This window comes from Ovis aries, chromosome 3 (assembly GCF_016772045.2).
Source record: "Ovis aries strain OAR_USU_Benz2616 breed Rambouillet chromosome 3, ARS-UI_Ramb_v3.0, whole genome shotgun sequence".
In the NCBI taxonomy this organism is placed as follows: Eukaryota; Metazoa; Chordata; class Mammalia; order Artiodactyla; family Bovidae; genus Ovis; species Ovis aries.
Window position 1 is genome coordinate 70,214,714 of NC_056056.1, and position 288,358 is coordinate 70,503,071.

A 288,358-nucleotide genomic window follows, 5' to 3' on the forward strand; every position below is an offset into this window, starting at 1 on the left:
AACAGTGTCAGACTTTATCTTTTTGCGCTCCAAAATCACTGCAGATGGTGACTGCAGCCATGAAATTAAAAGACGCTTGCTCCTTGGAAGAAAAGTTATGACCAACCTAGATAGCATATTCAAAAGCAGAGACATTACTTTGCCAACAAAGGTCCATCTAGTCAAGGCTATGGTTTTTCCTGTGGTCATGTATGGATGTGAGAGTTGGACTATGAAGAAAGCTGAGAGCTGAAGAATTAATGCTTTTGAACTGTGGTGTTGGAGAAGACTCTTGAGAATCCCTTGGACTGCAAGGAGATCCAACCAGTCCATTCTGAAGGAGATCAGCCCTGGCATTTCTTTGGAGTGAATGATGCTAAAGCTGAAACTCCAGTACTTTGGCCACCTCATGCAAAGAGTTGACTCATTGGAAAAGACTCTGATGCTGGGAGGGATTGGGGGCAGGAGGAGAAGGGGACGACAGAGGATGAGATGGCTGGATGGCATCACAGACTTGATGGACATGAGTCTGTGTGAACTCTGGGAGTTGGTGATGGACAGGGAGGCCTGGCGTGCTGCAATTCACGGGATCGCAAAGAGTCGGACATGACTGAGCGACTGAACTTAACTGAACTGATGTAATTTTTATATAGCGCTATGTTCTATGAAGAAAAACAAAATAGTTAAGACAGAGAAAGTGTCAGGGATGTTATTTTTATTCAGGGAAGTTAGAAACTATTTGGGACAATAATAGAATTGCCTGAGTTTTTTTTTCATTATCATTTATTTCTAAATTCCATTATTATACTGATTTTAAGCTACATTAAATTGATTTTAAGATGCATCTTCAATTTAATAATAGCTTTTGAAGAATAAAGAAACATTATTCAATTACAAGATACATCTGAATTTCCATTATTATATTTCTTTGGGTCCACAAATTATTTAGAAGTGATTCTCTTGGTTTCCAAATGTTATATTTCAATTACTGATTTTTAACTTGATGACACCACGGCAAGTGAGATCTATACAATTCCAGCCCTTGAAAATTACTTGAAATTTGCTTATGTTCCCATATATATGGACAGTTTGTTTAAATAATCTGAGTATACTTGAAAAGTATGTGTATTTTTAAATTGTTGAGTAAAACGTTCTCTAGAGGTTCATTTGTTCAATTCTATTGGTTCTGTAGTTCATATTCATACTGATTTTGTTTGCTTGATCCAATGAGAGATGGCAACAAAAGCGCTTATACACAGAAGGTAGACTACTAGTATGTGGTTGGTGTGCATGGGGATCCTGCAGAATAGTTTAGAGAGAGGAGAGAGAACTGGTTATTTGCTGGGTTGTTACAGTGGAGGTCAGTGAGGGGAGTTGCTATGGGAGTGTTATTTTAAAAATTCAGAAAATAAGATTGTAGGTATTACTCAAAATTCACTTCTGAACCTTATTACTATATAAACATGCATTTGTACAAAGTTATAATCAGAATGTATATCTTCTGTTTTTTCCTGTTGAAGTGATCACATTATCAAACTTTTGAAGAGCAGATTCATTGTTGAATACCGTTCAAATTACTCCCAAACCTACGTCTGTTCAAGGAAAGTAAGGTGGAGGAAAATTGCCTGCAGGCAACCTAGCAAATAAGAAAGAGTGTTGGGAATTGAGTATTTCCTTATAGACTGCCCTTATAGAACTTTTTTAAGGCATCAAAACTGTGTTGGCAACAAGGAGTGTATGTCTTGGCGGAAGGTTTAAGTTTGGAAACTCCAGGTGGGGCCAATGGTAAAGAATCCGCCTGTCAATGCAGGAGATGTAAGAGACATGGGTTCAATCCTTGAGCGGGGAAGATCCCCTGGAGGAGGAAATGGCACCCCACTCTTGTATTCTTGCCGGGAGAATCCCATGGACAGAGGAGCCTGATGGGCTATAGACCATGGGGTCACAAAGAGTCAGACAGGACCAGAGTCTTAGTATGAACACTTGTTGATCTAAGAGTTATTCTAGACAAAAGAATTTTCTCCTGTTTTAGTAACACTGTTAACCTCATCTGATTCACCACCCACTGTCCACTTTCTCACTACAGCCCTGCGACTTAAGTGATAAAAAATGCTCCGCTGTACCACCAGTATGCATTCTACAAGTTCTGACTGTGAAAATGCGTAAGAGCAGGTGATAACAGTAGCCTTTGGGCTTACAGGATAGTGTGTCGCTGTTACTGTGTTAGTCGCTCTGTCATGTCCAACTCTTTGTGACCCCACAGACTATAGCCTGCCAGGCTCCTCTATCCACGGGATTCTCCAGGCAAGAATACTGGAGTGCATAGCCATTTCCTTCTCCAAGGGATCTTCCTAACCCAGGAGATTCACCAATTTCAGAGGTTATGGTGTGAAAAAATGCTTACCTTAGAGGTGGTAATATAGAATGTTCAGTATAAGCTAAGGGAAAACACAGAATTATGGTCTTCATAAATAACTTTAAGGATCTTTCTTTGACACTAAGATATTGAATTCCTTGGGCAGCCACTCTTTACATCCAAAAGCAATGCCTTCGTAAGATTCCAGATAGGAATTCTTTTCCAAAGTGAGAATGGGCAGTAATGAAAGGGCAGTGGTCTTTCAAAGAAACAGCAGAATGAGGTCATAAATAGCCTTCTTAAACAGCTCAGTTGTAGGGGCCTGAAAATGAGCATCTACTAACTGGCTCCCTTTGTCCTGCTCCAGATACTTGCACCCCAGTTTGAAGATCTCTCCCCTAGGCCACCAAGCAGTTCAGGGTGGCAGCAGGTTAAGATTCCCACAAGATTTGACTTTGGACTGTGGCTTATTCTTAAGTAATTTCTCCATAACTCAGCCAAGCCAGGTTGTGGAGTCTCCCCTTTCAAAGTCATCCTCTTCATTCTGTTTATTGGCAATAATATATGGAGACTACAGTGGGACGTTTTGATTCTCAGAGGTAGGTTTTTTCTCTCTTATTCACTTAAAGCAGTTGTTTTTCTTCTCCATTAATGAAAGAGGTCTGTGGTCTCATAAGAGAGATTTGTTCGCACTGCCTTCCTACTGGAGTTCAAGAAGAAAGGCCAAGAGTCAGTGAAGACTGTTTACAATAGCTAGGACGAGGATGCAACCTAGATGTCCACTATCAGATGAAAAAAGATATGGTACATACATTCAATGGAATGTTACTCAGCCATAAAAATGAGTTTGAGTCAGTTCTAGTGAGGTGGATGAATCTAGAGCCTATTATGCAGAGTGAAGTAAGTCAGAAAGAGAAAAACAAATATCATCTATTAACGTGTATATATGGAATCTAGAAAAATGGAATTGATGAACCTATTTGCAGGGAAGGAGTGGAGACTCCAGTGTAGAGAACGGACTTGTGGACACAGCAAGGGAAAGAAAGAGTGAGATGAATGGAGAAAGTAGCACGACGTATATGCACTACCATGTATAAAAGCGATAGCTGGTGAGAAGTTGCTGCACAACACAGGGAGCCCAGCCTGGCGCTCTGTGATGACCTAGAGGGGTGGGTTGGGGGGAGGGAGGCTCCAGAGGGAGGTGGTATGTGTATAATTATGACTGATTTGCATTGTCGTATGGCAGAAACCAATACAACATTGAAAAGCAATTTTCCTCCATTAAAAAAAAAAAATCAGTGAAGACATCAGGTCTGTGGAATGGTGAGAGGAGAGGCAGGCAGGTGGTTAGGTAAAATGCTCACCTCCTCCAGGGATCCAGGTCTAGAGAGGGCAGGTCTAGACTGGGTTTACAACCACAGGCAAAGCAGCCAAACTCCACCACGGGGAGGACTTGGCCTTAACAGGTGACTGGGGAATGCGCTTCAGCGTGGATGAGCCAGCAGCATTGGCCCCAGGGTGACGTCTTATTGAAGTGAGGGCTTGAAGCCAAATGTGGTAATTTTTGAGGGGATGGAGAAGGGACAGGAGATGCAGAAAGATAGGAAACTAGGCCCCTACTTCCTCGCCAACCCTTAAATATGGATTTGTTGATTGACAAGCAGGTGCTGGCAGTGATTGTGAATATTAGTGCTTCAATACCACGTAAACGCTAATAAGAATCATTTTATCTCTCTAATCCTAACCTCTCCCTGAGCTCCATGCTGGTCTATTGAGCTGCCTATTCAACAGCTCCACTTGGATGTCTAAAAGATGCCTCAAATTTTATTTTATTAAATTAGATTCTTTTTTCTTTTCTTTTTTTTTTTTTTCACTCTGCTGGGTCCTTGTTACAGTGTGGGGGCTCAAGCTATCGCGGTGCATAGGCTTAGTTGCCCCACAGCATGTGGGATCTTAATTCCCCAATCAGGGATCGAATACATGTCCCCTGCATTGGAAGGAAGATTCTTAACCACTGGACCATAACGGAAGTCTCAGGTCTCAAATTTTAATGTGTACCAAGCTGAATTCATGATTAGAACCCACTCCCCACCAAACTTGTGTCCCCTGCTGTTTTATCAGCTCAGCAAACAGCACAGAAATGACCTGTGCATAACTTTGTCAGAGCCCTTGACTCTTCTTTTTCTTGCATGCCATGTCTAATTGATAGAGAAATCCTGAATTATCATGAAAATATACTCTGAATCCAACTATTTCTCACCCCCTTCCTCCCCATAATGCGGCCATGGCAAGGGCTTCAAGTGATATGCTGGGGCCACACAGGCTTCCTGGCTCTTTCTCACATGCTTCTACTTTGTTTCCATGTCAGGGTGTTAGTTTCCCCAAGAATACTTCAGTCTGGAATGGTCTTCCCCCAGGGCCTTTCCTCGTTTCCACATTCAACACAGCTCACCACCCCAACACTATGTATCGGTCTGCTATATTTTATTTTCTCCACGATTCTTATTCCCCAACATTATGTTACTGTATTAGTCTGCTCAGATTTCCATAACCAAACCACAGACTAAGTGGCTTAAATGACAGAAATTAATTTTCTCAAAATTCGGGAGGCTAGAATTCTAAGGTCAAGATGCCCTCAGGACTGGTTTCTTGTGATGTCTTTTTTCCTGGCTTGTGGAAGGCTGCCTTCTCAGCATGTCCTCACATGGCCTGTTCTCTGTGTGTGCATGGAGGGAGAGGTTTAGGGGGTCGCTGGTGTTTCTTCCTCTTCTTATAAGGACACTAATCTTATCAGATTAGGGCCCCCTTGTGACCTAATGTAACATTAATTCCGTCCTTAAAGGCCTTATCTCCATATACAGTCACAATGTGGGTTAAGAGCTTCAAAGAAGAATTTAGGGGTGTGGGAGGGTGCCCTTCAGTTCATAATAGTTACACTTGATTGTTTACTGTCTTGCCATTAGAAAAAACTCTAATAAGGCAAAGACTGTCTATTTTGATCAGCACGGTATTCCTAATACTTATTAGTTCTTGGCCCTGGTGGGCTTCCAGTGATGACTGTTGACTAAATGAATCATATAATACATGATTGAATGGATAAAGCCTGTGAGTGATGTCAACCCAAGTCTCTGACTGGCTTACAATTTCCCCATGGTTGTTACTTTTGTATCTCTCTCTGTATTCCCAGGATGATTATCAGCAGGTCACTGACTAAAGGGGATATAGGTCTTGATTTAGAAGGAATACAAAGCACATTGTTTCTCTGTTTACTCAGTTAGGAGACCAGCTCTAAAGTCATCTTTTCTCAAGGGACCACCCTGGCTGCCCTGGAGATGCCAGACAACCTGTATTCATTCTCATTTGAATTTCTTGGCTCATAATGCAGCCTGAGGACGCTGAGGATGAAAGAAAACTTCAGCAACCACAAAGGAGTTAAGGAGAAAAGGAGTAACTGGTTCTTGGAGGGACAAAAGAGAGGATACAAATTACTTTAAAGTAGGTGACAATTTGAATAAAGGTGCAGATTCAGAGAGATTTTACTTTTAATAAGAGATGGTTAACAGGTAATCTATTTAGGCCCAATGCCTTTAGATTAATTTTACTAAAGTAAAAATATCACTTTATTGTTTACGGACAAAATAGTGAATTTTCTTTCCTTTACTCCAATAAAGAATTAATTCTGATTAAAAAAAATAGATACACTTATCTGGTGCCAAGATATGTTCAGTTTGTTTCTTTGAGCTCCATTTCTGTGACAGTTTGCCCTTTTGACACTTTCTAGAACCTTCAGCTGCTTGTAGCATGCTGATGAGTGGAGATCTTTCAAATGGGAACCTTGATTCTCAGGCAAAGAATGATGTTTTGCAAAATGTACCTTGTTCAGATGCCAGAAAGGCCTTAAAAAGTAGAGCAGCTCACAAAGAGGGCTTTATGCTTGTCTTCTGGGGCCGTGGAACTAGGATAGGTTTTGTAAACCGTGTAAATGCTTCAGATTCAGTAGATTTCATATCTGACATTAACAAGAGTTCACAAAAGCTTCTTGCTCATTTGATTGGGTTTAGCAACAGTGTATGTCAAAGAAATGTAAGAACTGATTTTATTAGTATTACTCTGAGGAAAGGTATGACTGGGAATTGTATTCTTCACAGAGAACCATAATGTTAGATATTTTCTTTGAGGAGTTCAAACTACCTCGGAACTAGCATGTTTTTAGTTCATGGGGTGGAGATTAAAAGTTTAATTTTCTTGGGAATTCCCTGGTGGTCCAGTGGTTAGCTTAGGACTTGGCGTTATCACTGCTGGTTCAATCTCTGGTCAGGGAACTAAGATCCCACAAGCTGGGTGGCAAGGCCAAGAAAAGAGAAAAAATAATTTTCTTAACTTTGAGGTCAGGGGCTTTACTAAGTCATTGCCCACAAGTGGGGGAAATGAAACCCTGTAAGGAGACACATTGTACTCCTGTTAGGAAGGAGAAGCCTCAAATGGAACCATAGGAAAGCAGTGTAAGGCATCAACAAGTTAAATAATCTGTGAGTGTGGGGGACACTTGAGTGAAAAGGAATACAGGCAGAAAAACTGGATAATTCTACGCCTTTCTTTCTCAACCATTGTAAAATTAAGTTAAATATGTTTTTCCTCCAAGCACCAAACACTGAAAAATAAGGATGGTCAGGAGACCCATGGGAATTGGAATAACTGAGTTAGATTTTATAAGGTGTGGGTAAGAGAGAATGAGGGCTTCCCTGGTGGCTCGGGGGTAAGGAATTGGCCTGCCAATGCAGGAGACGAGGCGCAGGTTCAATCCCTGGGTCGGGAAGATCCCTTGAAGAAGGGAATGGCAACTTACTCCAGTACTCTTGCCCGGAAAATCCCATGAACAGAGGATCCTGGTGAGCTACAGTCCATAAGGTCACAACGTCGGAAGGACTGAGCAACTAACACGTGCACACTCACACTTAGGCTTACACAGTTAAGAAACAAAGAGTTGGACACAACTTAGTGACTAGAAAACAAAAAGGATGTGTCAATCATTTACTCAGCGAATAATTGGAGAATGTCAGTTTTATGCAAGGTCTGAGGGGAAACAGACATATTCTTTACTCTGATAGATACAAGATAAAGGGATTTTTATCATTTAAATCATAAATACAATCTGGATCTAGAGGATCTAGTTGCACTTGCATTGTTTACTATCACAAGAGGATTATCAAAGAAGGTAGGATTTGATGGCATTTAACTAAGCCATAATTTCCAATTAATCTTGTTAGTGAACTGTCATTCGCCAGATTTGTGGGTTGCATTAGCTTAAGAAAGGTTAGTGGGGGAAAAAAAAAAAACAAAACGGTGTCATATATTACCAGGACAAAATCAGTCATTTCCTGCTTTTTGCAGCACATTTTGCTGAGTCCCTCTCAGGTGGAAGATGATAATTGAGAATGGTTAACTGGCCAGATGCTCTGTGACTAGAAAGCACTGTGGCATATTATGTACAAACATGGACTCTGGAATCTAAACGGATTCAAATGCTGGCTCAGCCAGTTACAGTTTAGTTCAATTCTTGTAGCCTCATTTTCCTTACCTGTGAGTTAAAGATAGTAATCCTAACTCACAGGGTTGTGAACATAGCATATCTATGGGTTTAGCCTAGTGCCTACTATTCAAAAAATGTTCAAGAATGACAGTTACTTTTATTATTATAAAAGCAGAGTCTGCGTTTTTACCGTAGGGGCATGGGGTCAATCCCTGGGTCAGGGAACTAGGACCCCCATGACACCGTGAGGCCAGAGGCAAAAAAAAAAAAAAAAAAAAGCAGAATCTGGGATACCCTGTTATCCGAAATTCAAATAATGACTCAAGATTGTTCACAGCTGGCTCCTTTGGGGAGTGAAACACTTTCTTGAAGGTGGTTAATGAAAGTTTTTCCAACCAATGATTCATTAAGATGGCTTAAGAACATTAATAACTGTAAGTATGAAAAACTAATCCAGGGAAAAAAATGACTTCCAATTTCCTTGACCAATTATTAATATTTTCTAATCTATGGGATAATATTTGGAGCTCTGATAGAATTTTTAAGTGTACACAATCTTTTAAAAATTATTTACTGTCTAGTTTTGGCTGTGCTGGGTGGGCCCTCGCTGCTGCACATGGGCGTTCTCTAGTCGTGGTGTGTGGGCTTCTTACTGCCCTGGCTTCTGTCCCGGAGCGCGGGCACCCAGTGGTTTCAGTGCACGGACTTAGTTGCCCTGCGGCATATGCAATCTTCCTGAACCGCGTATTGAACCCAGGTCCCCCACACTGGCAGGTGGAATTCTCAACCACTGTACCACAGGGAAGTCCTTGGATAGAATTCTTAAATAAGTAAGTTGGCATTTATTGCCATTAAAGACCACTGGAGACTAATTTGAAAACTACTGATTTATTGAGGACGGGAAAGCTTTTAGAATCTATCAAAGTTCATTTATTTTTGGCTGTGTTACTCAGTAAATTTAGATAGTAAAACAGATTTGACTCGCTGGGTTGTATAATCTAGTTTGCTGTACTTTCAGTGAAGTTTGATTTTTTGCATTCTTTCTTTACATAATGAAAATTATGTTTATGATTCAGGCAAATATACAACAAGCTATATTTTGTCTTAAATTTAAGGCAAAGCATAATTTAGTCTATTGAAAGGTGCTGGAAAGCAATTTAACATATTTGAAATATATAGTGTAGTATATGATCAGACGTGAGAGGTTTATTTCATAATCTCACAAATTTCTTCCATAGTTGAGATGATTAACATTTCTAGAAATTTTGCTTGATTTACTTGCTTTTGATGAGCTTTTTGTTTCACATATAAAAAGTTATAAAATTCTTGAAAGTTTACAAATTGTGGGGATTCAAAACACCACAAGCCCTATATTCCATTTGTTAGTAATTTTGCCTTTCTCCTTTCTATTTTGTAAGTTCTTATTTTTTTTTCCCATTTTGTTAAGTTCTGAGATTGTCAGGCCAGCCTTTATTTGCTTTGGGTTAGGGTTGTGTTAGCTATTTGGTGCAACTGGGTTAGTAATTTGGCCTGATTATGTACTACCAAGTTTAAGCTTTGTCAAAAATCATGTCAGACCTTTTTTGTATATCAGACTAACTGAAAAGGATAGTTCACCAAGAACTATACACAAAGTTTACTATTCAGTTTAGCCAAGATAATTTGTTGCCAGTCTTTTTAATCAAGGATATAGGGGTAGGAGTAAATAAACAAGGCCCCATCTAGTGGTATTTTGAAGAAAAGCAGGTAAAGCTGAAAAAAGTTGGAAAAAAGTCTGTGTCACAACCTGTCCCTTGGACAGCAAGGAGATCCAACCTGTCAATTCTAAAGGAAATCAGTCCTGAATATTCACTGGAAGGACCGATGCTGAAGCTGAAACTCCAATACTTTGGCCACCTGATGCGAGAAATGACTATTGGAAAAGACCCTGATGCTGGGAAAGATTGAAGGCAGGAAAAGGGGACAACAGAGGATGAGATGGTTGGATGGCATCACCAACTCTATGGAAATGAGTTTGAGTAGGTTCCGGAGTTGGTGATGGACACAGAAGCCTGGCATGCTGAAGTCCATGGGGTTGCAGAGTTGCACACATCTGAACTTACTATTATTATTCAGTTCAGTTCAGTTGAGTTGCTCAGTCGTGTCCGACTATTTGTGACCCCATGAATTGCAGCATGCCAGGCCTCCCTGTCCATCACCAACTCCCGGAGTTCACTCAGACTCATGTCCATCGAGTCGGTGATACCATCCAGCCATCTCATCCTCTGTCGTCCCCTTCCCCTCCTGCCCCCAATCCCTCCCAGCAGCAGAGTCTTTTCCAATGAGTCAACTCTTCACATGAGGTGGCCAAAGTACTGGAGTTTCAGCTTTAGCATCACTCCTTCCAAAGAACACCAAGGACTGATCTCCTTCAGAATGGACTGGTTGGATCTCCTTGTAGTCCAAGGGACTCTCAAGAGTCTTCTCCAACACCACAGTTCAAAAGCATCAATTCTTCGGTGCTCAGCCTTCTTCACAGTCCAACTCTCACATCCATACACGACCACAGGAAAAACCATAGCCTTGACTAGTCGGACCGTTGTTGGCAAAGTAATCTCTCTACTTTTGAATATGCTATCTGAGTTGGTCATAACTTTCCTTCCAAGGAGTAAGTGTCTTATAATTTCATGGCTGCAATCACCATCTGCAGCGATTTTGGAGCCCAGAAAAATAAAGTCTGACACTGTTTCCACTGTTTCCCCATCTGTTTCCCATGAAGTGATGGGACCAGATGCCATGATCTTCGTTTTCTGAATGTTGAGCTTTAAGCTAACTTTTCACTCTCCTCTTTCACTTTCATCAAGAGGCTGTTTAGTTCCTCTTCACTTTCTGCCATAGGGGTGGTGTCATTTGCATCTCTGAGGTTATTGCTATTTCTCCTGGCAATCTTGATTCCAGCTTGTGTTTCTTCCAGTCCAGCGTTTCTCATGATGTACTCTGCATACAAATTAAATAAGCAGGGTGACAATATACAGCCTTGATGTACTCCTTTTCCTATTTGGAACCAGTCTGTTGTTCCATGTCCAGTTCTAACTGTTGCTTCCTGACCTGCATACAGGTTTCTCAAGAGGTAGGTCAGGTGGTCTGGTATTCCCATCTCTTTCAGAATTCTCCACAGTTTCTTGTGATCCACACAGTCAAAGGCTTTGGCATAGTCAATAAAGCAGAAATTGATGTTTTCTGGAACTCTCTTGCTTTTTCCATGATCCAGCAGATGTTGGCAATTTGATCTCTGGTTCCTCTGGCTTTTCTAAAACCAGCATGAACATCTGGAATTTCATGGTTCACACTGCTGAAGCCTGGCTTGGAGAATTTTGGGCATTACTTTACTAGCATGTGAGATGAGTGCAACTGTGCAGTACTTTGAACATTCTTTGGCATTGCCTTTCTTTGGAACTGGAATGAAAACTGACCTTTCCCAGTCCTGTGGCCACTGCTGAGTTTTCCAAATTTGCTGGCATATTGAGTACAGCACTTTCACAGCATCATCTTTCAGGATTTGAAACAGCTCAGCTGGAATTCCATCACTTCCGCTAGCTTTGTTCGTAGTGATGCTTTTTAAGGCCCACTTGACTTCACATTCCAGGATGTCTGGCTCTAGGTGAGTGATGACACCTCATGATTATGTTGGTCATGAAGATCTTTTTTGTATAGTTCTTTTGTGTATTCCATCACCTCCACTAGCTTTGTTCGTAGTGATGCTTTCTAAGGCCCACTTGACTTCGCATTCCAAGATGTCTGGCTCTAAATTAGTAATCACATCATCATGATTATCTGGGTCATGAAGATCTTTTTTGTACAGTTCTTCCGTGTATTCTTGCCACCTCTTCCTAATATCTTCTGCTTCTGTTAGGTCCATACCATTTCTGTCCTTTATCGAGCCCATCTTTGCATGAAATGTTCCCTTGGTATCACTAATTTTCTTAAAGAGATCTCTAGTCTTTCCCATTCTGTTGTTTTCCTCTATTTCTTTTTTTTTTTTTTTTTACAAATCCACACTTTTATTTATTTTCAAGAAGTTTAAATTCTGTGTCCAATGGCCTTAGCAGGAAGGTTGCTTCGGAATTTAGCACGAACCATGCCACTGTTTCCATGAGCTCGAGTGATCTTTCCCCAGATTACTCTGGTTTTGTTAGGTTTTCCACCAGGAGTTACTGTGTTGTTCTTTGCTTTGTACACATAAGCACATCTCTTGCCTAAATAGAATTCAGTTTCATCTCGAGCATATACACCTTCAATTTTCAGGAGAGCAGTGTGTTCCCTTTGGTTCCGTAGACCCCGTTTATAGCCAGCAAAAATTGCCTTGGACCACAGCCTTCCAGACATATTTGTCGTTTTAGAAGTCCCGTTCCCAGCAGGCCTTCACAGGGTCCAAGATGGCTGAAAGAGCTGTTTTCCTCTATTTCTTTGCATTGATTGCTGAAGAAGGCTTTCTTACCTCTTCTTGCTATTCTTTGGAACTCTGCATTCAGATGCTTATATCTTTCCTTTTCTGCTTGCTTTTTGCTTCTCTTCTTTTCACAGCTATTTGTAAGGCCTCCCCAGACAGCCATTTTGCTTTTTTGCATTTCTTTTCCATGGGGATGGTCTTGCTCCCTGTCTCCTGTACAATGTCACGAACTTCATTCCATAGTTCATCAGGCACTCTATCTATCAGATCTAGGCCCTTAAATCTATTTCTCACTTCCACTGTATAATCAAAAGGGATTTGATTTAGGTCATACCTGAATGGTCTAGCGGTTTTCCCTATTTTCTTCAATTTGAGTCTGAATTTGGTAGTAAGGAGCTCCTGGTCTTGTTTTTGTTGATTGTATAGAGCTTCTGCATCTTTGGCTGCAAAGAATATAATCAATCTGATTTCAGTGTTGACCATCTGGTGATGTCCTTGTGTAGAGTCTTCTCTTGTGTTGTTGGAAGAGGGTGTTTGCTATGACCAGTGCATTCTCTTGGCAAAACTCTATTACTCTTTGCCCTGCTTCATTCCGCAATCCAAGGCCAAATTTGCCTGTTACTCCAGGTGTTTCTTGACTTCCTACTTTTGCATTCCAGTCCCCTATAATGAAAAGGACATCTTTTTTGGTGTTAATTCTAAAAGGTCTTGTAGGTCTTCATAAAACCATTCAACTTCAGCTTCTTCAGCGTTACTCGTTGGGGAATAGACTTGGACAACTGTGATATTGAATGGTTTTCCTTGGAGACGAACAGAGATCATTCTGTCATTTTTGAGATGGCATCCAAGTACTGCATTTCAGACTCTTTTGTTGACCATGATGGATACTCCATTTCTTCTGAGGGATTCCTGCTCGCAGTAGTAGATATAATGGTCATCTGAGTTAAATTCACCCATTCCAGTCCATTTTAGTTTGCTGATTCCTAGAATGTCGACGTTCACCCTTGCCATCTCTTGTTTGACCACTTCCAATTTGCCTTGATTCATGGACCTGACATTCCAGGTTCCTATGCAGTATTGCTCTTTACAGCATCAGATCTTGCTTCTATCACCAGTCACATCCACAACTGGGTATTGTTTTTGCTTTGGCTCCATCCTTTCATTCTTTCTGGAGTTATTTCTCCAGCGACCTCTAGTAGCATACTGGGCACCAAATGACCTGGGGAGTTCCTCTTTGGTATCCTATCATTTTGTCTTTTCATACTGTTCATGAGGTTCTCAAGGCAAGAATACTGAAGGGGCTTGCCATTACCTTTTCCAGTGGACCACATTCTGAAACATGATGCTGTGAAAGTGCTGTACTCAATATGCCAGCAAATTTGGAAAACTCAGCAGTGGCCACAGGACTGGGAAAGGTCAGTTTTCATCCAATCCCAAAGAAAGGCAATGCCAAAGAATGCTCAAAGTACCGCACAATTCCACTCATCTCTCATGCTAGTAAAGTAATGCCCAAAATTCTCCAAGCCAGGCTTCAGCAATATGTGAACCGTGAACTCCCTGATGTTTAAGCTTGTTTTAGAAAAGGCAGAGGAACCAGAGATCAAATTGCCAACATCCGCTGGATCATGGAAAAAGCAAGAGAGTTCCAGAAAAACATCTATTTCTGCTTTATTGACTATGCCAAAGCCTTTGACTGTGTGGATCACAAGAAACTGTGGAGAATTCTGAAAGAGATGGGAATACCAGACCACCTGACCTGCCTCTTGAGAAACCTGTATGCAGGTCAGGAAGCAACAGTTAGAACTGGACATGGAACAACAGACTGGTTCCAAATAGGAAAAGGAGTACATCAAGGCTGTATATTGTCACCCTGCTTATTTAATTTGTATGCAGAGTACATCATGAGAAACGCTGGACTGGAAGAAACACAAGCTGGAATCAAGATTGCCAGGAGAAATAGCAATAACCTCAGAGATGCAGATGACACCACCCCTATGGCAGAAAGTGAAGAGGAACTAAACAGCCTCTTGATGAAAGTGAAAGAGGAGAGTGAAAAGTTGGCTTAAAGCTCAACATTCAGAAAACGAAGATCATGGCATCTGGTCCCATCACTTCATGGGAAACAGATGGGGAAACAGGGGAAACAGTGTCAGACTTTATTTTTCTGGGCTTCAAAATCACTGCAGAGGGTGACTGCAGCCATGAAATTAAAAGACGCTTACTCCTTGGAAGAAAGGTTATGACCAACCTAATAGTATATTCAAAAGCAGAGACATCGCTTGGCCGACTAAGGTCCGACTAGTCAAGGCTATGGTTTTTCCTGTGGTCATGTATGGATGTGAGAGTTGGACTATGAAGAAGGCTGAGCACCAAAGAATTGATGCTTTTGAACTGTGGTGTTGGAGAAGAGTCTTCAGAGTCCCTTAGACTGCAAGGAGATCCAACCAGTCCATTCTGAAGATCAGTCCTGGGTGTTCTTTGGAGGGAATGATGCTAATGCTGAAGCTCCAGTACTTGGCCACCTCATGTGAAGAGTTGACTCATTGGAAAAGACTCTGATGCTGGGAGCGATTGCGGGCAGGAGGAGAAGGGGACGACAGAGGATGAGATGGCTGGATGGCATCACAGACTCGATGGACGTGAGTCTGAGTGAACTCTGGGAGATGGTGATGGACAGGGAGGCCTGGTGTGCTGCAATTCATGGGGTTGCAAAGAGTCGGACACGACTGTGTGACTGAACTGAACTGAACTTCTGTGTATTCTTGCCACCTCTTCTTAATATCTTCTGCTTCTGTTAGGTCCATAACATTTCTGTCCTTTATTGAGACCATCTTTGCATGAAATGTTCCCTTGATATCTCTAATTATCTTGAAGAGATCGCTAGTCTTTCCCATTCTGTTGTTTTCCTCTATTTCTTTGCATTGATTGCTGAAGAAGGCTTTTCTTATCTCTTCTTGCACTTCTTTGGAACTCTGCATTCAGATGCTTATATCTTTCCTCTTCTGCTTTGCTTTTTGCTTCTCTTCTTTTCACAGCTATTTGTAAGGCCTCCCCAGACAGCCATTTTGCTTTTTGCATTTCTTTTCCACGGGGTTGGTCTTGATCCGTCTCCTGTACAATGTCATGAACCTCCATCCATAGTTCATCAAGCACTCTATCAGATCTAGGCCCTTAAATCTATTTCTCACTTCCACTGTATAATCATAAGGAATTGGATTTAGGTCATACCTGAATGGTCTAGTCGTTTTCCCTACTTTCTTCAATTTAAGTCTGAATTTGGCAATGAGCTCATGATCTGAGCCACAGTCAGCTCCCAGTCTTGTTTTTGCTGACTGTATAGAGCTTCTCCATCTTTGGCTGCAAAGAATATAATCAATCTGATTTTGGTGTTGACCATCTGGTGATGTCCATGTGTAGAGTCTTCTCTTGTGTTGTTGGAAGAGGGTTTCGCTATGACCAGTGTGTTGTCTTGGAAAAACTCCATTAGCCTCTCCCTGCTTCATTCCCTGGTGGCTCAGACGGTAAAGCGTCTGCCTGCAATGTGGAAGACCCGGGTTCGACCCCTGGTTCGGGAAGATCCTCTGGAGAAGGAAATGGCAATCCACTCCAGCACTCTTGCCTGGAAAATCCCATGGACAGCGGAACCTGGTGGGCTACAGTCCATGGAGTTGCAAAGAGTTGGACACGACTGAGCGACTTACTCCTGCTTCATTCTGTATTCCAAGGGCAAATTTGCCTGTTACTCCAGTTGTTTCTTGACTTTCTACTTTTGCATTCCAGTCCCCTATAATGAAAAGGACATCTTTTTTGGTGTTAGTTCTAAAAGGTCTTATAGGTCTTCATAAAACTGTTCAGCTTCAGCTTCTTCAGCATTATTGGTTGGGGCATAGACTTGGGTAACTGTGATATTGAATGGTTTGCCTTGGAAATGAACAGAGATCATTCTGTCGTTTTTGAGACTGCATCCAAGTACTGCATTTTGGACTCTTTTGTTGACTATGATGGCTACTCCATTTCTTCTAAGGGATTCCTGCCTGCAGTAGTAGATATAATGGTCATCTGAATTAAATTCATCCATTCCAGTCCATTTTAGTTCTCTGTTTCCTAGAATGTCAATGTTCACTCTTGCCATCTCCTGTTTGACCTCTTCCAATTTGCCTTGATTCATGGACCTGACATTCCAGGTTCCTATGCAATATTGCTCTTTACAGCATCGGACCTTGCTTCTATCACCAGTCACATCTATAGCTGGGTATTGTTTTTGCTTTGGCTCCATCCTTTCATTCTTTCTGGAGGTATTTCTCCACTGATCTCCAGTAGCATATTGGGCACCTACTGACCTGGGGAGTTCCTGTTTCAGTATCCTATCGTTTTGCCTTTCATACTGTTCATGAGGTTCTCAAGGCAAGAATACTGAAGTGGTTTGCCATTCCCTTCTCCAGTGGACCACATTCTGTCAGATCTCTCCACCGTGACCCGCTGATCTTGGGTGGCCCCACACGGCATGCCTTAGTTTCATTGAGTTAGACAAGGCTGTGGTCCGTTTGATTAGATTGACTAGTTTTCTGTGATTATGTTGTCAGTGTGTCTGCCCTCTGATGCCTTCTTGCAACACCTACCGTCTTACTTGGGTATTATTATTATTCAACCTTCCTGTAAAGATGAGGTGCTATTTTCCAGACACGCTAATCAGGAAGGCTAGGATGTGTGAAATTGTTTTAAGTGCCTAAGTCAGTAATCCTCAAGCAGAGGAGAAATTATTGAAAATAAAGAGTACCACTCAGAAACATTCAAAATGCATATAATTAGGCTCTGGCATAAAGAATCTGATTTAGCACCCACCTTAATAGAGATTGGACTTCCCTGTGGCTCACCTGGTAAAGAATCCGCCTGCAATGTGGGAGACCTGGGTTCAACCCCTGAGGTGGGAAGATCCCACGGAGAAGGGAACGGCTACCCACTCCAGTGTTCTGGTCTGGAGAATTCCATGGACTGTATATAGTCCATGGGGTCGCAAAGAGTTGGACAAAACTAAGCAACTTTCACTTCGGTTAATAGAGATTCCACTTTGAGAAAGACTTCTCAAAGTCCATTAGGCATATTGTAGGTGAGCCTGTTTTCCTTCCTATTAGGAATTCAGCCCACTTACATGGAAGAATGGCTGCACAATTGAGGTAGCAAGAGGAAATAGGAGATAAGGGAAGTATTAGGAAAATAAACTAATACTTATTGGGAACCTGGTGTTTAGTACTGGGGCTGGGCTTTTTAAAAATAGAGAAATTTAATACACTGATACAACCACCTTATGAAGTAATAAGCAGTCTCTCTACAAAAGAGGAAGCAAGGCTGGAAATGGTTAACTGCTCTGTCCAGGATCACACAGTTAGTAAGTCAAAGAGAGTATCTGGGCCTAAGTGTGGATTCAAAGTACATGCTATTACGGTGTGTGCTGCTTCCTACTACTAAAACGTACAGAAAGCCTTCCAATAATCAACTGTATTCACCTTTTCTCAAACTATCTTTGACCAGACTGCTGAAAAGGAAGAAAAGTAAAAAATTTTATGTCTGCTTTTCTTTCCTTATTTAGACATGTATGCCCAAAATACAACAGGATGATGTGTGAAGCAGAGTAATGGAGAAAATAAAGAAACTGAATAACCTGCCATTGACTACATGACAACACAGCTTGTGGACAGTTTATTCACTTTAAAATAGATACTGTGATGTAAAGTTGTCCAGAACTAAAATCTGTAGTATATAGTAGGCAAGTACAAAGGACAGCCAGCACAGTGTGCTTTGTTAAGATTAATCATTCTAAATCAAAAGGTAAGAATGATTTACTGTCTATACCAGGTACATATTTTGGGGGAAAACACACTCATGTCAAGGAGATATGATATAGATAGAAACAGATAAAAGTTCTGAAAGAGAAGCAACCTATGGCAATAAGAGTCTCTTGAAGTTAATGGAGGAAAAGAAAATTTACACGAGGCTTCACAGTGTGCCCAGTTTCTGGTTTAATACCTGGCAGAGAGCAGTTGCTAAATAAAAATTTGCTGAAAAGATTTCAGGCACTAGAATTTACATATTTAACAGTCTCTCATTTAAACAACCTATCAATTTCTTTCTTCATTATCTACTAGCTATATATAATTTACATAATAAATCTATTATTTAAAAACTTTCAATAGGTACAACAATTATATGACATTTCATTAGGATGAACTCTAAATTGCTTGGACAAGATTTATTTTGGAATCACATCATCCAAGCAAAGAAAGACACACAATCAGTTCCTAAGACACAACAAAAATGAAAAAGGTGAGACAAATATCTGCCTTAGAAGTTTATCAATAACTTCTTATATACACATATATATTCACAAAGTGGTTGAGAGTCCTTTTATACAATCCTTTATATGAGGTCCAGTGACTGAGAGCTCTGTAACAGGACAATGGTCAGATAATCATCGTGACTTCCAATGGTTTTTTCCCCCTGAACTTTGTTATCCTTTAGTTGGGGAGAGAAAGAAGTCCATTTTCATCTGCTGTATCTAAGATTTTACAGATCACTGGAGATTCAACCTAAAGAACGATAATAAAACCATTTTAAAGTTGCTAAGCTGAATACTTTATTCAGTATTCTGCTGAATGAATACATATAAATTTGGTAAATTTATATGAGTCCTTCTTTTGGATAAGTCATCCAATGTTATTTCTACAAAGTGAATTTTTTAGAAAACAATTTTTAGTCATCCATATAAAATGCTAGATAGGTAAGTAGTTATTTTTATCTTTAAGTAAAAGATATAAGAAAGAAAAGGAGTAAAGGGCAAGAAAAAGAGAAATACACAGCTAGGTCTTACATAACAAAATGTAGAATAATATGGCAAAATAATCAGTTGCACCATTCAAGAAAAGGGTAAAGAAAAATGGTCAAAGATGGGCCAGGTGTTAAAATTATCAAATTTAAGATAATGATAATAAATATAATGGAGGAAATTAGAGGAAATAAGTGGAAAACATAGACAACATGTGTGAATAGATGGGGGATTTTAACAGAGAAAATAAAACCATTAAAAAAAAAAACTGAAGAGCAATGTTAGAAATGAAAAATATAGCAGAGATAAATTCATTCAGAGGTGGACAGGACACAGCAGAGGAAAGAATCAATGAACTTGAAAGATGATTCAACAGAAAAGATGTGGCCCAAATTGACACAAGAAAAAGGTAAGAATAAGATAAAAGAAGATTTGGGGACAACTTGAAATTAGCATGTTTTAATCAGAGTCCCAGAAATAGATGACAGGCAAAATTTTTCCAAAACTCAGACTCAACACTTAGGAACTTGGCATTTTAAAAAATTTTATAAATTATACCTCAATAAAAAAGATTTCAATTTTTACAGAGGTGATATGAGGGTTATATTAAATTCTGGAGACTACTGAACATCCTTTCTGGACTTAATGCTAAACATTAAATGTGGCCCCAAACTGAATTCCTGAGTATTAGTTTTCCACTTACCCCAAGGATATACTGACAAGAGTGAGGCTCTAGCATATATACTGTGACAGCATGAGGAGAATCTGATTCTTTACACCTAAAACAGAGAGTACTTTAAGCTATTGCCCAAACCACACAAAATTATTTTCTTTCTTTTCAAGGATAAAAATATCTTGTAAGTAGTTCTGTACAATTAATAATTGAAATAGCCGAATTCGACAATAACTATTAAAATAATAACAATTACAATTATGATTTTACTATCTTACAATAAAACTATTTTGTGAAAAATTGTATTATAAATAAATATAATTATCTATAATTATATCTTATATAAACTTTTGCCCACAGGAAGCAAATTAAAGAGAAAGGCATAAAGCATGAAAACTAAAACTTACTTTAGTTTTACAGTCACCTGTCTTGGTTTGTCAGTAATATCACAAATATCTCCATTTCCATAAAAATGTGACACCATCCTGAGTCAGAAAAACAAACAAGTTTTATTAAACTAGAACTTCATTCATTCAGAGTAACTTTAATGGGTAGGGTGAGAAGATGGTTAGAGGGCTCAATTTTGCATTAAGTAAAAAAATCTAACTATATTCTTTAAAAATACATATTTTAAGGTTATGTCACAGAGAAAGTCTTTCAGGTTCTATAGAATATCAAATTGAGATATTTCTTAGTGGTTTAATTAATAAGAATGATCTTATTAATAACTTGCATATTATTTACTTGTATACAAATAATTAAGGTTAAACTGCTTTTTAAAAAGTTTTCTTTTAAAGTTAAGCACTTCCCCAGCTCTTCTTTTCCCCTACCCTGAATATTGTTTGCTCTGTCAGTTTTCCCTTCTTCCTACCCTCCATTTAGCTGCACTCCTTAAAATAATGTAATGCAGGAGTAAGAAGGTAAAGCCTATGCTAAGCTATAAATTCCAAAGAGCAGGAACTAAACAAAAGTTTAATTTTGTTAGCCTCATACTTGTGTGCTTCAATACTTTGTTGCACATGATACCATGAGCTACTTTCACTTGAAAAATATAAACATTTAAAAAACTGGTCTGTTTAGTATATTAATACTTAAATGCCTATCTCTTAACTTTGCTAATTTTGATTTTGGTCAGTCCAAGAAGTCAGTACATTCTAAAAACAGATCTCTCAATACCATCTGTGCTAGGAAGGACAAAGTTAACATCTGAGAAGGAAAAAGAATGAATGATTTAATATCACTGGGTAATGGATTATAAGAAAAGCTAAAGCTTAGTTATTCTTGGGTAAGAAGAGATCAATTTCCTCCTGCTATAACAAGATATACCTAATAGCCCAAAGAAAAGTTGAAGTAGTTTTTCAAAAAGACATTGTTTAACTATTTTCAACCACTACTGCACAACGGTTAAATAACAAAGGAGAATGCTAGAGTATGTTTAAAGAGAATTAAGTAACTTAAGGAGGTAAAGATTATACATGAAGGGGTAAAATGCTTTATAACAGGGTTAGACCTAATACCTGGAATTGCAGCAGTGTTACTAACACCAACACTGTCAAAGGAAGTAGTCAAAGTTCATTGCATGCAATTGCCAGGCACTACCCTTTATACCAATTACCTCATTTAAATGTTAGAACAATTATCTGAGGCAAATACTACTAGACATGAAAATTGAGGCTTGCAAAGACTATGTAATTTGACCAGGGTAGTAGCTGAGTCACCAGTGTTTGAATCCAAGGTATCTGACTTCAGAAACTCCTCTTTAACTATTACACTGTGTTGTTTCCTCTTTAAAAAACACTAACCTAAAAAATGTCCCAGAAAAAAAAAAAAAAGATTTTATTTTAAATTGACATTTTCCAATATTCTGAGTTTTAAATATTCTAAGATCCAGAGATGAATAAAGTTAGTATTTACCTGACTGTCTGGGTACCATCATCTTGAAGGTGATAGGCTCTAGCGGTATTCTTCTTAGCCCATTCAATATGTTCTTCTTGGTTCCATGTTCCCACAACCACAGAGGTTTTCCCACTATCCTTGTCCTAATATATGAAACAATATTTTTGACAATGAATGTTTGACATCAAGGTGACATTTATGCTGATGGGCTATAAGCTATAGAACTTATCTTCAACTGCACACTGGATATCTACGTTTAGATGTAATAATGCTAGTCAAACTTGATGAGGAGAAATTTGAGCTCATTATTGTTTATTCCTTGTTCTCTGAATTATGAAACTGGCACTTTCTAGTCAGTAGGTCCAGATGTAGTTATTTTTGACTCTGTTGCCCTTCACTCTACATTCATCAGTCCTGTCACTTTCCTGGAGATGGTCTTGGCTTCACTCTTCTATTGGTCTATTGCCAGCATCTCACCCCTCAACTAGAGTTTACTCTCTCATACCTAGATACTATAACTACATACTACAATGATTCCTACTTAAATCTCTGGCCTCTCTCTCTTACTCATTATATACAAGTTTCCATATTATTCATTTGACATGATGCACCCTATACTGCCCTTTACATTGACTTCTTCCCTCTCTCTCAATTTTCTTTCCTTCCTGTCTTCCTGTTTTTCTTTGTATTTTATGCCAAGGACCATGTTGGGTACTAGTATACATCTGATGAGTAGAATTAAAAACCCTTACAGAGGCAAAAAGGCATAGCCACTGTATAGTGGAGCTTACTGCCTAGTGGAAGAGACAGAGCCATTAAACATTCTTTTAGCAACCACACCACAAATTCCTAGACAGACAGGTATTAGCCTGGCATAGTAAACTGTTTAATAAGAGGGTGGCTATAGAGATTGTCTGGGTTTGAATTCTGGTTTCACCATTTACTACCTATGTGATTTTAGGCAAGTTACCAAATCTTTGCTTCAGTTTCCTTATCTTAGAATAACAATACTCATCTCTTATGAGCATTACATGAGTTAATATGCTATGTGTAAAGTACTTAGAATAGTGCCTAGTATACAGTGAGTACTATGTTAGTTAGCTACTATTATTTTTGTATACTCCAAAGTTCCTACCAGAGTTCCTCAAAAAGTTCTAGGTTATACTACCTTAGCTAAAGTAAGTTTGATAAAACCTAGTGTTGGCAAGTGTATAGGAAAACACTCATTATTAATGGAAATGTAAACGATCCAACCTTTGGAGGCAACTGTTCGGTATGCATATATTTTGACCTACCAAGTACATTTCTAGATGTGTGTACTATGAATGTACTTGCAAAAGTTTACAAACGCAACTATTTAAAAATGTTCACTAAGATGCTATCACAGCAGAAACTGGAAACAACTCAAAGATCATCAGTAGAGATCTAATTAATACACTGTGTGTATAGGCATAATTTTCTGTACCTGCTGAAAAAAATGAAATCAGTTGTTGCTGACATGGAAAGATCTCCAAGATACTAGGTGAAAAGAACAAGTGCATTCAGTATATCCTGTCTGTATAAATAAAAAGGTTACATCAAAATTTATGTATATGCATTATTTTTTTCCCTTTTGGTTGTTAACTAAGAAAATGTTACTTTTGAAAAATGGGACAATAGTGGAGGAGAATTTTACTTTTCATTCCATTCTATATTTCTGGCACATATTCCTTTAATTAAAAAAACAAAAAACAAAAAACAAAAAACAACCAGTGGGTATTATCTGGACTGTACTTAGATGGTACTTTATCTTTTTTGTATTAATAAATGTTATTAAAAAATACATAAAACATCAACAAAGCAGCAAGAATAAGAGGAAAGCATGATGAAATGGGACAGCTCAGGTTTAATGGAAGAAAAAAAAAGTCCTAGTTTACAGATGCCACATACATTTTTTCAGAATGATTTAAATGTGGAAAGTGAGTTGATCTTTCCTGATATGATCCATAACGAAATTTAAGATCAGCTCAAAACATCTCAGGAGGGCAAATACGGTATTTTCTAATTACCAGTTGTTATTTATTTTGGGGAATAAAGAGCCTTTTAAAACAACCAAATCAATATTTATTAATATTAATGTTTGTCTTCAGGGTCTAGCAGTTTACCTTACTAAACGAAGTACAAATAAAACTATTTGGGCTTGAACTTCAGAACTGAAGCAGCTTTAAGGTATGAGATTCAAGTGTGAGAGAATGCTGATTTATGACAGTATAAATGAAAGCATAAAGAGCATTTAATCTTAAAACTTAAACTTGGACCTTATGGTACCTTCTTTCAGCTGAGAAACTTGCTGTATTTATCCTATTTTACTGACACTAGTGACAACATTCTATCTTACCATTCATGTTCCTAAATATGAGTTATAAAATGACTAATTTCTTAGCCAAAGCTGAAGAGGTTAGTCATAGTAGTGTATTATTCTTCCAGACTGACAGTAATGCAAGAATCTGAGTAGTTAATAAACAACGTTACTTTAAGATGACTGATGTAGTCTTAACTAACAATAAGCTTTCCATTTCCCAGAATTTAGAGATGTTTTGTTGAATATTTCCATATTAAAATCATGTCATATTTAAAAGTAACACCAACCCCACTCCTCTATTTTTCCACAAAAGATTTTTGAAACTTTAAACCATTTAGTGATAGAATGATATAAATGCTGTGCCATACCTCATGGTATTGATGTACGTGTTTGCCATAGCAGAATTCATATTTCCACCAACCAACACCCTACAGGAAAGGAAACAGATCAAGTTTCAGTACAGAGATAGGGGTACCAGGGTTTGTCTCAATATTGCCACATGATAGTAATTAAAAAAATTGTACTAGCAATAATATGGTTGAAAATCACAATTAAAAACTATTAATAAACTTAAAAAATGGACATACAGAGAATAACTTTCTTGGTAAAATAAAGTAAAATGAAAATTCTACTTATAACCATATTTTCAACTGAAGCTGTGAGTCAGAGGCAAAATTCCACCTTTGCAGATATTAGCTCAAGTTTTAAATGAGCTAATGTAGGCTCATAACCAAAATACAGGCTATACAATCACTGGTGCCCATTCTAGCAGTTAGCCAGAATCACACATGAATTACTTATTTAAATAAGCAATTCTTATATATATATATTTTATCAAGTAAAGGTCAAGTTTTAGCCTGTGAATAAAGAGAAATTATAATGACTATGCCTTAAGTGAGATGTAGAGAAATATCTGTTGGAAAGCTTCCAGAATCCTGCCATTTCTCTATAGACAAAATATCTTCTTCAGTGCTGCTAATGTCTCTTGATAAATAACATACAAAGTGAAAGCTGGAAGATAAATACTTAAACTGAAGGTTTATTTCTCACCCCGTGAAAGCAATAGGAACCACTAAGGAACTCTTTTATGAGTTGGTCATCTGTCAATTTGGATATGTGGGTTGTTCCAACAGTGAGCATTGGCTGAGAACCAACAGCAATGGGTTTGTGGATTGCTGGGAATCTCTCTTCCTTAGTTGATTGCAAATCTTCCTAAAATTAAACACATATTTATAGGCTTCAATATGACTTATATTATTTTTTTTTAACTTTGCAAAATTTGGAAAATAAAAGTTGCCTACTCATTTTTAATGTGCTTTAAGAAAATGAATTTTGCAACACTTAACAGAGTAGAGAAAGCTCTAGTCAATTGTTAGTTCCATCTACCAGTTAGGGGTATGGTGACCATTCTTAACAATACAGAGATAATTTCTACTCCGTATGTTTTGTCTCATTATTCTTATTAAGTACTTCACTATCTGTTAGATTTTATATTTAGTTTAAAAAAATGTGGTTACTGTCTATAAAGAAAGGATAATAAGCAGGCTAATAAAGGGCTAAGTGGGAACGAACATGAATGTTAGTTGTAATTATTCAAATGTAGCAGGACCTGGTTGCTGCCCTGGAGCAAACTGCAGTGTAATAAAGGAAGGGTGCAGGGAATAGCAGATTCGCAGAGGTATGGGTGATTCAAACAGACTGATGAAGAACTGAAACATAAAGACTTCACAAAGAGAAAACCCTTGCTTAATTCATGGGACATTAATAATTTGTGACTTATGTGAACGTCTGCTATGTGTTGTGGGTATGTGCACATGAACCTGAGAAAGAGGTAAGAGCAAAGATGTGTGGTATGGTATGACAGTTAAAACCAAAGACAGAAGCAGGCACCACACGGTGGAAAACTATGTAATGCTAAGTCTGAACATTAACTTTTAGGTTTTAGGCAAAGATATGGTATGATCAGATTTTTAAGTAATTACTTTAGCAGTCACAGGGATGAAGGGATAGTAACAAATCTGGAGGTGGAGAGTCAAGTTAGGAGCTCAGTAACCCAGGCCAGAGATGAAGAGACTCAAACATAAGGGAGTGACAAGTGGGGTGGAGAGAAGAGGACAGTTATGAAAGAAGTCAATGATTTAGAATCTGGACGTTATCTGGGTACTGACAGTGAGCAGAGAGGAAATGAATCTAGACCACAACTGAGGGAATAAGTGTACCAATGAACTGAATAAAATAACAATAAAGAAATTAAACAGTAAAATGTATGTAGTTACTGTAGTTGCCACTGGCCAGTTTTGGTTCTTTTCTTGTTTTCATCTTGTATAACAGGAGTCACTGGATGGTTATGTTGGAAACCAATGCCTTATCCTCTCTTCTTCAGTGTTAAGAACAAAGACTGCCAAGATGCCTTCTCATTTTTTTAAAAAAAAATCTTGACTTTTACATGGCTCTTTCTACATTTATAAAATGTAGGCTCTTTCTACATCCAGAGCCTATACTATGCTCTTGGCACTATTTTAAATACTGAGTATTAAAAATGAAGGAGACATAGTTACTACTCATAAGAAGATAAGGTCTAATAGAGTAAAACAGTTACTTAGAATACATGAGACCTATAGCAAGGCCAGTGAAGAAAAGAATACTGCACAGTGAAACCTGTAGCTGAGAAAAGGGAAAGAGGTAAGAAGAAACAGGACCGTTTATTATTGTTTCTTTTGGATAGAACATCTACTTCCATTTTAAGGAAAATTACCCCAATAAAAGCAAGATGATAGTAGTTTTTGAATCAGGGTTTGGAAATTTAGAAAATAGATTCTTAATAAATCCAGTAATTTCCAAATTAATGTGGTATAATAACGTAGGGCTTCCCCTGTGGCTCAGTGGTAACGAATCTGCTTGCCAACGCAGGAGAGGTGGGTTCGATCCCTGGATTGGGAAGATTCCCCTGAGAAGGAAATGGCAACCCACTCCAGTATTCTTGCCTGGGAAATCCCACGGACAGAGGAGCCTGGCAGGCTATAGCCAAGGGGTCGGAAAGAATTGGATACAACAATCGGAGAGCCAAATATATATTTTGTTAAAAAAAAATTCTTTATGGTAAACCTTAGTTCAAACTTGAAAGGCAAACCATATGCTAAATATTAAAAAAAAAAGTTATGTGTAATAAATTGAATTTCTAAAAAAATTATTCTGAGATAAAGATGACTAGTTCTAAGTAATTACTCACAGTATTACCTAAGATTTCATATACACCATGTACTATCAAGATGCTAGGTATTCTGAAAGCATTATAGCTATCATCTATAGCTTTAAAATTTTTTTTCTCAATTTGCGGATTTAACACATAAAAGAAAAATAAACTGGCATTTCTTCCTTGAAGAATAATTAAAGTTGGGTTTGTGAAGAATTTTGATGGAGCTGACTTTTAAGTACTTGTTAGTACTGAAATCATTATCAAGAAGATGAGAAAATAATTCCATTTCCAATCTTTCAATACAGCACTTCAAATCAAATGCAGATTACGGTTAAGACAATGTTTCCTCCTTATCATAATGGGCAGGTTCATAACATCCACAAAGAGTCTGGCAATATTTTCACAATAAGTATTCAAGAGGAAGGGGTGATAAAGGCCTTGTAGTTAAATTTTAATTAACCCACTGTTAAATATTAACAGCATACTAGGTATCATACAAGAAGCTGGAAACTCCAAGTAATGAAAATTTTAAAAATCTTCCCCCCCTTTTAATGAAGAACCATGGGAAAAAAACCCGATTTTAACCATGTAAGTGCTATACCAGAGGGCTGAATAAAATACAAGCTCACAGAAGAGGAAACATTGATCTCATATGCAGGTAATCCATTAGAAATCCTGACTCATTTGCAAACAAAGTGACACTGAAAGCAGATCTTCAAGCTTACCCCTGACAAATTTCTACTAGTTCATCAGGTGTAGGGAGGGAGGGGAGAAGACAACAGAAGAGGGAAAACAGTATATCCACAGTCAAGGAGGCTGGAAAGAATGTGGCACTTTTAGGAAATGCTTAAGTTGTTCAAAATAGCTGGCTTCAAAGGAATGGAAATGAGAGATGAGGCTGAAGCCATATCATGAATGGTCTTCTATTATTGTTTGATAAAATGATTGTATGAACAACAATTTCATCTTGAGGTATCAGTTCAGTCGCTCAGCTGTGTCCAACTCTGCGACCCCATGAACTGCAGCATGCTAGGCCTCCCTATCCATCACCAACTGTCGGAATCTACCCAAACCCTTGTCCATTGAGTCGGTGATGCCATCCAACCATCTCATCCTCTGTTGTCCCCTTCTCCTCCTACCCTCAATCTTTCCCAGCATCAGGTGGCCAAAGTACTGGTGTTTCAACTTCAACATCAGTCTTTACAATGAACACCCAGGACTGATCCCCTTTAGGATGGACTTATAGATCATGTTAAATACCAAACAGTTAAATGAATTATCAAATATTCATTTCAGGCAGAACATTTTATCAGCTGTTTGGGAAGGATTAGAAGGAAGATGTGTGACATTGGTTTTAGGTCTTAAGAAATGATGAGGTTCTGAACTAAAGACAGATTTGAAAAGCTGTCAGAGGATAACACTGACAGCACTGAGAGACAAGCAGAGTGACTCCGGTTTCTGACTTGGACAACTGGGTAGAGCACACAGCTTTAAAAGGAATGGCAAAGACAAGAAAAGTGTCACTGTGAAAGAGGAAAAAAAAGATAAGTCTGAGATGACTGAAAATGTATATATGTCCAATAGGAAAGAAAGTGCAGTCGCTCAGTCGTGTCCGCCTCTTTGTAACCCCATGGATTGTAGTCTACCAGGCTTCTCCGTCCATGGGATTCTCCAGGCAAGAGTACTGGAGTGGGTTGCCATTTCCTTCTCCAGGGGATCTTGTCGATCCAGGGATAGAACCTGGGTCTCCCGCATTCGAGACAGACGCTTTAACCTCTGAGCCACCAGGGAAGCCCCATATATGTCCAATAGGCAGATGAAAAGGGAAGATGGCGTATCAAAAGGGAGAAGCAGTAGAGACAAGTGGTTAAGAGGGACAGATTCTAGAATCAGACTACTTTGATTGTAATCTCTAACCCATCACTTGTCACTTCCCCTCTGAACCTTAGTTCCCTAACCTGTTAAGGTGGGTAATAATATATCTTATATGCTATTGTAAGGATTAGATAATAGCTGTAAGGACTCAATTGTTGTTTAGTTGCTAAGTCTGACTCTTTTGAGACCCCATGTACTGTAGCCCAGTCTGTCCATGCGATTTCCCAGGCAAGGATACTGGAGTGGGTAGCCACTCCCTTCTTCAGTAAAGATTCAATACATGTTAATAATTGTGATTGTGATTTGAGTTCAGGAGAAAGGTCAGGGTTGTAGATGTATATTTATAATACACAGGCATGAAAATGTGAGTTGAAAGAATGGTCGTGGATGAGCTTACTTAAGGAGACAATGTACAAAAAGGAGAGAAAGGACCTGTGAACAGAACCAAGGGAACTGTAACATTTTAAGAAGCAGGAATTAGAGAAAGAGCTAGTACACAGGAGAAGAGAACCAGTAAGATAATGACCTGAAGCAAAGAAAAGAGAAAAAGTTCAAGCTTCAAATGTTCAGCTAAGATCAAGTTATGCACATGTCTAGCAAATTTAGAACCAAAGACAGTTGTTGATCTTAGTAAGAACCATTTAAGGAGAATGACAGAATGATGGTTTGATAATAAATAGCAATGAGTTGAAGAATAAATAAAGTATTAGGAGATGGGCTGTAGTCTATTTTTTCAAGAGGCTTAGCTGGGAAGTTCAGTTAACTAGCTGAAAAATTTAACTGAAATGAACAGGATGCCAAACTTTAAAATATTATGGAATCATGAGTGTAAGAAAATGCTAAAACAGTTTCTGGGAAGTACTAGAATAAGGAAAATTAAAATCAAAAGAATTGGAATTGACAATTTTGAGTCAGGAAAATAAATTACTATTACCGTACCACGGAAATCATTAAAATATTGATAATATGTTATGATTTTTGGAAATGAAAGCACTGAGAAAATACTGTTAGATAATTCTCACACCTCTTTGTTTCTCCTAAAAGGCACCCTTAGTATTTCTTCCTGTTGTTCCAACTGTCTCAGGGTGAGGGGTTTAAACGGCGATCCTGGTAGTGACTGGCAAAATATGTCATTCACAGGAGATGCTCTGAATCTGTTCAGTGAGAACAAAGTGTTAAAGCTAAGCATACAACATTTTAAATCGTGTGCATTTCATGTTTAAAATATTAAATCCACATCCTACCTATATTTAGGATGATTGCACAAGAGTGGTGTCAAAATGACAACTTCATATTCACAAGTTGTAACTTCAGCTACTGAAAGAATTTCATGCTTAGATTCAGGATGACATATGTACATCACAGTACTTGATCTGGGCCGGTTCTGTTTCAAACTACAAGGTGTACCATTTCCCATTCCCACTGGATAGTAGGGTGTCATCTGACCTTCGATATTTTTAGTGGGAATCTTAAAAAAAGAGTATAAGACAGACTTTTCATTAGAAATAGAGGTGGGGTGAGGATGGGAGAAGCACTTATTCTGAAAGGAAGAACACTACATTTTATTTATAAACTAACATTTATTTAATATAATGGTAACACTTCTGTATTTTCTATAAGCTCTCCTAATGCTCTTTTGGTTCATATTCTTACTTGAATATATACATATTTTCAGAGCTAATTTAATATAGCATAAAAGGAAATTTTTACTTGGTGCTAAAATTAAGTTGTACATTTATATAAAGGATTACAAAGACATAATTAATATGAATTATCAATAGTTATAAAGAAAGAGACCAGGATAAAATACAGAAACTTCCTATACTGGGCTGGTCAAAGCTTTCTTCACTAAACCCTCAGTGGATGCCTGTGTTAGAATTTAGATTCTAGTATAAGTCTGAAGTTTGATTTGTCAACAAGTGGGGCTACACAGTTAATACTATCTTCTAAAACAGAAATCTAAATATTACACTGATTCATCAATCTGGTTATTCTTCTTTCCTGTTATTAACAGACACCCTTCTCAGCATATAAACTCTTAAGTAAATCTATTCAAGACCAACAAAAGACAAATGAAGACATTTTTACAGAATGGGAGAATAAAGGAGATCATCTCAGAAGACAAGGATTACTAAGGAGTTAGCTCCCACACTTTTATCAACAAACACAAGAAAAATTACATGGACGGGCTTTAAAAAGATGTTGTTAATAATATCTCCAAGCAAGCTCTTTGGAGGCAGGGAGCTTATCTTGTATCACTTTGGTACCCTGTCAGTGCTATATCTAAAACAGGCAATAAATAAAAGATTCTAGAGAAAAATATTTTGAGGTTTCTTGTATGTTGTTTTCATGCTAATATCTGGAATTAGAAAATCCTGGGTTCAAATCTCAGCTCTGAATTCACCAGTCTTATGACTTTGACCCAATTTCAGTTCTTGTCATTTGTAAAACCAGAATAATAATACATAACCAAAGGCTATAGGGAGAATTGAGCATTACTCTACTGGGGCTCAAAAATGTGAGTTTTCTTCCCTTACCCTTTTCTTCCTCTTCCTTTATCATTTCACACTTTGAATTCCATCTTGCTATCCTCCAGAGCCAAAATATTTTGAGATAAATATTTTATCTCAAAGGTGGTCTGTAAAATTAAAACCTTTTAAAATAGCAATGCTATGTGTGTCTATGCAGAGCTAATCAATTTCTCCAAAGCCACCTTTTTAAATTACAGGTACCCCTTTTAAGTAATTTGTAAGACTTTTTGCCATTTTACTTTACTTCTAATAGAAGTATCATTACGATATGAAAACATTTATAGGAATATTCTCCAACAGTAAGTTATTTAACTTTATGGAAATTTTAAGGATTCAGAAGTCATTCCTTAAACCACAAGGGCACTTAAAATTGTAATTAGTCACCCTAAGGAATTGTTGTTTTTTAAACAATCCTACTTTTCAGTCATCAATTATGCATTCAGATTCAATAAACATTCATGAAAGGCCTATATTATATCTAGCACTCTACTTTGCACTGCAGAGTAAAGAGATAAAAGACAGTCCCTGCTTTTAAGAAGCTTGCAGTCTTGTAGCTTGTTATTTACATATACAGTTTATCTGTTTTACCCACAAGAGACAGGGTTCAAACAAAAGAAAAAAAAATGTAAAAGCTCCTATTGTAATTGTTTGCAATGTTAAATAGAGGGGAAGAACCACCGTTAAGCACAGAAGTGATATAATGCTATTATAGAAACTTTCCCAGACACATCTTTGATAAATTCATTTATTTTTGTATGATCTTAAAAGTAAATAAGAACAATATAGGATAACTTTTGCAGAAAAACCTAACAGATTGCAAATTTTCTTTGACCAAATCCTTTGAGGTATTCGATAGACAGTTAAAGAACACCTGGCTATATTCTGTCAATTAAGTTACATAAATTTGTGTTTAGCTGTTCAGAGTAAAACATCACCAATTATCACTTGCCTCTTTTGATTTTTCCTCTTCTTCTGCTTCTTGTTCTGTGGATTAATACAAAAGTAAGTATAAATAATGAGTGGTGACTTATATACAAGACATAAAATGACTAAGTTTTCAATTTGTAACCTTAAACTTCTTTCTAAAGAAGACTCAAAGCATACACATAATTTTTATCTTACCAGTTTAAGCTAATTTTCTTGAAATGGTTTCTTTTGAAAGAATAGTCATTTAATTATTTTATCTTTATCTAGGAAATAGTCTACTTGAGGCATAAAAACTGGTCACAAGTTTTCTTCTAAAATGTTTTTATCTCAGTGAAAGGTTTACTCTTAAAAGAGTTGGCTAATTTGAATAATAGATTAATAAAAACATTTCATAATTTGAGGGATATATCTACATGTCTACTTCCATATATAAAGACTTTGTTTAAACCAAGCAAAAGCTAACACTATATAAATATAACAATGACATGTATATCTCACCAGACTTAAAAATTTATTAATACGTAGAAAAAGAGCAACAATGTTTGTTAAAGCAAAAAATAATGAAAAGATCTCTTTGAAAAAGTTTTCTAAGGTATTGTTTAGAAATTTATGTAAGTGTTTTACAATTCATTCCAACAAGATCTTTTTTTCTTAATCGACTGGCTGCACCATGTGGCATGTGATATCTCAAGTTTCCTGACCAGGGATTGAACCTGTGCCCCCTGCACTGGAAGCATGGAGTCTGTAACCTCTAGACCATCAGAGAAGTCCTTCCCACAAGATCTTTTAAATTCCAATTTGAATATATACTTTAAACCAAATACTAACATTATTACTAAATCACTCTGTAGAAACAAACCTTTTTCGGATAGAAGGTTCTTAGCCAACATATTTCCAAGGTAGTACTCGTGAATATTTACTTTCTATATTAAAAAAAATAATGATGTAGTAAGTATTTTGCAAATACATTTTTAAAGAACACAAATTTTAAAAAATCTCATTATTACAGTTTTCATTTTATAATGTTCCATATTTCATAGTTTGAAGAAAAAATACCTGACCACTTTCTTTCTCTTCATGGTACTGCCGAATGTGTTTTCCATGACATACTTCATAAGTCCAGTAAGACTCAATCTAAGGGAGATGGATGTATACAAAAGCCACATAACTCAGCTGAATTACTTTTTGATATTTTAAGCAACCGAGTAGATTTCTCCCAGGATTTAGAATAAACTTTCATTAAATGAAAGTTATTACTATGCCTCAGAAAATAAAAAATTTCTGAAGCCTATTCACTGTTTTCACTAATTAGATAAATGTAAAAATTCTGTGAAGCAAATAGGTCTACACCTGGGGTCTGTAATAAACATCCAGCCAAGGGACCATTTTCTACACAGCCTCAAAGATAATAATGAGCACTTTTTATTAAAATTGTATATAAGGAAACTTTCTTTTTAAACATTCAGTTTGGTAAGTGATATATTTGATAAGTGATATTACTGGGTGTTTGCCGCATATACAATACTACGCAGGAATTTACATTTTCAAGGGTTTACTGGCTGCTGGAAATTTATTTTCTAATTATCAAGTGAACATAAAATACATACTCTGTAGGAGCAACTGCTTTGTTTAAATAGGGGCTCCAACAGCTCTCTTGGATTCGGGCCTTTATAATCCTTTTCTTCTTCCTATGAAAGAATTAAGAGTTTAATATCATTATTTGGGAATTTTCTTCAACTCTGCTGTTTAGCTATTAACTCATTGGTCATATCACAAATGCTTGGAAATAAAAGGGGAAAAAGTCAAAAGATTTAATAAGATCCTATGGTATGCCATTTCTTTCAAAAGAACTGAAATATATGCAGCAACATTGATGGACCTAGAGATTTCTATATTGAGTGAAGTCACACAGAGAAAGATAACTATCATATGGTATTGCTTGCATGTGGAATCTAAAAAAATGGTACAAATGAACTTATTTAGCAAAAAGAGAGTCACAGATATAGAAAACAAACTTATGGCTACCAGGGGGAAAGGTGGGGGAGAGAGCTAAACTGGGGGATCAAAATTGACATATACAAACTATTATATATAAAATAGATAACTGTTAATAGTAAGGACCTACTGTATAGCACAGAGAACTCTACTTAATACTCTGTAATGGACTACATGGGAAAAGACTCTATAGAAGAATGTATACATGTGATGTATAACTGATTCACTTTGCTACATACCTGAAACTAACACACTGTAAACCAACTATACTCCAATTAAAAAAGAACTGAAGTGTAAAACACAGAGCCATAGAAAAATCTTCAATTCTTCCTTCTCTTAGAAAACAGTTTCTGAGTATCAGTTTCCTGAACAATTCTTATACACCTACTTGAGAATTTCTAGCTATAAAAGCCTCGGATAGTTGAATCTTACATAATACACTGGAAAGTTTTAAGATACTTCTCAGTTTTCTAATTTTACATTTCAGACTTGAATGCCATAAATATGTGTATAATTATGTATATTTGTGTCTTAAGGTTTAAAATAAAATGAAATAGATAGCTGTCTTTCACAGATCTTAAATCTGAACAAAACTTCTTAAGAAAGCACTCACTGAGTTTAATACTGCCATTTTAGAGATTGTGAAAATATTCTATAATTAGCTCAAAAAATTTATTGAGTGGAGGAATTGAGTTTCAAATTTGTTCAAGGTTCCACAGCTAACTATAGCCTATACCTCAGCCTCCTGGCTCCTAGGCTGGTGTCCTTTCCATTTTACCATGCTGCCTCTGTTTCATCTTGAAAGAAGTCATTGCCTTAAAGGATGGATAAGAGGCAGTTAGCGCATTTTAGGAGGAAGAAATGGGCAAGAGCTAAGGTAATGAGAAAGTACAAGGTACCTACAGATTTATTTACTAGCAGTTCTTTATAAAAAGTCACATATACATAATCTAAGAATTCAGGAATAATGTGATTACTATTTTTATGGTAAGACAGCATTACTGAGAAACCTGTCACCCAATTTTATTTTAAAGTATGCAGTTGCAATGTTTTAAATAAATGTTTGGTAACAGGAATTATCAATGTATTTACAAAAACTTACCTCATCCCCACTTGCCACTAGGGGAAGAATGCATTTATATTTTTCTTTATGTGTAGTTGTCATGATGACATAATTATCTTCTTTATACAAAACTCCAGTTGTAGGCTAGAAATAGAACAAAAAATGTACATTATTTTATCTGATTAAACTAAACTATAATTTATCATTTCAACAGAGGATTTTCAAACATATTTACTTCCAAAGACAGGAAAAAAAGTCTACATATTTTTTAATGATAAAATGAAGACAACAGACTTTTCCTTGGTGTTACAATGTAACAGAAAAAGAAGGAACAAAAATATAGTTTGGAGTATAAAGGAAAAGAAAAATCAGTAGTAATGCAACAGACTGAAGTTATAATATGGATTAAAAAGCATTTAGAGGCAGTGAATGTTCACGGATACACCATCACTGAATACTTATTACCACCTATACATGAGAGCCTACAGCACCTTACAAACGTACTCTCAATTCTTTTTGATGGGACATCTGAACCTAAGATAGTGCAGTAATTTTCATAGTTGGGTAACATATGGATAAATTACTATGAATCTTCTGTGCTAATTTAACTTTTTTAGTATGTATAAGGGTCAGCAAATTTTTCCTGTAAAGGGCCAGATAGTAAATATTTTAGGCTTTGTGGGTCATATGGTCTCTATCGCAGCTATTCAGATATGCCATTGTAGGAAGTAAGTAGACAGGTATTATTAGGTAAATGAATAAGCATGGATGTATTCTGAGAAAAAAACAAGCCAAAAAACCTTATAGAAATCAAGTTTGGAGTGGGCCAGCCTAAAGGTGTAATTTGCTGACTCATGGTATATAGCAACAAGACTATCGTTAAAGTGTTCTACAGTATAAAACCAAATTCACAAATCAAAAAGAACCAACATAATTCAAATGAACATTTCAATTACTATAACTGGTTATTATTTTACAAAAAATAAATCTCTGCTTTGTGACAGAAAATATGTCACTAATTACTAAGGCAGATGGAGAAGGAAATGGCAACCCACTCCAGTATTCTTGCCTGGAGAATTCCACGGACAGAGGAGCCTGGTGGGCTACAGTCCACGGGGTCGCCAGAGTCGGACACGACTTAGCGACTAAACCACCACCACCACCACCAAGGCAGAAGTTTTCAAAGTGTATGAGCAGTATTCTGTGGCAATTCAGCTCCCTCTTTTCTCTTCTGACAGCAGATAAAATCACTAAACTATTTGGCAATCCCTAGTAATGAAAGAACCACCCTTATTACAGGCCTCTACTCTTTCCTCAATTTAACAAAACAATCCTTAACTATAATAAAACCAGTAGTACTTGAAACTTCAAGTACTTGAAACCTTAAACACAAATAGAAATCAGGGCGATGTTTTCCCAAGATAATAAAGCAAAACAAAAAACAGCAGTAAATACTGACTGTATTAGCTATATGACAGTACCATTTGAGCCCTTTACATTATTATCTCATCAATGCTCAAAACAAGCATTGTACCCATTTCACTGAAAAGGAAACTGAAGCCCAGGGCTTAAATAATTTGTCCAAGGTAACACAGTAAACAGCACAGCCCAGAGAAGAAACCTAGCAGACTGGTTCCATATTCTGTGTGCTCTAAACTGTTTGAACATATTTGAATCAATTTGGTTTTAACATATTTGAATCAATTTGGTTAACATTTTCTTAGATTACTATACAGTGTGTGCTTGCATGTTAAGTTGCTTCAGTCGTGTCCTGGACTATAACCAAGGATCCTTATTTAAAAGAACATTATAAGTGAAGACAGGAATCAAAGAGATTTGAAAGTGACAGTTGCAAAGCCAAATTTATGATAAAGGGATACTTAGAAACATTTATTCAGTTTAGCCAACAAACTGCTGTTAAGACATAACATTCGTATCTTTTGGTATTTTTCAGATATGGTCAGAATATATGATGGTGAGTTGTGCAAAGAATGACTCACATTCATTTAGCTAGCAATGGATGGCTTGAGGTTTTGTCAAATCATTCCTGTGCGGCAGTGAAGCTGGACAGTAGCATATGACTTAAATGCATTCCTCTCTATTTGTGAAGTACCTGCAATCTAATGTTCAGAACTGGATTAAATAGCAATACTGACTCATTTACTAAAACGTTCAGAACAGTGCTAACTAACAATGGAAAAAGAAACTGCTTGTTTGGAACCACAGCAAAGAAAGACAATTCTTTCTTTGTAATTAAAACTATAATCTTGCATTTTATGCCTATATGATGAAATTTATTCCTTGTTTTTAAGGTTTAGGTTAAAGGTAACAGAAATAGAAACCATCCCTATTCTTATTTGAAGATTTGTTGTTGCTGCAAAGATTTGTTTTTCATTAGTTTAGGAAAGGCTGCTGCTGCTGCTGCTAAGTGGCGTCAGTTATGTCCGACTCTGTGCGACCCCATAGACGGCAACCCATCAGGCTCCTCTGTCCCTGGGATTCTCCAGGCAAGAGTACTGGAGTGGGTTGCCACTGCCTTCTCCATAGGAAAGGCTACTTTCCTCTTCAATAGAACAGACCAAATAACATTTCTTCTATCTGAAAACTCTTTGCTGAAATAGTGTATCATTTATTGGGATCACAAACATTTTTAACAAATTTTATCCAACTTTTTAATAATGGAAATTAGAGGAGAAAAGTTAACTTTTTGTGATTTTTTTAACTTAAAAAAATTTCTGATCAACTAAAATGCTTCCTTTTGATTTTGTAAAATAGGTTTTTACTTAAAAAAATGAATTCTGAATGCACATAATCACAGACAGTGTTTAAAAAAAACTAGTTTTATATAACTTGACACCTTAAAGTATTTCCAGTGTAAGAGGCAATATTAGCGATATGATAAAAATCAGATTTTAATATAATGAGACTAATCAAGGAGGGGTGTAGTCTTCAAGATTAAGGAACTTGAAATGTATCTTGGCAAGGGTGAAATTTCTAATGCTTGACACAAGTCTGGAGGAATTAAGGCAGAGGATGAGAAAGAAAGCTATCCTGGAGAATCTGTAAAATAAACTCAATGGCACAACTTGTTAACATATAGGACATGATTCAAACCACGGAGATGGTCACCATTTCCCCCAAATGTAGCATTTGTTTTCAAATGGGAATACATTTCTGTATTAGCAAAAGAAGTTGAAAGAAAATTAGACTTATTTTGTGGTTTTCCTTTGGAGATGTTCACGAATTCTGTGTGAAGTAATGAATAATTGAACATTTTAAAGACACAGAGATGATGTTTCAGAAGGAAACCAAAACTGACTGCTAAAAACCAGTAAAGAAAGAATATCATAATCATTAATTATTGGAAACATTAAAAAGTGTATGTATTTTTGGCATTTGATAATTTTTCTAAGTAAATTTGAAAGATGATGTATCATTTTGATATATCTGAATGGCAAGAGAATATAAAGCACAGAAGAGTTTTAAAGATTGAAAAAACCTGAGATCTTTTAATCCAGTCCCTCTCAATTTCAGGTGGTAGAGAGATAAAGGATCTTTATCCTAGTTCATTCAGCTGCTTAGTTACACACAAATGTCCATCCAACTGGCCTATAAAACAAAATGACAGTGCCAGGTGTGGAGGGTTGTAGTTTCAATTACACAAAGTAGGGAAGTGAAGCCTTGAGATTAAGAAAATAGTAAAAAAAATCAGATCAATGATAATGGTTCTTGAGGCTTATTTTTGCGGGAGGGCCATAGGCCTTTTGCTAAGGAATAGGAAAATGTCTCTAGGTTTTCCCCAAAATAACTCAAACTTAAAAAAAAGGAAAAAAATTCTTCCCAAATTTTCAAGCAAGCTCATCTTAGATTATGCTTTATTGTCAAACAAAAGTAATTAAAAACAAAATTTCAAAATAAAATTGTTAAGATATAGGAAAGGTTGGTCCACCATACATTGAGATCCTTTTCCATAACCTTTTGCAGCCAGCAAACAACAGTGCCAGAAAGAAAATGGAATGGTTTGGTAATAACTTCTAAAAAGGCTAGTTTTAGTCATCTGCATATAGGTCAGTAAATTTTTAGGGCCACATATTAGCATGCCTTTTTTAATTAAAAAAAAAAAAACACACTGATGTAGAGTAAAAAATTTTAATGACCACATTCTTTAAACATCTTTAAACATCTGCCAAGTTCATGCCTAGTGTGCTCTTCAGAAATAATCACAGAGGTTGGGCTAAAATATTCTCATCTCTCAAGTTGTAGATGACTTATAACAAACTTTTATATAAATATTTTAATATATTAGTATTTTCTGAATAAGAAACCTACTGTATAGAACTGGGAACTCTCCGTAATGCTCTGTAATGACCTATAGTGGAACAGAATCTAAAAAAGAGTGGATATATGTATGTGTATATAGCGTATATATGTGTTAACTGATTGAGTTTGTTGTACAGCAGAAACTAACGCAACGTTGTAAATCAACTATACTTCAATAAAAATTAATTTAAAATATCTCCTGGCATTAATGCAAAGACAAATTGGCTTCCCAGAGAAATATCTACTTAAATTTAAGAACCACTGAACTATCAGAATGGAAGAACTGAAAATAGAAAGGAGAAACAAACCAGGTGTGAAATATTAGCTAAAACCAACAACAGCAAATAGAAATCTCGGTTGTGGAAATGACGACATCCCTTATCCTGGGACATTCTGTGCTGACCTGACAGTATCACATATTCATGTTTTAGTGATACAGTAACAGAACAATATACTAAAATAGTCTTCCAAGCAGAACGACTGCTGATAATTGGAATAAGAATTAAAAAACAAAAAAACTTTTCAGGGGCAGGTGGGCTGTTACATTTTCCCTGATTTCCATTTTAAATAAATGAATTAATTACCATACGGTAAGTATCACAAGAGCCTATTTTTTATTGGCCGACAATGGATAGGAAGACTTCTCGGAAGTCCACTTCCCAAAGGAAGGACTGCAAATATTCATTACTTCGAGGTTATAAATACGTTTTTCAGTGTAGGAAAACTGACCATAAAATCTCATGTTCTGGAGTCTTAAGTAATGGTTATAATACATCAAAACTGTAAAGGACATTCTGCATAGTGTCGTTAACATCTCACTGGCCAAACAGCCCTTTCTCAGAGACAACTTGGAAGGTAAAAGAGCTGTGCGGTATATGTATACTGTGCATATACGAGAGGGAAAACGAGTATGAGAGGGAGCTCATATCCACAGTACAACTGATTGTGTAGGAAGGGTGTGCGTAATACTCCTTGAAGGAGACAAGGTTGCTGTTGGAGGAAGAGCTGCAGGTGACTTGCCAGAGAGAAAACAGATGCGCCTGACGTGGTTCTAGAAAAGCTGCTTCCACCGGAGGGGAGTGCTGGTAAACTGGAGAGACAGATTTCTTTAGAAGGGAGAACAGGTGACCGCTGGATCCTGAATGTGTACGCATGAAGGCACATCCACAGAACGTGTTTGATAAGCACTTGCTGTATGAATGAACGAACGCGGGGTTAATGAAGCTTTGGACTAGGAATGAAGCATGCACCTGCAGAGGAGGTTCTAGGGGAAAAAAGCGTAGAATCCCGAGAGAAGGGGCCGAACTCTTAAGTGCCAGGAAGAAGAGAGATGGCTACCGGGTTCGCAAGGGCACTGACCAGAGAGAACTCGGTGCCGGGCCAGTTGACTCGGAAAGGTATGTCATCGCTGAGCTGGGGTAGCGCTCGGCCACCTCCGGACGCCTCCAGGAGACCGCAGAGGACCAATAACACCGGCCCGCCTGGGACCAGACTCCGCGCGCCGCCGCCTCCTTCCTCCATCCTCCGCCGCCAGTTCTCCAGCCGCCGCCACAGCCTCCTCGGCCCACAGAGGAGAGGAGGGGGAGGAGGAGGAGGCGGCGGCGGGACTACCAAGCGTCCAGGCAGCCCGGGGCCCAACCGCCGCCACGTCTCCTTCCGGAGAGCCCGGCAACGCCGCCCCCGCCCCCTTGGGCTTCCCGCCACCGTTTCCGGGGCAGGTGGCTATCAACATCCGGGGCCGCCGAACCGTCTGCCTACGGAAGCCGGGACGGCGGTAGTGCTTCTCTTATTGACCACAACCGCAGTCCGGCGCGGGGAGCGAACGCAGTGGCTTGCCAGGTGTGGACGCCCAAAGACTGGGCCTTGGACCAGCCGTTTCCGCGGCGGCCAAGTAGCAGCACGGAGAGCTGGTGAGTCATGGAGGCGGGCGGCTCTCACCACAAGAGTGGGCGGTGGCTTGGCCCTCATGGAGCAGCTACCGGAGAGCGGGGCTGGTGCAGGTATTCAGATGAGAAAATTCGAGGTGGCGACGAGAAGTGAAAAGTGGCGGTGTTCCTGACTGCTCTTCTTTCTCGCTGCTTCTGTTTTCCTGTTTCTCCGCGCGTAGCGTCTGTACACTTTTATCTTTCCCGCTGGAAGTTTCTCTCCGCCTTTTACTGTGGGCCGTGGTCACCTGAGTACTTCCAGCTCCTGACTAACTCAGGGTGGATGGCTAAGTTTCTGCAGCTGTGGGTTCGGGGACACTGAGCCGAGAATACCTGTCGTCCGTATTAGAATTCTACGCTTCTCCGAGGGTGGCCCAGATGGAGACTCTCCGCTTGGGGAGGGCAGCTAGATTATCCCTACTTTTTTACCGGACGTGGGGCTCTCCCTTCATCCCAGAGTTGAAGTGCTGTGTCGCTGTTTTATGTAGGAAGCCGATACGTTTCTTTAAGTAAGGTTTACGGCCAGGTGACCCTAAGGTTACGAATTCACATAAGATTCAGACATCTCTCACCGCATTCAAAATAACACAAAAAGTTTTGCATTCTCCCCGTCTGTAAAAGAAATGCCATTGTTTTAATCTCTAATATAATGGGTTTGGGTAAACTCCGGGAGTTGGTGATGGACAGGGAGGCCTGGCGTGCTGTGGTCCGTGGGGTCGCTAAGAGTCGGACACGACTGAGCGATTGAACTGAACTGAAATGAAATGAATGGGTTATACGGCGTCAAATATAGAGCATTTCTCGTTGTCATTCTGGAGGTGAGAAAAGCTAGACCTTCGTGCTAGATTTGCTTAAGACTGTCGTCCGTCGTGTGTTCTCTCTGCCCCTGCAGTTTGCTCCAAGTCAAATAGCAGGAAGAACAGCCTTTTTCTATTTTTTTGTTTTGAAAGTTTCCTATTTCTTTTTTAACATAAGGAATCCACGGCATCAAAGAAAATTAATTTTTTCCAGAATTGAGATGTTGTTCATTGATTTACCTATTGATGTTTAGTGTGTATGTGAACAGTGGGGTTGGTAAATGGCGAATAAATGAATCTGTCCTCTGTCTCATGCCTCTAGCAAGGCAAATTACACAGGCAAATAATAGCCTATTATGGTAATGATAAAATAGTTAACACTTACCTCACATTTCTTCTGTGCGCTCATCTAAGTACTTTATTATGCTGCTGCTGCTGCTAAGTCGAGTCAGTCCTGTCCGACTCTTTGCGACTCCATAGATGGCAGCCCACCAGGCTCCTCTGTCCCTGGGATTCTCCAGGCGAGAACACTGGAGTGGGTTGCCATTTTCTTCTCCAGTGCATGAAAGTGAAAAGTGAAAATGAAGTCACTCCATCATGTCCTACTCTTAGTGACCCCATGGACTGCAGCCTTCCAGGCTGCTCCATCCATGAGATTTTCCAGGCAAGAGGACTGAAGTGGGGTGCCATCGCCTTCTCTGACTTTATTATGAGCCAAGTACTATAGACTATGGGCTTCTCTGGTGACTCAGTGGTAAAGAACCTGCCTGCCAGTGCAGGAGATGAGGGTTCCACCGCTGCGTGGGGAAGATCCAATGGAGGAGATGGCAATCCACTCCAGTATTCTTGCCTGGAAAATCCTATGGGTGGAGGAGCCTGGTGGCCTACAGTCCATGGGGTCTCAAAGAGTCAGACATGCTGAGAGTAGAGGGATGTTAAATTATATAATAGAGTAGATGTTGGATATAAGGAAGGGCAGAAATTGGGTGAGAAAGTCTTGCCAGGAGACGTGACATTAAGATTGGGATTTTAAGGATTTATAGGAGTTTATCAGATAGGACCATCCTTCTAGGTGGTCCCTTAGGGCTTTTCAGTGTAGTCAGAGTATAGGGCAGAGTGGAGTCAGACGAGATTAATGCTGTCTTAGAGCAATGGTGACAGTTCCAATTAATTCAGTTCAAGATTAATTCCAAATGGATTAGATACTTAAATGAATAACAAAAAGAAAACAATAGGTATTAAGATTTTCTTTCCTTAATAAAAATTTAGTCAGTTGTCACACACATAAAAAAAGACAATAGGAAAAAAATTAGGGAATAATTTAGTGATCTTGTTATATCGGTGGTGGTTTAGTCACTGAGTTGTGTCCAACTCTTGCAACCCCATGGATTGTAGCCTGCCAGGCTCCTCTGTTCTCTGTCCATGGGATTTCCCAGGCAAGAATACTGGAGTGGGTTTCCATTTTCTACTCCAGGGGATTTTCCTGACCCAGGAACTGAAGCCAGGTCTTCTGTATTGCAGTCAGGTTCTTTACCAACTGAGCCAGTAGGGAAGCCTGATCTGTAAGAGAAGAAACTCTGAAATCATGGAGGAAAAAAGCTGTATTTGACTAAATAGAAATGAAAAGTATTTGTCTACCCAGATTTAGTCTCTGGGACTGTAGTAATGGAAACTCCAACAACAACAAAAAACTCAAGATGATTTCTGGTAAAGGTTATTGCTGCTTAGAAACTAGGGTATATGTAAAAGAAAATGACTCTGAAATATGCTACTGAGGTAGATGGTCAGACTTGGGTGAGGAAGTGACACTTGAGCTATGATTTGAAATGGGGAAGTGGAAGCCACACAGCAGTTTCTAGCAGGAAAAGCTTGTATTGGAGGGATTGAAAGAAGGCTGGTGTTGCTGGAGTATAAGAGGGCACTTAGTAGATGAAGTTTGAGAGGCTGGAAGAGGCCAGCTGGGCACAGATCTCTAAGTAGGAGAGCGATGTGGCCTGATGTACATTCGTGAAGACCATTATGATTGCTGTGTGGAAAATGGACTGTAGGGGATGTTGTTGGCTGAATTGTATTCCCCAAAAGGCTATGCTGAAGTCTTAACACCTGGAACCTGCAAGTGTGAACTTACTTGGAAATCGGATCTTTGCAGATGTAAAGTTAAGGTCATACTGAGCGAGAGTGGGCCCCGATACAATGTCTAATGTCTTTATAAGAAGAAGGAAATTTGGACAGAGAGGATGGAGGCAGAGTTTGGAGTGATGTGTCTACAAACCAACTAAAATTTGCCAGCAACCACCAGTAGTTAGGAGGAGATAGGGACAAATCCTCCCCTAGAGGTTTCAGGGAGATTTTGGCTCTGCTGACAGCTCGATTTCAGACTTCTAACTCCTAGAACTGTGAAGCAGTACCTTTCTGTTGTTTTAAGCTACCAGCTTTGTGGTAGTTTGTATGACAGTCCTAGGAAGCTAATGTAGGGGCTAAGTGTGGCGACAGGGAGACCAGTTAGGAAGCTGTGGAAATGGGGAGAAATAGTCTAGTTTGGAATGTATTTTTTGAGTAGAACATCTTGAATTTCCTGGTGGACTAGATGTGGCATGTTCTTACAGAGATGAATTAATGATGCTTTGCTGACAAAGGTCCATATAGTCAAAGGTATAGTTTTTCCAGTAGTCATGTATGGATGTGAGAGTTGGACCATAGAGAAGGCCGAGTGCCGAAGAATTGACGCTTTTGAACTGTGGTGCTGGAGCAGACTCTTGAGGGTTCCTTGGATAGCAAGGAGATCAAACCAGTCAATCCTAAGTCAACCCTGAATATTCATTGGAAGGACTGATGCTAAAGCTGAAGTGCCAATACTTTGGCCATCTGTTGTGAAGAGCCAACTCATTGGAAAAGACCCTGATGCTGGGAAAGATAGAGGGCAGGAGGAGAAGGAGATGACAGAGGATGAAATGGTTGGATGGCGTCACTGACTCAATGGGCATGAGTTTGAGCAAACTGGGAGATAGTGAAGGACAGGGAAGCCTGGTGTGCTGCAGTCCACGAGGCTGCAAAGGGTCGGATTTGACTGAGCGACTATTAACAACTATGTTTTATGAGGAACTAGTGGTGAAGTTTACTGCAACAGGGAAGAAAATAATGTGGACTGATGGGAATCATGTGTTTTGTTTTTTTTACTTTTTTATTTTGAAGTGATTTCAGACTTACATAAAATTTACTTGCAAGAATCAAACCTAGATTCTCCAGTTGGAGTATAATTGATTTACTGGACATGTTAAGTTTTAGATGTCATCAGTTAGACATCCAAGTAGAGCTAACATGTTGATTAAACCTGAGGCACAGGTGGGGAGGTCAGAGCTGGAGTTATAAATTTTGATGTTATTTGCCTGTGCCTGTGTGCTAAGTTGCTTCAGTTGTGTCTGACTCTTTGTGACTGTATGGACTGTAGCCCACCAGCCTCCTCTATCCTTGGAATTTCCCAGGCAAGAATACTGGAGTGGGTTGCCATTCCTTTTCCCAGGGGACCTGCCTGACCCAGGGATTGAATATGCATCTCTTTTGTCTGCTGCATTGGCAAGAGGATTCTTTACCTCTAGCGTCACCTGGGGAGCCCTATGTGCACGTAGGTATATTTAAAGCCATAGTGCTGGTTGCAATCCTTCAGGGAAAAAATGAGGATAACAAAAGAAGAGGAGTCATTGCAACATTAGATACTGAACAGCATTGAAGAATTAACAAAATGGACTGGGGAGGCATGCCCAATAAAGAAAGAAAGTCGGAAAACTGAGATATCAAAGAAGTCAAGAGAAAGAGCTGTTCCAGTTAAGTAAATGCTTTGAGGAGTTATAGATGATGAGGATAAGTAAGTAACCAGTGTATTTGGCAGCATGGTGGAGGGGTAGAGGGGAAAAAAGGCTTGATTGGACTGAAGTGGAGGGCTTGTTTATATGTACATTAAGTTAAAAACATTATGCTTTTGCATTTCAGCAGAGTATATGCCAGTTTCTGAAAGCCTTGGTGCTGTTGACATTTTGGGCTGGATAATCCTTGGTTGTGAGGGGCTATCTTGCTTATTGTATGATGTTTAGTAGTATCCCTGGCTTGTGTCCACTAGATGGTAGCAGCAGCCTTACTCCCCTCCCTCTTTGCCAGCCAAGTTGTGACAATCAAAAATGTCTGCAGACATTGCCAGATGTCCCTTGGCAGGCAAGATGGCCCATGGTTGAGAATGTATTTCTGGTTTAGGCTTTAAAATGAAAAGTAATGGTAAAGCTTTAGGCAGTAGCTTACTGAGTGAGAAGATATTTAGTGTCAAGCAGAGGACCTGTCTAGCACTCTAAAAATTTTGCAATGTAGTGAATACCTACTTTGCCTGTAAGGCAAGTGTCCTGTTTGCATTATATCTGTGATGATTCCATAAGACACTTATTCTTACCTTATATTGATGTCATTATTATGCATATTGGTTACCATAGAGGATTTTGAATATAAATATGTAGAAGATTGTTGTGAATCTGTATTAACCCCATCATTGCCTAGAAATTATTTTGAAAAAATAGTCAATATTGCTTCATTTAATAGTCTTGACTTTTTTCATATAAGTATGGTACAGAAAACACAGTCTTAAATTTTATTTAACTTTCTGCTTCATGGATTCCAGGATAATGCCCCTTAATCTGACAAGGCTACCTTTTTCTGCCTGTAAGGGAATTAGTCTTAATATGGCAATTTTCAGTTAGCCGCAGAATTATAGATCTGGAGAGAGAGCAAGAAATTTGTGCAGTTATTTATCTAATAAATATGGTTTGGAGGCACTGTCCTCGGTTCAAAGGGTGTTATAAAAATGCTGTTGTTCAGCTGCTAAGTTGTGTCTGACTCTTGTGACCCCATGGACTATAGCCCATTAGTCTCCTCCATCGAGGTACTATACAGATAAAATGTTGCAAACATTCAAAAGAGGAGGTGATTACTTTTGGTGAGAGATGGTGTGAATGAAGTGTGGAAACCAATTAAATAGTCTCTGTTTTAATATGTGACAAGGGGGTCATTTCATGTTGGTGGGAAAAGGATGTTTTAATAGATTCTGCTGATGTAATTCACCTATAGGAAAACCAACCAGATCCTCTCATCATAAAATATGTAAAAAGTAAATTGTGGGAATTCCTTGGAAGTGCAGTGGGAATTCCTCAGCAGTGTAGCGGTTAGGACTCAGCGTCACTCCCAAAGGCCTGGCTTCCATCCTTGTTCAGGGAATTAAGATCCCACAAGCTGCGTGGCACAGCCAAAAAAGTAAAAAATAAAAAAGTAAATTGTAAATGTGTTAAAGATACATATTCATGTGAAGGAATTAGGAGAATATTTGTATAAGTGAAGTAGCTGCTGCTAAGTTTCTTCAGTCGTGTCCGACTCTGTGCGACCCCAGAGACGGCAGCCCACCAGGCTCCCCCATCCCTGGGATTCTCCAGGCAAGAACACTGGAGTGGGCTGCCATTTCCTTCTCCAGTGCATGAAAGTGAAAAGTGAAAGTGAAATTGCTCAGTCATGTCCGACTCCTAGCGACCCCATGGACTGCAGCCTACTGGGCTCCTCCGTCCATGGGATTTGCCAGGCAAGGGTTCTGGAGTGGGTTGCCATTGCCTTCTCCAAAGGAGAGTTGAGGTGCTTCCAAAAAAAAACTTTGGTAGAGAAAATAGGAATGCTAAATCCCAGGAAGCCTGTAACAATCTACAGTTGGTCCAAGTTAAAGACAAAACTGTCCAAATAATTTTGAAGTCTAAAGGAAGTTGAAAACTAGTTTGTGAATTTTTGCTCTTGTAAAAAGTTATAAAATGGGGTTTGGTCTCCTTTGCAATGTTCATATTATATTCATTTTTAATATGTAGAAATAGTTGGGTTTTTCTCTCCTACCATGTTCTTCTAGCACAACTGATCAGCAATTTTCTATTTCAGCTATTTTTATAAGTACCTGTTTATCAACAGAGTAAACTCAGGGCTGAACCATATATACACATCTCATAAAAGGAACATTTTAGGATGTGTGTATTCAAGACAATATGTAAGCAACTGTCCCTCTACTTGAAAACTTGTTTCCAAATAAAAATTTTAAAAACATCCCTTTCAGTGTAACAGAACATTACTTAGTAAAATATCAAGAGCTATAACGATGTATTTTTCTCTTCATGGGAAATCACAAAACAGGTGAACAATCAAGTCCAGGGTGGTTATTCTATTTGATAAATACGTCCAGAACTCTGTACAGTAAATAAAGTTTGCATGCAGTTTAAGTATCTTTACGTGACATTTTAAGCAAATAAGCTTTTTACTTCATAATTAAATGGTGTATAAGAACCCCCTCCTCTTTCTTTAATAGCCATAAGGACCTCTTCCCCAGTTCCAAATAGGAATCATGAAAACCGGGTACTTTCTTAAAGAGTTTTCTGCACATCATATTAAATAACATGCAAAGAGTTCAACAACATTCTTCTTAAAGGTAAGTATTACTCTTTAAATGGGCATGTTAACCACTGAAAAGTCACTCAACTATTCTGATTACACTGCTTCATTTGGTCATTGGTAGTATAAAAGAACTACAGGTTAAACGACGACAGGTTAGTTTATCCACTGGGTATTGTATATGACAACAACTGCTTCAAGGCCAAAAACATTTTATGTAATGTAATTGTACTGGTTTGGATTTTCTTTGTCTCTCTCCATGTAGTCCCAGTCAATTAGGGATTCTTTTCTCTTCTTAAGATCAGCAGGCTTGACTGGAAATTTCAACTGGTTGTACACTTCTGAAACAAGGAGATTGTGGCCAAGTGTCTTTCTCATCTTCATAGTTCAAACAATTGTGGCATCAATTTGATATTGTCTATCTTGAAATTCTCTTTCTGTGGTACTAGCTTGTTCTTTAGCCATTTCTTTCATCTGAATTTGATTGATCTTTATCCTGAAAAGTTTGTGCTTGAAATCATCATTACAAATGAAGTTGTCACCATCTTCGATATCTTTACCCTTTGGATTTTTCGCCAGAACTCTGGCTTTGCCATAGGCCAATGACTGCAATGTTCTCCTTAACTCTCCATCATCTCTTCTAAACTGAACTACTCTCCCTCATTAAACATTAGCAGCACCAGTGTTTGAAAAAGAGAGGCTTGGAGTTCTTTTTTACCCTCTTTAAACTCTGCCTTTAGCACGCAGTGTCCTGGAGTTGATTGCCATTGAAGTTTCTTGCCACTATGTTTTTGCCGAGGTAAAATGTCTTGAAAATCTCCTGAAGTTTTACCATCTCTGGTGGTAAATGAACTTCCATGGGCACATATGTTGGCCAGTAACCCATTGTCAGGATATTCACAGTTAATTCAATATTCCCAGGCACATTCTGGTTCTGCATATACTGTTTGAACTGAATCATGATGTCTTTAGAAAGTTCCATACCTTTAAACATTCCTTTAAGTTTGCTGGTGAAAGCAGCTGCACGTTCATGTTTAAGTTTGGACAGCATTGATTTTTCAGTTGAAGTAGGGATGATGGTTTTTAGTAAGATAGGAACTCTAGGTGCTGTAAAAGGAAAGATAGATCTGCTATAATAAACTTTGTAAAATTAGTAATTTTTAAAATTAAAAATGTGCAAACCTTTTGGGCTAGTGATTTTATTTTTTGGATTCTCTCATTTAGAAACAAAAATCCTGACACATAAGGATGTATGTATAAAGATAATTCATTGTGGCATTAGCTGTAATGACAGAAATTACCTTTGCATATCTTATTTTCTAATAATAAGGCATGGCTGAATAATTATATGTAAACTCTATACAGCTGAATTAAGTGAGGTGATTAGGAGCGGGGGCTCAAGAGTTAGGCCAGTGAAATTCTGATCCTACCTACTGTATGTGTGACCTTGGGTACATTACTTAACCTCTTTAGAGCTCAGTTTTCTTACCTTTAAAATGGAGAAAATAACAAATGTAAAATGTAAGAACTATTATGAAGATTCATATTTACTATGTATTCTATGAATTTAATAGATGTTGTGCCCAGACACTATTTTAAGCACTTTATAGATATAAATTTATAATTGACTTATTCCTCATAACAACCCCCAAAGTTAGATTTTATTGTTTTCTCATTTTACTGATGAGGAAACTGAATCACAAGAGAGGTTAGTATGTTCTAATACAGTTCACACACAGGTATAAAATTATATATCTCTGCCATATTATAAAATATGGCTGAATAAAATTGTAAATTTTTTTTCCAGTTGAAATTTTTATGAGAAAGAAATGAGAACTAACCAGATGGGCTTTGAGTTAAAAGTTATCCCTGATCTCTATATTGTTTCTCATGTAGAAATATAAAGGGGAAAATCGATAAAAATAGACATTTGCTCAACTTTAACAGCTGGCATGTGGTCTGAGGTTGTTTATCAGTAATTACTCCAGAGACTGTGAGACAGTAATTGCCCTTTTCTGTTACTTTCCAATACTGATCTTTTTTCCCTCCCAATTCCTCCTTTATATATAATTTACTCTGTGGTAATAAGACTTCAGAGGACTGGGATACACATTTTGGGAAAAATAAATGAAGAGGAAAGCTTTGGCCTTCAGACGTTTTTGGTTAAAATGCAGCATGTATACAGGTGACAGAATGCCAGCAAATATACAGATGGGAATATGAATATTGGATGCACTCATTTTTTAGGTACAAGGAAAAAAGGGAGACTGGAAATTTGATTTCATACCAAGCTAGAATGTTTCTTTTTTTCAATCCCATACCTTATACTTTTGTTTATATTTTTTTTAAAGGATTTTCTGTTAGAATGAGTTTTTAAAACATAGTGTATACAACACCTGTGTTTAAATACTTGTGTAGCATTCTTGCCAAGCCTAGGTATAAGAAACTTATCAAACAGAAAATGTGGCACTTCTACAAGACAGCTGGCCTAAACATTGAAAAAACTCAATGACCAGGAATAAAAAAAGACTCTTCTAAAATATGTGTATTATTATCTATTATCTGTATACTAAGATGTATACTGTTATCACATCTTAGAAAAATAACACTGGTTTCAACTTTACCATTTATTGGACCCCCCCCCCCCATTTAGGATCCAATCAAAGGTTATGCCTTGCATTTAATTGTCTTAAAGTCTGTTTTATTTTTATTTTTAAGAGGTTTTATTGGAGTATAGTTGATTTACAACTTTGTGTTACTTTCAGATATACAACAAAGTGAATCTATTATATATATATACACACACACACACACACACACACTTTTTTATGATCTTTTCCCATATAGGCTATTAGAGTATTAGCTAGAGTTCCCTGAGCTGTACAGTAAGTCCTTAGTAATTATCTATTTTATATATAGTAGTGTGTATGTCAGACCCAATTTAAAATCTGTTTTAAACTATAACAGTTCCCCTTTGCCACTGCTTTTAGAGCTCTCTCTTAAGTTTTTTGTATTATTAATGAAATAACTGCTGCCAATTAAAGTTATGACTTGCCATCTATTGTAAGACTCATCTCGATGTCAGAAGTCTGAAAGTGAAATAAATATATTAACACAATGTGGCAACTTGCCCAAAGTCATAGCACTGGTAAGCAGTGGAACTGGATCTCGAAGCCAAGCAGTCTAGCTCCTGAATCTGTTCTTTTGGCCACTTCTCAGCGCTGCCATTTTGTTTTTAGTGAGTTACTGCATGTGAGGCTATTTTTAGTGCAGTGCCTTCATTACATATTAAGTATGTAATATGTGTAGCTTTTAATATCATTTTCAGTACTTCCCAGTTTGCTACTACTATATGTTTATAACATTTGCATTCTGTGACTTTATTCAGTTTTTCTGTGCTTTGTTTATAGGTTGATTCTCAAACTTCACAATATTGTTTATGCAAGTACCATTCACTATAAAATCCAGAGGTGTAATTTGAACTGCAGAGAAGGAAATGTAATTGTGTCAGTCCTCTACCCTATAAAATGTCACATTAGCTCTCTAAAATTAGCACCATCTTTGCTAAGTGAGTCCATTTTGTTCTTGAAGATAGATTTTGAGCTCTGAAACACTTTTGTTCTAATTACACTAGTTGCTTTTCAAATCTGATGCATATTTATCTATTACCTATCTATCTATCTATCTGTATTTTTTCCTGTAACTCTCCTGGATTAAATCTACTGTTTTATGTTATTCCATGTCATCCTTATTTCACATTTCTCTCCCACCTTGTTAGGATATAAATAATTACAAGTAATTTTTTCAAGGAAATGATATAAAGAGATATTTTAATTTTCACAGGTATATCTGAAAATGCATTCGTCTTGCCTTCTCAGTTAATACTTTGGGAATAGAATTTGTAGTTCAATCATTTTGTTTTGCTTAAAACTTTGACGACATCATTCCTTTGCAGTTTGCTATCTAATATATCTGATGAGAATCTCAAAGGTAGTCTGATTCTCCTTCTTTGCAACTAATATTCCTTTTCTTCTGGAATATTTTATTGAACTCTTTTTATCATTGGTTTTATGATGTTTTATGAGAGTATTTCTTTCTAGCTGTGGATCTTTTTTCACTTATCCTTCATTGCACCCCTTGAGTCCTATTTGTTCACTTCTGGGAATTTTTTTAATATTATTTCTTCAATTATGTTTTCCTTGGGCTTCCCTGGTAGCTCAGCAGGTAAAGAATCAGCCTGCAATGCAGAAGACCTGGGTTCGATCCCTGGGTTGGGAAGATCCCCTGGAGAAGGGAAAGGCTAACCACTCCGGTATTCTGGCCTGAGAATCCCATGGACAGAGGAAGGTTACATGGGTAAGAGTCAGACAGGACTCAGTGACTTTCACTTTCACTTTACATTTTCTCTTTTCTATTCAGAATACCATTTGGATAGATTCTTCCAAGTAGAAAAAAGACAAAGAAAAAAAATGAGATAATATGGAAGATCAGTTCAAGAGGTCCGTTTCCTTTGACTGTCAGTTCTCTTTGAATATCTTTTGTCAGTGTTTGTTTTTTTTTCTTGTTTCCATAGTTTCTTTCCAATTGCTCATTTTTAATAGATGCAGCATCTTCATGAATTTCTTTGAGGATAACACTTACAAATTTTAAACATTTATAAGTTTAAAAGCTCTGCTTCCTTAAGGTGAGTTGATTGTTTTTATCCTTTTGTGCTTTTGCCATTCCTCAAAAATTAAAAAAAAAAGGATTTTTGAGCTCTTTGTAAGTGTGCAGAGTATCAACTGTTGGGCCTCACTTTATGGTGAAATGAAGAAAAAAAGCTCTTCTTCCTCCTCCCTGTGCCCAGATGAAGAAGGCTTTATTGTAGAACATGAAGGTGTTCTGATGCTTTCAGGGTAGATGGTTTAAAAAAAAAAAAAAGGAAAAGTTGTGTTTTAAGCCTGACACTAGCTTTGTTGCTGCTAGCTTCTGTGTGTAAAGGAAAGAGATACAAGGTTTGGTGTGTCTATCTCATATGGGTATTTGAATCATCCTGAGTTTCGTCCTGCAGCCCCCTTCTGCTGTCTCTAGGTTTGGCTCTTCCTAAGACTCTGTTGGAAGGAAAGGCTTCTGAGTGGCTGCAGCTTTCTCATGCATGTGCGTGCATACCTGTGCAGCTGCACATTGGTTCTAGACTGCGGTTTTCTCTCTTCTTGCTTCACCCTCAATATAATCCCACCCGCTTTTCTGTTTCCGGAATGCTTGCATGCACTTCAGTGGGACTTTGATAGGAAGTGAAAGAAAATGCACATATGCTTAGTTTGTCTTATATAAAGTAGGTAATTGATAGGTATTTGTTGAATAAATCAATCAGTGTTATTGAGAAAAATTGGACAAAACATACTTTTTAGATTAAAAGAAGACTTACGACCTTAGAATACAGGTACTTAAATGAATCCTTATTTATTTATTTGGCTGTGCCCGGTCTTAGTTTCGGCAGGTAGGATCTTTGATCTTCCTTTTGGCATGTGAGATCTTTTATTGTGGTGTGCTGACTCTTTTTGCATCTTTTTGAATCTAGTTCCTTGACCAGGGATTGAACCTGGATCCCCTGCATTGGGAGCTTGGAGTCTTAGCCGCTAGACCACCAGGGAAGCCCCAAATAAATCCTTTTAATTCTTTTAACTTAATCCTGTTTCAGGAAAGAATCTCATTGGGGTTAAAACTTACCAGGGGGGTAAAAAAAAGGAACTCACTTTTTCCCCCTACCAGAATTAAAGGGCTTAATTCCATTTTGTTCCTTTTTAGTGCTCAGCACAGTGCTTAGCATGTTCTAGTAATCAGTGACAGTTAATATGTTCTTTTAACTTAAACTCTTTTTATCTCTCATTGGGGATTAAGATGTGTAAAGTACTTAGAGTAGATTTTGGCATTTGCAGTAAGTGTTCCATAAATGTTAGCTACTATTCTTTGATACATGAACAGCTTTTTTTTTTTTTTTCTGTGAAGCTTTCTCTGATCTTTTTTTTTTTTTTTCTTTCTCTGATCTTGTTAGTTTGAGTTAGTTTATCTGTCTCTATTTTGCTTATATTTTATGTCCCAGTCTTTATGGTGAGTAACATTGATTTGCTTGCTTGTGCATCTCTCTAGCAAATGTGCTTCTTGATAGCTGGGAGCTATCTTTTTCTTTTTGTATTAATTTACTTTTTATTTTTGGCTGTGCTGGGTCTTGGTTGCTCGGCAAGGGTTTTTTTCTAGTTGAGGCCAACATCTGGGGACTACTGTTTGTTTCAGCGCGAGGGCTTCTCATTGAGGTGGCTTCTCTTTTTGTGGAGCACGGACTCTAGGTGCACAGACTTAGGCAGTTGTGGTTCTTGGGCTCAGTCGTTGCAGCTCGAGGGCTCAATAGTTGTGGCACATGAGCTGAGTTGCCCATGGCATGTGGGATCTTCCAGGACCAGGGACCTCACCTGTGTCCCCTGAATTGGCAGGGTAATTCTTAACCATGGTACTACCAGGGAAGTTCTGAGCTATATTATTTATCCAGGTGGTGTTGGTATGTAAGTTATTGTTTGCCACATACCATTAGTCCCTCTTTTTTGCTGGGTCTTAATGATTGAGGAGGGTGGTGTGACTGGAGCATGGAGAGTGTGTACTAGTAGGAAGTGAAATGTGACAAATATGTTGACACTAGATTGTAAGTAGTTGAATACCAGATTAAAGAATTTGAGCTTTACTTTGTATGCTCTGGGAGGCATTTTCATTACTGACTAGATTAGTTCCATATTTTAGAAAAATAATTGTGAGTGCAGAGTACAGAATGCAGTGGAAAGAAGACATAAGATTAGAGGCAAGAAGATGTAAGAAACTCTTGCTCTTGCTGTATTATAAGGTTCTTAATTTAGTTTAAGAAATCTTACAGCTCATGCTTGAATGATAGGTCTTAACCAATATGAAACCTTCAAAGTCACATCTCAGATAACTTCAGGGCTTCCTTGCTAACTTTGCTTTGAGTTCTTATTAAGAAATACTATATTTAAGTTTTAATAATGCTAAAATTTAATAGAAACAAGGCACACACCTACAACAGTGAAAGTGCTGCACTCAATATGCCAGCAAATTTGGAAAACTCAGCAGTGGCCACAGGACTGGAAAAGGTCAGTTTTCATTCCAATCCCTAAGAAAGGCACAATGCCAAAGAATGCTCAAACTGCTGCTCAATTGCACTCATCTCACGTGCTGGCAGTGTAATGTTCAAAATCCTCCAAGCCAGGCTTCAACAATAGGTAAACTGTGAACTTCCACATGTTCAAGCTGGATTTAGAAAGAGCAGAGGAACCAGAGATCAAATTGCCATATTCGCTGGATCATTGAAAAAGCAAGAGAGTTATTGACTACACCAAAGCCTTTGACTGTGGATCACAACAAACTGTAGAATATTCTGAAAGAGATGGGAATACCAGGCTACCTTACCTGCCTCCTGAGAGATATGTATGCAGGTCAGGAAGCAACAGTTAGAAAAGTCAAGTCTGTCAGTCGTGTCCGACTCTTTGCGACCCCATGGACTGTAGCCTATCAGGCTCCTCCGTCCATGGGATTTTCCAGGTAAGAGTGCTGGAGTGGGGTGCCATTTGAAACAACAAACTGGTTCCAAATTAGGAAAGGAGTACGTCAAGGCTGTATATTGTCACCCTGCTTATTTGACTTATATACAGAGTACATCCTGTGAAATGCTGGGCTGCATGAAGGACAAGCTGGAATCAAGATTGTCAGGAGAAATATCAATAACCTCAGATATGCAAATGACACCACCCTTATGGCAGAAAGTGAAGAAGAACTAAAGAGCCCCTTGATGAAAGTGAAAGAGGAGAGTGAAAGTTGGCTTAAAACTCAACTTTCAGAAAACTAAGATCATGGCATCCAGTCCCATCACCTCATGGCAAATAGATGGGGAAACAATGGAAACTTTTGCTAACAAAAATAACTTTTGCTCTGCTACTACTGCTAAGTCACTTCAGTCATGTCCGACTCTGTGCGACCCCATAGACAGCAGCCCACCAGGCTCCCCCGTCCCTGGGATTCTCCAGGCAAGAACACTGGAGTGGGTTGCCATTTCATTCTCCAGTGCCTGAAAGTGAAAAGGGAAAGTGAAGTTGCTCAGTCGTGTCTGACCCTCAGCGACCCTATGGACTGCAGCCCACCAAGCTCCTCTGTCCATGGGATTTTCCAGGCAAGAGTACTGGAGTGGGATGCCGTTGCCATCTCCAAACTTTTGCTCTAGATAGCTTATTACCTTTATGATAGATTCTTAGTCACTTGTGGGCTCCAGACCCTAGTTGCCAATTTAGTATTGTTTATCTTATCCATTTAGTTGTGTTTCTCCCCATCGCAGTGGAAATGAATGTTCCTGTTCCTGGGCTTTTTGGATCATGGCTTCCCTATAAATGTGGATGGTATACCAATATGTGTATTTTCAAGTTAACTTCTATTAATAACTGAAAGTCTAGAAGGATACAGATGTGGCCCGATCACAAAGTAATCCCTCTCCCTTGATATGTAACATGTATTAAATGGTAGAAGAATCACTTTGGGAGTTACAAATTTCTTTGGACTTAGGTTTATTTGTAACATGAAAGACTGAATCTCTGAATACATCTATGTGATTCTGAGCTATGGCATGTGACTCTTGGACAGGCTAATTATATTTGTGGGAATCTGTATATATCAAAATTAATATCTCTATCTAACAAGCCACATATTATTTCATTACATACACAAAAAAGATGTAGGTTAGTAAAGATGTGGATTTTTAAATATATTGTAGACTCTTGCGCTTTAACAGAGACACAGACTTCTGCTACTTACTGGATGTGTACTTGTATACAAGTTACTATGAAAACAAGCTGAGAGGATGCTCCTGTGTGTAAAGTGCCTAGTACATCCTTATGAAATATTCATTAATGAATGTTAGTGCTTTTCTTATTGTATAGGACAAGAGAAATGCCTTCTAGAAAGCTAATACTGAAAATGTTGGAAAATATTTTAAATTTTATATAGCTGACTAAATTACCAAGTAAGGTGTTTATAACAAATTAAAAAAAAAACATGAAAAGGACAGCTTTATTTTACATGAACAACTTTGGTACTAATTATTAGTTTCACATTAAATCTAATGTGGTACTGAAATTCTTTTCATGTTGAAAGATTTTAGAGAGACTGCATGTCCTGTTGAGAAGGAAATCCCTTCTAATAAGAACTGATCTGATTAGTCTGAATCAAGGTTACTTTTGCATGCGTTAATTATACATGGTTCCTAGGTGGGTAGCATCATCACACTATTTAGTGGATACCTTTGTTAAGTGACAAGATGTAAGAAGGAAAAAAAAACTAGCAAATGATCAGGTAACGCCACTTCTTACTTTAAAAAATTACAATTCTAAATGCCATTTCAAACAGCAAACTTTCATTATATATGTTTCTGTTAATCTGTAATATAAAAAAGCCTTTTTTTTTTAAAAGTTTCAGTATAAGATTAATACAAATTGAGTGATAAATTGTTAGACGTAATTTGTATAATTTGTGCTTTTCTAGCTGAAAGGATTTTTACTGTATAGTAAAATACATTTATTCAAAAAAGGAGAGATACAGTACATTATAATTCCAAGGAAGTTTTTATATTAGAATGCTAACTTTTTGGCTTAAATTGGAGTTTCATTTAAAATCTAAACAAGTTCACGATCAAGGCCAAAATCTTGTCTATATTACCATATATATCTAATTATATGTTATTTCAAGCTTATTTATCTTAAACCATGATTACAGAGTTAACATATGGGAATATATTAAAGGCATAGCCTTATTATAATTATTGGACTTTTGGTCTAATTCTCTACAACTTTAAAATTGCAATATGAAACAACAGAATTGTATTTATTTAGATAAAAACAAGATCTGAACTGAGTCCTTCATTGTATTTTTCTAAAGAACTTCTCATGAGCAAGTAGTCAATATCATAGCTGGAGAATCATTCATTATATTATTGAAATGAATTTTTTCTTTATCTGTATCCCAATATTTTGAGTATGTATGAGTTCAGGCCAGTTGCAATTAAACTGTGAATTTAGATATTATCTTGACTACAACATTAAACACAACTAAGATTTTCAAGTAAACACGTTTACAAATCATATTGTTATTGTGCAGTGAAGCCATTCTCTGAAGATTAAAAGTTCTGCTTGTTTGGAAAAATCAGTTAGGTCTTTTTACGCAATTGAAGTTCTGCTTTCCTTCTAAACGTTCCTTTACTAATTTTTCTAAAGAGAAAAGATGCTCATCTGCATCTTCTGGCACAAGGCTTCTCATAGAATTTGCAAGTTCAAAAAGATATTCTGTATTTTTTCCACTTGGACCAGCTGCATTAAAAATTTGTTCAGCGATGTCTTCCAGAGGTGCAGGACCAAGATAATTAGGATTGTCACATGTTCCAATATATAGCAACACACTGAATGGTTCTGTTATGGAATCTTTTGGATAAAAAATGACTTTTGTGGTCCTGTAGCCTCCTTTCTCTCTGAAATCAAGGTATGCTTTTACTTCTTCTTCCTTTCCTACTGGCAGTCTGTAAGCAACACCCCATACACAACCCTGTTGAAAAATGAAAAGAAAGTATTATTTAGTATTTACAAGGCTAAAATAGGTGAAGATAGATTATGAGCTAAGAAAGTATCTTGTATATTCTTAGAAATCAGTGCAGTTTTGCTTCCCTTAATGTGCAACGAAGAGGTAATACTAAATAATAAAGGAAATAAGCATTTTAAATTCTTCAATCTGAATAATTAATTTCCTTGTATACTAGCATATTTATCTTTGTTTAAATTTTTAAAATTATGTCTTTTAACTAATGGGACTGAAATGAAAAATATCAGATCTTCATTTAGTCATTAAAAATATAGTTCTAAATCTTTAATCCATAAGCATTTCACTGATAGTATGCTGAAACCCACTGGAGTGGGTTGCCATTTCCTTCTCCATTGACTCTTCCTGACCCAGGGATCAAACCAACATCTGCATTGATAGGTGGATTCTTTACTGCTGAGCCACTAGGGAAGCCCTTATAATATATTAGTTGTTCCCTTGTTTGCAAAGAGTTCTGTATTTTAAAAGCTCTGTAATAAAGTAATCAACTATTAAGGCAGTAGGTTCATTTATTTGTTCATTTCTTCACTGAGGAGACTTTCAAATATCCTTAGTAAATTACTCCATCCAGAATAGTAAATGGCAAACTCTTTGTCTAGAGAGCCTATGAACAGTGTCAGTAAAAGCAATGTACTCAATAAAATATTTGTGATACAAGCAAGATTTATAGTTTGTAACACAGATTTTTTTAGTTTCTTGACAACTTTTAATTATTAAACTTCAGGTTGCTAAGTATCTTGAATAAATTAACATTCTATAGGAAAAAAGTACCTTTTATTACCTCTAATTAGGAGTTTTAGTTACCAGTTTGGAGCCATTTTTTATGGATGTTTTTCCTAATGTAAGTTATGAAAGCATTCATAATTTCATCATTCATCTGCTATTGCTAGCTGCTTGATTTTTATTATTTTTGCTGCTTTGATTTTTATATAGCAAAGTCCTTTCTAAAGTTAAATATTTAACTTCACAATGTAAAATTTGGATCTCAATAAAATGATTGAAAATATTTAAGAAACAGAGAACTATCAAATAAACAAGTTTTCTAGTACTCCATACTTAAAAAAAAACCTGTTGTGCTATCGATAAGATTAGGCAGTAAAGAAAGCGATAACTCATGACTGAGGTTTTTGCTGAAATATTAGACTCCTAGCAAATGTGAGGAAAGCTTTAAGGCTTTCATTTAATTCTTTGTGTTCATCTGGCTGTCTGAGGGTTGGCTCCATTAATGTCAAAGTGAAGTCGCTCAGTCGAGTCCGACTCTTTGCGACCCTGTGGACTGTAACCCAGCAGCTCCTCAGTCCACGGGATTCTCCAGGCAAGAATACTGGATCGGGTTGCCATTTCCTTCTCCAGTTAATGTCAAAGCAGACCACAAAATTCTCAGTCAACAAACTCATCAAGAAGGGAAAAATGAGACTACATGCCATTGGCTTTTCGTTGTCTACCTTGAATTCTGCATCCCACCTTTTCCCAGCACATAAGAAGAAATACAACTAATACAGAGAGGAATTTCTAGCCTCAGTGTAGTTCAAATTATCTGTGATGACTGCTAATAAGATTTCACTGATTATTAAAACTATGAAACATGTTAACACTTTACGATTAAAGACTATACAAAAAAGATTTATTATACCATACCGCAGGGTCTTCAACAAGAGTCACAACTCTTCCAGGCTGTTTTAAGAAAAGTAAAAAGAAAAAAAAAAAAAGAATTTTTTCCTGAATTAAAGTTCATTAACTGAGCATTAGCAACTTACTGTTGACATGGAATATTTTAACTTCATTTGTTTATACTGAGCACTTTTAAAAAGTACTTATTTTTTATGATAAATTTTAAAGTGAGTTAAAAGAATCTATCTTATCCAAACTATCTTGGCCTTTTAAAAAAATTCTCTTACATTTGTGTATAATAGGTATATTGTATTCACTTAGAATGGATATATTAAAAAACACACCTGTGACTGAAATCAAAAGCAAAAGGAAGAAGCAACGATAATAAATATTCTGATCACTTTTTTTTTTTTCTTCAGGGAATAAAGATTGCTATAGTGTTCCACTGAGGAACAAAACATGACATTCCAGGGTGCTTTCCTATAGAGAAGTGGTTCTCAAGTGTAGATAAAACTTACTTGGAGGTAGTTTCTGATTCTGTAAGTCTGAAACAGTCTGAGAATTTGCCTTTTTTTTTTTTTTTTTAATACAAGTCCTATCTCGTGTCAAAGGTTGTGTATTTATTGACATTAGTGAGAAAGTTGTAAGCCACAACTTTACCTACTTGTATGCCTGCTGTGAGACGCATAGTGAACCTGCATCATTCAGATATTTGTGCTATCCTTGTTTCTGTTTCCCTCTAGTCTTTGTCCGTTTGTATAGATAATTCGTAATCATGCAACACATGGAATTTTGGATTATGTTTTTTAATTTAATTTTCCTGTTAGTCTTCTGATACTTTTTAATAGGTGCATGATACTCTACCATCAGTGAGCTATAATTTAAACATCTTTGAACTGTTGGACATTTATAGTTAGCTTTTTTTCTATTTAAGATAATGCTAGTGAGGATACATATATTGATGGGGGTCATGTAGGAATTGCCGTATTACCTTCGATTTCAAAGTGAATTTGGAACTATTTATTGAATACCTATTTGTTGTAGAGATGATAAAACTGATTCTGGTTTTTAAAAGCTTATATTGTAAGTCTGGAATATGAACTTATTAACATATGAAATAGGTAGAGAATACTTAAGGGCTGTGATGTATGCTGTTTATTAAGTGAAGTAATAATTCTGAGTCTTGGGTGGTCAGAAAAAAGACACAATTCTGAGTAAGGGTCTAGAAGCAGAATTAAACCAGGCCAAAGTGTCTGACTTTAGCAGAAGCTTCTCCATGTATGGAAGATGATTCAGAAGGATAACTGGAGAAATAGGATAGAGTCAAATCTGAAAAGCTAAAGATTGGAGTTGAAATTGGGGGACAATGGAAAAAACAAGCCACTGAAATTTGGGAGAAACAGGAAACGAGGCGCTACTGTAGTACTCAAGTTAGTAGGTGACTGGCATGATAAAAGCAGATGCTTTGGGAAGATCAGTGTGTTAAAGTATACTTGCTGTTCAGTCGCTCAGCTGTGTCTGACCTTTTGTGACCCCACAGACTGCAGCATGCCAGGCTTCCCTGTCCTTCACCATCTCCCGGAGCTTGCTCAAACTCATGTCCTCTGAGTCAGTGATGCCATCCAACTATCTCGTCCTCTGTTCCCTTCTCCTTCAGCCTTTCCCAGCATCAATACAAAGATGTTCATGGTGGTAAAGTATATAGTATGCACATTTAAGTGGGAAGGAGGTAGACTGTGAGCAAGAAATGTTAGTGGTCTGCGGGACAAGCTCTGTTCTCCACCTTTCCTTGCTTCCCCTTTCACCAGCCTAGTCACTAATTCTTGGTAGCTGTTTCTTCTGATTATTTTCTAAATTTGTTTTCTCATCATCCTTTAGTTTCCTCAGGGCTTTCGCTCTCTGCCTCCAGTTTGTTTTACATTGCTCAGGGTTGACTTTTTGTTGCAAAAATTGGGTTTTGAGTTTTCCTGTGCTTTAAATTTTTCAGGGTTATAATATTCTACAGCATAAAATAAAAATTCCTTTGCATGAGTTAACTACAAACCTCACTTCTTACCACTTTCCCTCTCAAGCTGTAACAAATTATTTATAATTTTTCAGTTCAGTCGCTCAGTCGTGTCCAGCTCTTTGCGACCCATGGACTGCAGCACGCCAAGCCTCCCTGTCCATTACCAACTCTCAGAGCTTGCTTAAACTCATGTCCATCCAGTCAGTGCTGCCATCCAACCATCTCATCCTCTGTCGACCTCTTCTCCTTCTGCCTTCAATCTTTCCCAGCATCAGGGTCTTTTCAAATGAGTCAGTTCTTCACATCAGGTGGCCAAAGTATTGGAGTTTCAGCTTCAGCATCAGTCCTTCCAATGAATATTCAGGACTGATTTCCTTTAGGATTGACTGGTTGGATCTCCTTGCAGTCCAAGGGACTCTCAAGAGTCTTCTCTAACACCACAGTTCAAAAGCATCAGTTCTTTGGCACTCAGCTTTCTTTATAGTCCAACTCTCATATCCATACATGACTATTGGAAAAACCATAGGTTTGACTGGATGGACCTTTGTTGGCAAAATAATGTCTCTGCTTTTTAATGTGCTGTCTAGCTTGGTCATAGCTTTTCTTCCAAGGAGCAAGCGACTTTTAATTTCATGGCTGCAGTCACCATCTGCAGGGATTTCGGAGCCTAAGAAAATAAAGTCTGTCACTGTTTCCATTCTTTTCCCATCTATTTGCTATGAAGTGATGGGACCTTTACAAACATTCATATCTTTGAATATACCAGTGCCCAGAGTGGAATGGGCTTCCCCTGGTGGCTCAAACGTAAAAGAGTCCACCCGCAATACGGAGACCTGGGTTCAATCCCTGGGTTGGGAAGATGCCCTGGAGGAGGGCATGGCAACCCACTCCAGTATTCTTGCCTGGAGAATCCCCATGGAGAGAGGAGCCTGGAGGGCTATAGTCCATGAGGTCGCAGAGTCGGGCATGACTGAGTGACTAGGCACAGCGCAGCATTGCACAGCAGAGTGGAATGCCCTTCTTTAGAATCCCTTGGATACCCTCCTGCCACTCTTTTCATAAAGGCTTGGCTGTCTTTTCAGGCAACTTTGCAGCAGCTCCTTCTAAACTCTCATTGCACCTTTTCCCTTATAGCACTTATTAGGTATTGCTGTTTGCATAGGTGTTTTCCACTTATATGTGAGCGCTCAGTAGTAATTGATGAAAAGGGGGGAGGTAGTAAAGTCCTTGATGTAGGTGGTGACAATTGAAACAGAAAACAAGGAACATATGTAGGGAATCATTAAGGGAAAATAGATGGGTCCTTTTGACTGCTTATGGATGAAATACGCATGCACTGTTGACACTACTGATATATTTACCCAGAAATATTTTATAAAACTTAAGCTGCTTGTTCCTATTATTATTGGGGAAACAATGTAAATTTGTAAGTGCACTTAAATTTTTTGGGAAGGGCATTGAAACTGAAGGGGTCCTGAAAGGTGAATAGGATTGGAGGATGTGAAATATGAGCCATGTTGGTTCCTTTCATTGGGTAATGAGTAATGTTTCTGATCACCATCTAGAACTGTAAATATTCACGATCATCTCTTGTGTTAAAATGTTTTCTCTTTTTGAAATTGAAATATATTCTTTCTGATGTGAACATTTTTTCACATTTAAAATAAATCCTTAATTTGATAAGAAATTGCTAGTTTTGCTAGAAATAAATAAGATGCTTAATTAAACTTAGGAAGGTATTAAAGTTTAATGAAGCTAAAAAGAAAGCATAATTAGGAAAGGAAGTAGGTTTGGCATTTTTCCTACAAATGTCACATTACAGTATGTAGAAATGAGTCCAACATTTGTTTAGTAACATCACATTTCATATGTACTGATGACTAGCTCACTAGGAGCATATGTTGCTATAAAAAACATAGGGCTATGTAGAATCTACATTATTCTTCTAATTTGCTGGGTATTTCTGTAGCCTTTTGTATTTCTGTTTGTAAGATAGTTAATATTTATATAAGGCTTGTGCTCCATTGTAATAGAAAATGTGAAGTAAAATAATGTTCTTTCCAGTTTTTTTTTTTTTTTTTTAGCAGAACAGTATACTTAGAAAATGTTTAATGCTTTAGGTTTTCCTTCAATATGATAGGATGGATTCTTTAAATAAAAATTGGTATCAAACTGTTAGCCATTGCAGTGCCCCAGCCCCCAACTTTCCTACCTTATATTTTAGTATATTTAAGTAAAGAGAGATATCGACTTTTATAGCTACCTTCTTTAATACTTTATTAAAGACTCATGAATTGTATTGACTTGGCGATTTCTTATCATCAGTTTGTTTTGACAGTGTACATAACTCAGCGTGCTGTGTAACAAACATTTTGGTTGAGAGTAGAGTACTGGAATATGCTATTCTAACCATGTTCATAAGTATTTAACACTTGGTTTTTTAAACTGAAGCCTAGTAAGGCATTCCTTTGCAGATGGCAATTTCAAGAGCTCATATCTGACAACTCAAAAGGCAGTTTATTTAACTTAGTTCTTTAAAGTCTTAAATGTTATTTTACAATATTCTTGGAGATAGCTTGGCCATGAAATCTCTTTTGGCCTGTAAATGTGCATTTGTGGTAAATCACTCCTCCTTTTTCAAGTCATTGCTACCTTAAAGCCAGATTCTTAATTTACCAGCTCTAGTTGAGGTAGAATGGCTTTTTAAAAAATGATTTTAATCCTGTGTCTCATTTATGAGCAGGTGCAAACTACAGCCTTCTTCTCTTCCCTTTTCCATGATGCAAGACTACAGGTATTTCTTTGGAATTAACCTCAATCTCTTTCTACATCTGATTTCTAGCATTTTAGATTCCTGCTTCTGAGCCAGTATTAATTTTTTTTTTTTAAAGAAAGTGGTAAACTCATATAATTATCAGTATTTTAGACAACATATAAGCAATTAAACATTCTGTACTCTTCTAAAAGTTAGCTATAATAAGTGTTCAACTTATCCAAATTATTACTCAAAATTTAGTTTTCCTTATGGATTATTTGTCTTGCAGTCAAAAACGAGGCTGATTTGCATAAGCAGTGAGCTGTTATTCTCTGTATTTACAGTGTATTAAGATAAATGTCCCTGCATAACTGACTGAAGAATGGATCAGAGAACTTAATTTCACATTTACAATTTAGAGGAGAACCACTGAAGAAAAATACATTAAAATAATGTTGGATATAGTATTGGTATGGTGCTACTTAGGTAACAAAGCCGGACTCAACTTCTGAAGTACCTGACAACCAAGGTGATCGACATAAGTTCCTTTATAACCAGAGATAATTTTGGAAACTAGTTTTTCTGTGACCATAGGTGTTATAAAATAAAACCTTTGGAAAGATATAAAGAAATCCCAGAAATAACATGCACGTTTAAACTCAGACCAGTGAAAATCTGGCAGAATGTAGAAATGCCAATAAACTTAATTGCTAAAAAGCTAAATTTACTAGTTGATTTTAGTATTTCAACTCCGTGGTGACAGGAAGGTTTACCTTCCCACCTTTTTGTGCCGAGGGTGGGAGTGGGGAGAGAGGGTGGTTGCCAAGAAATGGGATCCCCTCTCAGCACGTCGCCTTGTGGGAGCTTGTGCCCACGTTTCTTGCCTCCTCAAGAAGTAACTGCCACCAGCATCTCCAGTGGCTTCAAAAGGACTGCCCTTGGATTAGGATCCCAGAGTCGGGGGCAGGTGGCCGAGGAAAGTGCACAGAGGCAGCAGCAGTATCCCTAGCCTACTGACCTTCGGCGGTGGGGTGTGAGTCCCGCAGAGCTGGACAAGGAGTTGAGGAACAGTGCTCCGGGGACATTAAGTGTGGGGGACCGGTTGCGCCTCACCTTGCCAGGAACTCCGCGGTGGTCGGTGCTGCCCTGCCAGAAGCGCCTGCTGTAGCCTGAGATATAACCAACCAGCTTGTCCTCATAGGGGAAGTCCACCTTCCAAATGAGAGACCCGTAACCAAAAACCCACATCTTTCCCTTGCTTTTCCTCCGTGGTGGCTGGCGGTGGTGGCGGCGGCGGCGGCAGTGGCCGTCCCCTCTTCGTGGTCTCTGAGCTGCTGTCTTGGAGCTGCTGCCGGCAAGAGTCTACGACTTTCCGACGCAAGAAACCGGCTGCGTAGGCGCAAAGCCTGCACTCCCTTCTTGGGGGCGCAAAGCACACTGGGACTTGCAGTTCGCGGAACGGCTTCCTAGTCTGTCTCAGTCAACGTTGTTATTTTGTCTGCTTGCTTAGGGTATTTGGAAGCATTGATTTCCTCTCTGCTAAGCAATGGATTTTTCAGCAGCTTCTGTTTATCACCCTACCTTTCCCGAGGTGCTTGTGGTCAGAAGACTACAGTACCCACAATCCTTTTAGTGTAGCTTTAAGGTTGGGTGTGTTTTTTCAAATGGGAGGAGAAGAGAGAGGGTGGGAATCTTGGGTGGCCTGGTCTAGATACACGGAGACGAACTGTTTATGGGCACCTTATGTGGCACGTAGAAGGACATTTCTTATGCTTTAAAAACTGGATTTCTGCCCATTTAACAAGAGCTAGGGGAATGCAAACAGGGATTGTAATCTGTATTTGACTTTATTTACATTTAAAAAAGTCTTTTTTACCTTTCAAAAACAAAGTTTACTATAGAAGTTTTGTGCCTATGGAAGAGCTATCATTTCAACAAAAGCTGCGTATATATTAAAGTTTTCTCTGTGAAACGATCTTAGTCATCTTTAGTATACTCAGAAACTCACTCAGAAAAATGTAGGTAAATGTTTTTAGCTTGCGCATAGGCTTTGGAAGCCATATGTGGGACCTCTTGAAATTTTATACAGGATTTGGGATCTGTGTACGTTTTTCTGTTGAAGAATTTAACAGATTTCATGAATTTATCCAGCAGGTCAAGTATCCTAAAAAACGTTTTGATCTGCAGGTTAGAGATGCTGCTCGGAATTACTGTTCAGGAAGCTCACTTGGGCCGTCAGGGCCATGTTTATGTATGTGAGAACAGAAGCCTAAAGAAATGCTTGTTCTTTCTTGAAAATTTGTATTTTATAGTCTTCAACCGTGTAAAAGAATACTAGAACATCCAGGTTCAAAGAGTATTATTTATACTCTTAAAAAGTCAGCAGAAAAATGTCACAAAGAAAAACTTACTTTAAGAGTAACCAGTTCTTAACTTTCTTCAAGTTGTGATTTCACATTGCCGGGAATGGTTAGTTTCCCCCTCCCAATTTTTCTGAAAAATTTCAAACATACAGAAAAGTTAGAAATATAGAGTATAGTGACCATTTATGTCTTCCACATGGATCCAATAATTAACATTTTGCCACAGTTGCTTTATCTTTTATTTCTCTTTAGAAAGCGAAAGTGAAAGTGAAGTAGCCCAGTCGTGTCCCACTCTTTGCGACCCCATGGATGGTAGCCTATGGGGCTCCGCTGTCCATGGGATTTTCCAGGCAAGAATACTGGAGTGGGCTGCCATTTCCTTCTCCAGGGGTCTTCCCAAACCAGGGCTCGAACCCGGGTCTCCTGCATTGCAGACAGACGCTTTATTGTTTGAAGCTGCTTGTGCTGTGACTTAACTGCTAAATAATTCTAAGAATAAGGACATTCTCCTAATAACCAGAGTGCCAATATAAACATCAAGAAAATAAACAATAATTACATCATCAAATATTTATTCTGTGTTCAGATTTCCTTAATTGCCTCAAAATTTATTTTTGTAGCTGATATTTTACCAGTTCAGGTCCAGCTGAGGTATATTTATCATACATATTTGTTAGTACATTATATGTATTTTCTTTGTATTCTCTTTTAGTCTAGAACATAGGTTTTATTTATTTGCCTTGCTGGGTCTTGGTTGCACACATGGGCTCTTCAGTTTTGCTGAGACATGCAAATTATTAGTCACAGCATGTTGAATCTGGTTTCCTGAGTGGAGATTGAACTCTGGCACCCTGCATTGGGAACTTGGGATTTTAGCTACTGAACCAGCAGGGAAGTCCCTAAGTAAGATAAACAGTTTATTCGTGTTAACTTGTTGTATTAAGGGTTGAAGAGAATGATCCTGCTATTATAGTATATTTCTTTTGGATTCTCTTTCTCTTAAGTGCAAAGATAACCAGTTCTGTTAATTTTTTCAGATTATCACATATTAATCTAGATCTATTAACAGTATTTATAACTGTGAGAAAAGCCAGAAGGGATGCTTACCTGTTTTTACTTGAATGCTGTTTTTTTAATGTCTTTGGAATAGTATTCTTGTATGTGTGTGTGTTTGTGATTTTTCTGTGTAGGAAAAAAAGTTTTCTTCTCTTAGATGAATATGTGTTTATAAATTGTCCTAAAATGTGTGATTTGTCCTTTTTTGTGAAACTTGGATGTAATGGCCCTTTCTACAAGTAGTGTGGTTCAGAAATGTACAGTTTAGCATTCAAGATTCTCCATAATTTTCCTGCCTTTGTAATCTCAGTTTTCTACTGTGTACCTAATCCTTCCAAAGTGAATTGATTGCTTCCATTACTCACTGGACCTTACTCACCCTTGCTTGTTCATTTCCATAATTTTGGTTATGTTTTTTTCCTTCTGTCTAGAAATGCTCTTTTGCATGTTATCTCAGTGTCACAGCCTCCCTTATCTTTTAGGCACAGCTTGAAGTAGTTTTCCCCTGCTTTGACTACTCATGACTCTTTATCTATACTTCTCTTACGGCACTTTCTGCTTTTTATTTTGAATCACGTATATTTATTGTTTCTGTGAGATGGTACATAACTTGAGATAGAATCTGTATCTTTGTGATCTTATATTCTCCTTATTGCTGATCATTTAATTGGTGTTCAGTAAATAATTATTAACTGAATAATTAAATGTTCTGTAGTAGTAAATATCTTCACTTTCTTAGTAATGGACCAGTTGATTCAATCAGATTAAATCATAGCTGACATTAGCTCTCTATGGAATCAGTTCCAGCAGATACAGTTTTAATATTTAAATATGACCATTGTGTGTGTGCTCAGTCGCATCTGACTTTTCACGACCCCATTGACTGTAGCCTGCCAGGATCCTCTGTCCATGGAATTTTCCAGGCAAAAATACTAGAGTGAGTTGCCATTACCTGCTTAAAAGAATCTTCCCAACCCAGGGATTGAGCTGAGTCTCCTGCATGTGAATCCTGCATTTGCAGGCGGTTTCTTTACCTCTGTGCCATGCCACCTTGGAAGCCCCAGATATGACTATGCTGCTGCTGCTGAGTCACGTCAGTTGTGTCCGACTCTGTGTGACCCTATAGACGGCAGTCCACCAGGCTCCCATTCCTGGGATTCTCCAGGCAAGAATATGGAGTGGGTTGCCATTTCCTTCTCCAGTGCATGAAAGTGAAAAGTGAAAGTGAAGTCACTCAGTTGTGTCCGACTCTTGGCGACCCCATGGACTGTAGCCTACCAGGCTCCTCCGTCCATGGGATTTCCCAGGCAAGAGTACTGGAGTGGGTTGCCACTGCCTTCTCCAAAATATGACCATAGATACATTTAAATTTTTCCAGCACTACAAGAAATACTGTGTGTGCTTACTTTTAACCTCTTTCCTCAAACCCACCTTTCTGATTAAATTATTTAGAATATGGCTCTAGAAACCTTTTTACCCATACTGGACTAGACATGTTGTTAGCATTTCATGAACTACCTCCTAAGATCTTTAGAAAAACTGAAGGAAGAATGAAAGTGAAGTGTTACTGAGAAAGGGCTACCCCTTGGGAGATAACCATTGCCCTAAAATCCTGGGTCTTAGCCCAGTCTGCCTCATAGCTTGACTAACAAGAAATTGTGTTTGTAGGAGTCACATTCTGAGCTATACAGGACACTGACTCCAGGGGAACTTGAGATGAACTTTGAAGGGAGATTGTGAGGAAGAGGGCAGTAATTCTGTGAAAAACTTTCTGGGCTAGTGTAGAAAAGCTGAACCCATCTCTTTATCATGCTCTTTGTTCATTTTAGCATATTCAGTCAATGGGGCTGTTTGATCAAGGAAAGAGAACCTGAGAGTTTCGCTCCTTCTGGAAAGGACTTGCAGGTGCAGAAAAACTAGAATTACTGCTTATTTTTGTTCTTTAAAAAAAGTCTTTCACTCCTTTCTGGCTTTTTTGGGTTTAGCTTTTTCCTGTAAAGGGCTATGAAATTAATTCTTGAGGCTGAATGTTGCTGGTAGTTAAATGGCCATCTCTACACAATAGAGTATACATTTGGGGTTAACTGAGGGCCTTACGCTCTCTCGTCAACAGCATTCCAATGAGTGTATTTTGTTGGAGACTGAGTGGAAGAGGAAGGCTGCCGGAAGAAGTTGCTCAGACAAGGAGTGATGGAACACTTTAAACTCCCTTGATACCTTTAATATGAGCATTCTATGGAATCCTACCCCAAGCAGAGAGACTTCCTGGTTTAGTCTAGCAGAGGTGATGGCATGACAGGTTGCTATCTCTACCTCAGGCTCTTCCTCAGCAATTACGTAAAAGATGCCACAGATCAGCTGTGCTCTTCTAATATCCAGGAGTACAGTATTTATTGATGATAGTGTTTCCTTTCTACCTTGTTTTGTAGATTGGTCAAAAGAATGGATTTTACAGAGGCATATGCTGATACATGCTCCACGGTTGGACTTGCTGCCAGAGAAGGCAATGTTAAAGTATTAAGAAAACTGCTCAAAAAGGGGCGTAGCATTGATGTTGCTGATAACAGGGGATGGATGCCAATTCACGAAGCTGCTTATCACAACTCTGTAGAATGTTTGCGGATGTTAATTCGTGCAGGTAAAGTTAATTCACGGTATGAAAGGCTGGACTTGCAAGTTGGATTAATAAAAAAAGTGATAATACATGACTTACTAACAGTAATGCTTGTTTACCTTTCTGTAGTCATACAGTGTTATTAAGAATGTTAAGAATGGTTAGATTGCCCACCTTGAATTATGTAAGTGTGGTGTTCCAGCTAGACATCTATAAATGTTGTCCTTTATATGGAAGTGCTTGTGCCTGGCTGATTTTTCTTGCTAAGCTAGGTGATGTGGCAAAAGTATCTGCTGTTGTAATTCAAGCATTTGGTAGTTACTGGTTATGTTTGTTTTTTATTCTTTCTCCAAAGAAAAAGAGCAGTGCTGCTGAAATTGAGGATGTGAGTATATTAGTCTTTTTTAGAAATACTTTATGGTTTCCTTAATTTTGGGACTCTCTGCAATTAGTTTGCTTTTATATTTAATGAAGATACAGAAGAGAGTGGGACGGACAAGATCTCTGCTTTTATGGTGTTTTTAATCCTGTGAGGGTGGAAACAGACAGTAAATACTGAAACAGTTAAACAAGATAATTTCAAAAGGTGAAAGTGTTGTGGAAAAAACAAAACAGAGTAATGGGACAGAGAGTAATCATGTACATCTTTTTCCAACTCTGTATTTGATTGACTTCGTGCTCATAGGTTGAGATCATGCTCATAGGTTGAGGTCAGCTGTATGGAAGTGTTTTTACCCCAGAACTCAGCCAGTGCTACAAACCAATTGCATAAACTTTTTTTTCCCTCTCCCTCTGAGCCAGTTACACATTTGCCAGCACACTGCGGAGTGAATAGCTCAGTAAATGAGACTAAGCAAAGAGTTTGACACTTAGGGAACAGGGCATGGAAAGAGAACTAATGGTGATTGAGCCCTGCTTTGTGGCAGTCATTGTACTAGATGCTTGATTTACATTATTTATCTAATAAATACAAAGCTGCTATTGAGGCATTGTTATACCCATTTTATTGTTGAAAAGATCAAGCAAGGCTTAGAGAAATTGACTTGTCAAAATTTATATAATGAACTAGGAAATTTGACTTGAATCCTTTTCTCTGACTCACATTTTCCCACTATAGCATGCTTCCAATGTTTAAGCAAAATAAACATTTTTAACATTCAGTTAATTTAAACTGAGATTGAATATAACACTCCATGTTATGACATTTGGTGCACTGTTTACGTTTCATTAATCATGGAAACTCATATTTTTCTTCTCTTTGTACTTACCATCACCAGACATAGCTATTCAGAAGGTAGTCTTTTGGGGCTATAGCTCGTCAAAATTACTGATTTCCTCATGGATTAGAAAGAAAATAATCCTTACAGTGTTTTTGGCTTGGCTTTTTGTTTGTTTTGTTTTAAGGGATGAGTGATAGCAAGGCTAAAGTCTCTAATAATCATGATGCAGGCAGTTTGTCATGGCTGCTTTTTAAATCACATGTTCTAGAGTCTGTTATAGTTGAATGTTTAAAGATACTAAAAAAATAAGATTTATGACTAAAATTGCAAAATACGTGTGTTCAGAATTTGTTTGAAGTTAATTCTATAGCTTGAATTCCCAAACTATCTCTGGTGACAAAGGCATGAATTTGAATATTTGTTCCTGGTTAAAAAGCTTTCTAGATACACTGTTATCTCTTTGTACATCAGTTGTTTGTTTGTTTGTTTGTTTTCCCTTTTTGGCCACTTAGAATGTGGGATCTTAGTTCCTGGATCAGGGATTGAACCCACACCCTCTGCATTGGGAACAAGGAGTCTTAACTATTGGAGCACAGGGAAGTACCCCCACATCAGTTTTATGTTATAATTTTTTTTCCTTTTAGCTGCTGAATAAAATTAGGCATGCTTTTGACTTAATATGTTTGAACTGGCTATGTAAATCATTTGTGTTTTCTTTTAGAAATTAAAAATACCATCTTCATTGTTAATGACTGTTTTTTTTAAGACTTGATGTTTTTAGAGGATGAGATGCCACCCATAGTTAACATAGTTGATATAAAGATCAAATAAAAATTTCTTGCTATTTTTATTAGAGTTCACTATTATAAAATAAATTTTGGATAAATTTAATTTATTTGCAGTATATACACAAGGATTAGGGTGGGCTCATTTGGAAAGACCCAGATGTTGGGAAAGATTGAAGGCAGGAGGAGAAGGGGATGACAGAGGATGAGATGGTTAGACAGCATCACCGACTCAATGAGCATTAGTTTGGGTAAACTCTGGGAGTTGGTGATAAACAGGAAGGCCTGGCATGCTGCGGTTCATGGGGTTGCAAAGAGTAGGACATGACTGAGCAATTGAACTGAACTGATGAAGAGAAGAATTTCAGCAGTACGTGAACTGTGAACTTCTAGATGTTCAAGCTGGATTTAGAAAAGGCAGAGGAACCAGAGATCAGATTGCCAACATCCACTGGATCATCGAAAGCAAGAGAGTTCCAGAAAAACATCTATTTCTGCTTTATTGACTATGCCAAAGCCTTTGACTGTGTGGATCACAATAAACTGTGGAGAATTCTGAAAGAGATGGAAATACCAGACCACCTAACCTGCTTCTTGAGAAACTGTATGCAGGTCAGGAGGCAACAGTTAGAACTGGACATGGAACAACACACTGGTTCCAAATAGGAAAAGGAGTATGTCGAGGCTGTATATTGTTACCCTGCTTATTTAACTTCTATGCAGAGTACATCATGAGAAACGCTGGGCTGGATGAAGCACAAGCTGGAATCAAGATTGCTGGGAGAAATATCAATAACCTCAGATATACAGATGACACCACCCTTATGGCAGAAAGCGAAGAAGAACTAAAGAGCCTCTTGATGAAAGTGAAAGAGGAGAGTGCAAAACTTGGCTTAAAACTCACCATACAGAAAATGAAGATCATGGCATCTGGTCCAGTCACTGAATGGCAAATATGGGCCAACAGTGGAAACAGTGACAGACTTTATTTTTTTCAGGGGCCCAAATCACAGCAGACGGTGACTGCAGCCATGAAATTAAAAGACGTTTGCTCTTTGGAAGAAAAGTTATGACCAACCTAGACAGCATATTAAAAAGCAGAAATATTACTTCCCCAACAAAGGTCCATCTAGTCAAACCTATTGTTTTTCCAGTAGTCATGTATGGATGTGAGAGCTGAACCATAAAGAAAGCTGAGAGCCAAAGAATTGATGCTTTTGAACTGTGGTGTTGGAGAAGACTCTTGAGAGTCCCTTGGACTGCAAGGAGATCCAACCAGTCCATCCGAAAGGAAATGATTGGAAGGACTGATGCTGAAGCTGAAACTCCAATATTTTGGCCACCTGATGTGAAGAGCTAACTCATTTGAAAAGACCCTGATGCTGGGAAAGATTGGAGGCGGGTGGAGAAGGGGACGACAGAGGATGAGATGGTTGGATGGCATCACCGACTCAATGGACATGAGTTTTAGTAAACTCTGGGAGTTGATGATGGACAGGGAGGCCTGGTCTGCTGCAGTCCATGGGATTGCAAAGAGTTGGACATCACTGAGCGACTGAACTGACTAACTGATGGAGAGAAAAAATAGGATTTTCAGAGGGTAGGAAGCATGTATATGACTTGTTCTAGCAGGTGGTGACATTTTCGGTCTTAGTCTTATTTGAGTTTGGTTGTTCTGTATGATTCTGATTCACTAACTAGAGAAATCCAACTAAAATAAAGCAAAAGGTCTATATAACCTAGAAGTCACTTCCAGAAATGTTTTCTGAATTCCCCTGGCTCATCCCTTAAAGTTTGTACTTTATTCAGGTCCTCTGCTTTTTAAAGAAAGATTATAAATAGAACTTTTCTGAGTGATTCAAATTAACAAAAAAGAGCAGTGGAGACTGGTCAATGTACAATGTAACTGACTACGTTGTAAAAGTCTAGCTAGCCTACAGTTTCACATAAGGAGGTATTTTTAAAGTGATGGTGACCTATGAACGTTTCTAGTCTTGAAGAGTGAAGTGAGGTTTCTTCTGCTACTGATGACAGTGGCATCTTCATATCTGTACCAGTTAACCTGGTACTGTAGGTTAATCTTAAAAGTTTCCAAAGTAGGTTTGACATTTCTGTCATTCTTTATGCTTGCTATACCTTTGTTTTATATGATTCATAATTCTCTTGCTCTTTGTGGCTCAGCACTTGCATTATATTGTCTTTTATTATAGAATTTCTGCGTTTTTGAACTTCATCTAATATTAGTGAACTATCAGAGATTCCTAAAGCATTCTATTAGTACACTAAAGTATGAAGGTGCTCAGGCCTAGAAAAAATAATGGAAGAGTCTTAAATGATGAGAAAGGCTTTGGCTTACCATTATTTTGGATCCAGAATCTAGCCTAGAAATCAGTCATACATGGCCTTCTCATTCAAGTTGGAGAACACTCAAGTGTAGTATAGATTACTTAGAAGTTTAATATGCATATATATATGTATTATATATATATATAAATATATTTCACTTTAGCTTTCTGTATAAAGTTTTAGCACAAATCACAGATTTGCTTTTCTTCTTTCTTGTATTGGAAGTTTGGTATAATTGGTATTGACAGTTAATCATGCCGTTCTATATTAAACCATTTGCTGACTAAAGGTTACTTAAACTTTTGTCATTAATTATAATCTTATGAACAAGTGCTTTTATGTGGCCAATAAATGATCTAACTCATAGTGCTTTATATTAGTTCATATTAAGAAAATATTATGCTGTTATACTGGGTATGATAACAGATATTAGAAATCCTTAGATAAATAAATAAGGCAATTTAGCTTAGTGAATAAGAATGTGTATTCAGGGTTATTGCAATCACTGTCAAGACTTTCATGACAGAGGAAAAGAGCTGGCTAAACTTTGAACATAACGATAGTGAGAATTTATAGTCAAGGAACAGAGTGAGGAGATTCATGAATGGAAAACCAGTAAGAGGGGATATCAGGGTAGGGGGATTCTTGCTAAACTGACTCAGCAGGATTTTTTCTGGAACTGGGCTAGGGAGGCCAAAGATACGACTCGGGAGTGTGGGGCCTGGGACAAGGTCTAGGCTTATTCAAGAAGGCTTAGGAGAGACTGGCTAAAGTTTTGTCAAGGAGAGGGTCGTCATCACTCCCCAGCCTCCTGACCAGCCTCCCTTCAGGTCCTCCTGCTCTCTGTTCTCCTTTCACATAAGGAGGACTCTTCACTGCCTCCCGTACTCTGACACCTGCTCATCACTGAGATGTCAGCTCAGGGGTCCTCTGCCCTCGGAAGTCTCTGTGGATCTCACAGACCTCAAGCTGGGTCTTCCTAACTAAAGATCATGCAGAAACTGTTAGAGTATCTCTTGCATTAACAGAGTTTAGGATGGGGACTCTGTATTACAGTCTCAGCCTATTGTCACAAAGGCATCACCACCACTGGAGGTTCTGTGAGCAGAGCATGAATATAGATGACTGGGAAACTACTTAGGTGTTTGTTTAAAAGTGTTAAGTTAATGAAAATTGCTTGTTACCCTATTTTGCAATTTAAAGATAAGAGTGAAAAATTATAAGATTCAAAACCAAGTTAATATGTTGCTTTGAACTCTTAGTTCTTTATCAAGCTCTACAGCTATGTCAATATCTGCATTAATTTAAAAAGTACTCATGGGTGGATTCCCTCATGTTTTGTAGATTGTTTTTGTTAATAACAAGTAATACAATTAAGTTTAAGGGGAAAAGAAAGATTTATGTTCAGATGGACCACATTATTATATTATTCTAAGTTTAACACATAGTTTAATTTTTAAAGTCTAGGCTCCCCTCGATATTTTCCTTGTTTTATTTTTCTAAATTCTTTGTTATTCTTATTTACTCTCTCCAACCCCTATCAACATGAGTCACTTTATTAGTATAAAACCAGTCAATCAAGTAACATTCAGTTCTGTTGACATTTTGCTTAGAATTATAATAAATTTATTATTATTTTGGGAAGAATCAACATCTCTATCATTTTGAAATTTTCTTTTTGGAAGCTATTTATGTATCTGTATCGAACCTGTATCTCTGTATAAATGTTCTATAGAAATTTTCAACATATATAGAAATAGATTATAGTTTTTTGTTTTTTTTTAAAATTTATTTGGCTGTACCAGGTTTTAGTTGTGGCATGCAAAGTCTTAGTTAGAGCATATGGGATCTAGGTCCCTGACTAGGGATTGAAACCAGGCCCCCTGCATTGGGAGTGTGGAATTTTAGCCACTGGCTCACCAGGAAGTCCCTTAACGTGATAGTTTTGTGGATAGCTGAATAAATGTCCATTTCTGACTAATCTGGGGAACACTTCCTTTGTGATAGGAACTTTTAAAATATAACTACTCTATCTTGCCATTTAGTTATGTATCTTAAAAAGTTGTAGGCTGGTTTTTTTTATTTATGTTATAGCTTGGACCCCCAGTTTCAGTAGTGAGTTATAAGAATTACTTAAAACCGATGATTATTTTAGTCAGGAGCATTAGTTTTACTTTGATATTTCAAGAAAGATATTACTTAAAGCTTTTAAAATTTGTCTACTTTTTGTACTCTCAGAAATGACTTCCCTAGTCACCTTACAGCCCATCCCTCTGTTCTGGGTTTAGAATGTGATTGTTTTGGAAGCCATTAGTAAGAGAGTTACCTTTTGTTGTGGAGTTTCAGAAAATTTAATGTGGACATTATTTCCATAATTTGAATGCTACCAAAACTTAAGAGATTTTCCTAACAAACCCCAGAAAACTTAAAGTCAGTTAATTTATAAGTTCCTTATAAATTGTTTGTTACAATTCTTTGGAGTGCATTTTATTATTTAGAAATGCAGTCTTCATTAATGATTAGAATGTAGTTTTAGCTTAGAAAAGGTGTATTTTAAACTGCCTTCATTTTATTAGTTGAATGCAAAGAAATAATGCTACAGATGAGACCATTTTCCTTACGGAAATTAGAAATTCAAAAAATCAAGTTTGTTAATATTTCAGTAAATCTCTAATCTTGCTCTTATGTTTCCTTTTAATTCCTGCCACTCTCTTTCCCCCAATTACCAAAAAACAGAGGAGAAAATGAGTATGTGGGCAGAATCTGTGTTAAGACTACTGGAGAGCTGTTTACACTGTGACCCGTATAGAACTTTTTCTTGATTTTCTAGAGTTTTAAACTATAAGATCTCCCATTTATACTTATCTTTTAGTATTTTATTAAATTATTGTTAGAATCTTTGCTTTTTAATCCCAAGAAATAGAAGTGGTATCTTCTAATTGATAGTTTATTCTTTCATAGATTCATCTGAAAACTACATCAAGACAAAGACATTTGAGGGCTTCTGTGCGTTACATCTTGCTGCAAGTCAGGGACATTGGAAGATCATACAGATTCTTTTAGAAGCTGGGGCAGATCCGAATGCAACTACTTTAGAGGAAACCACACCACTGTTTTTAGGTAAAGTATGTTATTTGTGGTACAGATAACAATTTTTATTTTTTTAATTTTATATTTTGCTTAAGAAACTAAGCCAGGTTTTCCCTCAAGCTGTTGTATTTACGGCAAATATTATATTGCCATTTCTTTGATTTTGAAACCAGAAAGGTGTTTTTAAAGATTCTTCTTCATTTTCTACCCTTGGTTGATAACATCTGGGAATAATCTTTTTTTGGGGGGGAGGATATCTTTAAATGTCTGTTTAAAGTTGTAAAATCTTTTGTAAATTGTAGTCACCATCATTGTTCTCAGTGTTGCTCTGAAGACCAGATAGAGTTTAAATTGTAGCAGTAGTTACAAGGTTACCTGTGAATGTTTTATGTTTGCTTCTGTGTTTTCTTAGCATTAAAAAATTAAAGTTTAATGGAAGAAATTAACAGGCTAAATCTTTAACGCCAGTTAATCTGTTGCCTATTGGATCACTATTCAGACTTACTCCTTTACGTTCTATTTTTTAATTCATTAAGAACAGAGGCCAAATTCTAAAGGGCATACTTCCATTACCTGTCTTTTATTCTTCCCTCCTTATCTTTCATCATATTTGTCTTCAAGCACACTGTGGTCCATAAAGTTTAGTGGAACATGAGAAAATTAAGAGAATAAATTATTTATATAGAATCCAAGTGTTTGGACTATAGTTTGGTTACAAATAACACATGGTATTTGTAAGTTCACTTATTTACTGTATGATTCAGTTTCCTCACTTAAAAAATGAGAGTAATAGTACCTACCTAGTTTTTATTAGGCTGCAAATAAAATGTCTATGAAAGTAATTTTTCCTTGTGAATTTAAAAATACATATTCTTAAAATTGTGTACCGTAGAATTCATTCTTTTTAGTGAACAGTTGTATGAGTTTTGATGTATGTATGAAAATGTGTAATGACAGTGATAATCAAGACACAGAAGAGTTCATCACCTTCCGGAATTTCATCATGTTTTGTATTTTTATCGGCGTTCCCTCCTAACTTCACGCCTACAACCACTGATCTGTTTTCTGATTTCATCCCTGTATTTTGCTCTTTTTTTTGGCCCTGCTGTATGGCAGGAATCTAAGTTTCTTGACCAAGGATTGAACCTGGGCCATGGCAGTGGAAGCCCAGAGTCCTAAGACTACCAGGGAACTCCCCTGTAGTTTGCTTTTTAACAGAATGTCGGAAATATATGGGCTTCCCTGGTAACTCAGATGGTAAAGAATCCGCCTGCAATGTGGGAGACCTGGGTTCAATCCTATGGTTGGGAGGATCCCTTGGAGGAGGGCATGGCAAGCCACTCTAGCCTGGTGGACTATAGTCTGTGGGGTCACAAAGAGTGAAACACGACTGAGTGACTAAGCACATAAATATATATGAAATAATACAACATGGGACTTTTGAGACTGACTTCTTTCACTTAGCATACTGCTTTTGAGATTCATACATACTGTTGCATGTATCAATAATTCTTTCATTTATTGCTAAGTAGTATTCCATTGTATGAGTGCACCACAGTGTATCCATTTACCAGTTGATGGACATTTGAATTGTGATGTTCAGTGTTCAGTGATTATGAATAAATTGCTACAAACTTTTGCAGGTAGGTTTTGTTTTAAATATAAGGTTTCATTTCTCTTAAATTAATATTTAGGATTGTTAGGTCATGTGGTAAGTATATATTTAACTTTGGAAAAGTTTGGAAGTGAAGTGAAGTCACTCAGTTGTGTCCAACTCTTTGCGATCCCATGGACTGTAGCCTACCAGGCTCCTCCATCCATGGGAGTTTTCAGGCAAGAATACTGGAGTGGACTGCAATTTCCTTCTCCAAGAGATTTTCCCGACACAGGGATTGAACCCAGGTCTCCAACCCAGGTCTCCTGCACTGTAGGCAGACGCTTTACTGTGAGCCACCAGGGAAGTCCAAGTATATATTTAACTTTGGAAAAGTTTGGAAATTTCTTACAAAGTGACTCTACCATTTTTCATTCTCTCCAGTAATGTTTGAGTTTCAGTTGCCCCATATCCTTACCATGTCATTTGGAACTGACAGATTTTTCTTTTGCTTTTTTTACATTTTGGTCATTTTAATAGGAATTAGTGGTATCTTGCTGTGATTTTAATTTGTATTTTTCCTGATTGCTAATGACATTGAACATCTTTTCTTGTGACTATTTGTCATTTTCCTTTTTTTTTCTATTCTGTTATTAGATAAAAGTGTGTTTCGTTTTGAAATAATTTCAGATTTGTGGAAATAACATTACAAAGATTCTTATATACCTTTCACCCAAAGTTTGTTCTATTGTCTTTGTTCACTGTATCATTTTTTCTCACTGTATACCCATGTGTCATTTATTGGAAGCATTTTTAGATTAAATTATACACAGAAAGCTTCTTTACCTACTTTTGTGTGAACTTCCTAGAGGCAATGAAATTCTTTTATATATCTGCCATAAAACAATCAAGATCAGGAAGTTAACAATGTAATTTGCAGATTTCTGTTTTGCCAGTTGTTCCACTACTCTCCTTTTCTGCAAATAACTTTTTTTATTGGTTCAGCGTCAGTCCAGGATTATTTTTTATATTTAGATGTTATGTCTCTTTAGCCTCCTGTAACAGTTTTTCAGTCCTTATCTTTTATGATTTTAACATTTTTGAAGAGTTCAGGCAATTTGTTTTGTGAAATGTCTTTCAGTTTGGGTTTCTCTCATATTTTTTCTTGATAAAGTGCAGGTAATGTATTTCTCCAGGAATACCACAGAAATGAAATGATAGTGCATTTTATCGGGAAGAAAATGATCTGTTACTGATGATATTAATTTATAAGAATGTTTTCAATATGTGATATATACTGTTATGAAGATGTTTCATGGAAGCTTTGCTGTAATACGATTTGCATTTCCTGAGGGGGAGATAACTTTTATATAAAGTTTCTTTTTTCTTTTTTCGCCGCATTCACATGTGATCCACCTTGAATATTCTGTACAACTGCATAGAAAGCTGAAGCTTTCATTGAGGCTGTATTGTGTGCAGTCTTTATTCCCCTTGTTATCGTAAAAAAAATCTAACATAGAAACGTGAACAAAATGAATTAAGGCCTGTCAGAGATAAAGAGTTCAGAGTATTAAAAGAGGGAAACAGAAGTCACCCTGGGATGACAGGGGAAGATATCATGTGTAGAGTACTGTATTAATAGTAACAATAATACTTATTTATCAGAAAAGTGTACTAAGCCCTGTATCAGGTGTTTTAGATGAGTTGCCTTTATTTTACACTGTGATTCTATGAAATATGTACTATTATTATTTCAACTCTCGCAGATGAGGCGATGTAAAAACATTGTATTTTAGAATCAGGAGTGCTGTATATAAGTTTTGATCTTGCTGTTGCTTCTGTATTGGTTAGAATAGCGTTTCCTGAGTTGATTCAGTGAGCTAATACATGTTCATTGACAGAAGGATTCCAGATCATCATACATTTGAGAAATGCTATGTCTTGTATTCCCCAAGGCAGAAAAACAGAAAACAGTAGCCATGTAGTTTTATGTGTCTACCTAGTCTGTATCCACTGTGCTCCATGTTATCCTATTTTAGTATCTTCATAGTTCTTATCACTGGCTACAGTTATTTATTTGCTACTTTGTTTATTGACTCCCCTTATTAGAAAGAATGTTCCATGAGAGCAGGGATTTTATCTTGTTCACTCTCCTAACTCCCGAACTTAGATCAGAGGCTGGGATGCCATAAAGTGAAAGTGAAAGTTGCTCAGTCGTGTCCTACTCTTTGCAAGCCCATCAACTATACAGTCCATGGAATTCTCTAGGCCAGAATACTGGAGTGGATAGCCTTTCTTTTCTCCAGGGGATCTTCCCAACCCAGGGGTCGAACCCAGGTCTCCTGCATTGCAAACAAGTTCTTTACCATCTGAGCCACCAGGGAAGCTCCTACTAAATATAAATATTTAGTGATTTATATTTCAGGATATAGTTAACTTGCAATTTTTATGTTAATGGAGGAAGAGTGATCAAGATAATTCAAACCAATGAATAACTTTTAATCATTTACTTTCAGTAATTTATTAGGATTTATTTACCTTAAATTAATCCTATAAATTCTATACTGCTAAATAGGATTTACTTAGTTTCTTGGACAGCAAATTTTCCACCCTAATTATGTTTTGTATCGGGTAATACAAAAATATTTTGACTGAAGCAGAGATTTTAAACCAAGGAGATGTCGTACATGGAGTACTTCTACATGCTCAGGTACTGCATCAGTTGTTTTAGATTCTTGTTTGGAAGTAGGGAAGTAGAGTATTTTTTAAAAAGGAAGAGAAAAGGAAAAGTACAAGCCTGAGCTTTTGCAAAAACGTAGTGATGTAAATGGATATATGACTCTCCAGTTAGGTTTTTTTTTTTTTTAAATTTTTTATTGGAGGATAATTGCTTTATAATATTGCACTGGTTTCTGTCATATATCAACATAAATCAGCCACAGGTATTCATATATCTCCTCCCTTGTGCACCTCCCTCCCATCTCCCACCCCATCCCACCCCTCTAGGTTGTCACAGAGCGCTGGGTGTACTTCCTGTGTCATTGAGCAAATCCTCACTATCTGTTTTACATATGGTAATATATATGTTTCAATGCTATTCTCTCAAATCATCCTACCCTCTCCTTCTCCCACTGAGTTCAAAAGTCTGTTCTTCATGTCTGTGTCTCCTTTGCTTCCCTGCATGTAGGATCGTCAGTATCGTTTTTCTAGATTCCATGTATATGTGTTAATAATTAAGATATTTGTCTCTTTCTGACTTACTTCACTCTGTACAATAGGCTCTAGGTTTATCCACCTCATTAGGACTGCTGGGAATGCATACTTTTTTTATAGCTAAGTAATGTGCAACAGTTAGAACTGGACATGGAACAACAGACTGGTTCCAGATAGGAAAAGGAGTACCTCAAGGTTGTATATTGTCACCCTGCTTATTTAACTTATATGCAGAATACATCATGAGAAACGCTGGACTGGAAGAAACACAAGCTGGAATGAAGATTGCCGGGAGAAATATCAAGAACCTCAGATATGCAGATGACACCACCCTTATGGCAGAAAGTGAAGAGGAGCTAAAAAGCCTCTTGATGAAAGTGAAAGAGGAGAGTGAAAGAGTTGGCTTAAAGGTCAACATTCAAAAAATGAAGATCATGGCATCTGGTCCCATCACTTCATGGGAAATAGATGGGGAAACAGTGGAAACAGTGTCAGACTTCATCTTTTTGGGTTCCAAAATCACTGCAGATGGTGATTGCAGCCATGAAATTAAAAGATGCTCACTCCTTGGAAGGAAAGTTATGACCAACCTAGATAGCATGTTAAAAAGCAGAGACATTACTTTGCAAACAAAGGTCCGTCTAGTCAAGGCTATGGTTTTTCCAGTGGTCATGTATGGATGTGAGAGTTGGAGTGTGAAGAAAGCTGAGTGCTGAAGAATTGATGCGTTTGAACTGTGGTGCTGGAGAAGACTCTTGAGAGTCCCTTGGACTGCAAGGAGATCTAACCAGTCCATCCTAAAGGAGATCAGTCCTGGGTGTTCACTAGAAGGACTGATGCTGAAGCTGAAACTCCAATACTTTGGCCACCTTATGCGAAGAGTTGACTCACTGGAAAAGACCCTGATGCTGGGGAGGGATTGGGGGCAGGAGGAGAAGAGAGTGACAGAGGATGAGATGGCTGGATAGCATCACTGACTCGATGGACATGATTTTGTGTAAACTCTGGAAGATGGTGATGGACAGGGAGGCCTGGCGTGTTGCGACTCATGGGGTCGCAAAGAGTCGGACACGACTGAGTGACTAAACTCAACTGAATGTGCCATTATATATCCTCATGGATGATTGGATGGCATCACCAATGAAATGGACATAGCTTGGACAAACTCTGGGAGATGAGGGACAGGGAAGCTTGGCATGCTGAAGTCCATGGGATTGTGAAGAGTTGGACATTACTTGGCAACTGAAGGACAACAATGTTCCCTTGTATATGTGTACCACAATTTCTGTATCCATTCATCTGTCGATGGGCATCTAGGTTGTTTCTATGTCCTAGCTTTTGTAAAAAATGCTACAAGGAACCTTGGGGTACTTGTGTCTCTTTCATTTATGGTTTTCTCAGGGTATATGCTGAGCAGTGGGATTGTTGGGTCGTACGGTAATTCTGGCTTCTCAGGTGGCACTGGTTGTAAAGAACCTGCTTGCCAGTGCAGGAGACATAAGAGATGTGGATTTGATCCCTGAGTCAGAAAGACCCCCTGGAGGAGGGCATGGCAGCCCACTCCAGTATTCTCTGGAGAATCCCATGAACAGAGGAGCCTGGAGGGCTACAGTCCGTATGGTTGCAAAGAGTCAGACATGACGGAAGCGACTTAGCACGCACATACACACATGCGTGGTAGTTCTATTCCTAGTTGTTTTTTTTTTTTTAAGGAATCTCCTTACTGTTCTCCATAGTGGTTGTATCAGTTTACGTTCTTACCAACAGTGCAAGAGTGTTTTCTTTTCTCCACATCCTCTCCAGTATTTATCATTTGTAGATTTTTAAATGATGCCCATTCTGACAGATGTGAGGTGATACCTCGTTGTAGTTTTGATTTACATTTCTCCAATAATGAGCAATGTTGAGCATCTTTTAATGTGTTTACTCGCCAGTTGTATGTCTTCTTTGGAGAAATATCTGTTTAGGTCTTCTGTCCATTTTTTTGATTGGGTTGTTTTTCTGGTATTGAGCTGCATGAACTGCTTGTATATTTTGGAGATAATCCTTTGTCAGTTGTTTTGTTTGCAATTGTTTTCTCCTGTTCTGAGGATTGTTTTTTAATCTTGTTTATTTTTTCCTTTGCTGTGCAAAAACTTTTAAGTTTAATCAAGTTCCGTTTGTTTACTTTTGTTTTTATTTCAGTTACTCTAGGAGGTGGGTCAAAGAGGATCTTGCTGTTAGTATGTCAAAGAGTGTACTGCATATATTTTCCTCTAAGTGCTTTATAGTTTTTGGCCTTACATTTAAATCTTTAATCCATTTTGAGTTTATTTTTGTATTTTGTGTTAAAAAATGTCCTTGTTTTATTTTTTTTACATGTAGGTGTCCAGTTTTCCCAGCACCATTTATTGAAGAGGCTTTTTTCCATTGTATAATCTTGCCTCCTTTGTCAAAAATAAGGTGCCCATAGGTGTGGGGATTTATCTCTGGGGTTTCTGTCTTTTTCCATTGGTTTGTATTTCTGTTTTTGTGCTGGTGCCATACTGTCTTAATGACTGTAGCTTTGTAGTAGAGTTTGAAGTCAGGAAGGTTGATTTCTCCAGCTTCATTCTTCTTTCTTAAGATTGCTTTGGCTATTCAGGTTTCTTTTGTGTTTCCATACAAATTGTGAAATTTTTTGTTCTATTTCTGTGAAAAATACGATTGGTAGTTTGATAGGTATTTCACTGAATCTGTAGATTATTTTGGGTAGTGTAGTCATTTTCACAGTATTGATTCTTCTGATCCAAGAATATGGTACCTCTTTCCATCTGTTTGTGTCATCTGGAATTTCTTTCATCAGTGTCTTGTAGTTTTCTGCATACAGGTCTTTTGTCTCCTTAGGTAGATTAATCTCTTGGTATTTTACTCCTTTGGTTGCATTAGGTGTCTCTTAAGTTAGGTGATCTGGGCTCTAGTGTCTGCTCTGCACTGTAAATAATAAGACAAATTTTAGTAATCTGCTTTGCTTGCCTGTATCTTTCTCCCTCTTTTAAATAACTGTAGTGATCTGTGTTTCACTCTATAATGGAAGAGTCTTTTTTTAAAAAATTTAATAGAAAATCCAGAACACTTCAAGGTTTGAACCAAACTATAGATGATAATTTCTAGATGAGGAAGAGTGGTTGGATCACCTGGACTTAAAGTGAGAAAGAGGAACTGCCCATGTAGTATAGCTTCTTTCCCCATCTGTAGAGTTATCTTCCAAAGTTGTTCATTGCTGAAACTTTGGAGTATGTTGCCTCTTCCCCCAAGGGAAGCTGTATTCTCCTTGCATGTCATTGTACCTATCCTGTGGCTCAAAGTGAACTTAAACTGGAGGATCAATGGATAGAAATTTAATACAGAATTATGAAAACTGCGGGTAGCTGGAAAAGTCATCAGCATCAACGGTGTGTCACTATTGTTGAACTGAAGGCTGAACGCAGAGAGTTAGAAAATTTATTACTCCACTGTTTGTAATGGGGATATCTTCCTGTATAGAACTCACCAAGATTTTCATAAAATTGAGTTTGGAAGGCAGATTTTCAGTTTGATGGCAGTAAGACTTAAATTGAGAAAACCCCACAAGAAAGGGGAAATTTACCAAACATCTCTGTATCTTGTTCTTATAGAACATCATTTGCTACATGCAACTTTAAGTTTATGTTTAACAAGGAGTCTGCCCTTTATTTCTTTTTTTTTGCCTTCTTTCCCAGCTACTTTTCCCTTGCTTCATAAATGCATTCACAGTAAGTATTCTAAACTGCTTTGGAAATAAGAATACCTTTATTTATAAATATAGAAGATTCTAAGTGAAAATATAGCTGATTTTGAAGGAAATAGGTTTTCTCTTTATTTTGCTAAATTTAAAACAACACTGATAAATTGGAAGCTAAAATCCAACCTACTGTGACTTCATAGGACAGTTTTCTGTGATAACTGCACAGCATGCCGTTTTGGCTTTTGATGGACCATTTTTCATTTTTTGTTCTTCAGAGTCTGCTTGGTCTGTGTAACCTTCAACGTTAAACATAACCTTCAACATATTTATTAGTAAAGTGCTTTATAAACAGTGTTATGTGAGGCTGCCTATTTCAATGTGTATGTTTGCTCAGTCATGCAGCTGTTACAACCCCATGGACTGTAGCCCGCCAGGCGCCTCTGTCCATGGAATTCCCCAGGAAAGATTATTGGAATGGGTCGCCATTTTCTCCTCCAGAGTTTCTTCTTGATCCAGGGATTGAACCTGCCTCTTCTGTGTCTCCTGCGTTGGCAAGAGGATTCTTTATCACTGAGCCTCCTGGGAAGAGGTGCCTATTTCAATATTAAATATATAAAATATGTCATACTTAAGCTCATGTGGCCTGTCCTTTGATTGTGTTGGTATATTCTAGAGTTGAACAAACCAACCTAGATTTCATTTTTCACTTGTGTTTTCGTGGATCAGTGATCATTCATAGAGTTATTTTTTGAGGTGCTATGAATTTTGAGGTTTAGCATTCATATATTTAATATTAATTAAACTTAATCTTTGGAGTTATTTTTAGATCTTTAAATAGAATGATTAATCATCTTTCTCAAGGATTGTAACCTTAGCATTTTTATTTGAGGGCATGTTCTTGAAAAGAGAAGTTTGAGTTTTCTCAGGTTTGAAGTATGGCTGTTCACTAAAAGGTTACATTTTTAAAATGTTAATTTCTTGTTCTGTTTACTTTCTTGATGTAAAATATCATACTCTTTTATGTTTTAAGACTTTATCTTTTTGTTCCATAAGGTAAGCATACTGGCATCTTAATGCTTTCATTTTATTTTTTCTTATAGTTCAATGATTAAATAGCTTAGAAGTTTATCAGCAGTTATTTTGCCATGATTTTTCCAGTCTTGCTTGGTTAACTAAATTCTTTTCTTTAAATGAGTCATCTAAAAGGACCCATGAAGATAATGTTCCTCTAATTCTTTCATATTCATAGTTGAATAATGATTTTATTTATTTTTAAATTATTTTTGACTGTGTGGCTTGACTTGTGGGATCTTAGTTCCCCAACCAGTGATTGAAATGGGCCCTCAGCAGTGAAGTGTGGAGTCCTAACTGCTGGACCACCAGAGAATTAAATGATTTTATATTTGTATAGCAGTTTAATTATGTAAATTTGGGACACATTTTTTTGAGAAACTTTGTAGTGGATATTTATTATGTTCTAGAGTTGAAGTTGGAGGCCTCTGATTTTCTACTGTTTTTAGTGGCAGTATTTTGTTTCTTTCAGAGTTTTCTGAGACATGAAATGCTGTTTCAATATTTATTTTAGTAAGTCTTTCTGTAATTATATCTTTAAATATTTATTCTGTTATTATGATGGTCTTCTTGGGCTCCAGTTATTTGTTTATTGTTTGTCCTTTTTCATATCTATCATTTAATCTAAACCTGTTTTGTTTTTACTTTTCCTGCTTTGTTCCTTTTCAGAAATGTCTGTTTTCTTTAGTATTTTTTACAGCTTCAATTGCATTTCTATGATAACTCAATTTTTCCCAGGTCTTTTCTAAATTGTCCAGGTTTATATTACATCAGCTATTATCTAGTTACCTTTTACCTGAGCACTTATGTCTCAGTTCATTTCAGTTCAGTCGCTCAGTCATGTCTGACTCTCTGCGACCTCATGGACTGCAGGACGCCAGGCCTCTGTGTCCATCACCAACTCATGGAGTTTACTCAAACTCATGTCCTTTGAGTCGGTGATGGCACCAAAATCTCATCTTGTGTTGTCCCCTTCTCCATCCATCTTCAATCTTTCCCAGCATCAGGGTCTTTTCAAATGCCATGATCTTAGTTTTCTGAATGTTGAGTTTTTCAGCCAACTTTTTCACTCTCCTTAACTTTCATCAAGACGCTCTTTAGTTCTTCACTTTCTGCCATAAGGGTGGTGTCATCTGCATATCTGAGTTATTGATATTTCTCCAGGCAATCTTGATTCCAGCTTGTGCTTCATCTAGCCCAGCATTTCTCATGATGTACTCTGCAGTTAAATAAGCAAGGTGACAATATTCAGCCTTGATGTACTCCTTTTCCTATTTAGAATCAGTCTGTTGTTCCATGTCCAGTTCTAACTATTGCTTCCTGACCTGCATACAGATTTCTCAAGAGGCAGGTCAAGTGGTGTGGTATTCCCATCTCTTTCAGAATTTTCCACAGTTTATTGTGATCTACACAGTCTAAGGCTTTGGCATAGTCAATAAAGCAGAAATAGATGTTTTTCTGGAACTCTCTTGCTTTCGATGATCCAGTGGATGTTGGCAATTTGATCTCTGGTTCCTTTGCCTTATCTAAAAGCAGCTTGAACATCTGGAAATTCACAGTTCACGTATTATTGAAGCCTGTCTTGGAGAATTTTGAGCATTACTTTACTAGCGTGTGAGATGAGTGCAATTGTGCAGTAGTTTGAGCATTCTTTGGTATTGTCTTTCTTTGGGATTGGAATGAAAACTAACCTTTTCCAGTTCCGTGGCCACTGCTGAGTCTTCCAGGTTTGCTGGCATATTGTGTGCAGCACTTTCACAGCATCATCTTTTAGGATTTGAAGTAGCTCAGCCTGAATTCCAGTCACCTCTATTAGCTTTGTTTGTAGTGATGCTTTCTAAGGCCCACTTGACTTCACATTCCAGGATGTCAGGCTCTAGGTGAGTGATCATACCATTGTGATTATCTGGGTTGTGAAGATCTTTTTGTACAGTTCTTCTGTGTATTCTTGCCACCTCTTAATATCTTCTGCTTCTGTTAGGTCCATTACCATTTCTGTCCTTACTGAACCCATCTTTGCATGAAATGTCCCCTTGGTATCTCTGATTTTCTTAAAGTGATCTCTAGTCTTCCCCATTCTATTATTTTCCTCTATTTCTTTGCACTGATCACTGAGGAAGGCTTTTTTTTTTTTTTAATCTCTCCTTGCTGTTCTTTGGAACTCTGCATTCAAATGGGTATATCTTTCATTATCTCCTTTGCTTTTCACTTCTCTTCTTTTCACAGCTATTTGTAAGGCCTTCTCAGACAGCCATTTTGCTTTCTTTGGATTTCCTTTTCTTGGGGATGATCTTGATCCCTGTCTCCTGTACTATGTCACGAACCTCCATCTGTAGTTCATCAGGTACTCTATCAGATCTAGTCCCTTAAATCTATTTCTCACTTCTACTGTATAATTGTAAGGAATTTGATTTGGGTCATACCTGAATGGTCTAGTGGTTTTCCCTACTTTCTTCAATTTAAGTCTGAATTTGGTAATAAGGAGTTCATGTTCTGAGCCATAGTCAGCTTCTGGTCTCGTTTTTGCTGACTGTATAGAGCTTTTCCATCTTTAGCTGCAAAAGATACAATCAATCTGATTTTGGTGTTGACCATCTGGTAGTCCATGTGTAGAGTCTTCTCTTGTGTTGTTGGAAGAGGGTGTTTGCTATGACCAGTTGCAAAACTCTATTAGCCTTTGCCCTGCTTCATTCTGTACCCCAAGGCCAAATTTGCCTGTTACTCCAGGTGTTTCATCACTTCCTACTTTCTCATTCCAGTCCCCTATAATGAAAAGGACATCTTTTTTGGGTGTTAGTTCTAGGTCTTCATAGAACCATTCAACTTCAGCTTCTTCAGCATTACTGGTTGGGGCATAGACTTGGATCACTGTGAGGTTAAATGGTTTGCCTTGGAAACTAACAGATTATTCTGTAGTTTTTGAGATTGCATCCAAGTACTGCATTTTGGGCTCTTTTGTTGACTGTGATGGCTACTCCATTTCTTCTAAGGGATTCTTGCCCACAGTAGCAATGGTCATAATGGTCATCTGAGTTAAATTCACCCATTCCAGTCCAGTTTAGTTCCCTGATTCCCAAAATGTCAACGTTCACTCTTTCCGTCTCCTGTTTGACCATTTCCAATTTGCCTTGATTCATGGACGTAACATTCCAGGTTCCTATGCAATATTGCTCTTTACAGCATCAGACCTTGCTTTTGTCACCAGTCTCATTCACAGCTCGGTGTTGTTTTTCCTCTGGCCCCGTCTCTTCTTTCTTTCTGGAGTTATTTCTCTACTGATCTCCAGTTGTGCGTTTTTACACCAGCTTCATTTTTCTCCTTTTAAAATTTACAACAAAAGGTTTAGCCACAGTTTTCATTCATTTTCTGGCAGTATTTTTATAATAAGAGTTTTGTGTTTTTGTTGTTGTTTTGGTCTACCAATAGTTTTCCCCATAACTTTCTTCCCCCTTTTTGGTGTCTTTAATAGATGTGTGCTTGTTCCTTTTTGATAACTTATCGGAAATGTGAGATTTTGCTCAGGTTTCACCTTTGTTTCAGGAGATTTTCAATAAGACGGAGCTTGAGCCACATTCCACACTGGCTAATTTTCCTTTTGACTCATGGTTTTCAGAGAAGGTGCTGGCGACCCACTCCAGTACTCTTACCTGGAAAATCCCATGGACGGAGGAGCCTGGTAGGCGGCAGTCCGTGGGGTCACTAAAAATTGGACACGACTGAGCGACTTCATCTTCACTTTTCACTTTCATGCATTGAGGAAGGAAATGGCAACCCACTTCAGTGTTCTTGCCTGGAGAATCCCAGGGACCTGGTGGCTTGCCATCTGTGGGGTCGCACAGAGTCAGACACAACTGATGCAACTTAGCAGCAGCAGCAGTATGGTTTTTGGGTGTGAATTCATTTGTTGTTCAGTTCCTCAGTCATGTTTGATTCTTTGTGATCCCATGGACTGTAGCACACCAGGCTTTCCTGTCCTTCACTGTCTCCCAGAGTTTGCTCAGACTCATGTCCATTGAGACAGTGATACCATCCATTGTTCTCATCCTCGTTTGTCTCCATCTCCTACTGCCCTCAATGCTTTCCCAAAAGCATCATGGTCGTTTTAGAAAGGGCAGAGGAACCAGAGATCATATTGCCAACATCCAGTGGATCATGGAAAAAGCTAGAGAGTTTCAGAAAAACATCTATTTTTGCTTTATTGGCTACTCCAATGCCTTTGATCATGTGGATCAAGACAAACTGTGGAAAATTCTTATAGAGATGGGAATACCGGACCACCTGACCTGCCTCTTGAGAAACCTGTATGCAGGTCAGGAAGCAACAATTAGAACTGGACATGGAACAACCGGCTGGTTCCAAATTGGGAAAGGAGTAGGTCAAGGCTGTATATTGTCATCCTGTTTATTTAACTTACATGCAGAATGTATCATGAGAAACACTGGGCTGGATGAAGCACAAGCTGGAATCAAGAATCCTGGGAGAAATATCAATCACCTCAGATATGCAGATGATACCACCCACAAAGAAGAACTAAAGAGCCTGTTGATGAAAGTGAAGGAGGAGAGTGAAAAGTTGGCTTAAACCTCAACATTCAGAAAACTTAAGATAATGGCATCTGGTCTCATCACTTCATGACAAATAGGTGGGAAAACAGTGGAAACAATGACAGACTTTATTTTTTTGGGCTCCAAAATCACTGCAGATGGTGACTGCAGCCATGAAATTAAAAGATGCTTCCTCCTTGGAAGAAAAGTTATGACCAACCTAGACAGCATATTAGAAAGCAGAGACATTACTTTGCCAACAAAGGTCCGTCTAGGCAAGGCTATGGTTTTTCCAGTGGTCATGTATGGATGTGAGAGTTGGACTATAAAGAAAGGTGAGCACTGAAGAACTGATGCTTTTGAACTGTGGTGTTAGAGAAGACTCTTGAGAGTCTCTTGGACTGCAAGGATATCCAACCAGTCCATCCTAAAGGAGATCAGTCTTGGGTGTTCATTGGAAGGACTGATGTTGAAGCTGAAACTCCAGTACTTTGGCCACCTGATGCAAAGAGCTGACTCATTTGAAAGGACCCTGATGCTGGGAAAGATTGAAGGCGGGTGGAGAAGGAGACGACAGAGGATGAGATGGTTAGATGGCTTCACCGACTCAATGGACATGGTTTTGGGTAAACTCCGGGAGTTGATGATGGACAGGAAAGCCTGGTGTGCTGAAGTCCATGGGGTTGTAGAGAGTCGGACATGACTGAGTGACTGAAGTGAAGTGAAGTGAACTGAACTTTTCCAGTGAGTGAATTCATTTAGTCATTATCTTTCACTGTTTAGTTGGTGTAGGCAGTTGTGGGAAGCTTCACTTCCGTGCTAGCCCAGACAAACTACTCCTACAAATGTAGCATGTTTGTGTTATTCCTTATTTAGACCCAGCTCTTGTGACTTTGAGATCTCAACTCTGTCCATAGGTATTCTTCCTTCTAGTTAATGAATCTTATCCCTCTGTTAGACATTTATGTTTAATCCCTCAGAGGGAGCCTCCGTCCCACCTCTGAGAAGATTACTTTGCCTGCTACTTGTGAGATGTGCGGTTGACACTTTCTCCCCTTCCTCCCACAGGTGCCTTCGATTAACCTCTGTTTTGAAAGCTCCTACCTATTTTTGATCTGAAGTTTTAGTGGGATTTGTAGTTTTGCTAAAAATGCAGGATGTGTTATTTCTTATTTTTTTTGCTGATTTTGGATTAATTGCTCTTTAATGCTTTCTAAGAAGAGTAAGGGCAACTACTTTATTCACAATATTAAAATTGGAAGTCCAGATTTTTAAAGTAAGACAAAAATTCTTGATGTCAGTATTTTGTATAGTTTAATATTCTAGTGTATGGTAGAAATAGACTTAAATGAGGCATTCCTCACCGCATCCTGCTCATACAATGCAATCTCTGTTCTCTTTAGATACCATAGACCAGTGCTACTCAGAAATGTCAGTCTGTTGATAAGGGGCTTGAGCCATAATGTAAATCAGTGATTTACATTTGTACAACTTCCTTTATCAAAATAGTTTTCTTTCAAGAAAAATGTCAGTGGAACTAAACAATATGTTTTAAGGACATAACTGATTTACATCCTGGTAAAAATTTCTCATTTTGTTGAGGACTGATAACAGTTGGTAGATCAACAGGCTGTGAACTGTACTGAGTAGCACTGCTGTACAGTGTGGATGTGTGGCTGTCAGGAGGAGTCGTTACGTAGTTAATGCAGTCGTTCCTTTATTTATGAGTATGATTGCCACTGGCCAGTTGTGTAATGAATGTCACTGGTTAGCATGGCTGAAATAAAAGTGTTGCTTCTCTATAATTAGGAGTCCTTGGGGTGAGGTATGTTTTGCCATATACTTTTTCTCTGCTAGGGACTCCTCAGTGTAGTGATTTATTTCTGTAAGCCATACTGTGGAGATCATGCAGAGGTAGCTCCTATAAGGAGGATACTGCTTTATGAGAATTTCAGGAATGTGAATTGGATAATTATAAAGAGTTGTAGAATTCACTGCTATAATTCTGGATGAATATGTAAATTTAAAGATGTGCTGTGTAAAATGTTTCAGCTCTGTTGGTAGGGAGACATGTGGAGAAATAATAAAATAATAGAATTTTAGTTTTTTGTCTCCTAAGACTTCCAAGTGATTGAAAGATGTGCTTTTCTGGATGTGGTCTCTGTTGTCTAATTGCCCATTTGACTTCTCTATATCAGAAATAGAGACATATCATGGAATCAGGTACTTTTCATAAGCTTTGTTATTAATATATTCCTAACATAATAAACTTTGTCCACGAGGTCATGGTTTTTCCCATCAGTATACATTTTAAGATTGTTAAAGACTTGGGAGACACCAGGTCCTTTATAAGAAGTGAACTTTCGATTATAACTTTAGAAAGAAATTTTCTAGGCAACAGAATACTACCTTTTAGGCTAAAGATTGGCTCCTCCTGTGGCTCAGCTGGTAAAGAATCCGCCTGCAATGTGGGAGATCTGGGTTTGAACCCTGGGTTAGTTTTGTTTGTTTTTTAATTTTATGTCAATTTAGTAGTTCTCCCTTATCTGTGGAGCATATGTTGTTCCAAGATCACCAGTGGATGCTGGAAACCTCAGATTATACCAAACCATGTGTGTACTGTTTTTTCCTATAAATGTATACCTATGATAAAGTTTAACTTAAATTAGGCCCAATGAGAGATTAATGGGCTTCCCTGGTGGCTCAGCTGGTAAAGAATCCGCCTGCAATGCGGGAGACCTAGGTTCAGTCCCTGGGTTGGGGAGATCCCCTGGAAAAGGGAAATACTACCCACTCCAGTATTCTGGCCTGGAGAATTCCATGGACTGTAGTCCATGGGGTCGCAGAGAAGTTGGGCACAACTGTGCGACTTTCCCTTTCACTTCTCAGACTAAAGATTCATGGCCAAGACGCATTATCGAAGTATATTTGAATATATAGGGAAAGTGCTTGAAACTATGTATATATCTTTAATGGGAAAAACTTACTTTATAACTGTTCTGATTATAAAATTTATTTTTTTGCTTCTCCAACTTTATTTTTTATATTTGAATTTAATTTTTTTAATACTACAAACATTTTGTTTTGAAGTATAGCCAATTAACAATGTTGTGATAGTTTTATGAATGGTGAAGGGACTCAGCCATCCATATATATGATTCCATTCTCCTTCAAACCCCCACCCCCATCCAGGCTGGCACATAACATTGAACAGAGTTCCATGTGCTATACAGTAAGGTTTTGTTGGTTATCCTGTTGTGATTATAAAATTTAATTATGAGATAAATACCTGTGGGTAGTCCAGCTTACCCAGTGACATTTTTGAAGTAATTTTCCATCTTTGCCAGTCACTTTATTGAAGTGAAAGTTTGAAACTAACGTGCCATCAGTGGAGTTAGTATAGTACTTTGCTGTCCTAGGAATAGGTAATCTTAGAAAAACATAAAATCTGAGGTCATAGAATTCGTAGGATGGATTCACAACAGTGGAAAAAAATTTATTTTTCTTTGCTGTCTAGATTCTTCTCTAGTGCCACCAGATGTCAGTGTAATCACAGGACCAGAGAAATACACAGTCGATAAAATTGTTGCAAATATCCTTTTTTGCTTTGTGAAAGAGATAGGGAAAAAGTTCACTCAAATTAGATAAGCAATGGAAATTATTTTATTGTTGAGTTATATAGAAATTTGAAGTGCAAAATGGAGAATAGATGCAGAACTTTAGAGTGTAGATGCAGTTAAAAATTCATGTACAAATCAAATGTACTAATATGATATATAGGTAATCTCTGAGACTCCTCAGAAATCACCAACCTGTTGCTATAAGTGGAGGAGATGGCCAGCCTGTGGTTAAACTGTTCTATACAGCCTTACTGATCATGATATTTCTCAGTAGAATTGCGGTCAAAATCTGAGCCTCAAGATGAAAGAGTGTATTTCTAGCTTGTAGACATAAAACTCAACTCACTACGATTTTTGCGTTCGGTACAGAACGTGTCTACAGGAGTTCCTTAGAACACAGTATCACTTTAGGCATTTTTCCAAAAGAGCATTCAGTAGGATAATCACATTTTTAAAAGTCCTTCCTTTAGAAATTTAAGATTTTAAAATTTAAAAAATTAAAAAAAATAATTAAAAGCAAAAAAATAAAAAAATAAATAAATAAAAGCAGAGACATTACTTTGCCAACGAAAAAAAAATAAATAAATAAAATCACTGTGGGGCTGGTGCACTGAGATGACCCAGAGGGATAGTACAGGGCGGGAGGTGGGAGGGGGTCTCAGGATGGGGAGCAACACGTATATACCTGTGGCAGATTCATGTTGAAGTATGGTAAAACCAATACAATATTGTACAGTAATTAACCTCTAATTAAAATAAATAAATTTATATTAAGAAAAAGAAATTTATTCTTTGATGAATGCTGCATTGAATAATGATCATTGCTTACTATTTTTAGTTTGAGTTTCTTATTTCTAGATGTATTACTTACATTTTATGTCGCTCTTTGTTTCTTATCCTATTTCTCCCAGATGAGAATCCTGTGTTGAGTCCTCGTGTTCATGAAGTCTGTGTGTGGGCCTTGTGACTGCACTCAGTGTGCTCCATGCCTCAACTGAGTTTTGATTTTGGTTAGAAGTTTTATGCACGGCTGCTTCCATTTCCTTGATTTCTTCTTTTCAACAATATTTGATATTCAGGTTATGTTATCTCAGATTACTTCTTTTTCCCTCTTAAATACAGGAAATGGAAAAACTGTGTTTCTTCAACAGTATAAATGTCTCCCTAGAAATTATTGCAGGAAATGATGTTATCATATCATTTTTGCTTTCTTAGACTTCAGTTTGTACAATTTCTTCAGCATAGTAGTCTGACCTGTTGTGGGAGGAGTAGTGTCCCTGTCCTCAGAGCTTCTGGATTTTCTTTTCTGTTGTCTCAGCTAGAGTCTTATAGACGAAATCTGTTTGGATCGAAAAAAGGAAACCCTTTCTCCCCTTTCTCTGTGTACCTCGGGCACTCTGAGCTCTGTCTTCAAAATGAGATGTTTTATTTCATCTTTATTCTTTATCCTTGAACTCTAGTCCTTGTTGGATGACAGTGTAATATCAGATCCTCTGATTCTACTTTCTTTTTCTCTTTGAGAATCCACAGTACTTTTCCAGGTTCCAGAATTACTCATTTCCTTTCTCTCCTTGAACACCTGTCTCAAACCATAGGAACCACAACTAATGGCCTGGCTCCCTGTCCACATTGCCAGGCATGTATCTTGGAGGTAGAGATGCCTAGTATTCTAGGTTAAATTCCAGTTCAGTTAAATTCTAAACTCTAGACCAAAGCTGTCCTCTGGAACTTGCTGCTGCTGCTGTTGCTAAGTCATTTCAGTCATGTCCGACTCTGTGTGACCCCATAGACAGCAGCCCACCAGGCTCCCCCGTCCCTAGGATTCTCCAGACAAGAACACTGGAGTGGGTTGCCAATTCCTTCTCCAATGCATGAAAGTGAAAAGTGAAGGTGAAGTCGCTCAGTCGTGTCTGACTCTTCATGACCCCATGAACTGCAGCCCACCAGGCTCCTCTGTCCATGGGACTCTCCAGGCAAGAGTACTGGAGTGAGGTGCCATCGCCTTCTCTGATGAATGAGTCTACCTATTTGTAAAAATGTGACTAATGAAAACAGTGCAATCACTAGGTTATTACACTGTGCGAATTCAGTTGTCAAGAGGAAGCAACTCTATAAATCAGCGGGAAGGAGCCATCCAGACTTTGCCCTGCCGAACCATTTCTGGGCGATGATTAGACAGGTTCTCATAGATGATATACTGTGTGCAGAAGTGCTGATCAGAATCAGGTTTGGCATGGTATGCGACTGTATTGATGGTTAGAGTCACATCACTGTCTGGCTTGGGCTTTCTAATGAGGATCTGGCCCCCACCGGCTGCAACAAGCTTAATAAGGTTGTCCTTTGGATGGTGTTTGAAGGTTCCCCCAAATATAAGTAGCATCCATCAGACAGCTTTGGCAACAGCTGTTCTCTGTTGAACCTGCTTTTCTGTGGTCCTTCAGGAATTTCATACTTTCTTGCCTGTTCACATTCTTTGCTTTATAGACATACTTTCACCCATTCAAATGTTAGGATCCAGTATCCACTGAGAATTCCAAGCATACATTTCAGGGTGCTTTGAACTGTATCACCAGGAACAATGAGATGAGTTACTGTACTGTCAAACTCAGCACATTTTTTAGCCTTAAGAATCGTTGCAATCTCCAGAAATGAGCAAGAATGGAGTAGTGACTCCTGAAAAGACAGTCTCTGCAAACTATCTTCCGTCCAAGAAATCCTTGCCATCAGGTTGTAATGGGAAGCTTGGGCATCACGATAGAATTTTCAGTCCTGTTTCTAAGAGATGCAGAAGCAGCAGTCAGAGCACTGGTGGAAACTCTGTTAAGCAAACAGTGCTCTCAGAAAACAGGCCATTGCCTGGTTGTTCTTTACCACCTTCGAACAAACTTAAAGTTGGTGATACGTTAAGGAGGAAAAGCCGTACTATGTTGGTTGAATCCATTAGCCTTTCACCAGGTATGCCGCCTTCTACACTGAACAGTCCAAATTACAGATGAATGATGTGTAGTCCCTCAGCAACAAAGCTGTGGCCCATTAGCCTTACAGCTGTGAAGAGAAATCATCGAGGAGAGACTTTGCTCCATATTGCTTCGATTAAGGGCGACATCCCTTCCGTTGAATACCTGTTACAAAGTGGAAGTGACCCAAATGTTAAGGATCATGCTGGGTGGACACCATTGCATGAAACCTGCAATCACGGGCACCTGAAGGTGGTGGAATTGCTGCTCCAGCACAGGGCGTTGGTGAACACCACTGAAGAATGGGCATGTGGACATTGTCAAGCTGTTACTCGCCTATGGAGCCTCCAGGGAGGCAGTCAACATATTTGGTCTGCAGCGGGTGGATTATGCAGACAGTAAAAATATGAAATCGCTGTTGCTGCTACCGGAGAAGAAGGAATCATCATCAACTAGCCATTGCTCAGTAGTAAACACTGGTCAGCGTCGGGATGGGCCTCTTGCACTTATAGGCAGTGGACTTTCTTCTGAACAACAGAAAATGCTCAGTGAGCTTGCAACGATTCTTAAGGCTAAAAAATGTGCTGAGTTTGACAGTACAGTAACTCTTGAAAGTGTCCTGAATTTGTATTGTCCAATCACTAGCCTAGTGTGGATCTTGAACTCTTTGCATGAGGCTAGTTTGATTGAGGTACTCAAATTTTCATTTAATTTTAATTAATCAGATTTAAGTATGGCTGCTGGCTTCTGCATTGGAGAGTGCAGCTCTTTGTACATCCTTAAATGAGCTATGGTCCTCTTCTGTCTTTGAAATGTTGGTCCTCTTTGCAATAGTATGTAGTACTAGGTGGGTCCCATGTAGAGAGGTGAGGGAACAAAGAAAACACCAGCTTATCCTGTCCTTTGCTTATCAGTGGGATGGTAGAAATTGCAACTGAATTTCCCTCATTACTCTCAGTTGATTAGGTGATTATCAGACTTGTGCTCCAAACCGTCTAAAGAAGTGTCTTTAGGTCTGTGAAAACTTTGACAGGAAGTGGAAGGACCGAAAAAAAAAAAGCATAAAGGTTCTGTGTTAATAAGCATCTGCCTACCTATAGACCCAATTCTGTTTTTTGGAAGAAAGAAAAATTGGGCAAGTGAATGACTGTTCATGAGGAGGTGACCATGCAAAGAAAGAGGATTATGGGCTTTGAATTCCTTTTTTGAATGGGAAATAGTGTATATGTTTGTAAGACAGATCAGTTATGGCTGTGGAGGAGGAAAGTTAAACATAAGCATTTATTAAACTAATAAAGCGGATTTGTGGGTGATTATCATGGAGGAAATAATTCAGACAGTAAATTGGGGAAACCTGAGAGTCTGCACTCTCATTGTGAAGGGGACCTGAATATGCAGTTCTCGTGGTGCTGGTGATGGTTGTTGCAGTTAATTGGGTTGTTGGTCAGAAGGATTGATTCTGCATAGGGGACAGACTCACCTTAGGGCACATGGAGTGTTGGTGACCAGTAAGAGAAGTTTAATCAGAGGTCTGAATAATTGAGGTAATTTTAATTATGGCCTAATTCCTCATGATTGAAAAGCTAATAACCTTCTGAGTATCCAGTTTGTATAGTTTGTTAAGAAGAGAAGTTGACCAGTAGTTTATCAGGAAGGGGGTAAGGGGACTGAGGGAGGGAAGAAGGAACATTTATTGAGCACTTACTGTATTTACTTATATTAATTATTTAGTCAAAATGAAAACCCCTAGGTAAGTAGATTCTTCTTATTTTGTAAGTGTGAGTGAGGGAATAACTTGCTCATAGCTGGGCAGAGTGCCTGACTACACAGTCTGTGTTCTTTCCATTACAGTTAGGACACCATTATGATCCTGAATTATAATTCAGATGTGTCTGAGACATCTGAGCATTTTTGTGAGATGAACCAGTACATGGCAGATTTGGGGGTAGAATTAATGGTTTTCAGGTGGAGATTTTTATTTGCATGACTGGGAGGTAGGGGGGCTTTTGGGAAACATGGGTATTGAAGAACAGCCTGGAATTCATATTTGAGCCCTGTAGTGAGAGGAGCTGAAAGCAGAAGGTGAAGGACCTATTTCTGTGAGCGGCTCTGAGAGGCACAGGGTTATTAGTGGCCCTACTCTGTAGGAGGCTTAGGGACAGAACATGTTGAAGGTTAGGGTACAGGGCATCTTCTCCAAGGGTGCTCAGACATACAGCATGTTGCCTCTACAGTGGGACTGCAGGGAAACCAGCAGTACTTTGGCATCTCGCATATTCAGAATTGGGAGATAAGCCTATGGCCTAGGTGACATTCTCATTGGCACTATGCCAGTTATAAACTTCAAATGGCCTTTACAACTGTGAACCACCAGGAAGGTGTCTCAGAGCAGATGACAGGTTTAGGAGACTAGAAGTCTTTGTGGGGGTAGAATTTGTTAGGTAATGCAGTTTCCATACTATGCAGGTGGGGCCATGAGCTGGTGAAAAATACTAAAAACTTTTATTGTGAAGCATTTAAAATGTATTTGAAAAGAGAATATAGTGAACTCCTGTGTAATGCCAGCCAGTTATAGCTGTTATCAGCTTGTTTCTTCTGTAACCCCAATGTCAAGATTTGAAATTTTAGTTTACAGTTAACATGACTTGACTTGTACCCAAGTTAATGAGTCCCAAAGGAACTCAGAACAAAGACAGTGTTACGTTTTGTTTTTTTATTCATATCTCGACTACTTTCAAAGAGAATTTGAGGTAACTGATGCTTAAGGTAAGAGTAAACATTACACATCTACCAGGATGGGTAAAAAAGGAAAGATTGAAAATGCCGAGTGTTTATGAGGATGTGGACCAACCGGAAGATAGAATGGTGGGAGTGTGAATTTGTTTCAGCCACTTTGAGAAACTGTTTGGAAGAATTTACTAAAGCTAAATATGTACATATTTTCTGTCCCAACAGTTCCGTCCTTAGGAATATATCCAAAAGTAATGTGTATCAGTGTTCACTAAAAGTGACATGTACTAGAATATTCTTCTTGTTGCACACTCTTTAACAGCCCCAGACAGAAAGCTATCCAAATAGCATCTACCAGCAATAGAACGGGTAAATAGTGTTCTGTTTACACAAGGAAATGGTACACAGCAACCAAAAGGAGTGATCGGCAACTGGAGGCAATAATATTGAAAAATCTTATAATGTTGAACCAGAGAAACTAGATATAATAGCGTTCAGATCTTCCTCAACTTAGGAAAGGGTTACATCCCAGTAAACCCACTGTAAGCTGAGAATGTTGTAAGTTAAAAATCCGCTTAATACATGTAGCCTACCAGACGTCATTGCCTAGTCTAGCCTACCTTAAATGTGCTCATAACATGTTCAGTAGCCTACATTGTGCCTTTCATTAGGCACAAACATCTCACACAAAGCTTATGTTATAATTTAAAGTGTTAAATGTCTCATGTAATTTATTGAAACTATACTGAAAGTGAAAGACAGAATGGTTGCACGTGTATCATTTGTTCATCCTCGTGACTTGGTGGCTGGCTGATGGGGAGCTGCAGCTTGCTGCCACTGTCCAGTGTTGTGAGAGATGGTTATACCACATGTTGCTAGCCCAGGAAAATATCAAAATTCAAAGTGCAGTTTCTTCTGAATGTGTCTCCCTTTTACATTATCGTAAAGTCAAAAAATTGTTGTTGAACCATCTTAAGTTGGGGACTGTATTTTCTGGCTCTTTACAGAAAGTTTGCTGACTCCTATTCTTTTTAATATTACCGGGACTAGTTGAGGGAGTCCTAACTAATAGCTGGGAAGCCTGGTCTCCAGTCTGATAGGCATTAGCTCTGTGACATTGGGCAGATCTCTCAACTCCTCAAGATTTATGTTCCGAACAAGCAGGTGATGAGCTGTGCTCCTAAAAGTTGCTACAAATTCATTTTTCCTTAAAAAAAAATAAAAAATAAAAAAGGCAAAAACACCTAACTTTTTGTCAAGGCTTACAAAATTTCACGTCTTTCTACCTTTGTTGCTTTATTTCCTCTCCTGACAATCTTATTATTCCTTACATATACTCAGCTCTTCTACCTCACTGCCTTTATACTTCCTATTTCCTGTTTGGAGTACTCATCTTCCACTTTTTTGCATGCTTACTGCTTCTTGTCTGTCATTTCTCTGTTCAGAAGTTTCTGTATCAAAGAATAATGTCTGTCTCATTTTCTACCATGGTATTCTCCCAACCAAGTACTAACCAGGTCCGAACCTGCTTAGCTTCCAAGATCAGACCATAGCATTCTCAAACTCAGTTACTGCCTGTTACTTTACCTAGTAAGTTTCACTTGGTTTTTCCCCATAAAAAGAAATTTCACAGTTACTTTTGTCAGAATTTATTTTATCAATGTGCTAACTTACTATCAGTCCCACTAGAATAGAAGTTCCATGAAGGCAACTATTTTGTAGGTTGGTTGCTTTCTATGCCTCTCGTGCTTATTACTGTCTTTGGCACGGTTGAATGATTGGATTAACTATTTACTATTGCTGAGTCTTAAAGGACATGGTAAAATGGCCAGTTTTCTTTTGAATGCAAATAAGAGCCCTGGACTGGAATAGGTCAGTTTTCATTCCAATCCCAAAGAAAGGCAATGCCAAAGAATGCTCAAACTACCACACAGTTGCACTCATCTCACATGCTAGTAAAGTAATGCTCAAAATTCTCTAGGTTTCAGCAATACGTGAACTGTGAACTTCCAGATGTTCAAGCTGGATTTAGAAAAGGTAAAGGAATGAGAGATCAAACTGCCAATATCCGTTGGATTATTGAAAAAACAAGAGAGTTCCAGAAAAACATCTATTTCTACTTTATTGACTATGCCAAAGCCTTTGACTATGTGGATCATGATAAACTGTGGAAAATTCCGAAAGAGATGAGAATACCAGACCACCTGACCTGCCTCTTAAGAAACCTGTATGCAGGTCAGGAAGCAACAGTTAGAACTGGACATGGAAAAATAGACTGGTTCCAAATAGGAAAAGGAGTACGTCAAGGCTGTATGTTGTCACCGTGCTTATTTAACTTCTATGCAGATTACATCATGAGAAACGCTGGGCTAGATGAAGCACAAGCTGGAATCAAGATTGCCGGGAGAAATATCAATAACCTCAGATATGCAGATGATACCACCCTTATGGCAGAAAATGAAGAAGAACTAAAGAGCCTCGTGATGAAAGTGAAAGAGGAGAGTGAAAAAGTTGGCTTAAAGCTCAGCATTCAGAAAACTAATATCATGGCATCTGGTTCCATCACTTCATGGGAAATAGATGGGGAAACAGTGGAAACAGTGTCAGACTTCATCTTTTTGGGCTCCAAAATCACTGCAGATGGTGATTGCAGCCATGAAATTAAGACTCCTTGGAAGGAAAGTTATGACCAACCTAGATAGCATATTGAAAAACAGAGACATTACTTTGTCAACAAAGGTCCGTCTAGTCAAGGCTATGGTTTTTCCAGTGGTCATGTATGGATGTGAGAGTTGGACTGTGAAAAAAGCTGAGCACCGAAGAATTGATGCTTTTGAGCTGTGGTGTTGGAGAAGACTCTTGCAAGTCCCTTGGACTGCAAGGAGATCCAACCAGTCCATCCTAAAGGAAATCGTTCCTGAACATTCATTGGAAGGACTGTTGCTGAAGCTGAAACTTCAATACTTTGGTTACCTGATGCCAAGAACTGACTCATTTGAAAAGACCCTGATGCTGGACGACAGATGATGAGATGGTTGGATGGCATCACCGACTCAATGGACATGATTTTGGGTAAACTCCGGGAGTTGGTGATAGACAGGGAGGCCTGGTGTGCTGCGGTTTATGGGGTCGCAAAGAGTCGGAAGTGATTGAGTAACTGAACTGAACTGAACTGGAGAGCCCTGGAAAAAAATTAAACTATTATTATAGCTAAGTTGATTTCAGTGGCTTGTTGTTTGCACCCCCTTTTATAATCATTTAAGTTCTTCCACAGAGCTGTCAAGTATGTTTATATAATCATCCTTAACTTACATATAATGTGAAGTCTTAAGAGTAGTGACTATTTCCAAAACACTGTAGTTTGCTGATTTTCTGGGATCTGTAAGTGAATATGGCTTTTGTTTTTGTTTTTAAAATCAAATTTTGTAAAATTTCAGGCATTATTTCTTCAAATATATTTTTTTGCTGCCTGATTCTTATTCTTTTCTCCTTCTGGGACTCCAGTTAATGTATGGTGCACTGTTTGATGTTGTCCATAGGGCGCTGATATACAGTTGGTTTTCCTTTAGTGTTTTTTTTCCTCTTTCGTTTCTTTAGATTAGATGATTTATATTAATGTCTTCAAGGTCATCAACTCTTCTACTATCTCTGATCTTTCAAGCACATCCATTTCTTTTTTCAGTTGTAGAATTTCCATTTGGTTCTTCTTTTTCTTTTTTTAAGTTTTTTTCCTCTGCTCAGATTCTCTCTCTAGGCTCCCTGTATACCATAGATATTAACCTATTTTTCTAGTACCTGCTTTAGTTAATCTGTTCAATCCAGAATCTGGACCGTTTTGGGGTTAGTTTCTCCTTACTACTTTCTGACTTGTATACTGGACATTGTGGATAGTATTTCATAGAGACTTGAATTTTGTTATTCTCTGAGGAATAATTATTTATTTTCTTTTTTTAAATAATAGATTATTTACTGGCTTATCACCTTAAATATGTTTAGGTTTGATTTTATGCTCTATTGAGATCATATTTTCCAGTCTAACTTCCCAGAGGACTCAACTCTCATCCTCTGCCTCCATTCTGATCAGAGCTTATTTTAGGCTTTGTTAGAGAAGGTCTAGAGTAGTCCTTAGTCTTAGATGTGGTCTTTATTCCGAGGGCTCTGCCTTTTGGATTTCTTAGATAGATGCCCGGAGTGTTAATGAGGTGTTGAAGTAGCAAGCCATGTGGTTTCACCGCTCTGACTGGGCCGGAACTCCTAGGAGTTCCGTTGCCCCTCAGCACTGTTTGTCTTCTGGCTGTCTGTTGCATTCTTAACTCTTTAGCAGTTCTCTGGTAAGATTCATCTTCTTTGCACATGTGTAACCCGGACCTTAGGCAAGGATTCTTGGCAAACTTCCACCGTGGGATTCCCCCCTGCACAGTTCTCTTTTTTCTTGGGCTTTGCCCCACCAATTCAACTGCTTAAACTCTGATCTCTTCCTCAGCTCAGCAGACTGCTGCAGTCTCCTGGGCTGTTTCCTCTTCTTGGAGTATTCTTTCTTCAACCTTTCTCTTTTTATGCCTGGACTTCAGCTCACTGCCCCATAATCCAGAAATGTCCCCAGGCAGATGGCTGGGGTCATCATGGGTCTCCACTCATGATTTCCTCCCCTTTCTTTAGGAGTCATAGTCTTTTGCCCATGGTTTAATACTAGGAAAAGTTGTTCTCTGTTTTCTACTGTTACACTGGCTAGTTTAGTGCCGTTATGTTGTATCAAGAAACACAATTCTGTAACCTGTTCTGTTTGGAGAGGAATGAATTCTTAAAAAGAGAAAATCTCATTTTATTTTAGATATTTATTTTTCATTCACCTAGTCAATGCTTATTTGTTGTCTGTCTTCTGTCTGCGATTGGCCTTGAGCACGTAAGGGGAAGGGGACCCAGTTTCTGTCCTCAAGAAGCGTAGTTTTCTTATGATAAAGAGGAACAAATTTTAAGTTCAAGTTTGGGTATTTTTTTAAAATTAACTTTTATTGAAGCATAATACACTTGGTCATGGAATGGTTCCCACTGCCCCTCCAGCTTGTTAAGTTGTTATATAAGGATAAAAAGTTACTCAATTCTTCCAAAGGAGAGGCGTTGATGGTAGTGTTACCAGCCAGGGTTCTTGGCCTCCTTAACCAATAGAAGTTGATCAGAGGCCAGACTAGAAATTCAAGCAAGGCTTTATTGGAACCCTGCTATAGCAGTGGGAGTGAGAACAAACAACAGGTTCCCTTGCTCATTTCCCAAGTTGGGGTGAGCGTGTTCCTTATGTGGGGTGAGGGTAGGAGTGTCAGGAGAGTTTGGGCCAGAGGAATGGCTTAGGTGGCTTGCCAGCGTTTTATGTGGTGTTGTGTGCAGGCCCCCGACCCCCGTTTGCTCTAGGCGCTTCAGAAGTGGCATTTGGGTTTTTTAGTCTCTTGTCTAGAATTTGCTTCATCTGTGCATGCATACAGTTCTTTTTAGTACCATACAATTTCTTGCTATTTTGTTGATCGAGGAGATGTTTGTCCAGGTGCAAGCATGGTAGCAGGTCTTAGGTCTCAGCCTGTCTTAGTAGGGTATAAGCTCTAAATACACTTTTCTAAACCACTATTTCTTAATTATTACCCATTAGTCAACCAGTTGCTTTGTTTTGAAATAATTAGCAAAAGGTATAAAAATACTACTTTGCCACTGAGAAATTTTTTCGCTAGACATGCAGAAATCAGATATCTTAGTGTATTTATGATACTAAAATTTTTCTCTCTGACTTCTGTACTGTATTTAATAATAAAATTTTTTTTGACTTTCATTTTTAGAAGGTCAGCCTAATTCATGGAAACAATCTTATTTTCACTCTGTTTCATATATCACCACTGACAACCTGATAATCTTCAACTTAAGGTCTTGACTGTAGAGTGATTTTTGCCAGCAGTCACTGATAATGATGTATGAATTGGATATGAAACAGATTTATTTCCTTTTCTCTCCTGACCTCCACCCCCAAATAGGTTGATTTTAGTTGATTATAGAAAAATAACTTAGCTTGAAAAACTTTCTTTGCCTGATAAAATGTCCTTGAATATTAACTTAGAAATAAGAGAAGTTAGGTTAAACTACTTCAGTGATACTATCTCAACCAAGGTGTTTGAATATCTGAAACCTTCCAGTATAAGAGAATTCTTGATTAAAGAACTTCTTTATCCTTATGAGGGAAATTTAAGGATTTTATCTTCCCATTGTTTCATGTATATCACCATTTTTCAAGTGTGGTCCTTTGTCCGAATGTCTAGTGCCTTTTTAACTTTTCACTGAGACTTATTGATTCTAACTTCCTGCCTCCTACAACAGTAGAAGATATAGAATAACTGTATGCTTGAAATGAAATTAAAAATCTTCTTTTTCAAAATTCTTTTCACATCATCAGGCACACAGATCAGAGCTTCCTATATACATCTCTGCTATCCTTGTAGGTACTGATATTTCTTCACAGTTACAATTCTAAAAAGTTAGTGTGATAGCCTAATACCACAGCATTCACAGTGTACATAATTTGCTAATGGTGTATGTGTGTACTTATTTTGTTAATGTCTAACTATCTCTGGCATTCTATTTTTTCATTAACTCCTTTAGAATTGCCCAACTTCATAACAAAATTTTTTGGTGGATAATATTGTAGAAAGTTCAGCCCCACTGTTTGTTGTATCAAGTTAATAGCATTATACCTGTGTCCATCCTCATTAGGTAGGGTTCATAAACTGTCACATGTGCATGATATTAGACTACACATATCCTGTGCTAATATTAAGTTAGATATGTGGAAAAAAGTAGCATAATGTAATTAGTAAAAGGGCACATAATTTTTAGGTCTCTATCGGCATGCAAACTCTTCCTTCAAATAATCTATTGTAGTGGCAACTTGAGAGTCATTCATTTCATTTACTGTAGTGAAATAATATGCATTTCTTTAACAACCCTCCTAAGTTTGTCTGGAGTCCCCTTTTAGTTCAAATAAGCAGGGTTCTACTAAATTTTCATTGGTTGATAAAAGAACATCATTGTAACAAAGATTGTTATTATGCTAAAAATATCTAAAGTACAGACTTAGAGTATTATGCTTTCAGTTTGCTTGTCAGTTACTGTTGTCATTTTTGATGAAAGGGTAATAGTAGCCAACATTTCAATTCTTTTGAGTCTGTTTCTCCAGACTGATGCTGTTTCTTCTTACCTGTTCATCCCATGCCCCTTCCAGTTGCATTTTAACAAAATAGAAACATATTGTCTCCATTATCAGAGAGAATAAATGTTTGGCTCTTTGCTTCCATTTCCTCTATATCTTTTAAGATACAATTAAAAATAATTTTGTGGGTGTCCCAAAAGAGTATATATATTAATGGATTTGGGTTGAGATAATTGTGATAAATGTTTTATTCTTGAACAAGGAGTACACATATGTTTTGATTTGTTGATAGGAATGGTCACAGTATTGTGAGTTCTGGGCTGGATAAATGATGGAAACATCACCAAAGTGCCCAGTTGTACAAACATGCCTTTTTATTGACGATAATTTTTTTAACTGCTGTATTGCAGCTGTTGAAAATGGACAGATAGATGTGTTAAGGCTGCTGCTTCAATATGGAGCAAATGTTAATGGATCCCACTCTATGTGTGGATGGAACGCCTTGCACCAGGCTACTTTTCAGGTAAACTCTGCATTTATTATTTCATTTCCATGTAAATTGTGTGTTTTACCCTTTTAAAATGATAATTCTATACAGTCTTTGCTTCCTACTTGCCTGTGATTTATGGTGGTTAGTGCAGTACAGAAAGGCAGTCTAAATGGTAATGATCGTTCTGAATAAGCCTGCTGCTCTAGTAGTTCTAGAAGCTTTGGGCTGCAGGGATTAGGTAAGTTTTTCAAATGTTGGTAGCATAGGTAAGAGGCCGTCAGAATATTTGGGATATATAAGTTGATAGTGAGCAATGGCTTATTATATTTATAGCACTTTGTTTAGATAACTGTGATAATACCTTAGTGCTTGGGCTTGCAGACTAATTATGCAGGATTTTATAAGGATTCTAATTCCTAGAGATCATTGTTTTATCTGTTTATGTTTAATGGGTTAGCGTAAGGTACAGAATAATGATTAACACTTTCTTCCCATCACCCAAAACACTTTTAAAAAAGAGTTTTCCTTTAGTGAGGATAAAAAGCATATATACACACAACAATAAAAAGAGAGATATCTTCTATTTTCTTTGTTTTCTCTTATTTAAAATATGAATCTGTGCCTTAGGAAAATGCTGAGATCATAAAATTGCTTCTTAAAAAAGGAGCAAACAAGGAATGCCAGGATGACTTTGGAATCACACCTTTATTTGTGGCTGCTCAGTATGGCAAGCTAGAAAGCTTGAGCATACTTATATCATCGGGTAAGACTAATCCGTTAGCCTTTGCACTATTAAGATCATGAGTTTAATGCTGTATCTTCCTAGGAAGAGTAATTCTTAACTAAATATAAATCAGGTTCTGAAATTTATTGTCTTAAGTTAGTGGTAAATAAGAGAACGTACAAGTTAATTTGTAAGCCTGGTTACTAAGTCTCTATTAACTAACATAATACAATGTGCAACTACTAACTTACCTCAGCAGAACTTTAATGATCTATTGCTAAAGCAGGTTTATTGGCAAGTTGAATGATGGGGCTGTCCTTCATTATAGCTACCTGAACTGTTCCAACTTTCTCGGGTACATGACTAATATAATCTTAATTAATCTTTTAGATAGCTATTTTGTACATTAACCCTCTGACTTGTGTATTTTGGTTAATTGTGTGATATTTAAATGGGTTTATTTCAAAGCCTGTTTACACTATTATGTTAATAAATAGCAACATAAACCTGCTTAAAAGTTTTTCAGTGACAGCCATTACATATTCAGCATTGTCAGAGAAGATGGTGTTGAGGTGGAATGCTTATTACTCTATGTGACATTTCTGTGACCAGAAACATTTGTTATATAAGGGCTTTTCAGTTCTTCTGACACCATTGCTGTGCACACAGTGCTAGCCTGACAAAACATGGATAGTCCAGAGCAGATGGGAAAGACACCAGATTTGCCACCACACGATTTTTTTTTAATACCTAGGATTTTCACATATCTTCTATAATATCTAAACTTTTAATAAATTACCAAAACAAAGTTTATTTAGAGCACATATTTTCTTATTTCTGCTTTCTCCTTATAAACCTTGAAATACTCAAGTTGACATAGTAAACAACAGAAACAAGCATTTGTTAAGTGTAAAATTAAGATATGTTACAAATATCAGGTCTATAAATCTTTAGAGTTGAAATAATCCCTAAAATCATTTATTCAAGCATGTGCTTTGTTGTTATATTAAGAATCCCAGACTCCGAGCTGTTTAAGTGACGTGCCAAAGATCTATAATAGACGCTATTCACTGGTGGAATCGGGACTCAGACGTGGGACTCTGATTTCTCATCTTCCTCCTTCTGTGCTGTACCTTCCCACGGACTGTCATGATGCATTTTATGACTTCCAGTCCCCAAAGTTCCAATTGTTAGTGTGTAACTAATACTTAGAATGAAATAGGTTAAATTGCAGCTTAGTGACTCTCTCCTCATGCTGGGCCTGTCTCCTGGAACACTAAGCACCTGTTTGCTTGTTTTTTTTTTTTTTCCTTCTCTCTGAATAGTTATAAATAGCAAGTTGAAAAGGTATATAGGTATGTTTATAATGTAACTATACATGTTTCTAACTCTTTAAAATGACTTTCAGTGAATTCTTCCTCATTTCCCCAACTTTCTTTACCTGAAATTTTACAAAGATTGATTCCTTATACATTCCACCAGTGAATAGTGTCTATTATAGATCTTTGGCACGTCACTTAAACAGCTCGGAGTCTGGGATTTTTAATACAACAACAACATTATACATTTTTTATACATTAAAATTGTCAATCAAAACAAAACATTGCTTAAAAAAGAAAGTTAAGTAGGTTTCTTTTTTGACGTAATCTTTCCTCAGCTATAGTGTTCATTTCTTTCTAATGCTGACAGTAGGTGAAGCATCCACCTTGTGCAAGTCAAGAAGATTCAATGTATCTAGACGTGTTGAATACCCAGTTGGAATTTCTGACCATTCAGTGAATTCTGACTTACTGTTTGTATTTTGCATTGTTCTTACCCATTTCAGGGCTTTGGTTTATTCAAGGTATATTTATGAAACATCCTTTTAAATAAAAAATTGTCTTCCCCCTTGAGGATGATGATTTTTCCGCTGAAGTGTGTTCCAGAAATTTAAAAATTTTCATGATCATGTATTAACACACATAGTTAGCATACTTAGCACATTATTTGTCAATGAGAAAAGTTTGAGGAAGTCTGCTATTTATGAAACCTTCACAGAAATTGAGGTCACTAAACTTTTTCACATCTTTATACATTTGCTTCTAAATAATTGATTAGATTTATGCTTAAAAATTCAGCTTAGAAACACATTTAAATAGAGCTTTTTCCTTTTATTGTGGGCTCTGTTCATCACACACTGGTCATGAAGAAATGGGATGTAATGGAGAGTATAGTCAACATTAGTTTAAAATCATAGCCCCTGTGTATATCATATCTGCTGGAATTTTTTTCACCACTCAGCCTGAATCAATTAGTGGCATCTATAAAGTCTCATAATTTAGATTTTTTTCTTATTCTTTCAGTAATGATCAGAAATATTATCCATATTTGATGATTTGCAGTTTTAAAAAAATGATTGCTTATTAGACCCTCAGAGTGTTTGTTGGAGGAAGGGTTGGAATGAAATGAATCCTTCATAGAGTAAAATTCATATTTTAGCTTAAAAATGAATTCTAAAATATTAATCTTTAAGCAAAAACAATTTAAATGATTACCAATAAGAAATTGAAATTTAATGTTTCAACAACAGTATCCATTAAGGAGGAAAATCTGTTGTACTATGAAAGCCCTTTTAAGGCAGCTGCTTTGAATTGTTTGTTGATCATCTTTTTAATTTTTGCATTAAAGAGGGTTATATGTTAAATGTTTTATTTTAGGTGCAAATGTCAATTGTCAAGCCTTGGACAAAGCTACTCCCTTGTTCATTGCTGCTCAAGAGGGCCACACAGAATGTGTGGAGCTTTTGCTCTCCAGTGGGGCAGATCCTGATCTTTACTGTAATGAGGACAATTGGCAGCTACCTATACATGCAGCTGCACAGATGGGCCATACAAAGTAAGTGCTAAAAATGAAAAGTAAAAATGGTCTCATAATTCAGAGGTAGTAAGAAATTAGATCTTCTGGACCAGCCCCTTTACCTCCAGGCATAATCTTTGGTGTTCCCTTCTCTACTGATGTGCTCGATGGTTAGGTCCACCCCACATCTGTCTGCCATGCCATTCCCTGCAGTTCTTAGTCTTGCAGTTCCTTAGAGCGAGGCAGAGTGGCCCAGGAGACCTTCTCAGGATGTTAAATCTTCCCTCTGACTTGCTTAAGCGACTATTCCACTCCGTTCCAGTTTTATCCTAGACATCTTGAGGTACTGATCTGATGACTTTTTTCAACGTACTTATATTACCTCCCTGACCCCAGAAAGGTTTTGGATTTGTGATCTCTGTTGGAGTTCTTTTTCGTTGGGTCTAGGCAGTCCTCCACATCTTGAACTCTTTGACTGGACTTCTCTTTGTCTGATTTCAAATTCAACCTGGTACTTTATCCTGCCTCTGTTACTCTTCTTCCCTAGCCAGAAATTCAAATGAAATTTTTGGAGAGAGAGAGACTTAAAGAAAGTTGAAACTCCCTGAAATTGGGAGTTCTAAGAATCTTCAGTTCAGTTCAGAACCTGGTTTTACCTTGAGAATATGGCAGCCTATCTTAATATAGATTGGTACCAAACAGTTTTTAAAAATATATATTTAAAGGTTTTAGAGTCTTATTACTGCAGTAGTAATTTTTATAGCTATTGTATTATTTAATTTAAAAAGTAATACTGAAATGGTCTTGTCTTTAGTATTTAATATGTTTGTATAGTAGAAAAGCAGATGTTGTAATTGGGTTATTATGCCACTAGGTGTCATGGTATTTTACTGTTTTCTTAAACATATTTGTAATCTTGCTTGTGCCTTGTTGAAGAGTTTCGTCATGGACCGGAAGGCCTGGCATGCTGCAGTCCATGGGGTTGCAAAGAGTCGGACACAACTGAGCGACTGAACTGAACTGAAGAGTATATTTTTTCGAACTCACTTAAAAATTTTTAACCCATTTATTACGTGTAAGAGACACTCGACAGGTTCTTTATTTTAGCAAAATACTTAGGTTTAAAAATTTGATGTTTTTCTTAACTCTTGATATTTTATTTAATCATAAATCTACAGTTATACGCTGAGCTTTAAATTGATATCAGAACCCTCTTGAGAATTTGCCCTTATTTCTCAATTTTGAGATTTCTGTTGGTCATTGATGATTTTCCTCTTAGTAAATATAGGTTCTCCCTAAATATTGCTATCTTAGTCCTATTTTACCTAAGGAAAAGTGGCAAGGAGAAAGAATGTTATAAAGATACTTTGGTGTAGCTCTGCTTTTCTTTTCCCAGAAAGAGGAGAATTTCTGGCTTATATTATCCTTATAGTGTAGGATAGTCCTTTCTCTCCAGCTGAGTGCCAGAGGTAAATCTACAAATAATCTAAGAACTTTTTAATGATTTTTGTTTAGAACTTTCTCTAGTTAGCAACCAGTCTTTTAAATAAATCTGCCATAACACATAAAAGAGCTCATCTTCTTTTCTGAGAATAGAATATTTTAGCAGAAATTCTGATTTCTTCCTGATGTAAATACTGTTCATTTCATGTCTCTCATCATCCTAAAAAATTCTTATTAATTAGAAAAGTAAAACTTGGTTGCTACTTTACAAAGGAAAATAATTTATTGTCTTGATATAAGTTTGTATTTAGTGTAATGGAGTTTTAAATAATTTATTATATCCTAAAACATCTCATATAAAATTTTAATTTTGGGGACTTGAGTAGTGGTAAATAATTAGTAAAAAAATAAAAAAGGACAATATGTTACCTATTTACTTTTATAGGAACATTATTTAGTTGTTTCAAATACGTTTAAGGGCCTTCTTATTAAGCAACAGTAATAAGCATTTTGGAGTATGTAGCTTGTAATAATTTATTGTACATAGAAAGTACACTGAAGACAGACAGACCTTAAATTCAATCAATGGGTGCCTCAAAATATGTCTTGTAGAAATGTCTACAATTATGTACAAATAGAAACATACTCCTGAACTTGTGTATTTGCAGAATCTTGGACTTGTTAATACCACTCACCAACCGGGTTTGTGACACAGGGCCAAACAAAGTGAGTCCTGTGTACTCAGCAGTGTTTGGAGGGCACGAGGAGTGCCTGGAAATGTTGCTCCAGTCTGGCTACAGCCCAGATGCCCAGATGTGCCTTGTTTTTGGATTCAGTTCTCCCTTGTGTATGGCTTTCCAAAAGGAGTATGTATATCTACTTTACTTTCATTCTTTTGGGTGTATGGAGATGTGTTTCCAAATGACTTTCTTTTGTGATAAAATAGCATGTCTTAGAGCTAAATTGGGAACTTAAAAACAGAAAAACAGACAAAAACAAAAGCCTCTATGATGTACCTTTGATTGTTTCACTAATCAAACTATAACAAAAACAAGGTGATGATGTCAGGTTTTTTTCCTTTCCTCTTCGGAGCTGGATATTATTTTTTGGTGTAGCAGTTTTAGGGGATATATTTAATGTATTAAAGTAAATGCAGGAATTCTCTGATGTCTTTGATCTTCAAAACGCTTCAAGAATTAAAACAAACTTTAAGTTATACAGTGATTAAGGCCTGAGGATTTAATGTTTAACATGGTGACTATAATGGACAACACTGAATTATAGAATTGAAATTTGCTGAGAGTAGAACTTAAATGCTCTCAAAAAGATAATTATATGAGGTGATGAATGTTTCCATGATGTATATGTGTATCAAATCATCACATTTTATACTTTAAATATCTTGCAGTCTTATTTGTCAATTATACCTCAGTAAAACTGAGATAAAAAGATAAAAAAGATTTTAAAATTTGTCAAGTATTGTATTGAGTGTGTTTCAGGTTATTTGTCATTTGAAATTTATATTTATAAGACTTGTTATGAATCTAAAATAAAACTATAGTTTTATTGATATTACAGCACTTTTAATGTATTTGGTATATAGCATTTATATCTGTAGGTCACACTAATTAAATTTAAAAATTTTAATGTTTCTTTTGCTAATCTACCATGATCCTGTGAGTAGAATAAATGAAGAATTATTGATAGATTATTGATTAGCTTCTGGCCAAACTAGACAAGATTTGTTTATCAGACTCGTAAGGTTTTAAAATAGAATAAGTTTTAAAAGGCTATATGTAAGAAAAGCCATATTGAGTAAAATCTGTGGTCCAACCAATAGTAAAATAAGTTGTGCAGCTAGAAGCTGTTATTTTTAATAATGCAAAAGAGGTTTGTGGGCTGATGTCAAATTTCATTGGCTTTCCTAAATTCACCATTATGGATAGCTAGCTATGACTTAAAAATTTATCGAGAACTTATTTGCTAAACTTTTCTTTCTCTACCATCTCTTAACATTTGCTGTGTAAAATAGTGGTTCATTTTTATTTGTTCTGAACTTAAGCCTCTGGGTACACACTGTACTCTGAGTATTGTAGTTTTGGTTAATCTGAGTATCTGGGATCCACTCTGCATAACTTTCATGATTTCATAGTTCACTATATAGTTTCTTTGGCTTTATCTTTCTAAACAGGAGGCCTAGTTAGTTTAGTTTGCCTCACTAGGGCTGTACTGTTGACTTTAGTTGATTCAGTTGTCATTATATATATGTCTCCATTTTTTTTGTTTATTAGATCAGAATTGAACATTTTTTTATTTGATAAGAACATAATAGTTTTGTATAGTTGTATGTCTTTATGTCCAGCATATCAATAATCTGTTTTAGCCTTCATCTTAGTTTTTGGAGGAACGATATTTTTGGTTCTTCTGTCATAGCACCTTACCTCATAGCTCATCGTCTTATAAGTGTAGTTTGAATTAAACATGTTAAACCATAGCAGTGCTCCTATTAACACCAAAATACCTTAAAATGAATGTTTTTCTGACCTGAAGAATTAGGTAGAATAGAACCCTCTGGGACATGGTATGAGGGAAATCCTGGAGAAAGAGAGCTGGAGAAAAGGTTTTTTTAATTCTGTGTACAAACCTACATATGTCCAGAACCCATCCAACCTTTGAATGCATGGGATGGAAATTATTGACAACAAGATTTGAACTATCACCCAAGTCTCAGGTCTGAGTGGCACATTTCATGGGGCCAGACTCAAAGCGGCATAGCAAAGGCTTGAGAACTGAATTTGCATTGGAATAACTATCTGTAGAGGTGAAAAAGAAATTGTAGTCTAAACCTAACTAGGTTATATACCTGCTAAAGCAAACAAACACAATCAGTATTATGGTCAAAGAATTATAGCAGGACCCAGGGCCCAGAGTCTACACATAGCATTACTATTCATAATATCCAGGATACAGTCTAAAATTACTTGACAGAACCAGAAAAATATGACCCATTTTAGAGGGAAAAGACAATTAACTTGTGTCAACCCTGAGATGATACAGATGTTGGAAATATCAAATAATTGTAAATAACTGTTGTTATGAGGTAAACACACTTGAAATAAATGGAAAGGTAGATATTTTCAGCTTAGAAGTTAAAATTAGAACCAAATGGACTGAAAAGTGTAATATCTGAAGTGAAAAGTTAGCTGTATGAGCTTCATAGTGGAATGGAATTGACAGTGGAAAGAGTCAGTTACCTTGCAGATAGACCAATATAAAGTTTCCAAACAGAAGAACAGAGAAAAGGAAGATTGGGGGGACAGAAAAGAACAGAGCCTCAGGGACCTGAGGGACAATTTCATCAGTGTTGACATTCATGTCATTAGGATCCAGAAGAGAGCAGAAGGAGATTGTGACCGATAATGGACAAACACATCCCAACATTAGATAAGGACACAAGTTTATAGATTTAAGAAGCTAAGTAAACCAAATAGGAGAAGCTCAAACAAAAGCATGCTTACAAAATAATCAAACTGCTGGAAACTTAAAGAAGTAACAGTGTGGTTTATGGTGGTCTTTGGTCACAGACATAAGCTATTAGACTTCGTTTTTTACTTTTCTTGGCAATGTTGCTATGTGAAGTGGCCCTATATATCATAACTGAAATCTTTTTTAGTGACTTTAAAAGGACTTGTCATGTATTTTCTTCCATGTGGGAACTTATAATTGGACCAAATGTATTTTTAACTAGTAAGGTAGGTTTTCAGTAAGAAAACTCGCTGGAAAATGCTATTCGTTAGTCCATAGGGAAAAAGCCGAAAACATCAGAATATCTCTTTGATGAGGGTACATTCTCTCAGTCTCTACAGTTTATTTTTTATTTGTTTGCCAGAGCCATGGCAGTAGACTTAATTTTGAAACATCTTTGCCATTATTTACCCACCCGGTGGGAAATTTAATTGAAAGGGAAACATTTCCCAAGAGACTAAGGCTAAGAGATGGTAGCTTTATTATCACATATGCTCACATTTAATATTTGTATATACATATAGTGCACTGCACAGTGTCTGGCACATCAGAAGAAAACATCAAGGTTAATTCTCTTCTTCGTTTCTGGAGAAGACATGTCTTTTGCCATTCTCTGTTTATCTAAAAATAGCATCAATTAAATTTTTAGTCTTTGTAATACATTTACATAAGCTAATGTCAGGTTCTTAGTTTGCATGTAATCGCTGTACATATAGTGGGAAAATCATTTGATTATTTTGATATTCAGTGTAAAGCTGATCAAGCAAGAAAACTGTCAATTCTCCCAGTAGATTTTGTTTTAGTATTTCAAGAGGGTAACATAGACAGTGCCTGGGGAAAGAAATTGAAAAATTTTGTTAATTTTTAAATTTCTTTCAATATGCATCTGAAAATTTGAGTTCTCTGGGTTACATACTTAAAATTATTTAAATTAGAATTACCTTTGTAAAGGACAATTGACTAATTTTGTTTAAAAATAGCTTTTGTTCTGTTTCTTCTTAAGACATTTATGAATTTTCTGTATTACATTTACTGATTATGAATAAGAATTTGAGTTTTGGTCACAAAAATAATACCAGGGAACTTGGAAAACTATTTTCCAAAATTAGTTATTAGATATTTGAATTTTCAGATATTTGGTAATAGATAATATGTTGAGTGGTATAAATTTTTTTCTAACATGATCACAATAGTAAAAAATGTTTATCAGTTTTCACAGTCAATAATCAGACCAAAAATAAAAAAAATTACAGTTGCAAGCCATAATGGAAACATGATTAACCTAACAGTATAAAATAATTACATACAGTTTGGGGAATTAAGTAGAGTGATATGGTAAGTGGAAGTGCATACATGCACATGTTTTCATCCCCCCACCCCCGGCCAGTCTGTGTTTTTCGTTGGTGCATTTAATCCATTTACATTTAAAATAATTATCAATACATATGATCCTATTCAGAGAAGGCAGTGGCAACCCACTCCAGTACTCTTGCCTGGAAAATCCTATGGACAGAGGAGCCTGGTAGGCTGCAGTCCATGGGGTCACTAAGAGGTGGATACGACTGTGTGACTTCACTTTTACTTTTCACTTTCATGCATTGGAGAAGGAAATGGCAACCCACTCCAGTGTTCTTGCCTGGAGAATCCTGGGGACGGGGGAGCCTGGTGGGCTGCTGTCTATGGGGTTGCACACAGTCGGACACGACTGAAGTGACTTAGCATCAGCAGCAGCATGATCCTTTTATGGTTTTCTAATTTGTTTCAAGTTTATTTTGTGTAGATCTTTTCCTCCTTTTGTGTTTCCTGCCTAGAGAAGTTCCTTTAGCATTTGTTGTAAAGCTGGTTTGGTGTTACTGAATTCTCTTAACTTTGCTTGTCTCTTAACAAAAGCTTGTCTGTAAAGCTTTTGATTTCTCCATCAAATCTAAACTAGAGTCTTGCTGGGTAGAATATTCTTGGTTGCAGGTTCTTTCCTCATCACTTTAAAATATATTGTGCCATTCCCTACTGGCTTGTAGAGTTTCTGTTGAGAAATCAGCTGATAATCTATGGGAGTTCCCTTATATGTTATTTGTCGTTTGTCCCTTGTTGCTTTTAATATTTTTGTCTTTAATTTTCACCAGTTTGATTACTATGTGTCTTGGTGTGTTCCTCCTTGGGTTTATTCTGCCTGGGACTCTTTGTGCTTCTTGAACGTGGTTGATTATTTCCTTTCCCAATTAGGCAAGTTTTCAGCTATTGTCTCTTCAAATATTTTCTCAGATCCTCTCTCTCTCTTCTCCTTCTGGGACCCTATAATGCAAATGTCGGTGCCTTTAGTGTTGTCTTAGAGGTCTCTTAGGTTGTCCTCATATATATATTTTTTCATCCTTTTTTAAATATTCTGTTTTGTGGCAGTGATTTCCACCATTCTGTCTTCCCAGTCACTTATCTGTTCTTCTGCCTCAGTTATTCTGCTCTTGATTCCTTCCAGTGTATTGTTCATCTGTTTGTTCTTTAGTTCTTCTAGGTCTTTGGTAAGCATTTCTTGCATCTTCTCCATTCTGTTTCCAAGATCCTGGGTCATCTTCACTGTCATTATTCTGAATTCTTTTCCTGGAAGGTTGCTTATCTCTGTTTTATTTAATTGCTTTTCTGAGATTTTATCTTATTCCTTCATCTGGGACATGATCCTCTGCCTTTTCATTTTGCTTAACTTTCTGTGATATGGTTTTCGTTCTGGTGACTGTGGGATTTTCTTGGCTTCTTCTGTCTGCCTTCTGGTGGATGAGGTGTCTTGTTGTGGTTTCTCCTTTGTCTTTGGACATGGGGTATCTTTTTTTGGTGAGTTCCAGTGTCCTGTCAGTAGTTGCTCAATGGCTAGTTGGAGTTTCAGTGCTCTGCTATCTGGAATTGATCTCCGGTGTTGTTTTGTTTTATTTTGGCTCTGCTGAGTCTTTGCTGCTGAGTGGGCATTTATCTAGTTACAGGGAGTGAGGCTACTCCTCTTTGTGGTACGTGGTCTTCTCCTTTTGGTATCTTTTGTTGTTGTGGAGCACGGGCTCTAGGGCACAGGGCTTCAGTAGTTGTGGCACGTGGGTTCAGCAGGTGCAGTTCCTGAGCTCTAGAGCTCAATAGTTGTGGTGCATGGGCTTAGTTGTTTCATGGTATGTGAGATCTTCCTGGACCAGGGATTGAACCCGCATCTGCATTGGCAGGCAGATTTCTTTACCACTGATCCATCAGGGAAATCTGTGGTATGAGTTTTGAAATTTTATTTTTATAGTAACAGTGTGTTGTTATAGTAATGTTGGTTTGGTATAAGATCATTGTATAAAAGATTTAATCAACACTTACCTGACTTTAGTTATTAATGAGTCAAAAACTTTTTTTTAAGTTATTTTAATTGGAGGATAATTACTTTACAATATTGTGGTGGTTTTTGCCATACATTGACATGAATCAGCCATGAGTACACATGTATCCCTGCATCTTGAGCCTCCCTCCCTCCTCCCTCCCCACTGCATCCCTCTGGATTGTCCCAGAGCACCAGTTTGGGGTACCCTGCTTCATGTATTGAACTTGCAATAGTCATGTATTTTATATATGGTAATATACATGTTTCAGTGCTATTCTCTCAAATCATCCCACCCTCGCCTTCTTCCACACAGTCCAAATGTCTGTTCTTTACATCTGTGTCTCTTTTGCTGTCTTGCATATAGGATCATCATTAACGTCTTTCTAAATTCCGTATATATGTGTTAATATACTGTATTGGTGTTTCTGATTCATTTCACTCTGTATTATAGGCTCCAGTTTCACCCACTTCATTAGAACTGACTCACATGTGTTCTTTTTCTTGGCTGAGTAAAACTCCATTGTGTTTACGTACCTTACCTGTTTTTCTGCTGATGGACATCTAGGTTGATTCCATGTCTTAGCTATTGTAAACAGTGCTGCAGTGAACATTGGGTTACTTGTGTCTCTTTCAATTCTGATTTCCTTGGTGTGTATGTCCAGCAGTGGATTGTTGGATCATATGGCAGTTCTATTTCCAGTTTTTTAAGGAATCTCCACACTGTTCTCCATAGTGGCTGTATCAGTTTGCATTCCCACCAAGAGTGTTAGAGGATTCCCTTTTCTCCACACCCTCTCCAGCATTTATTGTTTGTAAACTTTTTGGTGGCAGCCATTCTGACCAGTGTGAGATGGTACTTCATTGTGATTTTGATTTGCATTTCTCTGATAAAGAGTGATGTTGAGTACCTTTTCATGATTTATTAGCCACTTGTATGTCTTCTTTGGAGAAATGTTAGTTTAGTTCTTTGGCTCACTTTTTGATTGGGTTGTTCATTTTTCTGGTATTGAGTTGTATGAACTGCTTGTATATTTTGGAGATTAATTCTTTGTCAGTTGTTTCCTTTGCTATTATTTTCTCCCGTTATGAAGGCTGCCTTTTCACCTTGCTTATAGTTTCCAAAAACTTTTGTTTTCTTATTTGTATGTTTTCTGGCATTTCTCCTGAGGTCTAGAAATTTAACATTTCTGATGCTCTTTGCACTGTTGGTCTGTTACATTATGGTAAAGTTATCTGCTTTTACAAGCAGTATAATTAATATCAAAAAGTGATGAAGATAATAAATAATGGCTCTGGGTTTTGAGTTTTCCCTTCTTTTTTGTTTTATTCAGCCAATTTAACTTTTAAGCTCAGGATTAGCATTCTGAAACATTTTTACTGAGTATCCCTTGGAGACAATAGACTTCTATTTGAAGTAGTGACCTTTAGCTCTTCTCATACTCCAAAGCATGATGGAAAGTTGTCTTGTCTCCTCCACTGCTGTACAAAAGAATTCTTTGTCCTTTGGGGCTAACAAGTTAACAGCTCCACTGACATGAAGCCAGTCTTTCAGGGGCATAGCTGAATAATTCAACTCAAATGAGAAAATATAAGAAAATGACATCTTTAACTGGAATGGGTGAAAGAGATGGGAAGTTGAGAAATTACAGGAAATTTAAACAAATATTAATGCCTTTTATATATGGCTATAGAAAGGGCTCCTGTCCTGATTACATCTGTCTTTCTAATCAATACTGATCATTGTTATCCTGTTAATTTTATAAAAATAATTGTGTCCATTCTTATCATCATATCACACATGGATACATCTGACACAACGTAATGTCTTTATTTTATTTGCAGCTGATGGTTAAAAGGCATTCAGTAAAACTTCCTATATGGCCTTTTAATAATTCAGCTAAAAAGTCAGTTGTAAGTTTTGTTGGGTTATTAAGATATTTGTTCATTTCCATTTGTTTAAAAGAAACCTTACTAACATGTTGAATTTCCTTTTACTGTGCTGCTTTTTTATCTGAGCCTGTTTCTGTGCACAGTTTTGAACTTAAAAGGGCAGTATGATGGAAAATGTACAAGCCCCCAAATAAGGTTTAGGCATTGCATTTTTGGTTTTTAAACTTCTCTCTCTCTGTGCCTTATGGTTTTCACTGTTACATAATATGAAGTCTCTTAATGTGTCATAAGTAGTTCTTGATATTTGTGTTAAATAAGAAGGACTACTCTAGGACTTGAAGAGTTTTTCTGATTCACCATCAGGGCTTGAAAGAGAATTTATATTAAGTGTTAAGAGAAACACATACATATTCCCATGTAATTTATATTTTAACCAAAGTTTTATCTAAGCCTTTATCTTGCTCATTGACATGTAATAATCAAGGTCATTGTAGAGCACTGAAGTTACTTGAGTTGCTGGGGCTTGTTATGTATATTTGAGATGTATAATGTAACAGAAGCTCAGGGCATGGTGAAAAAGTTTTATGATCCTCCAGTTTTATTTTGTGTTTATTATTGAGCATGTAAATGGTAGTTCTGTTGAAAAAGAGTTTATAATGTAGCAGTAGGTAGTTTATAAAAGCCTTTTAGGTGTGTGCTCTTATTCCTTCTAATACAAGGCAGTGTGATAATTAGAAGGAGTTGTAGCTGTGTTTTGTAGAATACTGTTTCTATACATTGTTAATAGATAATACATAGGATAAAAAGGGTTCTTTAGTTAATTAAGTTTGGAAAACACAGGGTTAAGCAGTGGCAATTAGATTTGTTTCCTGAAAGGCTTCTAAGAATTTTTTTTATGGTGGTGTGTTTTATGGATTCCTAAGGGGGGATGAGTCTACCAAAGTTTTAAAAATTTGGAAACATAGGATGAACTTTACAATAAATACACTATTGTTCCTGTATTTACAGACTTTTGGGGCATTTTATATCCTCTTTATTATGCTTTTTTCTGATTAATGATTGGATCTATTGCTTTAATTCTAAAGGCACGTCCTCTGAAATGTATCTGGAGTTTGAAGAAGAATATTTGAGCATATATTTTAAAAATGTAACTAGCATACTGTTTAAAATTAAGTTCATCCTATATTTCTCTCTTATATGGACTATTGTGTATTCCCTGGTGGCTCAGAGGTTAAAGCATCTGCCTCCAGTGCGGGAGACCTGGGTTCGATCCCTAGGTCAGGAAGATCCCCTGGAGAAGGAAATGGTAACCCACTCCAGTATTCTTGCCTGGAGAATCCGTTGGACAGAGAAGCCTGGTAGGCTACAGTCCATGGGGTTGCAAAGAGTCAGACACGACTGAGCAACTTCACTTACTTCACATACTATAAAGGGCTTCTCGAATATTTTAATTATGGAGGATTTTTTAACATAGATCATTTGCAGGGACTAGTGTTCCATGGAACATACTTCAAGAAACATAGGTCTGGCCTTAAAATAATTCCTGATGTGACTATTTCCTGAGATGTTTTGTTTTTATATGAGAGATATTTCTGATATTTGCTATATCATATTCACTGTTGGATTTTGATTAGCTATTATTATCCCAGTTTTGCAAATTCCTAGTTTTGTGATTAAGCTTCAGTTTTTGCATCTAGAGTGGAGATGGTAATAAAAGTTACCTTTTAGGGTTATTGTGAATATTAAGGCAAATCTTCCATGTAACACAGTTATCATAGTTGCCTGGTGTAGAATAGATAAAGGTTGTTATTATGGAGAGTTATATGTGCACATGTTCCTCTAACATTTAGAGATGGATGGTTGGTTTATCAATGGCCTTGTCCCTAAGTTTTTCCTTAGCATGAGTCACATGGCTAGATGCTATATTTGAAACTTGAATAGGAAAGCCTCTTGGTTTTATAGTTTTTTTCCTAAACAGAAAATAGATTCTCTAGCCATCTGTGGCACTTAATATAACAGGGTGCATTTAGGGCTCTCATTTACCTTTGTATTCTATAGCAAAAATACGTCATCCTCTCTGAGAGCTAAAGCATCTGTGGTTAGGCCATTGATGCTTTCACGTTGCTTAAGGGAAGAGTTCAGCCAGTTTCTGAAGTGTACATATAAACATACATGCCTTGAAAATTAAGTGTTTTTGAGAATTGTGTATCACATTCGTAATGAGGCAGTGTCTCACGCTTTTCCCACTTTGCTATAAGTTTGTTGGAATGTGTGCCAAAGTCCATGTCATGTGTTGCTCATCTGTTCTGTAGTGGAATCAGCAAGTAATAACTGCAGGCAGCATAATGAGGGCCTAGTTAAATGAGGTCAGAGTGGTTGAAAGAAATTGCTTATAACTGTTTAAAACCATCAGTCAGAGGTATATCCTCTAAGAGTGGATACAAATACACAGGCATGGTTGAGTCCCTACACTGTTACCTGAAACTGTCACAGCATTGTTTGTTAATCGGCTAAACCCCAATACAAAAAAAAAAAAGTATATCTTTTAGCATTTCTTGTAGTGCAGGACTGTTGGCAATAAATTCTTTTAGCTTTACTGTATCTGAAAATAGCCATTGGAAAAAAAAAAAGTATATACAGGGCTCTTTTCAAGAACAGTGATAAGAATGATGGTGTTTCCAGGAACAAATATCAATATATACTAGACAGACAACAAAGTTAATTAATTTTTATAAGAAAATTTTAGGATTATAGTTTTTCTTTTCTAATTGCTATGTATATTATTGATAATGAAGAGAATTTTTATTTAATCTTTTAACTGAAGAAAAGAAGCACAAATTGGAGAGCAAATAAAACAGATTTGCAAAAATTTACATAAGTGATATTTATATATATGGTATTTAACTGCTTTGAAACCTTGCACTCAAGTTCTCAGAAGTAGTTGGTCTCACATGACAATGGTTTAAATGTTTTATATTTGTTTTTTAAATTCTTTTTATGATTCTTAATTATTTAGATTCTTTAATACTATGAATAATGAAGTTTTAAAAAATTTCTTGTTATTTATAATAGCATTAATGCCAATTTCAGGAGACTTATTTTATTCCTGCATATTTTATTTCACAGTTGTCTGTGTAGTGAACATACATGTTTATTGAACTTTCTTAAACTTATATCATAAACAGTTTTTTAAATGTGATCACATAACCATGATAATTTTAGTTTTTAATGACTGTCATATTTTGCACATATCTCCTCCTCTGTTAAACAGTTAATTTATTTAAAAAATATGATATAGACAGTACTGTGGTTAATATATTTGTGCAAATAGCATATAATTTAGTTTTGTCTCATAGATAAATTCCCAGGATTTATGTTTATTATATTTAAATTTGTGGTATTTTACTTTGCGTATCATTTTATTTTACAGATACTTATATAATGCTAGTTCTGTGTGCCAGGATGGTTAAGTAACTTGCTCAAAGTCACACAGCTAGTAAGTGGCTGAGCAGTCTGGCTCCAGTCTGTGCTCTTTACATCTTTGCTATAATACCTCTTTTGACAATTAGCTCTCTCATAAAAGAGTTAAACTTACTTTTAGTCATTTTAAGCACAACTTAGCAGGATGATCATTTTTAAAACATGTAACCAATTCAGCAGGTATAAAATAATACACTTTCATTCAGTAAAACACTTGATAAAGATTAATTTTAAAAAATTTAAAGCTTTAGATTAAGTTTTTGTTCATAAAAGAGGCTTTCTATTTGATTGCTTTCTACCACTAGAAATTTAAAAGAAAGAGGGAAATTGATCCTGTGTTTTTTGACTGATCATGTTGTTTATTAACTTTGTTTAGCAAGTATTTTGTAGTATAGATAATCCATTGTGTATAAAAAATCACAATTTGAAAAGAGTTTTACTTGTCAGTGATAATTTTATTTAAGGTAAGTATTTTAAATTCTAAGGGCATGACTTGTTCATAGTTGAAAATTAAAAACCATGCAACGTGGTATAAATTAAATGTCTTCTAGTCTCAATCCACTGGACATGTAAAACCATCCACTATCACGTCTGCCATTCTTTTTTTAAATTATTTTTAATTGAAGGATAATTACAATATTGTGTTGGTTTCTGCTGTACATCTAATTACAATGTTGTGTTAATTCCTGCTGTACACCAACATGGATTAGCCATAGGTATACATATGTCCCCTCCCTCTTGAGCATCTGCTATTCTTATTTTCCAGTTATAACTACTGTTAACTATTTGTAAGAATTTTTTTTAATGTGAAAATCTTCTCTTCCCTTCCCCTCCCCTCCCCTTCCCCTACCTTCCTTTCTTTTTGTTGATGGAGCTGTGACTTCTTTGGAATTGTAAATATTCTTTTGAAATATGGAGCTCAGCTGAATGAACTTCATTTGGCATACTGCCTGAAGTATGAGAGGTTTTCAGTATTTCGCTACTTTTTGAAGAAATGTTGCCCATCGACACCATGGGACCATATGTCTGAGTTTATAAATCATGCAGTTAAAGCACAGACGAACTACAAAGAGTGGTTGCCGTCTCTGCTGCTTGCTGGATTTGACCCACTGAACCTACTCTGCAGTTCCTGGTAAGAAATCCTACCACTGTGGGCCTTACTCTTTTCATTTTCCCCAGTCTCTTGAAATCCCTGTGTTGGGAAGAGGTTGTTATTGTGTGTGTCTCGATTGTGGTGGCTGTGTTGGGATGAAGGAATTGGGGACCTGCTAATAGTGAGATGGAATGTAGGGATTGTTTTTGTTTATTGCTAAGTTGTGTCTGATTCTTTTGTGACCCCATGGACTGTAGCCCACCAAGCCCCCCGTCCTTGGGATTTTTCAGGCGAGAATACTGGAATGGGTTGCCATTTCCTTCACCAGGGGATCTTCCCAACTCAGGGATTGAACGTGCGTCTCCTGCTTGGCAGGCAGATTCTTTACCACTGAGCCCCTGGGAAGCCCTGAATGTAAGGATAGAATCCTAGAAAAAGGTCAGAGGTGGTTAGAAGGGAACGGAAGGGAATGGGTGCCAGTGAATCCTCTCAGGAGGGCTATTTCTTCTACTTGGGCCGTCCCTCATGCTGCGCCTGCAACAGAATGGTTGTAGCAGCTTTGGCGATTTCTAGCATCCCTTAGCCGACTAGATTGAATACTCCTATCCTGTAGCGTCTTGTCTGTTTGAACTGTCTCTCTCAATAAATACTGATTTCTGAAGCAGCTGAAGATACAGCTGTTTACCTCAAGTGGTTTCCCAGAAGGGCATTGCCTATGAGTGATTATATAAAAGTTGAGTCAGAATTTTTCTCGGGCAAAAGGATAAAAACTGTTCTACAAGCCTTTGCAGGAGTTACGTGTCTAGATGGACTGAGAAATTATTGATAATTGTAGCAGTGAGAGAACTCTTTTGGCCTGATAATTTGAGTCAAGTGAGAAAATAGAATAAAAGTCTGTAGGAATGTAGAGAATATGGGGTGTTTTATAAAATTTCAATGAAATATTTGGAAGATTTCATTTTTGTGCTTCAGAACTACCATTTAATAAAATAATGTTTGGGTAAGTACTGAAATTTTGGATTTCAGCAGAAAAGTGCTTTGATATCTTGTTATTTAAATTTTGCTTTTTAAAGAGGTCCTCTCTGGGATTCATGCAGGCAACACTGGTGCTTCCTACTTGTAAATTTAATTTGCATTTCTGTGACTCCATTTTCCACCTGGTGGCCTCTCCATCTATATTGTAAAGAAAAGATCTTTATTTAGCAGGATCCCAGTATCTCACCTTTTTATTGTGTCTACCATAATATAGAATTCAACAATTTTCTCTAAGCAGAGATTTAAAGTTTTAGGTTTAGGACTATCATGTCTTTCTGATACTGAATGTTTCAGTTTGGTGGCTTGTGAGGAAAAACTGCTATCTATCTGTTAGGCGATTTGAGGAATATAGAAGTAAAGCAAAATTTAGATACATGCTCTAGTCTCCACTTTACTTTTTGTTTATAATTTACAGTGGTTTGAGTCCCTGATTGTATTTACTTCTTCCTCCAGCAGTTGATTGATTAATACATCGTTATCTGTCAAGTACTCACTGTTGTAATTCTCTGTATACCATTTAAATAAAATATCACAAAAATTCAGAGTATTTTTTGATAACTGAGATATAAAATTATTGACAATTGAGAAATATAATTTTTAGAAGTTATTTGTATGTGTTTCCTTGTCCTAACAAACCCCCCTTACGTGTGCACATGTGCATGCACATATATGCTCGCTGCTGAGATATGAACACTCTCTCCTGAATGCGATATCCAGCTATTAACAGAGCTATTTAAATGCCTTTAACTTTTTACTTAGTGGATTTTATTGCTGTGTCTGGGCTTCTGACAGCTAGAAGCAGTTGCCCCTCACCATTCCCTCCCCAAAATGCTTCTGTAAATCCAGCTCATAGAGATACTGTGGGCAGTCCTGGCAGGGTTTTCCCTTTCCTCTGTCACTCCATTTTGTTGTTACTCCCAGTTCAATTCAGTTCAGTTGCTCAGTCGTGTCCGACTCTGCGACCCCATGAATCGCAGCACGCCAGGCCTCCCTGTCCATCACCATCTCCCAGAGTTCACTCAGACTCACGTCCATCGAGTCCGTGATGCCATCCAGCCATCTCATCCTCGGTCGTCCCCTTCTCCTCCTGCCCCCAATCCCTCCCAGCATCAGAGTTTTTTCCAATGAGTCAACTCTTCACATGAGGTGGCCAAAGTACTGGAGCTTCAGCTTTAGCATCATTCCTTCCAAAGAAATCCCGGGGTTGATCTCCTTCAGAATGGACTGGTTGGATCTCCTTGCAGTCCAAGGGACTCTCAAGAGTCTTCTCCAACACCACAGTTCAAAAGCATCAATTCTTCGGCGCTCAGCCTTCTTCACAGTCCAACTCTCACATCCATTCATGACCACAGGAAAAACCATAGCCTTGACTAGACGGACCTTAGTCGGCAAAGTAATGTCTCTGCTTTTGAATATGCTATCTAGGTTGGTCATAACTTTTCTTTCAAGGAGTAAGTGTCTTTTAATTTCATGGCTGCAGTCACCATCTGCAGTGATTTTGGAGCCCAAAAAAATAAAGTCTGACAAGGCACCCACATTTTTCTCAACCATACTCCTGTGTTTTACTACTGAAGCTACTTACTTGGCTCCATCTTACTTCCTATAACTTTCAGCTTTCATGCTCCATTCTGGTTTTTAGTTTGTTTATTTCTTTAACCAACACTTAAAATATTGCCTGATATACAGTAGCTACTATGATTGATTATTTACTGTTAACTCATTTACTATTAAATATGGTAGATACTATTATCATTAATTTATGGAGAAGGGGATTGAGGCACAGAGTGTATGACATACTTGCCAGAGTTCACACAGCTGTTTAGTGCTAGGGCTTACGATTGGGACCCAGGCTGTCCAGTAGTATGGCTCAAGTCTGTCTTTGTAGCCCCTGTGCTCTTCTGCCTTAGTCCTGAGTATCCCCAGGGTTGTGGTAATTTTGTCACTTAGTTTCAGGTACCTTGTTAGTCTCTCAGTTGTGTCTGGCTGTTTGCAACCTCATGGACTATAGCTCACCAGGCTCCTCTGTCCATGAAATTCTCCAGGCAAGAATACTGGAGTAGGTATCCATTCCCTTCTCCAGGGGATCTTCCTAACCCAGGGATTGCTCCCGAGTCGCTTGGATTGGAGACAGAGTCTTTACCGTCTAAGTGACAAGGATACTTTAATCCTTTGCCTAAACTGGAGGAATCTGGGGCAACTTTTCTCTTTCCTATTTGTAAATTAGGAATAACCTATTTAAGGAAAAAATTAAATGTATCCTCTTTTCTTTTCTTCCTCGGACAACTACACAGACTGTTGGAAGAAAAAGGAATTATTTAGCTTATCCTAAAAGGCTCCTAAAAGGCTTTTATCCTCCTAAAAGGCTCCTAAAATAGTCTTCTATCCCCATGGGGTTCCCAGCCCCTCATGTGAAAACTTGCCTATTTGAGAAATCTTGCCTATTTTTTGTGGTAATAAGCCACTGGGTTTGTGCTTTGTTTATTGGATGTGTTTGGATAGAAAAAAGTTAATAAACAGTAAACTACATATTATTTTTAGTAAATTGTAAAAATTTCAGCTATTTGAATTGAGAACAAAAATTGCATGTATTTTACTCTGAAGGAATAATTTTAGTTACTTTATATTTATTAGAAAAACACGATAGGAAAATTTCACTTTAGCAGTAAAAATGCATAACATGGTCAAATTTTTGTTTGCTTATCTTTTATTGAATGGATAAAGCCAGTGTTTATGCTGAATGTGATGAATGTTTTGCTTTCTTTGATCGGTTTACATTCAAAGAACTGTTATAAAAAATTATCCCATAAAAATTCCAATATACTGTTAAAGTGGATTTTGGTTGTATTTTATTTATGTCACATGTAAGTCTGTTGCTTAATCTTTGTCATGTGAATTATGTCTTTCCTAGATATTGCTTGTCTTAAATAGTCTTTAAAAATGTATCTGACTAAATAATTGCCTGTCACAATATGAGCTGCAGAGTTGAAATATTTTAATGCAAGACTAGGTTTCCCTCACACCCTCAGTGCAATAGACAAATAATAGAAAGTGAATGTCATCTGTGCATTTAATTGATTAACTGTCAGCCATTTATGATTGTACAACTGCTTTGTACAATGTAATGGTCAATGTAATACAGTAACAATACATTTTTAGTGGCACTGTCAGCATTGGTAAAATAACATTAACTAAAGCTGTGTAAACAGATTTATTGTGTGTGTGTTTAGATAACTGCATAAAAATGACTGTGTTTGATCACAGTGAGACTTAAAGCACATTAAGGTAGAAAAATGAAACCATTAAAAAAGAAATAAGGAACCGGAACTGAGAAACCTTTGGTGTGGGTTCCTAGAAAGTGAAGGAGATTGTTTGCCTTTGAATTTATTTTATCATTTCATTTATTTTCAGTATTTTCTGATAAATTGTGACTGCACTGAGAACTTCTTGAGAAGTAAAATGTTTCCCAGAGGGTTTGAGCTATAGTTTGTTTTTCCTTATATGAGTTTGCATGTTAGAGAATTAAAAATTTGGGAAATAATTTTCATACTCTTAATCAGTCATTTCAAGGATACTTTGGATCCTGAATTACATGAAATAAGTTGTTTTTGAGATGACAAGTTTAGAGTATTACTCAGTTTCTTTCTTTTTCTTTTATTTTTCCCTTTCTTTTGTCCTTGCTCAGTAATGTCTCCAAAAAAGCGACCTTGAAAAGAATTTCTGGTTTTGAAGTAGTCACCAGAGACCCTAATGATTTTATTTTTCTTCAAACAGTGTGATGTTAGGGGAGTATCTAATTGAGTACAAGATGAGTAATCTTGTTAGAATTTAGAGTTGTCTTTACGCTTTGACTAAATTTCATGTGTACAATGTTATAAGGCCCACTGAGAATATAATACTGAAAATTCCAAGCGGGCTCTAGTTATATGAAACATTTATATAGTATTTTATAGTTTTAAAAGTCTGTTCACTGTATTGCCTCAGCTATTTTTGTGAAGTCTCCTGAAATACACAGGGTAAGTGTTATTCTCATTTTAGAGACCAGTATCTAGGGCTTAAAGAATTTAGGCAATGTGTTTGTAAGTAGTAGAAGTGTTGTTAGAAATCAGAACTTTTCTTAGGTCGTTGCCCTTTACATTAGGATTCAAGTACTTACACAATTTGGGAAGTCTCTTTTGGGTGCGTTGGTAGGAAGTCTGACATTATTTTGAAAAAAGAGAAGTAGAACTGTTTGTCATCACTTCTTTCAGTCCTTAAAGACAAACCTTATTCTGGTACATCCTCTAGAGTCATATCTATAACAGGGAAGGTTCTTAACAAGAACTGTTGTAGTAAATCTCAGGGTTGGTCAGAAATAGGCTGTCTCTCTCATAGGGACAGCTTTGGCTTCCCTCATAGCTCAGCTGGTAAAGAATCTGCCTGCAATGCAGGAGACCCCGGTTCGATTCCTGGGTCAGGAAGATCCACTGGAGAAGGGATAGGTTACCCACTGCAGTATTCTTGGGCTTTCCTTGTGGCTCAGCTGGTAAAGAATCTGCCCGCAATGCAGGAGACCTGGGTTCGATACCTGGGTTGAGAAGATCCCCTGGAGATGGGAAAGGCTACCCACTCCAGTATTCTGGCCTGGAGAATTCCAAGCACTGTATAGTCCATGCGGTCACAAAGAGTCGGACATGACTGAGTGACTTTCACTTTGGGGTGTTTAGGCTTTCTCCTTTCACTGTTAAGTGTCTGTAAGGATGACCAATCTGGATTTCGCAAGATGGTCCACTTGGGAGGATGATAATGGCATATCCACTAATGACAGTGACACTAAATCTGCCTTTTCTCACCGCTGCTGCTGGGGATGGCAAGGCATTCTACCTCTGCTGGAGTAGAAACTCCTCTTGTCATCTGTTGGACAGCTACATGCACAGTCACTTGAGTTTCATGTAGGAACCTGGTTTGATGATTTTTCCATATCCACTGAACTTGCCTTTTGTTTCATGAATATTTTCTTTGCCGCAGTTGTCTTTCTGCCTCCACATCAGGATGTTGTAAGAATTGGTATATGGTATTTGTTTTCACAGTGAACCCTTGGTGAATTTTGTGTCTGAATGTGTATTAATATCTTGTCAATGTAGGATTGACTCAGTCAGTGATGACATTCTTATCTTCACTTTGGAGTTTACTAATTGGAGGAGACTTCCTCCAGCTGTTGAAAAGATGCTCTCTGCTCGTGCCTCAAACTCCTCTTGGGCTCTACAGCAACATATTGGTAAGAAAATACAATTTTTCAATACATGTCACTACTTTTTTTTCCTCTGTCTTCACTAGCTGTGTTGTAATTTTAAGTGATAAGAGTCACTGGAGAACATAATTAAACTGGCATCATTTGCATTTTCTTTATGTGGGGAGAGGATGGGACTGTGAGGGAGATCATAGTAATTTCCTTCAACATAAATCATATCGGATTTTGTAAGTTTAGCCTAAGGAGCATGTAAAGAATAACAGGTATTTAGTGATATTTTAATGATACCCTTTTGTTTTTAGTAAGGGTTATGCAAGCAAAAGTGAATCCTAAAAATTTTGTTGGTCAATATTTAGTTTGTGGTCAGAAAAATGCTAAATGTAATTTTCCTCTTCGGAGTGTGTGTTGATGTGTGTGCTCTCTTTAATATTTTATTGTCTCTAGAAGGAAGTATCACCATTCTTTATTGTTAACTTTTCTTACTGAATGTATGCCAGTGTGTTGATAAGATATAACTATGCAAGTGAGCTGGGTAGAAATTTTGGGAATTGATTGATATTTTAAATGACTATTTTAAAACAAATTATCAACTTACTCTCAAAAAAAAAAAAGCTTTCAAGCTAGTTAAAAAAGAAAGAGGATGCAATATAAGATTCTATACAAGGAAACTGAATTAAACTAAATATAACATAGGCAAAGTATTTCTGTTTACTTATGTAGATTTATATTAATCTATTTTGTTCACCAGATTATGTCTTAAGTTAGGAAAATTATTTCTTCAGTACTATTTTGCATGAAATGTCACTCTTCATAAAACATGTTGAATAGGTTTTTAACAAGTGAACTTAGCATATGTAGAAATATCTTCTAATTTCTTGGAAAATTACATTGAAGTAAATTTTCTCAGTCAAAAACAGACATTCAGGAAAATATATTCTTGAACTGAGGTATATTCAAACTCTTAGGTTTCTTTTTGAAGAAAAAGTGTAATCTCTTTGGAGTCTCTAAAACTTCCAGTATAGAATTTCTTTAATGATAATGAAATATCTATTTGGGAACAAAAAGGCAAAAAGGAGCATATGCCAAGTGGGAAAATTAGCCTATCAATTAGTATATGTGAGAGTTCACTCTGAAGACTTTAACATATGGCAGGTCTGTCCAGATGAAGACAAGAATTGAATGTGAATGCATTATCACGTGGTAGACTAAATTCATCAAGGGCTGCTTATTTAATTAGGCGCTAGGTAGAGCTTGCTAGGGCAATAATCATCATCTCTTAAGAGGATTTTATTTCCGCTGAAGATTTACAAAAGCCTTTCTCAGAGGTATTAATGTAGCTAATGCTTTTCTAGTCGGTTTCTCTTGCTACAACCTCTTTGGGTTCCAGTCCCATGTATCCAACTGACTATTGGACATCTCTACTTCAGTTCAGTTCAGTTCAGTTGCTCAGTCGTGTCTGACTCTTTGTGACCCCATGAATCGCAGCACGCCAGGCCTCCCTGTCCATCACCATCTCCCGGAGTTCACTCAGACTCATGTCCATCGAGTCCGTGATGCCATCCAGCCATCTCATCCTCGGTCGTCCCCTTCTCCTCCTGCCCCCAATCCCTCCCAGCATCAGAGTCTTTTCCAGTGAGTCAACTCTTCGCATGAGGTGGCCAAAGTACTGGAGCTTCAGCTTTAGCATCATTCCTTCCAAAGAAATCCCAGGGTTGATCTCCTTCAGAATGGACTGGTTGGATCTCCTTTCAGTCCAAGGGACTCTCTCAAGAGTTTTCTCCAATACCACAGTTCAAAAGCATCAATTCTTCGGCGCTCAGCCTTCTTCACAGTCCAACTCTCACATCCATACATGACCACAGGAATAACCATAGCCTTGACTAGATGGACCTTAGCCGGCAAAGTATTGTCTCTGCTTTGGAATATACTATCTAGGTTGGTCATAACTTTTCTTCCAAGGAGTAAGCATCTTTTAATTTCATGGCTGCAGTCACCATCTGCAGTGATTTTGGAGCCCCAAAAAATAAAGTCTGACACTGTTTCCACTGTTTCCCCATCTATTTCCCATGAAGTGATGGGACTGGATGCCATGATCTTCGCTTTCTGAATGTTGAGCTTTAAGCCAACTTTTTCACTCTCCTCTTTCACTTTCATCAAGAGGCTTTTAGCTCCTCTTCACTTTCTGCCATAAGGGTGGTGTCATCTGCATATCTGAGATGATTGATATTTCTCCTGGCAATCTTGATTCCAGCTTGTGTTTCTTCCAGTCCAGCGTTTCTCATGATGTACTCTGCATACAAATTAAATAAGCAGGGTGACAATATACAGCCTTGACATACTCCTTTTCCTATTTGGAACCAGTCTGTTGTTCCATGTCCAGTTCTAACTGTTGCTTCCTGACCTGCATACAGATTTCTCGAGGCAGGTCAGGTGGTCTGGTATTCCATCTCTCAGAATTTTCCACATTTTATTACGATCCACACAGTCAAAGGCTTTGGCATAGTCAATAAAACAGAAGTAGATGTTTTTCCGTAACTCTCTTGCTTTTTCCATGATCCAGCGGATGTTGGCAATTTGATCTCTGGTTCCTCTGCCTTTTCTAAAAGCAGCTTGAACATCAGGGAGTTCATAGTTCACGTATTGCTGAAGCCTGGCTTGGAGAATTTTGAGCATTACTTTACTAGCATGCGAGATGAGTGCAATTGTGCAGTAGTTTGAACATTCTTTGTCATTGCCTTTCTTTGGGATTGGAATGAAAACTGACCTTTTCCAGTCCTCTGGCCACTGCTGAGTTTTCCAAGTTTGCTGGCATATTGAGTACAGCACTTTCACAGCATCATCTTTCAGGATTTGAAACAGCTCAACTGGAATTCCATCACCTCCATTAGCTTTGTTCGTAGTGATGCTTTCTAAGACCCACTTGACTTCGCATTCCAGGATGTCTGGCTCTAGGTGAGTGATCACACCATCGTGATTATCTGGGTTGTGAAGATCTTTTTTGTACAGTTCTTCTGTGTATTCTTGCCAGCTCTTCTTAATATCTTCTGCTTCTGTTAGGTCCATACCATTTCTGTCCTTTATCAAGCCCATCTTTGCCTGAAACGTTCCCTTGGTATCTCTAATTTTCTTGAAGAGAGCTCTAGTCTTTCCCATTCTGTTTTTTTCCTCTATTTCTTTGCATTGATCGCTGAGGAAGGCTTTCTTATCTCTTCTTGCTATTCTTTGGAACTCTGCATTCAGATGCTTACATCTTTCCTTTTCTCCTTTGCTTTTCACTTCTCTTCTTTTCACAGCTATTTGTAAGGCCTCCCCAGACAGCCATTTTGCTTTTTTGCTTTTGTTTTCCATGGGGATGGTATTGATCCCTGTCTACTGTACAGTGTCATGAATCTCCATCCATAGTTCATCAGGCACTCTATCTATCAGATCTAGGCCCTTAAATCTATTTCTCACTTCCACTGTATAATCATAAGGCATTTGATTTAGGTCATACCTGAATGGTCTGTTGGTTTTCCCTACTTTCTTCAATTTCAGTCTGAATTTGGCAATAAGGAGTTCATGATCTGAGCCACAGTCAGCTCCTGGTCTTGTTTTTGTTGACTGTATAGAGCTTTTCCATCTTTGGCTGCAAAGAATATAATCAATCTGATTTTAGTGTTAACCATCTGGTGATGTCCCTGTGTAGAATCTTCTCTTGTGATGTTAGAAGAGGATGTTTGCTATGACCAGTGCATTCTGTTGGCAAAACTCTATTAGTGTTTGCCCTGCTTCATTCCATATTCCAAGCCCAGATTTGCCTGTTCCTCCAGGTGTTTCTTGACTTCCTACTTTTGCATTCCAGTCCCCTATAATGAAAAGGACATCTTTTTTGGTGTTAGTTCTAAAAGGTCTTGTAGGTCTTCATAGAACCGTTCAACTTCAGCTTCTTCAGCGTTACTGGTTGGGGCATAGACTTGGATTACTGTGATATTGAATGGTTTTCCTTGGAGACGAACAGAGATCATTCTGTCATTTTTGAGATGGCATCCAAGTACTGCATTTCGGACTCTTTCATTGACCATGATGGCTACTCCATTTCTTCTAAGGGATTCCTGCCCGCAGTAGTAGATATAATGGTCATCTGAGTTAAATTCACCCATTCCAGTCCATTTTAGTTCGCTGATTCCTAGAATGTTGACGTTCACTCTTGCCATCTCTTGTTTGACCACTTCCAGTTTGCCTTGATTCATGGACCTATGGATTGATTCCAGGTTCCTATGCAATATTGCTCTTTACAGCATCAGACCTTACTTGTATCACCAGTCACATCCACAGCTGGGTATTGTTTTTGCTTTGGCTCCATCCTTTCATTCTTTCTGGAGTTATTTCTCCATTGATCTCCAGTAGCATATTGGGCACCTAATGACCTGGGGAGTTCCTCTTTCAGTATCCTATTATTTTGCCTTTTCATAGATAGCATATTAGAAAGCAGAGACATTAGTTTGCCAACAAAGGTCCTTCTAGTCAAAGCTATGGTTTTTCCGGTAGTCAGTCATGTATGGATATGAGAGTTGGACCATAAAGAAAGCTGAGTGCCAAAGAATTGATGCTTTTGAACTGTGGTGTTGGAGAAGACTCTTGAGAGTCCCTTGGACTGAAAGGAGATCTAACCAGTTCATTCTAAAAGAAATCAGTCCTGAATATTCATTGGAGGGAGTGATGCTGAAGCTGAAACTTCAATACTATGGCCACCCTTTGCGAAGAGCTGACTCATTTGAAAAGACCCTGATACTGGGAAGCATTGAAGGCAGAAGGAGAAGGAAACAACAGAGGATGAGATGGTTAGATGGCATCACTGACTCAGTGGACATGAGTTTGAGTAAACTCCGGGAGGTGGTGATGGACAGGGATGCCTGGTGTGTTGCAGTCCATGGGGTCACAGTGAGTTGGACACGACTGAGCAACTGACCTGAACTGAAATATCCATACATTGGAGTGATGTACTCAAAAGACTTTTCACTAATTGAGTGTGCAGCCAAAACATTTCAATTTCACTAGATTAGAAGATGGTTAGGATTTGTATGATATATTGTACAGTTTATAATGTTTAGATTCAGAGAGGTGTCAGTTATGTTCATAGTATAGATGAGGCATTATGCCCGTTTCATAGAAGAGGAGCTGAAGGTTGAAGCACCTAAATGACTTGTTGAAGGTCATACAACTGGTTAATAATGACTCCTCAACTCCAGCTCAGGTTCTCTGATAGCTCAGTTGGTAAAGAATCTTCCTGCAGTGCAGGAGACCCCAGTTTGATTCCTGGGGAATCAATCTGCTGGAGAAGGGATAGGCTACTCACTCCAGTATTTTTGGCTTCCCTTGTGACTCAACTGGTAAAGAATCTGTCCGCAATGTGGTATACCTGGGTTTGATTCCTGGGTTGGGAATGTCCCCTGCAGAAGGAAAGGCTACCCACTCCAGTATTCTGGCCTGGAAAATTCCATGGACTGTATAGTCCATGGGGTCCAAAGAGTTGGGCACGACTGAGTGACTTTCACTTTCGCCTCTCAACTGTAGCTCAGGGCTTGTTACTGGGTGGTGCCCTTTCCATTCATTCTGTTCATTGCTGTTCTGCTGGTCATTCTTTTAGGTTTTCATTTCCTGTCCTAATCTATCTGTTATTTATACTCCAGCATCTTTAGGTAGTTTCTTTTTATATTTGTTGAAGTTTTTAGTGGACGTTTTCAGTGGAAGAGAGAGAGAGACTGTACAAGTAAGTTAAGGAAGACTGTGAACAAAAGGATGGAACCATAAAAACATTATATTAGTGATGAAAATACATATTGTAGTAGATATCCCAGAAGTCAGATGAATGCATTTGATGCGGAAAATCCTGCAGAGGAACCATAGAAATAAAGTCAAGGCAGATATATCATTTGAATATTGGCATGAGGGCAGGCTAGTGATGAAATGGTTCTGGAAAATATAGGTAATGGGTTTTTATGATATATATGTATTGCTGTACTATAGTAAACTTGGCATTAACAAGCATAATTAAGAATTTTGGGATTTATTTTGATCATTTTAATTTTAGTACAATTTCATATAACGTGTGACCTTCTGTTTTGATTGTTCTTTGTACATACGACAAAGTTAACAAAATTGAAAACTTCTATGTAGAAATGAATAGGTAAAGGTTGCTTGTCTGCTTATAGGTCTGGAGGTAAACTGGGTTTAACATATTAACTTGAAAATGATTAGGTCAGAAAAGTGACCCAAATATAGTGTGGTTTTATACATCATTTACAAATTTATACATCATTTATAGTGTGGTTTTATACATCATTTTCTAGATTATGATCAGTGCCATAATGTTGGAAAAGAGAGATTTATTTAACAAATCTGGTTTTAACAGGTTTTTATGAACTTTATGTTTTACATACAGTTTCTGAGCTTTTCCATATTATAAATTCAAGGCTTGTCTTGATCTTCTCTCAGTCTAGTGGCAACACATCTGGAAATACTATGCATCACTAAAACTTTCATAGGAATTTTGCATGCCTTGAAATATTACATATATGATTATACAATTCCCTTAGTATTCACTGGCATATTAAACTAAGATGGCACTGATGAATATATTATTGTCTATGTTAATATAGTTCTTACCTCTAACTGTTCATCAGGCCAGTGATATCTTGTGCTCACCGGAGGAAAATCAAAATAGTGCATTAAAAGTAGAATCAGTAACTGGAATAACTATCCTTTTTAAAATTATTGAATGGAAAGCTCTCTTGAAATTTATGATAGTTTCAGTGGTTTAGAAGATGTTAAGAGAATTATTTTGGGTTTATCACCGGTTTAGAAAACCCTAGACATGGGGTCCAATCATTTGGATCTAGTATCAGCTCCGTTGTTTCTGTACAGTGTCAACATGGGCAAGTCATATAAGCTTCCCATAATAAACATGTTAGGTACTCAGTCATGTCCAACTCTTTGTGACCCCATGAACTGTAGCCCACCAGGCTCCTCTGTCCATGGACTTCTCTAGGCAAGAATACTGGAGTGGGTAGCCATTCCCCTCTCCAGGGGATCTTCCCAACCCAGGGATGGAACCTGGATCTCCTGCATTGTAGGCAGATTCTTTACCATCTGAGCCAGCAGGAAAGTCCCTAATAAATGTGTACTGGTCCAGTTTGGCTTGATCACAGATGATTAAGCTTTTTACACACATATCCGCATAAGCAGATGAATGGTTCATTTGGTTGTGAAAGATAGAGCAATAGGGCTCCTGTGATGTAGTCAGATGGCTCTGAAAGGCTTGTCTGAACTATAGGAAACTGTGGGAAAGCTAGAGGCACGCTCCCTGGTCAGACTGAGAAGTTTGTATGTCAGTGTAGTCTGTCAAATTGGTGAAGCTGGAGAAGTATTAAGGATTCCTTAGCTCTGAGCCAGCCGCTCTCCTCCAGGTTGCACAGCCATCCTTCATCTTCCTTTTGGATTTTTAATAGCTATCTACATTAACAATGTGCAGAATGAAAGGTTTCAGTTTAACCAGGTGCATACTAAACTGTAATATAATATGAGTAAAAATTCTCTTAACCAGTCTCACTTTAACCCACATGCTCTGTTCAGTTCAGTTCAGTCGCTCAGTCGTGTCTGACTCCTTGCGACCCCATGAATCGCAGCACGCCAGGCCTCCCTGTCCATCACCATCTCCCGGAGTTCACTCAGACTCATGTCCATCGAGTCCGTGATGCCATCCAGCCATCTCATCCTCGGTCGTCCCCTTCTCCTCCTGCCCCCAATCCCTCCCAGCATCAGAGTCTTTTCCAGTGAGTCAACTCTTCGCATGAGGTGGCCAAAGTACTGGAGCTTCAGCTTTAGCATCATTCCTTCCAAAGAAATCCCAGGGTGGATCTCCTTCAGAATGGACTGGTTGGATCTCCTTGCAGTCCAAGGGACTCTCAAGAGTCTTCTCCAACACCACAGTTCAAACGCATCAATTCTTCGGTGCTCAGCCTTCTTCACAGTCTAACTCTCACATCCATACATGACCACAGGAATAACCATAGCCTTGACTAGACGGACCTTAGTTGGCAGAGTAGTCTCTCCTTTTGAATATACTATCTAGGTTGGTCATAACTTTTCTTCCAAGGAGTAAGCGTCTTTTAATTTCATGGCTGCAATCACTATCTGCAGTGATTTTGGAGCCCCCCAAAATAAAGTCTGACACTGTTTCTACTGTTTCCCCATCTATTTCCCATGAAGTGATGGGACCAGATGCCATGATCTTTGTACATGCTCTGTAGTCTTATCATTTTCTCTATCAGTTCCTTCTGGCTGTGCCCATGGCATAATCAGTGTTTGCAGCGGTTAGGACATTTTGTCTCTACCAGCTGAGCTGTGTGCTTACCAAGAATCAGTTATGCTCATTTCTGAAACTTTTATTACATTTGTGCATATCCAGTGACATTAGGGCCAACTATTGTTCATGATCTCAGAGGAAGAGAGGGCTTCCTTATGTGTAACAGTTGAACATGGGCCACCTGCTTTTTGAAGTTGAACCTACTTAGTACTCCTTTGGAAAACTGTTGGGGTTTGCAGTTTGAGCTTTTTTTCCATGTGGTTTCCTGCTGATCACTCCAGTGTTCCCCTTATCTGTGTTTTCTCATCTTTGAAGTGAGAATGATTCTTCCTTAAGTTTACAGATAAGTGTAAAATTTTAAACAGTATTAAATATGGAAACAGTGGAAGTAAATGTTCTCTATATTGTCGTTGCTGTAGTCTTATTTTTATAGTGGGGAATCTGTGTGACTCACAGTTTAAGGGAATACTCTTCTTAGACTTTGGTTTTATTTACAAAATAAACTAACTCTGTTGCTTTTCTAATTTGGCATTTTGAAACACTGTGACTTGAGGAGTTACCCAAATTCTGAATGAACTAAACTTAAACTGGTAAGCTTAAATTAAAATCTAAGATGATGGACTCACTTCAGTGGTTTGGAAGATATTACTGATGGTAGAGAACTAGCATGTCTCAGGCCCTGTGGGTTATTAATAAAGAACCCTAGACTTGAAGTCAGACCAGCAGGTCTGATGTCAGTTGGGCTCTTGATTGTACTTGTCTTTGCTGCTCTGATCCTGGTCTGGTAATCTTTGGTTCATTTCACAGGGATTTATGAAGGATTTCTTGCACTTAACAAAAGGCATTAGATTTGATTCACATAAAACCAGTATCTGTTTTTAGTACTCCTAGATTTCATGAACATTCAGTTCAGTTCAGTTGCTCAGTCGTGTCCGACTCTTTGTGACCTCATGAATGGCAGCACGCCAGGCCTCCCTGTCCATCACCATCTCCCGGAGTTCACTCAGACTCATGTCCATCCAGTCAGTGATGCCATCTAGCCATCTCATCCTCTGTCGTCCCCTTCTCCTCCTGCCCCCAGTCCCTCCCAGCATCAGAGTCTTTTCCAGTGAGTCAACTCTGCATGAGGTGGCCAAAGTACTGGAGTTTCAGCTTTAGCATCATTCCTTCCAGAGAAATCCCAGGGCTGATCGCCTTCAGAATGGACTGATTGGATCTCCTTGCAGTCCAAGGGACTCTCTCAAGAGTCTTCTCCAACACCACAGTTCAAAAGCATCAATTCTTCGGCGCTCAGCCTTCTTCACAGTCCAACTGTCACGTCCATACATGACCACAGGAAAACCATAGCCTTGCCTAGACGGACCTTAGTCAGCAAAGTAATGTCTCTGCTTTTGAATATGCTATCTAGGTTGGTCATGACTTTTCTTCCAAGGAGTAAGCGTCTTTTAATTTCATGGCTGCTATCGCCATCTGCAGTGATTTTGGAGCCCCCAAAAATAAAGTCTGACACTGTTTCCACTGTTTCCCCATCTGTTTCCCATGAAGTGATGGGACCAGATGCCATGATCTTCATTTTCTGAATGTTGAGCTTTAAGCCAACTTTTTCGCTCTCCTCTTTCTCTTTCATCAAGAGGCTTTTTAGCTCTTCACTTTCTGCCATAAGGGTGGTGTCATCTGCATATCTGAGGTTATTGATATTTCTCCCGTCTTGATTCCAGCTTGTGTTTCTTCCAGTCCAGCGTTTCTCATGATGTACTCTGCATAGAAGTTAAATAAGCAGGGTGACAATATACAGCCTTCATGTACTCCTTTTCCTATTTGGAACCAGTCTGTTGTTCCATGTCCAGTTCTAACTATTGCTTCCTGACCTGCATACAGATTTCTCAAGAGGCAGATCAAGTGGTCTGGTATTCCCATCTCTTCCAGAATTTTCCACAGTTTATTGTGATCCACACAGTCAAAGGCTTTGGCATAGTCAATAAAGCAGAAATAGATGTTTTTCTGGAACTCTCTTGCTTTTTCCATGATCCAGTGGATGTTGGCAATTTGATCTCTGGTTCTTCTGCCTTTTCTGAAACCAGCTTGAACAGGAAGTTCACCGTTCATGTATTGCTGAAGCCTGGCTTAGAGAATTTTGAGCATTACTTTAGTAGCATGTGAGATGAGTGCAATTTTGCGGTAGTTTGAGCATTGTTTGGCATTGCCTTTCCTTGGGATTGGAATGAAAACTGACCGGCTGCGCCTGGCGCACGAAGCATGGGCGGCTGCGCCCGGCGCACGAAGCGCAGCCGAGAGGAGCTACCCCACGTCCGAGGTCAGGGGCAGAAGCCGGGAGGACCCCATGCCCGAAGGGTGGTGGCCAAGAGGAGTTACCCCACGTCCGAGGTCAGGGGCAGCAGCCAAGAGTGCCAGGCTGCGTCAGCGCAGGAACAGCCGAGAGGAACTACCCAAGTCCGAGGTCAGGGGCGGTGTCTGGGAGGAGCAACCGATGTCCAAGGAGCGGTCGCTGCAGGAGCGCAGGAGGGCCTAGAGGAGCTATGCCACATTGAAGGTCAGGAAGGGCGGTGGTGAGGAGGTACCCCTTGTCATGAACATTAACTTCTTTAATTAACACTTTTCATCTTAGTAAAACCACTGTCATATGATTGCTAATTAAGCATATGTGGGTTATCCTTTTAATTGGTTATTAGCTTTTAGCAGCAATGGTTTTAGCATGTGTACATATACATGCATGTTTTGGGATCATAGGTTCTTGAATTTAAATCATGGTCTACCATGTATTAGATGTTTGGCCTTTGAAAAGTTACTTAAATCTCTTGTTTTTTTGTCTCTATGAGAGCATGATAATGTGTACCTCACAGAGTAAAGGAAGATAAAAATAGAATGTGTGTAGGCAGATGGCTTAGTAGGCTTTCAGTAAAGGTTCCTTTTCTCTCTGTGTCAGTTTTAAATTTTCATTCTATATCATGGATAAAAAGAGCAAAACGAATATAAGCTACATATTTATTCACTTGATGTGGTGGGTCTGGAGACCATGTGCAGCGAGAGGGAGTGGGAAGTAACGTTTGCTGCTGTGCCTTTCTATCATTTCTAAAGTTAGATCACCCATTTCTTAAGTCCCAACTGGTATTGCCAGATATTTAGGATTTGAACATTAATGCTATATGGTGCTGGGTACTGACTTTGGAATGTGTGGCCAGAAATTGGAGGAAGAAGAACCAGGAAAGTTGTAAAATGAATAAATAAATGGAGTTTATGTTGGTCATCCTGGCCCAAGTAATCTTTCAAAAGTAAGTCTAAATAACATACCACTTGTTTTTACTAACAGAGGTGAGGGGGAAAAGGGCATTTACCTTAATGGACTGTTATACTTCCTGGTTCAACATTTTTATCTTTCTTTTTATGTTTGTTTCTCCAGCCTCTGTTCCATCCCTGACCCACCTTTGTCGTTTGGAAATTTGGTCCCGTCTAAAACTAGAACACCTACAGTCTGATGGTTTTATCCGTCAGTTGCCTCTTCCCAGAATCCTACATGATTATTTGCTCTATGCAGAGGTTTTGAGGATGAATGAAGTTCCAGAACTGGCAGTTATTCAAGATGGAGAAATCAGTGAACCCTCTTAACACAGTATTTGCCTTACTCTGAAAACCACCAAGATAAGGAGCCATGGAGTACAAATTCTTCACAATTTTATTGTCACAAAAGATGATTTTTGTTTGTGTGGTTGGTTAGGCTTTAGAGGGCAGTGGTTTAATGGAAATGTTTACAACTAGGCTACCTGGTAAAAAAAAGTGTTGTAAACATCATGTAAGTTACTTTGTCGCAGTTTTATCATCAGTACACTTTATGTTGTAATATTCATTTACCTAACCATTTTCTGCTTTATTCTGTGAATGAACTGTGAATGCTGCTTCTAGTGCTAAACATGGCCTGTTTCCACCTATGATTCTGTGTTTACTTAGGGCTAGAGCTTAGAAGAAAAGGCATAAGTCTTCACTGGAAGTATATACACAGTGAAGTTGAGTATCTCTTATGTTTATAAAAGAACTGTATTATATTCTGTTCTCATCTCTTAATTCATTTGAAATTCATTGGCTTTTCACAGGTAAACTCAGGGGAGAATTCTCTTTTTAAAGACTATAGAAAATAAATCATTTTGCTGGTTTTTTTTTTCCCCAGTTCTTTGATACTCCTTTTGGCTTTAAAAAAAAAAATTCCTGTTTCTGCAAAGGCAAGAACAGACTTAAATTCAAAGACATGTTGAAAAAAAAATTAGGTCAATATTGAGATAAATGTGCATTTTACCACATTTACTTAGTACTAGGAGACTGGGAGAGACATTTCTGTGGTATCATTTTTAAAGAAAGAAAGGTATGTATTTCTGAGTTGCTCACGATCAGATGAAACATTGCAGGTCCATTCAGTCTCCAGATCAGAGGGTAGCTTCAATCTTATGAAGCAGTGGTTGCTAGTTTTGTTAATGTTATAATATATTTCCTTTTTACTATCTGGATAAGTTATCAAATAGTCCATGAAATTTAAACCTTAGAGACTTAGGTTAATGAGATATTGCCTCATTGGTTTTACACTTGTTTGCTAGGAATCTAGAGTCAGAGAGGGCTGAATATTATATCAAGTGAGCTATGATAAGAGGCTGTGGGCATTTGTCTTGAGATAAAGGTTAGGAAAGCATACTATGATGTTAGACAGCTAGAGATGGGGTCCAAGGGAAGGCAAGTATTCTATCCTTTGGATTCTGTGACTTAATATAGATGGGAGTGGGTCAGTCAAATTCATCGCTGATAGACTTTTGCTATTTGATAAAAGCAGTGATGATGGCATACCAAATGATGGAGATATTAAGGTCCAAAAGGATAACTAAATTCAGCTTAGATTGGAGCTACAGTTGCTGCCTGTGGGGTGGAGATAAGAGTTTGAAGTGGGTATACATGCAGAAGTAAGGGTGTATAGGGAAAAAACAGGTAGAAATTCTAATAATTAATAAATTCTTTAAAAAGTGTGTACTGTGTAGTATTTTTTAAATGTCTGTATCTTTATTTTTTTAAACCCTGTTAAGTCTCTGCTTTTAACATAATCAGTTTTTTTGTTAGGGTCCAGTGTACATAGAATGTTTACCTTTTAGGGTGAATCGTTTCATGTGTTTTTGTTTATGTTTAAATATGTAATAAATTCAACTATTCATAACTTATCATTGAGCTCTTAGTCTTAAAAACTTAAAAATATTTCAGATACATTAAGACCCTTAGTATTTAAAGCATAAATGATTTTACTTACTGTATGCAATATCTTTCTCTTAGGCTATTTTATAATACATAAATATTATTTTTATGACTAGTAGCAAGGACTCAGTAAGAAATCCAGTCCAGAAGTATCTAAAGGTAAGTAAATTACACTGACAACTTCTGATCAAAATGATACATCCAGGTAGTGTGAACTTGAACCTCTGCCCTACATGTAGCATGGTGCTTCAGTAGTCTTAAAGTCTCAGTGAGCCTGATGAAGAACTCCATACAGTGGTTTTCTAATGGTGGTATATAGTATCAGAGCAGGACATAAATTGGTTTTAATAACAGTTGTCAAGAGTTTATCCTACCATGATTTGATGTTGTCCTTTAAGTGCATTTCCTGCTCAACATTCCTGTCGAAGGACATCTTTCTGTGATGATTTCATATAATAATGGTAATCTGGACATCACATTTTCTTAAGTAAATGTTTTATTGACATTTAACACATATAAGAAAAGTATACATATCATAAGTATACAAACTGATTATAGTTGACCCTGGAACAACATGGGAGTTAATGGACTCCTACCCTCTATAGAATTGAAAATCTGGTTATGACTTACAGTCACTGTCTATATCTCTGAATTCAACCAATTATGGATCTAATCAAGTATGGTAGTTTGGATTGCAGATTGTGTAGTATTGTAGTGTTACTGTTGAAAAAAGTCTGTGTGTAAGTAAACCTGCACCAGCTCAAACATGTTGAAGGGTCGACTATATTTTTTACAAAATGAAAATGTCTGTGTAATCAGCATGTAGTTCAAGAAACAGAACATTATTAGCATGCTGGAAGTTCCTTTTGTGGCCCTTCTAGTCTCTGTGTTCTTGCCAGAAGGGTAACCACTCTTCTGGGTTTTAGCACCAACAATCTGTTTTTCCTGGAATCATCCACTATGCCCTCTTTAGGTTCCTCCTACTTTTGTGTGCATTTTCAGATTCATTTATGTTATCGTGTAATAATAGTCATTGTACATCATTTCTTTGTTTCTCTCTCCCTTTTGGCCATGTAGCAAGTATCTTGATATGTAGCTTTCTGGTGGTCCTGCATCCCAGATCAGTTACCTACCTCCGTGTCCCATGACCACTTGTGACATTGATAATATGTCACATGATCAGTTGATATATCCAACTTTGGATCTATTCTCACCTAAGTTTATCTGTAAACCTGTATGAAAATTGTAATACTTCATAGATCTTCAAGTATAGTCTCAGGTACAGTTTCAAGACCTCTGAGTATATTTGATTGGTTATTCTAAAATTCTACTATAATTATGTTTGGGCCTCAAAAACTTATAAATAATAACTGTGATAAGAATGTAAATAACTGTCTTTTGAAACAGTGGACTTGGTTCCATCAGCATGAGGTATAGAAAGAAGTTGAGAAAATCTGTCTAAAAGTTTGCCTTTCATTTTTTATGCTCCTCTTTATTCTTGGAGACCTTCATGGATCACAGCCTTGTCTTGGCGAAGGGGCTTTTGTAACTCAGTGAGGCTATGAGCCATGCTGTGTAGGACCACCCAAAATAGATGGATCATAGTGAAGAATTCTGACAAAATGTGATCCACAGGAGGAGAGAATGGCAGTCCACTCCAGTATTCCTGCCTGGAGAACCTCATGAACAGTATAAAAAGGCAAAAAGATCTGTGATACTGGAAGATAAGGCCCCTCAGGTCAGAACATGGCTAGTATGCTCTTGGGGAAGAGTGGAGGGCAATTGCAAATAGCTCCGGAAAGAATGTAGCAACTGGGCCAAAGTGGAAACGACTTTCAATCGTGGATCTGTCTGGTGGTGAAAGTAAAGTCCAGTGCTGTAAAGAAGAATTTCACAAAGGAACGTGGAATGAATCAAGGTAAATTAGACATGGTCAAGCAGGAAATGGCAAGATTGAACAACGTCATCTTAGGATCAGTGAACTAAAATGGATGGAAATGGATGAGTTTAAAAATTTAGATGACCATTATATCTACTACTGTGGGCAAGAATCCCTTAGAAGAAATGGAGTAGTCCTCATGGTCAACGAAAGAGCCTAAAATGCAGAACTTGGGTGTAGCCTCAAGAATGACAGAATGATCTCAGTTTGTTTCCAAGGCAAACCATTCAACATCAAAGTAATCCAAGTCTGTGCCCCAGCCACTAATGCTGAAGAAGCTGAAGTTGGCCAGTTCTGTGAGGACCTACAACACGTTCTAGAACTAAAAACCAAAAAAGATGCCCTTTTCATCAAAGGGGATTGGAATGCAAAAGTAGGAAGTCAAGAGATAACTGAATAACAGGCAAGTTTGGCCTTGCAGTACAAAGTGAAGCAGGGCAAAGGCTAACAGAGTTTTGTCAGGAGAACACATTGGTAATAGCAAACACCCTTTTCCAGAAACTCAAGAGATGACTGTATACATGGACGTTTCTAAATGGTCAATACTGAAATTATATTGATTGTGTTCTTTGCAACTGACTCATTTGAAAAATAAGACCCTGATGCTAGGAATGATTGAAGGCGGGAGAAGAAGGGGACAACGAGGATGAGACGGTTGGATGGCATCACCGACTCAATGGACATGAGTTTGAGTAAATTCTGGGAGTTGGGGATGGACAAGGGAGGCTTGGTATGCTGTAGTCCATGGGGTCACAAGAGTTGGACATGACTGAGTGACTGAACTAAACTGATGGGATTGGGTACCATGATCTTAGTTTTCTGAATGTTGAGTTTTTTAAGTTGCTATTATCTTCCTTACCTCCACCGTAGTTTGGGCTCAGGTCAAGCAACAGGAACCAGAGATCAAATTGCCAACATCTATTGGATCATGGAAAAAGCAAGAGAGTTCCAGAAAAACATCTATTTCTGTTTTATTGACTATGCCAAAGCCTTTTGATTGTGTTGATCACAATAAACTGTGGAAAATTCTGAAAGAGATAGGAATACCAGACCACCTAACCTGCCTCTTGAGAAATCTCTATGCAGGTCAGGAAGCAACAGTTAGAACTGGACATGGAACAACAGACTGGTTCCAGATAGGGAAAGGAGTACGTGAAGGCTGTATATTGTCACCTTGCTTATTTAATTTCTCTGCAGAGTACATCATGAGAAACGCTGGGCTGGATGAAGCACAAGCTGGAATCAAGATTGCTGGGGAAATATTAACCTCAGATATGCAGATGACACCAGCCTTATGGCAGAAAGTGAAGAACTAAAGAGCCTCTTGATGAAAGTGAAAGAGGAGAGTGAAAAAGTTGGCTTAAAGCTCAACATTCAGAAAACCAAGATAATGGCATCTGGTCCCATCACTTCATGGCAAATAGATATGGAAACAGCGGCAGATTATTTTGGGGGGCTCTGAAATCACTGCAGATGGTGACTGCAGCCATGAAATTAAAAGATGCTTACTCCTTGAAAGGAAAGTTATGACCAACGTAGACAGCATATTAAAAAGCAGAGACATTACTTTGCCAATAAAGGTCCGTCTAGTCAAGGCTATGGTTTTTCCAGTGGTCATGTATGGATGTGAGAGTTGGACTATGAAGAAAGCTGAGTGCCGAAGAATTGATGCTTTTGAACTGTGGTGTTGAGGAAAACTCTTGAGAGTCCCTTGGACTGCAAGGAGATCTAACCAGTCCATCCTAAAGGAGATCAGTCCTGGGTATTCATTGGAAGGACTGATGTTGAAGCTGAAACTCCGATACTTTGTCCACCTGATGCAAAGAGCTGACTCATTTGAAAAGACCCTGATGCTGGGAAAGACTGAGGGCAGAGGAGAAAGGGACGACAGAGGATGAGATAGTTGGGTTTCATCACTGACTCAGTGGACATGAGTTTGAATAGGCTCCATGAATTGGTGATGGACAGGGAGGCCTGGTGTGCTGCAGTCCATGGGGTCACAAAGAGTTGGACTCTGAGAAGCAACAGGGAGGGAACACAGCCCCACCCATCAAAGAAAATTGGATGAAAGATTTACTGAACATGGTCCCACCCATCAGAACAAGACCCAGTTTCCCCCCTCAAGATAGTGTGTCCCATCAGGAAGTTTCCATAAGCCTCATCCTTCTCCATCAGAGGGCAGACAGAATGAAAGCCACAATCACAGAAAACTAACCAAACTGATCACATGGACCACAGCCTTGTCTAGCTCAATGAAGCTATGAGCCATGCCATGTAGGGCCACCCAAGATAGATGGGTCATGGCAGAGAGTTCTGACAAAACGTGGTTCACTGGAGAAGGGAATGGCAAACCGCTTTGGTTTTCTTGCTTTGAGAATCCCATGAACAGTTTGAAAAGGCAAAAAGGTGTGACACTGAAAGATGAACTCCCCAATATGCTACTGGAAATCAGTGGAGAAATAACTCCAGAAAGAATGAAGAGATGGAACCAAAGCAAAAACAACACCCATTTGTGGATATGACAGGTGATGGAAGTAAAGTCCGATGCTGTAAAGAGCAATATTGCATAGAAACTTGGAATGTTAGGTCCATGAATCAAGGCAAATTGGAAGTGGTCAAACAGGAGATGGCAAGAGTGATCATCAATGTTTTAGAAATCAGTGAACTAAAATGGACTGGAATAGGTGAATTTAACTCAGATGACCATTATATCTACTTCTGTGGGCAAGAATCCCTTAGAAGAAATGGAGTAGCCATCATAGTTGGCTGAGCAGGATAAAAAAATTCTTTTTAAAAAATTCTATATCATTTACATTAAATGAGCAATGCAAAGAAATAGAGGAAAACTACTGAATGGGCAAAGACTAGAGCTCTCTTCAAGAAAATCGGAGATACTAAGGGAACATTTCACGCAAGGATGGGTGTGATAAAGGACAGAAATGGTAAGGACGTAACAGAGGCAGAAGAGATTAAGAAAAGGTGGCAATAATAGAAGAACTATACAATAAAGGTCTTAATGACTCAGATAACCAAGATGGTGTGGTCACTTATCTAGAGCCAGACATCCTGAAGTGTGAAGTCAAGTTGGCCTTAGGAAGCATTACTTCGGACAAAGCTAGTGAAACTGATGAAGTTCCTGCTGAACTCTTTGAAATCCTAAAAGATGATGCTGTTAAAGTGCTGCACTCAATATGCCAACAAATTTGGAAAACTCAGCAGTGGCCACAGGACTGGAAAAGGTCAGTTTTCATTCCAATCCCAAGGAAGGGCAATGCCCCACCAAAGGGCGAAGCCAACGAATGTTCAAGTGAAGTGAAAGTTGCTCAGCTGTGTCTGACTCTTGCTACCCCATGGACTATACAGTCCGTGGAATTCTCTAGGCCAGAATACTGGAGTGGGTAGCCTTTTCACCCGGGGTTTTTCTCAACCCAGGGATTGAACTCAAATCTCCCACATTGCAGGTGAATTCTTTACCAGCTAAGCCACAAGGGAAGCCCAAGTGGATCACAACAAACTGGAAAGTTCTTAAAGAGATGGGAGTACTAGACCACCTAACCTGTCTCCTGAGAAACTTGTATGCAGGTCTAAAAGCAACAGTTAGAATTGAACATGGAACAATGCACTGGTTCAAAACTGGGAAAGGACTATGACAAGGCTGTATATTGTCATCCTGCTTATTTTAACTTATATGCAGAGTACATCATGTGAAAAGCTGAGTTGGATGCATCCCAAGCTAGAATTAAGGTTTCTGTGAGAAATATCAACAACCTCAGATATGTAGATGGTATCACTCTAATGGTAAAACTAACAAGGAACTAGGGCTTCCCTATTGGTTCAGACGGTAAAGAATCCACCTGCATTGTGGGAGACCTAGGTTCGATCCCTGGGTTGGGAAGATCCTTTGGAGGAGGGCATGGTAACCCACTTTAGTATTCTTGCCAGCAGAATCCCCACGGACATTGAGCATGACGAGCTACAGTCTGTGGGGTTGCAAAGAGTTGGACATGACTGAGCGACTAAGCACAGTATAGCAAAGAGGAACTAAAGAGCTTCTTGATGAGGGTGAAAGAGGAGAGTGAAAAAGCTAGCTTGAAACTCAGTAGTTAAAAAACTAAGATCATGACATTGGGTTCCATCACTTCATGGAAAATAGAAGGTGACAAAGTGGAAGCAGTGACAGATTTTCTTTTCTTCGGCTTCAAAATCACTGCAGACAGTGACTACAGCCACGAAATTAAAAGATCCTTGCTCCTTGGAAAGAAAGCTATGAGAAACCTAGACTGCATATTAAAAAGCAGAGACATCTCTGTGCTGACCGAGATTCACATAGTGAAAGCTGTGGTTTTTCCAGTAGTCATATATGGATGTGAGAATTGGACCATCAAGAAGGCTGAGCGCCAAAGAATTGGTGCTTTTGAACTATGGTGCTGGAGAAAACTCTTGAAGGTCCCTTGGACAGGAGAGAGATCAAACCAGTCTATTCCAAAAGAAGTCAACCCTGAATATTCTTGGAAGAACTGTAGCTAAGGCTGAAGCTTCAATACTGTGGCCACCCGATGGGATGAGCCAACTCATTGGAAGACCCTGATGCTAGGAAGAATTGTAGGCAGCAGGAGAGGGGAGTGGGAGAGGATGAGATGGTTAGATAGCATCACTGAGTCAATGGATATGAATTTGAGCACGCTCCAGGAGATAATAGTGGAGGACAGAGGAGCCTGGCATGCTGCAGTCCATGGGGTTGCCAAGGGTCAGACACTACTTAGCAACTGAACAGCAACAACTATGTTGTTGGAGGTATATTCCCCTAATTATATTTGTTGTTTGGTCATAGAAATATTTGTTTGAAGACGCACTTTCAGTTTGATTATTATCTTAGTACTAGCAGGTCTATAGTACTGTTGTGGAAAGATTTTAAATGATGTGAATGGTTAGGTAAAAGGCTAGTGTCAAGTTTCTAGTAATATAGCCATTTTCAGTTGTGTGATCGAATGTTTTAGATCTCTTAGGGAGAATAACAGGAGATGGCAATGGCACTCCACTCCAGTACTCCTGCCTGGAAAATCCCATGGATGGAGGAGCCTGGTAGGCTGTAGTCCATGGGGTTGCTGAGGGTTGGACACGACTGAGCGACTTCACTTTGACTTTTCACTTTTATGCATTGGAGAAGGAAATGGCAACCCACTCCAGTGTTCTTGCCTGGAGAATCCTAGGGACGGGAGAGCCTGGTGGGCTGCCATCTATGGGGTCACACAGAGTCAGACACGACTGAAGTGACTTAGCAGTAGCAGGGAGAATTAACTGGTAAAATGTCACACTGGCTTCCATTTTCATTGGTTCATCTTCAATTAAAGCAAATGGAACCTCACCCTGCTCACTTATCCAAATACTCAATTTAAAAAGGATCTCTAAGCCAAAGGGATCTCTAAAACTTTACCTTTGACCCTTTGGTACTATTAATTCCCCTGAATTTCCTGTGCCAGAGCACTTGCCTTCTCCTTTCTGTCTTATCCCAAGCAGCCACACAACTGAGGTGTCAAGATTATGTGTGAGAGTCCAAACCAATAAATTGCATTACCCATTACTCTGTGTGACCTGGATAGTTATTTGAAAGATAACCTAGAGTGAGTGTCCCGGCATCAGGAAAGGAGTGCTAAGTACAGTGAACTAGGGCTATATAGAGCTAATACTAGATCTCTGAGTTTAAACCTACGTATTCTCCCTAGAAAGTGGTGTTTATGACTTCAGGTAAATATGGCCTATGTTTGAAGGCTTAGAGACTATCATAATAGTATATGAACATACTTGGTATTTTTCTCTTTGTCCTTTTTCTTTTTTTAATAAAACATCCAAGGAAAAGTTAATATTCCTGTGTGCAACTTTTGAGTTTTTTTTGTTTTGCTTTCTCTTCCATTTAGAGGTGGAAGAGAAAGCCTCATTTCTTTTTGAGGCCACTCTTCATCTGTATATTATTATTGTTGTTAATTAAATGACAAGTGGTCATTGAATCATAACACCTGGAAATAAGTAAACTTGTTTTCTTTTTTGTTGGAGTTGATAAAAACCTGTGGCTTTTATGAGACAGGGAACTGATTATGCTTAGTATTTTTGTTAACCTGTTGGTAGGAAAATGTATAGCCTTGTTTGTAACGACATGTCAGTGTTTACACTGAGAGGAGGCCAGTCTGAATTATATTTTTTTATGGAAACATATACTTTAGGCACACATTTTAGGTACATATTTTCTGCAGTTGCTTTAGTGAATAAAACATTTTGAGTAAAGGGTATCTGTTAACCTATCCCTTTGCTAATGTGTCTTTTAAAATTTCTCATGTAGCCATAAGAATAATAGCATTTTAAGTCTTTCATTTTAAAAGGAAAAAATTCTTAAAATTCAGGAAGAAAAGAGAAGAAGGGAGATGGAGCTGTAGTCCTATAATCCAAACTTAGTATTTCTGTTTACTTATATGTTGTAATATTTTCTTTCCCTTACATTTATAAAAATCTGTATACAACTTTGAGGACAGTTTTTGTTTTTTCATAGTTAAAATCAGTCTCACCTTTACAGTCTTGTACCGTTTTCTATATTGTGTTACTGATACCTGTAGCCAGGCTCAAGCCATGACTTATTACAAATTCTGAGTTGGTAGGAAAGAAAAATAATGAGGCATTTCTGACTTGATTCCTTTCTTAAGACAGTTGCATAAAGCAGACAACACTTTCCTCTTTGTATGAGAAGAAAAAGAATGGAAGTGAGAGCTATGTGAACTGTGCTTGTCATCTGGTCTCAGCCCAGGATAGTTATGAAACTACATATCCTTTGCATTACTCTGTTATAACTATGTACAGTGTGTGTTAAGGACAGAATTTAAAATACCATTGTTGCAGTAAAAATTAGTGTCTGCATGATTTTTCTGTCTCTTGGCTTCTTTCTCATGCATATCACTAATAGATAAAGCAGAACAGGTGGTAATTGCCATTGGTGCACTGTGACTTGTGAATAGCATCTGTTTATGTCTGTTTTACCATCAAATGGTTAGCATAATACTTCTCTTCACTACTTTTCTATGTGGATGATAAAAGTCTTATCATGAGTCATTATAAGGTGCTGATTACCACTCTTTTTCTAACATGATGGAATAGGTGCAGAAGAAAGTCCATCTGGTCTCTAAATATGACTATGATTTGAATTAAACCATAAAACAGAAGTCTTAATACTTTTGAGGTTATTTTGAAATATTGGATCAAATAATATGTGCCAAAGATATCAATTGCATGCCAGAGTAGTTCCATAAATAGATGCATTTGTTAGTAACGTGCAATCTAAATTTAGATTTTGACTCGTCAAAATTATTTATTTTAGACAATGAAACATTCAAATCCTTATGCTCATCTAGCTTATAATTATTTCATTTTATTCAGCCCACTCTGGAATGTCTTAGTGTCGTGTTTGTTTATGTGTGCTGATGTAGGTACATACCTTTTTATTTATTATGAAAAGTTCAAAGCATTTGAAAAAAATAAGAATTATATAGTGAGCTTCCATGTTCCCATCACCCGGTTTTCATAATTATCCCCTCATGGCCACTCTTTCCTTTCCCCCACCAGTTCCCTTTCTTCCATATCCATTTTGAAATGAATTGCAGACATGGCGTTGGTAAATAGTATATATCCTTAGAAGTCAGATTCCCTTCTAAAAAGCATAATGATAATACTCTCATTCTACCCGCTTAAAAATGAATAATTTCTTAATATCAAATATCCAGTTAGTATTTATGTGTTTTTAATTGATCAGTAGCTTTTTAAATGGTTTTCTTAAATCCAGATCCAAAAATATCACTGTGATGTGATTTTTTTTTTTTTCCTTTGAAATTTTTTGGTTGAAGATACTAGGTTATTTTCTTACAGAGTTTCCCATAGTTGAAAATTTTGCTGATTGCATACTCATACTGTCATTTAACATATTCTCTGTTTTTTTTCTTGTCTTAGTTATATATTCCTATGTAATAAATTGCTTCAAATTTAGCAGCTAAAATAATAATTAACTTTGTAACTTATTTTATACCTAGTAGTTTCTACCATTTTATCCCCTACCACTATCCTGCCCTTCCCCTCTTCCCTCTTCCAACCTGTAACCACTAGTTTGTTCAGTAGTGGTTTGTTCACTGTATCTGTAAGTCTGTCTGTTGTATTCATTCATTTCATTTTTTTAGATTCTGCATATAAGTGATAACATACAGTATTTGTCTGACTTCACTAAGCATAATACAGTCCAGGTCCATCTATGTTATTGCAAGTGGCAAAACAAAACCTTGTGTGCACCAGGAACCAAGGATCCCACAAGAGACTGAGCCAGACTTGCCTTTGAGTGTTTGAGTGTCTCCTGCAGAGGCATAGGTCAGCAGTGGCCTGCCACAGAGATAGGGGCTCTGGGTGCAGTAGACCAGAACAAAGGCGTGGCATGTGGCATCAGTCCTCTTGGAGGAGGTCACCATTATCCCACCATAGAGCCACTAAGCAGAGTACCCACAAACTGGAAAACAATTATACCAAAGAAGTTCTCACATTGTTGGGAAAGTTATAGGGCCTGCAACAGGTTCCCAAACCTGCGGATCTGGCAAAGGAACTGAGAACCCCTACGGAATTTGACTTTGAAATCCAGTGGGATATGATTACAGAACTTCTGACTTCCCCTACTGACTGGGGAAACAGAATGTTGGGAGGGCACAAAGAAAATCTTGGGCACACCATGACTCAGGAGAAAGGAGCAGTGACCCCAAAAGAGACTGAGCCAGGCTTGTCTGTGAGTGTTGAGAGTCTCTGTCCAAAGCCTGGGTAGACTATGGCCTGCTGTGGGGCTGTGGTACTGAATACAACAGTCGTGGAGCCGCAGCATGCTGGCATGTCCTTTTGAAGGAGGCCGCCATTACCACCATTACCCCTACCATAGTTTGGCCTGAGGCTAAATGCTGGGAGGAAATAGCCCCACCCATCAATAGAAAATTGGATTAAAGATTTACTCAGCATGGCCCCGCCCATCAGAGCAAGACCAGATTCCCCCACAGCCAGTCCCTCCCATCAGGAAGCTTCCACAAACCTCTTGCACTTATCCATCATTGGGCAGATGAGAATGAAAACCACAATTGCAGAAAACTAACCAAACTGATCACATGAATCAGGGCCTTGTCTAACTCAATGAAACCATGAGCCATGCCATTGTAGGGCGACCCAAGATGGACGGGTTGTGGTGGAGAGTTCTGATAAAATGTGGTCCACTGGAGAAGGAGATGGCAAACCGCTTTAGTATTCTTGCCTTGAGAACCTCACGAACAGAATGAAAAGGCAAAAAGTTAGGACACTAAAAGATGAACTCCCCAGGTCATTAAGTTCTCAGTATTGCTACTGGAGAAGGGTGGAGAAATAGTTCCAGAAAGAATGAAGAGGCCGAGACAAACTGAAAACAATGCCCAGTTGTGGATGTGACTGGCGATGGAACCAATGCTGTAAAGAATGATATTGAATAGGAACCTGGAATGTTAGGTCCATGAATCAGGATAAATTGGAAGTGGTCAAACAGGAGATGGCAAGAATGAACATTGACATTTTAGAAATCCATGAAATAAAATGGATGGGAATGGGCAAATTTAATTCAGATGGACCCTCTATCTACTACTGTGGGCAAGAACCCCTTAGAAGAAATGGTGTAGCTCTCATAGTCAACAAAAGAGTCTGAAATGCAGTACTTGGGTGCATCCTCAAAAATGACAGAATGATCTCTGTTCATTTCCAAGGCAAACCATTCAGTATCACAATAATCCAAGTCTGTGCCCCAACCACTAATGCTGAAGAAGCTGAAGTTGAATGGTTCTATGAATACCTACAAAACCTAGAAAGAACTAACACCCCCCCCCCCCCAAAGATGTCTTTTTCATCATAGGGGACTGGAATGCAAAAGTAGGAAGTCAAGAGATACCCAGAGTGACAGGCAAATTTGGCTTTGGAGTACACAATAAATGAAGTAGGGTAAAGGGTAGCAGAGTTTTGCCAAGAGAACTCACTGGTCATAGCAGATAGCCGCTTCCCACAACATAAGCAATGACTCTACACGTGGACATCACCAGAAGGTCAATACCAAAATCAGATTGATTATTTTCTCTGCAGCCAAAGATGGAGAAGTTCTATGCAATCAGCAGAAACGAGACCAGGAGCTGACTATAGTTCAATCATGAACTCCTCATTGCCAAATTCAGACTTAAATTGAAGAAAGTAGAGAAAACCCCTAGACCATCCACATATGACCTACATCAAATCCCTTATGATTATACAGTGGAAGTGACAAATAGATTCAAGGGATTAGATAGGGTGCCTGAAGAACTGTGGATGGAGCTTTGTAACGCTGTACAGGAGGCGGTGATCAAAACCATCCCCAAGAAAAAGAAATGCAGAAAGGCAAAATGGTTGTCTGAGGAGGCCTTACAAATAGCTGAGGAAAGAAGAATAGTGAAAGGCAAAGGAGAAAAGGAAAGAGATATCCATCTGAATGCAGAGTTGTAAAGAATAGCAAGGAGAGAGAAAGATTTCTCAGTAATCAGTGTAAAGACATAGAGGAAAACAATAGAGTGGGAAAGACTAGAGATCTCTTCAAGATAATCAGAGATACCAAGGGAACATTTCATGCAAAGATGGGCTCAATAAAGGACAGAAATGGTATGGACTTAACAGAAGCAAAAGATATCAAGAAGAGGTGGCAAGAATACACAGAATTATACAAAAAGGATTTTAATGAACCAGATAACCATGATGGTATGATCACTCAGCTAGAGCCAGACATCCTGGAATGTGAAGTCAGGTGGGCCTTAAGAAACATTACTATGAACAAAGCTAGTGGATGTGATAGAATTCCAACTGAGCTATTTCAAATCCTAAAAGACGATGTGTTAAAGTGCTGCACTCGATATGCCAGCAAATTTAGAAAACTCAGCAGTGGTCACAGACTGGTAAAGGTCAGTTTTCATTTCAGTCCCAAAGGCAATGCCAAAGAATGTTCAAACTGCTGCACAGTTGCACTCATCTCACATGGTCGTAAAGTAATGCCCAAAATTCTCCAAGCCAGGCTTCAACAACTATGAACTTCTGGATGTTCAAGGTGAATTTAGATAAGGCAGAGGAACCAGAGATCAGATTGCCAGCATCCATTGGATCATAGAAAAAGCAGGAGAATTCCAGAAAAACATCTGCTTCATTGACTATACTAAAGCCTTTGTGTGGATCATGACAAACTGGGCAAAGTTTTTGGAGATGGGAGTACTAGCCCACCTTACCTGTCTCCTGAGAAGTCTGAGGCAACAGTTGGAATCTGACATGGAACAACAGACTGTACCAAATTGGGAAAGGAGTATATCAAGGCTGTATATTGTCACCCAGCTTATTTAACTTCTATGCAGAGTACATCATGCAAAATGCTGGGCTGGATGAAGCACAAGCTGGAATCAAGATTTCCAGGAGAAATATCAATAACCTCAGCTATGCAGATGACACCATCCTTATGGCAGAAACTGAAGAGGAAATAAAGAGCCTCTTGAATGAAGGTAAAAGAAGAGAGTGAAAAAACTGGCTTAAAACTCAGCATTCAGAAAACTAAGATCATGGCATCCAGTCCCATCTCTTCATAGCAAATAGATGGGGAAACAGTGACATACTTCATTTTCTTGGCCTCCAAAATCACTGCAGATGTTGCCTGCAGCCATGAAATTAAAAGATGCTCACTTCTTGGAAGAAAAGCTATGGCAAACCTAGACAGCATATTAAAAAGCAGAGATATTACTTTGCTGACAAAGGTCCATTTAGTCAAAGCTGTGGTTTTTCCAGTAGTCATGTATGGTTGTGAGAGTTGGACCATAAAGCTGAACATGGAAGAACTGATGCTTTTGAACTGCGGTGCTGGAGGAGATTCTTGAGATTCCCTTGGACTGCAAGGAGATCCAACCAGTCCATCCTAAAGGAAATCCTGAATATTCTTTGGAAGGACTGGTGCTGAATTTGAAGCTCCAATACTTAGGCTACCTGATGCAAAGAACTGACTCACTGGAAAAGACCCTGATGCTGGGAAAGATTGAAGGCAGGAGGAGAAGGGGACAACAGAGGATGAGATGGTAGGATGGCAACACTAACTTGATGGACATGAGTTTGAGCAAGCTCCGTGAGTTGGTGATGGACAGGGAGGCCTGGTGTGCTGCAATCCATTGGGTTGCAAAGAGTCAGACACGACTGAGCAACTGAACTGAAAATTTCTTTTTTTGGCTGAATAGTATTCGTATGTGTGTGTGTGTGATTTCTTTATTTGTTCATTGTTGATTTTTTTCCATATCTTGCTTATTGTAAAAATTGCTGAGCAGTACTTTGGGGTGCATATATCTTATTGAAGTAGTGTTTTTATTTTCTTTAGATATGTACCCAAGAATAGAGTTGCTTGATCATACAGTAGTTCTGTTTTCAGTTTTTTAGAGACTTCCATGTTGTTTTCCAACCAGGCTAAACCAATTTGCTTTCCTTCCAACAATGTACTAGAGGTTTCCTTTTTTCCACATCCTCTCCAACGTTTGTTATTTGTGGTATTTTGTTGATAGCCATTTTGACAAGTGTGAGGTAATAATAGCTTATTGTTGTTTTGAGATGCATTTCTCTCATAATTAGTGATGTTGGATATCTTTTTATATACCTGTTGGCCATTGTTATAGCATCTTCGTAAAAATGTCTGTACTGGTCTTCTGCCAATAACTTAAGTTGTTTGGTTTTTGATATTGAATTGTATGAACTGTCTTATATTTTGGATTCCAATCTCTTTTCATGTATATAATTTGCAAATTTCTCTCATTTCCTAGGCTGTCTTTTTGTTTTGTCAATGGTTTCCTTTATTTAGGTCCCAATAGTTTATTTTTGCTTTTGTTTCCTTTTCCTTAGGAGTCTGGTCCCCCTAAATATTGCTACCGTGTATTCCAATGAGTGTTCTACCAACTTTTTCTCCTAGGAGTTTCAGTTTTTGGTCTTACATTTAGTGCAGCTATCTTGTTAATCCGCTAATCTTATTTCCATAGTCAAAGGTTACATAGTTTATAGAGCCCAGTGGAAAATGAGAATATGGGGCTCTTTGTTCAAATTTCAGGATGGGAACAACAGAATATTGAGCCCAACATGGAGCCATTCTAAAGCACAGAGGCCTGTGTGATGGCACAGATGGTAAAATCAACCCTGGATTTAGAGACTTGATTAGATTGACATATGATTCTTACATGCTTTTTTCCCTTACACTACTGCTTCATAGGTGAAGAGAACTTTATTTCTGTGATGTTGGCAGCCACTAGTGATTCTTAGCTAGATCTATTAATTAATTATAAATTCATTTTTCTACTGGCTGTAAACTTTGAAAAAAGAACTTCCCTTAATTATTTGGCTATCCTGACATCTAATACATATAGGAAAAATGGTACAATGCTTGGTTCTTTTGAACAATGAATTGATTCTCTAATATCTTTAAAAAGATGATTGATAATTTTTTATTATTAACATGAACATGGATTTTTTTAGTATATTGTAATCCATTGTAGTTATTACCCTTATTGATAGTCAGATTGTCCCATTTTAAGCTAACATTTAAGTCGGCTTTAATAATTTGTTTTCTGATGATAAGAAATTCTGTTTACTGTGTCTGTTTCCTTCCTCAGAACTGGGATTACTTTTCTAAAAAGCTTTGTTTACTTTTTTCAGAAATGCTGTTTATAGACTATAATACACATAGAGAGTAATCTCAGCATTAGGGATGTTCACTTCTAGTTTCATCATTGTTCAGTGAACAGAACTAAGAAATAAGTATACGTTAATTCTGTTCATATTCTGCAAATTGATTCTTCAAATCCAGAAGTACATTTTTAAACTATAACTTCAGTGATTTTACATCTGCACATTTCGTTTGTTTTATGTTGAAAATCCTACTTCTCGGTGATGATAACAATAACCCATTTGTTTTATACAAGATTCACACACAGTAGTCTCAATAACATTTTCTGCACTACCATCAATAATTTTATAATATTGTTTAAAAATTTCCTCCCTCTCAGGTTCTTTTTGTTATTTAAGTATATCTCACTAGGGTTATGGGGCTTCCCTAGTGGCTCAGCGGTAAAGAACCCATCTGCAGTGCAGAAGCCGCAGGAGACATGGGTTCGATCCCTGGGTCAGAAGATCTCCCAGAGAAGGGAATGGCACCCCACTCCAGAATTCCTGCCAGGTGAATCCCATGGACAGAGGAACTTGGTGAGCTACAGTCCGTAGGGTTGCAAAGAGTTGGACACGACCACAGCAACTTAGCATGCCTGCACGCAGTTAGGGTTGTATGGTCAAATTGTTGTTTTAGTTACTTGAATACACAGGACTATATGTTTGATTTTCAATCTTATAAGGATTTTTAAAATTTAATGTTGCTTCATAATTGTAAGAAGTATTTATATGCTTCAAAGTTAAATGTAAAGAAAAAAAGTATATTCAAATAAATCTGGCTTCTGTTTCCTGTTCATCCTCTTTTCTGACTCTTTCAAGGGAAGTTTTTTTTTTTGTATCTTTTATAATTTTTTAAAATTTGCTTTAAACAAAAGTATATATTGTCAAACCCCTTCCTTATTTAGGGGTTCCTCCATCTATTTCATTTAATAATGTATCCTGGAAATAATTCTGTAGTAGTAGATAGTCTTGATTTCTCTTACAGCAGCAATGCTGATATACCATGATTTATTCAGCGTTTCCCCTATTGATGGACATTTGAATTATTTCCAGTCTTTTGCTATTAAAACTTGTGCTACAGTGAATAGTTTTGTGCCTTTTTTTTTTTTTTTGGCCAGTTTTGCTCTGGAAAATTCCTAAAATTGGGATTGCTGTGTCAAAAGGTAAAATGCATACATGAATTTGCTGGATACTGCTAAATTCCCCTTCAGAGGCAAATAGTGTATATGTGTAATGTAGGAGAGTGTTACTAGAGAAAATTGTAAAACTCTTAGCTACTTGCCAACCTGATAGGTGACAAATATGTATCAGTATGATTTCAGTTTGTATTTCTCTAATGGAATATCTTTTCACATGGGTGGTAGGAATGGATCCAATATTAATGATTTCTTTAAAATGTATATGGTTATCCTAACAACATTTATTAGAAAATTCATCTTTTCCCCTTTTATTGAGATACATATCAGTATTAATTGACACTGCATATCAGTATACTTTTTTGTTTTCCACTCTTGTGTCTTCTGATTATGCACCGGTACTGACCTGTTTTAATAATAGAGGACTTGTAGTACATCTTAAAAACCAGACAAGACCAACTCCTCATTGGTATTTTCTTTTCTTTGTGACTGTTTTCCCTTGTTTGTTCTTTCAGGCTAAATTTATTAATTAGTTTAGAGAAAAGTGACTTCTGAATGATGTGTCTTCTGATGATGTGGTGTACAAGAACACAGTTTGTTTTACCTGTTGTTCAAATCTACTTTTATGTCTTTCAGAACTATTTCATAGTCTTCTTCATTTATGCTTTTTAACTGGGTTTTTATTTATAAATATGAAAGCTGTTGATTTTGTGTTAATTTTGTCATCTATCACTTTACTGATGTCTCTTTGTTTTTAAGTTTTCCCGTTGATTTCCATTGAATTACTATTATTGTTTCTAAAAACCTATCATGCCATCTAAAAACACAGATGTTTCCATCTTCCTTTCAGTTCTTAAACCTCAAGTATTTCCTCTTATTGAATCATACTGATTAACGCTTCCCTCCTTTGGAGTGCTTCTAGATAGGTGAACACCTTGAGGTGCTGGCTCAGTGGTGCACCTAGAGAGGTATGGAAGTTACATGCCTCTTGTCACCTTCCTTGCACCGTGCAGCTCTTTCATGTGGCCTCTCCTGAGCCATATTCTTTGTAATAAATGAGTAACAGTAAGCAAAGTGCTTTCTTGAGTTCTTTGAGCCATCCTAGGAAATTATTGAACCTGGGGAGAGGGTTGTGAGAACCCCTAGTTTATAGCCAGTTGGTTAGAAGTATGACAGGCTTGGACTTGTGACTGGGTCTGAAATAGGGATACTGAGCCCATAACTTGTGGGACCTGACACTAACTCCTGGTAGATAGTTTCAGAATTGAATAAAGTTGTAGGACACCCAACTGGTGCCAGAGAATTAGTCAGTGTAGGGGGAAAAAACATACATTTGGTGTCAAAAGTGAAATAAATATCAAGAGTAATGAGAAAAATAAGTGTTGTACATAGAGGACTGGAAGGAAATGTTTTTTTTTTCTCCTTTATTACTTAGTGTTGTCTGCTCTGGATTCGTTTTCCCAGGTGAATGTCATTTCAACATATAGGCAAAAGATTTTTTAAATTCTTAAATTTTTAGTGTTTTCTGAATTCCATTTCTTTAGTTCTCTTCTTCAGTGACTCTGTTGTATACATTTTGAAATCTACTTTGTCTACCTTCTGAACCCATTGCTTTCCTTCAAATTATTATTTTTTTCATTTCCTTTTGAATTAAGTTGTTTTTTTCCTTTTCATCTTTTATTTCTCTTCCAGCATTACTGGAAGAGATATTGTGCATATTTGCTGTGTGTTCCTTCTGGTTTAGTATTTACTTCGGAAATATATATATATTTTTTACTTTAAATTGTTTTCTAAATTTTTTCTTCTTTCATCAAATCTCCAATCCTCTCATTTGAGTTTTTCTAATTCTGGTTAAATCTCTTATCATCTTCTTAATTTCTTCTTTAATTTTCATTTTGAAATACAAGGTTATAGTTCCCATCATTTATGGTCATGTCTCTCTGGCATGCTTATATCTTCTGTATGGTGCTATTCTTGTCATTCTCTTTTATCTTTGTATTTGCTTTTAATGGAATTCTACCCTTTTCCATTGCTTTTTTTTTTTGTATTGAATAGATATTTTTTAGTATACAAGTTTAATTCCCTTGTCATTCCTTTTACTATGTATTTTTGAGTTATTTTCTTAGTGGTTGCCCTGGCAATTAACATCACAGTCTGTAACAATCTAGCTCAGGTTAATATCAGTTTAAGTTCAATATTCAGAAACTTTGCTTCTGTATAGCTCTATTTCCCCCTCCTTTGTGCTGTTATTGTCATTCAATTAAATCTTTATGTATTGTGTGTGTATTCCTTCCTAACCATTGCTAGAATTTATGGAGGCCAGATACCTTTTGTCTTTAATTCATAAGACTTTAGACCAAAAACTGAATTTAAAAACTTAACTTGAGAAACTGATCTGAGTAAACTCACCTGCAGTTTGGCTTGATTCATACTTGTCCTTAGTTCTGAGCCTATTGTTACGATAAACAAGTCTGGGGGTTGGGCTTTGAGAGAGGATTGAGTATAATTTGCATGTGGGGGGGATGTAAATAAATTTTGGTTTACAGAGTGAACTCTAAATTGACAGGCCTCCCATCAAAACAGTTTTGGATATGAATTGGCTTTAGCTTTAGTGACTTGCTTCTAGCCAATAGGATGTGTTAGAAGTGATAAGAGGCTAGGTCATAAGACACTAGAGGGTTTGTCCTGTGCTCACTTACATTCTCCCTCTCACCTCACCCTTGAAACTTAGCTGTCTAGGTGTTCTGGCCAACAGCCTCAGCAAAAGTTCCCACCAACAGTCAGTATCAACCACCAGACATAAGCTAATAGGTTTTCAGGTGATCCCACTCCAACTTTGAGCTTCCCCAATTGTCACTGGGCCTACCCTGATGGCTCAGTGGGTAAAGAATCTACCTGCAATGCCAGGGACACAGGAGATGCAGGTTTGATCCCAGGTGTGGAAAGATTCCCCTGGAAGAGAAAAATGACAACCCACTCCAGTATCTTGCCTGAAAATGCCCACAGACTCTGGGGTGGCGAAGAGTTGAGCATGACTAAGCAACTAAGCACGATCATCAGTAGACACCAAGTGGAAGATCTTTGAGCTGTCTCCACCAATCGCTGCTCCAATTGCAGATTTGTGAGCAAAATACATGTTTTAATCCACTACATGGGGTGATTTTTAAAGCATCATTACTTACCTCCAAGTATGTGTGAAAGTCACTCAGTCGTGGCCAACTGTTTGTGATCCCCTGAACTATACAGTCCATGGAATTCTCCAGGCCAGAATACTGGAGTGGGTAGCCATTCCCTTCTCCAGGGGATCTTCCCAACCCAGGGATCGAACCCAGGTCTCCCCACATTGCAGGCGGATTCTTTACCAGCTGAGCTACCAGGTATCTACCACCCAATTAAAGTCACAGTTAACATTGTTTGATTTATACTCCCACCCATTTTCCCAACTAGTTTGAAGCAGATTCTGAACTTCATATCATTTCTTCCACAGATATATGTATGTATGTATAGGTATATATACACACACAAATACTCTTTTTAAACAACATAATGTTTTTTAAATTACATCTAACAGTTACTTAATGTTGTCAAATAGCCAATGTTTGAGTTTCCCTACTCACAAATTTTTTTTAACACATTATTTGTTTAAATCAGGATACAATTAAATCCCACATTCTATAATCAGTTAGTGTGTCTTTTAATCTCTTAAAAGTCTATAGGTTTCCCCAACATTTTAAAGGACCTCCTTTGTACAAGGTTTTAGGACGTTTGTACACTAAGATCAGTTCAGTTCAGTTCATTTCAGTTGCTTAGTCATGTCCAACTCTTTGTAACCCCATGAATCGCAGCACGCCAGGCCTCCCTGTCCATCACCATCTCCCGGAGTTTACCCAAACATGTCCATCGAGTCGGTGATGCCATCCAGCCATCTCATCCTCTGTACTCTTCTCCTCCTGCCCCCAATCCCTCCCAGCGTCAGAGTCTTTTCCAGTGAGTCAACTCTTCGCATGAGGTGGCCAAAGTATTAGAGTTTCAGCTTCAGCATCAGTCCTTCCAATGAACACCCAGGACTGATCTCCTTCAGAATGGACTGGCTGGATCTCCTTGCAGTCCAAGGGACTCTCAAGAGTCTTCTCCAACACCACAGTTCAAAAGCATCAATTCTTCAGTGCTCAGCTTGCTTCACAGTCCAACTCTCACATCCATACATGAACAGTGGAAAAACCATAGCCTTGACTAGATGGACCTTTGTTGGCAAAGTAATGTCTCTGCTCTTATAGATAGCCTTAAATTACTTAGTACAAAAGAGATATGCAAAGACTATGAAACAAAGAATATGATGACAGAAATTGGATGAATATAGTGTTGAAAGATTTGAAGAAAGAAAAAAAATACTTTTATCATCTTCAGGCTGTAGGGGCTGTGGTATTCAGAGACCTATGCAAGGCAGAAAAAAAGACAAAAATAAAGAGTGGAAACTTTCACCATGTCCCAAAAGACTTCACAGATGTCAAATGTAATGAGCCAAAGGAGTAAAATATCTGTTTTTTCATTATTTCCCTTAGAACAACTCCATTTGAGACTATTGATCCTTGCAGCCAGTTTGAGATTTCATTCTCAAGTCTTTATAGTTCTTCATGTGCCAAAGCTTCTAAGATAATTTGAATCACAAACTCACAGAATTACTGAGGAGCCCTTTAAAATTGAGATTTTTACTCTGGGGGAAGATAGATGTGAGAGCAGTTTTACTGTAACAAAAGTAACCATAAATATTTCAAGTGTGATTCAGACAGAGAGGAGGACACCTCAGCAGAAGGGATTTTTTTGCTTATTCAATGTTGGTGGTACAGTTTATGGGCTGTGCAAGATCAGTTGTTCCTGTTTACAAAAAATGCAGATAATAGTGGTCTTGACAGTGCTTTGACTGTCTCTCGCCCGAATATTTCTAAATCTAAATGGGATGATTTTTAAGTGGTTCAGAGGGCAGTTTATTCATTTTGTCCTTTTTTAATCCCCTAAAGACCCACTGCAAGAAATAGGGGCTATTTATGATCTGTGACTAATACCTAGTAATCGTGATGAACAATGACTTTTGTCACTTAAGAGCTACTTGAGGAAGAAGAAAGACCTTCAGTGATCATCCGTAGGGCTTTCTTAAAATTTAATAAACTACTGTTACTACTTCAGTAATAAAAATGTAATGGTTTGTTAGACATAAAAATTGCATGAATTTTATTTAAAGACAATTTTGGGGTCAGAATGGGAGAGTTACACATGTAATTATCTTGTTGATCAAGGTGAAAAAGAATAACTTGGTTTTAGTGAAAAACATAAGAGAGCATGCTTATTTTCTTTTCTTTATTTATTACGGCCTTGGGAAGATATTGGTAGTAGCTGCAGTTTCAGAGCAATAATCCTATGGCAATAAGACTTCATATCATTTAAATAGATTGGGTTTTGGAGGGGAGGAGATGGGTGTAGAACTCCAGAGAGCACTGGCAATCAAATGAACTTTTTGTTGAGCTTAGACAGTACCGTGTTCAGGCTCAGGATGATTTGGGTAGTCAGAACTTCTTCTCAGGATCTTTTGAGTCCAAACACGAATAGCTACAGGATTGGGGCAGCTCCCACAGTTACTGGGTGACACCTTAATTTTATCTAGAGATCAGAATTGGAAAGACCCAGTAACTATATCAACCATCCAAAAAAAAAAAAAAAAAAAAAAACCCTGAGATTGCTTAGCTACCCAAAAGTTGCTATTTTCTTCTTTATTGTCTAATATAAGTAGCCATTATCTTTGTACTAGCTATCTATTGCTACATAACAAATAACCACAAATATAGTGCCTTATAACAGCACACATTTATTATCTTACAGTTTCTGCAGATCAGGAATCTGGACACAGCTGAGTCTTTTGCTTCAGGGTCTGTCATGATTTTCTTTTTTTCTCTTTTAAAAATTTATTTATTTATTGGCTGTGTTGCATCCTCACTGCTGTGTGCAAACTTTCTCTAGTTGTGAGCAGGGGCTACTTGCTAGTTGCAGTACAAGGGCTTCTCGTTGAGGTGTTTTTTCTTGTTTCACGGCACTGACCCTAGGGCGCATGGGCTTAAGTAGTTGCAGCTTGAGGACTCCGGAGTTCAGGTTCAGTAGCTGTGGCATATGGGCTCAGTTGCCCTGTGGCATGTTGGATCTTTCCAGACCAGGGATGGAACCAGTGTCCCCTGCATTGCAAGGTGGATTCTTGACCATTGGACTACCAGGGAATTCCTCTCATGATTTTCGATCAAGGTGTCATCTAGGGTTAAGGTCTCATCTAGTAGCTTTACTAGAGAAGCATCTGCTTCTAGGTTCATGTAGTTGTTGGGAGGATTTAGATCTTTGCAGCCTGGTTTCTTGCTGACTATTGACCAGAGATCAACTTAAATCTTAGTTACTTGTTGACCAGAGGCCACACCCAGTTCCTTGCCTCATGAATCTCCCTGACATGGATGCTTGCTTTGTCAAAGCATGCAAGGCAAAAAGGCAATAAAGAGAATCTGCTGGCAAGGCAAAAGTCACTACTGTGTAACTTAATGATGAGAGTGATGAATCTTTGACATCTTCTGTTTTTAAATGCAAGTCACAGGTCACATCCACACTAAATGGATTACATAAGGTGTGAACACCAGGAGGTATTGACAATTGTGAGCTATTTCAGAGTTGGGCTACCACAAATATTATTTTATTAATATTAAAAGATATGTTATTTTAGAAAATATAAGCAGTATGGATAAATTTAAAAAGAATCCTGCAATCCCACTATCCAGAGACAAAACCACTAATATTTTGGTACATATTCTTCCAGCCTTTTTTCTATTTTGTATATTAAAATGAACAAAAATGTAGTCATAATGTAATACACTTTTGGATAATCTATCATTTAATTCCTTAAAGATTCTTATAAGATACTAAATAAACTCTGATACCATTTTAAATGGCAGCATGTATTTATGCCATGATTTACACTTAGTTTACTTAACCAAGGGTTACAAACTTTTTATGTAAAGAGAAAGATAATAAATATTTTAGGCTTTGAGGGCCATACAGCCTTTGGCAACTACCCAACTCATAATTTCCATATGTCATAAAATATTATCCTTCTTTTGATTTATTTTATCATTAAGATGTCAAAACTATTCTTTGGTCATAGACTGGACGAAAAACTGGTGAGTTGGAATTGGCCTGTGAGTCATAGTTTGGCTTATCCTATTACTTGTAGATAGATATTCTAAGAGTTCCGTATTTTTGGTACTATAATTAGTACTTAGATTAACATCTTGTTAACTAAATCTATAAGCCTATTTATGATTACTTACTGAGGACAAATTCTGCTTCCACTTTTTATGTATTTATTGTTGAGGTATGCGTGCTTTTTCAGTCATGTCCAACTCTTTGCAACCCCATAGACTGCAACCCACCAGGCTCCTGTGTCCATGGAATTTTCCAAGCAAGAATAATGGAGTGGGTTGCTATTTCCTATTCCAAGGAATTTTCCCGACCCAGGGATCAAACCCACATCTCCTATAGCTCCTGCATTGGTAGGCAGATTCTTTACCACTGAGCCATCTGAAAAAGCATTATAGTTCATTTTAATATAGTAGTTTCTGGTATGCAACATAGTGACTCAAACTTTTATAATTGGATTACACTCCAATAACATGGTTATTATAAAATGTTGGCTATGTTCCCTGTGCTGTACAAAATATCCTTGTATCTTACTATTTTATACATTGTAAATTTGAACCTCTTTATCCTCTACTCCTATCTTGCCCCTCCTACTAACCACTTCTCTCCTCATTGCTAACCACTAGTTTGTTATCTATACTTGCGGCTCTGTTTCTTTATAGTTATATTCACTAGTTTGTTTTATTTTTTAGATTGTGAGTGATAGTATACAGTATTTGTCTTTCTATGTCTGACTTATTTCACTAAGCATCAGTTCAGTTCAGTTCAGCAGAGTGGCTCAGTTGTGTCCGACTCTTTGTGACCCCATGAATCGCAGCACGCCAGGCCTCCCTGTCCATCACCATCTCCCGGAGTTCACTCAGACTCACGTCCATCAAGTCCGTGATACCATCCAGCCATCTCATCCTCGGTCGTCCCCTTCTCCTCCTGCCCCCAATCCCTCCCAGCATCAGAGTCTTTTCCAATGAGTCAACTCTTCGCATGAGGTGGCCAAAGTACTGGAGTTTCAGCTTCAGCATCATTCCCTCCAGAGAAATCCCAGGGCTGATCTTCAGAATGGACTGCTTGGATTTCCTTGCAGTGCAAGGGTCTCTCAGGAGTCTTCTCCATAAATGTTTGGTAGAATTACCTATGAAACTGTCTGGTCCTGGAGTTTTGTTTTTTGGGAGGTTTTTCCTTATTATTCCTGACTCAGTTTCATTACTGATATTGGTCTGTTAATATTTTCTATTTCTCTCTGGTTCAGTTTTAGGAGATTGTACATTTCTAGTAGTTGATCCATTTCTTCCAGGCTGTCCATTTTATTGCCATGTTGTTTATAGTGGTCTGTTTTTCTTCATATTTTTATGTTGCCATTTGTAGCTTCTCTTTTTTCATTTCAGATTTGTGCCCTTTCTCTCTCTCTCTTTTTCCCTTGATGGGTCTGGCTAAAGGCTTATAAATTTTGTTTATCTTTTCATATAAATAGAGGTCCTAGAGCTGGTTCTGGACCACTGGTGGGTGTGGCCAATTCCTGATGCAGTTGGTTGTCTGGATGGTGATGTTCTAAAGCTTGTGTTGGCCTGCTGGTGGGTGAACTGGGTCCTACCATGGCAGGCCGTGGGGCTGAGGTTGTCCTAGGGCTTGTGTCCACCCACTTGTGTGTGAAGCTGGTCCTGAGGCTCGAGTAGACTTGATGGAGGGTGGTGCCTGGGCCCAGGGATTCTGGGGCTTGTGCCTACCCCACTGTTGGGCAGAGCTGGGTCCTGCTATCTGGTTGCAGGGCTCTGGGGGTTTTGGTTTTAGTGCCTACACAGTGGTGTGTGGGGTCATATCCTAAACCCTCTACTGGCTGTAGGTTCAGGGTGTCTTAAGACAGCCTGTCTGCTGGTGGTTGGGGGTGTGTGTACCTGCCCAGTTAATTGCTTGGTGTGAGGCATCATAGTACTGGTACCTGCAGGCTGGTGGGTGGGGCTGCTCTCAAGCCTAATAGACTAGAGGAAGGATTCCAAAATGGGCCCTTGCTCTCACCAGTGTCCACATGGTAGAATGAGCTCCCCCAAATGGCTGCTTACAGTATCTGTGTCCCCATGATGAGCTCTGGTTGCTTCCTACCTCTCCTGGGACTCTGCAAAATTAGCAAGTAGGTCTGACCCTGACTCCTTTTAAATTACTGCTTCCACCCTGCATCCTAGAGTGCATATGATTCTGATGTGTGCTCTTTAAGGCTGGAGTGTCTATTTTCCACAGTCCTCTGGATATCCTGAAAGTAAACTCCACTGGACTTGAAAACCAAACCTTCTGGGGGCTTGTCTCCCAGTACAGGTTCCCTGGCTGGGAAATCTGTGGAACTTGATGTGGAACTCAGATTCCTTGCTTCTTGGGCCGAAACTCTGCAATGGTAATTATTATTCCTTTTGTGGGCCCCTCACCTGGGGCTATGAGTCTTGAGTATACTGCAGCTACACCCCTCTTACCTGTCTTGTGATTCCTTCTTCATATCTTCAGTTGTCTTTTCTGGTAGGTTCCAATCTTTGTCATCAGCACTTCTGCAAATAGTTGTAATTTTGGTGTGCCTCTGAGAGGATATAAGCTTAAGGTCTTTCTACTCTGCCATCTTGAGAACTCCCTGAGGATGCATTTCTGAAAGTGTAATTACTGGGCCAAAAGTTAGGCACATACAACTTTAAAAAATTTTTATTATTTCTCTCTTTGCTGTGCTGGGTCTTAGTTGCAGCACGCAGGATCTTTGATCATTTCTGCAGCACTTGGGATCTTTTAGTTGCAGTATGTGAGATCTTGTTCTCTAAGTGGGGACTGAACCCAGGCCTCCTGTATGAGAAGCAGGAAGTTTCAGCCACTGGACCACCAGGGAATTTCCTAACTTTGTACATAATTGATAAGTTATCCTCTACAAAGGTAGTGTAAAGTTCATACTCCTACCAAAATATATCTGTCTTCTCTATCACTGGGTATTGTCTTTTTAGGAATCTTTGCCAATTCGATAGGTTAAAAAATGTCAAAGAATTTCCCTTTTCACAAATAGCTTAGATTATATTTTAAATTAACATTTGAAAATTTATTTCAGATCTGTGGTTTTTTTTCTTCCTCGCTGTAGATCTGGATGTCCTAAGATAACTTTCTCAGTTGAAATGACATGCAAATGACTGAGAGCCACTTAGCTATTAAGAGTCAGTACTATTCTGCTTATGCTTGGTACAGGAGATTATTGATTACAACACTGACTGGTAAAATCTTTCCCTGTTTGAGCCATTGGCATTATATCACCAGAAGGAAAATAAATAAGTTGGCAGTATAGACATTTTATAGTCTTTAAGATAATATGTTAATTATACCAAAGAAGGAAATATGCCAATAGCTTTGGGCCATTTTGGTGAGTAAAAAAAATGCAAATTTCAAAAATTTAAATCCATATCTATATTTATATCTACTGTATCTTTCACGGCTTGATTCTGTTTTCTTCTTAAAACTCAGATGTATTCATGTCACTTCTGTTATTTTTTTCCTGATTCATTTTTTGCCATGAAATCTAGACTGTTTAGTATAATATTGAAGATTAAATAAGAACCGTTTCAGTCTTTTTAAATTTCATATACTGCTGCTTTTCTATAGCAAGTAATACTGAAAATAATATCAAGTAACATTTATGAAGGTTTAAATGATAAACCAGATATTAGGGTAAGTGCTTTGAGGTAGATATTACTTTTACTATTTTAAAGATGGGAAAATAGGTTTAGTGACTGTAAGTAGCTTTCCCAAGATCAAATGCTAAGTAGAATTAGAATTTTCTCTCCCACCTGGCCTCACTACTCTAAAATAGTAAAATATATTTATTCTTAGGTAATGTAAGGTTCTCAGTTGACTGCCCTGTCTAGCAGAGTCCAGCAGGGTCTCAGAGAAAAGATGTTTTCTCCTCTCTGCCTTAAAGAACTTAGAGTTCCATTTGGTTCAGCAAATTATTTCAAATAACAGTGGTGGAGATGAACTTTGGAACAATATGCTAATTTCCCTCTTCTGGACACATGGAACACAGCAGAATGCCCAAGATGGGAAACAGAGCACCCATAGAATATTTCACTGGATAATAAAATTCTTGAGTGGTTTGTTTTGAATTGATGATCTTTGGCAGTTATATATTTTATTTTTATACTCCATGATAAAATGCAGCAATAATAATTTAGGGCCTGAGGGACAGTAATAGATAGTCAATTATTACTTTTAATGAAATGACAGTCTCATTGGAAAATGATGGGGGATTAATGATTTAAGCAATAAGCCAAAATCATTCCACCCTGTCCAAAAGAGACTGAAGGAACATCTCCCTTCTCAATAACTTTTCCTCCCTCTGGTTTAGAGGAAATGATTTGGAAGCTGAAGAAATGCCTAAATTTATTAGGGAGGATAATATAACTATACAAATTGCTGGGGTTCCTCTCTCCCTGCTGTTGTATATGAAATAACTATGAGCTCTGCTGAAGATGCCAGTACTGCATAGTGTACAGTGTTGCCAGTGGCAATTCTTGGCATCTAAAGAGTCATTCTATGCATATAAACCTGAGGCTTCTTATTAGAAAGCCCTAAGGTAAACAGTCCTAGGGCATTGCTGGTTCCTGACTCCCCTTCCCATCACTCAGATAGACATTCCTTTATAAGGAATTGCTGAAGGGACTTTATGCCTTTCAGTCATTTTCTCACATTGGATTCTACATCAGGAGGCTCATAGAGGAACATTATTTGAAATTTTACTTATCAAGAAAATTTGCAAAGAAACTATGATAGTGTTTAGTTTTTCACTACCCAAAGTATGCAGAAGTGTATGGTTCATTCATCATCCTTTGTCATAAAATATTCTTGTTGGTGTTCATTTGCCCAGTCATGTCCAACTCTTTTCAGTCCTATGGACTGCAGCACTCCAGGCCTATAGAAGGAAAAAATGGATCCCAAGTTTTCCCCTGCCTCCTTCTTTTCTTTCCATTTACTGAGAGAAAAGTACCCATGTGAGGTTGGTGACTTTCTTGACTCGCTCTATAGTTGAATCTACTGGAAAGCTGTATAAAGAAAGGCACAGCAACAGCCTTTTCACAAGCAGAAGATTGTTCCAGGTGCATCTCTTCTCACTGGCCTCTTAGGATCTTAGGTCTTGCTAGGTTCTGTTGCCTTTACTGGATGCTTGGTCTTCACTTCTAGCCTCTTTGTATAGTGATTCAGGGGGATGGTCTGCCTGGGTTTCAGTTTGACTCTTCTCAAGATGTTGCAGCTCACCTATGGGTAAGTTATAGACCTCTCTGTGCCCAGGCTCTGGATATCTCCTACCTGGCCCAGACTACAGCCACTGGGCTTCCACTTCCCTGGAAAGAGGGCACTGAATTCAAGGCAGTGTTGAAGGTACTGAGGGAAGAGGTGCTTGAGGGGAATATAAAAAACTAGCAGGTAATGTTTCCTACTCTCCAGAAGTTATAGTCAAAAGGATAGATGAATGGTGCATTTGAAAGATAATTTATGATTTAAATAATATGATTCATAGGACATTATAGGATAGTTATGAAGATGATTCAGCAAGTATTTACTGTGTATCTACACTCACGGTATTTTTTATTTTTTTAGCTGTGTTGTATGGCTATAGATGAGAGAGAATATGTCCTGTTAATATTTTTATATTGGCTTAGTATATATTATATGACGTATATTTATTTTAGTGAAATTGATTAGAATATGCTTAATTAAAAGTCATACTTATGTTTTTTATTTAGTTTTGAAATTTCATGTTTCAGTATATCTAATGGAAAAAATTAAGCATTTGTGGGTTTTTTGGTTTGTTTTATTAGACAACAAATTACATAATACTGAATATGCTTTAATTTTGAATTATTCAGAATGCACATTGTGGGCTTACCTAGTAACCTCAGGAGAGATCAGATGAGGCTTGTAGACACATTGGAATATAAATGCATTACCCAGATACAAGTGGATTTATGGTGAATATGGTATTGGATAGTATATTAAATTATACATTGAATATAAATTATTCAATGTATATGTATATTCAAGGTATATATAAAGCACCTGGCCCTGCTGCCAAGGTGCACAGTAGGCCCTTCAGATTGCCTGGAGAGTATAACTGTTACTGAGAGTTTTCAGTGTGCCAAAGAAATAAGGTAAGGATCAAACTAAGCAGAATGTGAAGAGCTTAAGTGCAAGGGTAGTGGGAGGAAGAACTGTACTGAGAATTGAATAGCCTAATGAAGAAAAACATTCCAGAAAGAAGGGGAAAATTACGAATTAATTTCTTGGCAAGGATGTAATTTTATTTTGGTTCTCCTGTTACAAACATCTTCACTTAGCAGTTTAGATGCTAAGATGGAATTATGTTCAGGGACTAAAGTACTCCATTTGTTTCTTAAGTTCACAGCCATCTTGGAAAGTAGTGTAGTACTTAAAGTGTCCTGGAGCCTCGGTCATTAAATGTTTTGTGTGAAATGTGGCATGTTTTAAAGTTTCAGAAATTGAGATATGGAGAGGAAGATCAGACTTCCCATGGGTTGCTCTTTCCTGCCCACACAGAAAGACAAATGTTTTTCTAATACAACTCTGACCATGTACTAGTATTTGCTGATTCTGATACATTTATTTTGCTATTTTATACCCATTTCCCCTCTCAAATTCGGTACTCTAGTATGAAATAAAATGTATTTTCATAAACGAAGTGATTTTCCCCTTGTAATACTACTTCAGAGTATTTTAAAATACATGTACCAATCAGTCCTAAAGGAAATCAATACCTGAATATTCATTAGAAGGACTGATACTGAAGCTGAAGTGCCAGTACTTTGGCCACATGATGCAGAGAGCTGACTCATTGGAAAAGACCCTGATGCTGGGAAAGATTGAAGGCAAGAGGAGTAGAGGGCAGCAGAGGATGAGATGGCTAGATAGCATCACCAACTCAATGGATATGAGTTTGAACAAACTGCAGGAGATAGTGAAGGACAGGGAAGCCTGGTGTGTGGCAGTCCATGGGGTCGCAAAGAGTCAGACATGACTTAGCAACTAAACAACAACAAATGTTGAAAGTGCTTGAATGTCTTTCCTCAAGGAGATTTCTGTGTGGTGTATGTCATACATGTGTGCATCTGGGCTGGTGAAGATCTGTGTTAGAAAGGGCAGCCTCGTAGATGCAGTCTTTTGGCCCCCACTTGGTGGCATAAGAATGAGCCTTGGGCTTAGAACACTTCCTCACGAAGAGACAAAGAGCCCACATGGCTTGTGCTGGACTTATCAACTTGTATGGGAACATCTTTCCCTTATCAGGCTCAGTGAATGCTCTTTTGTCTCATTTAGAGGTATGATTCATATAGCACTTGTCCTCCAGAAGAGTGAACAGGATCTTTCTACCGTGGTACCTGAGGGGTGCAACATAGGAAAATTGCCCTGAATATGTTTTTGGTAGAGACCCACAGGCTGTGGGGGATTGACACCTACTACTGAAGCTAATCTTGCATTGTCTTTTCTCTATGTATAAAGAATTCTTTCATCCAGGGCTTGACTGCATTGTACTCTTCTTGACTAAGGTGACACTAAGATGCAACAGGCCGAAGTGTGTAGAGTCCTGCCCTGAAATTTGTAAACTGATTCGAAGTAATCTGCTTGACAGTCTCAAAAGGAGCTAGAAGAGTGCAAGTGATTTTATCTGAGATTGGCTTGCTGATATGGATTGAATATTTATTTGTATCCCCTCTAAAGTCATATGTTGAAGTCTTAATTCCTAATGGAGGTTGGGTCCTTGGGAGATAATTAGGTTTAGATATGTCATGAAATTGGTGCTCCTTTGATGGTATTAGTGCACTTTATAAGAAAAGGAAGATATTAGAAGTCCCCTCTTTCTCTATCATGTGGATTTACTGAACCCAAAGTTCAGTAAAAGAACTCTTACCAAAAACTGAGTCTTCTGGCATCTTTATTTTGGACTTAGCCTCCAGACCATGAGAAATAAATGTTAAGCCATGGGTAAGTATATTGTCAAAAATAAAATCTTTCTAATGCTGTTTTTTAAAATAATGGAAAAATTGGTATACCCTAGACAGCAGAATAGGATGACCCTGAGCTTATCTCCTTCTGTGAAAGTGGAAGTTGCTCAGTCATGTCCAACTCTGTGACCCCATGGACTGTAGCCTGCCAGGCTCCTCTGTCCATGAAATTCTCCAGGCAAGGATACTGGAATGGGTAGCCATTCCCTTCTTCAGGGGATCTTCCCAACCCAGGGATTGAATGCATGTCTCCCCCATTGCAGGTGGATTCTTTACTGTCTGAGCCACCAAGGCAACCCATAGGCACACCAATATTACAACTATTTGCAGAGCAACTATCTATGAGAACAACCTGAAGACTAATAGAAAAGATTTTCTACAACTAAAGATATAAAAAAAGAAACAAGACAAGTAGGAGGGGTGGAAATGCAGTATAGCGAAGACCCACACTTGCAAGTGGGTGACCCGTAGGCAGAATAATCACAATTGTAGAGGTTCTCTCCAAGGAGTGAGGCATCTGAGACTCACATCAAGGTCCGCAACCCAGGATTCCTGTACCAGAAAGACAAGCCACCAGAATGTCTGGTTTTGAAAATCAGTACGGGGCTTCCATATAGGAGAGCCAGAAATGTAGGAAATGTAGCCTCTGCACTTCAAAGGTGCACACAGTATTCCACATGCTCTGACTTCCAGTGAAGAGGCAGTAATTTGAAAGGAGCCTGGGTCAGACTCAGAGGGCCTCCTGGAGAGGCAGAAAGTGGCTGAGATTTTCTCTGGAAACATATAGACATTGCTGGCAGCCATTTTTGGAGCTTGTTTTTATCATGAAGACACTGGTGCTGGCAAGCACCATTTTAGAGTCCTCCCTCTAACCTATTAAAGCTAAAGCCTTAATTAACTGCCAGTGAACTGACACCAGCCTTGGGCCCTCTGTGACCTAGAGCTGTTCCTCCTACCAGTAGGCTGGCACCAGCCCCAGACTGTCATAACCCTGTACAACCAGCTGCTCCAGGACCTAGCCCCACATAGGAGCTGGTCAGCACCAGCCCCATGACCCCCTGGACCACAGTCAGTTGTGCCAGTACAAGGCTCCACCCACCAGTGATCTGGCACAAACCCTGGGTCCACTTGGGACAGGCAACAAGCTGTCCCAGGACCTGGTTAACAGCTACTGCATGAGCCAGGGCCTGGAAGTCAACCAGGCTGCAGTGAGCCCACAGCTGTCAGCTCTACAATGAAAGAGCCCATGCAGGCCATTGGGGGGCACACCAGAAGGGAGTGTGCATCTGGATCTCAGGATATCCTACATAAGGTTACTTCTCCAAGGTCAGGAAATGTAACTGACCTACCTAATGCATAGAAATAAAACAGAATTAGGCAAAATGAGTACATAGAGGAATATGTTTCAAATGAAGGAACAAAACTAAACCCCAGAAAAAGAACCAAGCAAAGTGGAGATAAGGAATCTACCCAATAAAGATATCAAGGTAATAATCATAAAGATGCTCAATGAAATTGGGAGAAGCATAATCACAATGAGAAGTTTGGAAAACAGTTAGAAACTGTTGGAAAATATAATGAAGAACCAAATAAAACTATATATACCGTAACAGATAAAACACACTAGAAGAAGTCAACGCTAGCTTAGATGATACAAAGCAACAGATGAACAAACTGGAGGACAGAACCAATTAGTAGTGGAAATTACTAATGCTGAATAGAAATAAAAAAGAATGTAAAAATATGAGGATAGTTTAAGAGACCTCTGGGACAATATTAAATATACTAACATTTGTCTTATAGGAACACAGAAGGAGAAGAGAGTGAAAGGGGCAGGGAATTTATTTGAGGAAATACTAGCTGAAAACTTTCTTAACCTGGGAAAGGAAATGGATAGCCAAGTTCAAAAAGCAGAGTGTTCTAAACAGAATCAACCCCAAGAGGACTATACCAAAATGCATTATAATTAAGATGAAAAAAATTAAAGATATAGAGAGAATTTTAAAAGCAACAATGGAAAAACAACTAAAATATGTTCAAGGGAACATGCATAAGACTAGCAGCTGACTTTTCAGGATAAACTTCGCAAGCCAGAAGGGAGTGACTTGATATATTCAAAGTGATGGAAAGAAAAAAGCCCATGACTGAGAATATTGTACCTGGCAAAGCTATTAATCAGATTGAAGGAGATATAAAAGAATTTTACAGATGAACAAAGGCTAAAATATTTCAGCACCACTCTAATTGGAAGATAGAAGACCACAATTAGAAATAGGAAAATTCTGAAAGGAACAATATTGTTAGTAATGGTAAAAGTAAAGGTAGCAAACCAACCACTTATAAAGCTAATAGATTAAAAAACAAAAGTAGTAAAGTCAACTTGGATTGACCCTTAAATAGCATGGGGATTAGGGATGCACATACTTTGAACAGTTGAAAATACACATGTAACTTATAGTTATCCCTCATATATAAGCTTCCATGCCCACAGTTCCTTCATATTTGAGGTTCTACATCTTTGGATCTAACCAACCACTGACTGTGTAGTATTTCTATTCAAAAAGATCCACATAGAAATGTACCTGTGGAGTTTAAACATGATTTGTCCCAGGGTCAACTCTATATTCATAAAATGTAGTTAAGGGGTACACAAAACAAGTATATAAAATGTTGTCAAAAACACTAAGCATAGTGGGGGAGTAAAAACGCAAGGCTATTAAAATGTGTTCAAACTTATGAAATCAACTTGAAATAATTGTGTGTGTGTGTGTGTGTGTGTGTGTGTGTGTATTTTGGTTCAGTTGCCAAGGCATGTCCAACTCTTTGTCCCCCCATGGGCTGTGTGTGTGTGTATACTCATGGTAAAACAATCTCAAAATCTTGTAATAGATAAAATAGACAAAAATAAATGAATCCAAACACAAAAATAAAATAGTCCTCAGAATCAAGGGAAGAAAGCAAAAGAAGAAGAAATAGAAAAGAGCTACAGAAATAACCTGAAAACAGCAAAATGACAGAAAGTACACAGACTAGATGCTCCTGAGAAGACAGAATAATTGAATTGATTCCAAAACAAGACCCATATATATGCTGCCTACATATATATGAAGATACTCACTTCAGATCTAAAGACAGACTGAAAGTGAGGAAATGAAAAAAGATCTTCCATGCAAATGGATATGAAAAGAAACCCAGAGTAGCTATATTTATTTCTGACTAAACAGACATTGAAACAAAGTCTATAAGAGGCAAAGAAGGACATTCCAGTTCCAGTTCCAGTTCAGTTGCTCAGTCATGTATGACTCTTTGTGACCCCATGAACCGCAGCACGCCAGGCCTCCCTGTCCATCACCAACTCCCAGAATCTCCCCAAACCCATGTCCGCTGAGTTGATGATGCCATCCAACCATCTCATCCTCTGTTGTCCCCTTCTCCTCCTGCCCTCAATCTTTACCAGCATCAGGGTCTTTTCAAATGAGTCAGTTCTTCGCATCAGGTGGCCATAGCATTAGAGTTTCAGCTTCAATATCAATCCTTCCAATGAACACCCAGGGCTGATCTCCTTTAGGATGGACTGGTTGGATCTCCTTGCAGTCCAAGAGTCTTCTCCAACACCACAGTTCAAAAACATCAATTCTTCGATGCTCAGCTTTCTTTAGAGTTCAACTCTCACATCCATACATTACCACTGGAAAAACAACCTTGACTAGATGGACTTTTGTTGGCAAAGTAATGTCTCTGCTTTTGAATATGCTATCTAGGTTGGTCATAACTTTCCTTCCAAGAGGTAAGCGTCTTTTAATTTCATGGCTGCAATCACCATCTGCAGTATTTTGGAGCCCCCAATATAAAGCCAGCCACTGTTTCCACTGTTTCCGCATCTATTTGCCATGAAGTAATGGGACCAGATGTTATGATCTTAGTTTTCTGCATGTTGAACTTTAAGCCAACTTTTTCCACTCTCCTCTTTCACTTTCATCAAGAGGCTCTTTAGTTCCTCTTCACTTTCTGCCATAAGGGTGGTATCATCTGCATATCTGAGGTTATTGATATTTCTCCCGGCAATCTTGATTCCAGCTTGTGCTTCATCCAGCCCAGTGATTCTCATGATATACTCTGCATATAATTTAAGTAAGCAGGGTGACAATATACAGCCTTGACATACTCCTTTTCCTATTTGGAACTAGTCTGTTGTTCCATGTCCAGTTCTAACTGTTGCTTCCTGACCTGCATACAGGTTTCTCAAGAGGTAGGTCATGTGGTCTGGTACTCCCATCTCTTTCAGAATTTTCCACAGTTTATTGTGATCCACACAGTCAAAGGCTTTGGCATAGTCAATAAAACAGAAATAGATGTTTTTCTGGAACTCTCTTGCTTTTTTGATGATCCAGCAGATGTTGGCAATTTGATCTCTGCTTCCTCTGTCTTTTCTAAACCAGCTTGAACATCTGGAAATTCACAGTTCATGTATTACTGAAGCTTGACTTGGAGAATTTTGAGCATTACTTTACTAGCATGTGAGAAGAGTGCAATTGTGTGGTAGTTTGAGCATTCTTTGGCATTGCCTTTCTTTAGGATTGGAATGAAAACTGACATTTTCCAGTCCTCTGGCCACTGCTGAGTTTTCCAAATTTGCTGGCATATTGAGTGCAGCACTTTCACAGCATCATCTTTTAGGATTTGAAATAGCTCAACTGGAATTCCATCACCTCCACTAGCTTTGTTCATAGTGATGCTTCCTAAGGCCCACTTGATTTCACATTCCAGGATGTCTGGCTCTAGGACATTACATAATGATGAAGAGATTGAATCAATAAGATATAACAATTGTAGGTATGAACGCAGCATCAGTTCAGTTCACTTCAGTCGCTCAGTCGTGGTCCCACTCTTAGCAACCCCGTGAATCACAGCACGCCAGGCCTCCCTGTCCATCACCAAATCCCGGAGTTCACTCAGACTCATGTCCATCGAGTCCGTGATGCCATCCAGCCATCTCATCCTGGGTCGTCCCCTTCTCCTCCTGCACACAGTCCCTCCCAACATCAGTCTTTTCCAATGAGTCAACTCTTCACATGAGGTGGCCAAAGTACTGGAGCTTCAGCTTTAGCATCATTCCTTCCAAAGAAATCTCAGGGTTGATATCCTTCAGAATGGACTGGTTGGATCTTCTTGCAGTCCAAGGGACTCTCAAGAGTCTTCTCCAACACTACAGTTCAAACGCATCAATTCTTCAGTGCTCAGCCTTTTTCACAATCTGACTCTCACATCCATACATGACCACAGGAAAAACCATAGCCTTGACTAGACGGACCTTAGTCGGCAAAGTAATGTCTCTGCTTTTGAATATGCTATCTAGGTTGGTCATAACTTTCCTTCCAAGGAGTAAGTGTCTTTTAGTTTCATGGCTGCAGTCACCATCTGCAGTGATTTTGGAGCCCCCCCAAATAAAGTCTGACACTATTTCCACTATTTCCCCATCTATTTCCCATGAAGTTATGGGACCAGATGCCATGATCTTCATTTTCTGAATGTTGAGCTTTAAGCCAACTTTTTCACTCTCCTCTTTCACTTTCATCAAGAGGCTTTTTAGTTCCTCTTCACTTTCTGCCATAAGGGTGGTGTCATCTGCATATCTGAGGTTATTGATATTTCTCCCGGCAATCTTGATTCCAGCTTGTGTTTCTTCCAGCCCAGTGTTTCTCATGATGTACTCTGCATATAAGTTAAATAAGCAGGGTGACAAGATACAGCCTTGACGTACTCCTTTTCCTATTTGGAACCAGTCTGTTGTTCCATGTCCAGTTCTAACTGTTGCTTCCTGACCTGCATACAGATTTCTCAAGAGGCAGGTCAGGTGGTCTGGTATTCCCATCTCTTTCAGAATTTTCCACAGTTTATTGTGATCCACACAGTCAAAGGCTTTGGCATAGTCAATAAAGCAGAAATAAATGATTTTCTGAAACTCTTTTGCTTTTTCCATGATCTAGCAGATGTTGGCAATTTCTGAGGAATCTCTTGCTCCTCTGCCTTTTCTAAAACCAGCTTGAACATCAGGGAGTTCACAGTTCACGTATTGCTAAAGCCTGGCTTGGAGAATTTTGAGCACTACTTTACTAGCATGTGAGATGAGTGCAATTGTGTGGTAGTTTGGGCATTCTTTGGCATTGCCTTTCTTTGGAATTGGAATGAAAACTGACCTTTTCCAGTCCTCTGGCCACTGCTGAGTTTTCCAAATTTGCTGACATATTGAGTGCAGCACTTTCACAGCATTATCTTTCAGGATTTGAAACAGCTCAACTGGAATTCCATCACCTCCTCTAGCTTTGTTCATAGTGATGCTTTCTAAGGCCCACTTGACTTCCCATTCCAGGATGTCTGGCTCTAGATTAGTGATCACATCATCATGATTATCTGGGTTTTGAAGATCTTTTTTGTACAGTTCTTCTGTGTATTCTTGCCAGCTCTTCTTAATATCTTCTGCTTCTGTTAGGTCCATACCATTTCTGTCCTTTATCAAGCCCATCTTTGCATGAAATATCCCCTTGGTATCTTGAGGAGCGGTGGCTGCGCAGGCACCGGAGGGCCTAGAGGAGCTATCCCACGTTGAAGGTCAGGAATGGCAGTGGTAAGGAGATACCCCTCGTCCAAGGTAAGGAGCAATGGCTGTGCTTTGCTGGAGCAGCTGTGAAGAGATACCCCACGCCCAAGGTAAGAGCAACCCAAGTAAGATGGTAGGTGTTGCAAGAGGGCATCAGAGGGCAGACACCCTGAAACCATACTCACAGAAAAATAGTCAATCTAATCACACTAGGACCACAGCCTTGTCTAACTCAATGAAACCAAGCCATGCCTGTGGGGCAACCCAAGATGTGTGGGTCACGGTGGAGAGGTCTGACAGAAAGTGGTCCACTGGAGAAGGGAATGGCGAGACACTTCAGCATTCTTGCCTTGAGAACCCCATGAACAGTATGAAAAGGCAAAATGATAGGATACCAAAGAGGAACTCCCCAGGTCATTAGGTGCCCAATATGCTACTGGAGATCAGTAGAGAAATAACTCCAGAAAGAATGAAGGGATGGAGCCAAAGCAAAAACAATACCCAGCTGTGGATGTGACTGGTGATAGAAGCAAGATCCGATGCTGTAAAGAGCAGTATTGCATAGGAACCTGGAATGTCAGGTCCATGAATCAAGGCAAATTGGAAGTGGTCAAACAAGAGATGGCAAGGGTGAACGTCGACATTCTAGGAATCAGTGAACTAAAATGGACTGGAATGGGTGAATTTAACTCAGATGATCATTATATACACTACTGCGGGCAGGAATCCCTCAGAACCCAGCATAGGAGTATCTAAATACATAAAGAAGACATTAACACACACAAGAGATTGATAGCTACACAATTATAGTAAGGGGTTTTATCACTCCACTTTCATCAGTAGCTTATCCAGACAGAAAATCAGAAAACATTGATCTTAAATGACACATTATATTTGATGGACTTAATAGGTATATAGAGGACATTCAATCTAAAAACAATATACATTCTTTTCAAGTGCACAGGGAATGTTCTCCAGAATAGATCATATGCTAGGCCACAAAGGAAGGCTCACTAAATTTAAGAGTATTGGAATCATATCAAGCAGCTTTCTGACCACTGTGATATGAGATTAGAAATCAACTACACACACAAAAAAATAATAAATAAATAAAAGAAAAAAATGAAAAAGAGAAAAAAATGTAAAAGAAACCTGTAAAAAATACAAACACGTGGAGGCTAAACAATATGCTATTAAACAACCAATGAATCACTGGAGAAATCAAAGATTTTAATAAAATTCCATGGAGACAAAAACACAATGATCCAGAATGTATGTTACAAAGCACATAAAGCACTTCTCTAAAAGAGTTTATAGTTATATCAGCATATCTCAAGAAACAAGAAAAATCTGAAGCCTTACACCTAAAGGAACTAGAAAAAGAACAAACCCAAAATTAGAAGGAAAGAAATTATAAATTCAGAGTTGAAATAGATGAAATAGAGGCTGAAAAGAGAGTAGAACAGATCTATGAAAGAGCTGACTCTTTGAAAAGAAAAATAGTCAGTGAGCATTTAGCCACACTCATGAAGAGAGAGCACAAATCAATAAAATCAGAAATTAAAGAGAATTTGCAACAGACACCACAGTAATACTAAGGATAATAAGAGTTTATGCCATACATTGACATGAATCTGCCAGGGGTATCCATGAGTTCCCAATCCTGAAACCAATACAGTATTGTAAAGCAAAATAAATAAAAATAAAACTAAAAATAAATGTAAAAAAATAAAAATAAAAATTTAATTAATTAAAAAAAGAGTTTATGATAAACAGTTATATACCAATAAAATGGACAGCCTAAAAGAAATGGATAAATTCCTATAAATATACAATCTCCAAAGACTGAATCAGGTAACAAATTCATCACTTTATATGAATTTGAATCAGTGGTAAAGCGAACAAACTCCCAGTAAACAAAAGGCCAGGACCAGATGCCATCACAAGTGAATTCTACCATGCATTTAAAGATGAGTTTATCTTCTAAACTCTATCTTTTCCAAAAAATTGGAAAGTAAGAAGGGCTGCTGAGGGACTGCCTTGGTGGTCCAGTGGTTAAGAATCACCTGGCAATGCAGGGACATGGGTTTGATCTGTGGTCCAGGAACTACGATCCCACATGCCATGGGGCTGCTAAGCCCATGCCCCACAGTTGCTCACCTTGCAGTCTAGAACCCCTGAGCCAAAACTACTGAATGCCCTAGAGCCCATGCTCCACAAGAGAAGCCACCACAATGAGAAGCCCATACACCACAACTAGAGAAAGCCTGCACAGCAACAAAAAGCTCATGGGCCACAACAAAGAACCACACCAAAAATAAAAAATAAACTGCCAAACTGTTTAAAAGAAAGTGCTTCTGAACTAGTGATATGCGATCAGCATCACTGACACCAAAACCAAAGATACCACAAAAAAGAAAAATACAGGCCAATATTGCATATGAACATTAATGCAAAAATTCTCAATAAAATATTAGCAAACCAAATTCAATAGTATATTAAAAGGACCATGATTGAGGGCTTCCCAGATGGCTCAGTGGTAAAGAATTCGCCTGCCAATGCAGGAGACACTGGTTTGATCCCTGGGTCAGGAAGATCGCCTAGGAGGAAATGGCAGCCCACTCCAATATTCTTGCCTGGAGGATCCCATGGACAGAGAGACTGGCAGGCTACAGTCCATGGGGCTGCAGAGAGTTGGATATGACTCAGTGGTTGAGCTCACACTCATGCAACCATGGTCACATGGGATTTATCCCAGGGATGAAAGAATGGTTTAATATCTGCAAATCAATTTGTGATGCTCCATACTAACAGATTAAAGAAAAATAATCATATGATCATTATGAAAAAATTATGCAGAAAAGTATTTTGACAAAATTCAACAATGATTTAGTATAAGAACTTTCAACAAAGTGGTTATAGAAGGAATATACCTCAATCAAATAAAGGCCATACAAAGTACAAACCCCAAACAAACATCATACTGAATGGTGAAAAACAAAGTATTTCCTCTAATACCAGGAACAAGGCAAGAATTCCTACTCTTGCTATTTTTATACATCATAATATTGGCCTGTAGTCCTAGCCATAGTCATAGCCACAGCAATCAGACAAAAAAAAAATAATAAATAAATAAATAAAAGGAATCCAAATTGGAAAGAAGTAAAACTATCACTGTTTTGCAGGTGTTTGCAGATGTCCTAATACTGTATGTATAAAATCATAAGGACACCAGCAAAAAACTGTTGAAATAGTAAATGAATTCAGTAAATTAGCAGGACACAAAATTAATAAAAATCTGTTGTGTTTCTGTACTAACAATAAACTATCAGAGAAATTAAGAGAACAATCACACTTATAACCACATGAAAAAGAATAAAATACCTGGGAGTAAATCAAACTGAGAAATAAAAGACCTGTACTCAGAAAACTATAAGACATTGATGAAAGAAATTGAAGACAATGCAAATAAATGGAAAGACATTTTGTACTCCTGAATTTGAGGAACTAACATTGTTAAAATGAACATATTACCCAAGGTTATCTACAGATTCAATGCAAACCCAATAAAATACCAGCAGACCAAGAGTATATTCTAAGGAGTGTAATTTTAAGAGAATTAAGTCAGAGAAGACAAATACCATGTGATTTCACTTATGTATGGACTAAAAAACAAATGAAACAGAAACCACAGAGAACAAACACATGGTTTCCAGAGGGAAGAGAATGGGGGGATGAGTGAAATAGGTGAGGAAGATTTAGAGGTACAAACTTGCAGTTATTAAGTAAATAAATCATGGGGATATAATATACAGTGTAGGGCACAAAGCCAATATTACAACAACTCCATATGGTGACATGATAACTATATTTTCAAGGTTATTTTGTAATGTATAAAAATGTTGATCAGATACCTAAAAGTAATATAATATTTTAAGTCTGTTACATTTCAAATAAAAAGAGATTAAAAAAATAATACATTAGAGCCACTATTTTATTTCATTCAAATCAGGCCTGAAAGAAAATGAGTAAGACATAGAGACTTGAGGTCTTTCTTCAACCAAGGAATGAAGGAATTTTCTATGGCATTATGGACACCAGGTTGAATAGTTTCCCATGATAACTATATAGTATATTTGAAGTTAATGATTACATTCCAAAGTAGGTAACATTAGAGTTGGAGCTTCAGCTTCAGCATCAGTCCTTTGAATGAATATTCAGAGTTGATTTCCTTTAGGATTGACTGGTTTGATCTCCTTGCAGTCCAAAGGACTCTCAAGAGTCTTCTCCAACACCACAATTAGAAAGCATCAATTCTTCACACTCAGCCTTCTTTATGATCTAGCTCTCACATCTGTACAAGACTACTGGAAAAACTGTAGCTTTCACTATACAGAACTTTGTTGGCAAAGTAATGTCTCTGCTTTTTAATATGCTATGTAGGTTGGTCATAGTTTTTCTTCCAAGGAGCAAGCATCTTTTAATTTCATGGCTGCAGTCACCATCTGCAGTGATTTTGGAGCCCCCAAGAAGGCTGTCACTGTTTCCATTGTTTCCCCATCTATTGTCCATGAATTGATGGGGCCAGCTGCCATGATCTTTTTTTTCTGAATGTTGAGTTTTAAGCCAGCTTTTCCATTCATCTCTTTAACCTTCATCAAGAGGCTCTTTAGTTCCTCTTTGCTTTCTGCCATAAGAGTTTTGTCAACTACATATATGAGATTATTGATATTTCTCCTGGCAATCTCGATTCCAGTTTGTGTTTCATCCAGATTGGCATTTTGCATGATGTACTCTGCATATATTAAACAAGCAGGGTGATGATATACAGCCTTGATGTACTTCTTTCCCAATTTTGAACTAGTCCATTGTTCCATGTCTGGTTCTAACTCTTGCTTCTTGACCTGCATGCAGGTTTCCCAGGAGGCAGGCAAGGTAATCTGGTATTCCCATCACTTTAAGAATTTTCCACTGTTTGTTGGGATTCACACAGTCAAAGGCTTTAGAGTAGTCAATGAAAGCAGAAGCAGACGTTTTTCTGGAATTTCTTTGCCTTTTCTATGATCCAATGAATGTTGACAATTTGATCTCTGGTTTCTCTGCATTTTCTAAATCCAGCTTGTACATCTGGAAGTTCTTGGTTCATGTACTATTAAACCCTAGCTTGGAAGATTTTGAGCATTACCTTGCTAGCAAGTGAAATGAGTACAATTTTTGGTAGTTTGAGCATTCTTTGGCATTGCCCTTCTTTGGGATTGGAATGCAAACTGACCTTTCCAGTACTGTGGCCACTGCTGAATTTTCCAAATCTGCTGGCATACTGAGTGCAGCACTTTCACAGCTTTTAGGATTTGAAATAGTTCAGCTGAAATTCCATCACATCCACTAGCTTTGTTTGTAGTAATGCTTCCTAAGGCACACTTGACTTCACAATCAAGGATGTCTGGCTCTAGGTGAGTGATCACACTGTCGTGGTTGTTTGGGTCATTAAGATCTTTTTAGTATAATTCTTCCCCGTGTTCTTGCCACCTCTTCTTAATATCTTCTGCTTCTGTTAGGTCTATACTGTTTCTGTCCTTTATTGAGCCCATCTTTGCATGAAATGTTCCCTTCTATTTCTAATTTTCTTGAAGAGATCTTTAATCTTTCCCATTCTATTGTTTTCCTCTATTTCTTTGCATTGTTCACCTAGGAAGGCGTTCTTACCTCTCCTTGCTATTCTTTAGAACTCTGAATTCAGATGGGTATATCTTCCTTTTCTCCTATGCGTTTCACTTCTCTTCTTTTTTTTTTTTTTTTTTCTCAGCCATTTGTAAGGCCTCCTCAGACAACCATTTTACCTTTTTGCATTTCTTTTTCTTGTGGACGGTTTAGATGAAAAAGACCCTGATGCTGGGAAAGACTGAAGGCAGGAGAAGAAGGAGACAATGAAGGATGAGATGGTTGGATGGCATCACAGACTCAATGGACATAAGTTTGAGCAAGCTCCAGTAGATGGTGAAGGACATGGAACCCTAGCATGCTACAGGCCATGGGGTTGCAATGAGTTGGACATGACTGAGCTGAACAACAAAGGTGTGTGCTGTGCTCAGCGGTCACTTAGTCTTGTCTATCTCTTTGACCCCATCGACTATAATCAGATAGTCTCCTCTGTTCATGGAATTTTCCAGGCAAGAATACTGGAGTGGGTTGCCATTTCCTACTCCAGGGGATCTTTCCAACCCGTGGCTCACACCCATGCCCTTTGGATCTCCTTTATTGGCAGGTGGATTCTTCATCATTGCACCACCTAACATGTTACAGATATATTCAAGGGTTGATCCTTGAACAACATTACGTTTAAGTCACTGACATTGTGTAGTCAAAAATATGAGCATAACTTTACAGTCAGCACTGTATCCATAGTTCTGTTTCTTTGATTCTGTGTCTGAGGATTCTACCAACTGAAGGTTGTGTAGTCCTATGGTATATATTTATTGAAGAAAATCCGTGTATCAGTGACCTATGCAGTTCAAACCCATGTTGTTCAAGGGTCAAATGTAATCTGTGGGATTTGGCTATAAAATACTAAGTATGGTCACAAGATATGGAAAAAATATAAATTTCTCCAAGGGCCAGTTCCCAGCCTTTAATTTCTTATTTTCCACCAGGATCTTGTTTTCATAGTATAACACATACAACATCTACCGCTATATGTGCTATATATATAGCACATACAACATATACCACTGAGTTTTGCAACTGTTGGTAAAAAGCAACAATTCAGAGAGTTCTTTTACTTGCTATTTGTTTAAGTTGTCTTTGTAACCTTGAACTTGTCACCTAATTCTTCATTCTTATTTGAAAAACCAGAAACTGTACTGCACAGGGGTTTTTTGAAGACTTGATTATTGTAAATTATCAAAAAAGTGAACTATTAGATAGGTGATGAAGCACACACGTATGTATGTTTATTGTAGAACTTGGTCTTATGTGCTTATTTCTATGCAACATGATTTTACAGTTTTCTCTGGGTCGCTCTTTTCCTTCCTCTGAACAAAGTTATGTGTGGTTTCTGAAATCCTTGTTTCCTGTAACTAAAGATTTTGTAAAGAGTGTACACTAGAGTACTGTCGTTGCTCTGAGGATTTAAAAAGGTATGTATTTATTCAGAGTATTGGTTTAATATGATATATTTGTTATTAAAAAGATTAATTTATTTATTTTGACTGCACTGGGTCTTCATTGCTGCACACAGGCTTTCTCTTGTGGTGAGCAGGGGCTACTCTCTAGTTGTAGTGTGTGGGTTTCTCAATGTGATGGCTTCTCTTGCTGCGGAGTACAAGCTCTAGGCCTGCAGGTGTCAGTAGTTGAGGCTCATGGACTCAGTAGTTGTGGCTTGCGGACTTCAGAGTGCTGGCTCAATAGTTATGGCAGAAGGTCTTAGTTGACCCATAGCATCTGGGTCAGGATCTTCCCAGATCTGGGATTGAACCCGTGCTCCCTGAATTGGCAGGCAGATTCTTTACCACTGGACCACCGAGGAAGCCCATTTTTACACTACATGAATGCAGGTTCTCAAATGCTGAGTTTCTCATACTGGGAGCATTTACCTCCCATTAACTTGTTCTTTTGCTAAAATCTTCCATTACTCTTTAGTATTGCAAGGCCAAAACATGGTAAGCTGCTGCATGATAATCTGAATTTTCAGCCCAATTACTCGTAAGCTTTCATGACTACCTTTTTCTTTCCAGTTTTAACTGCTTTCTCTGCTCACTGCTCTCCATGCATGTTTGACACATGTGGTCATTCTTGCCCCTCCTTGGAATGTTTCCTTGCTCTCCTTTCTTATCTGAGACTTACCCATTTTACAAAGCACAGCTTATGGCTACCCTGATCTCTTCCCTGCAGGATGCATTCTCCCTCCTTTGAGTATCCATCTACTTGTTCCTTCATCCATCTTTCTCCCATCTTTGTTTTGTCTCAAGAATGGATTGGAAGATCCATTATGAATGCAACTCTATTTATACTTCTTTGAATCTCCGTAATTTCTAAGTTTTGCAAACCCAAGTATGATTAGTTGGTGGGTGTTGTGGATACACTATTTGATTCCACCCACTAGTATTGGGAATAATGTTTAATATTTCCCCAATGAGACTATTTCACATTTTAAAACTTTTTAAGCTTGTTATTTTGTACTGTGGTATAGCAATTAACAGTGTTATGATAGTTTCAAGTGAAAAGCAAAGAGACTCAGCCATACATATGACATAACATTAAATAGAGTTCCAAGTACTATACATAGTAGGTCTTTGTTGCTTACAGCATGTACATGTCCATCCCAAATTCCCTATCTTCTCCTCCAAGCAACCATTAAGTTTATTCTCTAAGCCAATGAGACTATTTCAGATAAGTCATATAAGGTTACCAAAGGATGAACAAAAGATAAATATCACTGGGGAAATTAATGTATACATTTAAAATTTGAAATGCTCAATATAAAAGAGGCCACAAAATTGCTTGTGTTTATTAGTAGCATGAATTTCTTTAGTGAAGTCTTTTTTTCATGTTAATCTCAAACTCCTAATTTATCTCCCCTCACTTCAGTGAAGTCTTTAATTCCTAGCCATATGTAATTTTTAATGCAACTAAAAAGTAGAATTTAACCCTGAAATTGGCTAGTTCTTTTGGCAGACAATTATGTGCTTAAACCTGAATTTCCCTTAAGCTATTTGCTTCTTTATTTAAGTATTTCTTCGTAACTTTACCATTTCTTAAATATGTTATTTCATTCACTCAGTAGTTTTGCATTCACTGAAGGTTAAAACAGGCCACAACAAGTAAACACATTAAAAAAGTGATTATTACAGGAAATAAGCAACAGAACTTAGATATGGTGAGTGAAGTGACGAGCACTCCAGAGGAAAGGAATAGTGAGCCGAAAGTTCTGGAGGTAGAAGAACTTCAGGAATGGAAAGAAAATCACAGTGATGGTCCACTGTGAGGCAGGGTGAACAGAAGCAGCAAAGTTGAGGAAGGGGCCAAAGGCTGGATCAAGCAAGGCCTCATGGGCCACACGAGGAGTTTGGGTTTTATTTAAAGGGCAATTGGAAGCCTTTGAATGGTCTGAGGCAGAGCAGTGATATGATCTGATTGAGTTTTGAAAATGATCTCTCAGCCTATTATGGGAAGAATGAATTGGAGGGATCATGAGCAGAAGGAAAAAGGCCTGTCAAGAGATTGGTGCCATGGTGGCTTGGGCCAGGGTGTCAGCAGTGGAGATGAAGAGCAGTGTATAGTTTTGTTTTCTTTTTTCCCTTCTGAGTGTATGGTTTTGAGGTAAATTTGGAGATGGAACCCACAGAAATTGGTGGTAGATGGGATATGGCAGGTGAGGTAAGGGATGAATACCATGACTTTTCACCTATATGCATACTTACTCCCCCAGTCATTTTTGCTTTTACTAAATATAAGCCTTTCAGATCTTTTTTTTTTTTGGGGGACAAGAATCTTCTTTATTACTTTTATGTACAGAAAACTCGACAGTGCACACTCAGCCCAGCTTGGTGGCCAGCTCTTTGGCCTTCACCTTTTCTAGCTTGGAGATGCGAGCCACTGACTTAGGTCCCAGGACATTGCCTCCCCAGTGACGACGGATCTCGTCGTTATCTGTCATTGTAATTGGTCCTGATGGCCTCCACCAGCTTCGCCAGGGCACTCTTGTCCTCCGAGTTGACCTGCGTGAAGGCCACGGCGGTGCACGTCTTCCTGTGGACCAGGCGCCCCAGCCGGGCCTTGCCCTTGATGATGCAGTAGGGGACCCCCATCTTGCGGCACAGGGCGGGCAGGAAGACCACGAGCTCGATGGGATCCACGTCGTGAGCGATCACCACCAGCTGCGCCTTCTTGTTCTCCACCAGGGTGGTGACAGTTTTGACCCCTGCTTGGAGGACAGGCGGCTTCTTGGTGGGGACATCACCTTTGCCGGCAGCCTTCTTCCCGGCTCGGGCCAGCAGCCTCTGCTTCTTCTCCTGCTTCGTCTCTGGTCTGTACTTGTGGGCCAGCTTAAGCAGCTGAGTAGCTGTCTGTCGGTCCAGGGCCTGGGTGAACTGGTTAATCGCAGGAGGCACTTTCAGCTGCTTATAGAGAATAGCCCTTTGCCGCTGCAGCCAGATATAGCGGGGCCATTTGACAAAGCGGGTGAGGTCCCTCTTGGGTTGGATGTCCTGTCCAATGCCAAAATTCTTGGGCCTCTTCTCGAACAGGGGGTTGACCACCTTCTTGGCCTCCTGTTTCTTCACCATGGCTGGGGCCGGGGCCACCTTCTTCCCCTTGGCCTTCTTTCCCTTCAGCATCTTGAAAGGCCTTTCAGATCTTAAAGAAAGACTAACAAAATGAATAGAGAAACAAATGCATTCATGGCTTTAAAAATACTGTGAAGTACTTGCTTAGAATTCTGAACACTTACTTGGTCTTACAGTGGATATTGGCCAAAGGCAGTAAAATTATAACATGCACATCGGGTGCATAGCTGGCCAGTTTGTGGGATCATTTTGAAAAGTATAATGAAAAATGTTTCTGTCTCTTGAACCACTTCCGAATGTAATGTAAGCTCTACCAGTCCAACTAATTTTATATGCACAGAAAGTGGTACAACTCCACAGGAAATATAAATTTTTCACTGACTAGCAGCCTGTAACTGCTTTAAGTGTAATTACACGTTTTTCATTTAAGATCAATTTCACAGAATCATTTTTATGACCTAAGGCTGCCTTCTTAATAATTGGGTGCAGCTAATTTATTAGGGTTTGCATGTGTTGGTATTGCTGTCATTCTTGCCTGGGTTTAATAGAAACAGGATCCACATGGATATGGAAAAGACTCTCTGGTTTCGTATTTATTTCCCTTATGCCAATCCAGTGAACCCTGTTTTGTTTCTCGGCATATAGAGTTCTGTAGAAAACCCATGATAACCTGTTCTTCAAACAGCTCAGTAGACAGATGACAATGTTTTCCATCCAATACCAGGGAAGGTGCCCCCTCAGAACATTAAATATGATCTATCTCAGTTGAAGCAGCATGAATAATTCATGAAATTTAGGAATAATCAGGTTCTAGGCTTTGGGAAATTTTTAGTTGATATGGAAAGGTTAACTTTTTTTTTTTTTTCATTAAAGGAAAAGATCCTAAGAAGCTGTCTTCTGTGCCAAGATTCAAGTGCTGTGGAGATTCCAGTAAAGGAATCCGGGGCTGGGGGTCGGTATGGAACCATGTCACTTTCTGCAGAGGGATGTATACTTTTATACACACTTAGTTCAGTATATTCGTTTTAACCTGCATCTCCTTTCTTATGTAAATAGAGCAAGAGACCTGACTTCACTGACTGGGAGGAGTCTAGAATTAAGCATTGCATCCCAAAGCTCAAGTTCTTTGCCATATGAACCATTAGGACAAACTTGGCCCTTGGGAATTTGTCTTCTGACTGTGCTCTGAGTCAGGAGTCCTAGAGAAGCAGCCAGCAGTCTTGCCCGAGGACGCTCTCTGTGGACTGTGACTCCACTGTCTATTTCTTCTAGTAAGGGCAGCTTGGATTTTTCAGTCTTCCTTCCATGAGAAATATAGATCTTTTCCTTTGTCTCAAGTATGCTAACAGCAGATCAATGTAGATGCTAAGTATGAAAATGATCCATTATTCTTGCATGACAAGTTGACCAGCAGGACAGTAGTCTGTGAAGTGGCAGAACTGATGCTTCTAGGAAGAGCATTTTATTGGTAGGATTGTGTAGAGGGAAGATGTTTGGCAATGGTACTTGGGTAGATTTTGAGTGAATTAGGGAATTTGGATGAACAGAAAGGAGAGGGCATTGTAAAAGGCTTGTGATGGGAATGGACATGACTTGTTAGGTAATAGTGGGGATATCAGTTTGGCATGCGCAGGAGGTCTATACCAAGGATATACATTTGGAGCCAGATTATAGAGCCTTTGAATGCTGGAGTGAGGCATTTGGACTGAAGGCAGTAGTGAACTTTTGAAGTCTTTTGGGTAGGGACAACATATCCAGCTGGTATTTAGGAAACAGGGTTAGTAGCAGGATTTGAAGTTAGTTGATAAAGAAAGAACTCCAGGTGGGGTTCTAAGATTGTCAGCTAGTGCACTTGACTTTAGGGTTAGTTACATGACCACACATGTAGGGAAATTCTCCTTATGAATTTCTCCTTATGAATTCCAGTGATGGGCCCTATTTCCTCAACCTCCAAAATAAAGAGCCATTTAGAGCAGCAGGTGAGGCTCCTTGCAGCATTTCTCCTGAAATATAAATGGCAGGATAGCATTTATGGCAGAAACCTGGACAGTGTTACTTCAGAACTGATCGTAATTGCCCTGTGACTTTGCACTTGCTCCTGTGGCATGTTGGAACATGGAGTGCATAGTCTTGTGAGCTTTCCTTATCTTTGACCAGACCATGTATCCACAAGATGGCCTGAGATCCCCAGACACTGATATTTGGGGGTTTTGTCCCAAAGCTCCTCAGGACGCTTGCTCCTTGGAAGGAAAGCTATGACAAACCTAGACAGCATATTAAAAAGCAAAGACATCACTTTGCTGACAAATGTCTGTATAGTCAAAGCTACGGTTTTTCCAGTAGTCATGTACAGATGTGAGAATTGGACCATAAAAAAGGCTGAGCACTGAAGAATTGATGCTTTTGAATAGTGGTGCTGGAGAAGACTCTTGAAGGTCCCTTGGACTGCAAGGAGATCAAACAAGTCAATCCTAAAGGAAATCAACCATAAATATTCATTGGAATGACTGATGCTAAGGCTGAAGCTCAGTATTTTGGCCATGTGATATGAAGAGCTAAATCATTGGAAAAGACCTTGATGTTGGAAAAGATTGAAGGAAAAAGGAGAGGATGGTGACAGGGGATTAGATGATTAGATAGCATCACCAACTCAATGGACATGAACTTGAGCAAGCTCCAGGAGATAGTGGAAGAGAGGGAAGCCTGAGGTTCTGCAGTCCATGGGATCACAAAGAGTCCATGGGCTCACAAAGAATACAACTTAGTGACTGAATAACAATAACCCAAAGCTCCAGGGTACATAGGAAAGCTGGGAAAATAGCATAAATGTTGAAAATTAGGCAAGGACTTCAAGTCAGAGGACTGAATGCTCTCAGGGCACAAATCCATTTCACTATGCTCATCCATAGTATATATGCAGTAGTGATGAATACATATCTTTTACACACACTCATTGTTACAGCGTCTGGCACATAGTAAGTGCTTTACAACATCTATTGAATGAATAAGTGAATGTTGTTGAATATTCTGCACATCCTCTGGACCTCTCGGCTGCCTCACTGGATGAGCTACCTGTGTGTACGTATGTATGTTTGTATCTACTTACCTATCTTTCTCTAGAGAGATTGAGGTAGACTAAGACCAAGACCCATCAGACTATGTCCTCAAGGGAAATCAGTGAGAACTGAATGAATGAGGGAGAGAGAAATGGTCATTTGTAGGACTGTGTGATCAGCAGATTGAGGGCTACATGAGGTTGGTTCTCTGGTCTAGTTCCCTGGGGCTTTTGGAGGACCGACTAGAGATGAAACCTTATAACGGCTTTAAAACAGCCCCTTTACAATGTTAGGCTTCCTTCCATGTTTTATGGTTAAAACTATGGCTCTGTGGCTCAGTGACCTGTCCGGAAATGTTATTTACCATGTTTGTGGACCAAACAAAGAACGGGATGGTGCCATCCCAGGGCCAAGGCCATGCTTGAAATAATAGAGATAAAGCTGGTAGGTCAGGTTTGGGTCTTAACCATGAAAAGCTTTATTTACTTCGGAGCTTGGATTATCTCCATTGGAGGGAGCCATTGCAAAATTTTAAAGAGGGTGACTGTAATCCTCTCATGTATATTTTAGAATCATAACATAGTGGAAATGTACATGGAATTGGAGAAGAAAAACATGGAAAGCAGAGAAATCAGTAAGAATGCCATTAGCATGCCCAGGAGACCAGTGCTGTGGGGTAAAGGTGATTTTTCAGAATTTTTCTATCTGATGTCATGTTGTGGGGGATGCAATTTGGTCAATGATGCAGCTAAATCTACAAAATGGCAGAATTCTTCTATATTTCCATTATAGTTTAGTAAGTTAGGGGGTTAGTTATGTCCATCAATAAACTGACAAATTGTTAGTCTGGGATTTTGCCATCTGGTGGAATTGCATCTCCTTATATTTTATTCTTTGCCAAAGGCATGTTTTTGGTTATATTGCTTTTATACTTGTAGAAGTTGAGTTGGAATCACATAAAAATAGAACAGAGCATTATTTACTGAGAAGCACTAATGAGATGGACCCCTCATACATCAAAGTAGTTGCCTGACCCATCATAGCATGTAAGATGTAACTAGGGAGGAACTTAGGATTGGGCTCACCTTCACAGAGGGTAATAAACATACAGGTTCCCTGGCTTTGGTCAGATGCACTGTGAGAATTGTTCTTTGCTTAGCCTGTTAAATTTCTTTTTCCTCCATGCACCTACCTGACATAATCACAATTCCTGGGACTGCATGGGTGTGGTCTGAGTTTAGTCAGAGCCAGGTATGTGAAGTAGCTTTTTATTTTTTATTTTTTATTTTTTTTAATATAAATTTATTTATTTAAATTGAAGGCTAATTACTTTATAATATTGTATTGGTTTTGCCATACATCAACATGAATCCACCACAGGTATACACGTGTTCCCCATCCTGAACCCCCCTCCCACCTCCTCCCCATTCCGTCCCTCTGGGTCATCCCAGTGCACAAGCCCCGGGTATCCTGTATCATGCATCAAACCAGAACTGGCAATTCGTTTCATATATGATATTATACGTTTCAATGCCATTCTCCCAAATCATCCCACCCTCGCCCTCTCCCACAGAATCCAAAAGACTGTTCTATACATCTGTGTCTCTTTTGCTGTCTCACATACAGGGTTATCGTTACCATATTTCGAAATTCCATATATATGTGTTAGCATACTGTATTGGTGTTTTTCTTTCTGGCTTACTTCACTCTGTATAATCGGCTCCAGTTTCATCCACCTCCTTAGAACTGATTCAAATGTATTCTTTTTAATGGCTGAGTAATACTCCATTGTGTATATGTACCACAGCTTGCTTATCCATTCATCTGCTGATGGACATCTAGGTTGCTTCCATGCCCTGGCTATTATTATAAACAGTGCTGCGATGAACATAGGGATACACATATCTCTTTCAATTCTGGTTACCTCGGTGTGTATGCCCAGCAGTGGGATTGCTGGGTCATATGGCAGTTCTATTTGAGTTTTTAAGGAATCTCCACACTGTTCTCCATAGTGGCTGTACTAGTTTGCATTCCCACCAATAGTGTAAGAGAGTTCCCTTTTCTCCACACCCTCTCCAGCATTTATTGCTTGTAGACTTTTGGATCGCAGCCATTCTGACTGGCGTGAAATGGTACCTCACTGTGGTTTTGATTTGCATTTCTCTGATAATGAGTGATGTTGAGCATCTTTCCATGTGTTTGTTAGCCATCTGTATGTCTTCTTTGGAGAAATGTCTGTTTAGTTCTTTGGCCCATTTTTTGACTGGGTTGTTTATTTTTCTGGAATTGAGCTGCAGGAGTTGCTTGTATATTTTTGAGATTAATTCTTTGTCAGTTGCTTCTTTTGCTATTATTTTCTCCCATTCTGAAGGCTGTCTTTTCACCTTGCTTATAGTTTCCTTTGTTGTACAGGAGCTTTTAATTTTAATTAGGTCCCATTTGTTTATTTTTGCTTTTATTTCCAATATTCTGGGAGGTGGGTCATAGAGGATCCTGCTGTGATTTATGTCAGAGAGTGTTTTGCCTATGTTCTCCTTTAGGAGTTTTATAATTTCTGGTCTTATGTTTAGATCTTTAATCCATTTTGAGTTTATTTTTGTGTATGGTGTTAGAAAGTGTTCTAGTTTCATTCTTTTACAAGTGGTTGACCAGTTTTCCCAGCACCACTTGTTAGAGATTGTCTTTAATCCATTGTATATTCTTGCCTCCTTTGTCAAAGATAAGGTGTCCATAGCTGCGTGGATTTATCTCTGGGCTTTCTGTTTTGTTCCATAAACACAAGTTTGGTGGAAGAATCTGATAGCTAAAAGGAAGGGGAAGCCGTCATCATTTGTTTTCACTTCATGAATCCCTGCTTTTTGCGGTTCCAGAGTTACAGCTTCTGGAGTAATCATGAAAGAAAGGGAGAGGTTAGCCCAGTTTTGACAAAAGCATGGTGATTAAGAAATAAAAATTTCTTCTTCTTGATTGAAGGATCAGCTAACAACCTTGCTTAGTGCTAATTCGGAGGTCCCACCTGTCAGAGAAAGCTCACCTCTAGCATCTTTAGACCAGGGTTTGGCAAATTTGTCCTGTCAAAGGCCAGGTAGGTAGATATTTCAGCCTTTGTAGGCTATACAAAGTCTTCTGTCAAGATTCTCAACTCTGCCACTGTAGTGAGGACAGTAGCCACAGACTATACCTAACTGAATGAGCATGGCTGTGCTCTAATAACTCTTTATTTATAAAATAGGTGGTGGCAAGATGTGGCCTATGAGCTGTGGTTTGCTGACTGCTAGTCTAGGTGATGCCTATATAATAGAGAAGTGGCTTAAGGTGGACATGACTTCATTATCAGACTTATATTACATCCCCCACCCACCACCTAGTTTTTCATGTTTGCCTCTAGGTGCCTTCCTTCAAATAAAACAGAAAATTATGGCAGCCTCCAAACTTTGCAGCTTGATTTATTTAAGAACTGCAACCACGTCAAGGTAAATAAAAGAAATGCCAGAAGTCATTATGGGTATGTTGGCAAATATCATATTTGTTGATGGACTGGATAAATGCTAATCATGGGATAGTGGGTGATCATATAAACAGGTAGAAATTTATCTTTTTTATTCTTTTGGTGTACTCAAAAGAAGACTGTTGTTTGTTTGTTTGAATGGCTGTGAATACTTGGGTTTCTTTGTTCATGTTCCATTGACTTTCCAGCTCTGGTTTTATCATTGCTCCTAGGTTATGATGCTGCAATGGGGACCATTAGGTATTAGGTTGCCTTTCTATTTTTCTTTTACAGGTGAGAAAACCCATTGTATTCAATCCCTCTTATGCACTTGTTTATATAGTCTGTCTTGCCTGTTTCTTGCTCTAGTTCTACAGAGCCCTGAGTGATGTCACCAGGTACGACCTGACAGCATCCTGCTCCCCAGTCAGGGCTTTCTAGTTGAACACTGCTGAGGGCACCCATGCCCACACCACAATCCATGAATAGTGAACTTTCAACAGATGGGTATGGGAACCAGCAGATAGATTCTTTTCCTTTCTCTCCTATGTGGGATGATCCTGAAATGCTGTTTACACAACTTCTCGGGATGCAGTCCTACAAATCAAGCAACCAGTCACACTTAGTGGTGTGGCCAGTTCCACGATGCCTCAATGACCTGGCTCTCGGTCCTTCTGCACTCTTTTGTCCTTCCCTCCTGCTTTCTGGGATCTTACTTTTTAATTAAATACTAGCTACAAGTCTTCTGGCTCAGGCTCTGCTTTCTGGGGAACCCAGGCAAGGCCTCTGCCCTGGGAATAAAACAGCTTACAAACCAAAGGAATTGCCAGACCTAAGAGAACACATGCAGGAGATCTTGTGGATATCTTGTGGGGAAGAAATGCAGGTGCAGAATATAAGCCTGGGGGAAGCAGCTCCTCAGCTGGATTACTCAGCGGTTTGATGGCACTAACAATCCCATTTAAAATATGTATATATTTTTGGCTGCGTTAGGTCTTTGTTGAGGTGTGCAGGATCTCTGCTGTGTGACATGGGTTTCTGTCCAGTTGCAGTACATGGACTCTAGTTTGTGTCATGCAGGCTCTCTAGTTGAGGCACCCAGGCTCAGTAGTTGCGGCATGCAGGCCTAATTGCCCCACAACGTATGGGATCTTAGTTCCCCAACCAGGGACTGAACCTGCGTCTCCTGTGTTGGAAAGTGGATTATTAATCACTGGGCCACTAGGGAAGTTCCAGGATCCCGTTGTTTGTTGTAAGGGAGGTGGTGATCACCCTGGCATGTGGTATTGCAATCATTCACGCTTCTTTCACCCTAGTTCACTGGGATGCTGTGCAGGTGGAAGAAGAGGTCCTGGGTAATGTGGTGAGTGTACTGGTGGAGCAGTGTGGGGCATGATGAGGATGATAGAGTGCTATGGCTTCTGTTAGCTGCATTACTCTTATTTTATGCAAGTCTTTAAAAAATTTCTTTTATTGAAGTATAGTTGAAGTACAGTAAGTGACTCAGGTATATATATGTATATATGTGTGTGTATATACATACACGCACACTTTGTTTTTATATTCGTTTCTATTTTGGTTTATCTCAGGATACTGAATGCAATATCCTATACAGTAAGACCTTGTTCTTTATCCATTCTCTATTTATAATAGTTTGTGTCTGTTAATCCCAAACTCCCAATCCTTCCCTCCCCTGCTCACCTTCCCCCTTGGTAACCACAGGTCTGTCCTCTCTGTCTGTGAAGCCTGTTTCCATTTTGTAGGTAAGGTAGTTTATGTCATATTTTAGATTCCACATATAACTGATACTACATGGTATTTGTGTCTCTCTTGCTGAATTACTTAGTATGATAATCTTCCTTCCATGTTGCCACAAATGACGTTATTTAATTAGCTCTTCTGGCTGGGTAGTATTCCATTGTATATGTACGTACCACATCATCTTTATCCATTCCTCTGTCAGTAGACATTTAGGTTGCTTCTGTGTCTTGGCTATTGCAAACAGTGCTTCAATGAACACAGGGGTGCAAGCATCCTTTTGATTCCTAATTTTGTCCAGATATTGCCCAGGAGTGGGATTTCAGGGTCACATGGCAACTCTAAATCTCCATACTGTTTTCCACAATGGTTGTACCAATTTACATTCCCACCAACAGTGTGGGAGAGTCCCCTTTTTTCTATACCCTCTCCGAGCATTTGTAGATTTTTTTTAATGAGGGTCATTCTGACTGGTGTGAGGTGGAACCTAATTGTAAGTTTGAGTATGTGTTTCTCTAGTAGTTAGCGATATTCAGCATCTTTTTATGTTTGTCTGCGTTACTCTTAAAAACAAATAAAAAAGACAGTAGTAGACTGTTATAACCAACTTCCAATGCATGACATGCTTTGAAGCCAGAAGGCCTCTGATGACAGCTCTGAAGGAGGCTGTTGCCACTTGCAGATTCAGGAAGGCTGCATGGAATTGTAAGGGTCTCATTGGAAGGGTGGCAGAGCTACAAATGAGGCTGAATGAGTAAGCTCAGCAGGTCTTTTCTGTCAGAGTCAAGGCCCTGGTTGGAAACAAGTGGGGTCCAAAAGCTTGAGATGGACCCATTTGTTAGATGTGTCTGAGAATAGTACATCCCCAGATTGTCCTGAAGCCCCCAGGATGGCAGAAGTAGCCCCTGTAGTCTGTGAAAATGACCTCACCTGAGGCGGATCCTTGAAAGAAGATGCTCATTCTCAAGATCTGCCCCTCCCACAGTTGTAAATCTCCAGCTGATAAAGTAAGGTCTTAGTACAGCCTAAAAAGGGAAGAAGTAGCTTAGATGTCGAAGGTACTGCAGATCTTGGAGGAACTGTATAGGAGGGGATCTTGTGGGTGGGTGACTGCAGAGTCTGGATGGAGGGACTTTATTGTCACAGGGCACTCACCTGTGCCTCTAGGCTCAATGTTCTGGCAGTAACATTTGGAATTGGCACAGAAAGCCATGGGAACTGTCTCTGCTTCACTTCTCTTAGTACTTCCTCCTCTGATCTTACTGATGATTTCGCTTGCACCTGGAGGACCCATTTTGCCTGATGGTCTCACATCTTCAGAATTCACTCAGAACGCAAAGTAACCGCTGGCTGATATTTGTTCTGCCTTATTTTTGTGAGTCTGTAGGAGGGAAGGATGGTGTACTCTGTTCTGCATTTTGTAACACATCCTCATCTCAACCCTGGCACATGTGCCTCCCTTCTCTGTGAACAGCCTTGGCCAGCAGCCTCAGGAGGCGTTGAGGATGTAACTCATAGCAAGCAGAATGTGGCACTGTCACGGAGGCTCAGGGTTTCCAGCTGGGTATGTGACATCTCAGAAGGTGGGAAGAATTCTGTTCCAAATCTGATCTCAGGATTGGAACCAAGTTCTAGCAATCCCTTCTCACAGAGACACAAGGATGGCGAGAAAAAATAAATGAGGAATATCATGGCAAAGCAGGATGCCCACTCTTGCTTTGGCCTAGAGCCTTAAAGGGAAGGTATACTGCTCACAGCTACCCTGTTTCCAGCTAATGTTGGTGTGAATAATTATTACTTTCCCTCCAGTAATGGTCCTTCCAGCTCATTTACCCAGCAGTAAAGATTCTGATTCAGCATTGTCTCTCTTTTTTTTTTAAAAACCAGCCTCTAGGATTTTTCTATTACTTTTCTTGATCGTATTAGTTTCATGCTTCAGCTGTTCACGCTTCTATAACTGCATCTGCATTTTTGTCTCCAGTCCCAGGCTGATTTCAAACAATATCATCAGCGTTAGAGCATTAGAAAGGGAAAAAAAGAAAAGCTCCAAGTAGATTGAGTGGCAAAAAAAGAATGAGACAACATCTGGTCCATCAAAAGCCCCTACTGCTCAAACCTCCTGGTTCGCAAATGAATTTATAGTGAGTTTATTCATATATTTTCATTTGAATGTGTCCTCTAACCTCATTCCTAGTTTTGAGGCAATGATAAAATACATTTTTTCCCAGCTTGGTTTTTTCCTTCCTGATGAGCTTCTATTAGAGGCCCTAAACTTCTTAGGGCTTGTTGAAAAGCTATGAACTTTGTTACCTTGAAACCTACTTAATGAAAACAAAAGAAGTTTTGCTTAACCTCTCTTAGCAGCTCATCAGTTGCTTTTATTCAAAGGTTCAGCCCTGAGTTTGGCTCTTGTAGTCAGAGAAATTCACCAGATTGGAAATACATGTTAACCTGCAGTGCCCCAAGTACATTCCAATCTCAGAACTACGACCATACCATTGTTTTCATCTCTGTTTTATGGTAATCCATGAGAAAAAGAAAGGAAGTATTCATGATGCACGAACAGGACAATGTGCACGTCTTCATTGTACCATTATTAGTTGTGTTCTATTAAGTAAGTTGTTTCGCCTCTCTGAGCTTCCTTCTGTCAGTTATAAAATCTTATTGAGCTGGTGCAAGGTTAAAGTTTGCTAAGCGACTCACATAGAGCACATAGTAGGTATACAGTGTATGATTGTTTATATTAGATAAGAAGGCAAGTTGTGTATATGCTGATGCCTCTGCACCTAGTGTCTGCTAACTTGCAGCCTAGGATTGGGTTTGCACAGTACATCAAAAAACAGACTTTAAAAGACCAATAAGAATTTCATGGAGAGAAAGACAAAGCATTGGTACCATTTATTTATTACTCTCAAACAAATTTGTTTTTTATATGCTGAGCAGATCCTCCTCAAGCAAAACTGTCAATGAAATAGGCACACCATTAGATTAGGAGATACATCGTCAAATACAGTCAAATTATTTGCCTGTCACAGCTAAGTATTATACAACACACAGAAGAATAACAACTAATATTTATGGGTCACTTTGTATATTCCAGGTGCTTGATGATTAATATGTCATCTAATCCTCACAACTATTCTGGGAGGCAGGCACTGTTACCTCCTGTGTGTTCCCAGGGAGGACCCTGAACCTGAGAGAAGATGGATAACTGAGTCACCGGGAGCCTCACAGCCTGTGGTTGAGGAGCAGATGTACCTCAGCCCAGGTCTCTTTGACTCAAAGTTCTTACCTAGGATGCCCTGCTGCTCCCTTCTCTGGAACATTGTCATGGTGACCTTTAACACCAGGCAAGCGCCAGTACTGCCTTAGCTGCAGCCCTACTGGAGACCCTGTAAGCCATATTGGGGCCTAAGGCACAACACAAATGTGTATCTCTAGATACACTGATCAAAATATCTTCCTATATTTTGAAACACTCTATTGTCAACTGTCAAAAACATGCAGAGTTGGGGACCCAATGGCCCCTCTGCCTGGAAACATTGGGCTAATTGGAAACTAGTGTTTATGTTGCAAAATAAGAGTCCTAAGCAAACAAACAATGGCAGCCTACTTTATTTAAAATTGTGATATTTTGTTCATCATGGAATTTTTCAGTATTAATTTTGATTTTTAAAAGTACCACATTAAAATATTACATATCTCGATTATAGAGTTTTTTGGTGTCCCTTCAAATTTTTGTGCTTGAGATAAGAGCCTCACACACCTCACCTGAATCTTGGCCCTGCTTAGGTGGAATAAAATTTCAAGGAGAGAACTGTCTTTGCTTTTTTGTTTTTGTTTTTGTTTTTGTTTTTTTTTAACCTAGCTGAAGGGATGATGAGGGATGAGATTCCCAAGGGCAGAAGCAACCAACAGTGACCACTAAATTGAGCTACAGGGCCCAGGAGGGGAATTCGATTTTGTTTTCTTTCTCTGAAAGAAAGAGGGTGAGAGAGAGAAGGAAGGAAGGAAGAATGGTGATTCAGAGCCAGTGATGTGAAGAGCAGGTAGGCTGGGTGGGGAGCTGGGCCAGGAACACTCCCAGGTCTTACTGTGGCTGCAGACAGTTGTGAATGATGCCACGTATGGTTCCATTTGAAAAGGCCTGTGTCCTTGTGGTGTGAACTGTCTTTGCCTCACTGAAATCTTCACTAAATCAGATTTAACCCATATACATTTCAGGTTGTTCAGATTAAAAAAGGGACTAAGTTCATGCTTCATGAGTGTTGTGGGGAACAGATCAATTTCAGCAGGATCCTGGAGGCAGAGGGCCTAGGTGAACCTGATTCCCTGGGAATTTGTACAAATTGTGGGAAAGCCCTGCAGCTTCTCCCTGGTGGAGTTCTGTGGGATGGTGGAAGTGGATGAATCCCTCCTCTTTCTGGAGTCTCCCTGCTGCTCTGCTCTCTGCTCGATAAAACTCACCGGACTATTAGGCAAGTTTATGAAACTTTGATTGAAGGGACAAGGGAGTCTCAGAAGAGTGGTTCTGTGTAAGCCTTATCTTACTCAGAACCACACAAATGGGGAGGCCTTTTCAGGCTTAGAACTTGGCTAGGAGGGCATTTTGTCCTTATCTCCAATCTCACTCCCGTGGGACACCTCTCTTCAAGACCCTGAGTCAGGCTTGCTCCCAAGCCACACTCTGTGATATTCAGCAGCAGCTCTGCTGTTGGGGGCTTCCTGCAGCTGCAACAGTGACCAGAGTCTTAGGCTTTTGCCAAGGGCTGTGGTGACGTATGGGGTGGCCCCTGGGCCTGTACGTGGGGGCCAGGGTGGGTGCTCTGAATGAGGATCTGTTTTGCTAGGAAGACATTTCCATGGCTGATTTTCTTACCTCCTTAAGAAGTAAGCCCCCTCGCCAGAGTTAAGCATTCATTTTCTTAGAAACCACACAGTTCAGTCTCATAGGACAAGGAATATTTTCCCTATTCAGCTTGGCTTTGGCTTTGCAGTTTTCAGAAGAGTAAGCCCCATCATTGCTGGGCTGAGAAAACGTTTGGCTCTTTCCTGCCTCACCTGGCCCTGACTTGTTTCAGAGAGAAACCATGTCTACTGCAAACATTATTCTTATTATCTGATTGGTACCAGATCCAATCACAGTTCATTAATTCCACTCATCCCTTTGCAAGTTAATAGTAAAACCACACATGATTTGGGAGTGAATAACCTTTTATGCCCCTTCAGTTCAGTTCAGTTCAGTTCAGTTCAGTCGCTCAGTCGTGTCCGACTCTTTGCCACCCCCATGAATCGCAGCACGCCAGGCCTCCCTGTCCATCACCAATTCCTGGAGTTTACTCAGACTCACGTCCATCGAGTCAGTGATGTCATCCAGCCATCTCATCCTCTGTCATCTCCTCCTCCTGGCCCCAATCCCTCCCAGCATCAGAGTCTTTACCAACGAGTTAGCTCTTCGCACGAGGTGGCCAAAGTACTGGAGTTTCAGCTTTAGCATCATTCCTTCCAAAGAAATCCCAGGGCTGTTCTCCTACAGAATGGACTGGTTGGATCTCCTTGCAGTCCAAGGGACTCTCAAGAGTCTTCTCCAACACCACAGTTCAAAAGCATCAATTCTTCAGCGCTCAGCCTTCTTCACAGCCTTCTTCCAACTCTCACATCCATACATGACCACAGGAAAACCATAGCCTTGACTAGACGGACCTTTGTTGGCAAAGTAATGTCTCTGCTTTTAAATATGCTATCTAGGTTGGTCATAACTTTTCTTCCAAGGAGTAAGCATCTTTTAATTTCATGGCTGCAGTCACACCCCTTACCCAGAGCAAAAGTTCTTATAAGCACAAATATCTGGCCAGTCACTGTTTCAGTCATGAAGTAATTCTTGTCCCAAGTCAATCATTTCTTCTTGGAAATAAAACTAAACGTATAATAGAGTAATAGAGTGACCTGCGTTCCCCAGTTGGTCCCTTAACACTCACACACACTTCTTTTACCTGCCATACTCCAGTGGAGACATTCTATACCAGCCAAGCCATTTTCCTTTCTGTTCCCCAAATGTGCTATTTTTATTCCTTTATAGATTAATGTAAACTTCTCTAGCAGCAGACCTACAATCACAGTTTACTTTACAATTCAAAGTGGATGTATGCTGTCCTCTGAAATTATTGGTTGGGATTATGTTGCTTCTCTTGCACTTATTAAACATTTCTAACCAATACCTCAAGACTCTACCCCTTCTTCGGTAAATATTTGACCATTATAGAATTGCAATAGTAACATAAATGAAGTGTTTACAATATGCCAGGCACTGATACAGGACTTCTATTTGTTGAGAGACATCCTGATTGAATACAAATCTCTGGAGTCAGAGAGTCTAAGATTCAAGCTGAGGCCCTGCCATGTACTTTGATCACCTTGAGAAAATGCTTAAACTCGATAGTTTCAGTTCAGTTCAGTTCAGTTCAATTGCTCAGTCATGTCCGACTCTTTGCAACCCCATGAATCACAGCACGCCAGGCCTCCCTGTCCATCACCAATTCCTGGAGTTCACTCAGACTCACGTCCATTGAGACAGTGATGCCATCCAGCCATCTCATCCTCTGTTGTCCACTTCTCCTCATGCCCCCAATCCCTCCCAGCATCAGAGTCTTTTCCAATGAGTCAACTCGTCGCATGAAGTGACCAAAGTACTGGAGTTTCAGCTTTAGCATCATTCCTTCCAAAGAAATCCCAGGGTTGATCTCCTTCAGAATGGACTGGTTGGATCTCCTTGCAGTCCAAGGGACTCTCAAGAGTCTTCTCCAACACCACAGTTCAAAAGCATCAATTCTTCGGTGCTCAGCCTTCTTCACAGTCCAACTCTCACATCCATACATGACCACTGGAAAAACCATAGCCTTGACTAGATGGACCTTTGTTGGCAAAGTAATGTCTCTGCTTTTGAATATGCTGTCTAGGTTGCTCATAACTTTCCTTCCAAGGAGTAAGCGTCTTTTAATTTCATGGCTGCAATCACCATCTGCAGTGATTTTGGAGCCCCCCCAAAATAAAGTCTGACACTGTTTCCACTGTTTGCCCATCTGTTTCCCATGAAGTGATGGGACCGGTTGTCATGATCTTCGTTTTCTGAATGTTGAGCTTGAAGCCAACTTTTTCACTCTCCTCTTTCACTTTCATCAAGAGGCTTTTTAGTTCCTCTTCACTTTCTGCCATAAGGGTGGTGTCATCTGCATATCTGAGGTGATTGATATTTCTCCTGGCAATCTTGATTCCAGCTTGTGCTTCTTCCAGCCCAGCATTTCTCATAATGTACTCTGCATATAAGTTAAATAAGCAGGGTAACAATATACAGCCTTGACGTACTCCTTTTCCTATTTGGAACCAGTCTGTTGTTCCATGTCCAGTCCTAACTGTTGCTTCCTGACCTGCATATAGGCTTCTCAAGAGGCAGGTCAGGTGGTCTGTATTCCCATCTCTTTCAGAATTTTCCACAGTTTATTGTGATCCACACAGTCAAAGGCTTTGGCATAGTCAATAAAGCAGAAATAGATGTTTTTCTGGAACTCTTTTGCTTTTTCCATGATCCAGCAGATGTTGGCAATTTGATCTCTGGTTCCTTTGTCTTCTAAAACCAGCTTGAACATCTGGAAGTTCACGGTTCATGTATTGTTGAAGCCTGTCTTGGAGAATTTTGAGCATTACTTTAGTAGCGTGTGAGATGAGTGCAATTGTGCAGTAGTTTGAGCATTCTTTGGCATTGCCTTTCTTTGGAATTGGAATGAAAACTGACCTTTTCCAGTCCTGTGGCTACTGCTGAGTTTTCCAAATTTGCTGGCATATTGAGTGCAGCACTTTAAGAGCATCATCTTGCAGGATTTGAAATAGCTCAACTGGAATTCCATCATCTCCACTAGCTTTGTTTGTAGTGATGCTTTCTAAGGGCCACTTGACTTCCCATTCCAGGATGTCTGGCTCTAGGTGAGTAATCACACCATCGTGATTATCTGGGTCATGAAGATCTTTTTTATACAGTTTTTTTTGTGTATTCTTGCCACCTCTTCTTAATATCTTCTGCTTCTGTTAGGTCCATATCATTTCTGTCCTTTATCTAGCACATCTTTGCATGAAGTGTTCCCTTGGTATCTCTAATTTTCTTGAAGAGAGCTCTAGTCTTTCCCATTCTGTTTTTTTCCTCTATTTCTTTGCATTGATCACTGGGGAAGACTTTCTTATCTCTTCTTGCTATTCTTTGGAACTCTGCATTCAGATGCTTATATCTTTCCTTTTCTCCTTTGCTTTTTGCTTCTCTTCTTTTCACAGCTATTTGTAAGTCCTCCCCAGACAGCCATTTTGCTTTTTTGCATTTCTTTTCTGTGGGGATGGTCTTGATCCCTGTCTCCTGTACAATGTCACGAACCTCATTCCATGATTCATCAGGCACTCTATCAATCAGATCTAGGCCCTTAAATCTATTTCTCACTTCCACTGTATAGTCATAAGGGATTTGATTTAGGTCATACCTGAATGGTCTAGTGGTTTTCCCTACTTTCTTCAATTTCAGTCTGAATTTGGCAATAAGGAGTTCTTGTCTGAGGCACTTTTAGTTTATGCATCTGTAAAATGGGGATACTTAACAGTATCTTGTGCAGAACACAAGACCTTCAAGATCTGGTCGCCACTTCCCCTTCTTAGTCACTCGTCTGCTCAAGAAGCCTTGTTCCAACCAGTTATGTTCTTGGACACAACAGGTTCTTCCTTTTCTCCATGGCTTTGCAGGCGCAGGTACTGTTTCCTCATGTAGCATGTTCTTCCCTCTGTTCATGGCCGTCATGAATTCTCAAGTCACTAGCCTAAGGAAAGCCTTAGAAAGCCTTCCCCTACCCGTTGAGTCCTGTCGTCTTTTAACTTACCTTGCAGAGTTACTGATGTTTTTCCTTGTCTGTCTGTCTTCCTAGATAGTAGGATCTTTAAAACTGAGCCCTGAGTTCCAGTTTTGTGTCCTCAGGAGGAGTCGTGTATTTCTACCTTTTAGGCTCAAATTGATGAACAGACAAATCGCTGAAAAGGAAATCTGAGTAGTTTAATAAACTTATGAAAAGCAGCTCAATCTCACTAGTGATGAGGAAAAGTTTAAATTAAAACCACAGTTAGATGTGATTCCATACTTTTCAGAGTGACAAAAATTAAAAGTCTGATAAAACCTTTTTTATCTGCAAAGATGTGGCAGCAGGTCCTGCCATGCACTGGTGATGGGAGTGGCAACTAGAACAGTCACTTTGGAGTAATTCTACAACAGCAAGTAAATATGGAGATGTCAGTGTGTTACGATCCAACAGTTCTAGTTATATATATTGCACAAGAAGAAAAGTACAAGTGTTTTCTTTGTGGCATTATTTGCAATGATGAAAGTCAAAGATGATTTAAATGCTCATCACCAAAAGAACAGATAATATATTATGATGGATTTATAAAGTGGGATATTATATAGCAGATAATATAAATAAACTAGAGGTAAATTTATCAACATGATAAATTTCACACACTCACCATGAGTAAAAAATAAATTGTACAGGATACAGTGTATCATTTACTTAAAGTTTAAATAAGCATGCAAAACAATATCAAACATTATTTAAGTACACCAGCATATATAGAAAAAAATATAAAGGGATGCTCATGAATGATAAACCAAATTAAAGTTTATGGTCATCTCTGTGAGCAAGGGAGCAAAATGAACATAGGAGCCTAATGTATTTGAAATGTTTTATTCTTAATCTGAGTAGCGGGGACATAGATGTTCACATTATTGTTCTTAATTACTCTATTATCTCTGGTACTTAATTTTTTTCAAATGAACAAATCTTTCATTATTAAAATAACTTTTAAGGCACAGGTATTGGACTTGGACTTGAATTAAAATCCTTATTCTTCTCTTTGATATCATGACTTGACTAGGTTTTAATAGGATCTCTGTTAAATAGACTGAAAAGCATCAAAAGAAAAAGCAGGAAGACCAGACAGGAAGCTTTTGTGGGAATCAAGGTGAATCTTAATTTCCCCATCAATAAAATGAAGATAGTAAGTCCATATTCCACAGAGTTATGTAATCAGGACGATAACTCAGCATCTGGCACATATATTGAATATTCAATTAATACTACCTGTGTTAAACCTAGAAGACTTTATACATTTGTTAAATTTCAAATGAAATAATGTCAGTTGCTATAGGCGGTCCAGGAGAGGGAGGAATGGGTATAGGTGGTCAAAAGGTACAAACTTCCAGTTATAAGATAAGTAAGTTCTGGGGATGTAATATCTACCATAGAAACTATACTTGACAATACAGAAATATATATTTGGAAGTTTTAAGAGAATAGATCTTAAAAATTCTCATCATAAGAAAAAAAATGTATTCATGCGAGATGATGGCTGTTGATTGGGGTTATTGTGGTGATCATCGTGCAGTATATGCGTATATCATAAGTAATTATGTTGTACATCTTAAACTATACAGTGTTATGTGTCAGTTATAGTTGCAATAAAACTGGAAGAAAAATGATATTAACTATCAATAACAAATATATCATCAGTTCCCTTTCTGCCCACTAGACTCCTCAAACCCTCAATCCTAAAGGTGAATGTTGCATCCAGGTTTTCAGGTTTAGGGTTTCATTATGTCTTTTCTTTAGGTCATGGCCACACTTGTCAATATTTGTCTTTAAAGTTGGGTAAATGTCCCTGATTTCTTGGCTAGTTTGGATAATTGAGGTGCTCTGGGCAGGGTCTATGTAAATACATGGTTTGTTCAACTCAGAGGAGAGTATTGACACATTAAATGTTCTCTCTCTCTCACCCACATGCACACCCTTTGCAGTTCATCCTGCCCCTTGCGTTACTCTTCTTGCTTTAAGTTTTTATTGGCTTTCGGGTTACTGCAAACTGAATCCCCTTAGCCCACGCCACTCTGTTGCCCATGCTAGCCTTCCTTTCCATCCTTTCTCTGGAAAACTGCTGGAAAACCAGCAAAACTGCTTCCACCACTGCATCAACAATCAGGTGTCAGGACAGCCCTGGAATGTGCAGGCCTGTTGTCAGTCTGACCTCTCATGGAGGGATAGAAAAATCAAGTAACCAAGGAAAGATCCCCCATGCCTGCTGCAGAGGAGAATAATATAAAGAATAGTGCAGTAGTAACCAGGCAGACATCAGAAAGCTGGGTCAGGCAACACGCCGAATTTTGTAATAAATTTTGTAATAATTCCCTCCTGCTATTTAATTGAATAATAGCTGTAAAGTCAGTTATGAACATCATAACTTAATTTTATAATTAATTGAAACTACATGGAGAATCTAAAAGTCTTAGGAAACAAATCTTTTTGTGCTGCAAACCTTGCTCAAATATTCTGGAGCTGGAATTCCAGGATTCAAATCCCAGCTCTGCTTCTGCACAGAGAGGTAAGTATTAAACTTGTGACCTTTGATAAATCGTTTTATCTCTGTGCCTCTTTAAAATAGAGGGAATAAATACTGTCTATTTCACAGGTTTGTTGTGAAGATTAAGTAATTGATTATGTATAATTTTAAGTGATATGTGTAACCTTAAATGAAGATTATATATAAATCATATAATCCCTAATAATAGAAAGTATGCAATAATTATTAGCTATTATACTCTGCCTGCAATGTGGAAGAGACCCAGGTTCAGTTCCTGGGTTGGGAAGATCCCCTAGAAAAGAATACTTCAGTATTCTTGCCTGGAGAACTCCATGGGCAAAGGAGCCTGGTGAGCTACAGCCCATGAAGTCACAAAGAGTTGGATATGACCAAGTGACTAACACTTCTCTTCATTCTCTGACTAATCTGATTGGAACAGAAAGACTTTTGTGTCTTCATGTAAGTTGTTCACATTTTAAAACCACGAGCATGAACACTATGAGGGTAATCATTTTGCAATATATAAGTATATTGAATCAACCCTATACACCTTAAACCTATACAATATTATACATCAAATTTTATCCCAGTAAAGCTGGAAAAAAAAGAAAAGCACAAGCATGATTTGATTATGTTTTAACAGGATCACTGTTAAATAAACTGAAGAGTATCTAAGGAAAAAGGAAGACCAGAGAGGAGGTTTTTATGGGAATCAAGGTGAAGGATTATGGTGGTCTTGACAGAGTGGTAACAACTGAGGTGATGAGAGGTCTATACAACAACATCTACTAAATCTGTGCTTTGTGGTACCCATCTTTATCACAAATCAAATGTCTCTCTCTGAGTGTGTGTGTGTGTGTTATATGTATGCATGTGTATGTATATCTCTAAGCTCTATTCTATTCAGTTTATGTATTTCTTGGTGAGCACCATATTATTTTTAATACTAAGGTTTTGTGATATGTATTAATATCTGATAGAGTAAGTACTACATTTTTGCTCTTCTTTTTCAAAGTTAACTTAGCTGTCTGTGTTCTTTTATTTTGCTATAAATGGTTGTAATAAATGTATCAAGTTCCTCAAACCAGGTTTTGTTTGGGATTATACTAAGTCTGGAAGTAAATTTGGAGAAAATTGGCATCTTTAGCATGCTGCTATCACATCCATGAACATGGTTGAACTTCTCAATTTATTCATGTCTTCTAAAAAAAGTTTTTATTGAAGTATAGTTGATTCATAATCTTGTGTTAGTTTTGGGTGTACAGCCTGGTGAATCATTTATACATATATCCCCTCTCTCTTTCTTTTTTTAACATTCTTTCCCCATCGAGGCCATTACAAAGTATTGAGTAGAGTTCCCTGTGCTAACAATAGGTCCTTATTAAAAGGACATAAAATAGTTATCTGTTTTATGTATAGTAGTATGTATATGTCAGTCCCAATCTTCCAATTTAACGCCTCCTGCCTTATCCCCTGGTAACCGTAAATTTGTTTTCTACATCAGTGACTCTACTTCTGTTTTATAAAAAAGTTCATTAGTACTCCCTTTTTTTAAGATTCTACACATAAGTCATATCTTTTATAACCTATAATTAGAATCTTAAAATATTCTCTTTAAAGGTCTTATATGTTCTTTCTTAAGTTGATAATTCATAAATATATTCTTGAAAAGAGTTTTTAGTAAATTGATTTTGTTTCTAGAAACCTTGTCTAGATTTCTTATTGGAGTTCATAATAGAACTCTTTATTTTCTTATGTTTTCATATTTTCTATAATGTATTAGTTTGGAACTGAAGTTTATAGTTCTTGGCCTGAAAATTGAATTTCTAATTTTAATAAAAATAAAGAATTCAAGATTCCTACTTTTCATGAGCACAAACAAGATGTACAATTCTCAGTTCAGTTCAGTCGTTCAATTGTGTGGACACACATGGACTGCAGCACACCAGGCTTCCTTGTCCATCACTGACTCCCAGAGTTACTCAAACTCATGTCCATAGAGTCAGTGATGCCATCCAACCATCTCATCCTCTGTTGTTACTTTCTCTTCATGCCTTCAATCTTATGTACAATTCTAGGATCTTAGCAAAATAGCAATTAGGAATAAGTATTTATCCCATTATATTCCACCAAACCACATTCCAAACATAGTATATTTCATGTAAGTTGTTCACATTTTAAAAACACAAGCACGAACACTATGAGGGTGGTGATAACAGCAGTAACGAAACAATTCTAATCTTTCAGCTTATATATATTCTCAACATAGTAATGCAGAAGCAGCTATGAATATCTCAATTCCTTATGTGTTTAATTACACAGCAGTTAAACATAATATTTTTATTTTTATTCACAATACATAATTGTCTTTACTGATAATATGAATACTAATGTTATATTGTTTTCAATTTTGTTCATATATTGCATATATCAATTTGATGCAAGGCAAGATTTAGAATTATTTATCAACAGTAAAATTCACCAGGTTTCTAAATATTTAAACACAAGTCTATAAAAGGAATCTATCTTCCATTTTATTTATTTACATATTCTCTCACATAAAAGGATACAGAAATCCATCGGTTTTTAACCAAATCAGAACTACAGTTTTTCAGATTTAAAAGGGTCACCCATTGTATAGATTTACAGAGAAGAATAATTGTGAATTTCTGTGAGTTACTCAAGTAACAAATTATATGTCATATAACATTTTAGTAAACATAAATATTCAAACTTGGTAGTAATTTAAAAATATTTCTAATAGTACTAATTATTTTTCTCCTTAACAAAATGCCAAGTGATATAATTTCTAGTTGGGGATAGTCCAATGAAAACACTAGCATAATACTTTGTTTCTAGGCCATTTATAAGAACACTCACACAGATTCATTCTCTGGGACATGATATTCTTCCATTTAGGAGTTTGAAATGTTCCAAAGGAAAGGAATACATTGTATGCCAAAGATGTCTCTTGAAAAATTAGATGCAGCATAATTAGTCAAAACCAAGGAAACAATTAGTTTATGGCATGTCCACCTCATGAAATTCTGGGCAACCATTGAAGTTTGAATGCTGTACAGCTTGTGAAAAGCATCTGTGTTGCTGAGTGAAGAAGGAAAATCTATCAAATCTGAACAATTACAAGATTTTGACTATATGTCTAAAACAGCAAATTTCTTAATTGTTACTAGGTGAGAAAATCTTGGCAGACTCCTTCATTCTTCAGATTTTTTGTGGTGATGAAAGTGAAAGTGAAAAAGGGAAGCCCAAGAATACTGGAGTGAGTAGCCTATCTCTTCTCCAGTGGATCTTCCTGACCCAGGAATCGAACCAGGGTCTCCTGCATTGCGGGGGAGTTCTTTACCAACTGGGCTTCCCTGGTGGCTCAGAGGTTAAAGCATCTGCCCCCAATGCGGGAGACCTAGGTTCAATCCCTGGGTCGGGAAGATCCCCTGGAGAAGGAAATGGTAACCCACTCCAGTATTCTAGCCTGGAGAATCCCATGGACGGAGAAGCCTGGTAGGCTACAGTCCACGGGGTTGCAAAAGGTCAGACACGACTGAGTGAGTTCACTTTCACTTTCTTTACCAACTGAGCTATTCAGTTCAGTTCAGTCGCTCAGTCATGTCCGATTCTTTGCAACCCCATGAATCGCAGAACGCCTGGCCTCCCTGTCCATCACCAACTCCTAGAGTTCACTCAGACTCACGTCCATCGAGTTGGTGATGCCATCTAGCCATCTCATCCTCTGTCGTACTCATCCCCTTCTCCTCCTGCCCCCAATCCCTCCCAACATCAGTCTTTTCCAATGAGCCAACTCTTCCGCATGAGGTGGCCAAAGTACTGGAGTTTCAGCTTTAGCATCATTCCTTCCAAAGAACAACCAGGACTGATCTTCTTTAGAATGGACTGGTTGGATCTCCTTGCAGTCCAAGGGACTCTCAAGAGTCTTCTCCAACACCACAGTTCAAAAGCATCAATTCTTCGGCGCTCAGCTTTCTTTATAGTCCAACTCTCACATCCATACATGACCACTGGAAAACCATAACCTTGACTAGATGGACCTTTGTTGGCAAAGTAATGTCTCTGCTTTTGAATATGCTATCTAGGTTGCTCATAACTTTCCTTCCAAGGAGTAAGCGTCTTTTAATTTCACGGCTGCAATCACCATCTGCAGTGAGTTTGGAGCCCAAAAAATAAAGTCTGACACTCTTTCTGCTGTTTCCCCATCTATTTCCCGTGAAGTGATGGGACCAGATGCCATGATCTTAGTTTTCTGCATGTTGAGCTTTAAGCCAACTTTTTCATTCTCCTCTTTTACTTTCATCAAGAGACTTTTTAGCTCCTCTTCACTTTCTGCCATAAGGGTGGTGTCATCTGCATATCTGAGGTGATTGATATTTCTCCCGGCAATCTTGACTCCAGCTTGTGCTTCTTCCAGCCCAGCGTTTCTCATGATGTATTCTGTATGTAAGTTAAATAAGCAGGGTGACAATACACAGCCTTGACGTACTCCTTTTCCTATATGGAAAATGTGTCTTGAGTGTCTGCTTTTGTGCTGGGTGCTATACTAGACACATTATATACATAATTTATTAACTTCACAACAATCTCTCAATATTTCTCAATCTTTAGTGAACATCAGAATAGTCTGGAAGGCATGTTAAAATACAGGTTGCTGGTTCAATCTTCAGAACTTCCAATTTAGTAGGGTTATTTTATGGTTTAAGAATTTGCATTTATAATAAATTCTTTAAAATGTTGGTGCTGCATGTCCAGTGCTATGTTTTTGTTATTGTTCAGTCACTAAGTCCTGTCTGACTGTTTGTGACCCCACTCTTTGTGGCGTGCTGCAGCACACCAGGCTTCCCTTCATTATCTCCTAGAGTTTGCTCAAATTCACGTCCAGTGAGTTGGTGATGCCATCCAACCATCTCTTCCTTTGTTACCCCTGTCTCCTCCTGCTCTCAATCTTTCCTAGCATCAGGGTCTTTACCAATGAGTTGCGCTTTGCATCAGATGGCCAAAATATTGAAGCTGAAGCTTCAGCATCAGTCCTTCCAATGAATATTCAGGGTTGATTTCCTTTAGGATTGACCGGTTTGATCTCCTTTCAGTCCAAGGGACTCTCAAGAGTCTTCTCCAATACCACCACAGTTCAAAAGCATCAATTCTTTGGCACTCAGCCCTCTTTATAGTACAACTCTCACAGCTCTATATGACTATTGGAAAAACCATAGCTTTGATTATATGGACCTTTGTCGGCAAAGTGATGTCTCTGCTTTTTAATATGCTGTCTAGGTTTGCCATAGCTTTTCTTCCAAGGAGCAAGTCTTTTAATTTCATGGCTGCGCTCACCATCTGCAGTGACTTTTGGAGCCCAAGAAAATAAAATCTGTCACTGTTTCCATTATTTCCCCATTTATTTGCCATGAAGTGATAGAACTGGATGCCATGATCTTAGTTTTTGAATTTTTAATTTTAAGCCAGCTTTTTCACTCTCCTCTTTCACTTTCATCAAGAGGCTGTTTAGTTCTTCTTCGCTTTCTGCCACTAGGGTGTTATCATCTGCATATCTGAGGTTGTTGGTATTTCTCCCAGCAACCTTGATTCCAGCTTATGATTCATCCAGCCCAGCACTTCTTATGATGTACTCTGCATATAAGTAAAATAAGCAGGGTGATAATATACAGCCTTGTACTCCAATTTTGAGCCAGTCTGCTGTTCCATGTCTGGTTCTAACTGTTGCTTCTTGACCTGCTTACAGGTTTCTCAGGAGACCAGTCAGGTGTTCTGGTAGTTGAATGTCCACCTAATATTTGTATGTTAAAATCTGAATCCTCAGCATGATGGTACTAGGAGGGGGACCTTTGAGAGGTGATTATGTCATGAGGGCAGTGTCCTCATGAGTAGGAATAGCCCTCATAACAGAGGCCTGAGAGTTACCTTGTCTCGTTTGCCTCGTGAAAACAGTGTAAAGACAGCTGTCTGTGAACTAGGATGCCAAATTTACCAGTGCCTTGATCTTGGACTTCCCAGCCTCCAGAACTGCGATAAATAAATTGCTGTTGTTTATAAGACACCCAGTCTATAGTAGTCTTTTATAGCAGCCTGAGCAGACTAAGGCATCCAGGGTCTATACTTTCAGAACCACTGATTTTTTTTAATAAAGGCATTTCTTCTGCTTTACAAGTGAGAAAATTGACAGTCAGAGGTTAAACAACAAAGCTAGTAAGTTGTAGGGCCGGGATTTAATCACAAGTTTGTCTGACCCCAAAGTTTGTTCTTTTAGCTCTATGCTTCACTTGGTCTTTAAGTGTGATCCTATTGCTCAGCCACAAAGTGTGTCAGTCATGTTGTCAGGGTCATCCATCCAGGGTGCTGCACAATAGATTATTGCTTACTCGGAGATTCCACAAGGTGGCGTATACTTGGAGGAATCAGAGTCTGGCCCTCTGGGCTCCAAAACTCAGATCTTGTTGGTATTCCTGAGTTGTTTGGGCTGATGGGAGATTCTCTTCATGAAAACTCTCAACAGGCTCCCATACAAAGTCCGGATACCAGCTTAATAATTTACTATGACAAATGCAGTTGCCTTGGGACCAGAAATGCCTGGTTGGCCTGACAGGTGTGCTCTCCCTGGAGACATATTATGTGCATGGGAAACAAAATTATCAAAAGGCCGCTTGTCAACCATGGAAGCAGGACTAGGGCACTTAATATGGCTCAAATAGTTCATGTTGTTAGCTCTGTTGGCATGTTCCAGTGCATATATTTCCAGAAAAGAGATAACACATCAGGTGGATTAGCATTCGCACTGGACTGAGCAAGTGCTTCACTGGTCCCTGGATGCTGCTCAGATGGGTCCACACTATTGGCTGCTGGGAGTGCCCTCTCCCCCATGTTTCTAAGACCAGTTTTTCTTTTTCCTTCATAGTTTGAATGTGATGAAAATCAAGACTTGTGAATCTGTGACCATTATGAGCTGAATATTTATGCCCTTTCCAAGTTCATATATTGAATCCTAACCACCGAGTTAGGTAGGTGATGATCATGACCAAAGAGGGTTATTGGTCATTCACACTTATGCAGAGCAGTGTGTACTTAAGAGCCTGAACAATATGCGTTCAAATCACTTATGAGCTGTGTGACCTTAGGCAAGTTACTTAGTCTCTCTGTGCCCAGTATCCTTATTTACACAATAGGGATAGTGAAAGTATCTAAAAGGACTATGGTATCCTTTAGATACTAAAAGTGTCTAAAAGTGTCCATTAAATAAAGTGACTAAATGATTTCGAGCTTCCTTTGTGGCTCAGATGGTAAAGTATCTGCCTGCAGTGCAGGAGACCCAGGTTCTATCCCTGGCTCGGGAAGAGCTTCTGAGGAAGAGAATGGCAACCCACGCTAGTTTTCTTACCTGGAGAATTCCATGGACAGAGAAACCCGGTGGGCTTCAGTCCATGGGGTCGCAAAGAGTTGGACATGACTGAGTAACTGACACACACAAATGACTTCATTAGTAAAAGGAATAATTTTTTGAGAGGTTTAGAAAGCAACTGGAAAGGTTTGGGTAGGCTTTGGTGACTTCTCTTGGAGCTAGTCTCTGAAGGTATTTCCATGCTTTCTATTTTATCACCTCCTAAGGATGACTTGCCAGTGAGCACTTGATAATGTGTTGTTGTTCAGTTGCTAAGTTATGTCTGACTCTTTGCAACCCCATGGACTGCAGCATGCCAGGCTTACCTGTCCTTCACCATCTCCCAGAGCTTGCTCAGACTCATGTCCATTGAGTTGGTGATGCCTACCAACCATCTCATCCTCTGTCGTCCCCTTCTCCTCCTGCCTTCATTCTTTCCCAGCGGCAGGGTCTAGAAGGCCACTTTCGTAGGTGTTCCTCAGAAGTTCCACTAGAGGGGACAGAACCTCAACGTGGTTGGTGTAAAGCAGTAACAGTGCATTTTAATCAATTGTCTGTGGTCGATGGTGGTTAAGAATTGCAGATTTTCCCTCAGAGAAGATACTCTCTTGGTTTGGTATGGATCAATGTAGGCATCTGTATTCTGTCTCCAGCATACTCAAAAATTACCTCTTCCTGAGAAAGGACACAGACTGATATATGTGTGACTACTTCACTAATGCTCTTGCAATAATATGTGTTTGTTCAGAAAAAGTCTTCACCTTGTCAGCTCCCATTTAGAGGAACATTTAGAGCTTGAATTTCAGGACATTCCAGTTTAGAAGTTTCTTTAATTTGTTATGCTTCCCTTTATGCCTAGAATTGCATTTTTTAATATCAAGGCAGATGGTGTGTAAACTCTTAGGAACTTTACACCCACAGTTTGCTTGGTATGCTCGTAGGGCATTTCTTTAGAGTATAAACTTTCTTCATTCTTATTATGACATAACTGCTAGATTTTCATCAACCAGCTTAGAGGAATTTAGGTATATCCTACCTGTTTTTGTACCTTAAGCAGTTATTTCCAGCTCTTATTTCTTGTAATTTGATATGTATTTCTTTTTCTCTTTCAAACGAATCCTACAATATTTTCTATAGATATTTCATTAAGGAGGAATAGACATTGAGGTCCCGAATGTGTGAAAAATGAACTTATGCCAAGTTATGCTCAAAGTCTTTGGATGGTAATGTGTTCTGAATAATGAAATAGGGTTTTTTTTTTTTTTTTTTTTTTTTTACCTTTGTTTCAATAGAGAAGAGGGCTGCATGACTTTAGGTCAGGTCTTTTGTACATGAAGTTTTAAGGTGGGACAGAGATGCATACTGGCCAACATATTGATGAAGCAGATTAGAATTTCAAAGGTTTAGTTGTTTGTTGTTTTTTTTACAAGTGTGAAGTGTTAACTTTCTACAGTCCCTGTTCTTACTGTCAGTCTTTCCAAGATAAATATTTATTAAATACTCATTATTTACCTAGCATTGTATTTAATTTCATGAGGAACTTAAGACTCCTCTGTCCATGGAATACTAGAGGCAAGAATACTGGAGTGGGTAGTCATTCCCTTTTCCAGGGCATCTTCCCAACCCAGGGATTGAACCCAGGCCTCCTGTATTGCAGGCAGGTTCTTTACCATGTGAGCCACCAAGGAAACCTTAAAAATATTTATTGTTGTTGTTGTTGTTCAGTTGCTAAGCTGTGCCAACTCTGCAACCCTGTGAATGGCAGCATGCCAGGCTTTCCTGTCCTTCACTGTCTTCCTGAGTTTGTGCAAACTCTTGTCTGTTGAGTTGGTGATGCCATCCAACAATCTTATCCTCTGTTGCCCCCCTCTCTTATTACCCTCAATCTTTCCTACCTTCAGGGTCTTTTCCAGTGAATCAGCTCTTTGCATCAGGTGGCGAAAGTATTGGAGCTTCAGCTTCAGCATCAGTCCTTCCAATGAATATTCAGGTTGATTTCCTTTAGGCTTGACTGGTTTGATCTCTTTGCAGTCCAAGGGACTCTCAAGAGTCTTCTCCAACACCCCAGTTCAAAAGCATCAATTCTTCAGTGCTCGGCTTTCTTTATGGTCCAGCTCTCACATCTTTACATGTCTACTAGAGAAACCATAGCTTCGATGATATGACCTTTGTCAGCAAAGTGATGTCTCTGCTTTTTAACACACTGTGTAGGGCAGACAAAGAATCAGTTGCCAAACATAGCATGCCTTCTGAAGACGTGTTTGGAGGAGTCTCCTCTGGCCACTGTGCAATTGTGGGCAAATCGGCTAAGCACTCCTGATCTTACTCCTCTTCAGTCAGACATTGGAGTACAGGTTCCTGAAGACCACTGCCAGCTCCTGGACAGAGCTTTTGTGAGAAAATTTGTGTTCCCAACATGTTCCTGGAATTCTATAAGATCTCATGGATTTGAATGCAAAAAAAAGGGAAAATGTTTATTATCTCTAGATTAACCTTCCTGCTAGGCTCTCAAATGGATCTGAAATGTCCATTTACATGCTACAACGTTAAAAAGCTTCTCAAAGGTTATTTGAAATCTGAGCTGACTGCAAAAGGATTGATTACCAGCAAATGTGGCAAAATGACCAAGAGGGATTCAGGACAACGTCTAACATACTGTGATGCTCAATAAAAGGTCATTGACTAGAGATGAGATTAAGAATTTCTTAGCAGATCATGAACATTCATGTGCTTTATGCTTTCCCGACTTCTTCCGTGCCCCAGATCTTTCCTCATTTCGTGCCCAAACTAGTTACCAAATGTTGGCAGAGGAAAGCTGGAGTCCTGCTGTGTTTATTTTGCTTTTATTTGTTCTGGATTTAGAGTTAAAATCTTCCAGTAGATGAACTGTATCAAGGGCTTTTCATTTCATATCGTGAAGTGTGTTGTTATGCACTGTTCATTCTATTAAAAAACGAAACATGTAGACCTAAATTAAAATGCAGACTGTGGATCCTCAGAGGGGGCTTCTGAAACATCGGGCATGAAATGTTGCATAGATTTCTTGTTAACCAGAAAATGATTTTAGCAAGCAACCCTTCCTGCAGCCTCGGGAAGGAGCTGGGATATTGTGAGCCTCTGAAGCTGCAAGGTAGGTGCTGGATATTACACACATTTATCTTGGTTGCCAGGAGCTCTACATTGCCATCTGTCTCAAGCCTCACCAGAGCTACCTGTGGTTTAAAGGCTGGAAAAGTCTGGACAACAAGGAGGCTTAGGGAAATAATGTGGCAATGAAATATTTGCAATTTTTTGGTGAACTCTCCTCTTGACACTGTGTGCACTATTCAGCTCTTTCTCAGATTTCATGCTGTGAGGATACCTTCATGATGATTTTTTTAAAAGACAGCATCAGCTTCCTATGGTGGACACAGTCATAACATGGTGTCTAGGAATACAGTTATCAGCCCTTGTATTTAAGCTTTTTGATAGTGCTCTCAGTGGAGAGAGGTCTGGGGAACGAGGTCTCCGTTAGAGGAGCTGAAATTGTTCACTAACATCGGGCTTCTCTATAGCCAAAGGTAATAACAGCACTAAAACCGTTATCAGTAGAGTTCAGAAAAATCCTCCTTCAGGCTACATTTCCTGTAATTGTCTCAATGCGGTGGCATTAATACTGACACCTGCCCCTTCTGTCTTCTGCAACTGCATTCTAAAGTCACAGCTTTGGGAATCAGATTGAAAATTTTGGTTACTCAGTGAACTGTGGACCACTAAGGCCTTAACTAGGTATGTGAAGGGGAAATGGAAATTGCCCATGTAAATGAAAATGTCACAGTAAATATGTTGTATTTTTATTTCAGCCTTAAAGACCAAAGCCTGAGTCACGCAATATAATCTGAAAAAATGAAGCGAAGACTTGTAATGGTAATTGGCTAATAGCTCTAAAAGATCAAGTATGGGCTAACTATGTTGTTACTTTCCCTGTGACCTTGGTCAGGGTCCTCTGTGAGTCCTGTTTCCAGATTTCTGCAGTGAGGAGCAGTGAGGATCCCATGACACACACTTACCAAGCCCAGGGCTTGGCACATTGGGAGGCTCAATATTTCTACATTTTTATTTCCATCTCTTTTCCTGTCCCTCTTTTATATTGTTTTCTGTGAGACAAGGTTAAACAGTAGAAGTAGCAAGGTGACATCAGAAGTCACGCTTTCATGTTTATTTAAAAACAAAAATCACAGTATTGAAGAGATTTTCCTTGATAACACCAAGTAGATAAGCTATCCAATTATGGATAGTGACCAGAATAAAAATAATTTTACTGTTTGCATAATCACATGATTCCAAGATGTTCTGTTCTGACCCTTAGCACCTTGCCTGTCCTTCCGCATTTCCTCCATGACAGTCCTTGCATCCTTCATCAATAAATGCTTATTGAACATCCAGTTGATTAGAAGTAGAGGTAACTTTAGGACCTTTGAAAGGCCTGGCCACTAGGAAATGGGGATACTAAGTCTCGGGGCTCCCTCTGACTTGTGGTTCCTTGGGCCGCTTCAATGAGATAATTATTAGAAAAGCCACTGTCAAAGTCTGTTTTGCACTCTCTCCTTCTAGAGGGAAACATTGTGAGGCTATGTCCTTAAAGGGCTTCCGGTGTTCAGCTTCATGATAGAAAGAGAGTAGTATTTCATGAGTTCTTGAAAGGCAGGTGTGTGGGCTAGAGGTCCCAAGCCCATGTGGTTGGATATGTAAATGATGGAGGGTAGGAGCCCAAGAAGAGCAGAAATGGTGGAGACTCATGAGTTGGAGGGCATAGTACTTGTAACCTTTGCTCTAAATTCTTCTGAACTTGTTTAAATGCTAACCAATAAAAATGGCATCTGTTGCTGGACTGGCTTCAGGCTGCTGGTTGACAGAATCCAGTAGGAATGGCAGGTTGGAAACTCAGGTGAACCTGAGAAAGGTGCTGACCTGCCTCTTCTGGGTATTGTTCTTTTGGGGTGGGATGGGCCCCAGTCTGAGTTTTTTTTTTTTTTTTTTCCTGCTTCTAAAGGTTTCAGCCTCGTTAGAGCCTCTTATCCTGGGAAATCAGCAGAATCTTAACTGCTGAAATTTCTCCGAGTCAGCATGAAGTGCTGATGAGCTCCCAGTCACACCTTTGGTTTGTTTTGCAGTTCAGAATTGGGTTTCCCTGCTGTGGCTGATGCAGTTGGCTTTGGTTATAGTGTAATAAATTCAAATAAACATTTATGAGGGTAAGTAATCATATTTTATGCAAACAAATTATTCTTCCTTAAAAGTCACTTATAAAAAATGCATGCTATTTCTTTTCTCAGTCAGCATATCAAGCTAATAAAAGTTATTGTATCATCAAAATTCCTTTCACGACTGTTTATTGTCCCATTTATGTTAAATTTAGAAGACTGCTCTCCATTTTGTTTCTCCCCTCCTTGCCTATTGAAATTTTATACTCTTACACTTGTATAAGAAATCATGATTAGTTCATGTATCCCATAATTATGGCAAAAAACTAGAGATAGCTCCTTCTGAGAGAGGACAATGTCCACTAAAAATGTACATAGTTTCCAAATTCAAGAAACATGATTTACTAGCTTATTAAAATTGAAATTCAGTTTGAGCGCCCAAGAATCTATGCTTTTGAATTGTGGGAAGGGAGAAGACTCTTGCAAGTCCCTTGGACAGCAAGGAGATCAAACCAGTCAATCTTAAAGGAAATAAACCCTGAATATTTATTGGAAGAATTGATGCTAAAGCTGAAGATTCAATATTTTGGTCACCTAATGCAAACAGCCAACTCATTGGAAAAAACCCTGATGATGGTAAAGATTGAAGGCAGGAGGAGAAGGGGGAGATAGAGGTTAAGATGGTTGGATGTCATCACCAAATCAATGGACATGAATTTGAGCAAACTTCAGGAGATGGTGAAAGACAGCCTGGTGTGCTGCAGTCCACAGGGTCACAAAGAGTTGGTCACAACTTATTGACTGAAAAACAAATTAAAGCCAATGGCTTTGTGATGCCAAGTGTCTTCTTGGTCAATGGCCTAATACTTTCTTGGCCTATTTTAGGTATCCAGTTTGCTTCCCTATGGAGGAATGCTTGGTTGCTGCTGAGGGATGTATGCAGGATGTTATGGAGAACATTCTTCAGTCCCCTCCTATGAAGGAAGAGCACAGTGAAGTTCAGGTTTGTCACCTTGATATACTCATTTGAACATGTGCATTTGAATTCTGGAAGGCGTGTCTAGGGAAGAGAGTGAGAGATGCTTTTATTTCTAAGGGAATCTTGAAGGGAGGTTAGGAAAATGAAATTATGAAAATGAGGGATTGGGGGAAAATCTTCATAGGGTGCAACTCTTCTGAAGTATTCTGCTGGGAGGGGCCTGCAGGGGATCAAAATTTGTCACCCCAAAATGTCTCTTTGGCATGCCAGTTATTCCTAGCTGAAAGCAATCAAGTCTCAAAGACTTGGGAAGAACCTGTGATCTTCCTCCTGGTTGTCTAAAGAATGTAGACAGAGGACCTATTCCAGGAAGGGAGCCATCATTACACCATGAACTAGGTATGTAGACAAGAAAGAACCCAGCAAAGTCTGTTCGAATTCCTCTCTGTGTCCCAGACACGACTGAGTGAGCACACACTGTGTCCCATTGTCTCTGCAGGGCCCAGCAGATATTTATTTAGCAAACACTTGCTTTTTCACATCTATGTCAATTGCCTTCCTTCTCTTCAACTCCCAAACCACTACCCCCAATAGCCTCTTTAGTCTTTAGCTGAAGATGGTAGTTAAGGAGAGGTTTTCAGCCATTTTTGTAAATTACTCAGTTTTCCTACGACTCTCCCATGTATTCAGTTCAGTTCAGTTCAGTCAATCAGTCGTGTCCAACTCTTTGTGACCCCATAGACTGCAGCACTCCAGGCTTCCCTGTCTATCACCAGCTTGCGGAGCTTGGTCAAACTCATATCCATCACGTTGGTGGTGCCATCCGACCATCTCATCCTTTGTCGTCCACTTCTGTCTTCAATCTTTCCCAGCATCAGGGTCTTTTCCAAGGAGGAGTCAGTTCTTCGCATCAGGTGGCAGGAGTTTCAGCTTTAGCATTAGTCCTTTCAAAGAACATTCAGGATTGATTTCCTTTAGGATTGACTGGTTTGATCTCCTTGCAGTACAAGGGACTCCCAAGAGTCTTCTCCAACACCTCAGTTCAAAAGTATCAGTTCTTCAGTGCTCAGCTTGCTTTATATTTCAACTCTCACATCCATACATGACTACTGGAAAACCCATAGCTTTGAATAGACAGACCTTTGTCAGCAAAGTAATGTCTCTGCTTTTTAATATGCTGACTATGTTTCTCATAGCTTTTCTTCCAAAGAGCAAGTGTCTTTTCACTTCACTGCTGCAGTCACCATCTGCAGTGATTTTGGAGCCCCAAAACATAAAGTCTGTCACTGATTCCATTGTTTCCCCATCTATTATCCATGAAGTGATGGGGCCAGATGCCATGATCTTTGTTTTTTAAATGTTGAATTTTAAGCCAGCTTTTTCACTCTCCTCTTTCACTTTCATCAAGAGGCTCTTTAGTTCTTTGCTTTCTGTTATAAGGATGGTGTCATCTGCGTTATCTGAGGTTATTATATTCCTCCAAGCGATCTTGATTCAGGCTTGTGCTTCATCCTGCCCATCATTTTTTATGATGTACTCTGCATCTAAGTTAAATAAGCAGGGTGACACTATATAGCCTTGATGTACTCCTTTCCCAATTTGGAACCAGTCTGCTGTTCCATGTCTGGTTTAACTGTTGCTTCTTGACCTGCATACAGATTTCTCAGAAGGCAGATAAGGTGGTCTGGTATTCCCATCTTTTTTTAAGAATTTTCCACAGTTTCTTGTGATCTACACAGTCAAAGGCTTTGGCATAATCAATAAAGCAGAAGTAGATATTTTTCTGCAATTCTCTTGCTTTTTAGATGACTCAACAGATGTTGGCAGTTTGATCTCTGGTTCCTCTGCCTTTTCTAAATCCAGCTTGAACATCTGGAAGTTCACGGTTCATGTACTGTTGAACCCTGGCTTGGAGAATTTTGAGCATTACTTTGCTAGCTTGTGAGATGAGTGCAATTGTGCGGTAGTTTGAGCATTCTTTGGCATTGCCTTTCTTTGGGATTGGAATGAAAACTGACCTTTTCCAGTCCTGAGGCCACTGCTGAGTTTTCCAAATTTGCTGGCATATTGAGTGCAGCACTTTCACAGCATTATCTTTTAGGATTTGAAATAGCTCAACTGGAATTCTATCACCTCCAGTAGCTTTGTTCATAGTGATGCTTCCTAAGGCCCACTTGACTTTGGACTCCAGAATGTCTGGCTCTACATGAGTGATCATACCATTATGGTTATCTGTGTCATGAAGATGTTTTTTGTATAGTTCCTCTGTGTATTCTTACCATCTGTTCTTAATATCTTCTACTTCTGTTAGCTTCATACCATTTCTGTCCTTTATTGTGTCCATCTTTGCATGAAATTTTCCCTTGGTATCTCTAATTTTCTTGAAGAGATCTCTAGTCTTTCCCATTCTATTGTTTTCCTCTATTTCTTTGCATTGATCACTATATACGTGTTATTAAACTCTTGTTTGATTTTCTCCTCTTAATCTGTCTCATGTCAATTTAATTCCTGGATCGGCCAGAAGAACCTAGAAGAAATGAGGAAAATTTCTTGCTCCCTTACAGACCCTAAGCAGATAATCATGATTTATAAGTGTCCTCAGTGAGTGACCCACTCTGTGCTACCTACTATGTTCTCTAAGGAGCATGCGGTCTGCTGGGGGAAACATCCAAAGCATTCTGAAACCATAGGCTAAACCAGATTCTCCAGATATTGCAGTGGTGTAGAAGGCTCCTGCTGAGAATGCAGCTTTCTGAGAAGAAACCCTCTGAAACCCACTTGAGTTCAGCTTGCAACTCACATGAGTGAGTATACAGTGTGGTTACTTCTTGACAGTCAAACATAACTCTCTAGAGTCACTACTTCTGTATATTACATGTTCCATTAATCAGATGATGGCATCTTACTGGACAAAACCTTGTATACCCAGAATAAGCACCTGCATATTATCCCCCAAAAGCCTGAGATGGAGGAGACCATGTCACAGCACAAAACATGTATAGGCTTGTGCCAGGTAATAAGGGTCTCAATTGTATTTGGCCACTTACTGGCTCTGTGACCTTGGGCAGATCACTTAATTGTTCTGCACTTTGGTTTCCTCATCTACAAAATAGGGTTAATAGAACCTACTTCCTGGGGCTGTTGTATTAAAGAAGAGAACATATGTAAAATATTCATGATGGTACTTGGAATAAAATAAGTACTCAGAAATTTTACCTTTATTACTTTTATTGTGGTGATTTCCCATAATAGTAACTCTAACATAAAACAGTTAAACTGATTTGTGCTACTTAGATATGCAGTTCACTCTGGTTATTTAAATCCATTTTTATTCCATATTCAGTTTGAGGTATAGTTCCTGTCATGAATATTACTTTCAGTCTTTATACCAGAAACACTCAGAAAATTATTGCTAGCAATATATAATAATTATGGTATTTTTGAATTCATGTTTTAAAAAATAACCAGTCATAGTTATAAATATCTAAGTGTAATATTTCCCTTTCTACTGAAGGGAAAATATTTTTTATTTATTGCAGTTCTACCTCTGAAAATAAACACCACAGTGTAAACATACCAGCAAGGCTGTCTTGAGTTTAAAAATCAGTTAAAATAAATTTAATTTCAGGGACAGATAATGAATGAACACCTCAAACCTCTCTTTGAGAATAGATCAATTCTAAGGGTACAGGTGCTGAAAAGTAGCTAGTCAAAATGAAATGTTGTCTCAAATTCTGGCTGAAACCAGTGTGTTATCACCATCATTGTTGATAAGTTTCCTGGGTTTTTGTTGTTGTTTTTAAGTCACTAACTCATGTCCAGCTCTTTTGCAACTATAGTCTCTGTCCATCGGGTTTCCCAGGCAAGAATACTGGAGTGAGTTGCTGTTTCCTTCTCCAGGGGATCTTCCTGACCTAGGGATTGAACCCACATTTCCTTCATTGGCAGGCAGATTCATTACCCTTGAGCTACGGAGGAAGCTCTTGCTGGGCTTAATAATGTATCATAATTTGGCTTTGCCTTTCATAGAAATGAAGTCCCACCCTGCAAAAATATCAGGGGTCTTCACATTCACAAGTGAACTTTCCGGCTCAGAGAAGAACTGCTAATAGTTGAAAGGTGTGTTGATGTTTGTAAGTAACTCCAGCCAGGGACTTCCCTGGTGTTCCAGTGGTTACGAATTCACCTTGCAGTGCACAGGACGCAGGTTCAATCCCTGGTCAGGGAACTAAGATCCCACGTGCTACAGAGCAACTAAGCCCAAATACTGAGCCTGTGCGCTCTGGGGACCACGTGTCACAACTAGAGAGTCCGTGTACCTCTCTGAAAGATCTCTCATGATGCGCTGAAGATCTCGAGTGCTGCAGCTAAGACCTGATGCAGTCAAGTAGATAAATAAATATTGTAAAAGAAAGCACATCCATTTCCCACAGGACCCACAGTTTCTGATTCTGGAGACAGAGTAATTATCACTACACCTGTGTAGCTTCTGCCCCTCTATCCCCAGCTGGTCTCTGCTCCTGGGGTCATTCCTCCCTCTGTTCTTTCCATCAACCACCTTTCCTCCTCTATGTTGACACTGACTCCCTTGAGCTGTCCTATTTGTTGCTATGGTCCCATTATTCTTGATTTTGCTTCGTTGTGTTCTCCCACGTTCTATGTTGTATACTTCTTGGGTCTCTGGATTCTTCGCTTCTGTCCCTGGAGACCACTGCATTCACATTCTGAGTCACCTCTGATCTGGCCATCAGCTTACTCTACCTTTGGCCAAGCTTCAACTCCCTCTACCTGCAAGGAAGTCCTTCACATGAACTGGTCACCGTGTGAACTGATGGTCTGTTTTGAGCCTCGCTACAATCTGGTGAGTCCATGTTGCTTATATAACCTAGAGCTAAGAGGAGTTCATTTACTATTTTTTCTCTCTTGAATTAATCCTCTGGCTTCGGAACCCACTCCATGGGCCAGATGATGCCTCAGGCGGCCATGTGTGTGTATGTCAGTGTAAGAGTTCTCTCTCTACATACAGTGGAAAAAAATTTTTTGTCTGTTTAAATGCTGTTGCTTTAGGAGATTGTGATCAAGTTACAATCTGTGATCCGTTAGTGGGTCACATGAAATCAACATGACAGGTTGCAGCCAGGTAGAAGTTTTTCATTAAACAATAAAGTAGAATAAAAAAATATCTGAGAGCATCTTAATGAGGATGTAGTGTCTTTACATCTCTTTCTCTTCCTATCGTCTATCATGTTTGTATGTGTATATGTATGCTGGGTTGCTATATAAATGTATTTCTCACTGAGGTTCCCAACCAAGAAAGTTTGAACTAGAAGAGTTCAAATGCTAGTAGAATTAGAGCAGAATTTCACCAGGAAGAATATTTTCTTTTGTTTTGAAAATTAAATACCTCCTTGGGATTATGGCTTCATAAAAATTGTGATCCCTCTGTGTGCCCTTTCCCCCAGCTCCATCCCACCCACAACATGACCTGCTCAGAAGAAGGCATTCAAGAGAGGAAATGACATGTATAATAAAGTTTCTACCTCCACTGCCACTATCCTAACCTCTTTCCATAGTTAAGAAAGCCCAGGGTTTGGGGTCTCTGCAAATAAATAAGAGAGACATATGGGAGACATTGCTGGAGGCTGAGATTTGAGGGTACAGAGGACAGAAGGACAGATGGATGGAAGGACAGATAAACGTGTAAGCAAAGCTGGTATCACGGAGGTAAGAGAGCGAGGAGAATCTATATACAAAATTTTAAGGAGTGATGGGGTTGGAGGAGGGTGGCAGTGGGGAGGAGGTGAGAGAGAGTACCTGAAAAACTTTAGCACATGGATGTACATTAGTCAGCTTTAAGTTTCATGTTCTATGCTGCACTCCATTACTTTCAAATCCTCACGCAAAAGCTTGTTTTGCTCACAGCCTTGCATTTGTTGTGTTCTTCAGGAAGAAGTAAAAAGATAATGGTCCTAGAGCTCCTAAGGTAGAACTAAGAGTACCAGTTAGCATCTAGAGAACTTGCAGGATTGATCCAGGTGTGGAAGCCAGATAAACCTCCTTCCCTCAAAGACACCAGGTGCCATTTGAAAAGGCAGGAAGGATAAGTACTGATATCTTGTGGTGCTGATGTTCTCTAGCCAAAGACCATCAGAAACAGAAAAGCAGTGAAGCAAGCTGAGGCTATTGCTTGTTAAACTGTGTGGCACCCCAGGCAGAGGATATTCAGTTATAGGATTTGAGCTTGTGTTGGTGATGTGTGGGGAGGTTTTAAGGAAACAGAGCTTTGCTCTGATTGGATGCTGTCAGAAGGAGGGGTAATTCTCTGATTGGGTATCTTAACCAGACTAAAGGAGAGGCTCAAGGTGTAATTGGTAAAGAAACAGCAGTCACTTTTGTTACCAGGGATGGGGGTGTTTCGGTGTTTTGTGGGTTGGACAGTGTTCATGGTTTAATTGTGTTTATGCATATGGAGTTGTCCTGTTTCTGTCTTTACCCATCATGGCCGCAGAGTGGCCTTGTCTGATATTGATGTTCCATAAAATTGTTTATGTTCAACAGAAGAGCACCCAACTGTGTGTGCCAGGCCAGTTCCTGGATTTCAGGGCTGCTTTTCTCTTTCTCAGGAGTATTATCGTTTGAATCATTTTACTTGAGTATTACGACAGGCTTTAAGACTGGGGACATCAAGGTGACAAATATACTTGTGTGCTTAATATGTAATGTATTTTATATATACATAATAGTTGCCTAGGTAGTTGTTGTCATGCATGTTAAGTACTAAGCTCACGCCTTGAAAGGAGGGCACATTCACATCCTCTCATTAATTAAAGAAAATTCCTCATCTCTTGTGAATCTCATTCATACCGTCAAACTTGCAAATTAACAGATTAGAAAGCTGTGCCCCTGACTTAAACGTTTTCTAGTGTAATTTGAGCCACAAGGTCATGCGTCTTTAATGATGAATAGAACTGATTACCTCCATACATTATAATGGGCTCCTGTGGCTATGGAGTTGCAGCATTCCTTACTAAAAACCAGAAACCCCGCAGATAATCTGAAGCAGGCAGCTTCCTCGAGGCAGCCGGTGGGACTGGGGAATGGTGCTGGCAACACAACATGTCTGTGCGCTAAATTCAGCTGAGCTCCATTTGAAAGACAGCTGCCTGGGCTGCAAAGGAAAACTTAGATCTATAATGAATCACTGCACAGCAGAGTGGGTTAATACAATGTCATCACCAAGAAATCATTTATAATGATGGTGGATTATACAATGCAGCAATATGCTGACTTTAATTCTAGTGCCATATGGCTTTAGGTTTAAGTTTATGTCTTTGGGGGGGTGGAGAGATGGTTTAAGGCTTTTTACATAGAGAAGATCATAAAAGCATGATGTTATTTTATTAGTAGAGTGGAAATCTCAATAAAATATAGACCCAAGACAGAAAATAAAGATGGAGGGGAATATAGCAAATGCAGGATGACTTTTATTTTTTTGTAGTCAGTGAGAACTGCGGGATATTTATGGTTTATTTTCATGATTCCTGAAACAGTAGGTGATTTCAGAATGCCCAGCTTCTACTGTGGGGCTGTAGCATAAAGTGCAAACCTTAGGGGTGGCATGGAATGCGTATGTCCTAGTCGAGAATCTTGCTGGAGTAATGCTGAATTGAGTGATGATAATTCTAGTAATAGCTAATATCTTTGTAGTATACAGTATCAGATACTGGGCTAAAGATTTTCAAACATATCTAAATTAATTCTCAACACAAATCTTTAAGGTTGAAAATTGGAATATTTCCTGTCATATCAATAAACAAGGTGTTATAGTCATCAGCAATTCCAGGCCTCCAGGGCACTCAGGAAGGAGAAGAATTCCTGTGATTGACAGCCATTAGGCTGCAGCCACTCCCTCTGGGGAGTCCTGAGGAACTTAGGATGTGAAAAACACACGGATACTGGCTCCTGATACCTGAGATGCGTATAAAAGAAATTACTTCAGTGAGCCCAGACTCTTGCATCTTCCCATACATAGAAAAACACCAAATTCTTAAACTTGGGATATCTGATTTTTTGTTGCAAGCTTCTATATAACCTAGTTCCTCCCCCTGCCTCCTTGGAGTAGTTCTCTCAAGGCTACTTGAGTTGCTGCTTCCTGGGCTTAAGTCCTAAAAATTTCACTGAATAAAACATAACTCTCAACTTTTAGATTGTGACTGTTTTTTAAGTCAACAAGGTACTAATTCTTTCATTTTACAGGATTGGCACACTGAGGCTTTGAGTAGTTAAATCATTTGTTCAAAGTCACACAACTAATAAATACAAGGCTTAAACTGATATAAATAGAGGAGGAAATGAAAATATTCAGTGATTGGAATACCAAGAATTGTTTCAGAGGTAGAAACATCTGTTTGGATTTCTTGGTCCAATTAAGGCATTCATTGAGGATCCACCCTGCAGGGTTTCAACACAGGCACTGGATCTCCGCTGTCCTGTAAACAAGCCATCTACACGAGTGAGAGCGCAATGAACCTTGAGGAGGAGCAGGGCAGGTCTGCACATGGAGGCCATGGGGCCCGTGGTGGTGGAGATGGTTACCAAGAAAGTGACAGGCTTCCATGAAGACACCTGTGGACCACATTCTACTTTGACATGTATCTTATGATTTAAAATGCTACCTACAAGTGCCTGCAAAGGTTACGGGCTCCCCGTTTCTCAGAAAGGACCTTTGGAATTGAGAGGTGTCACTCAACTTGCTTAAAGTACACAGGACGAAAAGCTGTGTCTTCTAAGTGCAAAACTCATTTTGGATCACAGCAGGTGCAGGTCACCTGGACTGAGATAAAAGACTTCACCAGATGCCCTTCTCTGTACCTCTTTCCCCTGTTCTAGCCAAATGCTCACCCCTGTGTCAGCTGTGAGTCTTGGGTCTACCAGGTGTTGGGACTGATGCCCCCATCTCCCCAGGTGCTACAATTGGCAGGGCTACAAGATCAGCTGTGCATCATCTGGTCTGACTGTTGACTCTTTCTAAACTCCTGGGCTCTGCTTCTACTCCTTGTTTGCCCTCTTGAGCTCTGGTCTGTGGTAGCCTCTGACCTGGGATACCTGTGCATCCTTCAAATCCTGTCTGCCTCTTGTTCTCTGTCCCAGCCACTCCACTCATCTAGCACCTGCCTCAGGTCTCGAGCCCTGTACTTCATTGTCCCTTAGCTCTCCAGGGCTAAATCAGTCTTTTAGTCTTAATTTGGGGAGTAGTTTATGACATAAAGAGCTTCCCTGGTGGCGCAGCTGGTAAAGAAGCTGCCTGTAATGCAGGAGACTTGGGTTCAGTCCCTGGGTCAGAAAGATCCTCTGGAGAAGGGAATGGCTACCCACTCCAGTATTCTTGCCTGGAGAATCCAATGGACAGAGGAGCCTAGTGGGTTGCAGTCCATAGCGTTGCCAAGAGTCGATAAAATATTGACTTTATTTTTTCAAATATAAAGTTACATTAAAATATTGAATATGCTTTTAAAAAGACATGTATATCCCTACCACTAGACCCAAGACATATCTGATGTTCCTCTCTGAGATTTTACACTGAAGTGAGTAAAATCCTCTAGCATAGTGGTTCTGAAACCTGATTTCCCATTAGAACCTTTGGGAAGCTTGAAAGAATGTTTGTGGCCCACCACTCCACACTTCAGAGACTTTGATTTAGCTGCTCTAAAGGGTGGGCTCAGGAAATCACAGATAATTCTAACATATAGCCAGGATTAAAACTATTAAGCTAGGACTATCAGTGTTTTTAATGTTAGGTGAAGCTTAAGATTTGCCTTAGAAGGTAGGACTGCCAGATTTAGCAAATAAAAGTCCAAGACACCAAGTTGAATTTGAATTTCAGATAAATGACAAATAATTTTTATTATAAGTATATCCCACACAATATTTAAGGCATATTTTCACTAAAAATTATTTGTTATTTAACTAGGCATCTTGCATTTTATTTGGCAAACTTATTTTTAGGGAGAATCCCTATATTTTAGAAAATGTATTTTTCTTTTTCTTGTTTGATTGATACTCAAATTAATGCTGTTCTTTGTGCTCATGTTCCATTGAGAAGGTGTATAAAACCAAGGGTTCCTGCTTACACTCTCCCAGAAATTTCCCCAGGAGAAAGCCTTACATATTCAAAGAAATCAGCATTTCAGCTAGCAGTAAATTTCACACTGTCTAGTTTCCTCTCGCTTTTGCATACTCTGGTTGGTGGCTTATCCAGCCAACTTTATAATCAGACCAATATGCTGGTATCTTTTTTGAAACAAATCAGCCCATAAGTCAATTTTCTTAGCTTAGAATAAGAAAGTATGCCAAAGAGCTCTTTTTCAAAGAACTATGGGAGACCTAGGAACAAAGTGTTGTAGTTGAAGAGGGAGGAGCATGTGATGGGATATGGAGAAAGCATGTGTTATATTGGCTTTGCCAAATGGAAGCAAAATGATTGTAAACCAAGATTTCATCAATAATGCATCTTTATTTTGAAGACATTAGAGGTAACTAAGTGTTTACAAGCTTTATGACAGTTCTGACATTTTAATGGACCCTTAAATGAAGTGAATTATTAAAAAGCGTACTTTGGATGAGGTCATGGACTCTTTAAGTTTAAGAATCAATAGAAATAGACTGTGTATGCCAATATGCTACAGCTATGCCAGTAATTTGTGCTGTCAGGTTATCATATTATAATGGAACAATGAGAACCTGCCTTCTTCCCCTTACTGCCCACCCCTCTAACATTTGTCGAGATGATCAGATACACAATACGGATCCAATACTGAAAGCCTCATCTTTTTCAGTTCTCATTTGGAAAATATACCCATGTGTTGATTAAATCATTAGGCTGAAAATAGCAAGAATAAAAATAAAAAGAAGATAGAGATAGTATTTGTCTCTTCCTGTCTTTTTAATGATCTGATTGTTTTTTGCCTGATTGCAAACATCTGGATTGCTCCAAACATCAAGTGTTACTAGTATTTCAAAATTTAAAAAAGCAATCTTTTCTCCAAGTGGAATATTCTGTACAAGACCAATCTGTGTGTAATACAGATAAAAAAGCAGAGCTTTACACTTGAAGAGGGTGCCAGAACCAAGCTCTGATTTCTCAATTCCTCCTACCCTCATCTGAGATATTTCTGCAGAACCCTTAGCATTCTATGGAGCTCATGTGCTTAGTCACTCAGTCATTTCCGACTCTTTATGACCCTGTGGACTGTAGCCTGCCAGCCTCCTCTGTCCATGGGATTCTCCAGGCAAGAATACTGGAGTGGGTTGCCATGCCCTCCTCCAGGGGGTCTTCCCAACCCAGAGATCAAACCCAGGTCTTCTGCATTGCAGGTGGATTCTTTACCATCTGAAATATCAGGGAAGCCCATGGAGCTCATAGAATCTATGAAAACCACTTATATAGATCATCAGATTTATTTTAACTTATTATTTAACTTCAAGTTGTTTGGATATTTGCAATCATTCAGATGGTTATTAATAGGAGCAACCATTGTTCATTTGTGACAGGATCTGTAGAATATGGCAGTTTAGTGCTCTTACTATCAAAATCTTGTCAAAGTGCTCAGTTTTCAATGTATTGTTGGAGAAAAAGAGATGTCGAGAGATTTGCATTCAATGGCAGTAGCAAATGCCACTTGTCATTCATTTTAACTCATCCTTTTGAATTGGAGGCTGTAAGGCCCTAGTGTTCTCTACTTGCATCTGAGAAAGAAAATAAGTACCCTGAGCACAAACGCATTTGGGACGTGGAAGAGAAACAGTTATGTAAACTCTTGGTGTGGTGAAGACTGAGGGAGTTTCATGGAATACCCTCTCCTAGACATGCACTGGCTATTGAACACTTTCACAATTCAGAAATCAGTTTCTTAAGCTTGAACCACATTTTCTAAATGGTATGAGAGAAATAAGTGAGCAAGGAGAAAAATATCAGTTCAGTTCAGTTCAGTCGCTCAGTTGTGTCCGACTCTTTGAGGTTTTAAAACTTAGAATGCCTTCAGCTGAAAATAACAGAGAAGACATCTAAAAGTGACTTAAAAGTAGGAATATGTATTCTCTCATAGAACATGTTCTTAGGGAGGATGGTTCTGGACTTGATTAATTCTGTAGCTCAGCATCATCTAGAACCCAGGTCTTACCATTTGTCTGCTTTGCCATCTCTACCTAGTATTTTCTCTCTAATCTGTCTTCTTGTGATCACAAGGTGAGCGACATGTTTCAGGCATCATACGCAGGTAACTACTTTGATGGAAATGTTTCTTTCTGTCATTGGACAGTCATGACTAACTGCCTGGAGCTGGGGAAGAGCCCAGTAACCCTAGAAGCACTTGTCTCTTCTGTGGTTATCAGGAAAGAAAAGGAAGAGATTTCAATCAGTAGCATCTACCACCTGTTCCAGATCTGTTACCTTTGCCATTTTATTTGTGGAGGGACACTCAGTGATCTCCAGTGAGCCCTAGAAATGTTGTAAAAAAGTTAAAGCTAATCTCCTGTGAACTATTTTTAATTTAAACATGAATAAGCTAAAGAACATTTTTTAAAAAATCTATATTTACAGTATATACCCAAACAAACTCCAGATGGATTTGAGGTAAATATAAGAAACAAAACAAAACACCTCTTCATAAGTTCTAGAGAAACTAGAAGAAAATAGAAGCTCATATCAGAGGAAAAATGTGAACTGTCTTAGCTTTTGAGCAATAGAAAGTAATAGAAGAGATAAAAGTATTGATACATTTGAATGTAAAAAATTATGAATTTTTGTATAGTGAGAAAGCTAATAAAACTAGACAAATGGCTGGAAAAGCATTTTAATAAAATATTTTTGCAAAAGGTTAATATTTCTCCCTAAGAAAGGCAATGCCAAAGAATGCTCAAACTACCACACAATTGCACTCATCTCACATGCTAGTAAAGTAATGCTCAAAATTCTCCAAGCCAGGCTTCAGCAATACATGAACCGTGAACTTCCTGATGTTCAAGCTGGTTTTAGAAAAGGCAGAGGAACCAGAGATCAAATTGCCAACATCCGCTGGATCATCGAAAAATCAAGAGAGTTCCAGAAAAACATCTATTTCTGCTTTGTTGACTATGCCAAAACCTTTGACTGTGTGGACCACAATAAACTGGAAAATTCTGAAAGAGATGGGAATACCAGACCACCTGACCTGCCTCTTGAGAAATCTGTATGCAGGTCAGGAAGCAACAGTTAGAACTGGACATAGAACAACAGACTGGTTCCAAATAGGAAAAGGAGTACATCAAGGCTGTATATTGTCACCCTGCTTATTTAACTTATATGCAGAGTACATCATGAGAAAAACTGGGCTGGATGAAGCACAAGTTGGAATCAAGATTGGAGGGAGAAATACTGATAACCTCAGATATGCAGATGACACCACCCTTATGGCAGAAAATGAAGAGGAACTAAAGAGCCTCTTGATGAAAGTGAAAGAGGAGAGTGAAAAAGTTGGCTTAAAGCTCAACATTCAGAAAACGTAGATCATGGCATCTGGTCCCATCACTTCATGGGAAATAGATGGGGAAACAGTGGAAACAGTGACAGACTTTATTTTGGGGGGGTTTCCAAAATCACTGCAGATGGTGACTGCAGCCATGAAATAAAACATTTACTCCTTGGAAGAAAAGTTATGACCAACCTAGAGAGCATATTAAAAAGCAGAAACATTACTTTGCCAACAAAGGTCTGTCAAGACTATGGTTTTTCCTGTGGTCATGTATGGACGTGAGAGTTGGACTATAAAGAAAGCTTGAGTGCCGAAGAATTGATGCTTTTGAACTATGGTGTTGGAGAAGACTCTTGAGAGTCCCTTGGACTGCAAGGAGATCCAACCAGTCCATCCTAAAGGAAATCAGTCCTGAGTGTTCATTGGAAGGATTGATCTTGAAGCTGCAATTCCAATACTTTGGCCACCTGATGTGAAGAGCTGACTCATTTGAAAAGACCCTGATGCTGGGAAAGCTTGAAGGTGAGAGGAGAAGGGGATGACAGAGGATGAGATGGTTGGATGGTATCACCGACTAAATGGACATGAGTTTGAGTAAACTCTGGGAGTTGATGGACAGGAAGGCCTTGGCGTGCCGCAGTCCATGGGGCTGCAAAGAGTTGGACCCAGCTGAGCGACTAAACTGAGCTGAATATTTCTAATCTGTAATTTTATATTCAAATTTATAAGAAAGTATATTCATTAAGACTAGAATAAGCATAAAATACAGGAGGAGATAATTCACAAGAGGGGAAACAAGTGATAATTAAATATGCAAAAAACTCCTACAACCTCATTAGAAATCAAAGAAATTCAACTGAAAGCAAACTTGCAATGCAATATTGTACCTCCCAGCAAAACGTTAAAAGATTATAATACAATCATGATTGTAGTATAGCCGATATATCTGTTCATTGCTGAGGAATTGATGTATCTTTTTGAAAAAATACATATGACAATATGTAATGATAGCCACAAAGATGGTCACAATCTTCTTATTGTAATTCAAATATAAAAAGTTTATTTTGACCAAATAAATCAAGAAAAGCAAGAAGCTGTATATTCAAAGATATTCACTGCAATAAAAGCTCTAGAAGGAAAAATTGGAAACAACTGAAATGTGCAATACATGGAAATGGTTTAATAAACTATGATCAAATATTAATCAAATATTAAAATGGTAACTTTGAAGACAATACCTAGGGAAATGTTTCTGACCAGATATGAGAAAATGGCAAAAGTCAGAATTGTATTTGCATTATGGTAATTATATAAAGCATTTCCATTTGGAAGTGTGAAATGGAATGCTGTGTGGTGCTAAGTTGCTTCAGTTGTGTCCGACTCTTTGTGACCTATGGATTGTAGCCTGCCGGGCTCCTCTGTCCATGGGATTCTTCAGGCAAGAATACTGGAGTGTGTTATTCCCTTCTCCAGGGGATCTTCCCGACCCAGGAATCGAGCCCTCATCTCTTACATCTCCTGCATTGGCAGGTGGGTTCTTTACCACTAGTGCCACCTGGGAAGCCCATGAAATGGGATATCTACTGCCATGTCAATAAACAAGGATGTAACAGCCATCAGCAACTTTGGGCCTCCAAGTGTGAATGAGGGCTACCGAAAAGGAAAAGAAAGCCTATGACCCAGCAGATGTGCCTACCCCCATCCCAGGTGATTGCTGAGTAGATCAGGGGGATGTGAGAAAAAAATCAGGTTGCTGGCCCCAGATAGCTGAGATCATATGCAAGGGATGACTTTACTAATCCTAGACTCCTGCATCTTCCCATACATAAAGTGGAGTGCTTGTCACTCAGTCATGTCTGACTCTTTGAGACCGCATGGACTGGAAGAGTGTTGAATTCCTTAACGTGAGATATCGGTTTTCCTTAATTAATAGTAATCTTTGATGTTCAGACTGCCTGCCTTCCTTTGTTATAAGCTTGTATATATCCTTATTCCCCCTCCCGCCTCCTGGGAGCAATCTCTCAGGGCTACCTGAGATGCTGTATCTCAGGCTTGAAGTCCTAAAAATTTCCCACCAAATAAATAACTCTATTAACTCTATTAACTCAAATAAAATAACTCTATTTTCAGACTGTGAATATTTTTTAGTCAACAGAAGATAATATGCAAACAGAAGCTAATATGTAAAAATGAAAATCATATCAGGAGGAAGGGCTATTTGTATATATTAATTGTACAAAATATTTTTTTTATTGTAGCTGTTTCAGTCATCTATTCCTTTGTAATAAATTAGTGACTTAAAAAGCAAGCATTTTTAATTTCTCAGTTTCTGTGATCAGAAAGTTGTAAGCCGCTGGGATGATCCTGGCTCGTGGTCCCTCACAAGGTTGCAGGCATTTGAGACTTGGCTGAGGCTGGAAGATCTGCTTCCAAGCTCACATATATGACCGCAGTTCCTTGTTTGCATGGGTCTCTCTACAAGGTTTCTTGAGTGTCTCATGGACCTTCTCCCAGAGTGAGTGATATGAGAAAAAGGAGACAGAGAAAGAAAAGCTGAAAGGAAGGAAAAGAGAAAGGGAGTAAGTAAGAAAGAAAGATGACAGAGGAGGAGGAGGGGCAGTGCCTTTTATGACCTGGCCTTCCATTCTTCTACTGCCATTTCCTTTGTATTCTACTTGTCAGAAGTGGGTCACTAAGTATAGCCCACATTCAAAGGGAAGGGAAATAAGCTATACTCTTTGGAAGGAGGCATGTCAAAGCATTTGTGAATATATTTTAGATTGCCAGAGTTATTTAGATTTCTTTTCATTAGCAGTATGCTGAGACGGAAAAGTGGATGACCCATTTAACATGTATGAGGTATATGTGTTAACATGTATGAGGTTTATGTGTTAACATGTATGAGATATATGTGTTGAGTGAGGGGAAGTATTAAAACAAAAAGAGGAAGTGACCTATCATGACAAAATTAAAAAGACAAAAGAAAACAGGCTGTACTCTCAGGTAAAGATAGTGATTTCTGTACCTGTGGTGGCTGCAACAGCGGTATTGCTGGTTTGCCCCTCATTAAGGTCCAGAGGAATAGGTAGACGAACAGTGTCTTGCCAGCAGATGGCAAGAAGTTTCCTTTCTTTCTAACACCACTACATAGGCTAAGCATAACATTTTCTTAGCCACCTCTGAGGGACCTTGTCTGCCTTGAAAGCTCTGTTTGTTGGGTGTACATTTCATCTAAATGAACAATTACCTCTGAGTCATCACAATGCATTTGGAATTCAATTTTTTTGTTTAAATCACAGAACATGAGTTATGGTCTGTAATTACTAAACACACATGGAAATATGAAAAGCAAATGCCAGTTAGTGCTAAAGCTACAGTTGAGTAGACCAGAGCATCCTGCTTGAATTCTTTTTTTTTTCTTTTTTTAAAAATTTGTTATTTTTTTTAATTTTAAAATCTTTAATTCTTACATGCGTTCCTGCTTGAATTCTGAACTGTTTTTCATTATTTATATTCGGCTTTCAATTTTCTTTGGTACTGGGCACTAGACACCTCACTGGGCTATTTTTAACATTCTGGTTTCCTCCTGCTCAACTCTTGGTGACTTTAAATGTTTCTGGGTCTTCTATTAGACAGCATGTGGGAAATATGATAATGATGATGTTGAGAATAAAACTCCATGGTGTCTCTGGAGGTGAAGGTTGGAGAACTTTCAATGGATTTATTTATGTATTTGGCTGTGTCCAGTCTTAGCTGGGGCATGCAGGATCTTGACTGTATCATGTAGGAGCTTTCCTTGTGGTGCATGGGCTCAGTAGTTGTGGCACACAGGCTTACTTGCTCTGTGCATGTGAGGTCTTAGTTTTTCAACCAGAGATTGAACCAGAATCACCTGAATTGCAAGGTGAATTCCCAACCACTGGACCACCAGGGAAGTCTCTTGAATGGATTTTTGAAAGGTTGTTTAATCCTAGGAGTCAATGTTACCTAGTGAACAGAGCATGGACTTTGGAACTGAAATGACTGGAATTTGATGCCTTGCTTCATCACTTTACTCATTCAGTAAAGGTTTACTGACATTGTGACGGATGCCAGGGATATGGCAAGAAAGAAGATGTGGCACTCTCAAAGAGTTCAGTCTAGAAGAGAATACAGACGAGAAAAAGGGCAGGTCAGTCCAAGGTGCCAATAGGAACCATTTACCCACTCTTGGTGGTGTGAAGTTCCAAATCAGGAAGGATTAAAAAAAAAAAAAAGAAAGAAACATTTGCACTGAGCTGAATAGCAGAGCAGAAAGAACAGATACAAAGATCTGGAAACAACAGTGAGTATTGACACGCTGTGCATCTGAAGTAGGTCTGGATGGTTGGATGGCAGACGTTGCTGATTAGCTGACCTGAGAGCCATTTCTGTCTTCTGTTTTCTTTCCCATCTTCTCTCATAGAAGCCTCTCTTACAGCTAATGATGACTATGTGGTAAAAGGTCTTAGCCCAGTTTGTTGGGGGAAATCTGGAAAGTTTTTGTTTTTAGGATTAAGGAGGAAAACTTTGTTGCCATGGACTTTTGCCGTTTCTCCTCCTTCCTCTGAATGTTGATCAAATGCTTGCAAGAGCATCTACCATTTATGATCCTGAAGTAACAACACAGCATATTGGAATACCGTGAAAAAGAAAAACAGAAGGAGCTGATATCAGAGAGTTATTGTGATAGCCCTGCATTTCCTACCTGGACTTCTTAGATGACAAAATAAATATGGTAAGCTACCATATGCTACAATTCTAACTGACAGAGAATGTAGCATCAGTTTGAAGTTCGAGCTACGAAAAAAGAAGAGGTTGTAAACCATGTTAAGAAATCTAAGCCCTGTCTCAAGGGTGATTGGAAACCTTTGGCAAACAACTTAGTTTCTCTAAGCCCCAGTTTCCTCATCTGTAAAGCAGGAAGAGTAATATTACTTGTGAAGATTAAATGGGATAATGTATTTAAAATGCCCAGTAGTGTTGGCAATTAATAGGCAACTTAATAATCTACAGCTGTTTCTATGGTAATAACAATAATGAAGAAGAAAAAGAATTCAATTATCTGCGTGACTCTGAATTGGCAGACATAATATACAACTGCTTTGTTTTCTGTGGCTTTCTTCATTTATTCATTCATTTACCAAATATAAATTAAGCAATGTTTGTGTGTCAGGTACCATGTTAGGCCAAGATTGAAATGATCCTTGTTCTCACAGAATTTAACATTCTAGAGAGAAGAGACAAAAATAAGCAAGCAAATTGGGAAACAAGATAATTTCAACTATGATTGACTTGCTGTACAGGTTGTATAGTAAGTTGGTGACAGAGCTTGGAAGTGTCTTTCATAGACAAAAGAGTTCCTAATGAATTAAAAATACCAAAGAGTCTAAAAAGACCAAGGGAAACACATGGTAAGATAAATGTGCTTCCTTAAACAGCATTATTAAAGTCTGCGGAGTGTACATTGTGGAGAGAGGAAGGTTACAGAGAAAGAGCTGGGGGGCCCCAAGAAGCCCTCTTTTTGGACTGTTTCTTGGGCGTATAGTGAGGTTACTTCTCTGTCTTGAGCACAGACCAAGCCCAGTGGCACTCCCTGGCCTGGGAGTCCAACTATACTTTAGTCTGCATGAAGGACCTAGCATTTTATAGGAAAATAGGGATACTTTTAAGGGAGTATTAGTATAGACTCTGGAATTAGACTGTCTGGGCTGAATCTGAACCCCAACCCCTTTATAGCTGTGTGATTTTAAGAAAGTAACTTAATCTTGCTAAGTCTTGGTTTCCTAACTATACAATGAGCAGCAATAATGCTTATTAACTGCCTTAGGTCATTTTGAAGATTGAATGAACTAACCTATGCCAAACATTGTGAGCATGCAATAGGTCTTAGCTCTTCTGTTGTTGTCGGCTTCCCCTAGGGCCAGAATCTGACCTACTATCTCACCCATCAAACTCAACCATCGTTTGGGGAATTCACAATCTCCCTCTCTCTTTTTAAATTTTTTAAAAGAAGTGTTCTATTTTAATATGAATGACTTTATCCACTTAGATCTTATAAGGAGTCTCTAATGATTACTGGAACTCATTTGGTGCTCTCAGAGGAAAGTTCTCTCTGCTGGGATGTAAGTCTTTCAGCCCAGGACACTTGGATTCACAAAGTAAGTGGACTCTCTGTTAGCCCTCCGCTGGGAGTTTGTTCAGAAACCAGGATATTTCACCATGGTTTATGTGAATTGGCATTTCTACCTGCTCATTTGTTTCTTCTATATAAGCTTCAATGTGGCCAGTGTTACTTTGCAGGGGCTTTCTCTTGTATTTTTAAGTCAGAAAATGTGGTATACATTGATCAAATATTTATTGAGCACTTACTTGCTCTGGCAATGTTCTTTAGAGCACACAGTATCTGACTCTTCTGGTGCCTCTCTCAGACAGACTGTGGAATTTGGGTGGCTGCTTGATAGTTGTGTATGATTGAGGCAAGACTGCTTGCAAGACCAGATGAGCAGCTCGTTTGCCTGTGAATGATCATTGGGCCATGGAGGATTGCCTGTCTTTCCTCAATTTCAGTTGTTGAAAGATATCAGCCTTTCATTTAGTTTGGCAAATTTTTCTTCCCTCTATGAGAGACTACTCTTGCACAAACTTTACTGTTGTGACACTGTGATTTTAAGATCCACCTTCCTTATTGGCATCTCTCTGAGTCTGTTTTTATGGAGAACAACTTTTCCTTTTGTACCTGAGCCTCGTGCTACACCATAATTTTAACCAGTTGTGAAAACCATTTTTCTGTGTGTGACCAGTGGGGACCCAGGCAGGTAGACCAATGTAATTTCTCTTGTTTTGAGTTGTGAGGGTAAAACACCATTGTCATCTCTTTATGGATTGGTCCTTCACGAGGACAAGTTCTTGTGGACCTGATGTATTATAAAACTGAAAAAATAATGGATTATAAGAAAAATCCCAAATAAACAGGAAGACAATTTAAGGACTGGTTTTCCTCGAGAGAAACTGCTCTATTCTCAAAGCCATAGAAGATGAGCAGATATTTTTAACTCAGAAATTATTTCTGTGAACAATGGAAATCCAGACTATTGACACATTTCCCCCATGTAACAAGGTGGCATTGTTAGCTCAGTGACTCAATGTTAGAGCTGGCATGTTGAAGATTCTCTTGGCCTCTTTTTTCATGGTAGCAGAATGTTCAAGCTTATGATGCCGTATCTGTGTTCAAGGCAAGAAGAAAAGGGGGAGAAAAGGGTAGTGCCAAACACATTTTTCTCACTCACTAGAAAAGTGAAACTTTCCCCAAAGGCCCCTGACAACTCATTACCATGACTGAGACACATACTGTTCGGCCCAAGAATGTCTGGGAAAATGGACAGTGGGTGGTCATGACTGATTTACAGTCAAAATTCATTCCATGGGATGAGGACATATTTCCACCCCAATCAAAATCAAGGTTTTATTAGCCAGAAAGATAAACACACATTGCTTAGACATGTGTGCCCACAGTTTATTTTTCCTGTCATTTTTGCCATTAGAAGCCACAGGGAATGGGCCGTTGGGAAGTACTTCAGAGCACAATTCTTCCAGCTTTATTCCCACTGTGATCCCAAGCACAGCAGGAACCAGGAACCCCACCTGGTAAGTGGGGAAATGTTCTCATGTTGCAATTCCTGTCTTCAGGGGTGCTTCCTCCTCCAGTGCACTCCTATGTGGAGACCAGCAGGCTTACCTCATTTCCCAGCCTCCCTCTGAGCTCAGTTCCAAAACCTTTTGATGGCTGCAGAGTAAACAGCAGAGGCTTTTTGCCTGTGGCAGCCACACAAAACTTTTTGGGCTGATAATAGAAGGGAAAATGAGGTGTCAGTAATAGGCGATTATTTCAGCCAACAGATGCTCTTTGTGTTTAAAATGAAAAGCAAAGCAAATCTCTAAACCCTCAACATTAGAGATTCAGATATAATGTCTGATGAAAGAATTTAGTTAATATCCTCTACCCAGCAGAAAGGAAACACAGGTTTCATCATTGGTAGCAGGTAAGTGTAAGGTTTAGTTCGGGCCGAGGCAGAAAAGAAGGAGAGATGACCTCAACGGAGGTAGGTTACTTTTATTCAGGCAAGGAAGGGCAACAGTAGGCCTAACAACCAGGCTGGGCAGGAGAGGGATCAGGGAGGCTTCATATTTAAAAGGAGGTTTGTGGAAGCGATGAGGGAAACTTTAGTCAGGCGGGACGTTTTGGGTATTCTTTAGTTGAGATGGCATTTGTTGTTGAACAGAGGGTGGGAGGTTTTGGGCAGGGGATGATATGTCCCCTGAGCAGGGGGTGATAAGTCCCTGGCAGATATAGGGGGTGGGAAGTTTCTGGGCAGGGGGTAATAAGTCCCAGGTGGATACAACTGGCCTGGAGCATCAGGGCAGGACCTAAAGTTAGGTTTTGTTTTCTCCCAAGTTAGATGATTCAGCAAGGGCCACTGAGACCATTGTTTTCTTTTCTAGGCCCAAAGACTCCTTCAGTAAGTATAGTGTCTCCACACTAACTTTTAATTTCAGCCTCATCTTACGTTAATGTTCTAGCACATTAATATTCTAGCATGTTTCCTCCCCAGTAGCAATAAATTAAAATTATGACCAGTTGGTTTGTCCTAATATTTGGGGAAGTGAAGGCTGGAGGTAGTTGTGAGGAGGTGGGAGTAAGACAGAGTGGGGGTACTGAACACACAGCTTGTCACCATGTCCTTCCTAGGGCCACCTCTTCACCAGGACCACACTTGCATCAGTGTAGGCGAGAGCTGCCATCTGCTGTGTGCTGCTCATGCTTGGCTGTTCGACAGTTATAAAAGCTTAAATTGGTATTTACATTACCTTTCCAGAGTGGAGGTTGGCCATGCATTCAGGATGAGAAAAGCCTTCTCATGACTTAGGAAGGAGTGTTAATCTTGACCCCTTTCACGGTAATTTCTCCCTCCTGCTTTGGGGGCAGCCATGTTGAACTCAACTGAAGGAGTTCTGTGTAACAAGTTCTTTATTTTCCTATCTGGTCTTCTATTTTCTACTGGCTTCTGACTGAAGTTTGCAATTATATTCCAAATGTCCAGAGTGGCCCCACTACTGATGTTGTCCTGAGCGGGGGCTGGACAGTTTGACTGTGCTTCTCTCTTAGTCAGCTGTGAGCTGTTGAGGACTAGCCAGAAACATTAATGAAGCTGGGGCTGTACACTTCTTCTCAGGATAGAAGCATGTTCATCTAAATGGAAATCTACGGTGAGCTGTCAGCCTTACCCTCGATGACAAAGACCCAGACTTACAGTGTTCTACTAGAAATAAAAGAAGGATTGGGGAGAATTCCCCAGGCAAGTGGTCCATTCCTGTGTTTAAAACCATAGGTGAAGTTTTCTTTCAGGATTTATATTTAACTCGCAATTGAGTGAAAACACAAATTCAGGCTTTTTAGTAAAGGAGCTTTGATTATTGTTATATCTTTTATACATTTAATAGAAAACACTAAGAAACATGGAACTTAAGCACTACTTTTGGCTGCAGGTAATTTTAAATGAAAAAATGAGGTTGGCGCTGTTTTCTTCCTTCCTTCATAATTTGCTTATAAATGTAACAATGTTAAACTTACCACAAGGAGAATAATTGAAACAAAATGACCGAAAGGCAAAAAAGACAAAAACAAAACTGCAAACATAAAACCCTAGTATCTTTCTTTGTTTTCTTTAAAAAAAATTTTATTCTTTATTTTCTTTAAAACCAAAAACATTTAATATTGGGGTATAGCTAATTAACAATGTTGTGATAATTTCAGGTGAACAGTAAAGGGACTCAGTCATACATATAATACATGTATCCATACATATACATGTAACTGAGACACACTTCTTCTCAGGATAGAAGCACATTCATGGTGTGCTCCCCCAAACCCCCGTCCCATCCCGCATGGCATATAATACTGAGCAGAGTTCCATATGCTATACAATAGGTTTTTGTTGGTTATCCATTTTAAATATAACAGCATGTACATGACCTTCCTGAAGTTCTTAACTATCCCTTCCCCCCAGCAACCATGAGTTTGTTTTCTAAGTCTGTGAGTCTCTTTCTGTTTTGTAAGTAAGTTCATTTTTATAATTTCTTTTTAAATTCCATATATAAGAGATGTCAAATGATATTTCTCTTGCTCTGTCTGACTTACTTCAATTGGTGTGACACTCTCTACGTCCATCCATGTTGCTGAAAATGGCCTTATTTCATTCTCTTTAATGGCTGAGTAATACACACACACACACACCCACACACACATCTTTATCCATTCCTCTGTCAATGGACGTTTAGGTTGTTTCCATGTCTTGGCCGTTGTGAACAGTGCTGCGCTGAACATTCAGAAGCATGCATCCTTTGGTGCCACGTTTTTCTCTGGATATATGCCCAGGAGTGGGATTGCAGGGTCATATGGTAGCTCTACTTTTAGTTTTTTAAGGAATGTCCATACTGTTCTCCATAGTGGCTGTATCAATTTACATTCCCACCAACAGAGCAGGAGGGTTCCCTTCTCTCCACACCTCCAGAATTTGTTTGTGGATTTTTTGATGATAGCCATTATGATCGGTATGAGATGATATCTCATTGTAGTTTTGATTTGCATTTCTCTAATATCTAGAGATTTTGAACATTTTTTCATGTGCCTATTGGCCATCTGTATATCCCCTTTAGAGAACTGTCTATCAGGTCTTCTGCCCATTTTTTGAGTGGGTTGTTTATTTTGAAGCTATTAAGCGTCATAAGCTGTTTATAAATTTTGGAGTTTAATCTCTTAATCAGTCATATCATTTGCAAATATTTTCTCCCAATCTGTGGGTTGTCTTTTTGTTTTGTTTATTGTTTCCTCTGCTTTGCAAAAGCTTTTGAATTTAAGTAGGTCCCATTTGTTTATTTCTGCTTTTATATCCATTATTCTGGGAGATGGATTAAAAAAGATTTTGCTGTGATTTATGTCTGAGAGTATTCTGCCTATGTTTTCCTCTAAGAGTTTTATAGTGTCTGATGTAACATTTAGGTCTTTAATCCATTTTGAGGTTTTTTTTTTTTATGGAGTTAGTTGATGATCTCATTTCATTCTTTTACATGTGACTGTCCAGTTTTCCCAATGCCGTTTATTGAAGAGACTGTCTTCCCAGCATCATGTAGTCTTGCCTGCATTGTCATGGATTAATTGGCTATAGGTGCATGGGCGTATTTCTGGGTTTTCTATCCTGTCCCATTGCCTAGTAGCTTCTTGATTCCCATTTCTTTTGATTCCTTTAAGTTTTCCCTTATCTGCCTTGCAGGTGAAAACCCTAGAATGGCAGAAGGAAGAAATCATCTTTCAGTAATTCCAGAAAAAGCCAGTGTTTATATCCTTGATGGAATGGACTTATTTCCCACAGGAACCTGTGTGTCCCTGACTCCGCATCCCCTAGTTCTTTGTTGGGTAGGTTTGTCAGCCCTGACCCACCGCCTGAGATGATGATATTGGGACTTTTGGCCTGTTCAGTGTTTATAGGAAAGTCTGCCCTGGGAGCTTTGCGGGAAAGGATGTTGTGGGTGGATATTGTCAGTTTTAACCTTTCTAGTGGAGAAGAAAATGGCAACTGACTCCAGTATTCTTGCCTGGAGAATCCCGTGGACAGAGGAGCCTGGTGGGCTACAGTCCATGGGGTCGCAAAGAGTCGGACACGACTGAGTGACTTGACTTGACTTCACTTCACTTCTTCAACCTTTCTAGACTCTATTATCTTATTTCTATTGTATGTTATTTCCCAATTTGAGGTTTTACAAGTATGGTTTCCAGAATTGTTTTAACTTGACCTTTTCACAGATAATCACTTTCACAGGAACCTTCTGTGAGGAAGTGCTTTAAGATTGCCATGTGGTTTTGTTGCTGTGGCATCCCAGTTCATAGACGATGAAGTGGTCTGAGGTGGTATTTTGGGGGGTATTTATCTTCATTGTAAGGGAGAACATGCAGCAAGTATGATATGAGGCTTAATATAACCCATGCCTCTTGTGTTTGAGCTTGTTAACTTTACTCTTAATATGGTCATGAATAATAACATTTTCTCAGGAATATATTCTATTGAGTTGATTTAGGAAGAATCAAAATAATTTTTCTTTTATCTTGTCGAGTAAGAATATTGCTGCTGTTTAGTACTGTTCTGTTCAGTTGCTCAGTCATGTCTGACTCTTTGTAATCCCGTGGACTGCAGTACAGCAGGCCTTCCTGTCCATCACTAATTTCTGGAGTCTACCCAAACCCATGTCCATTGAGTTGGTGATGCCATCCAACCATCTCATCCTCTATCATCCCCTTCTTCTCCTGCCCTCAATCTTTCCCAGCATCAGGGTCTTTTCAAAGGAGGCAGCTCTTCACATCAGGTGGCCAAAGTATTGGAATTGCAGCTTCAACATCAGTCGTTCCAATGAACATCCAGGACTGATTTCCTTTAGGATGGACTGGTTGGATCTCCTTGCAGTCCAAGGGACTCTCAAGAGTCTTCTCCAACACCACAGTTCAAAAGCATCAATTCTTCGGCGCTCAGCTTTCTTTATAGTCCAACTCTCACATCCATACATGACTACTGGAAAAACCATAGTCTTGACTAGATGGACCTTTGTTGGCAAAGTAATGTCTCTGCTTTTTAATATGTTCTCTAGGTTGGTCATAACTCTCCTTCCAAGGAGTAAGCGTCTTTTCATTTCATGGCTGCAGTCACCATCTGCCGTGATTTTGGAGACAAAAAAATAAAATCTCTGCTGTTTCCATTGTTTCCCCATCTATTTGCCATGAAGTGATGAGACTGGGTGCCATGATCTTAGTTTTCTGAATGTTGAGCTTTTAGCCAACTTTTTCACTCTCCTCTTTCACTTTCATCAAGAGGCTCTTTAGTTCTTCTTCACTTTCTGCCATAAGGGTGGTGTCATCTGCATATCTGAGGTTATTGATATTTCTCCCAGCAATTTTGATTCCAATCCTGAATCTTATGCTTCATCCAGCCCAGCGTTTCTCATGATGTACTCTGCATAGAAGTTAAATAAGCAGGGTGACAATATACAGCCTTGACGTACTCCTTTTCCTATTTGGAACCAGTCTATTGTTCCATGTCCAGTTCTAACTATTGCTTCCTGACCTGCATACAGATTTCTCAAGAGGCAGGTCAGGTAGTCAATATAATTAAAAACAAATCTCTCGGCCCAAAAAACCCCTTCACAAAAGTAGCAGAGAAATAAAACACTTTTATTATTGAATAAGCTTAAGCCACAATGTGATGTATATACCAGGTAGTCCACTAAGAGACTGCAAAGACAGGAAGGCATTTCAGTTCTTACATAACCCAGCAGATACTACCCACTCCATACATGTTCTGAGACAGACAATAGTTAGTCATCAAGGAAGAGGATTTGATGGAGCCAGTTGTAACAAATAGTTCATCCCAACTTTATCTGTTAACTGGGGCAACCGTCTGTGTTAGCGTCTTGGCTTGATCCAGAAGGAAACAGGCCTCATATCTGTATGACAGAAAGTACCTTTGCAAATTGGAGAAGCCCCCCTTCTCTGCCCCCTCCCCTGCCCCAATGAGGTTAGGCTCAGACCTTCCCACAGAAACTGGGAGGGAGGGGTGCTACCTCCCTAGATATTTGCCTTTCAAAGGGATGGCTCCCAGGTCCTATGAGAAAGACATTTCTGGGTCCTGGAGCTGACAGATGGCCTATCTCATTTTCAGAAGGATTTATAAACATCTCAGAAGGAGAAAGTGAAAGTGAAGTCACTCAGTCTTGCCTGACTCTTTGCAACCTCATGGACTGTAGCCACCAGGCTCCTCCATCCATGGAATTTTCCAGGCAAGAGTACTGGAGTGGGTTGCCATTTTTTATCCAGGGGATCTTCCTAACCCCGGGATCGAACCCAGGTCTCCCGCATTGCAGGCAGATGCTTTTACCATCTGAGCCACCAGGGAAGGAGAAAATACTTAATGATGATAAATTTTCCAAAGTCACTGTTCTAAAAAAAAGGAGGTAGGAGAGTCTCTTCTATTATTTTCTACAGGAAGAATTAGGCCTCATTTATTAGAAAGATTTTTTTCCTTACACTACTACTGACTGTAGTAAAAAATGCCCTCAGCATTAGCCACAGATGAGCTAACCATACTAAACACAGGACAACTTCTGGGAGGAGAAGCTGTGCCTGCCAGGCTCTAGCATGCTTTGGTCCTCCATCAGGAGGGCCTGACTGCCTGTTGGTTGATCTGTGAGCTGGACCCAGGCAATTGGAGACTTCTCACTCCCTCCTTCTTGGAATATATGTTCTGCCCACCATTTTCATAGCTGGGGTCATTGCAGGGATGCACCCTTCAGAGAGTAATGTGATACTGAGACCATCTGGATGGTATACATGGTATACATGACTAAACCCAGTTAAGGCCTCCATACATTCTTCTAAGATTCTGTCTCCTAAAGCAAAGGAGATAAAAACAGAAATAAGCAAATGGGACCTAATTAAACTTAAAAGCTTTTGCATTGCAAAGGAAGCTATCAACAAAATGAAGACAACCTACTGAATCGGAGAAAATATTTGCAAATGATATGACTGATGAGGGGTTAATATCCAACATATATAAACGGTTCATAGAACTCAGCATCAAAAAAACAAAAAGAAACATTTTCTGATTAAAAAATGTTCAGAAAAACCGAATAGACATTTTTTCCAAAGGGGAAATGTGGGTGGCCAACAGGCACATTAAAAGATGCTCAACATCGATAATCATCAGGGAAATGCAAATCAAAACCACAATGAGATTTCACCTCACATCGGTCAGAATGGCTCATCAAAAAGAATATAAATAACAAATGTTGGGGAGGATATAGAGGAAGGGAACCGTAGTGCACTGTTGGTGGGAATGAACATTGGTATAGCCACTGTAGAAAACAGTCCAGAGGTTTCTCAAAAAGCTAAAATTAAAACTACCACATGACCTAGAAATTCTACTCCTGGATATATATCTGAAAGAAACAAAAATGCTAGTTCAAAAGATAAGTGTACTCCAATATTTATAACAGTGTTCTTTACAATGGCCAAAACCTGGAAGTAACCCAAGGGTCCATCAACAGATGAATGGATAAAAAAGATGAGGTGTATATATCAGTATACACAATGGAACACTGTTTGTGTGTGCTCAGTTGCTAAGTCCTGTCTGACTCTTGTGACTCCATGGACGGTAGCCTGCCAGGCTCCTCTGTCCGTGGGGTTTTCCAGGTGAGAATACTGGAGTGGGTGGCCATTTCCTTCTCTGGTGTATCTTCCCAACCCAGGGATTGAACTCACATCTCCTGCCTTCTCAGGCAGACAGTGGAATGCTACGAAGCCATAAAAAGAATGAAATTCTGCCATTTGCAGCAACACGGAAGGCATTATGCTAAGTGAAATACATCAGAAAAATACAAATACTATATGATATCACTTATATATGGAATCTTAACAATATAACAAACTAGTGAATATAACAAAAAAGAAGCTGATTCACAGATATAGAGAACAAACTAGTGGTTACCAACAGGGAAAGGGAAGTCGGTAGAGGCAAGAGGTAGGGGATTAAGAGGTACAAGCAATTATGTACAAAATAAGCAACAAGGATATATTGCACAACACAGGGGATATAGCCAGTATTTTATAACAACTATAAATAGAAAAAATTTATATATAAAGTTTAAAATTTTTAATTTAAAAATTTTTTTAAAAATATAAAATTTATATATAAAAACTGTAAATTAAAAAAATTGTGAATCACTGTATTATTCACCTGTAACTTATATAATATTGTACATCATCTACATTTCAGTTTTTAAAAAGGAGAGAAAGATACAGAATACTTGTCTTGTGGCCACCCAAGACAAACCTTTCGTATGTGTTCCTTTGCTTATTAAAACTGCCACCTACCAACCTGGAGTGGTCTAGGGTCTCTTTTCATGGTATCTCCCTGCCCTCTGTGTATGGAAGCCAGTTCCAGATTTCACTGGGACACTCCTATGGTTTCGAATTAACACCCTGGAGAAGAGTTAGGCAAGAAACTTGTCTAAACTGTAGATTCCTGAATTCCAACCTCCAGCCCCAACCCCAGAGAGTTTAAATCAGTCTTTTTAAAAAAAAGGACTCAGGAATTTGAATATTTAGCAATACCCAGCATGAATTTAATCCAGAAAACCCTCAGATCATAACTTCAAAAAACTGTATCCGACTGGACTGAGCTCTGGAGACAGAGGGGTCAGTCTATCCTTGGATCATTACTAGCTGAACAGGCTCAGGAAAGTTACTTCTCTGAGTGTCAATACCTTTATGTACAAGGACACTTGTCAGGATGTGAGGATGTTAAGAATGAGCATAAAATGCCTCGAACGGTACCTGCAGTGATTCATGTGCTCAATAAATAGTGGCTGCCATCCCTATTATTACTGCATAAGCCATTAAACATAATGTTTAGAAACAGATCTCCAACATAAAGTTGAAAGGCCACATAAACTCAGATATTTGTATGACTAAGGTGAAGCTGACCTCATAAATACATTCAATCAGACTGTTCTTTTCGCGAGTGACGGAAGTAAACTTGAGCCAATATAATCAAGATAAAAGAAAATTAGTCACATTTATTATAAGGATGGTTTTCTCTGGTAAAGTATCCACCTGCCAATGCAGAAGTCATGGGTTCAATCCCTGGGACGGGAAGATCTCCTGGAGAAGGAAATTGGAACCCACATCAGTATTCTTGCCTGAAGAATCTCATGGACAGAGGAGCCCGGCAGGCTATAGACCATGGGGTCACAAAGGGTCAGGCATGACTGAAATGACTAAATAGCAACAATTATTAGGATACTGGCTGTTGTCAGAAATGCATGAATAGAAATCTAGTCACTGAGTATTTGGTAGATCTGGGAGGATGAGAGCCTGTGCTGGAGGTGCCTCTTGTCTCTGCTTGTGTTCGAGAAGCTGTTCCATTCTCTCTCCTCTGTAGACTCCCTCCTGCTTTGAATGTAAACCTGAGCCCCATGATGAGGTGGGAGCCAGAATCTCTTGCTGGCAACTAGGAAGTGACAAGCATGAAGATAAAGCCAAGGACTGGAGGGCAGAGAAGGGAAAACAGAAAGCTGGCGTTCCTGGCAGCTTGGTTCAGCCACTGAATCCTCCCAGGACTGCCTGTGCTGGACTTCCTGTGATGTGAGGCAAATAAACTATCACTGTTCAGGCCACCAAAACGCGGGATTTTCTGCTGCTGATGGCTGAGCAGTCTCCTTACTGTGACGGGGATTTGCGTAGTTAAGTCTTGTCACTGTCATCCCCAGTGGCCCTGGGGCAATTGTGTTTGTTCTCCTCTGGCCACCTGTTTCAGGGAAATTGTGCCAGATTCAAACTCCATATTGAGTTTGACTAGAGTCTCCCCTCCCTCAGGGCGCATGAGCAGTCTGGCCTCTGTTAACTGATTCTCCGTGTGGGCTGCAGTCAGCTCCTGAAGGTGGGCCTGCCTCTTGTCCCTGTCATGACCGAGAGGCAGTACAGAACTTTCCCCAACAACAGTGTGTGTTTCTTGTCCTTAAACTGTGTCCTGCCCAGGGTCTCACCTCCCGGTGGGCTCCCTGGGACCTCTACCAAGTCTGGTTTCACTAAGGAGTGATAATCCTCACAGGGAACCCTTTTGCCTTGTCTGGTTAGCATTTCTGTTTTATAGTCTGGGCACTGGCATTGAGCTGAGGTAGCCCCTGCACTGCAGAGGAGGTGTAATGGGGAGACAGCACTGGGTTTGGGGTCCCACTGTTATATTTACATCATTTGTTAAACACACATTATTTCCATTTCACCTTGATGCCATTTTCTGCATAAACATTTGCTTTTGCTTACTCACTGATGTTCTTGTCACCCTTCCCAAACCATCTTGTTTACACTATAACCAGGGAAGCCTTTATGAAGGATCTGGCAGAGGACTGCTCAAATTCCTGCACATGGGTTGGCTCACATTATCAACAGCTAGGACCATGCCTGCCATTATGCTCTCTGGTCCTGTGTCCTGTGCAGGGTGGTGAGCTGAGCAGGAAGCTGCCTTCCCTGTTTGGGCATGTCCACCTTACTCTTTCTTTCCCTCTGAAGACTCTGTCAGGCTGTCAGTATCGAGCTCTGCCTTTCTAGAAGAGACCAGGAAAGGCTTGCCTGTGTTAAGTCTAAACCATGTGCTTTAGCCCAGTTTAATGAAAATCTCTGCAGTAGAATGAGGAGCACAGGTTTCCCTCATATTAATCAAATGGGTCATGTTCTCTTGTCTCGTGGAGTTTATTTCCATCAAGAACATCTCAGGGGAGAGAATCCAAGATACAATTCAGGTATCCTGAGTCCTCTAGACAAACAGCAGTTAATAATACTCCTAAGCCATTCCAAACCCTACAACTTATTATCACTGCTGCTGCTGCTGCTAAGTTGCTTCAGTCGTGTCTGACTCTGTGCGACCCTAGAGACGGCAGCCCACCAGGCTCCTCCGTCCCTGGGATTCTCCAGGCAAGAACACTGGAGTGGGTTGCCATTTCCTTCTCCAATGCATGAAAGTGAAAAGTGAAAGTGAAGTCGCTCAGTCGTGTCCGACTCTTCGCGATCCCATGGACTGCAGCCTACCAGGCTCCTCCATCCATGGGATTTTCCAGGCAAGAGTACTGGAGTGGGGTGCCATTGCCTTCTCCCTTATCATTGCTAGTATTACAAAGTATTATTATTATACCATCTTATTATCATGTTGATTCTTTCTGTTTAGGTAAGGGCTTGCCAATCTAAGTTGATAACCTTTGGAAGCTAGGTAGGTACTGTGAACGGACAAAGTAGACTGTCGTGTGTCTCCTCCAGATTTCTTGTTCTCCTGTCTGTGATAGATACGTAGGTTCAGAGAAACATGTCTCTCTATTGCAAGGAAAACAAGGTCAAGTTCAATGATAAATGGCAGCTGAGACTCATCCTGGTACTAGAAAGACCCAGGGGAATTTCAGAGACTGTGGCAAACTGAAAAGTGAAGGCCCTGTGTAGGGAAGCTGTTCAGCTACTCATATCCAGCTGATTAAATCCATGTGGGAATACAGGCTTATTGTCACCAGAAGTTCTATATTTAAAAAAGCTTTAGATATTTTATTTTTGGGGGGATGCAGAAATTCCTCAATTTTAAATATTAGTTCAGTGTTCTCAAAAACAAACAGTGTGTGGATTAAAAAAAAAAAAAGAAGAATGAATGAAAGTCTGGGAGCCACCAGATTATGCCCTCTGGCTCAAAAGATGAAGCTCAGACCACTTAGCTTGACTCATAACCTTCATGGTTCTACCTACATCACCTCTTGCTTGCTTTCTTACTTCTCTCTAGAAGCACCACAGCCATCAGTGCTACACTTTGCACTTTCCCCTTTCCTGGGGCTATACTTTTGCATGTGGCTTTTCCTTGGCATGTCCTTCCCTGGCCAATTAATTCTGTATAATTCATTCTTAAATATCCATATCAAAACCATCTCCTGTTTCAAGTCTTTTATAACCTCCCTGCCACTTCCTAACTGGGCAGAGCTATAGTGTCTTGTGTCTCTGGGATTTTTGAGCAGAGTCTTCTTACAGGAACTTACCAGAGTCTTTTGTAATTATTGTGTGCATACTCATCTTTCCTGCTCAACACTGAGGCCCTGTTTGTGTGTTCCTAGTACTCTGTGCCATGTTTGGCCCTGGGTCAGTGCTCAGTGACTATTGTGTGAATAGATGAATAAACAAATTCATTCTGCACTACATCTGTGTTGGAGTTAGTTTTCTCGCAAGATGCCTTCACATTTGTTGCAATAAAATATCTCTGTGCATGTGACATCAGTTATCACTTTATGGTGCCCATTTTCAATGGTCTAAAACATAACTAACTTGTCCTAGGAATATTTATATGTTGCTGGCCTTTCAAGGTGATACTGCTCTTTCCCAAAGGAAGACATCTGAAGTGGTATCCTTACTCCTGAGCTAAAACATTAAAATTTAATGCAATCGCTTCATGCTTTGTTAAGAGCTTATCTGATCAAGAACGGATAAGTAAGGGAAGATGACATGGGGGACTTTTTTTTTTTTTATACTGCTCTTTTTCCGATGCAATGGCAGAATTAATAGGGGAGTTAAAAATAAAAAGGATGAATATATATGTTATATCCATTGACAAAGCAGTAAAAAGTAGTTAGCTGTGAAATTCCATTTGTACTTAAGTTTACTATTCTTAGTGTTAGTACTGTTCTAACAAACTGTGGTATTTGAGAAGACTCTTGAGAGTCTCTTGGACTGCAAGGAGATCAAACCAGTCAATCCTAAAGGAAATTAGTCCTGAATATTCATTGGAAGGACTGATGCTGAAGCTGAAGCTCCAATACTTTGGCCACCTGATGTGAAGAACACACTCATTGGAAAAGACCCTGCTGCTGGGAAAGATTGAAGGTGGGAGGAGAAGGGGACGACAGAGGATGAGATGGTTGGATGGCATCACCAACACAATGGATATGAGTTTGAGTAGGCTCCAGGAGTTGGTGATGGACAGGGAAACCTGGCATGCTGAAGTCCATGGGGTCACAAAGAGTTGGACACAACTGAGCAATTGAACTGAACCGAACTAATTTTAAGTACATTCTAACCCCTCCCTCTGACCATCCAAGCCACTTGACATTTTTCTCATTTTACAGCTTGGAGGTAGGAAATTTTTAAGTGTCTCTTTTGGGCTTCCTTTGTGGCTTAGCTGGTAAAGAATCCGCCTACTATGTGGAAGACCTGGGTTTGATCCCTGGATTGGGAAGATCCCTTGGAGAAGGAAAAGGCTACCCATTCCAGTATTCTGGCTTGAAGAATTCCATGAACTGTATAATCTATGAGGTTGCAAAGAGTCGGACACAACTGAGTGACTTTCACTTTCACTTTGGGGTTAGTTTTCAAAGGAAAGCATGCTAAGTACAATGGCTAAATTATAAATTTAATCAAATCTGTAATTTAAATAAGCCCCCAATAATAACAGGCTGAAAGCTTGTCAGGCTGTGTTGGGTCTGGTTTGTTTTACATCAACTATGACACTGGAACCACAAAGCATAGCCTTTTAAGTGCTTTTACCCATTAGCTTCATCAAGTAATTGCAGGTTTGTAGCCATCAATAACAACGAGGCCTGACATCTTGAGAAGGAGAAGGGAATCTTTCCCCTTACAGATCAGGCAGGAAAGAAAAGTGCCTTAAATGCATTGCAGGCATGTGAGTATTCAGAGAAGAGAAAAAGTCAGATGAGTGTGCAATGCAGTAGCTTTGACCTGCTTAAATTAAGAACACTCATTTCATTCCTCCTTGGTCCTTTTAACTCATTTAGCATCCTATAGGATCTCAATAGGCTCACTGCTGGTCATCTCAGCATGAGTAATCTTCAGAGAATGTTGTTTCTTATAAATGTAAATTAGAAAAAAAAAAACTGGCAGTGAGAATGGGCAAACGGATAGCAAGAGATGGCTTCTTAATTCCAGTTTGTTTAAATGGGGAGGGAAAAAACCACAAAGATATAAGAAAGTACATAGGAAAAAAAATCTCATTTATCTGAGACCAAGAATTTCTCCCAACCCAGAAATCGTTTGTGTCAGTAAAAACAGAGTCACATATGTATCTAGGTTAACTTAACATTAAAAAATGTTGAATTTGGGAGACTACATTGCCAGATACTTCTTCTCTTGGCTGAGATAAATTGTTGGGTGCTTTCTTGATGTTATTAAAATAGACAATTTTACTTTTGGTTTAAAATTTACTGAGACAAACATAAGAGTTCGAGGTACCACTTAAAATTAGTTTAAGCTGGTTTGGAAGGGATATATTTCGGAGAGAGGAGGTCATACTTGATGTCGCTTTAGTAGTTATTCTCCAAGGTTATGAAGTGTTGTGGGCAGTGGATGCATATGAGAATTACTTTAAAGTTTACGAATGCCCAGGCTTCCTACAGATACTCTAATTTATAAAGAGGAGAATGGAAGGGGCATTGGAGTATGCGTGTGTGCACATATATGTGTGTGTTAAATATTCCCTTAAGTGATTCTAATGTGCGTTCAGAGTTGAGAACTTCTAGAATCATAAAGATGGGGTGACCTGCTATTGTGGATTAAATTATGTTTCCTTAAAAGATTTGTTGATGTCCATCCATCATAAAGCCATGGACATGGAGGTCTCTCCAGATAGATTTAACCATTCTCAAGGGTTCAGGTAAAACCTGGCACCTTCTATGCCACTGAAGGAGTGTCTTGGAAATTAAGTGCAAGGCACGTGTATGGTGGTGAATTCCCAGGGACTTGAAAGTGACAGAAAGCCTAATCCCTAGATCTGTTAGCCTTCTTGGAAATCATGCAGCCCATAAGCATATACTATTTAAAAAATAAAGGACAACAGAAATACCCACCCCCACCCCCCAATAATGACTTGAGTGGGTAGAGGAAATGATGACTTCCTTGTCTCAAAGGGAGCTTTGTCTTTTGAGGGTGGGGAGACAGAATGTGGAGTGACAAGGTTCCATCATGACTTATATGCCTCAAAAATGTATAGAATATATCCACAAGCCAGATGCCTTGTCTTCATGTTTGCAGACATCTGAGACTCTGGTTCGATTTCTGGGTTGGGAAGATCCGCTGGAGAAGGGATATGCTACCCACTCCAGTATTCTTGGGCTTCCCTGGCGGCTTAGCTGGTAAGGAATCTGCCTGCAGTGTAAGAGACCTGGGTTTGATCCCTGGGTTGGGAAGATCCCCTGGAGAAGGGAAAGGCTACCCACTCCAGTATTATGGCCTATACAGTCCATGGAGTTGCAAAGAGTTGGACACAACTGAGCCACTTTCAGCCCCTTGCTAAAAACCCACTTCTGGGTTTAATGTTCTTTTACACTGACCCACACTATCAACATTGCCCTCAAAATCTAACCATACTATAGGATATTCCATCATGTGGACTAGGTTCCTGGGAAGCTGGAACTCATGATTCTTTTAGCTTTTAAACTGCCAGAATAGGAGGGAGAGAGAATATATTCTTACCCATTTGATCACTAGGTTAACCAGTGTGAGCAAAATCCAGAACCCAGTTCAAGGATGACCTGCAGCCATTCATGTTCATGGGATTTGACAGCTGGAAACCCAAGGTTACCCAAGGCTGCAAGGTTACCATTGTGAAGAAATGACTCAAAGGACTCCAGGTTTTCTCTTCAGGTGTTGTGATGTCTCCACAAAGAAGACTTCTTATGGATTGGGGTGGACCAGAAAGCATCCAAACACCCAAAAAGGACATAATCAAAGCTAATCTTTTTATACTATAGTATTTTGCTGTTAAATAACCCAATATCATATTTGCATTTACATTTTGTTCATCTGCTTTCACTTACCAATGGTATTATGTAATAGAGGAAAAGGGAAAAATGCAAATGAGTTCAGTTCAGTTCAGTCGCTCAGTCGTGTCCGATTCATTGCAACCCCATGAACTGCAGCATGCCAGGCCTCCCTGTCCATCACCAGCTCCCGGAGTCTACCCAAACTCATGCCCATTGAGTCGGTGATGCCATCCAACCATCTCATCCTCTGTCGTCCCCTTCTCCTTCTGCCTTCAATCTTTCCCAGCATCAGGGTCTTTTCAAATGACTCAGCTCTTCACATCAGGTGGCCAAAGTACTGGAGTTTCAGCTTCAACATCAGTCCTTCCAATGAACACCCAGGACTAATTTTCTTTAGGATGGACTGATTGGATCTCCTTGCAGTCCAAGGGATTCTCAAGAGTCTTCTCCAACACCACAGCTGAAAAGCATCAATTTTTTGGTGCTCAGCTTTCTTTCTTTGCAGTCCAACTCAACATCCATACATGACTACTGGAAAAGTCATAGTCTTGACTAGATGGACCTTTGTTGGTAAAGTAATGTCTCTGCTTTTGAATATGCTATCTAGGGTGGTCATAACTTTCCTTCCAAGGAGTAAGTGTCTTTTAATTTCATGGCTGCAATCACCATCTGCATTGATTTTGAGCCCCCCAAAATAAAGTCAGCCACTGTTTTCACTATTTCCCCATCTATTTGCCATGAAGTAATGGACCAGATGCCATGATCTTCATTTTCTGAATGTTGAGCTTTAAGCCAACTTTTTCACTCTCCTCTTTCACTTTCATCAAGAGGCTCTCTGGTTCTTCTTCACTTTCTGCCATATTGTGTATATGTACACCTGAACTGTTTATTTGGGTTTTGTTAAAGAGATGTCACAAAGGGCTTATGAAAAACATTTTTGAATTGATAATTAGAAATTGGATAAGCAATCCTGTGATCTACCAATTTGTTTTATCTCAATCAGGATTATGAATCAAGAATTACCATGTATTTCAGTCATTTTGATTTGAAGTAACTCCAAGTATAAATGATTGCATGTAATGATGTCTCCCAGCCCTTCCATGTGGATATTTTTTAAGTGGACTTGTATTCTAGACCAAAGTAAATATGGTGGAATTTTATACATGAAAAAATAAATTTGCAAATTTTTTTATAATTGTATTATTTCTTACCCCACTCCAGTATTCTTGCCTGGAAAATCCCATGGATGGAGGAGCCTGGTAGGCTGCAGTCCATGGGGTCGCTAAGAGTTAGACACTACTGAGCGACTTCACTTTCACTTTTCACTTTCATGCATTGGAGAAGGAAATGGCAACCCACTCCAGTGTTCTTGCCTGGGGAATCCCAGGGACAGGGGAGCCTGGTGGGCTGCCTGCCGTCTATGGGGTCGCACAGAGTCGGATACGACTGAAGTGACTTAGCAGCAGCAGCGGTATTATTTCTTTAAAATGTTGAAGCTTGTGTTAGTTTCAGGGAGAAGTGTATATTTTCATAAAAAATACTTGACTTTGTAATTCTGTATACTCTATATAATTTATAACAGAGCCATTTTAAGACAGCCTTGTCACATTTTTTGTTAGTTGTAAAAATGTTATTTGAAGTGATGTTTATGCATCAAGTATGTAACGACCAACTAGAGTTAAAGTAAGTGTGAACAGTGAAACATATTGTATACTGTATAAGATATATTGTAATTTGCTGTTTTAGCATCTGTATTTTGGTTAGAAGATATTATTAAATGCAGATGTTAAGGGTTGGAAAAGTCTAATTTTATTTTTAGAACTAATGGATATGAAGTCAGAAAGAACACCAATACAGTATATTAACATGTATATATGGAATTTAGAAAGATGTTAACAATGACCCTATATGTGAGACAGCAAAAGAGACACAGATGTATAGAACAGTCATTTGGAATCTGTGGGAGAAGGCAAGGGGGGGATGATTGAGAAAATAGCATTGAAACATGTATATTATCATATGTGAAACAGATTGCCAGTCCAGGTTCAATTCATGAGACAGGGTGCTCAGGGCTGGTGCACTGGGATGACCCTGAGGGATGGGATGGGGAGGAAGGTAGGAGGGGGGTTCAGGATGGGGAATAGATGTATACCTATGCCTGATTCATGTGAATGTATGGCAAAAACCACCACAATATTGTAAAGTAATTAGCCTCCAATTGAAATAAATAAATTAAAAAAATAATAATAAACAAAAATTTGGTTTTGCTTTTTTAAAATAGCTTATTCCTATGTTGTCTCTTTTTAAACATTTTAGTGTTAATTCTTTTGTGTAGCCAAAGCAGCAATTTCATTTGTACAAGTTACAGTATTGTTTCACATATGATTCACTCAATATATTTCTGTTTCCTTCAGTTCAGTTCAGTCGCTCAGTCGTGTCCGACTCTTTGCGACCCCATGAATCGCAGCATGCCAGGCCTCCCTGGAGGGAGGCCATCTCCCGGAGTTCACTCAGACTCACGTCCATCGAGTCCATGATACCATCCAGCCATCTCATCCTGGGTCATCCCCTTCTCCTCCTGCCCCCAATCCCTCCCAGCATCAGAGTCTTTTCCAATGAGTCAACTCTTCGCATGAGGTGTCCAAAGTACTGGAGCTTCAGCTTTAGCATCATTCCCTCCAAAGTAATCCCAGGGTGATCTCCTTCAGAATGGACTGGTTGGATCTCCTTGCAGTCCAAGGGACTCTCAAGAGTCTTCTCCAACACCACAGTTCAAAAGCATCAATTCTTGGTCACTCAGCCTTCTTCACAGTCCAACTCTCACATCCATACATGACCACTGGAAAAACCATAGCCTTGACTAGACGGACCTGAGTCGGCAAAGTAATGTCTCTGCTTTTGAATATGCTATCTAGGTTGGTCATAACTTTTCTTCCAAGGAGTAAGCATCTTTTAATTTCATGGCTGCAGTCACCCTCTGCAGTGATTTTGGAGCCCCCAAAAATAAAGTCTGACACTGTTTCCACTGTTTCCCCATCTATTTGCCATGAAGTGATGGGACCGGATGCCATGATCTTCATTTTCTGAATGTTGAGCTTTAAGCCAACTTTTTTGCTCTCCTCTTTTACTTTCATCAAGAGGCTTTTTAGTTCCTCTTCACTTTCTGCCATAAGGGTGGTGTCAACTGCATATCTGAGGTGATTGAGATTTCTCCCAGCAGTCTTGATTCCAGCTTGTGTTTCTTCCAGTCCAACGTTTCTCATGATGTACTCTGCAAGAAGTTAAATAAGCAGGGTGACAATATACAGCCTTGACGTACTCCTTTTCCTATTTGGAACCAGTCTGATGTTCCATGTCCAGTTCTAACTGTTGCTTCCTGACCTGCATATAGGCTTCTCAAGAGGCAGGTCAGGTGGTCTGTATTCCCATCTCTTTCAGAATTTTCCACAGTTTATTGTGATCCACACAGTCAAAGGCTTTGGCATAGTCAACAAAGCAGAAATAGATGCTTTTCTGGAACTCTCTTGATTTTTCAATGATCCAGCGGATGTTGGCAATTTGATCTCTGGTTCCTCTGCCTTTTCTAAAACCAGCTTGAACATCAGGAAGTTCACGGTTCATGTATTGCTGAAGCCTGGCTTGGAGAATTTTGAGCATTACTTTACTAGCATGTGAGATGAGTGCAATTGTGCGGTAGTTTGAGCATTGTTTGGCATTGCCTTTCTTTGGAATTGGAATGAAAACTGCCCTTTTCCAGTCCTGTGGCCACTGCTGAGGTTTCCAAATTTGCTGGCATATTGAGTGCAGCACTTTCACAGCATCATCTTTCAGGATTTGAAATAGCTCAACTGGAATTCCATCACCTCCACTAGCTTTGTTCGTATTGATGCTTTCTAAGGCCCACTTGACTTCCCATTCCAAGATGTCTGGCTCTAGATTAGTGATCACATCATCATGATTATCTGGGTCATGAAGATCTTTTTTGTAAAGTTCTTCCGTGTATTCTTGGCACCTCTTCTTAATATCTTCTGCTTCTGTTAGGTCCATACCATTTCTGTCCTTTATCGAGCCCATCTTTGCATGAAATGTTCCTTTGGTATCTCTAATTTTCTTGAAGAGATCTCTAGGTTTTCCCATTCTGTTGTTTTCCTCTATTTCTTTGCATTGATTGCTGAAGAAGGCTTTCTTATCTCTTCTTGCTCTTCTTTGGAACTCTGCATTCAGATGCTTATATCTTTCCTTTTCTCCTTTGCTTTTCACTTCTCTTCTATTCACAGCTATTTGTAAGGCCTCCCCAGACAGCCATTTTGCTTTTTTGCATTTCTTTTCCATGGGGATGGTCTTGATCCCTGTCTCCTGAACAATGTCACGAACCTCATTCCATAGTTCATCAGGCACTCTATCTATCAGATCTAGGCCCTTAAATCTATTTCTCACTTCCACTGTATAGTCATAAGGGATTTGATTTAGGTCATACCTGAATGGTCTAGCGGTTTTCCCTACTTTCTTCGATTTGAGTCTGAATTTTGTAATAAGGAGTTCATGATCTGAGCCACAGTCAGCTCCTGGTCTTGTTTTTGCTGACTGTATAGAGCTTCTCCATCTTTGGCTGCAAAGAATATAATCAACCTGCTTTCGGTGTTGACCATCTGGTGATGTCCATCTGTTTCCTTACTTGTTTACATTCCATGGTACCTGCTTATATGCTTAAGACTCAAATGGAATATGACTTTTTAAAAAAAGCAGAATAAAAGAGACTGAAAAAAAAATTTGTTGATGTCCTAATTCCTGGTTTTTATTTGTGAAAGTGAAAATGAAATTCGCTCAGTTGTGTCCAACTCTTTGCAACCTTATGGACTATTCAGTCCATGCAATTCTCTAGGCCAGAATACTGGAGTGGGTAGCCTTCCTTCTCCAGGGGGTCTTCCCAACCCAGGAATTGAACCCAGGTCTCCCACATTGCAAACGGATTCTTTACCAGCTGAACTACAAAGGAAGCCCTTCTATTTGTGGATAGTCTTATTCAGAAATAGGGTCTTTACAAATCTAACTGGTTTATACACACACACACACACATTAGTTGTTGTTTTTGAAGTTGTTTAGTCGCCAAGTCATGTCCAGCTCTTTGGCAACCCTGTGGACTGTAGCCCTCCAGGCCCCTTTATACAAGAGGTTTCCCAGGCAAGAATACTTGGTTGCCAATTCTTTCTCCAGGAGTTCTTCCTGACCCAGAGATTGAACCTGTGTCTCCTGCACTGGTAGGCAGATTCTTCACTGCTGAGCCACTAGGGAAGTCCACATAAATGTGTGTGTGTGTGTGTATACTCACACACATATATGTATATATTTATGTTTTAATGAATTATAGTTGATTTACAATATTGTGTTAATTTCTGCTGTATAGCAAAGTGGTTCTTCCTTTTCATATTCTTTTCCGTTATGGTTTATCATAGGATATTGAATCTAGTTCCCTATTCTATATAGTAAGACCTTGTTGTTTATCTATCCTATATATTATAGTGCTTAGTCACTTCAGTCGTGTCCGACTCTCTGTGACCCCATGGGCTGTGGCCCGCTAGGCTTCTTTGTCCAGGGGATTCTCCAGGCAAGAATACTGGAGTGGGTTGCCATTTCCTTCTCTGATGATAAAGTACGAAGTGAGTGAAATGAAGTAGCTCATTCATGTCCGACTCTTTGCAACCCCATGGACTGTAGCCTACCAGGCTCCTCTGTTCATGGGATTTTCCAGGCAAGAGTATTGGAGTGGGTTGCCATTTCCTTCTCCATATATTATAGTTACATCTGCTAATCCCAAACTCCCAATCCATCCCTCCTCTACTTCCCCTCCCCCATGGCAACCACAAGTCTGTTCTTTATGTCTGTGAGTCTGCTGCTGTTTCATAGATAATTTCATTTGTGCCATACTTTTGAATCCACATATGGGTGACAGCATGTGGTATTTGTCTTTCCCTTTCTGACTTCCTTCATTTAGTATAATAAGCTCTAGGCCCATCCACGTTGCTGTAGATGGCCTTATTTCATTCTTTTTTATGGTTGCAGAGAATTCCATTATATATGTGTGCCACATCTTCTTTATCCATCCTGCAGATATTAGTTAACTTAAAATGAGGTCTCACTGGATTAGGGCCCTACATCCAATATGAATGATTAAAAGAGGAGAGACACAAAGAGACGCAGATATACATGAAAGATGACCATGGGAAGACAGAGGCAAAAACTGGAGTTATGCTGCCATAAGCCAAGGAATACCAAGGATTACTGGCCAGCACCAGAAGCTAGAAAACACAAGTAAGGTTTGTTCCTTCTGGTCTTTGGAGGGAAGATTTAGAACTTCTGACCTCTTCCAGAACTGGGAGATAATACACTCCTATTGTTTCAAGGCACCTAGTTTGTGGTAATCTGTTATGGTAGCCCTAGGAAACTAGTACACCTATTGCTCTACGTCTTCTAGAAGTACAGCATGAACTTGTAGGAAAGATACTAAAAGAAGCTTCATCTTAATAAGATTTGTTAGATCTTAAAAGAGATTCCAGAATGAGATTCCAGGCTGTTAGCTATTAAAATAAATGAGACCAACCACACAAGTTTTCCCAGGACTAAGAAAGTTTTGGGGATGTGGAACTTCCAATAAGTGTAAAATTCAGAAAAGTCCCAGGAAATCCAGGACAAATTGTTCACCCCAAACAAGATGGAGGCTTGTCCAATCAGATTGTCGGAAAGTCCTGAGTGACAGTAGCTAAGCTGATGTGGCTCTTAAGTTGGGACAGAACTTAAGTAAAAGCCTGTTAAAACAAATGATTCTGAACTACTCTTGACTTTGGTTTTTTATTTCTTGTATTAGTTTTCTGTGAAGATCAGTGTGTTGTTTTTAGACTTTTTAAACATGAAGATTAGCAAATAACCAGATTTCTTTTAACCAATGAACCTGTCACAAGTGAGTAGTTCTTCTGTTTCCTGTCTATTATGAAAACCAGGGATTAAATGTGGTTTCAGGAGAAGCCTAATGATCTGAGTCTGGTCAGATGATCCCCTTTCAGGAAATACATGGTCATCCCAGAGGAGGCAGGATTTCTATTACATGAATGAGAAATGAAAGGAGCCAGGACCCAAGGGGAGTGAGAGTACCACTCAAGGAGTCGTGCAGATGAGCCACTTGGTAAATCTCATTGGAGAGCCATCCTGATGCCTTTTAGGTAAAACTCCCTTATGAAGAAATTGTCATGTCACAGGAGCCAAACCGCTTGGCTGAGTTCTAAGATCCACTCTCTTCATACTGAGTCTGGTTGTAGGATGAGTCATGTTACACTTTGTATTTCTGTCTGTCACTCATGACAGTGCTTGTAAGAGTGCTAGGTTGGAACTAGGATTCTTGCAAGAAAACAAATATGACTGTGGTGTCTTTGGAATGTTGGGCCATTCATTTTCTTTGGTGAAAATTGCAAACTTCTCCCTAGTTAGTATTTTCTAATAGCAAGTAGCCCATGCATTTAGGACAAAATTTTAATTAATATCTAGTCCAGTTGGATTATTGCCAAGAGGCAAAACATTTGCTTTCAAAGACACTCACATTTCAAGTGCTGCCTTCGGGGAAATAGTGATGTCATGCTCCATACACAGAAGTAACTGTGGGGGCCACAATAGGACAAAGCCCATCGTATTTTTAATGTTCCACATTCCATATTGTTGTTCAACATGGACGCTCATTGGGTAATGTTAATTTTGAAGAACTATCAAAAGCATTTCATAGACTCTTTGTAGAGACTCATATTTTTAATTAAAGTACTAAGCTTGGTCAGGACTGGGAAGAGGCAATCTTGGGGACTAATGCTTGTCTATTCTTTGTGTAACTTTTTTATTCCTAGTCATCTTCTTCTGAGATAAAAATCTGAGAATAAAAGGATTGACTCAGCATTTTTATTTTCAGAATATTCTGAAAATTGACCAATAGCTACAAAACACTTTTCAACTTAAAAACAAAAAAAAAATTATTGATGCAGAATAGTGCTATTAACTGGCAGCATGTAACCTCAAAGCATCCAGCCGCTGTGTTGGAATCTGCATTCACAATCCTGTTGGTGGTTCTCTTTGTGTAACATGCAATTCCAGATTATGAATCTCTTCCTCACATGACAAAGGCATCTCAGTCTTGGTCCTTTTTGGCCACAGTGGTAAATGGGGATGTCCTGACTGTCAGCCTTATTAGGTAGCATTCATTACTCTAGACACCTTCATTAACATTCCACTGACCTCTGTTTCTATCATGTGAATTGAATCGCCAGTCTATGTCTGACGCAGGATGCAGCATGCTTGGGGCTGGTGCATGGGGATGACCCAGAGAGATGTTATGGGGAGGGAGGTGGGAGGGGGGTTCATGTTTGAGAATGCATGTAAGAATTAAAGATTATAAAATTTAAAAAAGAAAAAAAAGAAAAAAAAATAACAGTTAAAAAAAAATAAATGCTATATTACCTTGGCTTAAATTAAAAAAAAGAAAAAAAAGAAAGAATAATTGGTGCTATGTCAAAAGGCTACAGAATGTTCTTCAAAGCTGTTCCTTTTTCTGGGCAAGGGATGATGGTAGAGATGGTATTTATACTTCTGATTTTCTGATTTCTATGTCATAACCAAAGTTGCCAAAGTTATTAGTTTTAGATTCCATTTGAACTTGGCTTTGCGCAATGCAAGAAAGCCTCTATATTTAAAATCCACTGCGACAAAGTAATAGGTAAGTCTGAGGCAGATAATCCTCCCCTAGCACACAACTTCATAAATAAGCCATGCAACCCTCTGCATACTCACACTGATTTTTCCTAAGAAATCCATTCTATTCAGTCTTTTAATTTCCCCAGTGTTCACAGCCATGCTGGCATTTTCAAGAGATAAACCCACACACTTTTTCCTTAGGAAAAAAAAAGGTTTGACTAAAGCAAAATGTGTTCTGTGCTAAATCATTATTTTCAAGCAGTGCCTTTTGTTTTCTTGTTTTTTGATATAATCCAAAGGATGCATCTTAATCCTGTGAAGAGCACGGCTGCTGATCATGCCAAAACTGCATCTGCAAATGTGAACAACTGCTTTCCTCCCCCTAGTGCTGGTGAATGCCACCCAAGAGGATTTGGGGAACCCCAAGGCTCCAAAGCAGAAACAAAGGCAAAGACCTGTTCAAGATTACTGTAGTAACATGCAGTTAATTTTAATATTTATTTACATAATACCATCTCTTTTAGCAGTGATTTCACTGCTTAAACCAAGTGGTATTAAAAAAAAGATGTTTCTAGCTGTCTAAGCTCAGAGGCTAATCAAGGAATGCTGCCCTTGTAACAAAAAGGATAACATTCCTTCTTGGCAGAGACTCTGAAGACCTGGTCTAGGCAGCTAATTCATCTTTTGAGCATTCTTTTTTTAAAAAATCATTTTATTGAAGTATAGTTGATTTACAATGCTATGTGAGTTTCTGGTGTACAGCAAAGTGACTCAGCTATATATATACATATATGTATATTTTCTTTATTTGTTGTTTATTTTTAAAATTTTACTGGCAGTGGCTGGTATTGAGTTCTTAAAGCTGTCTTCCCAATGACAATCAAAGTTACTTGCTAGAGCAGAAAGCAAGAAAGAAGCAAAACATCTTAAATTATACATTAGAATGGGCCTGTGGTTGAGGTCTGGCATGTAGTCATCAGTGGAAGAAATTGGAGGAGGTAGAAGTTTTCATGTAAAAAAAGGCTCAGCAATTGCTCTTAATGTTAAATCCTGTAACTACTCTACAACTCAGCAAGCCTGCTTCTAGGTATTTACTTAGGAGAAATAAATCGTATGTTTACCAAAGCAGTTGTATAAATATGTTCAGAGCAGCTTATTTTTCATAGCCTCAAACTGGAAACAGCTCAGTTGTCCATTACCAGGAGGGTAGAAAACAAACTCTGTTATATTCACATAATAACCAACAAAATACAGACATGGATGAACTTCAAAAACACTGAGTGAAAGAAGCCAGATGCAAAATAGTACATACTGTATGATTCCATTTACACTATGCTCTAGAATTAGAAGGACTGATCTATGGTAATAGTAATTTATATTGCTAATTAATTTCTATTACCAAATTAACATTAATAATAGTAATTTCTATTACTATTCTAATTTAAACCAGGGTTACCTCTGCGTGGTGATGGTGAGATTCACTGGAATGAGCACTGGGAACTTTCTGTGGTGGTGGAAGTATTTTATATCTTAACCAGCACTATGCCTACACAGATATATACTTTTATTAAAACTTATCAAATATACACCTAAAAATCTATGTGTTTTGTTATTTATAAAAATAATCTCAATTCAAAAAAGGAAAAGAAAACAAACAAAAAAATAGTTCAGATTTTCTATTGTTCAAATTCCTAACTGATTAATGTGGCAACAGTCAGCTCATTAGCAGATCATTGCAGTGTGAAAAAAATTTTGTTCTCAACCTAATGGTTTGTTTAACTGTGCTCACCAGGAACTCTTAATCCATCAAAAGGATTTTAAGACCCTGATAATTAGTTTTAGCTCTATAAGAGGACACACAGACGCAATTCATCTTCTTGCCAGGATAGACAGATGCTATTTTGATATGTACAGGAACCATCAGTTCAAGTTATCTGTCATTAGATCAAAGTAGGGTTTAGATGAGTGGACTCTTTTTATTTGTTAAGAGTTGATAGGCTGACAGTTGCACACACAGTTTTTCTTCCACTCTTGTACTAAAATTCTGAACTAACATTTTAGAAGAGTTAGATACATCTCCACTGTACTGGGCATTTCGCTTCTGAAAGTCCTGTCTGAAAACAACTGCATTTGGCTGTAGGAATCACACAGGGCATTTGGTCCCACCTTGAGCAGTTGTCTTCTTAGAGTCATGGGAATTAGGTAGATTCAGGAACATAAAGCCAGAGGTGCCAGTGAACTCCAGCTGCTTTTAAATTCCAGATCTGTGAATCTAGGAGTCTCAGGAAGCTAAGAGGACACCTGAAGATTCATATATGTTCTATGGACATGAGCTCTAACAAATTAGAGCACCTTTTTTTTAGTACTTAGTGTTTTAATTCTTTATTTAATATTTGGCTACAGTAGTCACTGAAGTAAAGTTATATATTTGGGGATTCTGTTGGATGCCTGAAGATTTGCTAGGTTATTTTTGTTCCTGTTTATTTCATAAAACCATTCATTTGTCTGTTCAGGAGTTTCATGTGGAATTGCAGGTATGAGTTGAAAGCCAGATGTAAACTAAATTATAACATATGCAGAAGGGACCCCTTACGGATGGCAAAAGCATATTTTTCAGCTGACCTACTCCTCAAGTAATGGTTGGGGGGAGTGAAATATTTACTGTAGACTCTATAATTTCCATTTTATTATTATTTTTTTAAAGCTTCAAATTTGTAATTCAACAGCATTGATGGGATTGAGCAGCAGAGAAAGAAAAAGGGGAAGAAAAATTTGACTCAGAAACAAGTTCATTGAGAAACATGTATGAAGCTTGTGGGAACTCAGATTAGATCTCCTTGCTGGGGTAATGGGCAGGGAGAGGGGATGTGAAGACACAGGAGTTCACACTAACTGGAACACATACAAAAGCAGTCAATAGGGTAAGCAGAGTGGGACTGCAGCCTCAGAAATACCAGCAGTATCCTAATAATTATAAGATGGAAACATTGTGGTTGATAGCACTACCAAATTTAACAACTTCAGGTCATTCAATATTTTTAGCAATAATTCTAGGAGATGAAAGGAATTACCATGTAAAAAGCTATTCTTTAAAAGATTTGAATACTTAATTCCTAAAGCCTAAAACATGACATTTTCTATAGTAATTCACAATAGAGTTAAAAAGGAGCTTATGACTCTCCTGTTTGGAATTGGCCTGATCAGATTTGGGAAATTTAACCCAAGATAGCAGGTACCAAACATATCACTTAGGGAAACAAGCTATGATCTTGAAAGTGAAAAGTCCACACAGAATTTGATCCTGTGAGCTGAGAAGCTTTATTTGAATGACAACCCCTGGACACTTGTTTGGCCACTTGTCCTGAGGTGGAGTCCAGCTTGCCGATTCTGAGGGTTCAGTCTGCTGTGCCGAGGACGGGAGGCTTACTTTACTTCATACTGCGTATGGGAGTGCCCTGAGAGGTCATGTAAAACTCACACGGCCATTCTGGCTTTGGTAAGTCTCCACTGACACCTTAACTGAGGGAGCTACAGACCCAGGCATCTTCTGTGCTTCTTGAGGCTGCTAAGAACTTTATGTCATATTTGTTTTCTTAAGAAGTGGCCTTCCAAGGTGTGAGTCCTCAAGGCTCAAGTTTCCCCTGTCATGTGGATACAACTTTAGGCTTTAGCTTTATTTTCTAGTGCTGTGACTCTTTCCATGTGTAGAGTCTTTTCTTGTGTTGTTGGAAGAGGGTGTTTGCTATGACCAGTGTGTTCTCTTGGCAGAATTCTATTAGCCTTTGCCCTGCTTCATTCTGTACTCCAAGGCCAAATTTGCCTGTTACTCCAGGTGTTGTTTCTTGACTTCCTACTTTTGCATTCCAGTCGCCTATAATGAAAAGGACATCTTTTTTTGTGTGTTAGCTCTAGAAGGTCTTGTAGGTCTTCATAGAACCATTCAACTTTAGCTTCTTCAGCATTACTTGTCCAGGCATAGACTTGGATTACTGGGATATTAAATGGTTTGCCTTGGAAATTAACAGAGATCATTCTGTTGTTCTTGAGACTGTATCTGAGTACTGCATTTTAGGCTCTTTTGTTGACTGTGATGGCTACTCCATTTCTTCTAAGGGATTCCTACCCACAGTAGTAGATATAATGGTCATCTGAGTTAAATCCACCAATTCCAGTCCATTTTAGTTTGCTGATTCCTAGAATATTGAGGTTCACTCTTGCCATCTCCTATTTGACCACTTCCAATTTGCCCCGATTCATGGACCTAACATTCCAGGTTCCTATGCAGTATTGCTCTTTACAGCATTGAACTTTACTTCCATCACGTCATACCCACAACTGGGTGTTGTTTTTGCTTTGGTTCTGTCTCTTCATTCTTTCTGGAGTTATTTCTCCACTGATATCCCGTAGCATGTTGGGCACCTGCCGACCTGGGGAGTTCATCTTTCAGTGTCATACCATTCCTTTCTCCAATGGACCACATTTTGGCCACCTGATGCAAAGAACTGACTCATTTGAAAAGACCCTGATGCTGGGAAAGATTGACGGCAGAAGGAGAAGGGGACAACAGAGGATGAGATGGTTGGATGGTATCACTGACTCCATGGACATGAGTTTGAGCAAGTTCTGGGAGATGGTGATGGACAGGGAGGCCTAGCGTGCTGAAGTCCATGGGGTCATAAGGAGTCAGATGTGACTGAGCGACTGACCTGAACTGTGGCTCTATCATCACCAAGACTCCTGCCAGGCCTGGGCCAGCCAGTGCTCCGCAACGGGATGGGCAGCCCAACACAGCTGCTTCCAGATCAAGCCCTGTTCAGAAGAGGAGTGCAGCTAGACACTCACCAGTGGCTCTCAGCTTTGGTAAAAAATTAGCTCATTTTCGTTAAAAACTCATGTGAACTTCTTGGCCAACCCAATGGCTTCTTCTTTTTTTTTTTCTCCCTGCTCAGAGAACTACTTTGTGTACCTCAGACTATGTCATTGTCTCCTGCAATTTTTTCGGATTGTGGAAAACAGTTCTTCTGCTTCAATTAAGGAAATAAATGGATCTTTCTAGGTTTTTCTAATTTTATTTTATCTGCTCAGTGTTTCAAGGAATTACAGTTTCTCTCCTTTTGATGAAACACTAAAGTCTCACAAGTTCTTTTTCCTCCAAGGATGATTTTCAAATAAATTGATGTATTCCATTCCCTCCTGTCCAGATAGTCACATTCTAAACCACAATGCCATTCCTGTTGGAGATAAAATAGAAGGCTTTTGTTAGTAAAATGGTTCCATTTTTATGAAGTGGTAGTTTTCAATCAGCTGAATCAGTAGCCACAGCTTCAGGCCTGACCTAGGTAAAATTGTAAAGTGGCTGACATCCACCACTTTTTGATTCAATGTGTATTTTTCCTCCTTGAAAAGCTAACTCATGCCCACAAAAGGCTCTGACACTCATTAACATTAAGCTGCAAATGTCTGTGAGCCTTAAAGTCTTCATGGTGCAATCGGCATTTTAACATCCATCCTGTTAGAAGATCAGTGGGATGTTGGTTATCAGCCAGCATGGGTGTTCCTAGGGCAGCAGGAGCTCTAGTCCCCAAAACACATAGAGCTGTGAGGTCCTCTGAGGTCCACTGCTTCGTTAGGGCTCCCTGCAACATTCCAGGTGTTCTGGATTTTGAAGACTTTGAGGTAAATATTCTATGAGTGCGGAAAGAATCTATTTTGAGAGTTGGAGCTTTTCCTTAATGTTCATTGTTCATCTCTTCCGGATGACTGGCAAATGCTATGCTTTTTCAGGCCTGGAAGAAAACCAGGTCCTAAGTCTGACCCCAGTACAGGTCCGTGAGAAGTAAGAATGAGGCTCTTGCCAGATTTGGGTTTCAGTCCTCACTTGTTAGCTGAGGAGATGACAGTTTTAAAGGCTGGTAAGAGACAAGACAATACACAAGGAGCCATTTCTGGTTTCATTTTGTGCTTCATCGCTCACCTTAATTCTGTGCTGCCAGAAGTGAGGTGCCTTAGATATCCCTCCTGCCTGGGGATTGCATTCTGTGACTTTTCTACAGAAGCTTTCCATCCCCCATCTCACATCTCAGGCCAATGCTACAGAAAGGTCACGGGTACTCCTAATTCGTGGGAGGGGAATACAAGGTACTCTGTTTTGGGGTCCGGTATGTTTCCCTTAACTATGTATTTCTTGTCAAATGAGGGTGTATGGAATTTTTAAAATTACTATTAGTGGTTAACATTGTATAGTACTTTATATATTAAAAAAAAATTATTTTATCTACTTTTTTGGCTGTGCCAGGTCTTCACTGCTGTGCAGGCATTTCTCTGGTTGTGGGGAGTGGGGCTGCTCTCTAGCTGTGGAGAGTGGGGCTGCTCTCTAGCTGTGGAGAGTGGGGCTGCTCTCTAGCTGTGGGGAGTGGGGCTGCTCTCTAGTTGTGGGGAGTGGGGCTGCTCTCTAGCTGTGGGGAGTGGGGCTGCTCTCTAGCTGTGGGGAGTGGGGCTGCTCTCTAGCTTTGGAGAGTGGGGCTGCTCTCTAGCTGTGGAGAGTGGGGCTGCTCTCTAGCTGTGGAGAGTGGGGCTGCTCTCTAGTTGCAGTGCGTGGCCTTCTCATTGCAGTGGCTTCTCTTGTTGGGGAGCACAGGCTCTAGGGTGAGTGGGCTTCAGTACTTATGGTGCACGGGCTTAGCTGCTCCGCTGTATGTGGGATCTTCCTGGATCAGGGATTGAACCCATGTCCCCTGCATTGGCATGTAGACTCTTTACCACGGAATCACCAGGGAAACCCTTGTATAGTACTTTAAACTTTCCAACTCACTTCTATATTGACTGTCTGTTAATCTCTCCAAATGGAGGAAATGAGTTTGGGTATGGATCATAATGTTAGAAGATGCTGTCTCAAAGAAAATAAAATAAGGAAAGGAGAGAAAAAGAGGAATTATGTTTTATGTTATGTTTTAACATGAATTTCCAGTATGAGATGATTTTTAATTATTAACTTATTCTTTTGTTATAAGTCTCCTTGGATTTTCTATTGTATTGAGTCAGTTTAATAATTTATGTCTTTTTAGGAATTTGTGAGATTCATCTAAGATTTTGGATTTGTGGCATCAGATTATTTATAATATTTTCCTTGTAATATTTTTAATTTTTGCAAGGTTAGTAGCAATGCTCCTTCTTTCATTTCTTTTTTTTTCTTTGTCAATATATTAGTTTCCTATTAGTTTGCTGTAACAAATTACTGCAAACTGGATGGTATGAAAATATTTTGTACTGACTATGTATTGAAACAATAATTTGGGTATGCAAAACACTTTATTGAAATCAATTTCACTTTTTAAATGTGGCTTTTAAAAAGTTAACATGATTTCTGTGATATCTGTGATATCATATCTGATAACCTTATATTTCTATCAGAGATCATTACATTAGAAGGTCTATTTCTTTCTTGAGAGGCTGAAAGGAGTATGATAAAAGGAGTCTGTTTCTATGGTTAAGAGCCTCTGTGGGTGGTTTAATTATCTGACCCTGGATCAAGCCACAGGGATAGATGCCCATATAATAGGACTAAATTATCTTGTCCACTGGAATCACTTCTCCACGGGAAACTGTAGCATGTCATAATAACATTGTTGAGAATTTGTCCACTTATTCATTCATTCAGTAAATTTGCCAGATACTGTTATAGGCCCTGGGATACAGTAGTGAACAAAGCAGAGGAAAATCTGGTTCCATGAAGCTCATATTCTAGTTGGTTATGGGCCTGAAGTTAAAGGCAATAAACAAAATGGATATATTTTATGGTATGTTAAAAAACTATGTAGAAAAATAAACCAGAGAATGGCAGGGTTGGGGAGGAGGAGGTAGTTGCAATTTTAGGCAGAGCTGTTGGGGCCTCACTGAGACTGTGACACTTGAGGTTAAGATCTGAGGCAGTGAAGGGCTGAGCTGTGTGACTGACAGGGGGAGAGCATTCTGAAGAGCAGACAATGACTACAAAGGCCTGAGGCCTGAGTGGATCTGGCTCCTTGTACCTCCTGCCCCCCAAACTAGCATGTTTTTGTAATAGCAGAACAGGGTTTTGCACATGAGCATATATTGTTTTAATACTGATGCTAACTTAGAACATGACTTCTTCTAAGAAATTGAGATCTTTTATCCTTTCTGGTGACACAAACGTGTATGTTACCAGGCAGATTTTCTCTTTCTCTTGGTTCTCAGGAAGATTGGAAGTAACTCAACAGACTGTTACGACCTATACCCAGTGCTTTTTCATTGTTATCCTCACCTTGTTCTAGCTTAGTTCATGCTTCCCTGATTTTCATGCTTAGTCCTTTTTAGTATTTTACCGCAATGTAGGTGTGTGTGTGTTCGTATAAGGATACCAACTGCATGTTGGAAGAGGCATTGAATGCTTAGGGAAGCAAGAGAGACCAGTAGCAAGATCCACAATTTAACAGTGTTGCCACCCATTCATTCAAAGCATCCAGTAAACACCTATCATGTGCCTCTCGCTGTGGAATGAAAGAAGCTGCCATGTGTAAGAACAAACTCACTTGTAGATAATTATAACTTTGAAAATGTATTTAATTTCTGGCTGAGTTGCCTATGCATCTGTGTCTTTATATTACCATGGGTCAGTTAAAGGTTGTAATCTGATTGTAAACCACAATGTGAAAGCACTCTGTACTACCAACTCTTCCCCTTTATGCTTTCCATGATGGCTACATGTAAAGTCTGTAGCTGTTGCATCAGCTTTAGAGTTTGAGGCTGGCTATCTGTTCAGATGGGGCTTCCCGGCTGGCTCAGCAGTAAAAAAAAAAAAATCTGTCTGCAGTACGGGAGATGCAGGTTTGATCCCTGGGTGGGGAAGATCCCCCGGAGGAAGAAATGGCAACCCACTCCAGTATTCTTGCCTGGGAAATCCCATGGACAGAGGAGCCTGATGGGCTACAGTCCCTAGAGTCTCACAGAGTCAGACATGACTGAGCATGCATGCATCGGATCTTATCTGTTCAGATGACCAAATTAATACAATCCCAATTTCTCTTTCCAAAGATGTTCAGAAATCTTTCTTAGAAATATTCGGGGCTCCTTTTCATGTGCTAACAGACACAAACTGAATTCGTTGATTTTTTTTTGGTGGGTAGAGCAGGTGAGTTGCTAAGGAGTGAGGCACATTTGTGACTGTGGGTGGATATTTTCTGTGTGGACATTATGCGTCTCTTGGAGATTTTGTTGTTGTTGTTGTTTTCACTGTTGTCACCCATGTGTTTTCTTCTCCTGCTCTGTGGCTCAGGCATATCTTTTGTGGACAAAAGGAGAAAAAATAATGACAGTTTTGGGTTTGCAGAATGTCTGAGGTCATTCGTACCCAAAGAGATAAGAAAGTTTATTAAGTGTGCACCTGCTGAGGTACTACAGAGAGGCAGAAAGTGTTTGTCCTTCATCTTTATTCATGAAGCCCTTGAGGGTGACGGGAAAGGAGACTGGCGATTAGGAGACCAGGCAGCCTTGCAGACAGTCAGCCTGTACAGACACATTCAGTCGTGTGAGTCCTGGCTGCCTCCGTTGATGTGCGTACAGGGCCTTGCCGGGCTGGCTACCCTAGTGTGCTCTGCATTATTAATGCCTTCCCGGGGCACTCATTGGTATGCTGTGGGCGAAGCTGGCTTGGCGCAGTCTCATCTCCACTGAACCCATCCTATTCACTGTGGTGACACCAGGGCTCCCAGAATGAGGCAGAATTGAGCAAGCACAGCTGGAAGACAGCAGATTGTCTGGAACTGAGAAAAACACGCATTTAGTCAATTTTAAATTAAGAGGCTTTGTTTACGTTTTCTCAGCTTCTCTTACAGAGTTAGTCAAATTTTAGATTCCCTCCAAAATTAAACAAGTGTCAGGAACAGATGGCAGGTTTATTTTACTTCATTCAACCTGTTCAAGGAGTGTGAACTCAGGGACTGAGCAGTGTGACACAAATTTTCATGTTAAATTGTCAAAAGAAAGCTTGATGCATGGCTCCCCTAAAGAGAGCGATTTACATACATGTGAGGCAGTACCCTGGTTTTAGACTGGTCTGTTGTCTAGTGTGTGGACTTCATCCTCTTGTCCCAGGGAGCCAGGCTGCTGGGAAGGCAGCTAAATAGGAGGGTAGAAAGACAGGTTTGTACTTGGATTTCTGGCTTCTATCTATCAGGTTTCTTTTAGGGTGAAAGCTTTGGTAAATGTGAATGGCATGGCTAAAATAAAGTTTATGGATGGTGTCAATGATCTCTGTATCAGTGATCCTAACTTCGCTGCCACTTTCAAACCAATTCAGATTGTCTTGTTGCCTTAACTTCTCTGTATGTCTTCTCCCCACCATGATCACACCGGAGGGAGAAGGGGAGGGAAGCTGCTTCACTGGCTTTTCAAACGCGTCCAAGACTTTGTTGCTTCACATTTGAGCTTGCATTCGGCAACGCTGACATTGTGTGAAAACCCTAAATAATTCAGACAAAGTTTTACTTGTGATGCCATTGCCAGAGTTCCCCACTTTTTTACTGATGTGAATAATTGTTTTGCAAGTGCTTTGAAAAACAATTAGATATAATTGCATTGAAATATTTTATTTTTGCTTTGGAACTTCTTGTCTCCTAAATGAGGCATTTCATTTGGGAACTAATGGTGGTAAATGAAGAGACAATGATTTTTTTAATGGATAATTTGAGTCTCCATTCCCTACTTCCCATCCTTTCCCCTTAATAGCATATCATGAGTTTTTAAATTATCCAGATAACTACATCAATCCCCCACGTAATATTGGATTTGTAGAAACAACACATAATATCAGGTTTGTAGGTAAACGTCGAAATACTCTAAATCTCCCACTTGTTTTAATCTGTTACTAATGTAAAATGACTGCAAAAGTCAATTTCTAATTAAAAGTAGAAAAACACTCAGATCAATAGATGCTCAGTTGGTTGGTATTCAGCTAGGACTTCTCTCAAAGGTTCCCATTTCTTATTGAATATGCATGGCTGATGTTCTTAGCTACTCAGCAAGGCTTCAGTCATAAAGTAATTTAATACATTGCCATGCAATTCTTACATGAGGTAAACAATTATCCAGATAGCTCAAAGCTTTTTAAAATCTTGTTGTTAGTATCTACAAGCTTGTGACAAGCACTAAAAATGTAACAGACAATGTTAAATCTTTTCCTTAATAATAATAGAAAGAAAATACTGACTGTGTCTTTAAAGCATACACCCAGAGAAATGTTCTCATTGCTCACTGTAGCAGATTTGCAGAGACGTGATAAGGTAAAAAGATGTAAGACAAATGGCTGAGGAGAGAAGTTGTCTATGAAAAGACTTGCCTCCAAATATTGATGGAATAATTTGTCACAGGATGATTATGGAGGTGTGCTTTCCTAGTTATAATCTGTTATGTGTGGCCTGCCCTCGGCCTGATACTTATTAAGGTAAAAAGAAAGTGAACTCTTGAATTCTTGTAAGAAAGAAA

General features: G+C 38.8%; 4 protein-coding genes and 1 pseudogene across 11 annotated transcripts; 1 reads left to right on the top strand and 4 right to left on the bottom strand.

Moving 5' to 3' along the window:
- Positions 1-17,964: 17,964 nt before the first annotated feature.
- On the bottom strand, positions 17,965-41,607 carry ERLEC1 (endoplasmic reticulum lectin 1). 2 transcript variants are annotated; one of them, XM_027965897.2, is made up of 14 exons: positions 41,291-41,607; positions 35,651-35,755; positions 34,161-34,241; positions 33,610-33,687; positions 33,413-33,476; positions 32,576-32,610; positions 30,340-30,563; positions 30,120-30,249; positions 25,075-25,236; positions 24,393-24,452; positions 21,702-21,826; positions 20,195-20,272; positions 19,818-19,893; positions 17,965-18,878 (listed from the first exon to the last, which is right to left on the bottom strand). In XM_027965897.2, exons 1-14 carry the CDS (start codon positions 41,450-41,452, stop codon positions 18,807-18,809), a joined length of 1,452 nt encoding a protein of 483 aa, XP_027821698.2. In that variant the 5' UTR covers positions 41,453-41,607; the 3' UTR covers positions 17,965-18,806. The 2 variants fall into 2 exon arrangements, with proteins under 2 accessions (XP_027821698.2, XP_042102105.1); XM_042246171.1 differs by lacking the exon at positions 33,610-33,687.
- A 119-nt stretch (positions 41,608-41,726) lies between these two features.
- Positions 41,727-148,897, top strand: ASB3 (ankyrin repeat and SOCS box containing 3). 4 transcript variants are annotated; one of them, XM_042246168.2, is made up of 11 exons: positions 49,029-49,143; positions 53,526-53,605; positions 72,003-72,211; positions 79,500-79,658; positions 110,675-110,787; positions 111,382-111,517; positions 114,175-114,352; positions 116,425-116,622; positions 128,863-129,120; positions 135,237-135,370; positions 147,106-148,897. In XM_042246168.2, exons 2-11 carry the CDS (start codon positions 53,586-53,588, stop codon positions 147,309-147,311), a joined length of 1,611 nt encoding a protein of 536 aa, XP_042102102.1. In that variant the 5' UTR covers positions 49,029-49,143; positions 53,526-53,585; the 3' UTR covers positions 147,312-148,897. The 4 variants fall into 4 exon arrangements, with proteins under 4 accessions (XP_060268183.1, XP_027822633.1, XP_042102102.1 ...); XM_042246170.2 differs by lacking the exons at positions 49,029-49,143; positions 53,526-53,605 and adding exons at positions 59,725-66,193; positions 66,499-66,683; XM_060412200.1 differs by lacking the exons at positions 49,029-49,143; positions 53,526-53,605 and adding an exon at positions 41,727-41,931.
- CHAC2 (ChaC glutathione specific gamma-glutamylcyclotransferase 2) lies at positions 58,178-67,545 on the bottom strand. 4 transcript variants are annotated; one of them, XM_012171675.5, is made up of 3 exons: positions 67,268-67,545; positions 61,419-61,454; positions 58,178-59,729 (listed from the first exon to the last, which is right to left on the bottom strand). In XM_012171675.5, exons 1-3 carry the CDS (start codon positions 67,400-67,402, stop codon positions 59,334-59,336), a joined length of 567 nt encoding a protein of 188 aa, XP_012027065.1. In that variant the 5' UTR covers positions 67,403-67,545; the 3' UTR covers positions 58,178-59,333. The 4 variants fall into 4 exon arrangements, with proteins under 4 accessions (XP_012027065.1, XP_027822634.1, XP_042102107.1 ...); XM_027966833.3 differs by having other exon boundaries at positions 61,414-61,454; positions 67,268-67,340; XM_042246173.2 differs by having other exon boundaries at positions 61,414-61,454; positions 67,173-67,286.
- LOC121818963 (BRCA1-associated RING domain protein 1-like) lies at positions 97,429-100,118 on the bottom strand (annotated as a pseudogene).
- Positions 148,898-197,098: 48,201 nt separating the features above from the next.
- On the bottom strand, positions 197,099-197,963 carry LOC101112474 (large ribosomal subunit protein eL8-like). The gene has a single exon (XM_042246174.1). It carries the CDS (start codon positions 197,951-197,953, stop codon positions 197,264-197,266), a length of 690 nt encoding a protein of 229 aa, XP_042102108.1. The 5' UTR covers positions 197,954-197,963; the 3' UTR covers positions 197,099-197,263.
- Positions 197,964-288,358: the final 90,395 nt, after the last annotated feature.

Coding starts and splice junctions, on each gene's coding strand:
- ERLEC1 (XM_027965897.2), bottom strand. CDS start 41,452: ATGGAGGAAGGAGGCGGCGGCGCGCGGAGTCTGGTCCCAGGCGGGCCG. Junction 30,564..32,575: donor AAGAGGAAAAATCAAAAGAG/GCAAGTGATAAT, acceptor TCTTTTTTTAAG/ATTCCCACTAAAAATATCGA. Junction 21,827..24,392: donor ACGTACATCAATACCATGAG/GTATGGCACAGC, acceptor TTCATATATTAG/GACAAGGATAGTGGGAAAAC.
- LOC101112474 (XM_042246174.1), bottom strand. CDS start 197,953: ATGCTGAAGGGAAAGAAGGCCAAGGGGAAGAAGGTGGCCCCGGCCCCA.
- CHAC2 (XM_012171675.5), bottom strand. CDS start 67,402: ATGTGGGTTTTTGGTTACGGGTCTCTCATTTGGAAGGTGGACTTCCCC. Junction 61,455..67,267: donor ACCGCGGAGTTCCTGGCAAG/GTGAGGCGCAAC, acceptor TTCTTAAAACAG/CCTGGAAGAGTTGTGACTCT. Junction 59,730..61,418: donor CTCTTGTTGAAGACCCTGCG/GTATGGTATAAT, acceptor ATTTTTCAACAG/GGTTGTGTATGGGGTGTTGC.
- ASB3 (XM_060412200.1), top strand. CDS start 41,849: ATGGAGGCGGGCGGCTCTCACCACAAGAGTGGGCGGTGGCTTGGCCCT. Junction 72,212..79,499: donor GCGGATGTTAATTCGTGCAG/GTAAAGTTAATT, acceptor ATTCTTTCATAG/ATTCATCTGAAAACTACATC. Junction 114,353..116,424: donor GCACAGATGGGCCATACAAA/GTAAGTGCTAAA, acceptor GTGTATTTGCAG/AATCTTGGACTTGTTAATAC.